This window comes from Sciurus carolinensis, chromosome 18, assembly GCF_902686445.1.
Source record: "Sciurus carolinensis chromosome 18, mSciCar1.2, whole genome shotgun sequence".
Taxonomy (NCBI): domain Eukaryota; kingdom Metazoa; phylum Chordata; class Mammalia; order Rodentia; family Sciuridae; genus Sciurus; species Sciurus carolinensis.
Window position 1 is genome coordinate 10,832,235 of NC_062230.1, and position 288,358 is coordinate 11,120,592.

The 288,358-nt window shown below is 49.1% G+C and overlaps 1 protein-coding gene and 1 non-coding gene across 5 annotated transcripts; both read right to left on the reverse strand.

The window, feature by feature from the left end:
• Positions 1 to 43,061: 43,061 nt before the first annotated feature.
• Card11 (caspase recruitment domain family member 11) lies at positions 43,062 to 156,816 on the reverse strand. Of its 4 annotated transcripts, none has more exons than XM_047532684.1 (26): positions 156,679 to 156,816; positions 85,079 to 85,211; positions 82,261 to 82,441; positions 74,800 to 75,087; positions 72,706 to 72,843; positions 71,307 to 71,632; positions 68,262 to 68,441; positions 67,260 to 67,412; positions 66,726 to 66,851; positions 65,916 to 66,113; positions 63,981 to 64,157; positions 63,139 to 63,190; positions 61,565 to 61,641; positions 60,429 to 60,526; positions 59,344 to 59,396; positions 57,499 to 57,631; positions 56,528 to 56,729; positions 56,114 to 56,240; positions 53,795 to 54,035; positions 53,027 to 53,123; positions 52,574 to 52,669; positions 51,137 to 51,272; positions 49,954 to 50,133; positions 46,889 to 47,013; positions 45,398 to 45,513; positions 43,062 to 43,545 (listed from the first exon to the last, which is right to left on the reverse strand). In XM_047532684.1, the coding sequence occupies exons 4-26, from the start codon at positions 74,996 to 74,998 to the stop codon at positions 43,341 to 43,343; spliced, it is 3,435 nt and encodes a 1,144-aa protein (XP_047388640.1). In that variant the 5' UTR covers positions 74,999 to 75,087; positions 82,261 to 82,441; positions 85,079 to 85,211; positions 156,679 to 156,816; the 3' UTR covers positions 43,062 to 43,340. The 4 variants fall into 4 exon arrangements, with proteins under 4 accessions (XP_047388640.1, XP_047388637.1, XP_047388639.1 ...); XM_047532681.1 differs by having other exon boundaries at positions 60,429 to 60,529; XM_047532683.1 differs by lacking the exons at positions 85,079 to 85,211; positions 156,679 to 156,816 and adding an exon at positions 84,749 to 84,832 and having other exon boundaries at positions 60,429 to 60,529.
• A 16,441-nt stretch (positions 156,817 to 173,257) lies between these two features.
• Positions 173,258 to 173,333, reverse strand: Trnat-ugu (transfer RNA threonine (anticodon UGU)). Its single transcript has one exon. It is a non-coding gene; the product is annotated as a tRNA-Thr (tRNA).
• Between the last annotated feature and the right edge of the window lie 115,025 nt (positions 173,334 to 288,358).

A 288,358-nucleotide genomic window follows, 5' to 3' on the forward strand; every position in this document is an offset into this window, starting at 1 on the left:
AGTAACCTTTTAAGCGACTTTTTTGATATTTTGTTCTTAGCAAGTACCTCCAATAGTTGTGAAAATTCAAACCGAGAACATGAACTATGTCAGCTGATCTTATTAGATTCCTTATGGTCCCCAGATCTACTGAATCATCCCTTAAGATGTTCAGGTGATTGGTTAGATTTGGAAACTGTCTTAAAGATTATTCTGTCACCGACGCCTTTCCACTGCTTCCAGGTGAATACAATGAAAAGTAGCAGAAAAACAGCTGACCCATGGTCACACAAGGGCAGGCTGGAATTCTGTTCTTTTAGTACATCTGTCTGCTTCTAATTAGAGATGGATATGGTCAATAGGGGAAAAAAAATGATTAGTGAATGTGATTCCATTAAATTCTATGAATAATTTTTGCATAATTCATTTTTTCATCAAGAAACGTATACATTCATTAGGGAGCCAGACTGCTCAAATTACTGGGCACAGTGGAGTGTAAAGGAATCCCTATCTTCTGCCACAGAACCATGGATATTCAATATTTAACTTTGAGATCTAAACTCTCGGAGGACCTTAAATTGCCATTATTTATAGCATTTGTCACTTGCTACAAATGCTATAAATCATGGCATGAATTTGTATTCTGTATCGGTCAACAGTGTCCAGTAAAACACTGTGGATAAAATTCATATTATCTTTGAAAAATGATTTAAAAGGAAATCTTGTTTTCTTTGTGAAAATTGTCTCCCACAAAAAGCCAACACCACTATTACAACAGAAGGGAAGAGAAAGTGGAGGCCTAAGAAAGCAATTTTCAAACACAGAAAATAGGGAAATTTCAAAGAGGGACTGGCGATATTCAAATCAGAGTTCATGGCATATTCAGTTAAAAAAATGAATAAGTAATTCGCAAAACAGAATCATCAAGTGCTTCAGACAACATGGACAAATAACTTTATATCTTTATAAATAGCTTGATGCCTATGTTTATATAATCATTAAATATTTTAAAGGGTCACTTATATTTTTTAGTGAAACATTATGACATTTTATGGGAGAAATTATATGCTGTCAGTGGTATCTAATTTGGGAATTTGATGAGGTCCCTGGACATATCCTTTGCATTGTCAAGGGGCTAAAGTGCTTCAAATAAACAAGCTTATCTGTGTAGTCAATAATAATCTCTTAATTATCCCTTACATTTATATGGCACGCTATAATTTTCAAAGTGCTTCCACGTACATGATCTCATCTGTCCTTTCCACACTGCTGGGAGGGAGGCCGGTCAGAGGCAACTGTGTAGAAGAATCTGAGTCCAAGGCAGCTATCATTGCTCACCAGGGGAAGTCTGCTGGTAATTGCAGGACCTGGATGGGACCGAACTCAGGATGTTCTCCACATACAATGGAGTTGGAGGAAAGTATGAGAGCTCTGGAGCCTGGTTCTACCACCCAGTGCTATGTGACTGTGAATGAGTCGTTTAACACCTCTGAGGCTTAGTTTCCTTATCCTGTAAAGTCAGGATCAAAATAAAACCTTGATAAGTATTAAATAAGCTAGGCCACGAGACTGGGGATGTAGCTTAGTGGTGTGTCCCTATTGCACATGAGACCATGGGTTCAATCCCCAGCACAAAACAAAACAAGAATCACGCATGAGTCTGTGGTCCCAGTTATTTGGGAGATTGAGGCAGAAATGTCACTTGAGTCCAGGAATTTAAGACCAATCTGCAACATAGTGAGATTCCATTGCTTTAGTAAAAAAGAAGGAGGAGGAGGAGGAGGAAATGGTTTAGTTAAATTAAGGCACATTCATATAAATGCAATAATATGAAGTTCCTAAAAGACAGATTTGCAAACAGATGGCCCACAGACATGCTGACTGTCTTAGGCCACCATGTGTTTAAAAATTGGTAGAGGGGTGGGAAGGATACTCTGAATGCTCCTCCCAATTTGTGTTCAGTTCCACCTCCTAAGCTAAGGAGCATCCAGCAGGGACTGGAACATATATGTGAAACAGTGGGCTCATCTGGAATTTCTAGAAAGGGAGCAGCCACAGGGTGCTCTCCAACTGGGTGGAAGCGAGTGGGCCCAGATGCCTGGAATTGAGCTGAGTACTCTGGGATTCCCCAGAGGAATAGGATCCCTGGGATCCTATGCATGTAACTCCCTGTGAGGTCCTAGAAGGGTTTTCTGCCCTGGGGAGAATGTGGGAGAGCTACATGGGGCAGGGGAACATTTTCCCCATCTCTGAGCCTGGGAGCTTGCCAACAACTGCAGTTGCTTCAACTGGTGATTATCAGAGGAGCAGCATCTTGCCCGTTACCCCATTTTTCTCCACTGCATGAGAGACATTAAAGGCTTTCCCTGAAAGGCAAAGAGTTATGAGTAAAAAAAAGAAAATAAACTTAAGGGGACCCAGGTACCAGAGAGAAGCAGATAAAATGGAATATTTCCAATAGTGGCAAGAAGAAATTTTGCATCATTATCACCACTATCACCATCGCCACCATCATGACCATCACCACCATCATCACCACTACCACCACTATTACCACCACCATCATCACCATCATTACCACGACTACCTTCATAAGCATCACCATCGCCATACCATCAGCAGCATCACCAACACCACCTGCATCCCCATGGATGCAGAAGTTCATGATCAGCTAGCTCCATCGCTTTGGGGCTTGTGACAGCACAGCCCATCATGGTAGGAGCACATGGGAGAGCAAAACTGTTCACCGCATGGTCTCTGGGAAGTAAGAGGAAGGGGCTTGGGTTCCTGTATCCCCATCAGGGGCATAACCCCAGTGATCTAACTTCCTCCTGCTAGGTACAACTTCTGAAAGATTCCACTGCCACTCAGTAGCACAGGCCAGAGATAACCTTCAACACATGGACCTTTGGGGGATTCTTAACCAAAGCATGGCAACTACCACCACCAACACCACCACCGTCATCACCGTCACCATCATCATCATCACCAACATCACCAGCTCTGTCATCACCACCACCATCATCACCACCTCCATCATCATCACCACCATCATCACCATCACCACCACCACCACCATCATCATCACCACCACCACCATCATCATCATCATCACCACCATCATCACCATCACCACCACCACCACCATCATCATCACCACCACCATCATCATCAACCACCACCACCACTACCAACCACCACCACTATCATCACCCCACCTTAGGAACATTGCTCATGGATTAAAGTGAAAATAGCAAATCATGATTTTTAAAAAATGAACAGAAGAGAGAATGGTAGCCATTGAGAACTACTGAAAACAAAACGAGACACCTAAAATAGAAAGTAAAAGAAATATTTCAAAACTGAGAGGAAAAGTGTGAGGAATGGAAACTGTAAGAGGAAGGATGAGAGAGTTAGAGGAAAGTCCAAGAGCTCTAAGGTGTGAACAGTATTTCCAGAAGGAGGACAGGGAGGAGGAGGAGGGAAGGACACAGGTAAAGAAATAATAAAGTTCCTTTGGCTGATGGTGTAGTGGACCAAACTCAGACCTACCTTTCTGCAGTAACCATTAAAACATGCTACGCGAACAAAGCAAAACTTTAAAAAAGTGTCACTGAGCAGAGCAAGGAAGGTCCTGGGCCAACATCAAAGTGAAAGCAGAAAGTCAAAGAATTGAACTATAAGTTGTGAAACTCCTGTTGCCTGGGGGCTCCTGCTGAAGCCTTTGAATCTGGCCTTCTATCTCCCTGGCTGCGCTGGGGACGTGGGGGACCAGAGGGCAGGAGCAGAGATCATCAAAGACGGAGCCTCTGATGGGCCACTGGATAAGGACCACAGAGGACCATGTATTCAGGGAAAGGATGAAGTAGCCAAATCAACAGTATGTTAGTTTTCATCAACACATTAGTTTGCAAGGAAAGTGAGTGTATTTAAAAATCCCTAAACAGGCAAATAAGACAACATGAATGAAAACAGGCTCAAATACAACCAGCAGAATCACCCCCACGAAAAGCTGGGATACTGAAATTATCAAGGACAGATCACTGCATGACGGTATTTACTACTTCTAAAGAAATAAAAGAGGCTGTTCAAAGTCTCAATAAGAAAGAAGAGAATATAATCAGCGTCTAAAATGTGGGAGAAGAACCAAACAACATCTAAATATGAAAAGAAAACTAAATAGAAACTCAATGGATAGGTTAAAGTGCAGATTAAGACATAAAAGGAAGAGACTGAACTGGATTATAGATCTAAAAAAAATTACCCTGACTCTAACACAGACCTGAGATAAGGAAAGTATGATGAGAGAGGAAAATATCTAAAATATACCTGAGCAGAGTTCAGAAGGGGACAGAAAGAATGAGGAAGAGGTGCTATCTGAAGAGAGAACCGCTGAGAATTTAAAATGGACAGATGACATGAAATGCTTGGCTTAGTAAATAAAAAGAAATGCAACCTCTGACACACTATGGTGTGTCCAAGACAAAGGGGCTTTAACAGCAGCCAGAGAGAAAGTAAGTAGCAGCTACAACGCACAGAGAAGTTACTAGGTTCCATGCCTTGTCTGAGCATTTTGCACACTCACTCTTGCAACCCTCCAAGGAACCCGGTAAACTGAGAGCTGACATCTCCTTGACCTAAGTGAGGCCAGATAGGGAAGCTGCATGTTAAAAGTGCCAAGAGAAAACAGCCACTAACCTAGAACTGTAACCCAGTGAAATTCTCTCCTCCAAAATGGAGAAAATAAAGACGCTTCAAATCAATACAGGATTAGCCAGGCATGGTGGCACGTACCTGTAATCCCAGCAACTCCGGAGGCTGAGGCAGGAGGATTGCAAGTTCAAAGCCAGCCTCAGCAACTTATCAAGACCCTAAGCAACTCAGTGAGACACTGTCTCTAAATAAAATATAAAAAGGGCTGAGGATGTGGCTCAGTAGTTAAGTGACCCTGGGTTTAATCCCTGGTAACAGAAACAAACAAACAAAAAACAGTATTATTTTACACTAATTAATATATATAATGGACTGAATTGTGTCTCTTCTTCTGCCCCAAAATTTATATGTTGAAATCCTAATTCCTTTGTGCCCCATGATGTGACTGTATTTGGAGATAGGGCCTTTAAAGAGGAAATTAAGGTCATTAAGTTTGGCCCTAATTCAGTCTGACTGGGGTCCCCATGAGAAGACATCAGGACATAGACACTCCAGAGGGATGACCGTGTGAGGACCCAGGGAGAAGAGGAGCCAGACCTGTTCACACCTTAGTTTTGGACTTCTAGTCTCCAGATTTGTGAGAAAATACATTTCTATTTTAAAGGCCTGCAGCCTATGGTACTTGGTTATGACCACCTAGCAGATTAATACAGTGTGCTACAGGAAGAGGGAACAAGAATATCAAAAGGAAGGTCTGACAATCCAAAATGAATGGCAGACATTTTGTAAATGTGTAGATACTTTTTTTTTTTTTTTTTTTTTTTTTTTTTTTTTGTGGTACTGGGGATCGAACTCAGGGCCTTGTGCTTGTGAGGCAAGCACTCTACCAGCTGAGCTATCTCCCCAGCTCAATAATTCTTTTTTTTAAACTTTTTTTCATACTAGGGATTGAACCCACAGGTGCCTACCCACTGAGCTACATCCCCAGCCCTTCTGTATATTTTATTTTGAGACCAGGTCACTAAGTTACTGAGGCTAGCCTCACACTTGTGATCCTCCTGCCTCCGCCTCCCAAGTTGCTGGGATTACAGGTGTGCACCACCACGGCTGGCATGTGTAGATGATTCTTATCATTGACTGTAACTACAACAATAATAATTTTAACTTGCAGAAAAATAAATAGAGCTAAAGTACTGGATAGTAAAGGCATGTACATGGGAAGGAAGCTTCAAGAGTTTAAAGATCTTCACATTGGGAAGAGGATAAATGTTTTGGTAAATGTTAAATTTTGTCAAATTACATATTCATGTTAAATTTCTAGGGTAGCCGGCCATGGTAGTGCACGCCTGTAATCCCAGTGGCTCAGGAGGCTGAGGCAGGAGGATCGTAAGTTCAAAGCCAGCCTCAACAACTTAGCGAGACCCTAAGCAAATTAGTAAGACTCTGTCTCAAAATAAGATATACAAAAATGACCAGGGATGTGATTCAGTGGTTAAGCACCCCTAGGTTCAATCCTCAGTATCCACCCCACAAAAATAAATAATAAAATAAAATAATATTTCTAGGACAAACACAAAAAGAAGAGTAATAGAATTTTTAAATTCCACACTAGAAAAGGAGATAAAAAAAGAGGAAACAAAAATCAATTAATACATGATTTGAGAGAAATAAAGAAAAAAGAAACAAAGAATTACGCCTGTAATCCCAGTGGCTTGGGAGGCTGAGGCAGGAGGATTGCAAGATCAAAGCCAGTCTCAGCCACTTAGCGAGGCCCTAAGTAATATAGTAAGACCCTGTCTCTAAATAAAATATAAAGAAAGGCAACGTGGGTTAGTGGTTGAGTGCCCCTATTAAAAATAGCACAAACAGGGCAAAATAAGAAAATGGGAATAAATCCAAATACTTGATTCATCAAGATAAATGTAAATGGAATTAAAAGACGGATTATCAGACTGAATAAATAAAACAAGGTCCAGTTGCAAGCTCATGAAGGACACACCTAAAGACTCAGAACTAGGTCAAAATAAAAGAATGGAGAAAGATTTACCAGGCAAATAGTAACCAAAAGAAGTCTGGAGTATCAATATTAATAGGAGACAAAATAGATTTTTTTAAGTCCAAAAGAATTCCTAGTGATAAAGAGGGCCATTATATACAATAAGATATTTAATTAATTAGAAAGATAAAATAATTCTAAAGTTGTATGCACCTAATAACATAGCCTCAAACACTTAAGGCAAAATAAAAAAAAAAAATAAAAATGGACAGAACATCAAAGAGAAGTTCAAGAATCCACCATTATTGTGGAGTGTGGGTCAAGCATTTTTGTTTCCTTCTAGTAAGAAATAGTTCAAACTGTTGAAAAACAGAGTTATAGTGGTCTATGATATCAGTAGCCTGCATATGAACTTCTTCTGGTATCAATGATGTTCTGTAGCTCCTCCACATGAATCTGCATTGGGTCTGGAATGCATTTTGACAAACAGAATTCTGCCAGTTCCAGTCTAAGCCTTAAGAAAGCCTGATAGCTTCTGATTTTGTGATAACAAAGTCCTGAGCTGCTATATAAGAAATCTAACTACCCTGTGGGAGAGACTAAGGACAGGGGAAAAGGCCTGAGAGCACCTGCTGAGCCACGTCCTCTGCTAATCTGCTGGCTGAAGGTAGTCATAGGAACTGCCAAGCTAAGCTCAGCACAGGCTGCAGAATCATGAAAAAATAAAATGTTTAAAGCCACTAAGTTTTGGAGTGACTTGTAATGAATAATATGTTTGACTTATTAAATGTACAGTGAACTATATCAAGAATTAAAGAATACATATTCTGTTCAAATAAAAAAAATTTTCAAAAACTGACCAAATACTAGGTCATAAAGCAAGTTTCAACACATGTCAAAGGACTAGTATCATACAGACCACATTTTCTGAACCAGGTTGCAATTAAATTTGAAAAGCATTAACATAAAGATATATCCTTTTTTATTTGTTCTTTTTAGTTATACATGACAGTAGAATGTATATTTCCATATTATACATACATGCAGTATACCTTCCCATTCTTCTACATGATGTGGAGTTACACTGTTGTGCATTCATATATGAACATAGGAAAGTGAGGCCCAATGCATTCTACTGTCTTTCCTATCCCCCTTCCCCCCTTCCCTTCATTCCCCTTTGTCTAATCCAATGAGCTTCTATTCTTCCCTCCCCGCCTAAAGATATATTCTGACAGTCATCACAGTTATAGAAATTAAAAATACACTCCTAAGTAAACTCATCAAGTGAAGATATAATGTAGTGTATTTAGAACTAAACCACAGTTGAATTACCACATATCCAAAAAATGCATGATTAGATTCAGGAGGCTGAGGCAGGAGGAGAGCAAGTTTGAGGCTAGCCTCAACAAATAAGTGAGGCCCTAAGCAACTTAATGAGATTCTGACTCAAAATTTAGAAAAATAATAAAAATGTCTGGGGATGTAGCTCAGTGGTAAAGCACCCCCCTTGATTCAATCCCCAGAAACCCCCCCCCAAAAAATGCACAATGAACTGGAAATATACCTCAGTGGTAGAGCACTTGATTAGTGTGCACCAATCCCCAGCAACACACACACACACACACACACACACATACACGCAAGCATCCAAAATAAGCTAGATAAATACCAACAAAGTAAACCTCAAGAAGGGAGAAGGTTAGCAAGAGCCTCCACATCCCACAGCGAGTCAGACGCAAGCTGTCTGATGATGCGCTGAGAGGGTGCAAATTAAACCCTTCTCAAGATGTTGACCAAGGCTGGGACTAACCTGGAAACCACACTGTGCCTCCATCCTGGGCCGCATGTCTCACAGGTGGAACTTCTCTGGCCCTCTTCTTGCCTGGCTAGCCCAGCTCCAGACCATATTTCTTTCTGCCTGGGGCAGGTTACTGTTGAACAGTTACTTCCTGTTGAGTCTTCTCTTTATTTCACCCAAGAAGGCCAATGAAGTAGCCTTCATAAACCGCGGAGGCAGAGGCTGGCAGTATACTTGCCTGGTTTGGATTGGCCTCTTGTGCCCTGGCGAGGCACAGATCCAAAGAGGAGGAGACACGAGCAGCTGACCTGAAGCAACAGGGTCCAGCTGAGCCCAAACTTGATCCTCTGACTCAGGGCCAAACCAGACGCGTGAGTGAGAGGAACTGATTCTCTTTTGAAGCCATTGGATTTGGGATGGTTCATTATACCTCACTGCTATAGTAATCAGTAATGCAAAATCGATTAAATAATTAGTTAATTTTCTATTTTTAGCTGTAGTTCTAGCATTAAAGGGATTTTAGGTTATTCAGTGTGGTAGCCCTGGAACCACTTTCTTATCTAGCCTGCTTGGGAAATGGGAGGCTGTTTTGAATCCAGTAGTCCGATCTTGCCTGCATTGCCCTGGATTCACAGGTTGCTAGAATAAACAAGATCACGTTGACCTGGCCTCTTGATTTCTATTGCCATGGTGATCAGCACCTGGGTAATTGCAGGGTCTCAGTGCTGGCAAGCTGCCCTCAGATGGCTGAGTGTCCCCAGAGAGACTGCTTAGAAGCGGGGCCCCTGGTTGAGATGACTATGCTCCAAGAACATCCGCCCGGTGCTGCCCGGTGCATTGGTCACTGTGGCTCCTCCCACTCCAGAGCTGCTTATGTCCAAGAGCCAAAACCAAAAACAAACATACTGAAACACAAACTCAGAAGTGGTGCTGTGCCCCTTTGGCCCTCTCAAAGCCCCACGTGGAACTGGGAGCCTCAGTTTGCTTTTCTGTAAAACGCAAAAACCTTGAATCTCTTTTAAGTTCCAGATCTCTGCTGGGACACTTTTGAAGCACAGGCATTATTAGTACAGGACTGGGCAGGGGACAGAGCACCTCAGGGTATTCCCCTTTCCTCAGTTCTGTTCTGACCTCCTCAGTTCTGCTCATCCATCCACCCGTCCCCATCAAATGCCTGCTTCATGGAACATCTGCTCCAGCAGCTAAGGAGAGGTGGTGGGAGGAGAAAACCAACTTGCAAATGGGCATCCGGAGCTACTAATGGGTATGCTGTGCTACTCCTGGCCAGGGTCTTGTCCAATTTGTGCTCCTGTAATGATGCCCAGGCCTGGGTAATTTATTTATTTATTTTTATTTTTTGGTACCGGGGATTGAACCCGGGGACATTCAACCACCGAGCCACATCCCCAGCCCTTTTTAAATATTTCATTTAGAGACAAGCTCTCCCTGAGTTGCTTAGGGCCTTGCTCAGTTTCTGAGGCTGGCTTTGAACTTGCAATCCTACTGCCTCAGCCTCCCGAGCCACCGGATTATAGGTGTGCACCACCACATCTGGCTGAGACTGGGTAGTTTATAAAGAACAGGAACTTATTTCCTCACGGTCCTGGAGGCTGGGACATCTAAGACCAAGACACTGTTACGGGGGAGGCCGTCTTACTGCGGTCTCACAAGGTGGAAGGGCAGAGAAAGGAAACAGCATGTACCCTTTGTGATGACATTAACTCCACCCAAGGGCTGAGCCTTTTGGCCTAATCACCTCTTACGGTCTCACCTCTTAGCAAGGCAATGGACTGTCACCGTGAAGTTTGGAGGGGACGTTCAACCATAGCAGTTCACTTCCAGTCCCCACCTGACTTCACTGTGCGGAAGACGACTCTCTTGCTTGGACCGTCAGAGACAGAGCACACCTTCAACAGTGCCACTGACCCAGTGGTGGAGTCTTAGGATGTCTGAGACTCACAGGGCAGAGGTTTGGCCCCGGTGACACTCCAGGCCAGATGCTCTGGCCACCTAGATGGGCAGCCCCCTCCCAGCTGGCAGGGAGCCACCCTGCTCAGACCATTTATTCCGACCGGAAGGAACACCTGCCGAGCAGCCCCAGACCCCACACGGACCAGCACGCTTCCTCATTTTGTGGTGCGGGGGATGAACCCAGGGCCTTGCGTGTGCTAGGCAAGTGCTCCACCACCAAGCCACAGCCCGAGCCCCTGAATGCACCTTTTGATGGGATCATGTGTAGGTCCAGGACGCGAGAAGGGTTTCCATCACTTTGCAGTTGGGGAAACTGAAGCCACCAGGTGCCAAGCATCCCGGCCAAGGTCGCTCACTCCAGCTGTAGCTGGGGCTGTTGTGTCTCTGGGTCTCCAGGTTCTCAGGCCAACAAACTTTCCACTACAAGAAATAAGGATGTTGGGTAAGACGAGGGGACAGCTGGGTGTCTTGTCTGTCTGATCAGAGACTCTTCCAGGCATCTGGTTCCTCCATAGCAAACCGTGTTGCTACCTCCCCCAGATCCTTGTCAGCCACAGTCTGACTTTATTGGGCTGGCAAATGGCCCAAGGGAATGCTTCCATTCCAGCCTCCCCTGCAGTGTGGGGGAAGCCAGCTAAACGTAGGTGGAAGTCTTCAGGAGGGACTTCCGGAAAACCGAAAGGGGCTGCCAACTGGGCAGGGGGCCACCATTTGTCCCCTGCCCTTTCTCTCTCTCCCTGGGGAGCTCTGCAGCCCCGTGAGAGTTGAAATCTGTGGGTTCTGGAATAAATGCCTGCTAAGTGAGGTTCTCCAAAGAAACAGAAGCATAGTATAAGTGTGTGTGTGTATGTGTGTGTGTGTGTGTGTGTGTGTGTGTGTGTGTTGAGTGCAGATATATAGATTTCTGTTTTAGTCAGCTTTTCTTTGCTGCTGTGACTAAAGGACCCAACCAGAACAATTGTAGAGGAGGAAAAGTTTATTTGGGGGCTCACAGTTGCAGAGGTCTCATAGACAGCTGGCTCCATTCCTCAGGGCTCAAAGTGAGGCTGAACATCATGGTGGAAGAGTGTGGCAGAGAGAAGCAGCTCACATGATGATTGGGAAGCAGAGAGACCAGATACAAAATGTACCCCAACACCATGCTCCCAATGATCCACCTCCTCCAGACGCACCCTACCTGCCTTCCATTACCACTCAGTTAATCCCATCAGGGGATTAATTTTTCTGATTGGGTTAAGACTCTCAACCCAATCATTTCTCCTCTAAACCTTCTTGCATTGTCTCATGCATGAGCTTATGGGGAACACCTCACATCCAAACCATAACCATTTATTTTAAGGAACTGACTCATGCATTGTGGAAGCTGGAAAGCCCAACATCTGCAGTCAAGGCTGGGACCTGGAAGAGTAGATGTTGTGGATGGAGTCAGAAGGTGTCTGCTGCAGGTTTCCTTGTTGTTCAGCCGGGGCTAATCTGTTCTCTGAAGACCTTGAACTGACTGCATGAGGTTCACTCACATTATGGAGGTGACCTGTTGTATTCCAAGTCCACCAACTTAAACATTAATCTCATCCAAAAATAACCATGTGGAATAATATTCAACTATATATCTGGGCACTGTGACCCAGTCAAGTTGACACATAAAATTAACCATCTGAATATATACCAGAAACACACTCCAGTCTTCCAACAAACTTTCTTGAGCAATCCCAAAGGGCACCCCAGGCTCAGCCTGCTCCTCATAGCTATTGTTGCAGGAAGCTCTTCCTATTGCTGCCATGAGTGAAATGGTAACTGGGACCATCCATGATCAAGAGATCAAGTCACCTAGCAGTCCAAACCTACTAATTTGGTTCTCCAAGTAGCTGCTAGTTCCCACAAGTGTTCTCCATCTGAGGCTGAAGAACAACAAAGTAGAACCTAAGTTCAAATGGGGAAGTGAGCTCAGTGGTAGAGCATGTGCCTTGGTAGGTCAGAGGCCCTGGTTCCACCCCCAGCACCACAACACAATGACAATAAAAAAACAAACAAACAAACAAATGTAGAAGTGCTGCAGAACACAACCCTTCCTTAAAAATGTGCTGCCTTTGGGTGAGACTTTGTGGCTGGCAGGCATCCTTGTCCAATTCCAGAGGTGATGAAACCCATTCTAAAGAGAGGGCCTCTGGCAATGCTCTCAAGGACCCCAGAGACTATGCCTGCCATGCACCTATCATCCATCTGTAGATCCATCCACCCACCTGCCCACCCACCCATCCATCCATCCACCCACCCACTCTCCCCCGATCCATCCGTCCATCTATTCACTCACCCACCCACCCATCCGTCCACTCATCCATTCATCCACCCATCCATCCATCCATCCATCCATCCTTCCATCCATCCACCCACCAATCCATTCATCCATCCATCCATTCATCCACCCATCTATTCATTCATCCACCCACCCACCCATCCATCCATCCATCCACCCACCCATCCATCCATCCATCCATTCATCCACCCATCCATCCATCCATTCGTTCACCCACCTGCCCATCCATCTATCCACCCATCCACCCATCCATCCATCCATTCATCCATTCATCCACCCACCCATCATTCATTCATCCATCCATCCATCCATCCATCCATCCATTCATCCATCCTTCCACCCATCTATCCTTCCACCCATCCATTCATCCATCCATCCATCCATTCATCCATCCTTCCACCCATCCATCCTTCCACCCATCCATTCATCCATCCTTCACCCACCCATCCATTCATCACCCACCCTCCTGCCTATCCACCCATCCATGCATCTACCCAAGTTCTCATTGAACCCGCTCACTCACCCATCTTCCATTCTCCTGTGTACACTTCCTTCCACCCATCTACCCCTTGAACAGTGCTGGAGCTCCTCCGGTGTGCAGGCACCAGGTCTCTAGCCCTCCCTAGCTGGGTGCAACCCCTGCTTTGTGGGAGATAGACATTAAATATAGATTCGTACACATATAGTTGTAGTAAATGCCAGAAATGAGATGCTTGCAGAACTAGAAAGGAAGATCAGAGGAGTTGGGCCCAGTTGGGTGGGGTGGGGTAGAGTTTGGGGCAGAAAGGCTCCCTGCGAATGCTGAGCTCTGAAGGGGGAAGGAAGTGGCAGGGCAGGCGGTGCCATTCGGGCCATGGTCACAGAGGCAGCCAAGACCCCGAGGCAGGAGCAACCTCTGCCCAGAGTGATCAGGGCTGCTGAAGTCCTTGGAGAGGGTGGCTTTGTGGGGAGGCAGGAGGAGGCAGGGGTGGTGAGGGGGCAGGGCTGGGGAGATGCACAAAAAGGCAGAGGGAGTCCAAGGTGCCAGCTGAGGCTGGAGGGCCAGGAGTCAGGTTCTGGTCTTGCCACTTCCTCAGTGTGTGATTCTGAGCAAGAGACTATGTTGCTGAGGGCCGGTTTCATCTTGCATAGTATGAAGATAATAATCGTGATGACAATTAACATTTTCTGACAGTTTATTTTGTGCCAGGCACTCTTCTTACGACTTTACACGTATGAGCTCTTTGAATCTGAATTCAACACTATTGTGTATGTATTATTATTCCCACTTCACAGATGAAGCACAGTGCGGTTCAGTAATCACTCAAGATCACACGACTCATCGGTGGTAGAGCCAGAATTCCAACGGACAGAGATGGACCCCAGATTCCACATCCTTAACCCTCAGACTACAATACCATGGAGAAGTTCTACCAGTAAGGACAAGTTAGGTTGTGATGTAGTAACAAAAACTTTGGTGGCTTTTCACAACCAAGATTTCTCTCTGGTTAGAGACTCCCCGTTGGGTCACCTCACTCTAGGATCCACCATCTTGAACACTGCTGAGAACATATAAAATATTTGGTTAGTGATAGCAACTGCCCTGCAGTTATAGCCAGATTAGAAATTCTGTATGGAAAATGCGAGGTGCAAAGTTTATCCTGGGTCTGGCCCCCTCTGCCACTTACTAGCTGTGTGGACTCCAACAAGATACTCCCTGAGCCTGCCTCCCATTCTGTGAAGTGGTGGTAAACTCACCCACCCTAGAAGGTGAAGGCCGCCTGGGTTAAGCCTGTCAGGGCTGCCACACAATCTGCGGTCTGTGAGGCTGGGGCTGCAGCTCAGTGGGGAGCACTTGCCTGGCCTGTGTGAAGCCCTGGGTTTCACTCCCAACTCTGAAAAAAAATATGTTAAGAAACACCGGGTTCTTCTAGGGAAGAGAGGCTACCGGGCTCCTCGGCTGGAGGCTGCAGAGGGAATAACCAGTCCTCAGCAGTGCTGGGCTGGGCACTGAGTCCCTCCAGGCCCCAGAGGAACATTACCAAGTGCTGGTCGCCCCGACCTCTGTGGGAACACACAGGAAATGGTTCATCTTCTGCTGGTGACTCACTCTGTTCAGCCTTGGCCTTTCCAATCCCAGCTTCCTGTCCCTTTCCCGAAGCCTGGGCACTTTTGGGCAATAAAAAGGCCAGTTTGGTTGAATCTAAAACTTCCGTCTCAATTCAATTTCGTGGTCATCTTGTTCCCTCCCATCAAGTTGGTGTCTGGGGTGGGATGAGGAGGGAGTGGGGGTGAGGATGGGGGAGAAGGAGGAGAAACCAGAATGTTTTACTCACCTCCAGCTACCACACACTACCGCCTGCCTTTGGGTCTCTGTGTCTGTCCAAGGTGGCCTCTTTATGGTCAATATCCAAAGGGACCATGGGTGGGGTCCCCAGAACCTCAACATCCCCCATTCCTGCTTACATCTCCTGGTGCGTCCTTCTGATAGCAGAGCACACTGGCTTCAGTTTGGAGTCCTAGATGTCAGTTTTGGGGCAGAGGGAGATGCACACTCAGGATAAGACACAGCAAGACACTGACAGCCTAGGGCCAGGCCAGGCAACAAGCAGGCCCTGGTCTAGTGCGTTGGCACCCTAATATCTGTGGCACTTAGCAGACACTGTTTACTTGAAGCACTTTCTCTGGGGCCAGGAACTGTCCCAAGCATTTTACCGATAAGTGTCTGAGTTTCACAACTAGGAGAAAACCCCATTTTCTCTGTTGAGGAAACTGAGGCTGAGAAAGGTTAAGAGATATGCCCAGGGTCACGAAATTAGGAGGTGGCAGAAGTCATGGTCAGGACCCAAGGTCTTCCAGACTCCAAATCCATTTCTGAGGCTTGAGGAGCAGTCAGGGCGAGGAGGTAGAGAGGCACTGAGGTTAGCGTATAAAGTGTGTGCCAGGCCCTGAGGCCTGGAGGGCACCTGGGCAGAACTGACTGGGAGCTTCAGGAGGTTGGGCCAGGGCCCGTGTCAAGGTGAGTTTTGAGAGATGAGGTTAGGGTCTACTGAAGGGGCTTGTAAGGATTTTGAACTCTATTCCTGAACACACTTAACACAGGGTGAATTACCTTATCATGTCCATGCTTGTCATCTGGAGCCAGCCACGTGACCTTTTTGTTCATCTCTGTCCCTTATGTCCTGCATGCAGTGGGCACTCAGTAAATGTGTGGAGGAATGAATGAACAAATGAATAAAATATCTCCTGGCTGGGAGGTGTGGCCACTGTATTATACCTTCTAACCACTGCCATGTCTTCAGGTGCTCAGTGTGTGTGTGTGTGATGGTGGTGGGGGGGGGTCCCACCTTTGCCCAGAGAATAGTGCAGTTGGGATGGGCGTCCCTGGGCATCCTGGAGAACAGGTCTTGAAATTCCACCTATGACCACCAGGTGTCGCTCATGCCACGCAAGGAAACCCACGATGGGCTTGACTGAATCTGGGCCTCCGGCGCTGGGGTCTTCGGTCTGTGAGCCACAGATGCGTTCTGCAGGCTTCCATTTGTTCTCATTAGCACTCAGATTTCCTGCTCCAGAACCAGACAAGTATGACCAGCACTGTGCACCGAGGGCTGGTAGCCCTCTCCCCAGTTCTGGGCAGCTGTAGGTGAGAAAGTAGGAGGGTGATGTGGATGGGGACCTTGGGTCTGAGGCCTGGGACTGCCTGCCCTGCAGCCACCCACTTCCTGCCGGCCAGCTAGCCTTGGCCACCCCAGGAAAGGCTCACTGGCAAGGCCAGGCATCAGCTGCCTGGGTCCCTCTCCCTGGCTGCCAAGCACTCTGCCGGCCCGAGGAGCTCATTTGGCTTCCTGCCACTGCTCCCCAGGAAGCTGCCAGACTGTAGCTCAGGGCGCGTGCTTCAAGCCTCAGGCGTCCCCTCAATACCTCTCTGAGGCTGGGTTGGCCTATCCAGCCTTCAGACCACACAATTGAGTTCTAGAAGCTTCCTGGCTTCTATGGGAGGACACGGTCAGTCACTGAGTCATTGTTCACTCAGGACTGGGGGAAGCAAAACCAGGACTGTGTTTCTAAAACTGAACTTAATGGTTATTTCCAGCCCCTATTCTTCTTTTTCTCTCTTTCTCTTCTCCCTCCCACCCTCCCTCTCTTCCTTCCTTCCTCCCTTTCCTTCCTTCCCTCCCTCCCTTCTTCCTTCCTTCCTTCCTTTTTTCTTTCTTTTCTTTCTTTCTTTCTTCTTCCTTCCTTTTTTGACGGGTAGTAATTGTGTATATTTATGGGCTACAATGTAATGCTCTAATCTATGAATTGGGGAAAGGCTAAATCAAGCTAGTGAACATGCGCATCACCTCAACACCTTACCTTCTGCCTGGCTGGGTGAAGATTCTGCGTTCTGCCGTCCCTGCCCCAAGGAGATAACGGCCCACCAGATGGGCCGGGCATGAGTGGAATGGAAGAGGCTCTGTGTGAGTGTGTATGTGCGTGTGCGTGTGTACGTGTGTGCATGAGTGACACAGGTTCACACTCCAGTAGTGCTGTCTCCTGTTTTCATTGCGTTCCTGGCCCAGCTCTGTCACCAATTTGCTATGTGACCTTTGACCCTTTCTTGGACTCTCTTTTTTCTTTTTGGTACCGGCGATTAAACCCAGGGGTGCTTAACCACTGAACCACATCCCCAGCACTTTTAAATGTTTTATTTAGAGACAGGGTCTCCCTGAGTTGCTAAGTGCCTCACCAATCTGCTGAGGCTGGCTTTGAACTTGTGATCTTCTTGCCTCCGCCTCCCGAGTTGCTGGGATTACAGGTGTGCTTCACCATGCCTGGCCTCTGTTTCCCCATTTGTCCACTGAATAATTACTGCTAGGGTCCTTTGACCTACAGATGACAGTGACCCTGCACCCCTGGAGATGCCCTCTTGGCCCTTTTCAAGAGAGCAATTGCTGATGAGGAGGAGCAGGCAGCATCCTGGAGGTCCTCCCATGTGGGTGTCCTCTGGACATTTCCACCGCCATGATGTCATATTGAGTGACGGCATCTCGAGTCAGGACTGCGTGGAAGCTGGTGTGGTCTCCAGTGCTGCTCTGGGAATCTTGAAGCACTTCCTTTGCACTGATTCCTGAAACAGTCCCTTACCTGAGGCCCAGCATCACCCTGTCCACTGGGGGCTTCCAAACCCCAGCATGCCCGGAAGCTCAGAGAGCACCAAACCCAGGGTGAGGCCTTCCCAGCTTCACTTATCACACACTGTGGCCGTTAATTCCTGCAGTTTGAGGTGCTTCAGCAAAACCAGCATGGATTTTTTTTTCCTTCTTCACAATTTCACGGATAGAAGATTCTTAGCAACCTCAGCATTCGATTTTTTTCTTTCTTTATTAAGTCAAGGACTTTCACCTTTGCACTGGAAGGAGGCATTTCCTGGTTTCTCTGGGGCACTTATGACTTGCCAGCGTCACTACTCTTGCGCTTTGGGGCCTCTGGAGTAAAATGAAGGCCACTGGACCACAGCACTGGACAGTGATCTGATGACCTGGGCGGCTGCTAAGTGACAGACGGGCAGGCGGCACCTGAACTCGGATTCCCTGCACAAAGGGCTGAGTCATGCTGGGGTGGGATGCAGTGAGAGCGGTCAAGGTTTGGCCCAGCTACTCGGAATGGCCCAAATTTAAAGCTTATGAATTGTTTATTTCTGGAATTTTCCACTTAATATCTTTGGGCCGAAGCTGACTGGATAGCTGAAGGCTTGCACAGATGGGGACCCTATTGTGGTCTTGTGATGAGGGAGGGAGAACGAAGGGGCAGGACAAGGGAGCAGCAGTGTGAGTGGCCAGCTCTGCTTTCAGCTGCCCAGTGTCCTTCATTTCCTATTCTAGTGGCAGCTCCCGATCTGTCCATTCCAGTATTGGGAGACTGCCTAAGCCACCCACACAGGTGCACATCCTGCTGCCCCCCGGACCGAGTCACAGACAAGCGCACAGGTACCACAATCACATATGCAGCACACGGGGTTGCACACACGTGCATGCACCATACAGTCCTCTGTGCACAGTCGCAGGTACACATGCCATAGAGTCACATGCTCACACGCACACAAGAGCCACACGTGTACACACACACAGAGGCATGGGCCTGTGGCCTGGACCTGCTCACTCCTTTGGCAATGGTGATGTGGGTCAAGGGGGAGGTGCAGACCTGGGGAAGGGTGTCTGGTTGCATCCCCAGGAGGAAGGAGCTGGTAGCCCTCTGTGTCCCCATGGAGGCCACCCAGCTGCAGGGGGCAGGGGCACAGCTGTCTACATGGAGCTGTGGCCCAGGCAGTGTTGGCAGCGGGACAAGCTGGAGCTGAGCACCTCCTGGCCTGGGCCTGACCTGGTGGCTTTTTGAGAAACTTGTGTCCCCCATCCCTCCCTCTGTCCCTCACCCTTGTGGGCCAGGAGTGGGCTGTGGGCTCTGATATGCTGTTGGTGTCCTGCTACCTCCAGCCCTCTCTGGGCCTCCCTTCCCCACGTGCACAGGAGAACCCTCACTTGGGCTCTACAAAGGCAGCCCCCTGCTGCAGAGCATTCTGACCTTGCTGCCAGCTCCTTCCTCCCCTCCAGAGCTCCAGGACCAGGCCTGGCTGTGCCGAGTGTCACCAGCAGGCCCACTACCTAGGTTCCAATTCCTGCTCTCCCACCCGCTGATTGTGACCTTGGGTTTGCAAGTCACCTTGCCTCCCTCTACCTCCTCTGCTCATCTGCAATACAGGGTGGTTGTGGGAACCCTCGGTCCCTCTGGAGCTGGCGATTCCAAAGCCCGCCTTGGGATAGTGTGAACCTTCTGTGACAGCGCATTCAGCTGGCAGAATGTGGACCTATGCCTCAGCCAACCCCCTGTCGAGCCCTAGGAGGAGCAAGGACACCCCTCTGTACCCACACTGCACCCATTAGGACCAGGTTAGATGCTGCAGGTTCCGTGGCCCGTTGGCCTCTGTCCTCTCACTTGTTGCTTATCTCTAAACCTCCCCCCTGGCCCCAGGCCCAGGCCCAACCACCAGCCTTAGGAAAATGCTGCCCAAATTCTCTCTGGCCTCTGCATCCTCCTACCCAGTATGGCTGGCTATCATGATGTCACAGGACGAGGTTGATGTTCCTTTGCAGGGTGGGTTTGGAGTTCAACGCTACTCAGAATGTGACCTGTGAGCAGCAGCATCAACTGAGAGCTCATTTGAATGAAGATTCCCAAGCTCACCTGGACACGGGGGATCAGAATACCTAGAAGGAGGGACCAAGAATCCCTGTTTATAAGCTTGCCTGAAGTTCCGCTCACTCGAGTCTGAGAAACACTCCTGGCCTGGAGAAATCTCATTCCATGTGTGCAGGACTCATGCTGAGGCTTACTCTGTATGCCACAGCAGAAAGTGGGGACTCAGCACAGCAGGCCTTTGGACTGCAAAGCACATGACCAAAACCTTCAGTAAAAAGTACACCCGAGGGCTCAACAGTTAACATGTCCAAACACACCTGGGCGACCATGGTGGAATAGGACCCATTCGCTAATTCTTCTGGAAAAGAAGTCCACTTGCCTGTTTGAGGTCAGAGCCGGATGTTCAAGTCACACAGATGCAGCGCTGGGTACCATGGTAACGACATGCCTGAGTCCGACCCTGAGCACAATTTCTGAGACAAAGAAAACTGCTCTCTAAGTTGTTCACAGTCAGGCCTTGTTCCTGATCTCCCAGAATGTGCCTTCTGCTCCCCTCCCCTCCCCTTCTTCCTGTCAGACTCCTACTCATCCTTTGATACCCAGCCCAAAAGTCCTGTCCTTTCTATTCATTTGTTCGTTCTTTGCCAGTGCTGTAACCTCTTTCCCATTTATATCTATCTGCTTCCCCACCCTATCCTCACATGGCCTAGACACACATCTTGGGTCTTTGTTCTGCAACTGATTTTGTTCCTTTGTGGAGAGCAGGCTCACCTGTCCCTCCATGGCCGTTGGGGGCATCTGGTGACTTATTACCAGTGTGAGGTAAGTCAGTGAGGAATGTGACTGGGAGATGCTGCTCACAGGCCACCTCGGGGATGACCTGCTTGGTCCTTGCTGGAGTGACTGAAGTCATCTGCTCATGAGCGGGAACTCAAGGCCCTCTTCCTGCCAGGCCCATCATGCCTCATCCCAACATGGCAAACTCGACAAGGTTCTGCTTTGATGAGCACCGGAAAACCACAGTTCTTGGACTTGCATACATCGTGGGGTGTGTGGATGACAATGTTGTTCACAACTACGCACTTTTCCGCACCCGACTTTGAACTCTGTGAGAGACCTGCTTTGGCCCACGAATGTGTACCCATCTGAAATGCTCTTGGTGCTGGATTTGCCCTCTCACCCTCCTCTTTTCCACTATAAAACATCCTTGGCCAGCCCTTGTGCTGTAGGTCATACCCCACCTGCAGCTTGGAGCCACATCCAGGGAGCCCAGACTATGTCAGTAAGATATGAGAAATACTGTCTCATGTCACTGAAGTTGGGGCTGTTTGTTATGCAGCCAAAGCTGACTGGTGCAAATCTGGCATGTAGAATTAGACAGGCCTCCTCTTCCTTTCATCTTCACATCTCCTAGCTTCAGTCATATCCCCTGATTTACATGGGGGCCTGGATTCCTCTAGGAAGGAATTGGAACCATGTTTCCAATCAGACTTTAGAGGCATGTGAGGTTTGAGAGATGGGGTGAGGATGTGGTGAAGCTAGAGGCAATGGAAGTGAAGCTGTGGGGAGGAACACGGGGTTCTCTCAAGGGGGGACATAACTGCATAATTGCAAGAGCAGTCGCCATGGGAAAGCTCAGGAGGAAGGGCCACGGGAGATGAGCAAAGTCTGTGGCTCAAGGTCAGCCTCGACCTCTGTTGTACACACACCTCGCTTCCTCTGCCCTGTTCTCTGGGTGAATGAGGGGCTGTCCTCCTCCTGGGAGGAGCCCACCTGGTAAGGGCTGCTGATGCCCCTGCTGTGGAGGGAGGTGAGGAGGGGGAGGGAGTCCTCTACCGGCAGGTGAGGAAGGCGGGTGCGGGGCTTGGGAGGCGGGTGCCAGCAGCTCCAGGAGAAAAGAAACCACCAGCACATGAGAGGTCAAGGGCAGGCAAGTGGCTTGGGTGGGCAGAGACCTGGGAGACCAGGACAGTGAAGTGCATGCGGTGCAGCTGGCCTGGACGAGGGTGGTCTGGGCCACAGGGCGACAGGCAGCCACCTAGAGGAGCCTGTGCACTTTATAAAACCCAGAGGACTTACAGGTTCCCGGCTCTTGCGCCGGCTGTCTTCGACTTCCCCCAAAGGCTGATCCTGAGGCCAGGACACAGGTAGTTTATTTGGGAGGTGACCCAGGTGACCGTAGAGACAGGGCAACTAAGATGAGGCCGGGGTTTAGACCACACAGGGTGAGGACTGGGCAGAGACCGGGGTGTGGTCTTGATCGGCCGCGGTGTGATGCTGATTCTGGCTTCCCCAGGGACCAGCCACCAGGTGCTGCCTGAGGCTGGGTTTGCCCGTGCAAGCGAGCAGCTGGCTCCAGCTGGGTAGAGTCCCAACCACGCTGACAGGTGTGGCCAAAGGGCAAAGGGTGTTATTATGAAAGAGAGACTGCCTGATTTACAGCAGCGGCGGCGGCGGCCCCGGACAGCCGGCGTGGACAGCAGGAAGATGGAAAAGCCTGGCGGGGCGCTAACAGGATGAAGGATCTGCATTTCATTGAGACGGTGTGTTGGAGTCCACGCGGCTGAGATGAAATAGCCCGTCGCCTGAATGCAGAGAGGCAGAAATAAATCTGGCTTTACCGCGAGCGGGGTGGCAGGGAGTTAATTAGGAAAAAGGCAAAAATACATTTCGATTCACAAAGAGGCCGGGTGAGGAAACCAGGAGCGGTCCCACTGTCCCCCGCCCCCCGGGGCCCAGAGTCATGCACCTGCAGAAGCGCCAGGGCTCAGATGGGAGAGGATGACCTCCTGCTGTCCCCGGGGCTGGACCCGGTCCTGACCTTCCTGGGTGGGGACGGAGTCTGCAGGACTGTACTGGTGGTGCAGGAGGGCTGTGGGGGGTCACACTCACCTAGCGTTTGGTAATCAACTGACCCAGAGTGGGGACCGGGGCTCTGAATCTCCCAGGCTTACCTCTGGGGCCCCTCTCTGCCTCCTAGTCTGTCCCTTCAGGGGGCCCTTGCACCTCCACGCCATGGCGTGCACAGCAGGGCACCTGTCCCATCCGGGGCTCCCTCCTCCCCTTCTCCTTCCTGCCACCTGCCCATCCTCCCAGGCCTCGCTCTCCTTCCAACTCTCAAGTCATGACGTGTTCCTTCAACACTTATTTCCTTGACCCTCCTCTCTGCCGGGCCCTGTGGTGACCTCCATGCCATTGGCCAAGCCCCTGTCCTTCTGGGTTTTAACTCAGTGCTGTCCCGGGAGGAGGCAGTGGACACCTGAGCAAGCAGCCCGACTGTGACGTGCCCAGAGTGCGGTGGAGGAAGCTGGGGCTGCGGTGCTGGAGGAGGGCTCCTGACCTGTCCTGGAGGGGTGCTTCCCCGGGGAGTCCCTGCAGGAGTGGCCCGGAGGCTGAGGACGGCGCATCAGCTTAGGCTGCTGTTGTGCGCGGTAACAAGTGCTCCAACATCTCAGTGGCTCAGGACGACACAGCTTCGGTTCTTGGTCACACACAGTTGGGTGTGGGTCCCTGCAACTCTCCAGGGCCCTTGTCCTTCCATTCTTGGTGCCTCTCAGCCTGTGCTGGTCTGTGAGGGGGAAAGGACTGGAGGGTCAACTTGATGCTTAGGATGGCAGTGACAAGGCCCGTTGGGCACAACTGGACACGTGATGCAGCCCAAATTCAAGGGGGTGGAAGTGCAAACCAGCTGTGTGTCCAGGAGTGGGGACAGTGTGCAGGGCCACCTCTGCTGCAGCTTACTTTTAAAGGAATAGGGCCCATCCAGACACAGGGGAGGGGTGACCCAGGAGAGGCAGGGAAGCGGGACAGGAGAGTGTGGGCCTGGCTGGGGCGTGTGTGCCTGTGTGTTCAGCTTGACCGCAGGCCTGTGTGACATCGGTGGCTCCAGTGTGTTCACGTGTGCTGGCACATGTGTGTCACGTGTGCGTGCGTTTGTGCACACATATGCACACTTGTCTGTGAGCGTGCAGGTGTGGAGGGGTCAGGTGATACAGTTTGCACAGGAAGTGGAGACAAACCTGTGCAGAACCTGGGAAACCGGACTCCGCAGGGCAGGGTCTGTCCGGAGGGTAGCAGGAGCCCCGGGGGTTCATGCTGGGGAGTGGTCAGGTCATGTTTGAAATTTCAAAGGAAGACCCTCTGTGTAGCCAGAGGGCAGTGGACTGGAGGGACCTGCCACAGACAGGGGCTGACCCTGGCTGCGCCTGGTGGGAGGTGACGGTAGGTGACCTGAACGAGGGTGGAGGCCTGGTGGGGAGACTGGGACTGAGACAGCCGTCCATCCAGGAGTTGCCCGGGACGGCCCGGCTTGCGTGGCCGTGTCTGTGTCTCCTGGGCACCTTCCTTCCCCGTGGAGCCTGCAGCCTCCCTGGAAGGCCCGGATGGTGTCTCCGATTTGCTTCTAGCCTCAGGGACATGAAAGAAGCTTTAATAAATACTGGTTCCTGAGAGAGGAACATCAGAAGTGGGAAGGGAGCCGCCTCTGATGGATCCCTGCGGGGACTGGGTCCTTTGCTGGTCCTGGGACTCCCTTGTGTGGTAGGAGAGGCCAGCCCCACTCGGGGTTCAGCTAGGCTGCAGCCAGGGATGGGGACTCCCTCTTCAGCTGAGCCTGGTGAGTCCTCAGGGTCCTCAGCGATTGCTAGAGCCTGGGGGACGCTCCTCAGCTCTGGCTTGGGACCCGCTGCAGCCCTCTGGCCTCCCCCGTCTGTCTTGAGCTCTGGCCAATCCCGTGCCTGGCTGCTCTGCAGCCCCCTTCCAAGGCCAGCCACTGGGGTCAGAGCCCAGGGAGCCTGGCTGGTGGCCCAGCCCTGGAGGGAGGAGTCTAGGGTCCCAGCAGGTCAGTCCCTGTGTGTGGGTGTGGATGGGGCTGGAGGGACACAGGAGATTGAGCCCCACCCCTGTCAACCTCTAAGGCCTGGATGGGGGTATGGAATCTTCTAGATGCAGCCAGATGCCCTCAAGGAGAATGTAGGTCTTAACAGTGTGGAATCTACAGCTCAGGCTCCCCCGTGCGCTGGAGCCCCTCATTGGCCGATACCTGCTTCGCGCGCGCCTCACGCATGCCCTTTGGCTCCTTTCTTGTGCCAGTTTCTCTCTCTGCACACCAGCACCCACGGAGCTGGCTTGCTCTTCTCCACCGGCCCAAAGCCCACGCTTCCTTTTGCTCTGTGGCCCATCCATGGTGGTTTCTTCTTCCCTTCCGATTTCAGTTGGTTGCAGGCAATGCTGCGGGGGGAGCCCATGGACACAGTCGGGGCTGTGTTTTTTGGGGGAGAATGTCCCCAATGCAGAAGCTGAGAGTCCACTTGCTGGGCCTCCGGATGACCTCTCTGTGCCTCCGTTTGCTGCTCTGTGACGTGGGATCTCAGGACCCCCCTCCTTTAGGGTATTCAAGGCGACGGTGGTCCGCAGGTGTTGGGGCCCGTGTGGGCTGAGCATTTCGATGGCAGGTGTCCTGCCTGGGTGTGGGTGGCTTGGGGGTCTGGACCCCTGGCTTCCAGAAGCAGAACCTGGCCCACCAGAGGACAATGCCCAGCTCTGGAGAACAACAGGCCCTTCCCTGGCTGTCAAAGCGTGAGGATTAGATGCAGAATAATGCAGTCCCCGATCAAACCTGCAGCTGTAACTCAGACCCCAGACGCTGCCAGCACCATAAATTTGGGCGGAAAGTGCAGCTCTAGCAGTTTGCGAACAAGAGCAGGGGAGGCCGAGTGAATTACAGCCGTGGGAGGAAGCGGGGCCCCTGCCCGGCATTGTTAGCGGAGCCAGGGATTGATTGCTCACTGGCTCTAATGAAATTGAATTTTAATTTATATCCCAGTTCGTGGTGGGGGGCGAGGGCATGCCCAGGAAAGGTGGGTTCAGCCCTAGGATGGGGGTTCCCTCTGCAAGGGGACCTGCAGCCAAGTCCTGCAGGAGAGAAGGATGGGCAATTCTGGGTGGCACATGCACCCCAAAGTTTCAAGGTCGTGCAAGGTGCTGGGCAAGGTGTATCCCGCTACTGGTCATTCCAGAGGCCCAGAAAGGCCCTGTTTCTGCATCAGGGACTTTCTCCCCCAAAAGTGCACCAACTGTGTCTATGGGCACCCTCCGCAGCACCGCGGGGGGTCCTCATTCTTTTTCTTTGCAGGTACCAGAAGCTGTGCCAGGTGTCGGGGCGAGACTTGGGGAAGAGGGAAAAGGTAATGATTCTTGGGGCTTGTTTGGGGTCTCCAACTCCCTGTCATCTCTCAGGTGCCCGAGATGACACATTACAACTGTCACTCACTATAATGTCGTCCAGTCTTTTCTGAGAGCTTGCTAAGCATCAGGTGCTCTCCCTGTGGGCGTCCACTTGGCCTTCACCTCCTGTTGGCATGCTGGGCTCTGGGTGGCTATGCCTGGGTCCAGGTGTCCTGATTCCAAATCCCAGCCGCAGGTGTCCTGGCCTTGGGAAGCCACGACCCCTCTCTGAGCTTCAGTTTCCTCTTGGGTATGTTGGAGAGGACGAGAACCCTGTATCCAGGGCAGCTTGAGGATTGGAGGGGCTGTGACCCTGGGCGCCGGCCTCCAGGGATGCGGGCTCTGAAGGAGCCGCGGAGTTTCGCGGAGCTTCGCGGAGCTTCATGGAGCTTCCCCGACCCTGCTCAGACCTCGCCCTGCAAAGCAATGGGGGCAAGGGCCACCAGGACCCCACTTCCGTGACCAAGGTAGGGCCCAGTGAGGAGGGGGCCAGAGGCACCTGGAAGCAGAGGTCCTGGATGGAGGGTCATACCCAGGACAGGGACCTGAAGGGCCGGGCCTTCCCTGAGAGTGAATGGACAGCAAAGCAGAGGCCTCACGCTGACCTGCCTGGGAGACTGGGAGCCATGCCTGGGACTCTCATGGTGGCAGACCCATTAGGGCACCTGGACGTTTGTCTGGCCTTGCCAGTGGCTTCCTGTGCCACCCTGAAAGAGTGATCCCGTGCAGACATCAGGCCTCCATTAGTAACCCCGGCCTGGCCCAGTGCCCAGGGCTGCGGACCCGTCCCCACGTGCCCTGCCCCTGTGGCACTGCGACAGCACCCCTGAGCCCCGAGGTCAAAGTGCAGGCATGGCTCTACTCCCAGCCTGGCCTGTGGGCTCTAGCACGTTGGAGGGACCGGAAGGCAGCGCTGCCTCCGTCCGTCTGTACACCGGGACAGGCTGAGTCGGCTGTGGCTGAAGATCGAACCATAAATCCATCTGCTCAGGTGGAGACTGCTTTTCGCTGGCAGGATCATTGACTGAAGCCATCAGGTAGGCACGTGGGAGAGCCGCTGAGCAGTGAATCGTAGACAGTGCAGCAGGCACCTTTAGAAAGCACTGGAAATCTTTAGCTCTCATCTTTGGATGGGACTCAGGTCCAGAAAGGGACAGGCCCTTGCCTGAGGTCACGCAGGAAATGAATGGGAGAGTTGGGACCAGCCCACAGGCGGGGACGTGGGCCTGGCCATGGTTGGACCTGTGGTCTCCATGGAGGGAAGGGGGTGGGAGAGATGTAGGTTGTAACTGGGTTGCTAGATAGAAGGGAGGCTGGTGTCCTACTGTCCCTTTGTTTCCCAGGCTTCCATTTCCTCCTCCACCATATTTGGTGACCAGATGGTCCCTCTGTGTGAGAACGCTAAGGGCCCAACCTCTGGCTGGCCAGATAGGGGCATGTAGCTGATGGCTGGGCACAGGCTGAGTTCAGCCCCTCTCAGACACCGGCTGGGTGCTAAGGACCTTGATTGACACCCATGTGCCACCCAACCCTGCCTTCATGTTTCTTTAACCTGCATCGTTTCCACCCATATCAGCAAACTGATGATGAAAGGAAACTTTGTATCACCGATTTATAGGGACTCAGCATTACTTGCCAACAAGAGATGATAACACAAAAACCAACATGTCTCCAGTGGATTTTACATTCCCATCTATTTCATGTCTGGATATGTCCTATTTATATGTATTTCATGTATTCTTTTTTTATTTAATTTTTTTTTATTTTTACAGATTGCATTTTGACTCATCGTACACAAATGGGGTACAACTTTTCATTTCTATGGTTGTACACGATGTAGATTCACAGCATTCATATATCATACATATACATAGGGTAATACTGTCTGTTTCATTCTACTGTCTTTCTGTCCCCTACCCCCTCACACCCCATTTTGCTCTACACCATCCAAAGTTCCTTCATTCTTCTCTTCCCTCTGCCACCCACCCCCTCGCTATATATCATCATCCACTTATCAGAGAAAACATCCGGTCTTTGGTTTTTTGGGCTTGGCCTATTTTACTTAGTTGGATATTTTCCAACTTCATCCATTTACCAGAAAATTCCATATTTTATTCTTCTTTATGGCTGAGTAATGCTCCATTGTGTATACATACCGCAGTTTCTTTATCCATTCCTCAATTGAAGGGCATCTCCATTGGTCCCACAATCTAGCTATTGTGAATTGAGCTGCTATGAACATTGATGTGGCTGCATCTCTGTAGTATGCTGATTTTAAGTCCTTTGAGTATAAACCGAGGAGTGGGATAGCTGGGTCAAATGGTGGGTCCACATGTATTCTGATGTATATTATTTTAATAAGTTTTCATTTCCCCCTAAACATGTCTTGTGGATTACACATTGTGAGACCTCCCCTGGGCCATGGAATTCTTCTTTTCCAGCGCAAGGTCTTTGAAATTCATGAAGAAATAGGAGGTGACGGAGGTTACGGAAGCCCCTCTCCCTGTGTGCCCCACCCTGATCCTTTCCCCTTCCTTCTCCTGAGAAAGTGACACATTTTCCATTGACTACTTGTCTTGCTATTGTGTGAATATAGCTCTTCTTGGGAATGTGTGTGGCCATAAGCGATACCCATCGTGCTGGGTTCCAGTTTCACAGATGCGTGCCCATTGTATAGCTGGGAACCTGGAGACCTGGGGGAAGGCGCCCCAAGTTCAAGTGCACATAGTCAAAGGTGTCAGAGCGAGGCTTACACCTGGAGGGACTCTCCAAAGTCCCACTTGTGGGGCCGTTCAGTGATCTGAGGACCCTGGAGGTAATTTTTCTCCCCTTGTACACCAGGACTCATTGGAATGACATTCAGGGCCTGGTGGTCCAGGGGTCCACTCACTTGGGCCTGCCCTGGGCTCTATGCTGTTTTGCAGAAGGGAAATCGGTCCTCTCTGCTCCAGCAAGCGGCTGCATGAAGTGTGGCCCAAACGGGGACCAGGCTGGGCTGCACCTCCACAGAGCAGGGAACAGCCTAATGGTGGAGAATGAAGGGCACTAAGGATCGTAGGAACCCCCAACAGCACCCACCTCTCTGGCTGAAAGGTGGGTCAGAGGCCCCAGAGGGCTGATCTTCCGAGGCCCGGCAGCTCAGCCAGCAGCACAGTCTGTTTGGGGGGATGTGAGGAGGGTGAGGTGCCCCTGGGAGTCACCAAGCTGTCACAGAGAGCAAGGCCACCAGAGAGACAGGGGTCCCAGGCATGCAGGCGGGACTGCAGAGAAGGCCCAGCACCTGTGCATGCCCCCCTGCATAAGAGACACCTGCCCGCCAGCATGCGCAGACGTGAGAGGACACACAGACAAACACACACACACACATCCAAACACATGCACGTACACACACAAAATCACACATGTGCACACACACCCGAAACACACACAGGCAGAGTAGACTGGAGCCCTTCCCACCACTAGAGGGTACTGGAAGTCTTCCCAGCAAATTCATCTGCTGAAACCCGTTCATCTGCTGAAACCCGTGCGTGTGTGTCTGTGCACGCGCGCGCACATACCCACACACACAAACACACACACAGAAAGAAAAAGAAAGGAAATTCCTCTAAAAATATAGCAGTTGATGGTAATTCAAGCTGATGACAGCCGAAGATCCCAGAGGCTGATAACAATGATAGTAAAATCTGAACCGAACGATGTCAGATTAGCAGAGATGCAGTGCCCTCCCTTGCAGATCGATAAACGGCACTGACATTTTTTCCCGTCAGTGCACCCCAACTTGGCCCCTTCTCCAGGTTCCTGGGCATCAAGGTCAGCTCCTGCCCAACAACCCTCCTAACTCCTTCCTGCACCTCCAGGAGCCACATGGTGGCGATGGCCAGGAGCTGGTTTAAGAAATCACATTTCCAAGGGTGACATCCCTGGATCTTGGCGGGTTGTTCTGCTTATTAACCATTACCTGATATGTAGCAGGAGCCTGGTCCTGCAAACCTCGGTGTGGGGCTGCTCCAGTCCCTTTCTGCAGGGCTGGGAACCCTCCCGGGATCCCAATGCCAGCTGGGCTGCAGCCAAGGGACCCCGCCTGTGCCCTTGTTCCTGGAGAACCAGGACTAGCCTGAGCTGTTGGCTGTGGGATGTTCCTCGCCCTCACCCAGGACAATTGGCGTTGAGTCTGTGCCCTTGTTCATGTTAAGCTGCCAGGGACTCCAGGGACAGGAAAGATGGGCTCTTTCAGGGGAGGACTCTGGGCCAGGCCTCACAGGCTCCGGTTTTGTTTGAGGCTCTGCATCCCTGGCTGTTTAGGTGCCTAAGGTTGGGGCCTCTCATGAGACAGCCAGAGGGGTCTGTACCCTGGGCCCTTAGTGCTTACCAGGATTGAGTCCAGAGTGTGCGCATGATGGGCCCCGGCTCGTCGCTCAGGACTTTTCCTGACAACAGACCTTGGTATCCTTCTCTGAATGCTGGAGGCAGGGCTGGGCTCCCTGGCCCTGGCCCCTGCTTCTGCAGCTTCCCTCCATCAGGAACTTCTTACAGGCTCTGCTGGGGTTTGGGGGAGGAGAAGGAGTAGGAAGGAGATGCAGAGGGGCTCCCATGGTAGCAAGGACAGCTGAGCCAACCCTGCCTGTGGCCCTCAGCAATGGGGTGGACAGAGCCACAGACTGTGGTCAGCAGCAAGACACTCCCCCTGCCCCGCTCCAGAAGACAAAATCGCACCTCGTCCTGGACAGAGGTTTTCCTTTTTGAGAATGTGTTCGTTATTTTAACAGCATGTATTGAGCACCTACTGGGTGCCAAGCATGGGTGACTAAGAAGGCAGAGTCCCTGATTCCCTGGACTTTAAATTCTGGCTTTGGTAAGTATGAGTTTCCTCTGGTTGCTGTAACAAGTCACCAAAAACCAGGTGGCTTAAAACAACATGAACAACTTCTCTTACGGTTCTGGAGACCAGAAACTTGAAATGGAGGTGTGGACAGGGTCATGCTCTCTCTGCAGGTCTAGGAAAGAGTCCTTCCTGCCCTGTCAGCTTCTAGGGACTCCTGGGATTCTTTGGCTTGAGGCTGTATCACCCCAATCTCTGCCTCCCTCCTCCCCTGGCCTTCTCTGTGCTCTGAATCCAAATCTCCCTGTCACTTTTCTTATGTGGACACCGTCAATGGACTAGGGTCCATCTCAGATCAGTGTCTCAAGAAATCACACCTGCAAAGAGCCTCTTTCCTAATGAGGCCACATGCACAGGTACTGGTTAGGACTGGTGCAGTTTCTCAGGGGCATCGTTCCATCAGCTTCAGGGTGACGGACAACAAACGGGAGAAGATCGCAGCAGAGAAGAAAGGAGGCCATGCAGGGCTGAGCTGCGGGGTAACGGGAGGCCTTGGCCGGAAGAGTTTTGGGAAACCCTGGGGGGACACTGTGGCTGAATGCTCTGGCAAGAAAAGGGGGCGGGGCCCCAAGTTGTTCTCATTCAATTCCAATGGCCTCCAGTGGGGGGAGTCTAAAGGTCCTAGAACTTTCCAATTTGTGATCCAGAAAGAACCCTCCACCAGGGGTTCTTCAGTCTTTTTGGGGTTTTTCTCTTGGTGCCGGGGATGGAACCCCGGGGCCTCCTGCATGTGAGGCAAGTGCTCCACCACCCAGCTACATTCCTAGCCTTGCGGGGGGGGTGGTGGTGGTTCTTAACTTGAATCTTAAATAGAGAATTCAGGGGGCCTGTGAATTCTGATGGGGAAAAAAGGACCTCTTTATTGCAAATTAGCATTTCCTTTCATTGTGACGGAGGCCGGGAGCAGAGGCCAGTATGGGGTACCTGTTCCCCACAGGAGCTGCGGGGTAGTGTCGCCTCTCCCCCCACGGCTGTCGCAGGTACCTCAAACGCCGCGTCTGCTCCTCACAACTTTGAAATAATGACAGCTGCTGGCCCGTCACTGGCGCTTGTTATCGAATCTTGTTATTCAATGAGCACAAGAGCCACTAAATTACCAGATTACAAATATGCTCTTCAAATATTTTGATAACTGTATTTCAACAGAGCTGATTTCCTCTGCCATCCCGGGTGATCTTCTTTAAGCCTAGAGGACATTGTCTTGATAGAGGGGAGACCCCCGTAGAAGAGGAGGAGACCGAGCCGGGAGGAGGGGAGGAAAGGGGGAGGGGCGGGGAGGGAAAGTGACAAGTTACATTGTGACATTGTGTGCCGTGTGCAAATATGCATCCTGAGCCCCGCTCTACTGTGTCCTTACATGCACCCACACCAGCGTTCTTTAGAGAAGGGGAGGGGTGCTGGGATTTAGGATTTCAGATGCCAGAGGGTTCACGCTCCAAAAAGAGGTTTGGATCGATGCTGGCTGGTCTGACACTAGCCCAAGTGGGTGCAGAAGACCAGCCGCGGCCTCGCGGTCGGCACTGGAGGGCAGTGGAGAGTGTCGGGGTGAAGCGGGACCCGCGTCTGCGCTGCAGGCTCCTGGCTTGAGTGACTGGTGGGTGGGGTGCACTTCAGGGGAGTGGAGTGGGCTGCAGGGTATGAAGCCTTCTTGGGTTTGGCCTCTAATTTGGGGCCAATCCAAGCAGAGAGGCCAAGGGGCCCTGGTTTTGCTAGATGGGCAGTTTCCAGGTTGGGGGTCCACCCGCATGAACTCACTGGATCCTCACGGTAACACTATGTGGCCTGTCACCCCCACTTTACAGGTGAGGAACGGGAGCTGCAGAAAGTGGTCTTGGAATTCAGAGATCCCTTTTCCCATCCTGGAATTCCCACCTCATAATTTCCCAGCCCCACCAGCCCACAGATGCCTGAGGATCCCTCACTGCCAGGCCACAGAGCCAGGGTCAGCTCTGCTGTCACCAGGATGCCTAATGTCTCCCGCGGGCTGCCCCTGGGCTGGGGACGTGGCGGGGGGACCAATGCTATTCTTAGGAGTCAGTGGGTCTCCTCTCTCTCTCCCTCTGCCTCTTCCTGTGTTTCTCTCCTTCCCTCTCCTCTCCTCCCCTTCCTCTTCTTCCTCTCTCAGACACACGCATGGAGACAGCCAGCCTGGTAGCCACCTCCACACCCCAGTCCACCGGACAATCCTGGGGAGGTGCACACAAGGGTCCCTGCAGGTTCAGAACCAAACATGATTCATTTCCAGTCACCCCAGCCTGGGCGGAAACTTAGCCAGGCCCCTGAGGTTCGCAAGCCACGGGAGGCGGGCGGGCATGCGCACTGGGCCCCTTCACGCACGGCTGATTCAGGGTCCACACCAACCAGAGCGCTGGGCCCCTCTCCTCGCACCCCACCCTCTTCCCGGGCAGCTGCCACCCCTGCGCAGGCCCACGAGCCCCGGGTTCCTGCTGCGGAACTGGCAGCCTTGCCATGGGGAGGGATGGTCCCCAGGAGCCGGGGACACGGGGCCGCTGGAAGCAGGGGTGACGCACACAGTGGGGCTGCGGGGGACCCTCTGTGGGGACCACCGCTGGGTGCAGGGGGCAGCGCCGAGAAGAGGTGGTGGAAGTGACACAGGGCAGGGTTCAGTCCCTACCTGCATCTGGCACCTGTGACCCCTGGGCCTTGCTGGCCGCCCTTCTCCTTCCCTGGCCACGGCGGTCCTCCTGGGTCTTGTCTGAGCCCCACCTCCACCCGGGAAGGGCTAGTACCGCCCCTACTGGACCTGCGCCAGGGAAGCCCCAGGGCAGCTGGGGAAGGGCTGGGAGGCTCCCCTCCTTCAGACTCAGCGGGATCTTCCCAGCCGTGAGGCCTGCCCCAGCCTAGGCTTCCCCATCTCTAAAATGGGGACACAGAGAGGCCAGTTTTGGAAACAAGGCCTGTGAGCCCAGCGTGGAGAGCGGGGAGATGACTCTCAGCTGGATGGGAGGGTGGTCTCTGAGGTTAGGAGACCCAGAGGCCCACAGCCGGGGAGAGTCCATCCCCCTCCCTCACCTGAGTTTGGTCCTCAGAGGCCAGGTGAATAAATCAGGGTAATGGGACATGAGGGGAAATGGGTGGGGTTGCAACAGGGATGGTGGCAGGTCCCCAGCCCTGCCACTGCTGCCCTAACTCACAGAGGCAGGATCTGAGGAGCGGTGGGGCAAGGTGCCAGGGCAGGGGCAGCCGTGAGCTAGGAAGCCCAGCCACCTCCTGGGGGAGGCCAGCCAGGTCCAGCTCCCCAGAGGCACTGAGCTGGTGGTGGGGACAGAGTGGTCTCTGCTCTCAGTTTTTGTTTGAATGAATACAAATTTGATGACACAGTTGAGTCAGGAGAAAAGTCAGGTGGGAGTCAAGGGCGGGCTGTGGGTGGGTGTGTGGTCACCTACGGCCTGGGAGAAGAGACAGGCCCCGAGGAAGGCAGAGTCCCAGAGTGGCACCCCAGGGCCCTAGGAGCCGGTGCAGCTGGGGAGCCCACCCTGTCCACTCAGCCAGGTAGACGGGCCTGAGAGCCTCCTTCCCTTGTGAGCCGTCACCACAAGGCTGCCCTGTCTGTAGCTGGAGTCAGGCCTCTTGACAGATGAATGGATCAAGAAACCATGGCACACACACCCCTCAGAGTTTCACTTAACCGTGGAGACAGATGAAATGATGGCCTTTGCCAGTCAACGAATGGAAATGGCGGCCATCATGCCAAGTGAAATAAGCCAGGCTCAGAAAGGCAAGGGTTGAACGTCTTCTCTCCTCTGTGGAAGCTAGAGCAAAATAAAGGAAAGAAGGTGGTGGTTTGGGGGGAGCAGATATTTTAAAGATACAAGGAGGGTCCATGGAGAAGGAGATGGAGAGTGTGGGAAGTGGAGGAGCAGGAAGGGGGAGGAAATACAGAATGAATTTAACCAAAGCATGTCGTGTACCTGAATGGGCATACCACAGGGAATTTCACCATTATGTCCATGTAGAAAGTACCAATCAAAAACAAATAAACAAATGGGGGCACACACCTGTCATTCCAGTGGCTCAGGAGGCTGAGGCAGGAGGATCGTGAGTTCAAAGCCAGCCTCAGAAAAAGTGAGGTGCTAAGGAACTCAGTGAGACCCTGTCTCTGAGTAAAATACAAAAATAGGGCTGGGGATGTGGCTCAGTGATCCAGTATTCCTGAGTTCAGTTCCTGATACCCAATAAATAAATAAATAAGCAAAGGAAACATCAATAGAGTAGAGGAAGGAGAATAGGGGGAAGGAGGAGGAGAGGGGAAGGTGGAGGGATGGAGATTGAAATCAAATTCCACGCATGTGTGATTTTGTCAGAATGAACACGACTATGATGTATGACTATAATGTTCCAATTAAAAAATGGTGGTAAATGAACACGACACAGACGTCACCATCTGAACTGTTAGAAAGCAAACCCATCATCCACTATGATGCTTGAAATGTTTTCTTTCCCTCCCAGAGACTCCTCTCACACGGTCTTACTTTCTCTTCTTGGAAATTTTTACCCCACTTCCAGTTCAACTCCCTCTCTTGTCCTCCCTTGACATAAATGCTCAGGGCTGGGAGGGGTACATTGTCCTGGGGGAGAGAGGGGAAGGACACTGAGCAGGTGGTCAGGAACTTGGTGGTGGAGGGAAAAGCCCAGCCCACCCTGCGGCAGCCTCTTTCATCCGAGCTGATGAGCATTGACTCCAGTATCCACCTACCTCAGTGCCTTTGCACCTGCAGTTCCCAGTGCTGGGAGTGCCCCTGCCCTGTGCCTTTGTGTGGTGTCCACTCCTGCAGGCCTCTGTTCCCTAATTCCTCTTCAAAGGAGACATGCCATTTAAACAAACTCCCTCGTGGTAAACACACCCACTATCTCTGACTTTCTGTGTCTGAGTGGTAATGTGTAGAGCCCAAGGGGGGGTTGCCTTTGGTTAAAGCCAATCCCATTCCTCTTGTCAGTGATTGGTCCAGGGGAGACAATTGACTCAGTACTGACCAATGAGATGCAGAAAAGCATGATGGGAGCGGCTGAGAAGGTTAATCCTCCATGACAAAGAAGCCCTATGAGTGGAGGTGGCCCTCAATTTTTCCCTTCCTGCTTGGGGCACCAGTATGGGAGGATGTGATGCCTGGATCTGTGGCAGCCTTCTTGTACTGATGAGGCAACTGGGCTGACGTAGGAAACCAACAGTCTTCTTGAACAATCAGTCTGGCAAGAACAAGACCTTCATCCTGCAGGGCACCAAGCGTGTGAGGCTGACTACCAGCTGCCCCTGTAGATGGATTGTTTGCTTGTCTGTTTGCATGGTCCCCACGTGTCCCTATTGCCTTAGCCTCGTCCACTTTGGTCATTGACCATCCTGCTGGCCAGGGGACAACTTTGCTGGCAATGCACTCACTTACCTAACACGGCCAGCAAGAAGCCAGCGCCCTGGGAGAAGGGCCTTGGTGCTAACCCTCTGGATTCTGGGACTGTCCCTGTGCCAGGCTCAAGGCAGGACCCAGCAGCCCTGTGCAGCACAGTCCCGTGAACTTCCTGCCACAGTGGAAGCGTTGGGTCTCCTCTGCCTGGTGCGGAGGAGGGATGGGCCAACGCGACTGGGGAGCCGGGTCTTCAATTTTATTGACTTTAGATCAATTTACACTGAAGTAGCTGCTTGTGGCTCGTGGCCCCACGTGGCCAGGGTGGCAGCGTCACCCATCTCTGCAGCTTGCTGGGCAGTGTCCTGCTCCTGGGAGCGGTAGTGCTCCCCACTGGGGTCCCGGGAGCCGGTCGGCCTGAGTCTGGGGTCACCTGGGGGCAGGTGAGCCTTAGGGCAGGTGCCGCAGGCCGGGGCGCTGTCCGTGGGGAGCAGCCTCGCGATGGCCGCCCGAGGCCATCTTCTTCTTCTTGCAGCTTCTTGCGGCTCAGGACTGCTCAGACAGGCGGCAGCCCCCAAGCCGCCCCCAGTGAGCTTTCCTGTCGCCTCGCGACAGTCACAGTGCAGAGACAAGACGGCTAAAGGCCACACAGCGCGGGGCAGCAGGGTTGTGGCCGGGGTGTGCGGCGAGTCGGCCAGCAGAGGGGAGAGTGGAGCCCAGTGAGGGGCCGGTGCTGAGGAGGAGGCACGGGGGAGGAGCGGGAGCGAGGGAGGCCCAGCCTCCGGCCTGGCGAGTCTGGGTGGACGGGGTCCCTCACAGCAGGGGGAGGGGAGGACTCAGCCTGGGTCTAGGAGAGTGGGGTGGGGTCCTGGCCTCCAGCTGTCGTGGAGCTGGGCTTCCTGAGAACTGAGGCACCAGGAGACCCCCTTCCAGGCCCGATTCTTGCCATCAAGTCAGAGGATTTCAGACGTGTCACTCAGAGTGACAGGAATGGGTTTATTAAAGGGATAGGAAAGGGAAAGGGGTCCCTCTCAAGGGGGAGTGGGTCCTCTCTGAGGAGAGGGACAGCTTGCCTCTCCCACACTCTGGTTTTATTGGGGATCCCAGAGAAGCTTCCAGAGTCCCACCCAAGTCCCCCTCTTGACTTTTGACTGACAGCAGGGTGACGTCAGACTTTCAAGTCCCCACTGTCAAGGCAACTCCAGGGCACCTGGGCTCATCTGACTGGTTCTAACTGGATCCTTAACCACACATTCTTACAGATTTTGTGGTTAGGAGGAACAATCTTTGTCTCCCAGTTTCAGGATCTGGTCACAAAAGTCTCTCCCTTCAGGGTAACTTGGGTTCCTCTTTTTAATTTTTTTTGATACTGGGGATTGAACTCAGGGGCACTTGACCACTGAGCCACATCCTCAGCCCTATTTTGTAGTTTATTTAGAGACAGGGTCTCACTGAGTTGCTTAGCGCCTCGCTTTTGCTGAGGCTGGTTTTGAACCCACAATCCTCCTGCCTCGGCCTCCCCAGCTGCTGGGATTCCAGGCCTGCGCCCCGCCCGGCTGGGTTCCTCCCATCGACATTATCTGGGGCCTGCACTTCTCTGCAGTGAGCAGGTGGTTTGCTGAGGAACGTGACATGTGCTGTCCACCGAGGCCAGGCAGGGCTGCAGGCCAATGGCTTCTTGGAAAAGGAAGTGCGAGGGGGTCGGCACCCTGGGCCCACCTGTTCCCACCGTCCTCACCCATCCGTCCCCCGGAGTCCCCGGAGGAACCACGTCCACGATCCACGCGTGCCACTTTGTAGTGAAGAACAGCAGCTCCTTGGGGCGTCCAGACCTTAGAACCGTGTGTGACTAGGTGTGGGGGTGGCAGGGGGTCCGCTGCCCACTCGCGAGCCATCCTGATGGGTCAGATGCGTGTCTGTCGAAAAGGCCCCGTCCGAGCCCCCACCTGCCCCGGTCACCAGCCGCCAAGCCCCAACCTGCAGAGCCGTGTGCCCCCCCAGGAGGCCGGAGCAGAGTCCCCGGGGGCTCTCCCTGCAGATCGAGGCTGCCCGAGACGCCAGGCAGACGTTCCCTGGAAACAGCCCACTGCTCCTCGTCAAGGGGAGACGCGACAGCCGTCGCCCACAGACCAGACAGGCCCTCCTGAGTGCCGGTGTGGACAGAGCTGCAGGGTCACCGTTCAGTGGGGCGAGCAGGTAGGGGACCTGGTATGTGTGTGGCAAAATGGTCTGATGTGCACGGAGAGTTCCGGAAGGACACGGTGACACTGGTGAAGGTGGCCTCCCGATTGTTCTGGGGGCACAGGGCGGGGACGGGACGAGGGTGGCAGTGTGACGTGCAGGCTCTTCATCCTGTCAACCCCAGGGTCCCTGCGGCGTCCACACACTTTCAAAGGAGAACCGGGTCTCGCCACCCCATCCTCCCTTCTGAGGTCCCCGTCCCTGCCGTTTGGTTCTGTGACTTCTTCTGTGATGGAAGGGTGTGTGTTCCGCCGCTGGCCTGAGAGATGACAGGCTGGATGTCCCCATGTGCCGGGCCACCTGGGGCTGGGCTCGGGCAGGTGTCCGCTTGTGGCTTCCTTTTATCTCATGACAGCCACGGGCGGTCAGCACTGTTCTGCTTTCCTGGCGACCTGCGGCCGGGTGGGTGACGGTGGCCGGGCGGGCCGGGGGAGGGGCAGGCGTTTCCTGTCGCTCCCTCTGGCTTCCTGGGGTCTGGGGTGGTATGGGGGGTTCAGCCTCCAGCCTGCGGCCCCCGAGCACAGGGCCAGGCCTCGGGGTCCAGCCTGTGCTCCGGAAGTAGTTGGCACGCGCCCTGGCAGGGAGCCACCAGCACCCCAGCTTTCTGGAACTGGGGAAGGCGGGACGATGGGAGGAGGCGGACCTCAGACCCCAGGGAGGAAAATTGTTAGATGTGGAGTGGGGGGGGGGGGGCGGGGCCAAGCCTGAGCTCCCCGCCTCGGTTTCCTCATCTGTAGTCGGGTTTCAGCACTGCCCGCCTCCCTCTCCGGACCCACCGGGATCCTCACATGTGGAGAGGGGCCTGTCTACACGCCACTCCGTGGGTCAACTCACGGCCAATGATCTCTACGGCCCCGATGATGTAGCAGAGGCCCAGAGAGGGCAGCCCACTGGTCTGGGTCACACAGCAAGCCCATGGCTCACCCAGAATTGCAGCTGAGGCTCAGCTGACCTGAGGCCTAGTGCCTTGCTGAGCATGTCCCTGACTGGGGTATCTGTATAATACGTGACCCTGAAACATGGTGACTTAGGACATAGCAGTGGTATCGTGTCTCCTGAGCTGTGGACCAGGGGGTGGGACGGCCTCCTCTGGCTCACCTGGAGTTCTCAGTGGGCGACTGGACGGTCTGAGCTGCCCTTCCCCCCGGCCTAGTGTCCTCCGGCTCCCCCCGGGGGTTCTCGGGCCTTTGTCACACGGGTTCTCTGGTTCATACGGGGCAGCTCTGGCCTCTGAGATGGAGTGGAAGCTGCGGGTCCTCTCCGAGGCCGGTCCCCAGCGTCCCTCTTGGGGTCAAAGCCAGAGCCGACTCCGGGGGAAAGAGATGGACCCCAGCACTTGGAGGAGGAGGGGTCTGTGGCCCCACAACCCACAGGCCTCCCCGGGTCAGGGAGGGAAAGGGAGTTTCATGAGCCCTGAGAGGCGAGGCCAGCTCACGGGGCAGAGTGGACCTGGACGCCTGGGAGTCCCCGGCTGTCCCCAACCCTGTGGACAGGGGTCCTCACAGGCACCCAGGCGACGGGATGGCGGTGGGGAGCCCAGGCACACAGGCTGGCTTCTCCTGGGTCCGATGACATCACTGGAGGCTGAGTAGGGCAGGCCCCCGACCCTGTGGGCGACCAAAGGTGCTGAAGGGACACCGGGAGCCAGGCCTCCCGTGAGGTCAGGGCCGCCCTCTTGACCTCGACAGACCTGCCAGGAAAGGCCCAGGGAGCAGCGGGCAGGCTGGCGGGCCTCGGGCCCAGCCGCAGCACTTGCAGGCCGGTCGATGCTCCGAGGGCGGCCCTGGGCGGTTGCCTGTGCTCAGTCGGGCCCCTCTCGCCCTTCTCATGCTCCTCATGGTGGCCCTCAGGGCTGGCCGAGGAGGCCAGTGTCCCAGAACCGCAGCCTGGTCAGGTGGGACCCCAGGGCCAGCCGGCGGCGGCACTGCTGGGGCGCGAGAGGGGATCCGCACCCTCTGCATCGCGACATCCAGCCACCCTGCCCAGGCCAGCAGCTGCCCCAGATGCCGAGCCCTTCCCATCCCTCAAACAGCCGAGAAGGCCACCTCTGAACAAAAGCACCAAGGGGAGCCTGGGCTTGGCCAATCAACCAGACCTGGGTGGAGCTGTAGCTTGACAGCTCTGTGACATTGGTCAAGTTACTCAACCTCTCTGAGCTTCAATTTTCTCCCATACGAGATGGAGAAGAGCTTGGGGATAAGGGGCTTGCCACAGAGCAGGAGCCCCAGAACCAGTTGTGAATCCTGGCCAAAACCCAAGAGCAGTGATCTGTGACCTTTTCGGGGCTCACGGGATGTGCTGGGAATCTGAGGAAGCCGGGGGGTGCCCCGGAGCGCACGGCCACCTCAGCTACGACGGGATTTCCGGGGCCGCTCTCTGGGCTGAGCTTTGTGGTGCCCGAGACCAACCCAGCGCCGTCTCTGGTGTCATTGACCTGGCACAGGCTCCTTGCCAGAGCCTTGGGCTCTTGACTTGCAGGGTGGCCGGTCTCCCTGCGCCCTGGGCAGCAGAACGGGGCCCTGCCTGGCTCCCCAGGCAGCTGCGGGGTTGGCGGAGCCCGGGGCTGGGAGTCGCCGGCAGGGCCTCCTCTGACACCCTCCAGAGCGTCTCCTCCAGGGAGAGACGGGCCTGTCACCTCCTGTCCCCTTGCCGGGCAGGGTCTTGCCCACGCCGTGCCCGCTGGAGCCTGGCCATCATCACCAGGGAAGGCAAAACCCGCCGTCCTCTTTCCAGATCTTTCCCCGCACACGGCTCGGCTCCCCGGCCGAGCCAGCTGGTGATTCTGCATGGCGAGCCCGAGGACCCTGGAGTCAAATAAATAAGCAGAAATACATCAGCAGGCCTTTCCCCGGGTGGCCTTTTCCAGTCACGTCTGTCCCGGGGCACCTTGGCTTCTCAGGGGAACCGCGATGACCTCGGCTGGGGGAGATTTACGGTTTAACTTCAGGCTTCGACAGGGCCCAGGCGAGGGCTTTCAGGCCCGGCCAGCGGCTCTGCGGGGCCGTGTGTGACGCCTTGAGTTGCCGCCTTGCAGGCCCAGCGTGACCGGCTCGGTTCAGGGGCTGTTCTGGAAAAGGACGCTGCAGCTGGCTGGCGTGGCGGGGGACGGCTCCCGGTTTACAGGTGCCACACTTGGGGCAGATCTGCCTGGTGGTGTGCAGAGGGATCGAGGGAGGGACGGCGGGAGACCAGGCGCCCTCCTCCGGCTCCCACCCAGCAGCTCCCCTCTCCCCAGAATTTGCAGCGCTAATTTGTCTTCTGAGAGCCCAAATGCCAGAAATCGCCGTAGGCCACGCAGGGCTGTGTTTTAGGATGAGATATTTATTAGTACAGTTCTTCTGTGAACAATTCCTTTCTTGATTATGTGGCCCCCAAAAAATAACCTAGCAGAAGATCAACCCGTGGCATTTGAAACTGTAGAGAAAAGGGGTTTTCCTGTGTCTCTTAGGAACGGCTCTAGGCTACGAGTAACGGAGAACTGAAATAGCCACTTAATACAAGATAAAAATTTATCTCATGTAGAAGAAGCCTGGGCAGCGGTCCTGGGCTCTCGGATGTCATCGTCGACTCTGGCGCCTTCTCTCTTTCTGTTCCACCATCCTCTGAGTGGGATTGCCCATTCTCATGGTGACCTCAAGATTCCAAGAGGACTGCCTTAGCTCCAGTCATCGCATCTACATTCCAGGCGGAAAACTGGAGGGAGGAGCGCTTCGTTTGGTTTGCGCCCCTAAACCTTTCCTGGTTTCCTTGATGAACCCGAGCTACAAGGGAAGCTGGGACCTATGGGTGTTTCGCTGTGCACACAGATTCTCAGAAAAAAATCAGGATTCTGTTAGGAAGGGAGCAGGGACCCTGGGTTGTCTGCTTGCAGTTGCTCCCCCAGTTCCTGGCGACTCCCTGCCCAGCCGAGGGCGCCACCTGGCCTGGTCTGGCTGTGCCCCGTTGGGTCCCGACTTGGCAGACATGCACGGCGCAGGTAAGGAGCCGGGTTCCAGTCCCGCAGGGCCGCTGCGGCTGCGGTGGAGGGAGGTGCTGCTCTCCTGCGCTTGCAGCTCCTGGGTGGGGGGGGCAAGCCCACGGGAGGGCCTCACCCCAGCCCCTCCTGAACCCCAGGAGGAGGCTGCAGGAACAAAGGCAGGGGACAGAGGTGCCGGTGGGGACGCTGGGGTGAGGCCTGGCCTCGGGCAGCGGTGGGGATGCGGCCGTGCACAGCAAGCCCTCCGAGCCGCCCGTGGGAGGCGGGTCCTTCCAGGCGGGACCCCTCCCCCTCCAGACCAGGACGCACTCGAGCCCCGGCGGGTGCGGCAGTGAGGACGCCCCAACCCGGTTGTGACCCGGGACTGTCCTGGGGACAAGGCCGCCGTCCTTCACCCTGGGGCCTGAGCCACTGCTGAGCCTCAGCTGAGCTGGCTGGGCGCAGTGCTCAGCCGAGGAGGACGGGGAGGGACAAACCTCGGGAACACTCACGTTAAAAAAAATTAAATGAATAAAGGACTGAAAATTTTAATGCAAGAGAAATGGCTGCGTGTCCCACGGTGGCTCCCAGGCCTGCCTCTCCCAGGACCGTGCTGAGGCCGGGTGGCAGCACACCTGTCCCACGCGTGACATTCAACTGCGGCTGCTCTGGCTTCTGCGGGGCCTGAGGCCCGGGCCTGGCCCTCTGCTCATGCCAGCAGGGCCTGACCACTGGGCCGGGCGGCCTCCAGTGGACTCGGCGATGCCCTGCTCCTCCCCAGTGTCTGTCCCCAGCTGCGTCTGCACCCGGCTCAGAGCTGGTCCTCGTCCACCCACACGGTCTTGCGCTGCTCCTCGCCGATCTTCTCTTTGATGACCCGCAGCAGCTCCTCCAGGCTGCCCCACACCTCGGCCTCCACCGTGGCGTAGAGGCAGGGCAGGGCCTCCAGCTCCCTCTCCTTCAGCCGGCACAGCCGCAGGAACTCCTCCTCCGTCTCCGGCCGGGGCAGCAGCTTCCTGGTGGGGGAGACACACCGGACGTCAGGGGGCTGCGGGGCTGGCTCCCCGCAGGGGCGGGGGACAGAGGCCGGCCCTGGACAGCCTCAGAAGCAGGGCAGGCGTGACCGTGGCCGCCCGGGCACCGAGGAGCTGGGGACTTCCCAGCCCACCCTGAGCACTTGGTGGCCGCCACTGCACCCCACCAGCAGGCCCTCCACGCGCTGGCTGCCCTCTGACACCCAGGGCACCGCACCCCCTCATGCCGGCCACTGTGGGAGTCCCCAGAAGCGGGGGTTTTCAAAAAGTTACTTTTAATCTTGTGATAATACACGGAATATAGAAATTTTGTACTTTAACTACTTTAAACATGTATGATTCAGAAGCGTTAAGTACGTTCACTGCTGTACGACCAAGCTCCAGAACTCTCTCCTCTTGCCAAGCTGAGGCTCTGCGCCCCCAGCCCCACCCCAGCCCCCGCCTCCCATCAGTCTACTCCTCTCTAGGGCTCTGACCACGCTGGGGACTTCAAGTGACTGGACTCAGCGTGTCCTCTTGTGACGGGTTATTTCCCTTGGCAAAATGTTCTCAGGGTTTATCCAAGTGGGAGCAGGTATCAGGAGACCCTTCCTTTTCAAGGCTGAGTAATGCTCCATTCTGTGCCTCCGTTCATCTGTCAAGGGACACCCAGCGGCTTCCGCCTTTTGGCTGTTGTGAATAATGCTACCGTGGACGTGGGTGTGCCACATTCCTTATACCCTGCTTCCAGTTCTCCTGGGCACAGACTCCAAAGTGAATCCCATAGTGCCTCTGAGCTGAACTTGGGGGGATTGCCATTGTGATTTCCTGGGGGGTGGTGTCATTTCAAACCACGCTAGAGCCCCCCAGGGGTGCACGGGGTCCAGCTGCCCAGCCACGAGTTACTCCCGTCTCATCTGTTCAGTGATGGCTTCCCCAGGACCTGACACTAACAGGTGCTCTGAAAATACAGGTGGGAGGGATGGAGTGGCCTCACCCCTGTCACTGTGTCACCCCATCTGGGAAGTGGTCACAAGGCTTGCTCTGCAGCTGTGTGGGGGCAGGCGGGGACCCCAGATGATGCCACTGGAGGGCAAATCTGTCTTATTCAGGTTCCAAGCTTAGCGCCACCCTGGCTTCCTGTCCAACCCCACGGCTGACCTGTGGCAAATTCTGCAGGCTCAGTGCTGGGCAGGATCCAGAGTCACTTTTTTTCTTCTTCTTTTTACTTTGGTACCAGGGATCGAACTCAGGGGTACTTAACCACTGAGCTACATCCCCAGCCCTCTTCATATTTTAAGACAGGGGTTTCACTAAGTTGCTGAGGCCGGCTTTGAACAAGTGATCCTCCTGCCTCAGCCTTCTGAGCTGCTGGGATGCCAGGCATGCACCACTGTGCCCAGCCGGGGTCACTTTCTCGTCACCTCCTGCCCCGGATCCTGGCCTGCAGCGTCCTCCTTGCCTGGGCATGAGCATAGTACCGTGCGCTTCAACAGAGGCAGGGAGAGCAGCCGTTGACCTCCTGAATTAGACTCTGCTCAGAACCTCAGTGGCTTCCTGTCTCACTCAGAATTAGAGGCCACATCCTTCCTGCAGCCGACCAGGCCCCATGTGGTCGAGACCTGACTTCTCCAGCCTCCTCAGGCCTGTCTCTGTGACCGCGCTGGGTCTGGTTGGCTCCCCTGCAGGGTCTCCCTTTGGGGCTCCTCCCATCACCTGTCCCCACCAGCTGGGTCCTCTGCCATGGACTGAGGTCTGGTCCTGAGTGAGGACCTACTGAAGGGGTGCAGGGCGGGCAGGGCAAGCCCGGGAGCCAGGTAGGCGGGGCAGCTGTGAGGGACGGGGCGGGGCCTACCTGAACCTCTTGGTGTTCTTCTCGGACACCCGGATGAAGAGCACGATGGGGTAGATCTTGCACTTGATCAGGTCCCGCACGCAGCTGATGCCCGTCTCCAGCAGGCAGTGCTTGTTCTATGAATGCAGCCGCCACCAATCAGCAGCGCCCCTTCCGGCCCGCCCCGGCCTCTGTGGTGCCAGGAGCAGGGCCCAGGAGCAGGGCCAGGCTCCCCCGGACCGATGTCAGGGCCATGAGAGTGAACCAGGGGGCAACCAAGGCCAAACCTGGCCTCCGCGAGCCCAGGCCCTGCACCCCGGACTCTGCATGACCCTGCTGTGCATGGTGATGTGCTGGCAGAGACCAGGCCCCAGAGCGGTTTCAACAAAACACCAGCCATGCCAGCCGCCCTTCCAGGTTGGGAGACAGCAGAAAGGCAAGTAGGGAGCCGGGCGTGGAGGGCACACCTGTGATCCCAGTGGCTGGGGAGGCTGAGGCAGGAGGATTACAAGTTCAATGCCAGCCTCAGCAACTTAGGGAGGCCCTGACTCTGAATAAAAAATAAAACTAAATCATAAAAAGGGCTGGGATGTGGCTCAGTGGTTAAGCACCCCAAGGCCAGGCTGGTGGGTAGGTCCTGGATTACCTGCAGGGCCCGTAACCATGACAAAGGACGGTCCAGGGCCTCACAGAAGGCATCGAGAACAAACACTGAACTCACAGTGAGCCAGAATGTAACTGCCCATCCTAAGTGTGCAATTCCACAACCTCGCACGCCTAGCACGTGGGGACAGGCACCCGGGCCCAGGGGCCCTCCCAGCCCCGTGCTCCCTCCTGACCACTGCAGGAGTGCCTGTCCTGGCTCAGCAGCATGGGACTGCTGGAGGCGGGACCTTCCTGCTGAGGCCACCTGCGCACCAGCCAGCCTGGCTGCTACCTCTGTGCTCCGGGGACAGAGCTTCCCGAGCTGCTTTAACACACGTCAAACCCTCCAGGCTGCCCCAGAGCTCGGCCTCTGCCTTCACGTGGGCATGTGCAGGGGCGGCCAGCAGCTGGGTGGTGGTGCGGAGGTCCTGGCTGGGCCCCCCACGGGCCCCTCCACCAGGGCCGAGCCCGGCCCTCCCGGCTGCAGGCCAGAGCTTTCCTTCCGTCAAGTGCTGGGAGGGGAAAGGACTCAGTGCAAAGGCCGACAGGAGACAGGGTGCCTGGCTCCGGGAGCCACATGGCCACCTCTGCTGCCCTGTGGCCAGAGACTCTGCTGGTGCCCCGTTTTCTCCCCCTCAGGTGATACGCTGTCGCCTGCGGCTCGCCCAGTCTCATATCCCAACACCCTAGCTCTCTATCCCCAGACCCTGTTATCACGACCAGACGCTCATCCCCAAACCAGCACCAGGATACCACCGGAAATACAAAATACAGCACAGGAGAATGGCAGAGGGACGTGGGGAGCTGAGAGCCACTGCACCCTCAGCCCGGGGCTCCCGGAGATGGCAGGGTGCCCCAGCCCCTCACCTTGGCTGCCACGGCCTCGATGTTGGCAGGAACGATGCATTCAAAGGTGTTGGGGTTCTTTTCCCGGGAGTAGATGATGGTTTCTGTCTTCTGCTTTTTGAGGAACTCGTCTCTCGTGACAATATCTGCAGAGAGGGCCAATCCTGAGGGTGGCACAGGGTGGATGGGCCTCTCCAGGCCCTGCTGTCCCCTCTGGGGCACCACAGAACTCCGTGTCTGGTCCCTCTCCAGCCACAGTTAAATGACTCTTGTCTCCTCCACTAGACTGTGACGCTCCGTGAGGACAGAGCCGTGTTTGGCTTTCAGCAAATAAACCCCACTGGGCAAAACAGCTCAGGCACTGGGCACGTTCTGTCCACCAGCTGCCAATCCTGGAGAATCTCACACATAGATCCACTCATCCATCTACCCACCCATCCACCTCCCATCCACCCATCCACCATTTACCCATCCATCTACTCACCCACTCACCCATCTATCATCTATCCACCCATCTACCCTGTCCATCCATCCACCCATTCATCTACCCATCTACTACCCATCTACCACCCATCTATCCACTCATCCATCCACCTATCTACCTACCCACCCATCTACCACCCATCTATCCACTCATCCATCCACCTATCTACCTACCCACCCATCTACCATCCATCCATCTACTCATCCATCCACCTATCTACCTACTCACCCATCTACCATCTATCCATCCACTCATCCATCCACCTATCTACCTACCCACCCATCTACCACCCATCTATCCACTCATCCATCCACCTATCTACCTACCCACCCATCTACCATCTATCCATTCACTCATCCATCCACCTATCCACCTACCTATTCATCTACCATCCACCCATCCATCTACCCACCCACTCACCCACCTATCATCTATCTACCCATCTACCCTGTCCATCCATCCACCCATTCATCCACCTATCTACCTACCCACCCATCTACCATCCATCCATCCTCTTATCCATCCACCTATCTACCTACCCACCCATCTACCATCCATCCATCCACTCATCCATCCACCTATCTACCTACCCACCCATCTACCATCCATCCATCTACTCATCCATCCACTCATCCATCCACCTATCTACCTACCCACCCATCTACCACCCATCTATCCACTTATCCATCCACCTATCTACCTACCCACCCATCTACCATCCATCCATTCACTCATCCATTCACCTATCCACCTACCTATTCATCTACCATCCACCCATCCATCTACCCACCCACTCACCCACCTATCATCTATCTACCCATCTACCCTGTCCATCCATCTACCCATTCATCCACCTATCTACCTACGCACCCATCTACCATCCATCCATCCACCCATTCATCTACCCACCCACCTGCTCATCCATCCGCTCATCCATCCACCCACCCCCACATCACCTGACACTGCTAAGGGTCAGGCATTAGGGAGAGAACTTCGATGAAAGCACAGCTGCTACACTCAAGGAGCTACCATCTAGCTGGGCAGGGGAATGTGGGTTGCAAATAACTGCAAAAAGATTCAATGATAAGCTACTTTCCCGTGAAGGGGCAGGGGGAAGGGCGTGCAGACAGGCTTCCTGGAAGAAGATAGGCTTCACCTACTTGTTGGGTGACCCTGAATATGTCTTTTTTTTTTTTTTTTTTTTTTTTGCAGAGCTGCGTATTGAACCCAGGGTCTCCTACATGCTGGGCAAGTGTTCTACCCACTGGGTTACATACAGAGTCCTTTTTATTTTTCGTTTTGAGGTGGGATCTTGTTCAGTTGCTGAGATCAGCCTTGAATTTGAGATCCTCCCGCCTCAGCCTCCAGGGTAGCCAGGCCTGTGCCACCGTGCCTGGCTCCGAACATGTCTAACTTCTCTGGGCCTCAGGTTCTCCATTTGTGGAAGGAGGAGCATTGAGCCAAGTCCAGGCCTGGGGCAGCCCACACCAGTCCATAAGGTCAGGCTGTGAACTTGGTGCAGGAAGCTGAGTGGGAGGGACCTGGGCAAGAGCCGGGCAGCCAGTGCAGGGGCAGGCACCTGGCATCCCTGCCCCGTGAAGACACCACGGGGAAGATGGGACATGGCACAGAGGGATCTTCAAACTTGACACTGGGCCTCCTCAGGGATGAGTGCTTGGGGCCTCAGCCAGAAGAACTGTCCTCCTCAACCCTTTCCCTGGAGGGGCTGGCGTGGCTCCCAGGGGTCAGGTACACACCGCCTTCACAGGGCTTTGAGGGGAGGCACCTGGCCCTGCTGGGGAAGGAGCGAAGTGGACCACAATGCTCCACCTGGAGCCCATGCTGGGTGCTGGCTGAGGCCGGCTCTGCCCGTCCTTGGGCCTCTGACCCCTGGGAGGAGCAGCTGCCATTGTGCTGGTTTTACAGATGAGGCAACTGAGTGTGGGACCTTATCCTGGATCACAGACAAGAGATGAAAGGGAGGCACGGGGTGGGGACGGGACCGGGTTCTCCTTAAGGTTGCAGTTTCTTTCTGCAGGATGGAGAGTTCTGGACGGCGCAGCGGAGACGGCTGCACAGTGTGCATGCGCTAACAACGCTGCTGAACTGTGCGCTGGGGAGCAGCTAAGACAGCGGGTTGCGTTACTGTGAGGAAGCCCCGGGCATCCGACACTTCACTGGTCCTGGGGGGCCTGGACATCTGTACTTTTAAATAGAGCAGCATCTGCGATGGGGGGGCTGGGGGCTCTGCGTTCTGTCTCAGCTCACGCCAGCCTGGGGATGGGCCCGTCATCACGCCCTGCCACGCACAGGACACCAAGGACCAGAGAGATGGGCCGTCTTGCCTCACGCCTAAAGGCCTCGTGTGGGGATCCAAGCTCCTAATAACCTTGTGACCTTGGCTCTGTTGCCCTCAGTGTAAAATGGGAAGAGGAGGCTGGGGTTCCGGTTCGCTGCAAACTCCGAGGACACAGGGCGCGGACAGACTACGGATGCCCCGCCCACCTGCCCCCTCTCCAGTCCCCTGATTGGAGGAGGCTGAAGGGGTAGGGTAGGGGCGGAGTCAGGGTCCAGGCTGGGGTCTGCCCATTTCCCTGCTCACCTGACTTGCAGATCGTGAACTCCATGGCGCCCCCGGAGTTGAGCAGCTTCTGCACCAGCGTCTTGGCCAGCATGGTGGGCGTGAAGAGGACAGGCCGGCGGCGCTCGCAGTGGTAGGCGCGCACCAGGCTGTAGGGGATGAGGCTGAGGCTCTTGCTGAGCTCGCTCTCGGGGTCCAGCTCTGGCAGGGGACAGGAGGGGCTGGAGTCAGAACCCCACCCTGCCCACTAGGGGAAGCGAAAGGGAGGCCCGGGGTGCCCTGGTGGCCCCACAGAACCTAGAGGCCTCCTGGGGACGATGGGACACCTGGGCCGTTTGCATGGGTAACATGATGCTCCAGGCACCCAGGGTTCCGTGCCCCTGTGGGAGGTGGACCAGGGGTGTGAGACACACACACACAAGCCCTAGTGGTTTCAGACACCAGGAGGAAGGGGTTGCTTTAGCAGATGGTCAGCGATGGCTTCAAGGAGGAGGGACATGGACTGAGAAGGAGAAGAACAAGGGCAAGGTGACCTGGGCAGAGGGAAGGTGAATGCATGGGAGAAAGGAACGGTGGGAGGCCACCAGGTGGCAGGAGGGCTGAGACACTGAGCAAGGGCTTGGGGTCGCTCTGGGGAACCTTAGCCTGCAGGCACAGAGTGACCACAGGACCTCCGATCTGCCTTCTCCAGCCTTCTGTAGCCAGGGTGTGGGCAGAGCACAGCCCCAGGGGTCTTGTAAAGCCAGCTCCAGGCAACCCGAGGAACCACATCCTGAAACCAGTGGTCTGTCCCTTTCCTTTGTCCCTGGCCTGGCCAGCCTGGGGAAGAGCCCTGGCCATTCTTTGATAACCGGCGCTAGGGCTTTAGCCTCCCTTCTTAAATGTGGCTGGCCTGGCGGGGGAGGCCCTAGGAGCCAGGCCACCATCGGCTGGAGGATGGGCACAGGGTCCGGGGTGGCCCCTCACTGGCCAGATGAATGGTAAAAGGCCACTCTGCGGGCGTGGGGGGGGGGGGCGCTTAATAAACCATAAACCAACACGTCCCTGCGCAGCCCCAGCGAACGTGGGCGTCTGGGGCAGAAGTGACCTTGAGAAGGGCTGCAAGGTCCCGGGCCTTGCCCCGTGGGGGCGGGGCGGGGTGGGAGTGCGCCTGCGTGGTCAGGGCCAGCGGGGAGCAGGGCGGGGCCAGGCGGCTTCCACACACCCTCGTGCTTGTCAGCCAGCAGCTTCGAGGCGTCCAGCGAGGACCGGGCCAGGCTCCCCAGGGGGCTCCCCGAGATGATGCGGACGCGCTCGTTGCTGTTCATGCGCTTGTACTTGTTCTCCGACCTGCTGACGAACTGCAGGGGCAGAGGGCGGGCGGGAGAACCGCGTCCCTGGGAGCTGGTGCTCCTGGCCAAACTGAGCCTCCCCAGTGGGACAGGCAGACCCGTGTGCAAACCCCGGCTCGGCCTGGGCCCAGGGGGCCGTCCCCTGGGACACACCCGGACAGGTGGGCAGATGCCAAGCTCTCCCCCACGTGAGTCTCGGCCCGTCCACCTTCCCGGGGCTCAGCCTGCGGCCCCTGCGGGCACACGCCTTGATCTCCCCTGACTTCGTGCTCCCCGCCCCCTCCAGCCTCCCTTCCACCGTTCACAGACGCCCCGAGGTGAGCATGGAAGGCAGGCTCAGCTATACTCCCCGGGCTCCTTGGGGTTTCTCCCACGGGATGCAAATCCAGGGGGGCTAGCGGCTGGCCCTGTCCTGTGTGGCCGGGTGTGGGAATGAGACTGACAAGGTTTCAGACACTTGCACATGTGTGGACACAATGGTGTGCCATCTCGGAGGGCCTGGCCCTTGGGACAGCTCAGACTGTGTGCCCTCTCACCTGGCTGGCTCTCCACTAACCATTTCTGAGTCTCCTCTGTTCCAACACCGGGAGGGAGCAGTGGGCCCCACCTTCGGGCCCCTGGGGGCTAATCAGGCAGCACCCCTAGAGGAATGTGCCTGGGCTACTCTCTAGGGTCATTCTCTTTGCTTCTGTCCACTGGTGACAGAGAAATGGGCACAAGGGTGCTTCTCTGCATTTATGTGATACCACCTTTGAAGACATCGCTCAGTATGTTGGTCAGGATTCCTTACATGAGGATCCGGGTGAGAAAATTTTTTTTTTTTCTTTTTGATTTATGTACAAGGGACAAATCTTTTCTGGTCCTGACCACCTAAAATGTTTTCACAAATGGATACAATTTAAGTACCTGCTGGGTTTCCCTTTATTCCTTGGCTGCTGGGATGCTCAGATAAATTTAATAATCAGAGGGACTGAAACAGCTGAAATATTCGGAATGTTTTTCTTTTCTTGATACACTATTTCTGATTTTTCTATTACTGTTTCCACAGCCAAGGTGCTTAAGCTCCTTTTGACCGTCAGTTTCCTGAAACCTTTTATGAAAGTTGGGAATTGCTTCTAACAGAAGCAGAGACTGCCTGCTGACCTGTCCCCAAGAGGGTGAACGGGGGTGGGGATGTAAGGCACCGTGAAAAACTGCATGTGATGTCAAACCAGGAAGGGTGGCTGTTTTGGGACAGGCCTTTCTTCCGAGGGGGAGGCAGAGCCCCAGCAGTGTGACTGGAGAGGCGGGAGGCCCCTGGTCATCCTCACCTGAAGCAGCTGACCGAAGAGGAAACTGGCTCTGGAGAGGCGGGGGCTGACCCGGGGGTCGCTCGTGGTCAGTGGCTCCTCGGGCTGCAGGGTGTTCTGAAATGAGTGTGTCCATCGGTCAGACCGTGGGGCTGGCAGGATGCTTGAGGGTAATAACGCTCGGAGAAGCAGAGACCCATCTCTGGAAGCGCCAGGTGTCGGGGAGCAGATGGGGAGGCTCAGGGACCCGGAGGTGAAGCGCAAGGCACGTTCCAGCAGCCACGCCCCTCCCCTTGCACATGGGAGCCCACGGCGGGCACGGAGGATGGGGCTCCTTTGGGGAATGGGGCGTCCCTCCCTGGGGAACCCGATTCCTGATTCATCAGTAATGCCAGGGAAGGTCGTAGAGCAGGAGGCAGGTGTGATGCTGGGCAGTCCTGTCCCTGCCACCCTGCAGGGCTGCACCACGCCTACCCGAAGCGCCCGCAGGGTGTGGTGGGTGCCGTCGGCCTCATCCCGGCTCCCCCGGTGCATCAGACGCTGCAGCTTGACCAAAAGCAGCTGCTGGGCCCTGGGGAGGCGAGAAGGAGGGGCCTCAGGGGTGGGGACAGAGCCCGGCCAGCTCTGGCTCTGCAGCAGGACTGTGCCCAGCCCTGTGCAGGAATGGCCCTGTGGACCCCGCAGGCTGAGCCCAGGGGACCCTAGGAGAGCAGGGGCCAGTGCCTGTGTGTGGACCGTGCCCTGGGCCCCGACTCGCTGGGAGGCCATGGCCTGTGCTCCGGGCCTGGCTTCCTGGTCTCCTCGGGTCTGCTGATGGCCACCTGAGGGGTCTGCAGGGCCGGCCTGAGGAGCCGTGTTAGAGCCTCGGTGTCACAGGATGGAACTACAGCGCCGAGGTCTTAGAGACACTCTCTAGATGCCCTAGTGGGGCCCCATGGCGGGCTCCATCCCGGGCAGATCATTCTGCTAAGAAGAGCACGGCTTCCGGGGCGTGGCCCGTGGGAAGGCTACGAGGCGTGGACGCAGGGCAGGGCAGAGTCTGGTGGCTACCAGACTGAAAGAGGGCGCTGCGAGACTTAGTGGGGGCCAGAGCAACGTCCCTGCACAGGCAGGGAGTGTCCTGGAGGAGGGACCCCACGCTTCAACTGGCTGCCCCCAGCCCGGGCAGACGTTCACAGCAATGCCAGCCCTGCCCACATCTCCCTGGCTGGGAGCAGAGGCCCCGCCGGGCTCAGGACTCACCGGCTGTAGCTGGGTATGGTGCCCGTGTCCAGGTCGTGGTCCGTGAAAGGGTCGACCCGGGCACACAGCCACTCGTGCCTGTCTTGGTACATGGTGTCCCTGACGTGCACGACATCGTCACACCTCAGGGACATGGAGCAGGCGTCCAGCTGGCTGCAGATGTTCAGGTTCAGCCGGATGTAGAACGAGTCCCCTGAGGTGATCAGACCCTCCTCCATGTCCCTCAGCAGCTTCCGGTACCCTAAGGAGCAGACATCCCTAATGTGGCAAATTGACTTCCTGCCACCACCTCGGATAATGTGCCTGTGCAGCTTGCTCCACTCAAGAGCTCCCAGCTGGGAAAAGCCTTACTCCTGGAGCAATGCGCAACCTTGACATTTATGGGTTTCCCTTTTTGCCTTGGCTGCTAAGGAACTCAGAGTTAAAACGTGGGCCAAGTTGCAACAATCATCAGTACTAGCTTTCTGCTACAATCTCCATGCCTTCCCCACCCTTATATGATACTTGTTTTTAATTTAACTTTTTTTTTCTTTTTGGTACTGGGATTGAACCCAGGGGTGCTTTCCCACTGAGCTACATCCCCAATCCTTTCTATTTTTTCATTTTGAGGCAGGGTCTTGCTGAGTTGCCAAACTTGCCATCCTGCCTCAGCCTCCCGAGTAGATGGGATTGCAAGTGGGCACCACCATGCCCAGTTTTATTCTTTATATTTTAATTGATGCATAACTTCTGTACATAAACCACATGCATCTTTAATTCAATACATATTTTCACAAATGTATACACATGGGTAGCCTCCACCCTGAACTGTCTCCATCGGTACTCTTCTCAAGGGTTATCTTTATCTCGATGGCTATCACCCTAGCTAAGATGCACCTCATTTCATATCAACAGAACTTAATGGTACAAGTTCTGGTCTAGCCACTACTGCTCAATGTTACGTCTGTGAGATTCATCCGCAACATCACGACATAGCAGCAGTACTCTTTTCATGGTTGTATACTATTCCACACTTCCTTATTTCTCTGTTCTTTTGTGTGCATGCTTACACTGTTTGCAGTTTGGGCTATTATGAGTAACTGCTATGAGTTATTCTTATACATTACTTTTGGTGGACATACATACTCTTTTTCTCTTAGATATACACTTGAAAGTGGAATCACCAGGTATGTATATATTTTTGCTTTGGTAGATACTGCCAATTGGCATTCTAAATCGGTAAGACCATACTGCCTGTCATTTCAACCCTATTTAAATGTCATTGTCCTTCTGAGTAAATTTTTGCAAATGCAGTAAGCTCTCAGTGAACCTCCGCAGTGTGAGTCTGCGATGTAAATCTCTACATCAGCTCCACGTGCAGATGACGAATAACAGCGGAAGCTAAAACCCTTCTAACAGCCAGGCCCTGAGGAGTTCGTCAAGCGTCTGCATCACAAATTCCAGGGACAGCTCAGCCAGCTGGGTCAGTGTCCTGCTGAATGGACACGGTGGTCCTGGCCTCACTCCCTGCCCTCTTGCCCACCTGCCAGGGTCCACCCTACTTGCTCGTCTGAGCTCCTGCCACCGCAGTGAGCCAGCTCTGCCTGGAGTCCCAGGCTGCAGGACTATCCTGCGCACAACTTCCAGGCCACTGCTCCCAGCATGCTCTGTGGGGCTACTGGCCAGTGCCCAGAGCATTGCCCAAAGACTTTCTGTGGGGCTGGCCAGCCTGGAGGAGCGAGGAGGAGCCTGCCTCCCGAGCGGGGCTACTTGTCCCTGTCTTGGGGACAGTATCACCGTCTCCCACACAGGCAGGGCACCCTGGAAAGGGACGTTCGGGAGGCTGGAGGAGCTAGCTGTTTATGCTCTGCTGAAACATTCATGAGCCTGCAGTTAAAAATAAGATCCAGCTGCAGAGATAATCGTGCAGGAAACCCCGAGGTGAGAGAGGGATTCAGACTGGGAAACGGAAGGGAAGGCTGAGCGTGCCCTGCCCAGGAGCTTGGCCACCAGGCACCGGGGCTTGAACTACTGGGGCCACAGCAGAAGGGAGCAGGGGGCACACCTGGCCTGAGGCTGGGGAGCACGGCACCGGGCAAGGGCGGGACTTGATGTGAAAGGAAACTTCAACCCAGCTGAGAGGGCGCCCTGAGGGGCAGGCATGCGGAGGTATCCCAGCGGGACGCCGGCCCGCCCTGCTTCCCTCCTAGAACTGCCCTGGGAACCCCACGCTGCCGGGAGGGGCTCCTTCCTCCCACTACTGAACAGGTGAGCGGGTGGTGAGGTCACTCGCCCACCGTCAGGGGCCTTCGAGCGGAGCCGGTCCTGCCCAGGCCTCACCTTCTTGGTTGACCTTGTAGTGCAGGGTGACCGGGCCGCTGCACCTCTGGATGGTCCAGCGAGCCTCCTCCTTGGTGCACGCGTCCAAGGGGACGCTCTGCCTCTCGCCTTTGATGCAGCCTTCCAGCTAGGGAGCGAAGACACGTGGGCGGCGTCACGGGGCCGGCTGCTCCATGCAGGGGGCGCGGGCACAGCTGGGGGCCGCCGAGGGGGACAGCGCGAGGGGCGCGTGCCTCTGTGATCCCCGAGCACATGCGTGCTGGTGTGCGCACGGGAGCCAGCGAGGACGCGGAGGGGGACAGGGCTAGAGCTCCCGACGGCACGGCCGCCTCCCCTCCGGCTCCCCGCCCCCAGGTCGGCAGGCCCCGGGCGCCCCGTACCCTGCGGCACAGCCCTGAGCGCACAGCCCCTCACCAGCAGCAGCTGGTGGCCCTCGCGGAGTCCTGCCTTCTCGGCCAGGGAGCCGGGCTTGACCGAGTGGATGAAGCTGCCGCGGGCGTTGCCCCCCAGCAGGGTGAGCTGGGTGATGAGGTTGTCGCCGTTCAGCATCGCCTGCTGCACTGAGGGCCCTGGGCCCCGCACGTGCCCCACAGAGGTCACGGAGGGCCGGAAGGGCCTGGGGTCAGGAAATGAGGTGGTGGTTAGGCTCAGAGGAGGGGGGACCCTGGTGTCTGTCAGACACTGGGTGTGCATGTGGTGGCTCCGTGCAAGTCACCACTGCAGCCACCCTGCTGGCCATGCCGAGTGAGGGGCTCACCGCTGGCCCTGCTATTAAGAAACAGATGCTGCTGGGCCTGGTGGCTTGGGAGGCTGAGGCAGGAGGATCACGAATTCAAAGCCAGCCTCGGCAACTTCGTGACGCCCTAAGCAATTTAGTGAAACCCTGACTCTAAATAAAACGTTAAAAAGGGCTGGGGGTGTGGCTCAGTGGGTAAGCACCCCTGGGTTTGATCTCTGGTACCAAAAAAGAAAAAAAAAAACAGACGCAGAGCTGAGCTGCCTTCTCTGGAACACAGTGGCCACGGTGAGACACTGTCCAGGGCCTATGCTGGCCACCCTGCTCTGCCCGCTCCTCACTGCAACAGGAGGAGCCCTGTGGGCTCTGCCCTCGGGGCTCTAGCATGTCACCCTGGGGCCTGTGTCCTGTTGGGCCTCTGAGTCCTGCTGCTTCTTTGCCTCTACCATGCTAGGTGGCCCCAGGCAAGCCCCCCACCGCTTGTGAGCTTAGTTTCCCTCCCCGGACAGTCAGGGGGTCAGAGAGAGTGACTTCTGACTTGGGGATGCTGGATCCCAGGGCGAGGCGATGCTGGTGGCGAGGGGTGGCAGACCTTGATCCCGTCCCTGCCCACGCACCCCAGGTCCCCCTTGGCTGCGGCTGCACGTACCTCTCCAGCGAGAACTTCCTGAACATGAGGTTGACCTGCTCCAGGTCGTAGGCATCCAGGCCTTCGGACTGGTGGGAAGAGGAGGAGGAGTGGATGGAGGGCGGGCCAAAGGAGCTGCGCTCGTGACTGTCATCTGCAAAGGAGCCGGGGCCCATCAGGAGCAGGAGCGGCCAGGAGGGGCACCCTGGGCTGCCCTGGCCCCCCAGGAGGGCCGAGGGGAGGCAGGCCCAGGCGCTGGGGCCCTCAGAGCCCTACAGTCCTGGTCACAGCCTGGGGTGGATGGTCGAGTCCTGGCATCCTCTCCAATGTGGACATTCCCCTGCCTCCAGGAGTCCTCTCTTATGAAGAAGACTCACCAACTATTATTAGGAATCCTATCTTGTGTCAGCAAGGGTGGCGTACCATCTGGTGGCAGTTCTGCTTTTGAATTGGGTCCTTGGATTTTCATTTTGGTGGGTGATAGGTCTCAATACCACCCACCAGTATCATGGCCTGTGGGACTGGGCTCCCCCCATCCCCCCACCCACCGCAAGACCCTGAAGAGCCCAGGGAAGACCCCACCGCACACTGCACGGGGTCACTGGGTGGAGGGTGTGCAGATCCTGCCCGGGGCTGATAACAAAGGCTCTCTGCAAAGGGAATTTTTCCCGACACTGCAAAATACTTTGGACAGATGCCCAGGATTCTCTTCCCAGCTGCCCCTTTCCAAAACTCTTTCAATTCTTCTCATTACCCAGCCTCGATTAGGTGCTAACCTCTCTTTAACACTTGATAGCTTCTGATGGTCCCAATTAAGAGGGACCACTGATCTTTCGTTTTATCTGCTGGCAGCCTCCCCTGGCAAGGCGCGGAGGTTGGGTTGGGGAGCCCTGGAACAGAAGGGGCTGGCAGGGCACACCCGGAGGATTCTGAGCCACGGTCTCCCAGGCTGCCAGCTGTGCAGGGGCCTGGGGATGCCACCGCATTCCTGAGGCTTGGCACGGTCCCCTGTGAGGCCATCTCAATGCCCCTTGCTCCCCTTGATCCAGACTCGATCCAGACTTGGGTTTGTGGATCTGCATCCATCTGCCCCGCTGGTGCAGGGCTGGGGCAACACAGCCTCTGCCAGGCAAGGTCTTGGGGACCGGAGTCTGTGTCCCAGGCATCAGGCACAGCCTGGTGGGGTGTGCTGGGCTGAACCAGACTTCCTGGCTGGCAGACGAGGTGGCTTCTGGGAGAACCCAGGTCTGCCCACGGGGCTGCTTCAGGACTAGCTCGCGGCCTGGGTCTCCACTCAGATGCCCACCGGCCACAGTTCCAGCCCCGCGTCTATGCGTCTTGTGCAGGGTGGGAACAGCATGATCCGTGCCTCCAGCCCAGCTCCACCTGCTGCACAAGACGGGACTCACAGGAGCATTTCTGAGTCCAGCAACTGAGGGGAGATCAAACAGGCTGGGCATGCAGGGCTCGGCTCTGATTCCTGAGGACTGTTCTTTAAAAACCCAGATCTAGGGGCTGCGGTTGTGGCTCAGCGGCAGAGCGCTTGCCTAGCATGGGTTGCATCCTTAGCACCATGTAAAAATAAAGGCATTGTGTCCGCCTACAACTATGAAAAACACTTACAGAGAAAACAAGCCAGATCTAATCCCAACCCTTGCTTAGCAGCTGGGGGGGGGGGGGCCCGACTGCCTCTGAGAGAAGAGAAGCACTAGACGTGGGCCTCCTCAGCCACAGGCGAGCTCACCAGATCTCCTCGCCAAGCCTGCTTTCTGAAAGCACTCCACACATTTCCTGAGGCCCTACTGTGTGCCAGGCTCCTCCCTGGCAGGCCCTGCAGGAAGCAGCGGAGGTCCCACAGGTACCTACCGTCTAGGTCCAAGGCCTCAAAGCCACCGCTGTCGTTGTCTTCTTCGACTGTGCTGCGAGACACGGAGGGGCAGGGAGGGCAGTTGTGAATGTGTGTGCGGGAGGGCCAGGAAGGGGAAGCTTCTGGCATGTTCTGGCTTCCTGAGAGGTCTTGGTTCCGAGAGGGCAGTGTAGGAGGGAGGTCAGCAGGCAGGTGGAAGAGATGGACCAGGAGGGCTGGAAGGTGCAGGGTGAGGGACTGGGCTGGGAGGGTGGGTGGCCAGGTGTCCTCCAGCAGGTGAGCAGAGCCCCACGGGCCCCTCCTGCTGTGCTCTTCCCTCTCAGCCTCGGACACAGTGAGCACCTGACGTCCATTTGCGCTTGGATGGGTCTGAGAGAGAAATGCCCTCTGGATGGGAATGGGTGGGATGCCTCAGCTGCCCCCGGCTCTTGGCATAGGTGACAGGTGACAGGTGCTTCCCCAAACCCCTCAAACACCTCTCCTAGCTGGCAGAGGAGAGTCCCACCACGGAGACTGTATGGTGGTCTCACAGCTGGGCGGACAAGGCTGAGGAGGGTCCCGGGTGGTCTCTGGAGCTGCCAGGGCAGGTCACTGGTGAGGTCCACACCCGGGCCCTGTAGGACTGGGCCGTGAGTCCAGCTCCCGGGCCACACCTTCCTCTCGGCCCTTCGCCCTGATGCGTGAGTGTGCTAAGCGCAGGCGTCGGGCTAACTGGAGACCTTGGGCTGTGGTTTTCCCGGCCAAAGGCCCTGGTGATTTTCGGGAGATGAAGGAGGTGGGGACAGGAAGTGGGGAAGTCATCTGTGGGGCTCTTGCTTCGGGGCAGAAAGAGCCAAGCTGTGGTCTCAAGGACCTGGGAACCTGATTTTGGGCAGCGTGGGGACAAGGGACTCAGGCTTTGTCCTATGACAGCTAGCAGGTGGCCCGGGGAAGGCGCTTCCCTTCTCTGAGCTGCGACTTCCTCATCTGTACAGAGGGCCCCTCCTGCCCACCTCTGAGGTGGCCACCAGGACCACCGAGTGAGCAAGCATGCAGGGCCTGGGACCAGAGGGCTGGCGGAGCCCCTCCTCCGCCCGCCACTCACCTGCGGAGCGGGGCATCCTCCTTACAGCGCCTGACGATCGAGTCGTTCCCCGGGGGCTCGGCAGTGATGGACATGATGCTGCTGCGGCTCCGATGGGGCTGCTTCAAACACAGGACGCAGAGGTGTCACGGGAGCCAGGTGGCGTGTGCTGCTGCCTCCCCGAGTCTGACTCGGATTCATTCCCGTCCCCAGCTCAGGCAGCGTGGGCACAGCAAGCTGGTCCTCAGCCGTGACCTTGGCCAGAGGAGGCCTGCGCTCAGCCCCAGGCGCCCGCCGAGCTCGCAGCACATCTGCTCTCACATCTGCTCACGGGGAGGACGCTGCGGGCACTGAGGAGGCCGGGAGGCCAGGGCAGGGCCTCACGACCCTGCACAGACTGAGCCCTGTGTCCCCCGGCTGTGCCGGCTCTGGGCACCTGCTGTGGACATGAGGAAGAGCGTGGGCTGGAGCGGGTGGGGACGGCTTGGGGGTGACCTGGGAAACCAAGCCCACAGGCTCCTGGCCAAGCTGCCTTAAATAGGAGCCTTGGATTCTGTCCTCCAGAGCTGCCACCAGACAGGACTCATTCATTATGGAATCTCTGCCTCCCCCAGGGCCTGATTTGGGAAGCTGTGCTGACAAGCTTCCTAGGGCTTCCCTCGGGGTTAGAATTCCTAATCCTGCGCCTTCTGCTGCCTGGCTCGGGTGAGTGACATGGGATCTAGTGGCTGGGACCCTGGCGGCTCTGCCAGGGATGCGGGGGGTGCTGGTCAGGGAGCGGGTGTGAGCACGGCAGTCCCTGCCCCGCTCACCCTCCAGGCTACATAGGTGGCTGGGCTGGAAGGTGGCGCGGAGCTCTCAGCCGGCTGTGCTGTGCTCCAGCCCCAGGAGGCCCATCTCCTCCCCCCGCTAAGTGTTAAATTGGGAGAGGAGGCGGCAAGAGGGTGTCGATACCTCGTGAGGCTGTAGAAACATCTTTCAATAAACACAAGGAAGACCTGGGCTGCAGCCCCAGAGGGACAAGGATCCTGATACCAGGCCTGGGCTCGGAAAGGACAGAAAGGTGGGTCGGGGCTTTCGGGTACATAAGCTGGTGGTCCTGGGGACAGCGTTCGGAAGGGGAATGGGGACGACCAAGTGGAGCAGCCTGCCCTTACCATCTTGGAGAAGGAGCTGGTGATGGGCAGAGAGCGGGAGGAGCTGGGGCTGGCGTCCCTGTCTTCGTGTCCCTTGCCTGTCCTCGTCAGAGATGGGAAACAGGGAGGGGCGGAGGAGGGAAGCAGAAACCAGAGAAAAGGGAAGAAAAGGGAAGTCAGGCCCTGCGGGTGCCCCAAACCTCTTGCCTCCTTCCCCTCGGCACTGGCCCGCCTCTCTGGTACCTGGAGGAACAGCCGCCCCCACCCCATATTCTCATTTCCCCTCCCAGCTGCAGGGGACCTGTCACCAACAAACCCTGTCCCCATCAGGCCCAGCCCAGATTAGGCTGAACCGCGTTACTTGTCTCTGAAGACTCATGGCATTCCCCACACGGGTCCCGAGCAGGAGCTCACTGCAAACAATGTCCCGGGCCAGGCAAACTGGGGCCAAGTCTGTGCCACCCCCGGCAGCCCTTGTCTGACCTCCCACCTCTACCTGACTGAGCCTGTGCACAGACGGACAGACACACAGCCGGCCTGTGGGCACCTCCAGGGGAGGAACCGAGCCCTAGGCACGCATCAGGTCTGGTGAGGGCCAAAGAAGCCCCACAGCTTTGCTCGTCCTTTGGGGGATGATGCGCTCTGCTGCCTGCGGGCTCCAGGCCGCGTGCATGGCCCTTTTGATAAAGAAGGCCACCGAGATACCCGATGTGGTCACAAGGGACCTGGATGGGGCCCCAGGTCAGGGCTCCCTGCCCTTCATGCCCAAAGAGACCCGCTCAAAGCCCAGGTCCGAACTGTTCACTCGGCCGCTGGGAGGCCATCACCAGGGCAGGGTGACGCCCATGTGCTTGGCACCGCCCCGGGCCCCGGGTTCATTCTCGGTGCTCTGGGATGGCAGAGCAGCAGAGAGCATGGCACCCTGCCAGGCTCCTCCCTTTCTCTCTGCCGCCCCTCTGCAGTCCAGCCCTTCCAGAGACTGCCACCAGCCACCCAAGTTCTGCCTCTTCAAGGCCCAGTTTAAATGTCCCGCGCCCTCAACTGCTCCCTCGGGTGGCCTGTGACACGCTCCCCTCCTCGATGTGGGGTGAGCATATGGGGGACGCCCCAGGGGCGTCTTCCTGAACCTTCCTGCACACAGTAGGCATGCATTGCCTAGCAAACCTTCCGCAGCTGATCATCACCCCGGATGCCTGGCGAGGACAAAAGAAGGAATTCCAGGAAGCGAGTCTGGGAGAACCAGAGGCTCTGCAGGAACCCGCAGCCTCCCAGCCTGGGCCCTGCCTGGCCGGCGGAGGCGTGGAGGAAGGTCAGGCAGTCCTCGGCTGGCGGGCCCCGAGCAAAGATGCCCAGCTCCGAGGGGAGCGCTGCTGACCGGGAGGGAGGCCCCTGGCGACCGGGCGGGCAGGGCCCCCGTGCACTTCGATAACCATGAACATTAATCACTGCCTAATGGGCTCTGGCCACCCTGAGACCCCCATGGTCCCACCCAGGTCGGCCCTGCAGGGTCGGTCGCCGCTGTGGGAGAAACAGATGGACCGAGAGGCAGAGCGACAGATGAGGAAGGGAGAGAGGGACCCGGGCATCTCACTAACCTTGAAAATCCGACGTTCGCTTCAGGCTGATGGGGGATTTGGCTCTCTGCAGCTGAGAGATGGGAGGGGAAGCAACAGGACAGAGGACACAAATCAGACAGGGCCCTAGACACATGTCAGTGGCACTGAGAAAAAATAAACCTGGCAAAACTCTCCTGCGTCTCAACGCATGGTGGGCATGGTTGCACAGGACGGGGATCTCTGGTGGCTGGGATGGGACCCTGAGGTGGCTCCCCTGGGCTTGGACCAGGCAGGTGCTGGCATAAGCTCCCCAAGGCCTGCCCCGCAGCCCTCAGATAATAGAGAAGGTATGCAGGATTGAGCGTGGTGCACAGGGCAGGGGGTTTTAAAACAGGATGAGGCTGCCCCACCACCCTTGGTGCCAAGTGCTGCCATCCCAGGTGAGGCCCCACTGGGGGTCATGGTGGGAGAGGCCAAGGTGGGTCAGACCTGATGAGATGGACTCACTCCCTCATGTACTTCCCTGGCTCATTTACTCTTCACTGAGTCAGCCATGTGCAGGGGACTGCACTGGGCACTGAGCAACACAGTTGGGACACTGTCATGATAGCATGTGACAGGCACTCAATACTTATTTGGTAAATAAACAAATGAATTTGGAAATAATGCTTGCTTCACTCTCTTCCTTCTCTTACAGGAGAAATGGGATCAGTGAAAACAAATAACTAAAAACCGTAACTTGACATCATTTCTGTTTCCAGGGTTGAAACTCGTCAAGTGACACCTGGGTGCCCGAGCCCTGGGGACTCCTGGCTCTGGCGCCTCCCTCCTTAGGGTCTGACCTGGTGCCTGCTCCACCGTGGGTCCCTGCACCCAGGTACCTGGATGCCCTTCAGGTTCATCCTGCGCCGGGGCGGGTGGTAGGGCAGGAAGTACTTGCTGTCTTCGGGCGACTCCTCCGAGGTGGAAGAGTCGTCAGCTTCTTGTCCGTTGATCCTGGGGCTGGCGTCCCCAAAGTTCTGTGAGATGATGGTGGCTGGCAGGTTCCTGGGCAGACTCTGGAGACAGAGATCCAGTGCTGGAGGCAGTACGGTGAGCAGCTGGCCGTCAGCAGAACAGGTGGCCCAGCGTGATGCCAGAGGCTCATCCCCTTTCCTGGCCCCATGGCTACCTGCCTGTCATCCCAGCTCAACGCTCCTCTGACCTCACCAGGGCCTGGGCGGGGCTGGCGAAGGGGCTGCTGCCTCTCTGCCTCAGTGCTTCCACCTGGCCTCCCTTGCCTTCCCACATCCAGCCCCACGCCTGAGCTAAACACAAGACCCCTGGAGGTCCCAGAAGGGCTGCAAAGCCCCTCGGGCTACTCAGGGAACCTTGGCTTGCCTGTTCTCTTTTCTTCCTCTGCTCACCTCCCAGTCCACAGACTGCCACCTGCCTGCCACGCCTCACCTCCAGGGCTCTGCTCATGCTGTCCCCGTGGCCCCGTGTGCTGTCCTGTCCAGTGTCATGCATGCATTGGGCAGACACTCACCAGGGCTCTCGTCTGTGCCTAGCACTAGGCTGGTGATGGGAACAGAGCAGACTTCATGGTGCTTGTGTGTAACTACAGGCTGTGATGACCACTCAAAGGCCAGGTGGGGGCCTGAGGCTATGCAGGGCTCCCTCTGCAGCGGGTCTTCCTATAACCTGGACTCTGTGGTCCCACAGCACCTTTGAACTTGGAATTCACAGACTGTGCTGAAAAGCCATGTTCTTGTATTTGCCTCCTCTGTGGGACTCTGAATGCTCTGGGGGCAGGGATTCTGATCAGTCTCCTCAGGCTCTGGTGAGTCACAATGACTCAGCCCTTGCATTTTGGTCCCTTCCTTTGTAAATGAGGACAGTAAGTGCAGTTTCCCTGAAGGACGGTTCTGTGGGGGGTGAAGGAACTGCACTGCACCTGCCCAGGACGGCACCTGGCGGATTCTCGCTATAGTGACCATGAGCTCATCTGGCCGGAGGCAGCATTCACTCATTTCTTGGTGCCTGGGGCCTGCTGGGAAATGCACCCTGCTGCTCACATGCCCATGAGTGAGTTTACTCATGGGCATGAGCAACTTGTTATAACAAGAGCAGGGCATCTTAAAACGGATGACTATCCAGATTGGCGGGGGGCCCAAGGGGAGTTGATTGTGGTCAAAGGAGAGGTGCCGAAGCTCCTAATGGCGAAGCTACGTGTGTGAGTCAGGAAGTGGCCAACCCAGCATTCTGCCTTCTAACTTCGAGGTGAGAAGAGTGACTTCTACTCAATACTAGAGACACACGTGGAAAGTAAAGGACATGGGTTCTTCTGTGTGGGAGGGAACCATGTAATTCTGCCTTCAAACGTGCAAAAAGCCCCTTCACAGTGGTGGTTCCCCTGGCTAGCCATCCCTGGGGTCAGGACAGCAGCAGGCTGCCGGTGTGCAGCCATGGCCAGCCTGGCCCACCTGACTCACCTGGTCCACTTGGTCCACCTGACCTACCTGGCCCACCTGGTCCACCTGGCCCACCTGGCTCACCTGACCTACCTGGCCCACCTGGTCTACTTGGCCCACCTGACCCACCTGGTCCACCTGACCCACCTGGCCCACCTGACCTACCTGGCCCACCTGGTCCACCTGACCCACCTGGCCCACCTGACCCACCTGGCCCACCTGGTCCACCTGACCCACCTGGCCCACCTGGTCCACCTGACCCACCTGGTCCACCTGACCCACCTGGCCTACCTGGCCCACCTGGCCCACTTGACCCACCTGGCCCACCTGGCCCACCTGACCCACCTGGCCCACCTGGCCCACCTGGTCGAGGCTGCCGTTGTCCTTGGAGAGGCGCCGGAGCTTGCTCTCCAGGTTGACGATGCAGGCCTCCCGCCGCACCATCTCGATCCTCATCTCGTCGTTCTTCTCCTCCAGCTCCCGGATCTGTTTCCGATACTTGTCTTTCTCGATTAAGCACTGCGAGTACTGAGTCTGCGCTTCGTCTCGGGAATGGAAGGCCTGTGGGGGGAGCAGGACAAGGGCCTCTTTGGTGCCTCACCCTGACAGAATCGTAGCAGGCCCCGGGGCCACACATCACCTCCGGTCCAGGTGTCGGTTGTAGCGTCCGTCCCTTTTCTCCTGGCCCTGACTCCTGGGTGTCATCACTACCTTCTTCATTAGTGGCATTCCAGGGCCATTGGTCCCACCTACGCTATGTGCCAGGTACGGACGCATAACTTGGAGCTGCCCCGGTTCTCTGGGTGGTGCTCCGTTAATCATTCCCCTTTTAGGGACGAGGATGGAGCCTTCAGAGGGGCGCTTGCCTGTGGGCACACATCTTATGAGCGACGGGGAACCTGTCCTCACTCAGGAGTCCAGGTACTTGAGCACTGTGCTCTTATGTGGCCCGGTGAACCTGGCTCTCCTCCCCCCACCAACCTCAGTCCCCAAATGCCGTGGATCTCAAAGCCTCTTGGGATGGAATTCATGTTTGGAACAGAAGTAGGACAGACAGGTTCATGAGGAACCCCGTTTAGTCAGTGACATCACACTGGTGGAAACTCGCCGACGGGCTCAGTGGCCTGGGCCAGCACGCCCTGCGGTGCCCCATGCTCTGGGTGGCACTCCTACCTGGTCCCGCTCCCGCTCCACCTCCTCCAGCTGCAGCATGACCGTGTTCATGCGGTGCTTGTACATGTCACAGTCTTTCCCCAGGGTCGAGCACTTGAGCTCCAGGTCTTCCTTCTCTTCCAAGTACTGTAAGCAACACGGAGAAATCAATAGGCGAAAAGAGCAATTGATAGGTCGGGCGAGCAGCTGTTTCCTGGCTACGGCCCCCGAGCTGGTGTGCTGAAGACAGCCTTCTGAGATCCACCATCGGACCCAAAGCTACCACGCTGGGCTAGTCAGTCAACTGAGGACTGATGAGGACCCACTATGTCCTAGGTCACGTGGGGAGGATGGAGAAGACGCTGCACCTGCCTTCCTGTGGCTTCCTTGCTCAGGAAGGGGAAGGCAGCTGCTAAGCTAAGCTCATACTTAAAACTCACACAAAACTGCAGAGGGGTGGAGGAAGTTTATACTAGGGGTGGAGCCAGCCCCCGGACAGAAATGTGGGGCTCCTGGTAGCACACATGTGGGGGCGCTGCTCAAGGCCTGGCCCACCTTGTCCCGCAGCTCCTCTGCCTGGCGGACCTCCTCCTGCAAGTTGTAGATTTTGTTGACGAGCTCCTGCCGGTCCTCCAGCGCCTCCTTCCGGTCATGCTCCAGGATGTCCAGGATGGCCTTGTCTGAGTCTGGCAGGCTGCGCTTGCCGGCCTGAAGGGACAGGTAGCCGGGTTTGACGGTGTAGGGACCGGGGGCGGGGAGCAAAGCAGACGTGGAAGGCGGGGCCCAAAGAGCCAGCCACAGACGCTGAGAGAACAGAAGGTTCTGCGGCAGGAAAGTAGAGCCGAGGAGAGATGTCTCTTGGGGTCTTTAAGCAGCTTATCACTTAAGAAGTTTATCACCTGGAAAGAAGTGGAAGACCCACTTCTGCTCAGGAACACCCTGAGCCCATTGTTCTGGCAGCTCTTATCCGAGTCGAACTGACACTGGCTGCTCTGAAAGCACTTCAGAGCTGACAACAAAGGAGGCCACTCTGTCTTCCAGACGCCGCCCTGGAAATATCAGTTCGCCCGCTCTGATAAACCAGGCTCAGCCTCAGCTAGGAAACGGAGCCACAAGCCCCAGGGCGCAGTCCTGGGGCATCGCTCTGGAGAAAGCAGAGCGGGACACATATTTTTTTCCTTCTCTGCAGATGCACTTTGGAATATGACTCCTCAGGGATGTCCCCCTCCATGCAGACATGATTCTGAGATGACCAAGATGGGAGGCCCTTGCAGAGGGCATGGTTGAGTTTTTTGGAATCTTTAAGGGCAAGGGGGTTTCCTGATCCACTTTTTCCTCAGCACCAGGGCATTGATTTCCACAGAGTGCTTTCGCAGAGTGCTTCCAGGAAGGAAAAGTGTTTTTAAGTATGATCTCCCACAAGGGGACATCCCTGACAAGGGGTGGCTTAGTCACCCCCACTTCACAGAGGAGGAGTGCGATGCCTAGGGATGGCTGGGTCATGTGCGGTCAGCAAGCTGAGGCCCTGGACTCACACCCGGGCAGGTGCGCCCTCACCTGTATGATGGACTGCAGCTCCTGGATCTTGGTCTTCAGCATCTCGTTCTCCCGCTCCAATTCCAGCACCTGCTCCTTCTTGGGCCGATTCTCAATGTCGTTCTTTAGTTTCAGCGACTGGTTTCTCTCCAGCTTACACTCCTCCTCCATCTTATTCAATCGGTGCTTCAGTTGGTCAATCTGCCACACCCAGAGGGTGAGGGGGAGAATGCAGTTGGCAAGACACGAAGAGGCAAGGCTTCTCCAGATCCCCCGGGGCTTCCAGCATAAGCTGGGTTCTCCCCACTCCCCGCCTCCGGCTGGTGATGGGGAAGAGCTCACAGAAACTTTCTGCAGTAAAACTCCAGCATCTCCTCGTGGTGGGAGAGTTCCCGACGAGTTAGTTTAGAATACTTCTACAGAGTGGTCCCTCAGAAAATTCTCTCAGGAAAATTTGTGGGTGACAGATTAGGAAACCCAAGCTGGTGTCTCCCCCGGATATGGTACTGATTTCAGTGGTCTTTTATGATGGGTTTCAAACAGATCCCTGGAACTCAGGGATTTCCCTGAAGACCCACCAGGGTGATGGAAGGTGATCCCTGAGAAGCCAGGGATCTGGCCACCACCCTGACTCCGTTCCTCGGAGCAGCTCTGTCTTTGTCCTCTTGGAATTCACACAAGACTTTATCTGAACACACTGCACTACTGCTAAAAACAACGCGACCAAAAGCAGCTGGAAACTCACTGGATCCTAAGTCCTCGGGATCTCTGGCCTAAAGGTCCTGCCTGGATTTAGCGCCAGGAAGAGTGGTCTCCTGGAGAAGCAGCAGCTGCGTCTGAGAAGCATGACTGCAGACGTGCCGAGCGTCACCCTCAAGAGTTTAGCATCGGGAACGGGGGCCAGCAGATGTCCTGAGCCTTGGTGACTAAGCTTCGCTGCTTCCCCAAGCTGACTGACCTTGGTAAAGCACTTCACTCGAGGGCTGCAAGGAAGGGAGACGCCAAAGGAGTAGGTGTCATTTTTCAAATCTAGGCTTGTGGGGAGAACCATCTTAAGAAATCTGGCAGGTAGAGGGTGGTGGCTTTAGCAAGGAAAGGGCTGCTACTGAGCAGTGTGGCCTGAGATGCTGGAGAAAGAGGCACACAGGGCAGCAGCCTGGGGCAGAGAAACGACCTAGGGACTCAGCTGGCTGATGTTCTTTCAATCCTACACACACTTTCTCATTATTAATATATCTTCAGGGAAACATTATACAGGAGAAAGTTCTAAGAGATAAACTTTCTAAGTTAACTTGCTGCAGCACAGAAAGCTCTCCTCTGGCCATGCAAAACAAATTCCCCTTCAGTGCCTTTGAAGATCAACCGAAGCATCCTGGACAGGGGCAGATCCGCAGTCCCACAGGGTACAGAGCTTACTCTGCCAAAAACATAGGGTGCAGCACCTCAACAATCCTAGGGCACAGGTTCTATCTTCTTTATCACCACCAGCAAATAAAAACTGAGGCCAATAGCCAAGTAAGTGGTGGAGCCAGAAGCCAAAATTTGAACTCAAATCCACTGAACTTCACAGCTGAAGTGCTTAGCTGAAATGCTCTACAGCCATGTTACTCAATTCCCATTTTTTTTTTTTTTTTTTTTTTTTTTTTTTTTTTTTGCGGTGCTGGGGATTGAACCCAGGGCCTTGTGCTTTCAAGGCAAGCACTCTACCAACTGAGCTATCTCCCCAGCCCTTCCCATGATTTCTTGAGGATTGTTTACTGATCTGACTGCCTCACTAAATTGTAAGTGACCCGAGGAGAGCTCTGGTTATTTATCCCCAAGTCCCCCACAGTGCTTAGCACAGTGCCTTACATGTGGCAGGTGCTTAATAAATATTCCAAGTCTATTTCCATCCAGAAGCCAGAGTGATCCTTCTAAGATATAAATCAGCTGTCACTCCCCAGCTCTCTATCCTTCAGTGACTTCCCATCACAGCTAGAATAAATTCCAAATTTCGTACTGTGTCCCCGTGATCTGGACCCTGGTCACCTCTCCCACCTTCTTTTTGTTACACCACTGGCTCATTTGACTCTAGCCCCACTGGCTCCCTGGTGTTACCCCAAACAAACAAATAAACAAAAAACTCACAAGCTTCCTCTCTACTCCTACTAGGGGCCTTCATATCTGCTTTTCCTCTGACTTTTCAGGTTCCCTCCCTTTCTTCAGATCCTTGCTTGGGTGTCCCCTTCTTTCCTGACCACCCTAGATAGAACAGCACCGCTCACTCCCTGCCCTCATGCTGTCTTCTCTTCTTGATAGCACTCAAACTATTTGTGTGTTTGTTTTCTCATTATAACGTAAGTTCCATGACGGCAAGACCTCAGTCTTGAGACATATATTACCAGAAAAGAGCTGATGCAGGGTGGTACTCAATAAATAGAAGAAACGAATGAAGCAAATTCCTTTCTCTTTGTGCATTTAAGAGGCAAACTCATTAATCACGTCAATCATTTGGCTGGTAGGTCGTTCACTAGAAAATGCACTGGTTTTCCCACTATGCCAAGAACCATGCTGAACTTTGGGGATACAAGCATGATGGACAAGAGTCCTAGCCCTGAGAATTCATTCCCTAGGAGCAGGGAAGCTCATTTCCTTACTAATTTTTCTAAGCATCATGGTCTGGGGCCCTGGGTCTTGTACTTCTCCTTTCGCCACTGAAAACCTAATTTCCCATTTATTTCAATTCTCACCTCGGTGGGCTCGGAGCCGAGGAAGCAGCCTGCACATGCGCAGAGCATGCACAGGGAGGCTCAAGGTAGCATTAAGCCCCACTGTATCTTTATGCGCAAGTCTGCACTTTTGCACGGAGAGGATTTAGTCCGCTGAGCCCCAGGCACTAAGCCCTAGTGGGTCTGCGCACGCATGCGCGCATGGTAGATCTGGAAGCCTGGAGTCACTGGCTCCTCAGTACCCTCCCCAGTACTGGGACGTGAAGGGAGGGTGTGTGTGTGTGTGTGTGCGCACGTTGGGGTTGTGAGGCCCTGCCCCCCCTTGGCTCAGCCTGGCCAGGAGCCCCCGAGCTCCTACCTCGAGCTGCAGGTCCCGGCTCCGCATCACCGCCATGTTTTTCTCTTCGCTGAGCTGGGCGTAGCGCATGGCTAAGGTGTAGTTATCGTCCTTGACCTTGACCAGCTCCTCGTTGTAGCTGTCCCGCTCCTCCTTCATCTTGTAGTACCGCTCCTGGAAGGTCAGCAGCTCCACCCGGGTCAGCGTCAGCTGCTTCTTCTCATCCTCCAGCTGCCGCGCCTTGGCCAGCAGCTCGCACCGCTGCAGGTCCTTGGCCTTCATCTGCTGCTGCAGCTTGATGACCTCATTCATCAGAAAGTGCGTGAGGCCCTCGTGGCCCTCCTCCACTGCAGAGAGGGACACGCCGTCAGGCCTGAGGACCCGGCAGGGCAAGGAGGAGGTTCCGGGGGCGTGGCAGGTGATAGTCTGATAGTCGGTCACCCATTCACTTGCAACATTTTACTGGGCTCTTACTATCCATTAGGCATTGGGGACTCAAGGTGAGCAAAATAGTGGAAAAAACGCACAAGTCTAATTAGACTTCTTCAAAAGGAAAAGACATAGGCTGCCCTGAGAATTTACAGTGAGGGACCAGGTCCAGTCTGGTAGGCAGAGGGGTTGGAGAAGGCCCCTGATGGTTAAGCCAAAATGTTCAGTTCAGGAGGGGAAAAGCATTCCAGGAAGGTGGAATGACATTGCCAAGGTCACCTGGGGAGGAGAGAAGGGTCTTGGCAAGTTTCAGGAACTAAAGGAAGACCAAAGCGGCTGAGGCCACAGAGGGAAGAGAAAGGGCAGGGGACGGGTGGGGAGGAGAGGAGAGAAGAGAGGGGAGAGGGAGGAAGGGCAGAAAGAGAAGGCTGGGAGTCTCAGCGGGGACTAGGGTGTTCGGGTCCTTGGGGGTCTCATTAAAGACCTGACTCTTAAGAGACACAATGGAAAACCACTGAAGGGTTTTGGGCAGGAGAGCGGCATGAGGGCATGAGAACGGAGACCACACTGGAGCAGACCAGGAGCGGATGGAGCGGTGGATGGGACTGGGGAGACTGGACTGGAGTCAGGGAGAAGACCGAAAAAATGTTTAGGAAGGAAGAGGAAGAAGATGAGATGCCCAAGGACTCTGGCCCATGGGACACTGGAAAGAGAGCAGAGAAGGCCAGGAAAAGATCCAGAGGCAGAGTGAACTTCTGACCTGCCCCCGCACCATTCACGGGGATGCTCCACCAACACTCACGTCTCTTGGCCCCTGCTTCAGTTTGTCCCTGTCACCTAACCTTCATCACCAGGCGCACTGCATGGACAGCCCAGAATCCCATATGTCACGGACTTGGAGCCTTAAAATGGTCCCACAGTGGGATACACCCACCCACCCACACACACTCCTTCTTAGAGTCCAGGTATTCCCGATGGCCAAGTTGCTTACCCACAATGGTGGAGAATCTCCGGGTGGGCTCCTTCCCAGTCACCAGCTTGTACAGTTCTGGGTAGTAAAATTCCAGGCTCTCCAAGAAGACCACATAGCCTCTTTGCCCTTTGGTGTGTAGAATGTCCAATAGTCGGCCTACAGGAAAGACCACATCACTCCATGAGAAGAAGAATACGTGTCTGACTGGACACAAGTCTCCATGTCCAGTCTCATCCTGGACTGACTGCTCTCAGTGAGCTCTAAGAAGACTCTCGCCATGTTCTGCCATTCTTGGGCTGTCTCATGGAATCCATATGATGTGAATCAAAGGGCCAGGCCCTCAGCAGGGATAGAGTGAGTGCCCCCTTCCTTTCTCTAAAAATTGCTAGAACTGGGATGAATGGAATTGCAGCCACAGGAACCCAGCAGAACTTCCCAATGGACCAGCGCTGAAATGAGCCATCTAAGCCTCAGCTTTTCTGGTTGGAGGAGGTTAGAAGTGCAGGGAATCATACATGTTTCTTTGTGATTCAGAGCAGGAAAACAACCATGTGCGTGGGAAACTAGGAGAACTCATAAGAAAGAGGCATGGCTCCCTGCTCTTTGGGATTATCACAGAGTCTGGAAACATCTTTATCCTAGATGCAATCTGCCAGCAACTTCCAGTTTCCATCTACTTTCTGTGGTTTAGATGTTATTTGTCCCTCAAAGATTCATGTGTTGGGAACTTGGTCCTCGGTGTGGTGAAACTAGGAGTGGAGACCTTTAAAAAATGGGACCTAGAGGTCAGTCCATAGATCCTTCGGAGGTGTGCTCTTGGAAAGGCTTGTGGGATCTCAGTCTTTCTCTGGCTTCCTGTTAGGCAATGTGATCTCTTCCTTCCTTATTCCTGCCATGACGTCACGCAGCCAAGAGGGTCCTCCCCAGTGCTGAGTTGATACTAGTGCTGTGTGCCCTCAGACTTCTAAACCTGTGAGCTAAATTAACCTCTTTTCTTTACGAAGTTGTCTTGTGTCAGTTATTTTGTTGTAGTTACAAAAAAACAGATGAATTCCACTTATGTTTTATACTTCATGTCCCTTCCTTAAACTTTTATTTTCAGATATTTCTTCCACTTAGGTCCTAACACTCTACCTTTTCTCTAGGACAGACATGATAAATTTTCTCTAGGGTCAATCCTGATTGTTTGGGGAAACTGCCTGGAGCACTGTATTAAGAAGGATTCCAAAGTTATATCCAAGCTTGGTGGGAAAACAACATGGTGATTAAGGATGTCTGCTGTGCATACAGAAGAACGTCAAGGCATGTGAACCACTTGCCAGCCATGCTGTGGGACACTGACTTCCAAGCCTCTTAAACTGTCCCACAGAAAGAAATACATTTTACACCATGATCTAGTAGTGCCCATAGACAAGGATAAGTATGGAAGCATCTGTGTACATGCTAAACAACTAAACTAAAACAAGTTCCACGAACACACTACCTTTACTGTGTATGGTAAAGTCCCACAGCACTGCCTACCCCCTTCCCCCACCTGCCACCACCAGGCACTCTAGAAAAAAGTCTGAGGACCCCTTTCCAGAATAATCTTTTTAAGCAAATTAAATACATCAGGTTACAAAGGAAACCAATTGTAATAAAACCCAGTTATCAAATATTACACAAATTTGCTATCTAGTAATAGATGTATTTCTTTGTTAATGCATTAAATAACGAGATCTCTGGGCAGGTCTAATAAGTACTGCGATTTCAACAGAAAGGAGTGCAAATGCTATTTGAAGCCATCTGCAAGGCTGTAATGTGACAGAGAGATACCTGTCATTTTTACCATTGACAGTCAGAGGTTACACATGGCTGCTGCGGTCACCTGCAGTCCTTCGTCATTGAAGGCAAGGCTAAATTTCAATTTAAGTTTGTAAAATCAAGATGTAATTCCACCCTGTCCCCAAGTTCATGGATCCTCTGAGTTCTATCCACCGACAGCTTCCCGAGGGGACAGGAGGGGGCAGTGGCCTCTAGACGTCTCCATTTTGGCAAGGTTAAGTGGAAGGTAGTCCCGTTGCCGCCTCAGGGGGTGGCCCGCGCTCCTCCCCCGCAGCGCGCCAGCCTCACCTGCCCGGTTGATCTTGGACGGCAGCATGGGAGCGTTAAGCACTTCATCTTCATCTTGCTCGTCGATGACCTTGCACTGGCGCAGGTAAGGGGTGAGCTTGGCCGGGTTGATGTAGCGACTCAGCATGTGGCGGTTGCATTCCACGTTGTCCCAGAGGGCGTCCTCCTCGTCCTTGAGGGTCTCCATGTCCTCATCCATCGTCTGCCCGCCTCCTGGCCCGCATAAACCCTGGTGTGTCAATCAAAGAGCCTCCCAGGACCTCTCACGGACGGCCTCTGCAGGGGTCTCTGCAATATATTGTTAAGTTTAAAAAAAAAAAAAGTACAGTAAAGTATCTATGGCATTTTACCTTTTATCTGAGAACAGATATATATCTGTTCATATATATATTCCTTATATACTAAACATAAACAATGGAAGGATAAGCCATAAAATTTTTAAAAGGTTTTTTATAGGGAGAGGGAAAATGCTGCTATTGGAGTTAGCTCTCTTCCAAGTTTCTATCTTACTAAGAATATATCTTTCTCAAAACAACACAAAACTATTTATTTTTTAAATTTCACATAAGTGCCAGGATGATACTGGTATACAGGTTTTCTTTTTCATCTTGCTTTCTTCCCAGCCCCACCCCATGTTGTTTTGAGATTTACCTCCGTGGATACACACCGATCTAATTCATTCATTTAAAAAAAAAAACAGTTTTAATGAGATATAACTCATGTACCATACAATTGCCAATTTAAAGCACACAATTCAATGTTTTTTAATGCACTCATGGGCTGTGCAGTAATCACTACAGCCTAATATTTTAGCATATATTTTTTTCCCTCTGTAAAAGAAACCACAGATCTATTAGCAATTGCTTCTGATTTCTTCCCACCCCTCCCTCTCTGGCAACCACTAATCAATTTACTTTCTCTCTATGGATTTGCCTATTCTGGACATATAATATATACAGAGACTCATACAATACATGGTCTTTGTGACCGACTTCTTTTGGCATAATATTTTCAAGTTTTATCCACTTTCATATTTTTTAAAAAACAGCTTTATTGAGATATAATTCATGTGCCTTACAATTTACTTTAAATGTATGTAATTCCATGGTTCACAGCATTGTGCAACCGTCACCACAAGCAATTTAAAAACATTTTCATCATTTCAAGAAGAAACCCCATACTTATCAGCCATTCTTCATTTCCCTCAAGTACCCTAGTCCCAGGCAACCACTAATCCAATTTCTGTCTTTACGGATTGGTCTTTCTGGGATGTTCCATACCAATGAAATCATGCATTAGTAGGTTGTTGGTTTTTTTTTTTTTTTTTTTAATTTTGTGACTGGCTTCTTTCACTTTGCATAATGTTCTCAAGGTTGGGTCATGTTCTAGCACGTGTCTGTACTTCATTTTTTAAAAAATATTGCCAAATGATTTTTCCTTCTAGGGATATGACACATTTTGTTTATCCTTTCATTGGCTGGTGGACATTTGAGTTTTTTTTTTTTTTGTCTATTCTGAACAATACTGCTATGAACATTCATGTACAAGCTTTCATGTGGGTATATGTTTTTATTTCCCCTGAATAGAGAGAAGTGGCATTCCTAAGTCATATGGTACCTCTGTGTTTCCACTGAGGAACTGCTAACCAGCTTTCCAAAGCAGCTGCACTGTTTTACAGGCCCACCAGCAATATCTGACAGCTCCAGTTTCTTCCCCTTCTTGTTACCACTTGATCAGGTCTGTCTTTTCCATTGTAGCCATCCTATTGGAGTGAAGGTGTATCTCACTGTGGTCTTGATTTGCATTTTCCTAATGACTTATGAGATGCATCTTTTCATGTGCATATTGGTCGTTTGCAAAGAGAAACATCTATTCAAATCCTTTGCCCATATCAAAACAGTTTGCTGTCTTTTCATTATGAGATGTAGGAATTCTTTATATATTCTGGATGCGAGTCCTGGATCGGATAGGTGACTTGCAGATATTTCTCCTCTTGTCACTTGTCTTTCCACTTTCTTAAAGACAATGTTGGTAATGCAGAAGCTTGAAATTTTGTGTAGTTCAATTTGCTTACATTTTTTTCTTTTTGCACTTGTTTCTGACATGCATCAAAAAATCACTGTGTGACTCAAAGTGGTGAAAAAGCGGTGAAGATTTACTCCTATTTTTTTCTTAGAGTTTTATACATTAGCTCTTACATTCAGGCCTATGATCCATTTTGAGTTTGTGTGTGTGTGTGTGAAGTAGGGGTCCAAGTTCATTCTTTTATGTGTGGATACCTGGTCACTCCAGCACGATTCTTTCCCATTTAATGATCTTGGCACCTGTATTTAAAAGTCAACTGACTATTAATGTAAAGGTTTGTTTCTGGACTCTCAATTCTATTCTATTGATTTCTATGTCTATCTTTGTGCTAGTACCATGTTGTCTTGATTACTATAGATTTGTACTATGTTTTGAAGTTGGGAAACACACTCCAACCTTATTCTCTTTCAAGATTGTTTTGGCTTTACAGTTTCATACATAAGTTTTAGAATTACTATCAATTTCTGCAAAAAAGGCATCTGGTATTTTGATAGTGAATTCATTGAATATATATGTAGATTGGTTTGGGGAGTATTGCTATCTAACAATATTAAGTCTTCTGTCCATGAAGGGGGGTATCTTTCCATGTATTTAAATCTTTAATTTCTTTCAGCAATGTTTTATAGTTTTCAGCATATGCTATAGTTTCGATGTGAGTGTTGCCTAAAGGTCTGTATATAAAGGTTTGGGAGGTGCTATGGAACTAAGTGCTATGGTGCTAAGGAGGTTCTTAGGTCACTGGGGACGTGTCATCAAAAGAGATTATGGGCCCTGTCCATCCTCTGTTCCCTCTCTGTTTCCTGACTCAAGGTATTACTACTCACACTGACATGCCCTTCCAACAAGATGCGCTGCCCTCACCAGAGGCCCAAACCAATGGGGCCACCAGTCTTGGACTTGAACTTTCAGAACTGCATGCCGTAACAAACCTCTCTGTCTCTACTTCATAAGTAGTCTGTGTCAGGTATTTTATGATAGTGGCAGAAAACTTACTAATACAGTATGCAAGTCTTGCACTTATTTTGTTAAATTTGGTCCTCAGTATTTCATCAATGACATTATGAATGGGAATTGCTTTCTTAATTTCATTTGTGAAACATTCTGTGCTGATATATAGATATATAATTAATTTTGGCACATTGATCTTATATTCTATAATCTTGCTGAAATCATTTATTAGTTTTAATAGTTTGTTAGAAGATGCCTTATGCTTTTCTCTATGTAAGAGCATGTTACCTGCAAATAGAGATAATTGTACTTCTATCTGTCCAATCTGGATGCCATTTTTTTTCTCTCCTTTTCACCTATTTGCCCTGCCTAGACCTCCAGTACATTGTTGTGTAGAAATGAAGAGTGAACATTCTCATCTTGGTCTTGATCTTAGGGGGAAAGCATCCAGTCCCTCACCAATAAGTATGATGTTAGATATGTAGCTTTTTAAATTTTAATGGATGTCCTTTATCAGGTTAAGAAAGTTCCCTGACACTCCTGGTTTGTTGAATGTTTTTATCACAAAAGGGTGCTTGATTTTGAAGTCAGCAAATGCTCTTTCTGTATCTACATAGATTATCATGTGGTTTTGTTTTTTATTCTATGCGTATGGTATGCTATATTAACTGATTTTCAGATGTTAATAAACCTCATATTCCTAGGAAATCCCACTTAGTCATGGTGCATACTTCTTTATATGTGTTTCTGGATTCAATTTCCTAGTTTTTTTTTTTTAAAGAATTTTTGTGTGTGAATTCACAAGAGAGATTGGTGCATAGTTTTCTTTTGCTGGATGTCATTGTCTGGTTTTTATACCAGGGTAATTAATACTGGCTTTATAGAATGAATTGGGAAGTGTTTCTGTCCAACTTTTTGAAGATTTAGTACTCATTTTTCTCCTATTTAGTAGAATTTACAAGTGAAAACATCTGGACATGAGCTCTTTTTTGTAAGTAGTTATTATTTTTAGGGATTCAGTTTCTTTCTTTATCCTGGGCCTGTTTGTATGTCCTGTTTTTCTTGAGCCAGCTGCAGCGGTTAAAGTCGTTCTAATGTCCAGGTCACCTACGTTACCTAACCTACCAACAACAATTGTTCATGGTTTCCTGCATGATCCTTTTTAATGCCTATAAGGTCAGCTATACTGTCCCCTGTTTCATTTATGATTTTGGTAATTTGAGCCTTCTTTTTTTCTTAGTCCAGCTAAAAGTTTGTCAGTGTGGTTGATATTTCAAAGACCCAACTTTTGCTTTCATTGATTTTTTTTCTTTCTTTTCTGCTCTTGGATCCATTTATTTCTGCCCCAGTCTTTATTATTTTCTTCTTTCTGCTCATTTTGGGTTTAGTTAGCTCTTCTTTTTCTACCTTTGCCAGGTGGGAAGGTGAGTTATTTATTTGAGATCTTCTTCCCTTTTGGTATCGGCATTGATGGCTATGATTTTTCCTCTGAGCACTGCTTTACTTGCATCCTATGCATTTTGATATGTTGTGTTTTCACAAACACATTTTTCTAATTTTAATTCCCTTGTGATTTTCCAGTTTCCCTTGTGATTTCTTCTTTGACCTATTGGGTATTTAGGAGAGTCTAATTTGCTCCCAGTTGTGAATTCCCCACATTTCTTTCTGTTATTGATCTCTAATTTAATTATGCTATGGTTGAAAAACATACTCTGGCTCTTGGTGTTTGTTTTTTGGTATGGAGGATTGATCCTAGGGGTATTCTATCACAGAGCTACATTTATGGCCCTTTCTAATTTTTATTTTGAGACAGGGTCTCTAAGTTGCTGAAGGTGACCTCAAACTTGCAATCCTCCTACCGGAGTCTCCTGAGTTCTGGGGATTATAGGCACATGCCACTGTGCCCAGTGAGGAAAATACACTCTGTATCATTGCAATACTTTCAAATTTATTAAGTCCTGTTTTCTGGCCCAGCAGATATCCTGGAGAATGTTTCATGTGTGTGCTTGAAAATATGTGTTGTTTTGTTGCTATCAGATGGAGAGCATTATAGATGTCCACTAGGTCTAATTTGTTTATAGTGTAGTTCAAATCTCCTATTTCTTTTTTTAATTTTTTTGCCTGGCTGTTCGACCCTTTATTGAAAGTAGGGTAATAAACTGTCCAACTATTATTGCTGAATTGTGTATTTCTCCCTCCAATTCTTTTAGTCTTTGCCTCATGTGTTTGGGCACTGTTAAGTGCACATAAGCTTATAACTGTTATAACTCCCTGGGGTAGTGACCATTTTATCATTATGAAATGTTCTTCTCTATCTCTAGTAATATTTTTGTTTTAAAGTCTATTTTGTCTGATATTGGTATAGTCATTTCAGTTCTTATGGTTGTTGCTAGCGTGATATATATCTTTCTGCCTTTTTCCTTTCAATCTTTTTATATCTTTGAATCTAAAGTATGTGTGTTATAGACAGCGTATAGATGATCTTTTTTAAAACATCCTACCTGACAATCTGACTTTTGATTGGTTTATCCTCTTTTTTTTTATTATTATACATTATTCCATTGTAAGAAAACACTACTTATCTATTCCCCTATTGCTGGGTATTTAATTTCCACCAGTTTTTTGCCTGAACATTTGGCACTATTTGTAACAGAAAGAATTGGAAACAACCTAATTATTCATCAGCAGGCATTTGTGATTCTTTTGTATTATACCAGGCATCCTTTTAAAAGAATGTAGTGACGTGAAGACATCCACAAGGCATGTTGTTAAGAAAACAAGTAAATTTTAGAATATATACAATATAAAATCAATTATATAATTTGAAACAAAGCAAGATTATAATTATATAGTTGTTGTATATCAAAAAGAGAGAGAAGGGGGAAAACGGAGAGGAGAGGGAAAAGGAGAAGAGAAACAAAAAGCAAGAGAGAACATTTGAAAGGATCTGGGAAGAGGAATGAGTTGGGAGGTCAGCGGTCAGCATTTTTCCAGGGTTTCACAAAAAGCACGCATCTATGGATGACTCGTGTAGTTGGGAAAAAAGTCATTAAGGGTAAAAGCCAAGTCTGGGGCAGTTGATCCGCCAGTGTCCAGTATTAACCTTCCTACTGCTGTGTCTCCAAAGGCCACAGCCTTGATGTCTTGTTGGAGCCAAATAAATGCCCTGGTCACCCTCAGGGCCAAGGAGGACCAATCCACAGGCCGAGCAGCAATGGCCGAATTCCCAGACCCAGACCTGTCATATGGCGCTAGAGAGAGGTGGAGGGTGTGTGTGTGTGTGCACTACGGGGGACTGAGCTAGAGGTGGCACGGGGCTGGGGGGCCAAGGAGGCTCGAGCTGGCTCATGGGGAAGCAGGGAGGTAGAAGCTGTGGGGTGGAGAAGGGGTGAGTGGGCACAGGAAGCTGTTCAGTGGAGCGAGGCTGCAGGGACCTGCGGTCGTGTGAGGAGTGGGGGCAGGGCTTGCCTTCCCTGGGACGTGACTCAGTTCCCATCCCCAGGAGCCTTGGCCTTGGCTCCTGGCTGGTGGGTGTCTGGTCCTTGTTTCAGGTCTTCAGTAACATTCCCTTTACTTGAGCTATTTTATGGGACTTTGTTCTGTGCAAAGAGCCACAAGGAAAGACACCTATGAGCTGTATGAGCAACAACTGGATTTACAGTGAGCAAAACAAGGATTCAGTCTCCATTCAGCTTTGCTCCATAGACCTAGATCCTCACCTCTTTGAGCTCTTTCTTATTTTTATCTATGTATTTATTTTTGTACCAGGGGTTGAACTCAAGGATGCTTAACCCCAGAGCCACACCCCCAGTTCTTTTTTGCATCTTTTTTACAGGTGGGGTCTCTCTGAGTTGCTTAGGCCTTGCTACATTGCTGAGGCTGGCTTTGAACTCGCAATCCTCCTGTCTCAGCCTCCTGAGCTACTGGATTACAGGTGTATGCCAACACACCCGGCTTCATTTTTTATATTTTGACAGATTCCCTTCTGGTGAAAACATTCCAAATCCCTTCTTTAGGCTTTCCTGAAATGATGGTCTAGAGTACACAATGATTATCTGAGTCACCCAGAACCTTCTTCTGCCATAGTTATGCCTAACCATAACTTAGTATCTGTCAATCTCCCGTCCCTCAGCCCCCCTCCCCTGTCTCTCCCCAGCCTCTGGTGACCGCCAGCTACTGTCAACCTAGATGAGAGCAACGTGTTTCGAGTCCACATGTGAGTGAGGCCATGTGGTCTTGTCTTTCTGTGCGTGGCTTATTTTCCTTAATGTGATGACCTTCCGTTATCTGAGTCCTTTGGTCAACACCTGGCACCACCTGGGTCACCTGAGAGTCTGCCCTCGGTCACCCGAATCTCCGCACTGCAATGGCTCACTCTGATGAAGCATCAGGACCATCATTTTCACTCACAAAGGACAACATACTTACCTCTACTCTTTTCAAAGAGCTGACATCCTACGAATGCGCTTCACCGGGTCCTCTCCTGAGCCTGCGGCAGATGCTGCTGCTGCTTATCGGCACCATGCCCTGCTCTTCCTGCTAACAGGATCCCAGTTTTTTTCCGGGAATCGGGCACCTCATGCTTCAGGGAGGCCGGGCATCTTCTGAGCTGAAAGAGCAGATCTCGTTTGGTCTCTGCCAGTGGTTTGGGACTTGGCACAGGAAGCGTGCTGTGGCCTGTGCAACCCGTGGGAAAGTCTGCCGGGGGTGGTTCTGTAGCATGGTGAACACCCTCAGGAGGGCTGAGCAGAGGAGAGAGATCCAGGATGCCCCTCTCCCCAAGCCACTGACCTAATCAACCCAGGACCCCTGAGCCCCCAAGCTGTCACGCATAAGGTGATAAGCTCCCTCTGCCCACAGCCAGGTGGAGCTGGGCCTGACCCTCTGGGCACCCCAAAGCCTCCTCTGTTTTATGCAAAGACCTGCTGGGTGCTGGGCTTGCAGCAGAGAATGGAAAGGCGCGACAAGGTGACGCCAGTGGGGCTTCAGAAGGCGCATGCCTAGGGAGCATGGCCTCCTAGCCACGGGTACAGGAGCGCTTGGTGCCACAGAAATGCTCCTGTAGTCTGGGGGTGGCAGTGAGGCCACCTTGGCAGCCATCAGCAAGGCAGGAGACAATGGGGGTGAAACCTACGTAGCAGGAAGGAAAGGCGCCTCCTGCCTCAGGGGCAAGGCTGCCCAGACCTCTCGTGAGCATCGGGGAGCGCCCCACGGGCACAGAGGGTGCAGAGATGGGTCCCGCATGGTCCCTGCCCCCTGAGGTGCTCAGGGTTTAGTGGCAAGTGTCAGCCACCTACACAAACAGTCGCCATGTGGCATGAGAGTGGCACCTTGAAGCCAAGAGGGACGTGCAATAAGCCCACAGGTGGAACTGGATGTGCCCACCTCAGGGACCACTGACCCTCGGACCCTGCACAGAAGTCATTTCACTTAATTATCACTGCAGCTCCGAGAGGTGGGCGTGACAACCTGTTTAGCAGGCAGGGAAACCCAGACACAGCAAGTCCAGACAAGGGCACTCTCAAGGTCACAGAGCAAGTCTGACCTGGGTTTCCTGCCCAGGTTCCCCACCGTATGGTGCCCCAGGTTCCTCTCCTTGGACAGCAGGAAACATTTTGGGTGGGTTTGTGGGGCTGAGGGAAGGATTTGAGGTCTTATCGCAAAGCCTCCGAGCAGAGAGGAACGGTAGAGGGACCCGTCTGCTCCCACCTGGAGACAAGGCGCCTGTCTGTGGGGCTCACCACGGACCTTGGCTACTGGTTGGAAAAAGCTTGAGGACTGGAAAACGAGTTGGCTCTGCCTCGGAGGGCTCAACACGCACACCACACAAGCCAGGTGTCCCTCCCAGGTTCCAACCCTGGAGAAACGACCCACGAGCTTCAGGAGACCTGGGCAGAGGGTTGACAGCAGAGTCGCACGCTCTGGAAACCAACACCCTACCGCAATGGAGGGATAAATAACCTGCACGCTCCACAGGGGCTTACTCTACAGCGGTGACAATGAAAAAACCTACAGCTGCGTGCATCAGCACAGGTGACCCTCGGGAACACAAGGCAGAACCACAGGCAGGTCTCGACCGGGCAGGACAGGAGGTATCAAAACAAAGGCAACGAACCGGGCATGGTGGGGAGGCTGGGGCAGGAGGATCACAAGTTGGAGGCCAGTCTCAGCAACTTAGTGAGACCCTGTCTCAAAATAAAAAAATAAAAGGGTGGGGGAGGTGGTTCAGTGGTTAAGCACCCCTGGGTTCAATCCTCAGTACCACAAACAAAACCAAAAAAGTCTAGATAATGAAATGCTAAGGATATGTGGGAAATCTCCATTGAGTAGCAAGGGACTGGTGAAAATCAGAATGGTGGGCCCCTGGGGAGATAGCTGTGACCTGGAAAGGCGCCAGAGGGACAGGACAATACTGGTCTGGCTGGGGACATGAGCTTCCATGGTCTTGTTCTTCGTCTCATGGATTCACATTACATATATATTTTTAAGCGCGTGAAATATTTCATGGACAAAGACTACGGGTAGTGTAGCTAAGCTCAAAATAGAACAAAACATCTCTAGGTTTCAAAGGTATTTTCTCTTCCAAACACCACATTATAACTAGACCTGACTCGGCCTCGTCACCGGGACCAGCTCAGTGGTGTGGGTCAAGCTCTGGGCAGTTTCTTTGAAAATAATTTGCTCGGGAATGCACTCGTAGATGCGGGGGCTCTGAATTCTAACTGCCCACCGGGCAGACGGTCCATCTCTAACCTCCGTCTCAGCCAGGGCTTCCGGCAGTCTTGACCCAGCACTCAGCAGGGTCTGGCTTCCAGGCTGAGTCAAATCCTAGATCACACTGGTTTTTCTACAAACAACCAAAAAGCAAACACCAGGGGCCTGAGCCAGGCTCTAAGGGAAGGGCCGCTGGGCTCACCTGGGAAGTCAGGACAAGGTGGACTGACTACCTGTGCACAAACCCCATGACAGCACGAACTCCTTCACTCAGGACATTTATCAAGTGGCTCCCTCTTGCTGTCTTGATAAATTTCAAAATCTTGATCTTGACCTCCAAGGCTCTGCATGATTTACCTTCTGCCGACTGCCACACCTGTATCCCGGGCTTGGTGGGCTCTTCTCTGAGGGTCCATCACATGGGCTTGGGTCAGAACCTGCTCCCTCCCCTCCCAACCCTGGCCAAGTCTCAGGTACCCCCACCCCAGCTTTCTATTTTTTCAATATAGAAGAGATAATATATATTGAATACCTGGCATGTAGTAGGTGTTCAATAAACAGGAGCTGCTAAGCTATTATTGAAGCCCGCTGTTTACACTTTCTGGCTGGATCTTGTTCTCCCCCGAGCAGTCTCCCGCTGGATCTGGAGTTGAGATAGCTGGGATCTGGAAAAGGAAAGATAACCATACTTGGAGCAAGGAGTGGAGGTGGAGAGGAAGGGAAGCATCTGAGGACTGAGGGGCTGCTCTGGAAGAAAAGGCCAGGACATGAATCCTGAGGTGCATGTCTCTCCAGGTGACAGTGACTGGTGGCCACAGTGGGGGAGAAGGGCTTCTGTCCTGTTCAGTGGAGGGGTCAGCCAGAAAGGCCACGGACCACCGGTTCCAAGACCTCCAGGGTGGAGTGAAGTGTAGGTGGTGACCCTGGGTGACTCATGGCAGCTGGGGGTGAGCGGCTCTGACCAGACCCTCTGCAGCATGGAGGCGCTCTCGTCAGCCACAGATTCAAAGGCAGCAGCCCACGTCCCGACCCAGAAGAGTCCCTTCCCTGTGAGTCACGTCCTCAGCCTCTCGCATGCCATGGGTCTGGGCAGGAACCGCCATGACTGCACGCTCCGTGATTTCCCCAAGGTGACATTCCTCACGGAGACTGACGAGGCCGTTGCTGACGCCCAGCCGAGAGGCTCAGGAGCCCGGCTGCCGCAGTGCGTGTTGGGAGGAAGGGACGACTCTCCTGGGTGGCAGCGGGGAGAAGGCCTGGGAGGGGGAAGGGGTAGTTCAACCCTGGGAGGTGACGGGGGCCCTGCACCTGAGCCGGTGGCCGCTCCAAGAGCCCTCTACTTGGGACCCTGGGATGCTACCGTTCATCAGGACCTTGCTTGGTTTGGGCTTTGAGGATTAATCACAGGTGACATCGGATCTCCCAGGGCTGACAGAAGCTGCTCCTGTCTGCTGTCAGCACAGGCTGGAACAAGCCGTCAGAGGCCCTCAGCCCCGGCGAGGTGGCAGGGACAGGCGCCTCTGGAGGACACCATCTCCTTGGTCTCCCTGTGGCCTCCCTGCTCGGTGGCTGGGACGGGAGCAGCAGCACAGCCGAGGGAAGGACGTCAGGGAAGGGAGGGAGCGAAGGAAATCGTGCTCCTCTGCAGTTGCATTTGTTGAAAAAGGAGAGTGTTTCTTTCATCACCAGAATACAAAGCTTTTCATTTATTTTTTAAACTGTAAGAAAGGTCTTGATGTCAAGAAAGGGGAAAGGGGGTGTGAGGGGTTAGTGTTAGGGTTAGAGTTAGGGTTAGGGAGGGTGGTAAGAATGGGGGAAGGAAGGACTGTATAGAGGGAAAAGAGGGGTGGGAGGGGTGGGGGAAGGGAAAAAATAACAGAATGAATCAAACAACATTACCCTGTGTAAATTTATGATTACACAAATGGTATGCCTTGACGCCATGTACAAACAGAGAAACAGCGTGTATCCCATTTGTTTACAATAAAAAAAAGAAAAGAAAAAAAAATAAAATCAATAAATGATGCTTTATATTTAAAAAAAGGGGGGGTGGGAAAGAGGTTTGTGGGACCATCTCTGTGTTCAACCTTCTTGCTGTGACAACAAAGGTTGGGGAAACCGAGGCACACACGGGAAGACGACAGCGAGGCCACATTCCTGGTTTCCAGTTTTACAACTCTGACGACTGAGACCCTGGTCCTGAGGTCCGGGACGCTATAGACTAGTTGCCGCGTGCCAGGCAGGCTCTTAGGCAGAAAGGACAGACCTCCAGGGCTCTTCGGGGAAGGTGGCATCTCCACCATTTCTGTTTTAGTCAGCTTTTTTGCTGCTGTGACTAATAGATCTGACCGGAACAATCGTAGAGGAGGGAAAGTTTATTTGGAGGCTCAGAGTTGCAGAAGTCTCAGTCCATAGACAGCCGGCTCCATCCCTCAGGGCTCGTGGTGGAAGAGTGTGGCGGAGGGAAGCAGCTCACATGATGCTCAGGAAGCAGAGAGAGGCTCCGCTGTCCAGATACAAATATATACCCCAAGGCCACGCCCCCAATGAGCCACTTCCTCCAGCCACACCCCACCTGCCTCCAGTTACCACTCGGTGAATCCCATCAGGATCAATGCACTGATTAGGTCAAGACTGCAATCCAATCATTTCTCCTCCAGACCTTCTTGCCTGTGTCACACGTGAGCTTTTGGGGACACCTCACATCCAAACCATAACAATCAACATCTTACAGCCAAGAAAATAAAAGCTTGGTGAGTTTCACGGTCACATTAGCACAGAGGTGGGATCTGAACCCAGGGTTCTCGGATTCCTCTTTGTCCCTAATAAGCAGCCCCTGCCAGTGCTTATTTTAAAAAGTCTACTTTTTAAAGGGCTACAACTAGAAAGTGTGTAAGGTGCCTGAAGTGGGACTTTACCATGTATAAGCTTAAGACAGAACTAAAGCCAAGTTCGGGGAGGGTGGGTGTGGGCCGTCCACGGGGAAACCCTCAGTGGTCCAGCAGAACTCATTTCGCTGTGTTTCATTGCATCCACTTAGGAATAAGCAGAGTCAGGATCACTTGAAGTTTGAGAGAACCCTCCGGGTGAAGGCAGAGATGGGGAGCGAGATCCATACAAGGAACCTGTAGGGAGGGGGCAAAGCACCGAACCAGGGAAAACAGAGACACATCACCGTAACTAAGATCCAGCGAGAGACAGGACGGTGCCACCAGGAACGACAGCGCAAAGGAAAGAGGCCCGAGAAGGAGCTCTCCGCAGCGACCACCAAGGCAGCAGAAATGGGAAACCAGGAGAAGGCTTGCAAGATAAAGTTAAGGAAATTTCCTGAAAAGTCCAATTTAAAAAAAAAAATTGAAGAGAAGAAAGATAAGAAAAGGGGAAAAGTGAGGTCACCTTAGAAGGTCTAATATCAGATAAACAGAAATCCCAGGAGGAGATTATGGAGATTGCCTTTCCTTCCTTGTGTGTCTTTTTGGGAATCTAATATTAGTTAGGTGATGAAATTATCGGTGAAATCGTGTTGGGGGTTTCTCAGAAAGAAAGAGCACAAGTCTTCAGACTAGAAGGGTCCTTTTGGGATGCTTGGTACAATCGACAGTGGAATAGAATCTTCTCAGCCACCAGGGGATAAGAGAAGACCCCAGAAACTTCTATAGGGAAAAACCACAAGTTGCACACAGAGACCTAGAAGCAAGTTGGCGTCAGACCTCTTGAAAACAATACTGGGAGCTGGGAGACAGGGGGCAGTGCCTTTGCATTTTTGACAGAAAATACTTTTTAACCGGAATTCTATACCCACCCAAATTATTACATATGAAAATAGAATGAATTTGTTTTCACAAAGGCAGAGACTCTAAATATTTTCCTCCTGCATATTTTCTTAGGCAGCTCCTAAAGGGTATGCTCCCGCAGAATGAGGGAGGAAAGCCGTCAAGAAGGATGGAGCTCAGAGGTAAGGGTTCTCATCCGGGAAAGTATCCAAGGAAGTCCCCGGATGAGAGGGATGCAGCAAGGAGCAGCTGGCGAAGATCACAACATGATTTTGACATGTGCGTTGGTGGGGAGGTTGCCAGGGGTAATGCTGAACAGCTGAGGGTCAGATGGGAAAAGTTGTGATAGGTGTTATGGCTTAAATATGAGGTGTCCCCCAAAAGTTCATGTGTGAGACCACGCCAGAAAGTTTAGAGGTGAAATGATTGGATTATGAAAGCCTTAACCCAATCAGTGCATTAACCCCCTGATTGGAATTGATTAGGCGGTAACTGTAGGCAGGGTGTGGCTGGAGGAAGTGGCTCATTGGGGTATATATTTTGTCCTTGGTGAGAGGACATGTCTCTCTCTGCTTCCTGAAGATCGTGCACTAAGCTGCTTTCCATACCCTTCCACCAGGATGTTCTGCCTTACCTTGGGCACAGAGCTCAATAACAGGATCTCAGCCTGCTCAGACTCCTGCTCAGCCATCTATGGACTGAGACCTCTGAAACTGTGAATGCCAAATAAACTTCTTCTCCTCTAAAACTGTTCTTACCAGGATTTTGGTCACAACAGTGAAAAAGCAGACTAAAACAATGGATTAAAAGAAACCCCAACAAATGAAAAAACAGAAAATAGAGGCAATATTTCCAGGAAGAAACAAAAATCTAGACAATGACAACATACAACTTGTCTGAACATGAGTAGTGTCTGCCTAACCCTCACTGATATTCTAAATCAATGAGAGACCGGAGGAGGGGGCAGTGCTTAGAGTGGACTCTTAATAAAGAGAGCTAAATTCTCATCTACCTAGGAAGACGTTGGCTGAGAGTGTATTATAGTAAATATATCCATAAGTAGCAATGTCGATGTGTTGTTTAGAAATAGAAGAGAGGAAAACAACACCGGAGGGTTAGAAGTGGTTGCCTCTGGGGCTCAGGACGGGAGATGACGATGGCTGAGATCCACTGGGTTTCCTTACAAGCCTATTTTACTATCTAGCTCTGCATGATTCATGGATTACTTTGGTAAAAAATAAAATAAAAATTACATATCCATGGTTGGAAATATGGAAATGCATATAAGTACAAAGAGTTGAACAGTTGTCCCCGTTCTCTGCACCCATGTTCTGTCTTTTGTGAAGCTTGTGAGAGAGCACACCCTGGTACAGCAGAATCACTGTGTGTGCAAAAAGTACTGCCTGGATAGCACCTCAGTTAATTTTCACAGGAGCTCGGTATGGTGGGCTTTATTATTTCCTCTTTATGGATGAAGAAGTGAGATCAAAGAGCTCAATAACAGGATCTCAGCCTGCTCAGACTCCATGACATCTGATCTTTAAAATAGTAATTATAACAGTGAACATTTATTAAATGTAGCCCCTCATCTCACCAATCAGATTTCTTGTTTCCTGAGCTCCATATTTTCTTTTTTTTTAATATTTTTTTTAGTTGTCAACGGACACCATTTTTATTTATTTATATATAGTGCTGAGAATCGAACCCAGTACCTCACACTTGCTAGGCAAGAGCTCAACCACTGAGCCACGACTCCAGCCTTCCATATCTTCTTCGTTAATACTTTCATCCCTTATTACTGGGGCATATCCTCTAGTAGATGTGGATGAAAGGTACACGATATTTGCTATGTGCTACATACTGTGCCAAATGTTCTCTGTGGATTATCTCATTGAATACAGGCAATGACCCTATGAAGTAGTCACTACTGCTCTCTTCATTTTATACAAGAGGAAACTGAGCTCAGAGTGGTCCAGCAACTGTCTGTCTCATCTCTCTTTCTCCAGTAGAACTTAGCAGGGGGGGGGAGTACTTTTAGTAGATCTTCAATATATATTTGTTGGGTGAATAAATAAAAATAAATACTATTGAATAAAATACACAAGGAGGTTGCTATTGCTTCAGATCCAGAAAGCTCCAAGCCCCACGGAAATGAGATGTCTTATAGAACAGTCCCTTCTTTCTTCTCTTCAAGACCTGCCCCAGCACAGAAGTGCTGAAGTGGAATGGGGCTAGTAGCCCGTTAGATAAATGCATCTCTACTTAATGGATTTGCCTGGGTGATTGGAATGAGCAGCTTGAGATGCAGGTTTAATTATTCCAATGAAAATCCAGTTAGTTGAAAGGACTTCTGGCAAAAAAAAAAAAAAAAAGCTGGGGGGATTATTTTAAAGGATGATCTACTGCGAATGAGAAAGGATGGAAGAGAGATTGGCGTGGACTCCAGCCGACCCCTGAGTGCACAGTCCTGAAATGAACGCTTGGTGGAAGAGGATCAGAACCATGCCTTCAGGGGCCCCGCTGCTGCCCCTCCATCCTCAGAATAGGGCACTTGCAAAAGTATCTAGAAAATTCTTCCTGCCAACCCCACCCATCCACCTTACCTCCCTAGCTAACTTGTTAACCTCTATCTATCTCGGCTCATTCAACCAAAATATTGACAGGATAATATTTCCCATCAATTAACATGTGTACCGCAATCAGTAGAGCTTCACGGATACCTGTTTTGAAAGCAGCAATTATCATTTTAAATTCACAGTGGAGTGTCAGACAGCTGCCGACCCACTGCCAATTCTCTCTTACTTGTTAACACATCCCCAATTTTGTTTGCGGCACTAATTGAATTCGTCTCAAAAACTGTGTTTATAGCCTCCCTTGCAGCTAGAAGTGGTGGTGAGACTCCATGCTGGCCAAGTGGAAGCTTCTGGGCGAGATGTCTCTGGAGACTCTGTCAAGGGGCATGGTCAAGGGAGAAGAGCCTTCGACTTGTGGTTGTCTTCCTTCGTGGAATGTGGAAGAAGAGCAGCTATCTTGGATCATGAAGATAAGGCCATACTCTAAGGGTGACCAAATAGGATGCTACAAGAATCTTGGGTCATTGGGGGTGGCCCTGGACAACTGACCTTTGAGTTCTTTTTGTTGTTGTTTTTGGTACTGGGCGTTGAACCCAGGGGCACTTAACCACTGAGCCATATCCCCAGCCCCCTGGTGTATTTTATTAGAGACAGGGTCTCGCTGAGTTGCTTAGGGCCTCCATAAGTTATTAAGGCTGGCTTTGAACTTGCAATCCTCCTGCCTCAGCCTCCTGAGACGCTGGGATCACAGGCGTGTGCTACCCAACCTGGCTTGAGTTCTTGATTCATGAATCACAAGATGCAAGAATCTTGATTCAAGAATCACATCCTGGGATGTGTGAAATCTGATTGTGTTTCTAATGCTTGCAAGTAAGACAATCCTAGCAGACACACATGCCGTATGAGACCCACGCCTTCTAAGTCATATTGGTCCCACCCACAGACTTTTGAGCCCTAAAATCTGAGCAACTACCTTGTCTATTTGTTCCTGTTCCTTTCATCTTGTCACAGGTGGGAAACTGATCAGGAAAGACAAATTACCCCCTATGGATGAAGTGTTGTGGGCGAGAAAGAAATGGTTGAGTCCCAGGGGCTGTGACGTTGGAGGACGCAAGCTTCACCCAGGAAATGGGAACTGGCGTCGGGGAACTGGGCCATCTGGGTTCTGGTGCTACAGCGGGAGGATCATTCCACCGGCCTCTGTGCTCCTGCCTCAGCGTCTTCCTTTTTGGCCACTGCAGGCCCCTCTCCAGCCCCCACCCCATGGCTGGGCCCCATCTCTTCTCTCATTAGCCCCTTCATCCCACAGTGGCCAGCTTCCCCCTCATCTGCATCACAGCCGGGTCTCATCCCAGGTCAGGCCCACTACCCAGGCAGCTCCACGGCCACCAGGCTACCTGCAGCATCTACACCTGAGGCTCCAGGGAGCGGGGATGTCCCTCAACTCTCAGGTGACCCTGGCTGGCACAGGGTCAACGGTTTCCGTGGATAAAATCATGGCAATTCAGTATTTCAGGACAGGAGGCAGCATCCCTGGGAGGTAAAGACAGGAGGGCTTGGCGTTGAGTGGACTAGAGCCCCAGGGGGTGAGCGAACATCACCCCCTCATCCGCACCCACACGGCCCCAGGCCCCACCACACGCCCGAACGTCCTTTTTAATGGCTCCAGACTTGCACGGAGATGAATTTTGGAAGGGCATACACATTTCTTGCATTACCAGAGGATATTGTCCCCACTCCCGCCAGCTCTCATTTTTCTAATAGTACTGCAGAAAAGCTTTGGAAAAAAAGCACAATTAGGAGTGACAGATTTAAATTGCTCTGAAATGCATATCAATTTATCACACTGGCTCTTTAGGAGCATTGCCCCTTCTGGACTCCAGGACTGTGCACACAGCAGATTGACAGCTCGGAGGGCCACCATGAGCCACGGCTGGCCACCCTGCCAAACCCAAATCCCAGAGCGAGGTCACCTTCTCAGACTCCCGTGAAGCACAGCTCAGCCGGCAGGACTGGCCAGGGGAGAGCCCTGGCCTTGAGGATAATGAAATCTGTCCCCTCCTGCTGTTGCCTTTGCCGCATGGTCAACAAACCACCTTCACCCCTGGAGACTGGTAGAGATAGTGACCACCTGCCGACTCCAATTCAAGACCCCCGTGTGCTTTCAAAGGTGCGCCCTTGCTTCGCCTCAGGCCTGATGAAATTCTTTCCCACTGGCTTATTCTTCAATGTCTTAACTGTCACTTTGTGGTTGGGGCTGGGTATAAACTGGGGAGCCTGCTGTCCCTGTTTGAATTCCTCACGTCAGTCCTACTGGAACCGTGCTATCTGGCGTGTCATGGGTCTTCAGTAAATGTTTGCTCAACTGAGTGCTCTAATGATCTGAGGCTTGGTGACAAAAACATTCTGTTGTCACAGAAGCATATTCAGTGCTAGTCAACCAAGCAGAACTCCATCCAAGCAGGGGTGGCTGGCTGCTCAGGGGTCTGGTGACGGCTCCGGGAGGTGCATGACTTCTTCCCTTCCTTCATGGTACAATGTGCTGAGCAAGAACCAGTGTTCTCGGGCTTTCTACGGCTGCTTACCTCCTGCCTGCTGTGAACTCCTGGGGAGGAGGCCCTGCGTTGGACTGTGTCTTTCTGGCACGGTGCCCAGAGGGCCACTGTACACTTAGTGAAGAATGCACGCATCTCATTCTGGAGCCCAGCCCAAGGGATTGGGTGTGGAAGCCGCTCCTGGTCTGGCCTGGGGTAAGAGCATGTGTTCCTGTACGAGTCCCAGGGAACTGGCCTCCGGAAGAGGGGAGAAGGGAGGAAATCTTGAGCTGCTTTTTGATTTGGAGAGTTGGGGAGGGAGTTTGGGAGGAGCAAAATCAGACCTGGGCATGTCACTGCCCTGCAAGGGAGCCTTACCAAGCAGAATCCCGCTCCTGGGGACTCCCAAGGCTGCTGAATGTGCGGGCTGGGCCCGGTGGCTCTGAGAACCTCGGAAGTGAAAAGGTTGGGCCCTCCTCGAGCTGCCTGGAAAAGGTCACCAGCATCATCAAATACCAGCCCCATCCGGAGAGCGGCCAAGGACAAGGCCTGGGAGGATTCTGGGAGGCCACCGTTGAACCTTAAATCTTCCCCTGTATTGTCTCCTCATCCCACTTGCCTGGCTCTGGAGTCCCAGAAGGGCATGTGACAGGGAAGAAATGGTAGAACCCACTGGGCCTTGGGACGTCAACTCAGGGGGAGGGGGTCTTCAAAGTCTGGTATTGGGGATACTCCAGCGTGGACCAGGGTGGGGGACTGGGCGCCCCATCGATCTATCCAGCCTAGTACTGGATTTGCTCGTGTGATTCCATAAGCATTCCCCATGCAGAAGACAGGAATAAGAATGAAGGGAAGAAACTTTAACGATGACAAGGTTCAGGGAGGAAAAAATGAGACAAGGACAAATGAGAATAAGACACAAGCAACCCATGTCTAGGAGTGTCCAGAGTCGAGCTCTGGAGGCAGGAAAGAGAAGCTTGAAGGACAGATGGTAAAAAATGGACCACTGCAGCCTTGCAGGAAGAGGAAGGAGAGGGAGCCGAGGGAGGAAGGAAGCCTGGGCCCAGCCCTGACCAGCTGCGTTAAGGGTGCGCACCCCTCAGAGAGTGCGAACCCAAGGCTCGGCCTGGAGGCCCCCAAGGGATGCTGGGATGGCAGAGTCCACCCACTATCTCCCAGGGCCAGGGCTTTGGGCAGCAGCATGTGCTCACTTCGAGACCTCCCAGCGGCAGTACGAAGACCAATCCAGAGTCACCTCCTTCTGCATTTATAAGATGCACCGAAAATGTACTTAGAATCGATGTGGCGATCAATTGAAAATGCATTTCTAGTGGCCAGGCCATCTATTTTATGAAACATCATGGGAACAGGTAAATGTGCTAACACCTCTAAACACATTTCCATGCATTTGAAAAGAACTCTGCCAACCTGTTCAATCCACGGAGCTACTGTCTGGAGAAACACAGCTCTCTGGTTTTCTTTATTGGCACAGGGTGGTGGTCGGCCTCCCGCTGTCTCATTCTCTTCTCCCACCAGCCTCCCGGGATCTCTCCTGCAGCACAGCAGGAAAGCCAAGGAGGAGGCTGGAGCCAGCACCGCCTCCCTGGATGCAGGAGGCTCCTAACCCTTCCTTCTCCAGTTCTGGCCAACACAAGCCCCAGGAAACAGCGGTCCTGGGCTTTATTCAGGCCTCAGATTGACTCACTTCACCCTGAGTTTTTCAAGGCTCAAGAGCAAAAGTGAACTCCCTCAGCTATTGGCTCCATGTGAGGATTTCCAGGCAGCAGAAGAAAAGGGAAGTGATTTTCAAGGCTTAGGGCAAGCTGACCTTGTCCAAAAGAGCAGCTGTCTCCGAGGGTTCCTTTCCAGTGTGGACTTGGAGAGTCAGGTGATGGGGGCTCATGGGCAGAGCACTCACGGATAAGGAAGATGCAGCTCCTGCTCTTGAGAACTTAAAATCAGCCACGCTTTTTGGTGGCAAGTGATATGGTTCCTCCAAAAGGAGGTAGGAGGTGTTGGAGAAAGATGGTAGAAATTCTACTGTAATCCAGCAAAAAGGAAGTCAAACCAAAAGAATCTGCCTAAAGAGAAAATAGACAGCTCCCTCTGCCTAGTGGAAAGGGTATGGTCATGAAGAGAGGCCTGGTTGGAACGCCAGGTCTTCCATTTGATGCTCTGTGTCCTTAGGCACATCGCTTAACTTCTCTGAGCCCCTTTTTTTATTGGTCCATAAAACTGAATGGGTAGCTCTGACCTCTTAAGCCTCGTGTAGCATGCAAAGTGGGTACTTAATCAACGTCACCGAGTCTACTTCTCTCAGAAGCCAGCCGAGAACCCTGAGTAGTTGTCTGTACAATTCTCTCCATGCCCAAAAGAATTTAGTGAACAGCCTAAAACATGCATCCTCAGTCCTGCCTGGGCTTCTGATTGGAAGCTCCCAGCCTGGGGCTGTCTGCATCTTTTCATGTCTACCAGGCTTCTTATGCTCTCTGGCTAGGGACCCATCTCATATTTTCTTGTATGCCCGGTGGCTTAGCGAGTGTCTTACATAAGCAGGCATTTAATATTTATAAAGTGATTGATTTCCAATGGGGAAGCGCGGACTTCCTTTCCCTTGTCATCGTCTCCTGCCTTTGGCCAACTGACTCTTCCTCTTCCCATGTCTGGTGAGCATGTGGCCACAGCGGCCTGCCCACGGGCTCCTCTGCCCTTCATTTGTACCCGCTGTTCTGCTGTGGCTGCAATTCCGAGTTCCGCGTCAATCCATCTTGCGCTCCCAATCAGTCATGGGCTGGAAGTCTACAAGAGACGTCCCTCCACTTTCTGACCTGCAGGGACAGTCATCTTGTCACAAACCATCTTGACTGGGGAAACATAGACAAGCCAGCGGGTCCTGCTTTCTGCCAGGTGAGCTCTCCACGTGCTGGACGTGGCGTTAATGTCGTGACAGCGACCAGTGTTGGCCGTGTGGTCCTGCGGGGAGGGGCGGGCAGTCCACAGGTGTTCTGAGTCCACTTTGGTCTGTGGGATTCTAATTCTGATGGGTATCCCAACACCAGTCAGCATCTGGGGGCTGCTTGAACCTCGGTCCTCCTCCCTCTGGGTAAGGGAACAGGAAGTTTATGGTCACTTCTTCACCAGGTGAGCTTCAGAAGGGAGATTCCTGAACACCACAGTACAGTGTCCTGGTGCCGTGGGCATCTGCCATGCAGGGGGCACTCAGTCGATCACAGGGGAGGAGGACAGGGTGACTTAGTACCCACCCACAGCAGTGCAAGGGCACTCAGCATCTAAGAAACGGTCGCTGCCGGAGCAAGAGAGCCCCCTCCGCCCTCCTGCAGGCTCCGGGCTCAGCCCTCTGAGCTGATGTTTCGTTTTGAACTGGACAGGAAATGAAGAGAAGTGTCTGCACGTTTCACCTCCCCGTTCTTTCAGGGGAAGCTGCTGAGTAACCTGAAAAGAGGGACAGCAGCCACCTCTCACCCTGGGGCCAGCGGCCCAGACGGTGGAGGTTCCCAGCTCCGGGTCTGTCCTGCTTCCCGCCTCCCGTGTGTCTGGTGGTAGCATTTCCCTCCGCCGGGGCCTTGTGACGGCTCTAACATGGAGCCTTTGCACGGGGGGCTGGCTGGCTGGAAGCAATGTTCAAGCCCGTCTGATTCTCCTGGAAAGCTCTGCCGGGGAGATGCCAAGGGAGCGTGTTAGTTAAAATGCGTTAATTGAGCAGCCACTATGTTGGGAGCAAAACAGGTTTGTGCGTCCAATGAAATGACAGGCTTCTCAGAGGGAGAGAGAGGTGAAGAGAGAGGGAGACTCAGAAAGGGTCTCTTTACTTGTAATTAACTGCAAGATAAACAGCTCTCTTATGGAGCGGGGTCCCCGCCGTTCCCAACGCCCCCGCAACCCCGCGCTTCAATTAGCTTTGTGCTATTCTGTCCCCTATTACTTCAGATAATCAAGGGTTGGCTGTAATTAATTGTTATAATGTGCTCAGGAATGGAGCCAAATGGCAGCTCGGGAGGGCTGGCCGCGGCCGCTCGCTTCTCCAAAAGGCCCCTGGAAGCACTGGCTCCAGTTCTTCCCTCTCCAACAAGACAGGGTTCCCCGTGGGGGGAGTGGGGCAGACTGTGGAGAGTGTCCCGGTTGCCTCTCTGCTGCCTCTGGTTAAACATGACTTGCTCTTCTCCCACCTCCCCCTGCCCAGCTCCTGCTCAGTCTCAGAAGCCCTCTTAAAACCAGCAACACCGAAATTAAACCCATCTCTTCAGACAATGGAATATTACCCAGGCATAAAAAGGACTAAGTTCTGAGATGCATTCTCACGTGGCAGAAAACATTATGCTGAGTGAAATCAGCCAGTCACAAAAGGCCACATGTGGTGTGAGTCTGTTTATATGAAGTGCCCAGAACGAGCAAATCCATAGAGACTGAAAGTGGATTAGGATGGCCAATCAGTCGCATTGACGGGTCCCTGGATTCAAGGATTGAAAATGTCCAACAGAAAAAACTGTCTCTGTGCTAAACATGTCGACCTTTTTGGGGGTCATTATTCCATGAACAACAGTGTAACAACTACTTACAGTGTATTTACATTGTATCAGGCATCCTAAGTCACAGACATGATTTAAAGGGTAGGGGGATGTGCATAGGTTGTAGGCAAACGCTATGCTATTTCATGCAAGGGTCTTGAGCATCCTTGGACTTTGGTATCCATGGAGGTGGGGGAAGGTTCTGGAACAAACCTCCTGCAGACACCAAGGGACCACTGTAGTTGTCAGGGACCAGGGGAAGGGGGAATGGAGAGAGTGATTGATAGTGGGTATGGGGGTCTCCTTTTGGGGAGATGAAAATATTTTGGAACTAGATGGAGGAGGTGGTTAAACAACATGGTAAATGGACTAAACGCCCCTGAATTCTTTCCTTTAAAATGGTGAATTTTATGTTATGCCGACAAATTTAATTAAATAAAAAAATAATTAAATCAGCTTCAATTTCCAGAACACATGTGAACAGCGGCCAGGCTGAACCAAACAGCCTGGCCGGAAATATTATCCTCTTTGGTGAAGACAGCGACAACGGGGACTTGGAAGGGGCGTCACAGGGCGAGATAAGTTGTGGGAAGCTGGGCCAATGGAAGACTCCAGCGGCTTTTCAAAGCGAGGTCCCTGAAAGAGACGGTGCACTTGGGAATTGCAGGAACGATTTCTGGGGGACCCTGGGGCAGGCACGAGGCACCAGAGTTGGGGAAGAAGGCGGGATGAGCGTTAGAAGAGAGGATGGGGACACAGGGCTTGTGACGGAGAAAAGGGAACAAGAACTAAAGAGTTTTATTTAGTACCCACAGGTGCAGAGATGAGAAAAGGAAAGAGAAACAAAGAAAGGCAGAGAGGGGAGATGGCGGGGGTGGCGTGGGCCAGACAGGGAGAGGGCCGGTCTGGCCGGGGTGCGGGGTGCAACCATCTCAGGTCACATCCCTCCTCCTCTGAGTTCCAGAGACCGCAAGCCACTTGAACGTGAACTTGAGTAATTTCCCGTAGTCTGGCTCACCTGTTTTAAAGCTCCCGGTGATCTCGAAACTTAAAAATATTTAGACTCACACTTTCCACCTCACTGGGCATGGTAAGAGGGGTCAGGAACTGACAGCCACAAAACATCTCAAAAATACACCCATTTTCCTTCTCAGGGCAGAGATCCCTGCGCAGTGCGCTCTTGTAATGATCTAGGGTATAAAAATGTCTCTAAATGAATTTGTCAGGCGGGAGGCTTGTGGGTGTTCTTCTCACTTTCTCTATGAAAACACAGCAGCCAACATCAGGCTGCGTCTTTCTGAAGCTGTGCTTCCTACACCACAGCTGTGTTGAACAGACGGGGAACCCAGACTCCCAACGCAATGGCGACAGAACTTGGGACTCCTCGTGCCCAGAGAGCATCTCTACCTTCTCCCCACTGAGGTGAACGAGAATAAATCAGATGCCAGCCGGGAAGCCTTTTATGTCTGTGCCAAATGACACAATCACCAGTAATGAAATAAGGCACCCATCAAAACTGTACCCAGAAACCACCAATCAGCGTTACTGGACTCAGGGTTGTTGGGGACGCCTTTCCCAGGCAGTGGGGCGGGGGAACTCGGCCGCTTTCTCATCTGTCTCTTCTTCCCCGTGTGCCAGGAACCCTGAGTGAGCGGGTGGAGGAAGCCAGGCTTGAAGGTTACACAGCCAGCGCAGGCGGGGGCTCCACCCAGCGGGCGCTGACAGCGGGGCCGCCCTGCGTTTTCTGGACTGGGGGATGCTATCCGCTGCGTGACTTTGAGACCGTGTGAATGTATCATTCTGCGTTCTGTTTTAAAGGCAGTCTCTAAGACCTGGCTGACTTTTTCAAACCAGTGAAGTCAAATTTAATCTCCCCAAAAAAGATGGCATTAGCAAAAGATCTCCTGGGGCTGCCAAAGTCTCTCGATCCTCGGGACATAGGGGGTTCCTGAAGCATTTCATCAGGAAGGGAGAAGCCCTCTTGGGTGCCCATGAGAGACCCAGGGGAGGTGGACTTCCCCTCTGGGATCCCTGGCCCTCCTGCCTCCTTTAGGAAGTTGCTCCCTTTACAAAGGCTTCCCACTCCATTCTGCTTGTGGGCAGGGGTGGCCTTGAACAGACTGCTGGACAACATTTAGCAAAAGGCTCGTATCTTTGCATTTGCACCTCAAGCAACTCACAAGGGACTTTGTGGAAGGTGCGGGGGGTGGAGGGTGGGCAGGAATCCTTCCCAGAGCCAGAGAGAGCCAGGCTGCTGTGCCGCCTTTCCAGCGCAGGCAAGGTCCTGCATCTGGAAGCAGATGCCTCACGCTCACCCGACCCTGCCCAGGCTGGGGCCACGGATATCACGGTCCCTGCATAAGACACAATCTGTGTGCTGAGCCCCCTTCTCCACCCTGCACTGTCCTCAGCCAGAGGACAAAAGGGACCAGCTGTGATAACGGGAGGCTCCTGTCACTTGGGGAGCCCTTTCAGTTCCTGGCCTGGTACCAGGCAAGCTGAACATGAGATGGGGCCCAGCATCAGCCGTAGGGGTTGCACGTCTTGTTTCAGAAATTAGGGCACGAGCAGGGTCACCTCTGAAGTCACTGGGCATACGCGTGCAGATAAGAGCAAAAGAAGCACCCGGTCGGGGAGAGAGGGGACCGGCAGCAGCCCCAGGGACATGCGGGATGCAGTTACGGAGCACCTGGAAAATATACTCACGGGTTTGCAAACCAGCTACGTCTGGACCTGGCTGGGGAGTCTCTGGGTGTTTCTCTCAAATTCCCTCCCTCTGCTTGCGGTCTGCGAGGCCTCCAGAAGACGCCGGCGCTGACAGGGTGCAGCGCCTCCCCGGAAGCCCACAGCACCCTGCTTGGAGGCTGCCTCTATTCTTAGCAGGAGCAGAATGGGGGTGAGGTGGGCTGCGCACTTCCCTTTTTTTCTTTTCTCTTTTTCTGAGCCGTCTGTGGTTGACTTCAACCCCAGGAGGGGGAGGCTGGAACCCAGAAGGGAGCCATGCTCTGCCTGGCCCCGGGGGCCGTGTGCTGTGGCACATCTGCTGCGCGGGGCAGAGGGCTGGGGGCAGGCAGCAGCTCCACCCTCCCTGCTGGCCCTGCCACGGTGCCACCTCACTCAGGAGGCCACCCTTCTACCTTTGAACTCCGTTGAGAAGAGAGTGCGGGGCCGAGAACATTCCATGGAGGAGGCATCTACAAGCACACCACAGTCCATCCTTTCTCTTTGGGACTCTGTTGTTTGATAGTGACTGGGGGGCCCAACGTTCCTTGGACTCCTCCCATGCCACCACCACCCAGCTGTCCCTTGGACAGCTGTTCCTCTGCCTGCCCGTGTCTGTCTCCACCCCACTGCCTCCTTCCCCGCAGGCCCTGCGGTGTAGACAGTTGGGGTGCAGACGGGTTGCAGGTGTCCTCATGGGGAAGGGGGCAAGAAGAGTTATGGGAAGGACAGACAGAGTCAGTGTGTGAAAATCATCTGTCCAGTGTCCTGGGCACGTGGGCAGCCAACAGTCAGTCACTTCCGTTCCTGAGAGCTGTCATGGCCCCTCCACTCCATACAACTGAACTTGCGTTCCTTACCTGTGCTCCATGACTCCAGCCCCGCACGACAGAGGCCAAATCTGCCACCTTAGCCCGAAGCCTATTTCCCAGCCTGTGCCAGTCTAAGATTATTTGATGTTCCCTCTCCTTTTTCAAAAACCTGAGGTATAATCAGTAAGCTGCAAGGATTGCAAGTCCACAGTCCAGTGCATTATGAAGAGAAGACAGCCATGCAGCCAAGACCCCCATGGAGACTTGGAGTGGGCCACCCCCTGGAGGGTGCTCCCAGCCTTTCCTTTCCCCTGCCAGAGGCAACTGCTCCTCCTGAGGTCTCTATCCGTTTTTGCACTTTCTAGAACTTCAGGGAAACAGAAAAGCATACTCAGTGCTCCTGAGAGTCCGGCTTCCTTTGCTCAGCACTTTGAGGCTCATCATTTGGGGAAGGGGTGTCAGTAGCTCCTTCTTTTTGTTATGCAGCTGTATCTCACTGATGCACGCCCCAGTTTGTCCATCCATTCACCTGTTGCTGAACATCTGGATTGTTTCCTATCTGACTGTGACACTGTTGTTCAAGTCTTCCAGGGGACACAGGTTGTCATTTCTTTTGAGGAAATACGCTGGAGTAGGACTCTGAGTCAAAGGGTGGGTGTACACTCTGCTTTATGGCATTTTGTGTCCTGCCAGCAGAGGACGAGGGTCTGAGTTCCTTGGCATGCTCATCCCTACTTGTGTCAGACTCTGTACTCTTGTGTCTCTGCTCAGGAATAAGGACACTGTTCCCTTAACTCTGCACACCCCATGCTTCCCACCTTGGTGGGGACATTCCCCTTCCCTGGCATCTCATTTGGAAGTAGAATATAATCCCCCCAAGACAGGTGTCTTCATAAGAAAAGGAGATGCCACTGATTCAGAGAAGGGGAAGTGAGGACAGAGGCAGACTGGAGTGAAGAGGCTTCAAGCCAAGGACACCAGCAACCATCACACACTGGCAGAGGAGGGAAGGGTCCTCCCCCAGAGCCTCTAGAGGGAGCATGACCCTGCTGACACCTTGATTTTGGACCTCTGATTTCCATGCTGTGAGAGAACAAATTTCTGTTGTTTAAAGCCACCTGGTTTATAGTCATTTGTTACAGCAGCTTCAGGAAACTCATACACACCCCACTCCTCCAACTTCTCTGCCAATCAAACTCCTACCCAGCCTCAGGACCCTCCCTCACCAATGCTGCCTCCTCCACTAAGCTTTTCCTGGCTGCCCTCACCTTGTGTGCTCGTCCCCTGACGCAGGGACCTGCAGATGGGACCCACAGTGGCTAAGGGCAGGGCTATGACCAGCTGAATGACCTTGGGCAAGATGTCCCCTCTGAATCAAACTGGAGCAGGAAGGAAACAGGCTTCATTTAAGCTGGTTCTAGAGGGGAGTTTAAGAAAGGGACAATTTTCAGGGGTGCTGGCAGGAGCTCCCAGGCAATTGTGCAGCAGTGAGGGAGGAGGTGGGTCCAGCGACCTGCGGGGATGCTCACTGTGTGAGGAGCACTTCCTGGCAGGGGAGGGACGCCACGGTCACCTGGTGCTCAGAGCACTCAGAGTGGGGAAGGAAGGAGGCGGGAGGCTCCTCTTTCTTCCGAGTTCCTGGGGACTCTGATCTGGAAGCCCACTGCCGTGGGGATGGCACGGCAGAAGCTGCATCTCCTCTAACCCTCCCAGCAGCCCTCGGGGCAGCAGCCCCACAGCCAGGAAACTGGGCCTCAGAGGAGCCGGAGGAGGATTTGCCCAAGTTCTCGTGCAGGCGGCAGGAAGTTCCTGGTTTGGATCTGTGCGGGATGGAAGGAGCCCTTGCCCTGTCTCAGTGCAAGGTTGGAACCACCCTCTTGTGACCTGCTCTGCGGGGACATCACCAGGACATTGTCACCTGTGGGATGACTCCCTGAGCAAATGAGTTCGAAGGCTCAACTCCACAGACTCAGAGCATAAGGTAAAGGAACTTCTGAGTTGGGAGGGGTCCTCCAGGCCACCGCACCCCATCTACCTCACAGCTGAGGGGGTGGAAGTAAAATGAGTGACCCACGAGGTACAGCCGTCCAGGAATTGTCTGGTGCCAACTACGTGCAGAATCCACTGGGTCCTTTAGCTGCATTTCCTCCTGTCAGCCTTGCTTGCTGTGGGACAGGTCACTTTGGCCTCCACACTGGAGAAGAGGGTCTGGAGGTGGCAGGGAGTGAACACTGGGCTGGGGACCCCTCGAGGGAGTTAGGGAAGGAGGAGGGACTGATCCTGGTCTGCTTGTAGCTCTGCTGGCCGATCTTTCAATCACCCATGTTTTTCTCTTCTCGACCCTCAAGAGAGCTGACCTGTCCAGGGGGCCAGCAATGGTGATGCCAAGAAGTTCACTCCCTGCAAAAGCAGGTGCAGCGGAAAGGAAGTCCAGTCACATCCAAGATGGCGCCAGGTCCTTCCACCTCTGGCTTCTGAGCTGATTCCCACTGGAGAGGCCAAGACACAGATGGTGGAGGCTTCTCCAGCAGAGGGTGCGGGGACATCCTGAGGCGAGCCCCCACCCAAGAAGAGGGCTGAATTCTCTCACTGAGACAAGAGGTTTACTCAAGCCAAAGGGGAGAGGGGACCCCGGAAACCCTCTCTTCAGAGAAGGTGGCAGTAACTGTCACATGGAAAGGAAGTGGCCTCAGAGAGCCTCCGGCATGCACCTCAGTGGAGTGTAAGTCTCAGCTGATGGGGGAGGAAAGATTTTTCTACTGCAGCAAGAAAACAAAACAGCTGGCCCTGTACACAGCAGCCCCACAGAAGCTTGGGCACCCAGAGACAGAGCATGCTGACTGCAGCCAGGGTCCCTGACACATGAGCCCGAGCCCCAGCCTCCCAATGCTCAAGGGGCCAGGATGGGGCTCTTCTTCCCACACGGTTCCCAGAACGGACCTGGATTGACAGTCCCCGGCGCAGGACCTGGTCCGCCCCAAACCCCAGGGCCCAACCTCGCTGCTGGCGCTGTTTTTATTTATATCCGCCTTGAAACCGTGGTTCTGAACGGTGCAGGCCCTCAGCTGCTGACTCAGCCACCGGAGCCCAAACTCATAAAATCCTATTTCAAAAAGGTCCAATGATTTTATTTTCTGATCATAAATATGAAATCTAATTAGCAGCTTGCTGCTAATGAAGTCGCCATGGAAGCCAGCCTGGAGACGCAGAGTGGCATTAAACAGAAGCCGTGGCCTGGTTAACCCTTCCCCTCCCCGACCTGCCCTTCCCAACAGTCACATGCTGCAGTGAGCCAGGACCTGCAGTGGCCGGCCCGGAACCTGGGGGGACAAGCAGGGGCTGCTTACTGGGGCAGGGCCGGGTGTGGGTCCTGGCTCTGGTGTCCCCTTCTTGGGTCTCCAGGAAGTTCCTGGGCATAGCAGCCATGCATTCCACATGGAGTTAATTTTATATGTCAACTCGAATGGACTAAGGGCTGCCCAGAAGGCTGGTCAAACAGTTCTGGGTGTGACCGTGAGGGTGGGCATTTCTGGAAGAGATCAGCATCTGAATCAGTGGACCGAGTCAAGACGACCCTCCCTCCCTGTCATCATCCAGTCTGTTGAGGTCCCTAATAGAAAGGTGGAGGAAAGGTGAGTCTCTCTCTTGAGCTGGGATGTCCATTTCTCCTCCTTTTAGACCTCAGAGCTCCTGATTATCAGGGTTTCGAACTTGGAAGAATTAAACCCCGGGCTTTTCTGATTCTGCAGCTCGTAGGTGGCACAGGATGGGCCTCCTCAGCCTCTAACTGCACGAGCCAGTTCCCCTATTAAATCTCCTTTATCTAGGTCTCTATATGTCCTGTTGGTTCTTCTAGCCGATGGAGCATTGTCCACAGCAGGAAGGAGGGACCAGGAACAACGCAGTATCCCTGCAAAGGAGCTTAAGGGAAAAACCACCAGGGCTTAGGAAGAGCTCGGCTACTTCTGCCTGACGCTGGACGTGAGTGGCGAACAAACAGCAGGGCCCACTCTGCCGTGCCATGGATGGGAGGAAAGCAGCCCGGTGAGGGGCATCTGCTGGCCTCCTGGTGGGAACCTCAGCTCGCTGCTGTTCCTAATCCCAAAGGTCAGTCACGCCTTCACCCTTCATGAAACCCACACAACCCAACACCCACCTGCTCCTCCAGCTTCTCCCGCCCTCCTTTTCTCTATAAGGTAGGAATCATAATGCCCACAGCTCATGGGATTTGAGTGGTGCCTAAGTGCATTTCTAAGACACGTGCTTGCAATATGGTAGTTGCTCAATGAATGGGAGCCCCCTGGCCGTCGTCCTTGTATGAGTTGGTTGTTAAATCCAAAGCTAGAACTCACCGAGATCGAAGACCTAGAGAGGAGATGGACCATTCCATGCACTATCCAGGAAGCTCAGCTAAATGCGATCGTCAGCACATGCTCTCCGGCATGCGTTCTGCACGTGGGCGCATGAACTCCCCACGGGGAGACGGGAGAAACCCACGCTCCCTCCTGGTGGAATCTGCAGCATGAAACTTTAGACTTAGTCTGCAGTCAAAGCACACATCATCGTATTCTAGAAAAAAGTTTATGGCAGGAGGTAATAGAGTTTTTGAGGGATTTTCTTTCTTTCTTTCTTTTTTTTTAATTTTTAAAAGAAGTATATTGCAGTTCTGCAGGTGTTTGGGTTCTGGCTCCCAGGCAAGAAAGAATAGCTCATGTTTTTGGCTCCTGGTGGCTTTGCAGGAATCCTCCTGGGGTCACTACTGAGATTTCTGGGATGCGGGGGCCTGAGTGCCTTCAGGTATAATCATCAGCCCCAAGAGGTGCAGCCGGCTTCAAGTGGTAAGTGCTAGGGGAAAGCCAAGTTTGTGTAAATCAAACCCTTTCCTCTTCACTTATGGAACTCAGGGCAGCTGGCTCCCCACATAAGGAGCTTCCCCGTGCAAACCTTGCTCATAGACTCAGGTTATTTGGCCATCAAAGTGCTGTTCCTGGTTGGCAGCACCAGCCTCAACAGGTACCTGCCAGACCTGCAGCCTCTCAAGCCTCCCTATACCCACCACTAAGAAGCATCTGCTTTAACAAGCTCCCCAGGAGAGTCGCACATGCCCACCCACTCCTCACTGCACAAGGACACTGCTGCTATACGAATGTCAAAGGCGTAATGAAAACATGAACATAATAAGGGAAAAGAGATGAAATGAAAACTATCTAAAGGGAATTCTAGAACTAAAACTTAGAATGTACAAATCACAAATTCAGTGGATGGACTTAACAACCATTTGGCGACTGCCGAAGAAAATATCAGTGAACTTGACAGAAGGCAACAGAAACCATACAACCAAGGCGCAGAGTGGGAAAAGACTAAACGGTGAACAGAGAATCTGTGAACTGTGGGACAATATTCAGCAGTCTAGTATTCATGTAATTATGATTGTAGCAGAAGACAGAAATTGCAGAGAAAGTATTACTTTAAAAAAATAACGAGCACATTTAAAAAAATAAATGACCCCCCCCAAAAAAAATACTGACTCAGAGATCCAAGAAACTCAGTGAGTCCTAAGCAAACTAAATGCAAAACTGTACATAGGCATGTCTTTATAAAATTGCTGAAACCAAATATAAAGAGAAAACCTTAAAAGCAGGCAGAAGGAAAAGAAGACATGCTGCAGATAATGAAGCACCAGCAGGGATTGCTGCTCACTCTGGATAACATGAGGTCAAAAACAGTGGAACAACTGTAACATGCTGAAACAGACAAGTCAACTGGGCATTATTTATACAGTACCTATCTTTCAAAAATAGGATGAAACAAAGGTCCTTTCTTTGATTAAACCAAAAGCTGAAAAAAATCAGTCACCAACAGACTGCAATATAAGGACTATTAAAAGACACTCTTCTGACTGAAGAAAAATAATACTGGATGGAAATCTGGATCTGCAGGAAGGACTCAAGTGTTCAGTACACTTGAGTCCTCAAGTTAGATATGTGAGTGAAGATAACATATTTTTTATCATGTATAAGTTCTTCCAAAAGAAAAATGTCTAAAGTGAAAGTAATAACCTATTGTGCAGTTTGGAATATTGGTAGAAATAAAATACAGCAGAATAGGTAGGCAAGCGGGTGCACAACTGTAATCACAGCAACCTGGGAGGCTGAGTGTATTCATCAAGTTCTCTAGAGGAACAGAATCAACAGGAAGTATGAGTATAAAAAGGGGATTTATTAGACTGGCTTACATGACCAGAAGCTGGATAGTCCACAATGGCCGTCTGCAGCTGGAGAGCTGGAAAAATCAGTAGCTATGCAGTCCAAGAGTCTGAAGTCTCAAAACAAGAGGGATCAACAATGCTACCCTAGTTCGAGACCAAGGCTTCTGGAAACCTCCTGGAGAATCACTGGCAGAGTCTGCTTTGGAAGAGTGAAAAAGCAAGAGGCCAATATCCTCGGGCGATCGAAGCAACAATCAAGAACCCGTTCAAGAGTCGAGCTTGCATCTGCAGCTGCTTCCCTGTTCTTCAAACTTTTATTCCATCCAAGCCACCATCCTATTTGGGCGGTGCCGCCCATGCTTAGGGAGAGTCTCCACTTCATTCACTATCCCACCTTCCAGTCCTTCCTAGACACGCCTCATTGACACTCCCAGAATACTCTTAATCATTGGCATCTCTTAATCCAATCAAGATGACAGGTCGAATTAACCATTACATGGAGGCAGGAGAATTGCAAGTTTGAGGCCAGCCTCAGCAACTTATCAAGGCCCTAAACAACTTAGTGAGACCTTGTCTCAAAATTTTAAAAACAAAACCAAAAGGGCTGGGGATGAGGTTCAGTGGTTAAGTGCCCGTGGGTTCAATCCCCATACCAAAAACAAACAAATAAATAAAACATATATATATATATATATATATATATATATATATATATAAATATATATATAATATACACACACACAGAGCACAATAGCACAAGGGACAAGAGAGGGTTAAATGGAAGTATATGGTTGTAGATTCTAAAAGTATAGGTGAAGTAATATTATATTAATACAAAGCAGTCTGCGATAAATTAAAGATGCGTTTTATAAGCCACAGAACGACCATGCACATACACAAATAAAACAGAGGCAGGCTAATGAGCCAGTAGAGGTGATGAAATGGAGAATCAAAAAAGTCCTTGATTCATCCCAAGGAAGGCAAGGAAGTCGGGGGGGGGGGGGAAACAATGAAACCGAGCACAGATGCATCAAGAAGAAACAACTTAGATAGCAAATGTTAACGGACTAGACACTTGAACGAAAAATCTGAGATGATCAGAGTGGACCAAAATACAATTCAAGGGCATGTTGATAAAAGGCACACTTTAAAAACAAAGACAGATAAAAAGTAAAAAGATGGAAACACGAAACTGAATGGTTATACTAAAGTCCAAAGGAAAAAAATAGACTTAAGGCAAAGGAAGATTGCCAGAGGTAAGAGGGGCATTTCAGGGTAAGAGTCTATTCATCAAGAAGACAATAATCCCAAATGCCACTTCCAGAGCTTCAAAACACACCGGACCAAAATGGGTAAAACTGAAAGAGAGGCCAGGCTCGCACAGGGGTGGAGCCCTTGCCCAGCCTGTGAGAGGCCCTGGGTTCCAGCCCAGCACCAGCAAACAGCAAGGAAAACCCCAACAAGACAAAACCCCAAAAAGGAGAATTAGGCAAATGCATAATTAAAGTTGGTTTCAGCTGTCCTCTCTCACAGATTGTGAGAGTCAGTAGATAAAGGTCAAGGATAGGGAGGACTTCAATAATGCTACCTACCACCCCACCAAATCCACGTTGACCAAACCCCACAGCAGCAACCACAGAGTACCTGCAGAATGCACCTGCTTTCCAGGGGTGTGCAGAATATTCACCAAAATCTCCTGTTGATCCACAAAAGATGTCTCTATCCCTTTGAAAATCTTAAAGATTTATAGATGTGTTCTCTGACTCCAAAGTAGAAAGTGACGATAAAAAGATATCTAGAAATTCCCTAGATATTTGGAAATAAAATGACACCATCCGAAATAATCCACCAGTCAAGGAAGAAACCAAAAGGAAAATTTGAAAGTTTTATAAGCAGCATGGAAACAAAATCAAAACATTAAAATTTGTGGTATGCAGCTAAAGCAATACTTAGAAAGAAATTTGCTATTTTAAATAATTACATTAGAAATGAAGAATGATTTAAAATTAATGATCTAAGTTTCTACAATAAGAAGTCAGAAAAACCAAAGTAAGAAGAGAAAGGAGTTAAGATAAGAGTGGAAAACGGTAAGATAGAAAATTTTAAAAGAGTACAGAAAAATCAATGCAACCGAGAACCAGTTCTTGGAAAAGATCAACAAGACTGATAAACCTCCAGCTAGATTGATTAAGGAAAACAAAACAAACAAACAAACAATCAACACCTGGGAAGGAGCGGCTATTAGGAAAACTTTATGCACCAAAACTCTACAACACAGATGATAAAAACAAATTACTCAAAAACAGAAATTCCAAAAAATGACATAAGAAATAGAAGATCTGAATTTCAGAAATATGTAGAAAGGTGAATATGTCATGACCAAGTGGGATTTATTCCAGATTGCACAGCTGGCTCAACATTAAAAAAAAAAAAAATCAACAAATGTAACTCACCATCTTAAGAGAATAAAGGTGGAAAAAAACTATACAATTATTTTAATAGATGCAGAAAATCCATTTGGCAAAATTCGATGCCCACTTATACTAAAATCTCTTGGCAAATTAGTGTACAAAGAATTGTCATTGGCCTGATAATAGCAGTTTTTATTTGATGGTGCATTGTTGTGTTCCAAGACTGGGAACAAAGCAATGATATTCACACTTTTGTTTAATGTTGCACTAGAGTTTCTAGCCAATTCAATAAAGCAAGAAAAAGAAATGGAAGGGATGAAGACTGGAAAGGAAGAGGCAAATTTGTCAATAATTATGAACAACATGATTGCCTAAAAAAGAAAAGAAAATCCAAAAGAAGCTATAGAAAAATCTACTAGAATAACAATTATAATAAACTGAAAATTATTATCTAAATTAGTAAGGATAGAAAATCAAATAGCCTAATATCCAAAACCATAAAATCCTTGGGATTTAAATATAATGAAAGATGTATGAAACATCTACACTGAAAACTGAAAATTAAAGAACTCTTAAGTCTAGTGGAAACACATTATCATGTTCATTAACTGGAAGATTCTTTTTAATTAATTATTTATTTTTTATTGTTTCTTGTATTTAGTCATGCATGACAGCAGAATGCATTTTGATTCATTGTACACAAATGGAGTAGAGCCTTCTCTGGTTGTACACCATGTAGAGTCATACCATTCATGTAAACATACATGTACACAGAGTAATGATATTTCGTTCCACCGTCTTTCCTTCCCCCTGCCCTCTCCCCTCCCCTCATTTCCCTCTACACAATCCAAAGTTCCTCCATTCTTCCCTTACTTGTCCCTCCCATTATATATCAGCATCCACTTATCAGAGAAACCATTCAGCCTTTGATTTTTTGGGATTGGCTTATTTCACTTAGCATGATATTCTCCATCCCCATCCATTTACCTGCAAATGCCATAATTTTATTCTTCTTTATGACTGAGTAATATTACACACACACACACACACACACACACACACACACACATATATATATATATATAACTTTAATACTGTTAAAATATCATTGCTAGGCCCCAAATGATCTACGGTTTCAATCAAATCCCAACAAACTTTTCTGGCAGAGTATGAACAAACTGATCCTAGAATTCATATTTATAAATTTAAATTTATATCCTAGGAAAAGCAAGGGACTCTGAATAGCCAGAACAATTCTGGAAAAAGCAAAGAAAACAAAACCAAAGGACTTACATACTGCCTGATTTCGAGGGTTACTGTAAAGCTACCATAATCAAGACAAAGTGGTTTTTGGGTAAAGATAAATGGTTCAGCACTGAAACAGAAGCAGTGGGTCTCAAAATAGACTTCTATATATAGAATCAATTAATTTTTGTCACAGCCACCAGGACAATTCAACGATGAAAGAAAAGTCTTTTCAACTGATCCTGGAACAACTGGATACTCACATGGGACAATGAGCATTAATTCCTAGCTCACGCTACACAGGAAAAGGCAGGTCTGAAGCATACAAGTCAAAACTACAACGTCTCCTGGGGAAAATCTAAGAGACCTTTACAACCTGAGGTCGGCAATGGTGACCTGGAGAAGATCCAGGACGCACTTAGCCTCAAAATTGAAGGAAAAAAAATTGTACTTCATCACATAAAAAACTGCTTATCAAAAACATTAACAGTGATGAATAGGTAAGCCACAGACTTGGAGAAAACACTGCTAAGTTCTGACAAAATTTTCCTCAAATAAGAACTATGAAGATAAACAAGTGGGTGAAGACTTAAAACAGGTATTTCGGAAAGCAAGACACATGAATGGCCAATAAGCACAGGAAATAGCTCCCCGTGCCCTGAGTCATCAGGGGATGCAAATTTAACAAAAACACAATGAGGCAGGTGTCGGGGTGCATCCCTGTAATCCTGGTGACTCGGGAGGCTGAGGCAGGAGGATTATAAGTTCAAAACCAGTCTCAGAAACTTAGTGAGGCCCTAAGCAACTAAGTGAGACCCTGTTTCAAAATTTAAAAAATAAAATAAAATAATAAATTTAAAAAAGGGCTGTGATATGGCTCTGTGGTTAAGGACCACTGGGTTCAATTCCTGGTACAAAAAAAAAAAACCTGGAATGAAGTGCCAGCTCACATCCAATCAGATGTGAGCTTCAAAACCCAATGTGGTGCGGATGTGAAGCGACCAGACTCTCTCACACAGTGGGTGGACGCATCAGATAGTACAATCACTGTGGAAAATGGTTTGGCAGATGAAATCTACCCATCCCTGTGACTCAGCAAAGAGAGGTTCTGTGATTCAGGACCCCCTGGATTTACACAAGGAAAAATAAAAAGTGGTCCACAGCAGACTTCCACGCGAACATCGGTAACAGCTCCATTCACGATGCCCATCGACAGGAGGATGCAGGCACGGGTGGTGGTAACGACAAGAAATAAAAAGGAAAGAACCAGGGACACCCACGATGTACGGAAAAACCTCCAAAGCAGGCCAGACGGAAGAAGCTGATGCAGAAGAGCACCAACCGTGAGATTCCAGCAGCCAGACCCTCTCGGCAGGCAGGCCGGCCCCAGGGTTTCCTGTGGAAAGATGGAAACAGACCGGGAGGGGCCCGAGGGAGCTTTCTGGGGCATGGAAAAGGTTCTTTCTTGGTAGGGTATGGGTTCTATCTGTCAAAAAAGGATTAAACTGTATCCTGTGCACTGAAGATCTGTGCATTGCAGAGTATGAATTACCTCTCAACTCAGGAAAGAAATCAGAATGGTTTTGAGGTGACCCCCTAATATAATACTGCGTTCTCACATATCTGAACCCTGAAACGACATCTCAGTGGATGTGGGGAGAGGGACAGAATTTCGGCAAACCACTCAGGGTGAATTCTGTCCCACCCTGGGTACTATTTACACACGTGAACCTCACCTACTAATAGAAGACTATCTACTAAAGTAGACAGCATCTGTATTTGTTTCCTAGGTTGCAGTAACAAATTTACACACACCAGGGGCTTAAAACAATCAAAATTTATTCTGTCAAGGTTCAGGAGGCAGTAAGTCCACAATTGAGGTGTCCAGTGGTTGCTGGAAATCCTTAGTATTCCTGGGTGTTGTTAGTCTCTTGTAACAAAAAGCTAGTTACTGTAACAAAATTCCTGAGGCAGGTGACTTTGTAAAAGAAAAGAGATTTATCTAGCTCACAGTTTTGGAGGCTGGAAGTTCAAGATCAGGTGGCCCAGTTGGTTTGGACCCTGGTGAGGGGCTAATGGCATTATAGTGGCAGTGTGTCCAGGAGCCAGAGATCAGCTGTCTGCCCCATCCTGCCTGGCTCCCTGGCTTTGCTAACAGCTCATTCTCTTGGGAGCTCAGGGGACCATGAAAGCTACCTTAATCTCTTGCATAGGCAGCTCCCTAGGGACTCCCCACCTGGCTCCGCCTCCTCGAGGTTCCACACCATCTTCCAACACCACCACTTCGGGGACCGGACTTCCTGTGCATGGACCCGTGGGGGACACACCACATCAGAGGAAAGCGCTCGCCTTCCCCACGCGTCACTCCCATCTGTCTCCACAGCCAGGTGGCCTTCTCCCCTGGGCGTTAGCCTGTCCTCTTCTTAGAAGGAGACGGGTCCTCGGGTAGAGGACCCACCCTTATCCAGTATGACTCGATTCTAACCTATCTAGTTACCTCCGCAAGGACCCCACTTCCAAGCAAGGTCTCATTCCGAGATGGCAGGCAGACAGTGATCGGGGGGATACCATGCACCACCGTCAGTCTCCAGTCCAAACTTCAGGCAAGCTTCCATGGTGGCAAAAATAGGCTTCAGGGAGCAGCCTGGGACCTGGGTCATCAAGGGCACCTTGAACTGCCCATGGGTGGGTTTGGGACATGCGGCTACCGAAGTCAAGTCCAAAAGAGCGAAGTGTGAGCTGCAGGCCACTCGCCCTGGGATGCAGGGCTGCAGGGGCTCAGCTGCGGGCTCCTGGGGTGAAGGTGCATTTCTGGTGGTGGCGACGCTGACTGCTGGACCAGAGGCATCACCACAACCAGAGAGCCCGAAGGAACTCTGAGGACACACCACCACGCTGCCACGTCTCCCGGGAGGGGCTCCCGTCATGGAGAAAGCCAAGGTCACGCCCTTGCTCTGGGTCAGAGTTGCTTTCCTTGCCTCTGCCCTTTCTCCAAGAGGGTAAGGCCATTCTGCTCTCTCCACAGAGGAATTAACCTTTAGCAGGAGGAATAACTGATGCTCAGCCGGGGAAACCTCCTGCAGGTTCTGAGGCAGGGTACACCTGTCTCGGGCACACCCCACCAGCCTCCTCCCATCCGGAGGGGTCCCCATCTGACTCCACCAGACACTCCGAGTACCATGTCTTAGGTGCCCCTTATGTCTTTTTAATTTTGTCCCTAAGTCTGTTTCCAGGAAAGGCACATGGAGCAGAAACTCCGAGTCACCAGCTGCCTTCTCAGGTGAAGTGTGCTTCTCACTCACCTGGGATGCAGGTGTCCTATCTGCAGTAAGGCTCAGAGGCCTTGGTCACCCTGCAGGGACTGGCCCAGCCCCATCCACACCCAGCTATGCCTGACTCTCAGGCAGATCATGGCCTCCGAGTCCTCCTTGCTCAGGTTTTGGAACCTGGTCATGGTAATGTGTCACCTGTCCTACCAACACCCGTTAGGAACAGTGAGCAGAGCTATCCCCTCCTAACAGGAATTCCAAGCACAAGGGAACTGTGTGTGTGTGGTGGGGTGGGAGGCAGGAGAATTTTGGAAAAGGGGGCTGGGGTGTGGCTCAAGGATAAGGCACTTGCTTAGCATGTGGGAGGCACTGGGTTCCATTCCCAATAAGGCAAACCACAAAACAGGAAAAACAAAACAAAACCAGCATTGCTTATAGATGAGAAAAGATACATTTGTAAGGTTGAGGAGAACTGAGTTCTACAGGTAAGCAGACAGGCACTCAGAAGTCCACACAAAGGATTAGAGATGCCCTGTTATAAAAATGTTCAGTTACTTGCTGGGTAAGGCGGCACACACCTGTAATCTGAGACTCGGGAGGCTGAGGCAGGAGGATCACAAATTCAAGGCCAGACTTAGCAACTTAGTGAGACCCTGTCTCAAAATAAAAAAATAAAGAGGGCTAGGGATGTAGCTCAGGGGTAGAGTGCCCCTGGGTTCAAGCCTCAGTACGCAGTTATCTTTCGGGAACTGAGCCAATCTGCTCGGTTGTCGTAGCAGAATAACAGAGACTGGGTGGCTTAGACAAGAGGAACTGGGTGCCCGAGAGTGCTGGAGGCTGGAGTCCAAGACCAAGGTGCCAGGTCGTCTCCTGGTGAGGGCCTCTACCTGCCCTGCACACGGCCACTGTGTTGCTGTGTCCTCACGGGAACTTTCCTCTGTGCACATGAACTCTGTGTCTCTTCTTATAGGGACACCTGTCTTGTGGATGAGGGCCCCACCTTTATGAACTTATTTAAAACAAACCCCTTAAAGGCCCTGTCTCCAAATACAATCACATTGGGAGCCGGGTCTTCAGTAGAGGGCTTTGTTGGGTGGTGACTGGGGCACAATCCAGTCCCCACGGTAACTGAGCACACCACCTCTTCCCCGCACGGTGGAATGCATACAGACTTCGCCCCGTCTGTTGTGGAGTCTTTCCAACACCGCCATGATCGCTCCATGTTTCATGGAACTTCCTCCTCTGAATTGCTACAGTCCCCCACCTCTGTAAGCAGCAACACTAGCACTGGAGGAAGCACAGAGCCACGTAGCACAAACGACTACATTTCTCATGCTTCTGGGCATCTGTTCCTGCTGTTCCCTGTGCTGGGAATGCCCTTCCCCCATATGTCCACTTGGCAGACTCCTACGCAGCCCTTGAGGTTCACCTCTATCTGAGCTCCCCGGGGTCTCCTTCCTCCATGTTTCCCAAGCCCTGCTTCTCACAAGAGCCCTCATCATGGCAGAAGGTGCTTCTCAGTCAGTCTGTCTGCCTCTACTAAGCCATTTGCCCTTCAAAGCAGGGGTCCTGTCTTGTCATCAGCAGGACCAGGCCCTGGATATGGCAAGTGCACTGCGGGTGTTTTTCAAATCCTAAGCGATGCTATCACTGGCCCCATCACGCCACCCAAACCCAGAGCTTCCATGGCTTCGTCACAAAGATAAACAGGGGAAAAGCAATCAGATCTGCGGCTACTGTTTGCGTCTCTGTGTCCCACGAAGCCTTTCCTGCAGAACGCGGTAGAGCACCAGGCCCGAGGTGCTGCCAGGACCCTCCATCAGCGCTGCTCAGGAGCTGGCGAAGGAGACTGCGGCCCTCCATTCCTAGGTGGGGAATTTCTGGGGCATGTGATTTGTCCATTTGCAGAGCTTCTTCCCCGGGGGATCCCCTTCCAAGATGGCGCACAGTAGGCTGGCAAGTGGCTAAGGCCACCCGCTGGGAGCTCAGCCAAGGACTGGGAACCGTCACTCTTCCTACAGGAGGAACATTTACAGAGCCCAGGTTCAGAGACCCTCACGTTCTCTGCCACTCTTCCCCTCCACAGTTGGGGCTTCCTCCCCCGCCTCTGAACCTGGGCACTGTAACTGCTCCACACGTAGGAAAGTGGGGGAGATGCTGGACCAGGGCCTGCCCAGGCTTTAAGGAAAGGGCAGCTTCCCCGGTCTGCGTCTTGGGACACTCACTCTACAGATCCCATGAGGAAGCTCCAGCAGCCTGTGCAGAGGCCCCCATGGAGAGGAACCAGATTCCCAGCCCACGGCTGAACTCCCAGCCAGCAGCTGCAGCACCTGCCAGCCTGCTACTGCACCATCTTGGAAGGGATCCCTTGGCCTCCAGCTGAGCCACCCTAGTTGATGCCCCAGGGAACAGATACAGCTTCCCCTGCCAGGCTTTGCCCAAATTGCAAATTCATGAACTAAACCAAAGGTCATTATTTTAAGCTACTAAGAGTTGGTTGGATTATATATGACATACCAGAATACCATTTCTGTACCATGGGCAAATGTCCAACCTCTCTGGACCACAGTTTCCTCATCTGTCAGAGGGTAGGATTGAAAGATCCCAGTTCACACAGTCAACCAATTCTTCAACATGCACAAATCTTTGTCTTTTTTTTTTTTTTTTTTTTTGGTAATACATGACACCTTTTCTTCAATTCACTAACAATTCCTTAAAAGTACAAGGACACTTTCTATCAGTGCTGAGGTCAATGACAGGGCAGGGTGGTGGTGGTGGTCTTGTAGTACGCAGATTCTAACATGGGAAGTCAGAGGGGGCCCAAAAGCTGCATTTGAATGTGATTTCTGTGCACTGCTAGCATCTTGAGAAACAAGGCCCCTTTGTCCTGAACAGCTGCCATCACCCGTGGGACTAAACAGGCAAAGGAAGAATCTCATTTAATCCTTATAACAACTCTTTGAAGAAGGTTTTAGAATCGTTTCATTTTGCAGATTGGAGACCCAACATCTGGAGAGATCAGGTGACTCCTCTCAGGTCCCAGGAGGATGTGTATGGCTAGGACTTCAATCGCTCATTCCTCTGCTGTCTCTTCTGAGCACCAGGTGATGTGAGATTAACCATTTTCGTTTTTAATCGCACCCCTCCTGCCTGCAGCTAGGCGGCTGGGGATAAAAATCTATTACAGAAGGACAGAAGTGGGGACTCAGTAACACACCAGGAATAACAAAGCGGAGTTAACAAAGACAGAGGTGACTTTTCAGGTTTCCTATCACCCGCCATGATTAATTTACAGCTTTTTGCATGCTAATGTTTTCCTGCCTTCTGCCAGTAATAAATAACCAATAAGCTCTAATACCTAGTTATTATTCATCCCTTTCAGATGTTTGGATTTTGATTCTTCGCTGCAGTTCAATCACATCGAATTTCTTTAACCAGGACAGCTCCATTAAGACTCTCTGCAAGGACATCCTGGCAGGGTGGTGACAGTGACGCATAATGGGTGACAGGAGAGTGGGGAGGAGCGGCACAAAATATTGGCAGCCATGGCAAAAGAAGGGGAGACTGTAATAAAAAGCACCACCAAACTCCACTTAAGTAACGTTAAGGTTGTGACACAGACCCATAAAACCAGGAGACTTACAGTGACGGCTGACGTGCCATCCTTAACGAGCTGATTTCTGCAGCAGAAATCGTCCATGTGCTTAATCTCTGCTCCGACAACGGGTGCTCCCCTCTTCCACCGGAATGAGTTAAGGATGGTTCGCCAACCCCAGCAGTGTATTTCGGAAAAGTAGTTGGCACTTTTTCCATCTTAATTCCTTCAGAGCATTTTTCGAGCAAAGAAGTCCAATTCCACAAGGAGAGCTGGCGAAGAGAATGGTTTCTCCTACCCTGAAGACCTTTCTGTCCATCCTGCCATCCATCCAACACAGGACAACTCACGGTCCCCTGGCTCCACCAAAGACTGATATGGCGATCCCCATTCTACCTGGTGGCCACCTCCTAAACAGGAGCATCCCTCCCGGGGCCTCTGGTCGGCCACCTCTCTGATGACCACCCAGGCCCTCTCTTTGTTCCCTGCCTCTCAGCCTGGCTACTCCTTCATTGTGGGAGTCACCCAGGATGTATCCCATACAGGAAGCTCTTTCCCAAGGGACAGCTATTTTTGACATTCTAGAATCTGTTTACTATCTGGGACTACTTCCAGCATATTTTTAAGTGCATAACACACAGAGGATTACAAAGGAAAATAGGCATCTTGAAATAATAATCACAAAATATCTTAAAAGTTACAATATTCTAGTACCTGTGCTTCTTTATTAATGTATTGAATACTCTCTAGTACGAGGGTCTAACAACTATAGACAATATTCTGTGGGATCTGCAAAAACTATAATAGGATTTCCATCAGTGACAAAGTCCCAGTGCACTGACACCACCACTGTGGCTGGTCACCATGTTCATAAGAGAAGGAAATGTTAAATTTTGGTTATTTCTAGGGGGAAAAAAAGTAATTTCTCCCACCCAAGTTCAAGTTCATGGGCATCCTGAACTCTATCCATGGGGCCCCAGGTTAGAACCCTGCTCCAGGGTCACACATCCATGCAAGTACTTGGAGAAGCACCTATCTTCCCTGGTGGCCCTCAAAGGACAGGGACCCCATCTGTCTTATTCATGGCACAGCTTCCCAGCGTGCCTGCAGGTGTGTGAGGAACATCTGATGAGTCAAAGGCAAAACAGGTACCACTTCCACTTTATGCATTTCCTTCTGGATGCCCCTTGGTCTGGGTTTTTACATCTGCCTCTGTGCTGGGTTATTCAATCAATGCAATATCTCTGTGTGTATTTATCTTAATTGACGTGTAATTCACACATGATGAAAGTCACCAATGGAAAGCATACACGTCAGAGGGTTTTAGTATAGTCACATGGTTGTGCAACTGCTGCCATTGTCTAATTCCAGAACACGTTTGTCACCCCCAAAGAGACCCTGGACTCCTCAGCAGTCACCCCCACTCCCTCGTTCCCCAGCCCCTGGCGACCATGCATCTACCTTCTGTCTCCTATTTGGACGTTGCATATGAACAGAATCCTACTTTGCATCCAGCTCCTGTCAGTGTTCGGTGGCTCTCTCTGGCTGAGAACTCTTTCATGGATAGACATGACTTTTTGCTCATCTGTTCACCATCTGATGGACACATGCAAGCTCACAGATATGAACACGGCACCACCACCTGCCAAACCGAACACAAGGCAAGCAGGGTACCTGCCCTCACAGAGCCTAGCCCAGGTCTGGGGCTGGACTTTTGGGTTGGGATCCCCATGTACCAACTGCAAAGTGGGGAAATAGCTACCCCCTTAAGGTTGTGGCCAAGCTTCAACAAGTCAGACCAGGCTCGGCACATCATAAAGTGGCTGGAGAAGAGTCAGTAAGTAAACTCCATTCTAGCAACTCCAGAGGCTGAGGCAGGAGGCTCTCCAGTTCAGAGCCAGCCCCAGGAACTTAGTGAGTCATGAAACAACTCAGGGAGACCCTGTCTCTAAATAAAACATAAAAAGGGCTGGGGATGTGGCTCAGTGGTCAAGTGCCCCTGGGTTCAATTCCCAGTGCAAAAAAAAAAAAGTATATACCATGACACAGTGTGATTAATGCCAGGAGAGTAACAACCAGGGACAGAGAGAATGATGGGAGTAGGGCAGAGGAGCAGCCACGGGGTAAGGCAGTCAGGGAGGGACATGTGAGTCAAGGTTCAGATGATGAGAAGGAACCAACAGAGTCAGGGGGCCAGGGATCCTGCAGAGAGAGCAGGCTGGAGCTCAGGGCACTTCCCAGCATGTGTGAGGCCCTGGGTCCCCACCCTACCGCACCAAATAAACAAAAAACCATCAAAACAACCAAAACACAACCCAACAATATGGAGGAAGTCAAGGGCTTGCTTCTTCCGGGACACACAGCACCATCCCATAGAGAGATCATGACAGCCACAGGGGAGATTTGAAATTTGGGGGCAGCCTCATGAAACTCAGAAGCAATGGGTGAAGCTAACTTTACCAGTACACTACATTTCACCTTATCAATCCGAATACAATCATTTTGACATGAGATCAATTTAAGTTGTTAATGACAGATTCTGCATTCCTTTTTTCCACTCCCCTCCAATCCTAAGACTTTGAAACCTAGAATGTATTTCAATGTACTATCTGATTTTAGCTTTTGGCCAATTTTCTGTGATACTAGAGAATGATGATAGAATTCAGACGAATTGGCTTTCTTGATAGGTGAACCGATGGGTCGTTGAACGAAATTACCTGGTGAGTACTGATAATAGCGCTATCATTATGTTTAATGAGCTTAAATTTAAAAAACATTGGAGAAGGTCTTAAAGTTGTGAGACCAAAGAGCTCATTTCTGCGTCCCCTTTTGTTCATCACTTTTGTCCAGGAGGCAAGTGAAGATCTAGAGGAGGACCTCACTAATAGATCTCCTGGTCAGACAAAGTTGGGGAACAGAGTTAATAAGATAAATGCGCTCCTTCATCAGCAGGGCAGGATGGCACATGCCTGTAATCCCAGTGACTTGGGAGGCAGAGGTAGGAGGGTTGTGAGTTCAAAGCCAGCCTCAGCAACTTAGTGAGACTCTGTCTCAAAATAAAATATAAAAATGCCTGGGGATGTGGTTCAGTGGTTAAGTGCCTCTGGGTTAAATCCCAGTACCCCCCCCCCAATGCACTCATTAAAATGAAAATGACTCAACAGATGAGAACATGGGACCCAAAACACATGTGTTAGGCCCTGTAAAGTGCTGTAAATTTTGCCTTAAAAAATATGCACGAGGACAGGATAGGGTGGCATTGGCTCGGTGGAAGTTTATGCAAAATAAATACATAAAAAAGAAAGGAAGGAAAAAAAGAGAAGAAAACACTGTGGATGTTTGATTCACTAAATGTTCAACTGAGCTCATTGTATAATTTAAAGAGTGAGCTGAGCAAACTCTGCTGCGTGTCTTTCAACATGTGGAAAAGAAATCCCTAGACAGTTGGCATTGGACTTAGACTGAAGGAGGAAACCCAAGTTCAAATGGCTGCAGGAAAAGCCAACCAAGATGGGAGCGGCCAGGGACAAGGAGGGTACTAGGAGTCCAGTTGAGATTTCAGCGGAGACCAGAGCAACCCAGCAGGTTGACCTTCCGCAAACTCCCCTCAGCCCGCCTCATGGCCAGGCAGCCAGGCACAGAGGTATCCTCCCACCATGGCCACTGGAGGCCTGGTGACTGACCAGAGAGGGAGCACAGTGTCTGGGTGAGGCATGGGTATGTCATGGGTGAAGGAAGCTCCTGGAGGAAGAGGAAGCCTCAGATCCAAGAACAGGAGTTCCCGATACATCTTCCCCACTCCATAGCAGGCGCCATCTTGTCCTCACCAAAGGCTGGATGGAACAGGGGCAGTGGTGGCAGACACATGATGAGACTGTCCCACGTGAATATGGTTCCCTCACTAGGGAACAACAGACCTCTGAGGGAAGACTTCCAGGGTGACAGAGGGATGCTCCTCTGAGATGGTTGCTCAGAGGCAGGAGCCTTAGAACATGCATACTTGAGACCCTCAAAAAGATGTGTGAGGATATTGGCTCAATTAATGGAAGTAAAGACAGACAAAGAAGAGCAGGTGGACAGACCCTGATGACGGAGGGAGTTCCCCAGAATCCAGACAAAGGTGATGGGGCTGGGGGAGGGGCAGACTGGAATGCAAGAAAAACGAAGAGGAATGGAAGACGGATCCAGAAATTCCAACATTTGTCCGAGAGGTGATCCAGAAGGAGAGAATTAAGAGAAAAGAGAGGAAAAACAAACTCAAGGAAATTCTGGGAAAAAGTTCTCTGAATCGTGCACTTGAAAAGACACACAAGGGGCCAGGAAGACGGTAACGGAGGAAAGGCCGCATCCACTCATGCCGTCAGGAAGTCACAGGGCACCAGGCTCACAAGGAAAAATCCCAAACGCTGTCAAAGATGGTAACCCACCAGGAAACAGAAGCGGACCAACCCGCAGGCAATACAAGACCTACCGCAGAAGACAATGAGGGCAACGTCTTTAAGGTCCTACAGGAAAACGGCTTTGAAATTAGAATTCAAAGTTCAGCTCGACAATGGCCCAAGTGTGCGAAAAAGGCAGAAAAATAGTTTGCACACATCTCAGGATTCAATTTCTCATCCACAGACTTTTAGTGAAACAGTCTCCAAAAGAGGTGCACTGGGAAGGAAAGAAGAGACCGGAAGGGGAAGAAGTGGATGGAAGCGACAAGGCGGTTGCCTGCACCGGGCTGCACTGTGCCCCCCCAACACTTTGCCCAGCTCAAGGGCTGAGTCCTAGCCCAGGGCCTCAGGATGTGACCCGGTTTAGAGTCAGGGTCTTTAAAGAGAGGAGGAAGTTGAAATGAGATTTGTGGGTTGGAACCAAGAGGACTTTTTTTTTTTTTAATGAAAAATATATACATTCAGGGAAATGACATTAAAAAGGACAATGGAGATTTTTACGCTACCAAGAGGAGCCCTCGATGACCGTGAACATCTGCGTGCCTCGCAACAGGGATGAGAAGCACACTCAGCAAAACTGATGAAATACAAGAAGAAACCAGGAAAGCTGTGCTGTCAGAGACTTCAGAGGGGCACCAAGAAAGGGACAGGAGGCGCGGGGACAGGTGACCAAATTAATCGATTGGTTCTAATGGATCCAGAGAGCTTTGTACCAAACAAATGGGGAAGACATATTTTTTTTCTTTCAAATATACATAAATATCTGACAAAAATTCACCATGGATCAGCCACAGAGAATATTTCCAGCAATAATGAAAAGCAGACATAACACAGGGCATATTGGCTGACAGAAACCTGGCAATTTTTTTTAAATGCAAGAGAATACACCATCCCCTCTAGACGGCAGGAAATTTGAAAACACAAATTAAAAACTATTTAAAAGTAAACAAGAGTGAGAACATAAAGTACTAGAACTAATATGAAAGGTAGTGAAATACAAGGTCAGCTCCTACCTCTTTAAGCCACATTATAAAACCACAGGCCAAAGTGGTGCAGAAACACAATTCGATCAATAAACAAAAGTCTAGTAAACAACCCGCATGTATAAAAATTTAGTGTGTGACTAGGATAACATTTCAAAGGAATGCAGACACCAAAGGACACATTCCATAACCATGGGTAATTCGCTAACCAAGTTGGAAAAAGTTACATTCCTACCTGCCACTTTGCCAAAATAATTTGCAGAGAGATGAATGACTTAGGAATTAAATAATAAATTCCAAAAGTGTTAGGAGAAAAAAAAAATTTTTAATATGCTTATAACCTTGGGATAGGAAAGGCCTTCTTAAACACGGCATAATATGCTAATGTCATTGGGGGAAAGATTGATGCCTTTGAGGACATCATAATTTAAAACTCCCGCACGGTGAAAAACAGCACAACAAAGTTAAAATGTAAGTTATGGTCCAGGAAAACATCTGTAATATATGAAATAGAGATTAATGTGCCCACCATCAATAAGACGAGGCGCAGGGCAGGGGGGGAAGGAGGGAAACCGAGACAGTCACGTCACCTGACCAATAACAGGAAGGATGATTAGCTCAGGGGCACCCGAGCAACGGGTGCGAACGTGTGGCAACCAGGTGCCACTGTGCACCCAGGGACAGAAGAACCGCCTCACAGGGTGGCATGGGGTCACATGTGCCAACAGGAAGCAAGTTCTAGGGAGGGTGCCCGGAACGGCGATGGGATCAGGATGCATGGCCGGCAAGCACAAGCAGTGTCCCCGTCATCGCCAGCAAGCTGCAGCCTCGCAGCACAAACCTGCAAGCCTGATGGTATGAGGTTCCGTCCGTCTTTTTTTTTTTTTTTTTTTTTTTTTGGTACCAGGGATTGAACCCAGGGGTGCTTAACCACTGAGCCCCAGTCCCAGCCCCCCCCCCTTTTTTTTTTATATTTTGTTCAGAGACAGGGTCTCATTGAGTTGCTTAGGGCCTCACTGAGTTGCTGAGGCTGGCTTTGAACTTGCCATCCTCTTGCCTCAGCCTCCCAAATTGCTGGGATCACAGGTGTGCACCACCACGCCCAGCAAGTCCATCTGCCTTAATGGGAAGATTAGTCAGTCCAGGCAGTTTGGGAGGTAAATTGGCAATATCCATTCACAAATACCTCACACTGGCTTTGAATGTTTGTGTTCCCCCTCAGTTCATCTCATGCAGAGATTGGAACCCCATCACCTTGGTAATGAGGCACCTTGATAATGAAGCAATTACCTTCGGGAGGTAATTAGGTTACGGGGCGGGGAGCCTCATGAGAGTGGCATTAATATCTTTAGAAAGAGGCTCCTGCACTGGGCAGGAGGATGAGCTTGGGAGCTTGGGAGGCTGAGGCAGGAGGAGCACAGGTTCAAAGCCAGCCTTAGCAACTTAGGACGACCCTAAGTGACTTAGCAAGACCCTGTCTCAAAATTTAAAAAAAAAAAAAAAAAAGGCTGGGGATGTGACTCAGTAGCTAAGCACCCCTGGGTTCAAAAAAAAAGAAAGAAAGAAAAAGAAAAAGGCTCCAGAGAGACACCCTCATTCCTTATACCATGTGAGAACCCAACAAGAAGGCACCATCTATGATGAAGTGGGCCCTCAGAAGACACAGAATCTGCCAAGACCTCGATCTTGGACTTCTTAGGCTTCAAACTGTGAGAAATGAATGTTTGTTGTTTACAAACCGCACAGGTCATGGTATTTTGTCATAGCAGCCCAAATAGTTCAAGACACCTGTCAATCCCACGTTGACCCCTAACCCAGAGAAACATTCACCCCTCTGCAGCAAAAGTATGCTTGAACCCAAAGGAGCAAAGGATGAACCCTCAGGGGACCTGGTGCTTTCTGGGAATATCTACAGCAGTTCATAGGATGAAGCAGAGGTGTGCTAACAGGGAACGACCACCAAGACCTATTTTTAAGTGAAGAAAAGATGCTGCAGGACAATAAGTATTGTGTGGTGCTACTCAGCAGAACAATAACTACAAAACAGAAATGTCTGTTTCTGTAGCTTCATCCACATGCCTGGAGAGGGCCTGGAAGCCTCCAGGGAGCATGCTGGGATCTGGGCCTCAGGGAGCCTGCTGGGATCCAGGATTCAGGGAGCATGCTGGGATCCAGGATTCAGGGAGCATGCTGGGATCAGGGCCTCAGGGAGCATGCTGGGATCCAGGATTCAGGGAGCATGCTGGGATCAGGGCCTCAGGGAGCATGCTGGGATCAGGGCCTCAGGGAGCATGCTGGGATCCAGGATTCAGGGAGCATGCTGGGATCCAGGATTCAGGGAACCTGCTGGGATCCAGGATTCAGGGAGCATGCTGGGATTGAGGCCTCAGGGAGCATGCTGGGATCCAGGATTCAGGGAGCATGCTGGGATTGAGGCCTCAGGGAGCATGCTGGGATCCAGGATTCAGGGAGCATGCTGGGATTGAGGCCTCAGGGAGCATGCTGGGATCCAGGATTCAGGGAGCATGCTGGGATTGAGGCCTCAGGGAGCATGCTGGGATCCAGGATTCAGGGAGCATGCTGGGATTGAGGCCTCAGGGAGCATGCTGGGATCCAGGATTCAGGGAGCATGCTGGGATCCAGGATTCAGGGAGCATGCTGGGATTGAGGCCTCAGGGAGCATGCTGGGATCCAGGATTCAGGGAGCATGCTGGGATCCAGGATTCAGGGAGCAAGCTGGGATCCAGGATTCAGTGTGCATGCTGGGATCCAGGATTCAGGGAGCATGCTGGGATTGAGGCCTCAGGGAGCATGCTGGGATCCAGGATTCAGTGAGCATGCTGGGATCCAGGATTCAGGGAGCAAGCTGGGATCCAGGATTCAGTGTGCATGCTGGGATCCAAGATTCAGGGAGCATGCTGGGATCAGGGCCTCAGGGAGCATGCTGGGATTGGGGCTATGAAGAGGGAGGGAATTAGTAGCTTTGTCTACATCATTTCAAAATTTTAAAAGGATATTTTCCCTGGACTGGGGACTGGGAATGTGGTTCAGTGGTGGATGGAGCACATGCCCAGTATACTCAAGACCTAGGGTTCAATCCCCAGCACCACACACACACACACACACACACACACACACACACAGAGAGAGAGAGAGAGAGAGAGAGAGAGAGAGAGAGAATATTTTCACTCTGGAAATACAACAAATAAAATTTAAAAACAACCCCTTAAAATAATGCAATCTTTGGCTACTTCATAATCTTGAGACTAAAGTGTCAGGTCCCAAGAAGCGGCAGCCCAGCTATGCACCAGAAGGGTAAGGTCACATCTGGACTTTGTGTCCCATTGAGCATCACGTCTTAAGGGACACGTTCACAGCTGGAGTCCCTACCCACAGCTGTTTCCTAAGTTGTACCTGTTTCATGACTTGCCCTGGGGTATCTCTTCCTGTTCTCAAGAGCCTCCCAGTGTGATGGAGAGGAGCTCCCATTAACCACCCCCCAAAATATCCCCCAAACAACTTACATATAAATCTCACAAAAGAGGCACAGAATCTGTTTATTGAAAACCATAAAACACTGTGAAGGAAATCAAAGAAGACTTAAATAAACTCTCGCCAAGCTGATCTATAGATTTGACTCAAGTACAGTAAAAGTCACAGCAGGATTTTCAAATTTTTACACAAAGGCAAAGAAACGAGCATAGTCAACGTAGTTTTGAAGACCTGATTCTAAAGCTTACTGCAAAGGTCCAGCAGTCACCAGAGCGTGGCATTGGTCAAAGGCCTGTGGGTCAAAGCCATGGTATAGGGCATGGAAATGAACCCACAGAACACATGAGGCCAACTGATTCTGACAAAGGTTCAAAGGCAATTCAGTAGGAGGAGGACAAACAGCCCATGAAAGCAAAAAATGGGACTTCCTGAAAACTAAAAATTTTGCTTTGTAAAAGATGCTGTTAGGAGGATGAAAAGAGCAAGCTACAGGTTGGGAGGAAAATATTAGCATGTCACAAATGTGACAAAGGACTTCAGAACATACAGAGAACTCCCAAAAGTCGGTACAAAGAAAATCAACAGCCCAACCTGAAAACAGACAAAAGACTTGAACAGGTTCTTTACCAAAAAGGACAGATGAGGGGCTGGGGTTGTGGCTCAGTGGCAGAGCACTTGCTTGGGACGTGTGAGGCCCTGGGTTCCATCCCCAGCACCACATAAAAATAAATAAATGAAATAAAGGTATTGTGTCCATCTACAACTAAAAAAATATTTGAAAAACAAAAGGACATATGAATGCTAAATAAGCACATGACATACCCATTCTGTATGGTTAGCCATTAGAGAAATGCAAATTAAAATCACAAAGAGCTATCACTACACAATGAAAAGTATGGCTAACATTTAAAAGAACATATCGACAATACCAAGTGCTGGAGAAGACATGGAGCTTCAGGAACTCATGTGTTACTGGCAGGGTTGCAAGGTGGCATTACAACCACCCTGGAAAAGTTTGGCAGTTTCTTATAAAATTAAGCATTCCCACTCCTAGATATTCACCTTTGGAAAATATAACTTATATTCAATAAAAATCTGTGCACTGTTTATAATGGCTGGGTACATAAATTGCCCCAAACTGGAAGGAACCTGAATGTTCACCAGTGGGTGAATAGGTAAATGTGGTACATCCATTCAATGGAATATCACTCAGCAACAAAAAGGAACAAAATAGTTTCCCATGGAACATGTAGTATCATGGGTGAATCTCAAAGGCTGTACATTGAATGAAATTAGCTGGTCTCAAAAGACTGCATCTTATATGATTCCACAGATATGACACTTGCAAAGAGGAAACTGTGATGTCAGAACACAAGAGCAGTTGCCAGGGTTGGGATGAGAGGTGGGTGTTCTATAGAGGAGTAGCTCTAGCAAGTTATGGTAGAAGAATGGAGCCATTCTGATGAGAGGGTGGTTACAAAGCCCCATATGCATTAAAATTCATACAGCTACACATCACAGGGAGTCCAATTTCTGGATGTTAATTAAAACAAAAAGTGTCCTGATTTGGACAATAAATTATATGGTCACCCTAACTATCCAGGGAGAAGGCCACATTGGTGACTAATCTGAAAACCCCAACAAGCACAGTGGAAAGGACTGAGATCGGAAGTAGCAATAATGACCCTTGTTGACTGCCGACTCTGCCACGCGTGGCTCCAGCGGTCCCCAGCCCACACCCTGCCTGGGTCTATGAGGGCGAGGCCAGTGCTACCCTCGTCTCACTGGTCGGCACTGGAGCTTCGGGAAGTGGGGACTTGTGCAGAGCAGCTATTGGACCAGGCCCAGGTTTAAACTCAAGCCCAAGGACTTAACCACCAAGTTCAGCTGCTCAGTACCATGCCACGCTACAAAGTGGAAGGCAAATGCAAGGTTCCACATGGCCACTGAGCAAGGAAGGGAGGGGAAGAGGGAGCAGGCAGGGAGCCTGTCCTTCCCCCTCTGTGTGGCTGTGGGGTGGGGTTTCCTCACCAGGTGGGGTTTCCTCACCAGGTGGTACCGCACACTCCAAGGCCCTTGAGTAGGAGGCACAGTGGGGTCACCCTGCAGAGGTCCTCGGGTTGGGGTGCTATAGGGACACCCTGCAGAAGAGTCTCACATTACCCATCAGGTTGGCTCCGTTGAAAGTCCCTTCTTCAGAGCATCCATGATTGCTTTCTTTCTATTGAGACGAGTCACATCACATATAGTGGGCCATTTCAAGTGTCTAACTTAGCGGCATTTAGACATGTTGCACAACCATCGCCTCTACCTCGTCCAGAACATTTCACCACGCCTAAGGGACACTCCATTCCCAGCAGACGCCTCCCTTCCTCCCTGTGCTCCGCCCCTTACGCCCACTAACTTGCTCTGGGTCGCTAAGGATTTTCCCATTCTGCACTTTCTCAGGCGTGGGATCATGGGGCGTGCGCTCTTCAGCGTCTGGCTTCTTGCACTGAGCGTAACGTCTGCACGGTTCACCCCGCCATAGCACGTACTGGCGCTTTACGCCTTTTTACGGCTGGATCAGCGTCCACTGCGAGGACGGGCCACATCTGTTGACCACGGCCCTGCTGGGGGCTTGGGGGCTGCTTCTGCCTGGGGTTTCTGCGAGCAGTGCTGCTGAGACCGCCCCCACACAGGGACTGCAGTGTGTACCTGGCTGCGGTCCCCCTGGGCGCACACCTGGGGTGGAGGCGCCTGGTCCAGTGGTTACTCTACTGGAACTTTCCTTGGAACTGCCCAGCTGTGCTTCACAGCAGCTGTACTCGCTTTCGCACCATGATTTCTTTTTTCCTCACAAAGTGCAATGGAAAGTCAGAGACGGGAGGCAGCTGTGCCAGGGAAGGCAGCCGCAGAGGTTGCGCGGGGCTGGAGGCTGCGCAGGAGGTGGGATTTGCCAGGCCCAGGGAAGGTGGGAGGTGAGCAGTCCAGGGAGAGCAGCCGGGCAGAGGTCCCCAGCAGGGCAGGTGGGCCGGGTGTGCGTAAGAGCCAGATGCGAGCCCCTAGGCCAGGTGAGGAGCCTCCTTGGGGGGCAGCACGGGCCCTGTATGCAGAAGGTCTCGGCACCGGCTGATCCCCCTCATCACCCCTGCGAGCCCCTGGCCCTTGCCCCTTACAGGCGTGATGGGAAATCTAAGCAGGAGCAGAGGAGGAGGGAGGGAGAAGCGCAGGCCTGGTAATGAGGCCATTCGTTGTCCTGACCCCCGAGTGCAGAGGCAGGGCACCCAGAGCTGTCGTCTGTCTGCTTCCAACTGTCATAAAAGAAATGTGCCAAGCGGGGAAGATAGCAGACTAGATTTAACATGCAATCGAGCCCGGGAAGCAGCCAGCTCCGGCTTCTCTCTCTGCCTTTAAATTGAACTCCCAGAAGCTCCTACGATGGGTCAGGCAGAGCCAATTTTAAAAAATTAACTCAGCACTCAGTCCACAAAGGCCTTGATGGTAGTGGGGACGACAAGCATGGCGGTGAGGACACAGCAATGCACACCTCCAGGTGACAATAGAGGGAGAACACAGAGCCATGCACACCTCCAGGTGACAACAGCAGGAGGACACAGAGCCATGCACACCTGCAGGTGACAACAGCAGGAGGACACAGAGCCAAGCACACCTGCAGGCGACAACAGCAGGGGGCACAGAGCCATGCACACTTCCAGGTGACAACAGCAGGAGGACACAGAGCCATGCACACCTGCAGGTGACAACAGCAGGAGGACACAGAGCCATGCACACCTGCAGGTGACAACAGCAGGGGGCACAGAGCCACGCACACCTCCAGGTGACAACAGCAGGGGGCACAGAGCAGTGCACACCTGCAGGTGACAACAGCAGGAGGGCACAGAGGAACACACACCTGTGAGTGACCCGGGGACCCTGACTGCTGCTTTCTCACCTGTCACCTGGGTGAGTTGCCCGTTTCCAAGCGTGCTGTGCATTGGCTTGGGATTCCTGGAGGTGCCCTGTGGTGGGCACAGCCCAGTGCTGCTATCCTTAGTACTTGGGTGCCACACATCCAAGAGCACAGTAAGCGACCCTCTGGTTGGTTCTGGAATCAGGTCTGGAGTTACCTGATGCTGCCGGGGGAGGAGGGCCGGCAGGTTGTCCCAGCGCTAAAACCCCCGTGGCAGGGAGGGTGCACCTGCTAATTGTCTCCCCAAGTTCACGTGGGGACACTCTCGCCCCTGCTGCCTCAAACACGAATATTTGAAAATAGGTTCTTTAAAGTGGATCAAGAAGAGAGGACTCAAGAAGAACTAGCCCTGCCTACACCTTGACCTTGGACTTGTAGCCCCCAGAACTGCGAGGAATAAAATGCCCGTGGTTTGAGCCCCCGGGCTGCAGTGCTCTGTCATGGTGGCCCCAGAAGGCCAACGCAGGGTCTGACTGTCCTCCCTTCCCCAATGGGACTCTGCCTCCACATCTGTGCAAGTCACGGGGCGAGATCCAGGCCTTCCCTGGTCGCCTGAAGCCCTGGTGTGACAGTCAGTATTCCAGCTGCCGGCCGTGCAGCCTTGGGGGCCCACAGAGATTTTCCTAACGTACATCCAGGCCTTGGGTTGGCAGAGCAGCCCTGGAGACGTGGGAGTGGTCTTCTGTGCCCTTGCTGCCCTAGCTGTCACCAGGAAGCCTGCGGTTGTTCTATGCCTTCACCACGGTGTCACCCAGAGGTGGACGTGTTCTGTGTCCTCACTGCCATCATTTCAAGGTTGGACCTGGGGAGGAACCTGTCGCCTCTGCCTCCCCTTGATTGTCCCTTGCATTTTATTTGCAGGTGAGTCACGGTGTTCCACGGTCGGATGAGGGCTGTGCTGTGTCCCTGGAAACCTGTGCTGGATACACATGAGCATGTCCCCAGGGCCTCTGTGCAGCCTTTGCCAGAGAGTTCAGGCCCTGAGTGACAATATTTTTTAACTGAACTGGATTGTTTGGTCCAGGAGTCTCAGTGGAACCTCAGACAAGGGAAGAAACACAAGACCAAGGCACCACTGTGTCACGTGCCTTCCTGATGTTCCTGCTTGAGCACTTGTCCCAGGTCCTTGTGGATCTCCAGGGTTGAGGCGGCCCTCCTCCCTCCTCCAGCCATGTGAGTGGCCGGGGCTCACTCCCTTGCTGGGGAAGTGGACTCTCACTGCATGGCACCCCATATTCTTTTTTTTTTTTTTTTTTTTGCGGTGCTGGGGATCGAACCCAGGGCCTTGTGCTTGCAAGGCAAGCACTCTACTGACTGAGATATCTCCCCAGCCCCCCATATTCTTTTAATGCATCCTTTTATACCTCATTTTAAGAACCAGGCCTTACGGCATCCTGTAGGTAGTGGGTTAATGGATTAGTTAATGCACTGCACGGAATCCAAGGTCCCAGTAAAACAAAATCCTGGGATTTTTGCCTGAAGTCCAAGCATTTTACCTGGACTCCAACCTTGAAACTGTACAATTTACAATGGAAGCCTTGTTGCCCAGCTGCTGGGACTGCAGTCCGCAGATTGCCTCCGGCTGTCAGCCCCTTGCAGCGGCTAAAGACCCACCTCTTTCATGATCATAGCCTTCCCAGGACAGGCCATGGCCAATGACTGACTAATGCAGGGCTATTGAAGGCCTGAGCATCTTGGGTCAACTCAAAGCCACCATCAGTTCCAGAGCCCCGGTTGCTGATCAAGTGCATGACGGGTCCACCCCACAGCCTATGTGTTCCCTTGGCCTAATCCCGGTTCTTTTCTGTTCCTTCCATGAGAATTCCTTAATGAACACCCTCATCAATAAACAAGTGCCCCAAGTCCAAGTTGTCTTCCTGGGGAACACACCCAGTGTGATCCACTACACTGTTCTCTCTACCTTTACATATACTTGAAAGTTTCCATAATAAAGAGTTTCTAAAAACAAATAGAAAGTAGATATAACTATATAGGCAGCAGATCAAGAGAGAATTACGTTATGAACATTAAGAACATCATGTCCCAGCTAACTCACTCCTTGGTTTATACCCCAAAGACTTAAAAGCAGCACACTACAGTGACGCAGCCACATCAATGTTTATAGCAGCTCAATTCACAATAGCTAGATTTTTGAATCAACCTAGATGCCCTTCAATAGATAAATGGATAAAGAAACTGTGGTATATGATCATCTCAATAGATGCAGAAAAAGCCTTTGACAAAATACAGCACCCCTTCATGTTCAAAACACTAGAAAAACTAGGGATAGTAGGAACATACCTCAACATCACAGAAGCCATATATGCTAAACCCAAGGTCAACATAATTCTAAATGGAAAAAAATTGAAAGCATTCCCTCTAAAAACTGGAACAAGACAAGGATGCCCTCTTTCGCCACTTTTATTCAACATTGGCCTTGAAATTCTAGCCAGAGCAATTAGACAGAAGAAAGAAATTAAAGGTATACGAATAGGTAAAGAAAAACTCAAACTATCACTATTTGCTGATGATATGATTCTATATTTGGAAGATCCAAAAAATTCCATCAAAAAACTTCTAGAACTAATAAATGAATTCAGCAAAGTAGCAGGATATAAAATCAATACCCATAAATCAAACACATTCCTATACATCAGTAATGAATCCACTTAAATAGAAATAAAGAACACTACCCCATTCACAATTGCCTCAAAAAGAAAAAACAACAACAACTTGGGAATCAATCTAATGAAAGAGGTGAAAGACCTCTACAGTGAAAACTACAAAACACTAAAGGAAGAAATTGAAGACCTTAAGAGATGGAAAGATCTCCCAGGATCCTGCAGAATTAAATTGTCAAAATGGCAAGATGACTGACTAATGCAGGGCTATTGAAGGCCTGAGCGCCTTCAATAATACTTAATGTTAATACCAAAAACATTATACAAATTTAATGCAATTCCTATTAGAATTCCAATGACATTTTTTCATAGAACTAGAAAAAGCAATCATGAAATTCATTTGGAAAAATAAAAGACCCAGAATAACCAAAGCAATCCTTACCAAGAAAAGTAAAAGCAGGAGGCATCACAATACCAGACCTCAAACTATACTACAGAGCTATAGTAATAAAAACAACACGGTATTGGCACCAAAACAGACATGTAGACCAATGGTACAGAATAGAAGACACAAAGACAAACCTGCATGAATACAGGTATCTCATACTAGACAAAGGTGCCAAAAACATTCACTGGAGGAAAGATGGCTTAGTCAACATATGGTGCTGGGAAAAATGGAAAGCCACGTGTAACAAAACGAAATTAAACCCTTATCTCTCACCCCACAAGAAACTCAACGCACTGTGGGTCAGAGACTTAGGCACTACAATAGAAAAGAGACCCAAATCTTCGCCATGTTGGCCTAGGACCTGACTTCCTTAACAAGACCCCTAAAGCACAAGAAGTTAAATCAAGAATCAATAAATGGGATGGACTTAAACTAAAAAACTTCTTTTCAGCAAAAGAAACAATCAATAATGTGAAAGGAGAGTCTATAGATTAGGAGAAAATCTACCTCATGCACCTCAGATAAAGCAATAATCTCTAGGATATATAAAGAACTCAAAATACTTAACACCAAAAAACCAAATAATCAATAAATGGGCTAAGGAACTGAACAGACACTTCACAGAAGAAGATATATAACTGATCAACAAATATATGAAAAAAATGTTCAACATCTCTAGCAATTAGAGAAATGCAAATCAAAATGACTCTAAGATTTCATCTCACCCCAATCAGACTGGCAATTATCAAGAATACAAGCAACAATAAATATTGGCAAGGATGTGGGGGAAAAGGTCCACTCACACATTGCTGGTGGGAATGCAAATTGGCGCAACCATTATGGAAAGCAGCATGGAGATTCCTCAGAAAACTTAGAATGGAACCACCATTTGACCCAGTTATCCCACTCCTTGGTTTACACCCAAAGGACTTAAAATCAACACAATACAGTGACACAGCCACATCAGTGTTTATAGCAGCTCAATTCACAACAGCTAAACTATGGAACCAACCTAGATGCCCTTCAATAGATGAATGGAAAAAGAAAATGTGGTATGTATATATATATATGATGGAATATTACTCAGCTTTAAAGAAGAAAGAAATTCTGGCATTTGCTGGAAATGAATGGAGTTAGAGAATATCATGCTAAGTGAAATAAGCCAAACCCGAAAAACCAAAGTCGAATGTTCTCTCTGATATGCAGATGCTAATTCACAATAAGGCTGGGATAGGGAAGAATAGAGTTACTTTATATTAGGTAGAGGGGAGCGAAGGGAGGGGAGTGGTAAGGGGGAAGAAATGTTAGCAGAGTGAAACACATTATTACCTCATGCACATGTATGACCAATGTGATCCTACAATACGTACAATCAGAAAAAAGTGAGATTACACTCCATTTACGTATGATCTATCAAAATGTATAAATGTCTTTTATTGTCATGTACAACTAAGTAGAACAAATAAAACTTTAAAAATTTTTTAAAAAGAATGGAAAAGACCCCAAGGCTGATGTTAATAAGCTCTTCGAGTATTTACAAAGAAATGCAACCACCACAAAAGATAAAGAAAAGATTGAAAAGGACACTTATTTTTGTCCTTCAACTTTTTTGTTTTCTCAAATAACCATTTCTTTTTTAGTTTTTCCTCAATATTTTATTGTGAAAAGTATCAGATATACAGAAAAATTGAAAAACAGTACAATGTATACCTGTGCATCTTCCCTTTAGACTCAACAGGTGTTGATATTTTTCCATGTTATCTTTTTATCTACCTATCTATCTATTTATCTATCTTTCTATCTCTCATCTCTCTATCTACTTTCCTATCTGTGCTGAATAAATAAAAAGTAAGTTACAGAAAAAAAGAAATTGTGGGAATATTACTCAGCCGTAAAGAAGAATAAAATTATGGCGTTTGCAGGTAAATGGATAGAGTTGGAAAATATCATGCTAAGTGAAATAAGCCAATCCCAAAAAACCAAAGGCTGAATGTTTTCTTTGATAAGTGGATGCTGATACATAATGGGTGGGGGAGGGGGTAAGGGAAGAATGGAGAAAGTTGGATTGTATAGAGGGAAATGAGGGGAGGGGAAGGGGGCCGGGGGGAAGGAAAGATGGTGGAATGAGACAGAACTCATTACCCTACGTACATGTATGATTATACGAATGGTGTGACTCTACACCATGTATAACCAGAGAAATGAAAAGTTGTACTCCATTTGTGTACAATGAATCGAAATGCTGTCATGTAGAACTAAATAGAACAAACAATAATAAATAAATAAATAAAATCTGACCTGTAGTCATGATAACATATATTGGTAAAGTAGGAACAGAAAGGAAAATAAACTTACTTAACCTAATTAAGGAAAGTCTCCCAAATCTCCAGCAAACTTGTAATACTTAAAGGCAAAACCTTGAAAGCTTTTCCCTCAGGATGGGGACCAAAATGCGATGCTCACCGTGGCTGCTACTGTTCAATGCTTCACTGTGGATGTTCCCCAGCAGGGTACAAAAACAAAGGAAAAGCTGGGTGTCATGGCACAAGCCTGCAATATCAGAGACTCTGGAGGCTGAGGTAGGAGGATCACAAATTTGAGACCAGCCTCAGTAACTTAATGAAGTTATTCAGTAAGACCCTGACTCAAAATAAAAAATAAAAAGGGGCTGGGGATGTAGCTCAGTGGTACAGTGCCCCTAAGTTCAATCCCCAGTACAAAAAAAAGAAGAAAAAAAGGCAAGAAAAGAGGTAGGTATAAAAAGAAGAAAACCTGTCATAATTCACAGAGGATATTATCATTTATATAGAGAAAAGTAGAGATTATTAGCATTTTTGAAAGAGTCTAACCTAGTTTCTGAATCTGAGATTAAATATTTAAAAACGAACTGCATCTCTCTACACTAGCTGTAGACATAAATGCAAATTGTAAAGAGAAGTTCTTCATAATGTTGTAAACAACAGAACCTGCTGGGAAGAAATTCAACAAAAGCCACGCAAGATGTTCACAGGGAAAATTAGAAAACTTCTTCAAAAGACAAAGCAGACCAAAGTAAAAGGAAAGGTACTACAAGTCCAAAGATGGAAACATGCTCATGAAGATGCCTGACGTGGCTTGGATCTGGAGGGTCCCCAAAGGCTGGTGTGCTGCAGGCTTGGTCCCCAGCGCAGGTGTGGTTACAGGTGGGGGCATTTAGGAGGTGACTGGATCGTGAGGGCTTTGACCTCATCAGCTGATTAATCCATTTGCTGGACTCACGATCTGAATGCTTTCCTGCGAGGTGGTGGAAACTGAAGGGCACTACAAAAGAAGTAGGTCACCGGGGGCGCCCACGGGGACTGTATCTCCTCCCTGGCTCCTTCCTCTCTCCCTCTCTGCTTGCAGGCCGCCATGATGTTCTGTCTCACTTCCATCTCACATCAATGGAGCCAGCCAACCAGGGATGGGAACCCCTAAAACCAAGAATCTTTCTTTCTTTAGTTTGTCCCTAAGGTGTTTGTCACAGTGCAGACAAGCTAACTGACACAGTGCCCGTTCTCCCCAGCATGATCTTTGGATCCGATACAACTCTGACAAATAGCCTCACAGAGCTTCTTACAGAACAGGAGAAGTCGGATCCGGAGCAGCGTGGGAGGAGCAGAGGAGGAGGAGGAGAAGGGAGAGTCAGATGCGCAGGATAAAGGCACGGTCAGGTGGTTTCTCCCTGCGGACATCGAGAGCAGTTGGGAAGCCTGGGGAAGGCACGTGAGGAGTTGTGGCGGTCCCCGAGGCCCAGCCTTCTCTGGGGACACCCCTCTGAGTACACTTCCAGCCTCCCTGCACACAGGCGGAGGCCACAGTGCTAAGTCTGTTTCAGGCAACATGCACACAGCCATGTACTCAGCTTCCAGCCTGGTCCTCATCGGTGCCTCTCTGTGTGCCTTTGTGCACCTTCTCCTTCCCCAGGATACCACAAGGAGCATGGCGGAGAGCCCTGGTCCTCGAGGCCCACGTGGAGGCCAGCTGACCTGTGGTCCTGAAACCCACCCCAGGCTAAGCGTGAGAGGTAAACAGAGACTGCATCTTCTTTAAGACACGGTCCTTTGGGGGTCTCTGCGCTGGGCAGTGTGGCCCACCCTAACTCACACAGTGTGCAGACAGCGGGGACCCGACCTCTGGTTTTGGCATCAACATGGAAAGAGCTCAGAAGTCACAAACCCCATCCTCACCTTTCTATGTTTTATTTTGAGACAGGGTCTCGTTGAGTTGCATAGTGACTTGCTAAGTTTCTGAGGCTGGCCTCAAACTTATAATCCTCTTGCCTCAGACTCCCGAGCTGCTGAGACAACAGGCAGATTCCTAGGTACTCTGTATGCTCACTAAGGTTTAGGAATAACCTGAGCTCCTCTGGAGAAAGGTGATAAGCCAAATGTGTTGTTCCTTTTGTTGTAAATAGCATGAACAGAAGGAAGTCCAAGTAAATGATAGATTACTGTGTTTTTTTTCTGGTTAGATTTTCTTCTTCTTCTTCTTCTTCTTCTTCTTCTTTTTTTTTTTTTTTAGAAACAGATAAATAAAGGACTTGAGTTTCCTGTAGCACTGGAAACAGTGAATCAGATTTTTGCTTTGTTTAAAACCTGAAATCTCAGTCTGGATGAAGCCAAATGCTGTTTAGGGGTTTGAGTTGTCACTCCTTCCGGGCGGGTCAGTCTAAGCTGGTAGGCAAGGCTACTCAGAATTGAGGCAGGGGGATTGCTCAAACCCAGGAGTTTGAGGCCCTGTCTCAAAACAAAACTAAACTAAACTACACTCTTAGGCAATCACTAAAAAAATTTTAAAGAAGTATAGCTGATACAATAAGAAAGAATATAAGGTGATAAAGAATGAAATCATGGCGTTTGCAGGTAAGTGGATGGAGTTGGAGAACATGCTAAGGGAAGTAAGTCAATCCCAGAAAACTAGAGGCCAAATGTTTTCTCTGATAAGTGGATGCTGATCCATAACGGGGGCGGGGGAGGCAAGGGAAGAGGGGAGGAACTTTGGATTGGGCAGAGGGGAGGGAGGGAGAGGGTCTGGGTGGGAAGACTGTGGAATGGGGTGGACACTACTACCCTGTGCACGTGTGTGATTGCACAAGCAATGTGACTGCATCCCGTACAACCAGAGAATGAAAAGCTGAGCTCCACTTGTGCACAATGAGTCGAGATGCTTCTGCTGCCATGTGGAACTAATTAGAGCAAATAATAATAATAAAAAAGAATATAAAGTGAAATCAAATAACACTCAAAACCCAAGAAGGCAAAAAACGAGGGGAGGGAGGGAGCGCTTGGTATTAGAGACAGAGACGTTGATCTCAGGAGCGGAACAGAGAACTCGGATTTAAAGCCACAGCTGCGATCTGATACGCAAGAAGCTCGGCATTGCAGATTCGTGGAGAAAGGACAGTGCTAGGACAGATGGCTGTCCCCTCGGAAATAAATTTAATTAGATTTCTCCCATGAACCACTCACATAAATAAAGTCCACATGTGTTAATGCGAAATCTTATTGCTAGCATCTTTTTTTTTCAAATTGCTTTGGTAGTTTTTCTTTTTAACATATATATTATTTTAGATGTTGATGGACCTTTATTTTATTCATTTATTTAGATGTGGTGCTGAGAATCAAACCCAGTGCCTCACCCATGCTAGGCAAGCACTCGACCACTGAGCCACAACCCCGGCCCCTGTGGCTAGTATCTTTATATTATATGTGTGTGCTTTCATTTGCATTTTTTAAAAGAAATTTAATTTACAATTTAAACATATCTGCACACTTGAGAGAAAGATGAAACCTGGTGCCTGGTGGTCAAAGAACTGGAGAGAAGAGAACCTGCTGGTTCTGCAGAGCCCGGAAAGCCTCAGGCAGCAGACGCCTCTGCCGCACAGGAGGTGGCCACACGGGAAAAGCCAGAGGCTCAGTGGTGGCCCCAGTGCTCTCCCCTCCCTGGCAGAGGGAGAGGTCTGCACAGTGGAAGATCAGGCCTGGGAGGCCCGGACCCAGGAACAGAAGTGAGGACAAAGTGCATCCAGAGAGGTGGCAATTCTGCTATCCTGGAATCCAGAGGTGGGAAGGGATGGGGGCAGGGACCTGCTTTCTATTATTAGTCTTGTGGTAGTAGTGGGCTTTTTAAACCATATATATATATTTTTAACCAAATATGCACATTTTTAGATAAAAATAAAAATTAAACTTAGAAGAAAAAAAAAATTAACTCAAATTAAGATTTCTTTCTGGTCCAGAACACACAAGTCAAGAAGGAGCTTCTCCGCGAGTCCTCGGTCTCACCAAATCTTCTCCCTCAAATTCACAAGTTGCATACTTGCCAGGATATTGTGTGGCTAGACCTCAGGTAAACAGGTGTTTGTTCCAGGAGATCAGAGAGCATTCTTTTTTTTTTTTTTTTTTTTTTTTTTGGTACTAGGAACTGAACCGGGAGTGCTTAACCACCGAGGCACATCCTCAGGCCTTTTTATGTTTTATTTTGGGACAAGGTCTTGCTAAGTTGCTTAGGGACTTGCTAAATTGCTAAGGCTGTCCTCAAACTTGTGATCCTCCTACCTCAGCCTCCCAAGCCACTGGGATTACAGGCATGTGCCACCACCCCCAGCAGAGAATATTCTTATGATGGCGTCACAGTTTCTTCACAATTTAGTCCTTCTCTCAATCTCCCCAAACACAGTAATCTATCATTTACTTGGACTTCCTTCTGTTCACTATTTACAACAAAAGGAACAACACATTTGGCTTATCACCTTTCTCCAGAGGAGCTCAGGTTGTTTCTAAACCTTAGTGAGCATACAGAGTACCTGGGAATCTGCCTGTTGTCTCAGCAGCTCAGGAGTCTGAGGCAAGAGGATTATAAGTTTGAGGCCAGCCTCAGAAACTTAGCAAGTCACTATGCAACTCAGCGAGACCCTGTCTCAAAATAAAACATAGAAAGGTTTGGGGATATGGCTCAGTGGTTAAGCACCCCTGGGTTCAATCCCCAGTACCCACCACCACCAAAAGAAAGTACCTGGGAATCTTGTTAAAGAGCAAATTCTAATTCAACAGGTCTGAGGTAGGGTCCCATAGTCTGCCATTTCTGATGGCTCCAAACTGAGACTAAAGCTGCTGGTTTGGCGTGGTGGAAATGTTCGATATCTTGATTGAGGTTAGAGTTCCATGGCTGTATACATTTATCACAACTTGCTGAACTGTACACTTACCATGGGTGCACTGCACTGTATGAACAAAATACCCCAATAAAATTGACTTCAAAGGGAAAAAAATCACTCTAGATCGGTTATAGATAAATGCAGAAGGTGAAACAATATGTTAGAAGGAAACATATATCTTGGGGTAGGCAAAATTCTCTAAAATAGGACTCAAAAAGAGCTAACCTGGCTGGGGTTATGGCTCAGTGGTAGAGCACTTGCCTGGCATGTGTGAGGCCCTGGGTTCAAGCCTCAGCACCGCATATAAATAAATAAATAAATAAAATAAAGGTCCATTGACAACTAAAAAATTTTAAAAATTGAAAAGACAATTCTTTAAAAAAAAAAAAAAAGAGCTAATCATAAGAAAGAATACACATGTACCAGTTGGACCACATTAAAATAAACTGCTATTCATAAATAGAGAGTGAAAGGCAGGCCACACGCCAAGGAAAGAGATCTGCAGTACGCGTCTCTGACAAAGGACACGTAGCCACCTCATACAGTTCACTAAGAAAGGCAGTTCAATAGAAAAATGGGCAAAACACTTGAATGGGTACTTCATAAAGCAGGATATCCAAATTGGCCCAATAAACACAAGAGAAAAGCACTCGATTTAATTAGTCATAAATGAAATGCAAATTGAAACCACAGAGTAGTTTGTCTGACTACCTACCCACCCGAATGTCTCAAAGGAAGAGACAGACAATTCCGTGAGTGAGCATCGTCTCAGAGGGCAGAGCACACAAAGCCTCAGCCATGACTGACAGCAGCACGGTCTGAAATGACATCCTGGGGGAACTGTTGGGCACACCGACTAGAGCTGAGTGTGAACATGTTCTAGGATCCAGCAAGCCCCCTCCTGGGTGCGCAAATGTGTAGGGCAGTGACAGAGGATGGGAGGGCAGTGACTGAGACCGGGGGTCTCTGATGACCTCATGGCTGTGGCCTGCCCAGTGCCTGGGAATGTTCCTGTGCAGGGGCACAGGATGCTCAGCTGCAGAGGCAATGCCCTGCATGAGGAGGCTGTGCAAGAGTCCCGTCAGCTCTGACCTTGATCTCAGGCACACAGCTCCTGGGAAGGAAGGAATTCTTATCCTAGACAACCACAATGTTTCACCAGCTCCTTCTCCTGTTCTTGATCGCAGTAACTTTAAACAATGAACTTTCTTGAGAGCTACACAAAGCTCCTGACATCGCACTTTGCAACTGTGGATTGTAGCTACTGAAAAGTTATATAAATGTCCTGGTTTCTGTAACTTTCCTGAATACAAAGAGTAATGCTTGTACAGTCTTTAACCTGATAATGAGGCATATATAAATAAAGACTGCTGGCGTAACTCTTTAGATCTGCATCTCCATTGGAGGGCAGACCTCCACCTGATCCCAGCTCAGTCTTCAACATCTGTGTTTGTGAATCTTTATTTTCCAATCCCGCTTTGCCCCTTGCCCAACCTAAGCATTTGGCCATGCTGGTTGCACCAGGCAAACACTTATTTCCAAAAGACATGCCTCGGAGTGCTTCGTAGCAGCCCTGTTCACAAGAGCCAATCCACGGTGGTATAAATAAAATCTGGATTATTCACAAAATGGATTATTACTGGCAACGAAAACCAAATGACCTATCGCTAAAGAAGCAACATGGGTAAGGATAAGGTTGTCAGATAAAGTACAGGACACCCCATTACATTTGTCTCTTGAATAAACAATTTTTTAGATCAAGAATGTCCAATGCAGTATTTGGGACATACTTATACTAAAAATTCTTATATTAAAGGTTGCTATTCTATTAGAACATTATTTTTAAAAATTCTTACATTAAAAGTTATTATTCTATTGCACGATTGTTTTTCAGCTGGTCACGTTCTGTTTCTTGACCTGGTGTCACTGGTGACCAGGGTGTGCTCGCACTGTGAGCTGCACGCTTGGGATCTGTACACGTCTCTTGTGCGTACACTACACTTCCATGCAAAGTTTACTGTAGTAACAATGAAACTGTACCTGGCCCGTGTCCCACTGAACGCGGGCCGGCCTCTCGCCTCAGGGGTCCCATCTGTTCTCCTCACTGCTGTCTGTGATCTCTGTAACCTGTACAGCCATCCTGGCTCACAGCCCCTGCTCACCCTGGCCCGCAGGACAGCATCTGCCCTCCTTGGCACAGCATCTGGGGCTCTTGGAGGTCCCGCTTGCCCTGTCCCCAGGCCCCTGCAGGTTCGTGCATGCTGACTCCCTACTTCTCTGCCTGGAAAAAAATCCTACGTAGGTTTTCAGCCTCTTTTGAGCTTCCGTGTGCTCTGAGGTCTTTTCTGACTCTGTCAGGCAGACCTGTCTGTCCCTCTCCCTGGGGTCTATCTGCATGTTGGGCATCACTCAGAGCGACAGCCTCATCTTGCAACTGACTGTACGCCTGTGTCCTCACCAGATGACAGACGTGTGGCAGCAGGGACTCCATCTTTTCACCTTTTTATCCTTCACACCTAGCAGTGTCTGCACGGGCGGGGGGGGGGGATGCTGGGCATGTGTTAAACAGATGCCTACGCAGGGGTCTTAGTCCATCTTCTGCTGCTATCCCAGAATACCACGGACTGGGTCATTTATAACCAACAGAAATGTCTTTGGCTTATGGTTCTGGGGGTGGGGAAGTCTGTGAGCAAGAGGCTGCATCTGGCAAGAACCTGCTTACTACATCCTCCCATGGGGAAAGGGCAAAAGCTCACGGGCAAGAGCGAGCAAGAGACGGAAGAGGGTGGGAAACTGACCTGGAGATAACCAACCCCTCCTGGGATAACAGCATTAACCCATGACCTTTCTTTTTCTTTTCTTTTTTTTTTTTTCTTTTGTTGTTTTTTCTTTCTTCTTCTTTTCTTTTCTTTTTTTTTTTGTACTAGGGATTGAACTCAGGGGTGCTCAACCACTGAGCTGCATCCCCAGCCCTTTTTTTAAAAATTTCGAGACAGGGTCTCCCTACGTTGCTCAGGGCCTTGCTAAATTGCTGAGGCTGGCTTCAAACTTGCGATCCTCCGGCCTCAGCCTCCCGAGTCACTAGGATTAAAGGCATGCGCCACCACACCCAGCCTAATCACCTCTTAAAGATCCCACCGCTCAACACTACTCCACGGGGGATTCAGTCTCCAGCCATGCTTTTGAGGAGACACCTTCAAGCCATAGCAGCGGGTAGCAGGAGTAATGGACGTAGCAGCTGGAGAGCAGGCAAGAGAATATGAGCAAAAGCTTTGCAAAGGGTTCGTAACACAATTTTATATTTGGAAGGGACCCTTGGGAACTTGCTCTGGGTTATCCTGCTAATGAGTGGCATGCAACTACTGCAAGACTGGCCCTTGGCAGCTACAGGCCTGCCCTGAGGTGGTGTCTTATTTAACTTGCTGTGGAAGGGTGCTGGTCTCATCCTGTTTCATAGACAAGAAGACAGGCAACTGAAGAAGTTTGGCGACTTGTCCCAGATCACATGGCTGGCAGCAGCAGAGCCTGTGTCCATCACAATCACTGTTCTATGAGTAATGCCAGGTGCTGAATCACTGAAATGTCCCCCCTCCCCCACCGTCACCCTGGTACAGGCAAGTCAGCAGAGGAAGTGTCAGGCGCCCACCGAGCCGGAGCAGCACCGTGAGTCAGGCACCCATTCTGGTCCCTCTCAAATCGTCTCTGTAGGTGGCTCCCCCTCCCATAGACTGACCCGCCCGGAAGGAGTGACAACTCAAACCCCTAAACAGTATTTGGCTTCATCCAGACTGAGATTTCAGGTTTTAAACAAAGCAAAAATCTGATTCACTGTTTCCAGTGCTACAGGAAACTCAAGTCCTTTATTTATCTGTTTCTAAAAAAAAAAGAAGAAGAAGAAGAAGAAGAAGAAGAAGAAGAAGAAGAAAATCTAACCAGAAAAAAAAAAAAAAACCACCACCCTAACTTTCTGTCTTGGAAGAGTTTTGAATGCATCTCATTTCACACGGCACCAAACATTGTTCACGACAGAGGCTGGAGAATGAAGCCCAAAGTAAAAGACAGAAGGAAATGAAACGCATTACAATAAAACACACACGCTAATAAATAAGAGCCCAGGCAATGAATCCGACTCAGAATATACCACTGGCAAGAAGAAATGCCCCAAAGCTTTGCTTAAACCAAATAATAGAAGAACAGATGGCTCCCCTGGGTCTCTGGGAAAAGTTAATACATACAGGAGGCTGAAAACGGAAGCTCTGTTCGGGATTTTGGTACAAAACACAGGACATTAACAACATTCAAGGTGAAAGAAACAGGCCTTGTAGATTTGGGGACCACGGTGTTTTCATCAGGTAACAAAAATAGATGTCTGGATGTCTCCACTGGATCCCACCAGCTGCAGGGCACTTGCCTGCTCCAGAAATTAACCAGAGCGAGCTCCACGCAGCAGCGCCCAGGGAGGCCCACTGCTCCTCACTGCCCAACTGGAGGATTAATTTAACTGCAGAGATTTGGATAATAAGGATGAACCCCCCAAGGGAGAGAAAACCTTAATTTGGGAAGATTTTCCCCTACCCGTCGAGCAGTTGTGCAGAGCATCATTAGGAGGCGAGGACACAGGGTGCGGGTCAGGAACTCTGGGGTTCCATTGTGCAAGGGTGACCCTGAAGAGAGCCTCCTGGCTTGCACCGGCCCGAGGGCGTGAGATGCTGAGATGCTGAGATGCTCCAAGCTCAGGAGGACCACATCCTACACCATGCATCCATGTTAATCCCTTTCCCATCAACCCCAGGGGAACCCTAATGGCACAAATGCACCGGAGCAGAGAAGCCAAAGGAAGACGGTCAAGGTTAAAGCCAAGGCCGGTCTAGAGGAGGCCACAACCAATGACAGAATTTACAGTGGCCAATTAATAAAAATAAAACCTCTCCTTTATAGAAAGCTTTGGTATTTCCAGCGCCATTTTTCACCCACTAATCTCCTACGCTCCTTAGAGCAATTTTGTGTAGCAGGAAGGCAGGGATTATTTATCTCCATCTTGTTCATGAAGAAACAAAATCTTGGAAGAGTGAAGTGATTCGCTCAAGGTCACAAGGTCATTGTGGATTTTTACAGTGGGTCCTGCAGGGATGACTAGCGGGGGCAGCCAAGTTTCAATTCTGTTTCACACCCATCACAGTCATTGACAATCAATTACAGAACTCTTTTCCAGAGTTTGGATCCTCAACACAATGCTCCAGCAAGCCATTATTAGTTGATTGGCCTCCAAGATGAAATCCATTTATCATCTCTTTTGTCCCCCCATAGCTTTATTGAGGTAAAATTGAAGTACAATAAAATGCACATATTTGAAGTATGCAATATGATCAGTTTTGACATGTATGTAACCAATACAATCCATATAAAAAGCATTCCCATTACTTTTGAAATCCATTTATCATCTCAAGCCCTACCTAATCTTCTCACTTGACATATGAAGAAACTGAGCCCCAGAGAGAAGAGACTTGATCAAGACTGTCCAATGGGTGAGTGGATCCAAAATCCAAATCCCCCTTTCTCAACCCAGCTGTCACCCATCTGCTGCACAAAGAATGTGCATCTTCCCTTCCAAGATGCATTAACAAGGCAGAAGAATGACTTTTCATGACCTTGCCCGGGAAAATTGGTTTTTCTGAGCAAATGGACAAATTACTACTCCTAAGGTACCAGTCAAAGACAACTCCAGGAGTTGCCTGAGCGACCGGCAAGAGAAAGAGAGGGTTTAACACTCAAAAACCCCAAGTTTGATTTCTGGATCGGTTCTTAATGGACATGTCAAGATTCAAGTTCAGGAGGGGAGCCTGGGCAGGAGATACAAACCTGGGAGTCACTGGCACACAGATGACTTCTCAAGCAACGAGGCAGGTGAAAACATCCAGAGAGAGGACTGAGCCTCAGAGATCAGGGGACACGAGCCATCAGGGAACAGAGGCTGGGAAGCAGCAATCAGTTAAGTGGGAGAAAAACCAGGAGAGGGGCCCACAGCCAAATGAACATGTGTTTCCAGGAGGAGAAGAATCAATGGTATCATGTGCTGCTGAGATCACGAACTAAGAAGTGGCCTAGATCAGAGCTGTTTAAATGGGTGCCCGGGTACAAGCCCCACTAAAGTGGGTTCAAGATGGAAGGGGAGGAAAGGAGCTGGGGACATCCAGGGTAGACAACACTTTCAAAGGGATTTGCTATAAAGGTGTTATCCTCAGATCCTCAGGCCCAGAACCTCAGAATGTGACTCTACTTGAAGACAGGGTCTTTAAAGAATAGATTAAGTTTAAATGAGGTTTTTGGGGAAGGAGCCACTAAGACTGTTGTTCTTTATGCAAAAATAGAATTTAAGGGAAAGAACATTAAAAGGGACAAAGGAGATTTCTATACGATGGAGAACCATCAACGACTATGAACCCTACTGTACCTCAAAACACGGCTGAGAAAAACACAACAAAACTGATGGGAAAACAAGACACTGGGAAAGATGGTGGTGTCAGTGGGAAACTTCAGAAAGGACCCTGAGAAGAGGACCAGCAGGTACATTAATGGGTGACCAAAGATAATCAACCTGTTCTAACAGAACCAGAGAGCTCTGTATGGAACAAGTAGGGAAGACAAATTCTTTTCAAACACACATAGAAAAATCCTTACAAAAATTCACCATGAATTAGCCACAGAGAAAATTTCAAGCAATAATGAAAAGCAGAAATAACATATGGCATATTTTCTGGTGAAAACATGATAAAATTTTAAAAAGGAAGCTATATGGGGTGGGCCCTAATCCAATCTGACTAGTGTTCTTCAAGAAGAGGGATTGGGGGCTGGGGATGTGGCTCAGTGACAGAGTACTTGTTTAATATGCATGGGGACCTGAGTTCAATCCCAGCACTGCAAAAAAAAAAAAAAAAAAATCCAACGAAGAGGGGTTGGGGGTGCAACTCAGTGGTGTAGTGCATGCTTAGCATGCACAGGGCCCTGGGCTCCATCCCCAGCACAAATAAATAAATAAAAGGAAATCAGACACACAGAGAGACACTAGAGATGAGCTCGAACATCCAGGTGAGGACACAGAGGAAGGTGGCTGTCACAGTCAAGGAGAGAGGTTCAGGAAGCACTAACCCGCCAGCCCCTTGAGCTCAGACACGCAGCCTCCTGAACTGTGAGACAGTGGATGTGTGTTGTTCAAGCCGCCTGGACCGTGGTTCTTTGTTTCGGCAGTCCAAGCATATTCATTTTTAAAAAACGGGTGTGGTGTGGTAGCACAGGCCTGTAATCCTGGAGGCTCAGGAGGCTGAGGCAGGAGGATTGTGAGTTCAAAGCCAGCCTCAGCAAAAGCGACGCACTAAGCATCTCAGTGAGACCCTGTCTCTAAATAAAATACAAAATAGGGCTGGGGATGTGGCTCAGTGGTTGAGTGCCCCTGAGTTCAATCCCTGGTACAAAAAAAAAAAAAAAAAAAAAAAAAAAAAAAGAAGAAAGAAAGGAAGAAAAAGAAAAAAAGGGTACAGAGACAGGCAGTGGTAGCTGGAGGGGAATATGAAATCCAGACGGGTTGGTTAGTTGGCGCTAAAGCTGGGGGAAACTGTGGCCTATCAGTACTCTGACAGAAATGATCCTGTAGAGAGAAGCGGGTTGATGTGCAGGAGAGGAAGATACCAGAGAACTTCACAGGATAGACAAGGCGGCTCTGGGGCCTGGTACAGAGGTGGGCAGGGCAGATGGACAGATGTACATCTTGGAAACAGGGCAGGGCTTGGGCAGCGGGTAGAGGAGGAGGTAGGGCCACAGGCTTAGGGCCAGGATGGCCTCTTAGGTCCACTTTGTCTGACTATACCACAAAAGATTGGGATTTTTCAAAATGCATTTAAAATTAAGTAAGAAAGAGATGAAGTTACATAAAATTTCTATACAAACCAAGGGGCGAGAGGTTGATCTGTGCCTTTGAACAGCCTTCTGCTGATGCTGCGGCCACACCTAACAGTCAAAGAAAACCAGCGATGCTTCCCTACCCATCACAGTCAGGGATGGGAAGGGGCTCAAGGGTGGAGCACCTGCCTGGCACACACAGGGCCCTGGGTTTGACCCCCAATGTGGCAACCAAAAAAACCATTCCTTCCCTACTTGACCACATTCTTCAGTCTAGAACCTCTCCAAACTGGGACAGCCCCGTCAAAGAATGTCCCGAAAGAATATGGGGAGAATGGGCTGGGGATGTGACTCGGGCACAGTGCTTGCCTGGCATGTGTGAAGCCCTGGGTTCGATCCCCAGTGCCAGGAAGAAAAAAAAAAAAAAGTCAAAAAGAATATGGGCAGAAGCACCTTTCCATTAGCGTGTACGCTCATAAGAATGGGCTCCTTGGTCTACCTCTCTGCAAACAGGGATGCCCTACCCAGCTCCCAAAGGAGCATGTGATACTGAAGACAGGAGGCCTGGGAAGAAGTGCAGGGTATCATTATCATTCAACTGAATGTTTCCCTTGAACCAATTTTGCTTGGATCTCTTTTTTTAAAAGGCTGTTTCTTAGAAGACTTGAGTCAATCACATAATCCCTTCCAGAAGCAGGGAACAAAGCACTAGTGTCAATAAAATGCAGTTTTACTTCACACTAACATTTATCACTAAAATAATAATTCACTAAACCTCAAATAATACTGTCACAGGGCTTCTGTTTGCCCTGGGATGAAAAAAAAATTAAAATAAAAAACCCACATCATTCTGCAGATATGTATGAGAACACTCACAGTAGTTTCGTCACAGTGGCCCCAAAGTGCAAATCATGCAAATGCTTATCAACAGACCCTTTCCACCAAGATGGTGCTGGAAGCCAAGAAGAGCCTCCTGCCTCTCGCAGGGCCCGAACAAATGTCAAGGCTCTGAAGGTCAAGAATGCAGAGCGAGAAGGTGTTAGGATAGTCAGCTTTTCATTGCCATGACCGAAATACCTGATGAGAATAACTAAGTTATGGCTCATAGTTCCAAAAGTTCAGTCCATGGGAGGCTGAATCCATTGCTCTGCACCCAAGGTGAGGCAGAACATCGTGGCGGAAGGGTGTGATGGAGGAAAATAGCTTAGCAGAGAATAGTCAGGAAGCAGAGAAGGACAGGACAGCCCCTCCTCAAGTGACCCACCTCCTCCAGGCATGTCTCAGCTGCCTACAGTTACCACCCAGTCAGTCCATTCAAACGAAGACGAACTGATCTGGTTACAGCACCTCTGAATATTCCTGCACTAACACAGGAACTTTTGGGGGACACCTCATATCCAAACCGTAACAGGCAACCATGGTCACACACATACACACACACACACACACACACACACACACACGACAAGGTGGCTCCGGAGGCAGCCTGGGTCCAGATATCCTCAGAAGAGTGCTGCCTGGAGAAAATCTCCAACCTCACATCCCCTCCACTGAGTCTGCCATGAAATTAGAAGAAACACACTCGTGTTCACTGTGGATGTCAAGATCAATGAGCACCGGACTTTAAAAGGCTGTGAAGAAGCTCTGTGACATTGATGTAGCCAAGGTCAATACTCTATCAGGCCTGACAAAGATGAGAAAGCATATGTTCCACTGGCTCCTGATAACAACGCTTTGATATTGCCAATGAAATTGGGATCATCTCGGCTGAGTCCAGCTGGCTAATTCTACATACACATTTTTTTCACCATAAAAAATGTTTATCAGGAGTAGGATGGATAAATTGTGATGCCTTTGTACAATGCACTATGAAACAATAGGCTGGTGCTGTGCACCACATGGATGAGCCTCACACACGTGGCTGAGAAAAGAAGCTGGGGACAAGAGAACAGCCCCTGGGCTCCATGTACATGGATGGCAAAGCGAGGCAAAGCCACAGGGATTAGCTTGAAGGGGTGCTCATGTGGGGCTGGGGGAAGGCCAGACACTGGGAAGAGGCCTGAGAAGTCCCCATGTGCCCTCAAAAGAAGTTATTCCTGGATCTGGGTGACTGGCTCCATGGGTACACAAAAAACTCAAGCTTTATGCTTAAGATTTGTTCCTTTTTTTCTTTTTTTTCCTGGTACTGGAGATTGAACCCAGGGGTGCTTAACCACTGAGCCATCTCCAGTCCTTTTTTTATATATATTTTATTTAGAGATAGGGTCTTGCTCTATTACTTAGGGCCTCCCTAAGCTGCTGAGGCTGGTTTTGAATCCTCCTGCCTCAGCCTCCTGAGACTCTGGGATTACAGGCATGCGCCACCATGCCCAGCTTTATACTTAAGATTTGTGAAGCGTACTGTGTGTTATATATTAATTTAAAAACTCCTATTTTTCACTGAAGGGTGCCCCAGTTTTGCCTTTCAGCAGGAGAACTGAGGTCTGTGATTCCTAGCATGGCCCTCTTATTAGGACTCAGCAGAAATGAGAATTCACTGTAAGAGGAAACCCCCTTTTGCATTAGGAAGGGATCCTGAAAAGCTGAGATTCATGGTTAACAAAAAATGCAAATGAAAGACAAAGATACAAAATAAGTTTTTAAAATTCCCCTTTCCAGCCACTGAGCTCCCTCCCCCTGCCATGAACAGCCTCTGAGAGGACTACTGTTTTCTTCCAGAAGTTCGCTGAGCATCCCCACAGACCCGCCTCCTCCTCTTTAACGGCCTCACAGAATCCCACTGCGCGGCTGGACCTTGCTCTGGAGAAGCACGCCTGCCCTTTCCAGCTTTTTCCTGTAATAAACAACGCTCGCACGAACATCTGCACGTCCAAATCTTTGCATGTTTGTGCAAGTGTGTCCAGAAGACGGTTTCGTAGAAGCAGAATTCCCATGCCAGAGGGTCTGTTCACTTCTAAAGCTGGTAAACAGCATGGCGTTGACAGTGTATAGCAATGCCCGCCTCCGCCTTCCCTTGCCAACGTCACATTTCAAACTTTTTGAGTGTTGTCAGCTCAAAAGGTAAAAAAAAAAAAAAAAAAAAAAAAAGTGATGTCCCTCTTCTATCACTTGACTTTGACTTAATCACGACAGAAGCACCTGGACCGATCTGTTCAGATTATGCTCGTTGCATCCTTAGCTGTTTTCCCACTGCGCTGAATTCTCCAGCTCTGGGGTTGGTCAGCTGTCACCAAGGGTCCATTCCTGCTCCGCCTGTGCTGCGCATTGGGCCAGATGTGGCCACACTCACCCCATCTGTCGCTTACAGAGTTGAGTTGCTTCGACAGAGCCCATCTGGCTCAGAAGGCCTAAAATATGTACTACTTGGGCCTTCCAGGAGAAAACGTGCTGATTCTGTTACCTAAGTGATTGACAAGTGTTCTCGATAAATGAGGGAAACGGCTCTTTCTTGCATGGATTCTGTTTTGCTTTTAACTCATCGCTATGTTCCACCTCCTGGTCTCAAAATAACCAAGTCAGAAGCGCAACCGAAAAGCAGAAGCCGACCGAGCGCTGAGACACATGTGGTAGGTACGTTTAGAAACACTGCTCAGCATTAATTTAGGGAAGGTATTTTTATACTTGTTTGATACATGTGACTTTGCTGAGGCCACACAGTCATGGCTGGTTGCCTGGTCCCAAGCACAGAGATCTTTCTAGAACAGGACCTTACCTCTTAGGCATGAGGGCCACACCAGGCGTATAGTCATTGTTAAAAGCAAAGTCCTGGCGGGCACTGCCTTTGATACCCTCAGGGTGTGTGAAATTCGAGGGATAGAACATGGGGGAGTCCCCACTCTGTCCCTGTCACACCTGTGAGTAAAGGTCACACATTCCTGAGACAGAGGGGGCAGGAAGATTATATGCTGCTCACAGAAACCAGTGGGAAAGGATGGACGCCCCCTGGGGGACAGACACACCACTCTGGCTCTTAGGCCTGCGAGGATCATTGCCCACCCAGCAGTGGTCGAGAGGACAAGAGCATTTAGGTTGAACAGATGTGCTTGTGGGAGCTGCAGGTGGGAAGAGGGAGCAAATGCCAAGCAAGAGGAGAGCTTTTATTATCCCCTGGCACTGGGCCACGGACACCCATCACACAAATTTGACAGTGATCATTATAATCTCTGAGCCCTTGAACCAATCACAGTCCCAAAGGTTACTCTCCTGAAAATAGCCACCCCAATAAAACCACTGATCCAGAGAGCAGGTGCCTCAAGGAGGGTGAGGGGCAGTCAGGGGCATGTTCTTTGCATGTAGCATGTATTAGCCGTGTCCTTCCCATGCGGTCCTGCCTGACAGCAGAGGCTGGCACCCAGGAATCTGCTCTTTTTTAATTTTTTTTTTTTTAGGGCTGGGGACAGGTAGGTCCATGGTAGGGCACCCTAGCACACATGAAGCCCTAGGTCTAATCCCAGCATGGCAAATGAAAGAATTTTAAAAACTGTAATTTTACTTTAGCGAAAGAGTATTTTTAAGGGTTTTCTCAAAAGTTGTCTTTCCCTTTTCTTTCTGTTCTCAGATTTCATTCAATCCAAATATATTCTAGACCAGTTGCGTAGTGTAACCACAGCAGAGAGAAGAGTATATTCACAGGGTAGATTTACTGAGTGTCTGCTCTGTGATTTTCTTAAATTTCAAAATTCTACTGTAAGACTGTGGTTGCACTCAGGGAAACTAAGGCCAAGGCATACTAAGCCAGGAAGTCCTCCGGCAGGTCTGTAGGGGGAAGCAGGTACTGTCTGGCCTCTGAAATCCAACCTCTGATCTGTGCCCAGATCTCAGTAGCAATTGCAAAAGAGTAATATCTTGTATTTTTCTCATTTTATGCCCAATGCCGTGGGCAAGGATGAAAACAATTCGTATTAAAATCCTGATTCCATTAGAGAAATGGTGTCAGAAAGTTCAAGGAATGACAAGTCTGTCCAAGGCCCCACAGCTAGGACAGTACCCAGACCTGAAAGGAGGCAAGTTGAGCCCTATTGCTTTCTTCCCTCCATCATCAATGCACACATCTCTTTCGCAGATCTGGTTTTGCAAAACCACAGCAACCCAGCCCTGCTGAGTCAGAGTGGCCATCTGGGATTCTGGCCCACGTGGGGCTTAACCCCCATCCTGTTGACCAGAGGCACTGTCTTCAAAGCAAAGAGAATAGATGATGGTTTTTAACACGGATTGGAGCATTGTTCAGCATTTGATGATCTTTCATAATTGTCCTCTGAAAATCAGGACTCGATGAGACCTCACATGCACTATGTGCTACAAGCAACTACAGTCACAGGAGTCTCTTCATCTCCACCACCTCAACCTGCCACCCCCAAACCACAGACACACATCCCTTCTGGCCTGGGAAGAAGTCTCTAATAGGAAGAGTGGGGGACATGACATAGGAAGGTGGAGAAAGAATCCCAGCCTTGCCTTCCTGCACAACACCAGCCTGGAACCATTGCCTCAGCCCAGCCAAGCCCCACACTCCCTCCGCCAGCCTCCCTCCTCCGAGTTCTTTCCCATCTGGTGTCCTCAGCCACACTGCCAACAGAGCTCCCAGCCTGTGCAACACAGCCTGCTTAGAGAAGGACCTTGTGCTTCCCACACGAAGCCACCTATGCAGTGACCATTGGCTCAAACACATGTTGTTGCCTTCAGGAGAGTTAAGTTTAAAGTTTATTTTTTAAATCGCATAAAGGATGGGTGAAGCCAGGCATGGTGGCACAAGTCTGTAATCCCAGTGGCTGGGGAGGCTGAGGCAGGAGGATCTCCAATTCAAAGCCAGTCTCAGCAACTTGGCAAGGCCCTGAGCAACTTTTTTATTTAGAGACCCTGCCTCTAAATAAAACATAAAAAGGGCTGGGGATGTGGCTCAGTAGTTATGCATCCCTGGGTAATAATCCCTGGTACCAAAAAAAAAAAAAAAAAAAAAGAATACTAATCAGTTAGAATGAGGAGGCAGGCAGCCACAGGATGCACCTCGAGGACAGAAGGGATGCTCAGGGAAGTAACCAGATACCAAAGATCAAACACTGATTCCACCTGGGTGAGGTTCCCAGAGTAGTCAGATCCACAGAAAGTGCAATGCTAGGGACTGGGGGCGGGGGAGGGGGGTACACTATTGTTTAAAGTTTCAGTTTGGGAAGGTGGAAGAGTTCTGGAAGTGGACGGTGGGATGGCTGCACAACAGTGAGAAGGCACTTAATGCCGCAGGACCATACATTAAAAGGGGTTGAAATTGTTATTTTTATGTTATGTATATTTTACCACCTTTTTTTTTTAAATCACGTCAAAGATCATTCATGTGCAGACTGGAGACTAATCAGAAGGGTAAGGTACCAGCCTTTCTGATTCCTGCCTCATAAAATCTACGCAGGTGCACACCCTTTCGCTGAGATGTGACAAGGACGAGGCCGCCTGCCTTGCCCTCCGAGCACCGCTGGCCCAGGTGGAACTATCTGCTGCGTACAGATGCCTTGGGGGTGGAGACAGCTGGAGTTTCCCGCAAAGCACAGCAGTGGAGAATTGGAGCTAAATTCCTATCCTCGCATTAATTCCGGCTCCCGGGCTTTCCGGCACACATTATGCGCGGTTAGGCACTAAATAAACGTTGAGTGACAGAACAACTCCCCGCGCCGCTTTCTAGTAGATCGGTAACCTTAAACCTCCAAGAGAAGCCGTCAGTGTCGGGAGATGATTTTTAAAAACTACAAACCAAAGTCTTCGAGACCACCCCGAGCACGCAGAGGTCAGTTTGGCACAAGAGCCAGTCTGTGCAGGCGGCCTTGGGCTGAGACGGCGAGCGGTGACACAAGGCAGCCGCTCAGGTGACGTCCTGGCCACAGCCTTACGCAGACCCAGCTGAAACACAGTTCTGTGTCCCGGTGACTCCCTCCAACGGTGCTCGGTACCCAAGGCCAGAAAAGCCCTTCCTACCTCTCAGCAGAGAGGGCGCCGCAGAGCACCAGTGGGAGCATCCGGGAGGTGACTTCAGGCCGAGGCCACCAGGGCCCTCTCCGGCACCCTGCCATCCCCCTCCCCCTCTGCACGCCGAGGGAAGGCCCAGTCCTCTGCCCCCTCCGCACCCTCGGGGGGTCACCTCCCAGCCTGAGCCGCGTGGCCACCCGTCCGGAGCCTCTGAGTCAGGCTGGCTGTGGTCGGGCAGCTTCCGGCCTCTCAGGTGTCTGCGGAGGTTCTACTCCCGCCTCCGGGGCAGGTGCACACGGGCGCCCGCCGGCCCCCCGTTCATTCAGCCCCGTCCTCTCTAAGGAGCGCGGGGACTTGGCCAGGGAGACACGCGGAGGCCACAGGGACACCGAGGAGGCCCGGCGGAGCAACGACGGGAGGCAGCCACGGGGAGGGACTTGGGAGGAGGGCGAGGAGCGGGTGGGCCCCGCTGCCCCGCCGCGTCCCTCCGGCGTGTCGCCTTCGCTTACCTCGGCGCACATGCTCCGCGGGAGCGGACGCCTCCTCCGCGCAGGCCGCCGGCTGCCTTCCGCGTCCCGCGCCCACCTTCGGTTACCGGGCCGCAGGGGCTGGCGCGGCCCGGGCAGGAGTCCGGAGACCAAGGAGACCGAGGGAGCAGAGAGGAGAGAAAGTGTGTCATAGGCTGGGAGGGGCGGGGGAGGGAAATGCAAAACCCGACAGGAAATGAGACTAAAAAAATGCAAAAGGTTAGAAAAAGAGATAAGGAAGAGGGGGAAGGGCGGGGCTCTGGTCCTGGGCTCGGGAGGGCGGGCGGGAGAGGTGGGGCACTGCGGGGACGCGAGATCTGAGGGCCAGGGGGGGACTAGGGGGATCCAGGGGCCAGGTCACCTGCTTCAGGTGAGGCGAGGGGTCCAGCCTGGGCTGTCAGCTCTCACCGGCCTAGAGAACCCACGGGATCCATATGTGGCCTTGGGAAGGGGCCCTTTCTAGGTTCCTCAAGGCCCTGATGGGCGACCCCAGGCAGGGGTCCTGAGGAATCCCGGAGTCACTGCAGGGACGGAGTACAAAGGAAAGGGAAGCAAGGAATCCTGAAGCTTTCCACGCACCCCAAGTCCCTTTCCTCCCTCAGTCCTTGTTCTGGAAGCTTCCTGGGGCTTGCCTGCCCATCCGCACCTCTCCCAGGGCCTCTCACATCCCCCATGGACACTTCATGGTGACAACCTTGACCCCCACACTCAGCCTGGCTTGTGCCTTAAAATTCCATTGAACAGCGCTTGTCAGGGAAATGGCAATCTCTGAATATCCCTATTTTGAGGTAGGACAGAAGGAATTAAAAAAAAAAAAAAAAAAAAGGTGGAAAGGAAACCTAAAGGAAGAACAAGGAAATAAATTCTGCAGACTCTCTCAGGCCTGTGGCTCCCAAGCCAGTCTTTCTCCCAGGCATCTCAATACTTTACCCCAAAGGTTATCCAGGGAGCCCCTGTCCCTGATTTGATTTTTCAGGTGCTACCTGATCCCATCCCAAGAGCTTACCTGAACTGTGGACTCAGATACCTGGATGAAGGCTGGGGTGTAGCTCCATGGTAGAGCGCTTACCCAGCATGCCCAAGGTGGAGGTGGGGGAGATTCAGTTCCCAGCACTGCCAAAATAAATAAATAAATAAAAATGTAAAACATCTGGATGGATCAGGCAAGTGCCTTGGGTTCCAGCCTTCTGCCTGTGAGTAGCCAATATCCCATTTCCCTGACACTTCCCTTCTGCCTCAGTTTACCACTACCTTCTTTCTCTTCCTCTTTTTATTCTTAGGAGAGTTTTGAGGTCCTGCAGTGGTGGTGGTGGGGGGAGGCATTCAACAAATTAACAGCTATTCAGGAAGATAAAGAAAACTGGGGACTGGGGATGTGGAGAAGGTACAGAGGAGCCATGTGGAGGAGGGCGGAGGTTCTGATGCCCTGGCTGGGGACCAGGCAGGACATGGGTCTGCTTTCTGTAAATCTCGCTCAGGAATGTTAACAAGAACCACAGAGAAAGTTCCTGAAATAAACACTAGGTCCGCAGCTTCTGAGTCCTCAGTGCCTAATGACACATCTCACTGCCCTCCTGGGATCAGAGAAGTAGATCACTTGCTTTTTGTGAAACATTTAAATCTGTAAAGGAGAGTTCTGGCTTCCCACATGCAAGATCTGAAAGGTAGGTGTTACTTAAAAACAACAAAAACTGCTTATTGAGATATGAATATGGTCAAGTGCACACATTCTGTGTAGAGTTTCACAAATTTTCATAGTGAACACAACCATGTAATGCACACCCACACTGTGTTCCATCAAAACATGAAACTTCTGTGTCCCCAGGAATCCCCCTTGTGTCCCCTTCCAGTTACCGTACCCCACAGGGTAACATCTTTCTGACCTCCAGCTGCAGAGATTGGTTCTGACTGTTCATTGACTTCATATAAGTGGAAGCACGCACAGCTTGCTTAAGTCTGGCATCTTTCTCTCAATATTATGCTTTTGAGATTTATCAGTGGGATTGGATGCAGGTATAGTTCATTAAGACATGCCCTCCCCCAATTTTATTTAAAATTTTAAACATTCAGAAAACTTGGAAGAATTGTGTAGTGAGTGAATTACTCCACCACAGATTCTACAATTCATTTTCCTGTATTTGATTTATCACACATCTATCCTTCCATCCATCAATCCTTCTTTTTATTTTTTATTTTTTAATTTTTTTAGATGTTAATGGATCTTTACTTTATTCATTTCTTTATATGCAGTGCTGAGAATCAAACCCAGCGCCTCACACATGCTAGGCAAGCGCTCTACCACTGAGCCACAACCCCCAGTCCCAATCCTTTTTTTTGATGCATTTAAAAATAAGTGTAAGTCACCCTAAATGGTCCATCATGTATATCATTAACTCGATAGCTTATATAAGGTAAAATTTACATCCAAATGTTAACTCTCTGCTGAAATGAGTTTTGATAACTGTGTATACTTCATAGCGCAAACCCTTTTGAAGACGTGGAACTGCCTAGTCCAGTGTGGTGGTCACTAGCCCTATGTAACTATTATGCACTTGACAATTCTTCCAAGTTTTCCGAATGTTTCTCGTGGCTGGTGTGAATAGGAACTGAATTTTTAATTCTAGTTAATTTTAAGTCATCTTAATCTAAATCTAAAAACTGTTCTGTTACTGGAAAAATTTTAAGTCTATCTGAAACAATTTCAATATGTCAATCCACTTACAAACTTGACAGAACTTAAATACAGGCCAAGTATATCCAAGCAAAATTAACATCTGAGCAGATGTGCTATAAACCGCTGAGTTTGAAGACTTTGTGTGTAAAAAGGAATACGAAATATCTCATTAAAATTTTTTATGCTGATTGCATGCTGAAGCAAATTTTAGGTAAGTTGGGTAAAATAAATTATTAAAAGGAATCGATCGAATCTGTGTTTCTTTTAGCATTGCCATTTTATTTCTATTGGGTGGGTTGCGTAGGATATAGAACATTACATCACCCCCACAGAGTCCTCTCTCTCCAAGAAAACAGGATTCCTCGAAGACCCCAGAGCGGAGGTGACCCCAAAGGTATTGAACAAGGACTTCTGGTTCAGGACGACTGAGCACATTTGTTTGAAAAGTGACAACAAGAAATAGTGCAGACAGGGGTCGCAAAGGTGGGAGAGAGAGGCGAGACCAGCCATGCATTTCTGGAGGCCAGGAGGCAGGTGAACAGGAGCCCCGCCCAAGCCTGCAGGGGGAAGGTAGCCTGGGCGACTCGGCCACTGGCTCAGTCAGGTTTGAGCCTCAGGCAGGAGCAGCGGGAAGGGCAGATGCAGACGATGGATGGAGGAACTGTGGACGGCATTGCTAGGACAGGAGAGTCTCCATTTCCCTGTTCCAACTTTCCACCATGTGACTGCAGCCTCTCCCTGAGGCCGAAGTCAGAGAAACATTTCTAAGGAGACCTCAGGGGTGAGTGCTCTCTGAATAGGGGGCAGCAGACCCAGGAAACCCCTGCGCAGGTGACATTCAGCAGCGGGGCAGCCTGCCTCACCTCTCCCTGCCTGGGTTTCCTAAAGAAGCGCAGTGAAAGACAAACCCCCCTCTTACAAAATGTCTCATCTGTTACGGACTGATTCTTCCGTAAAATATAATAAAAATTAATTACTAGAAAATGGAATTTTCAAAAAAGATACCGACGACACAAGCCAGCCGATCATGCTTGGTTATTGTGCAATGTCAAAAGTGCCATCAAAGTTTCAAAATGCTTAGTCTCAGTTTCTGTTCTTGTCTCAGATGGGTGCACCTAAGGATGTGGGCCCACGGGTCAGATTTTGCAGGGGACGGGCCTGGATCAAGGTGGTCTGCTGTCCCCAGCACCTGCCCCCCAGGTCCCAGGTGGAAATGGAGAGGAAAACATCATGATTGTCCCCCTGGACCTTGACAAACATGGACAGGATTGGGCAGATTGAGTGAGGAGGGCTGAGATGAGCAGATAGTAAAGCACCTTCCAGGGGTGGAAGAGGAAGGAGCGTGGAGACCAGAAAAACCTCTGGCGAGCATCGGTGGAATTCAAGCAGAAATCACATCTATACAACCAGAACAGTCACTATGGGGTAGGTCGCCCAAATAAGGACCAGTTCATGAAATTCAATATAATTCCTAAATATAACATAAATTTGAAGAAGGTCTGTCCAGTATGTCCTCCTAGGCCAGAAAATGAAAACAATCTAAAATGAAAAATCAGAAAAGTCAAGACAAAGAAACAATCGGGAAAAACAAGTGTCTATTTAGAGCTCTAGCAAGAGGAGAAGAAATGGAGAGAGGGATTGATCATGAGATAGTAATAAAATGAATCAGGGCTGGAACTTCACTTTGAGAAGATCCAACAAGAAACAGGTTAAGGCAGGTGTGGTGGTGAGCACCTGCAGTCCCAGCTACTCAGGAGGCTGAGGCAGGAGGATCACTTGGACCCAGGAGCTGGAAGCCAGCCTGGGACCCTAGTCCCATAGTGGGACCCTGTCTCAAAAAAAGAAAAAGGAAAAAAGAATCATGTGAATGAATAAGAAAAGATCTGCACCTAGATAGATCCTCATGAAATTCTGAGACAAAAAGGAAAAAAGATGGATAATGAGAAGACTCTCAATCTTTTAGAGAAAGATAGCAAGTGTACTGAAGCCAAGGGGTTTGGGATGTGGACAGAGGATGGGGTAGTGCTTTGGCTTCCTCAGGGAGGGCTTCTTTAAACTTAGAGTTCAAGTGTGAGAGCAGAACCAACACATTCTTAGACTTGTAGGGACTTTGGAAATTCAGTTCCCGAGCTCTCCTCAGGAAGAAGCTCCCTGGGGACTCTAGTGAGATCAGAAAGAAGACAGAGAGGTTAAAATAAACCAGGAGGCAATAAAAAGAACAATAGAAAACAGCAATTGTGTGCTGGGCGCTGTGGTGCCTGCCTGGGATCCCAGTGGCTCCGGAGGCTGAGGCAAGAGGATCGCAAGTTCGAGGTCAACCTTGGCAACTCAGCGAGGCCCTAAGCAACTTAGAGAGACCCTGTTTCAAAATAAAATATTAAAAAGGGACTGGGGATGTGGCTCAGTGTTTAAGTGATCCCTGGTACTAAAAACAAACAAACAATTGTGTTTTTAAGGCCTGGGAAAAACTCAGGATATATCAATGCTTTCAGGAGACCCTGACCAGTTAGCAAAAGGATTGCGGCTGTCAAAAGAACTGAAAAGAAGCCAGATGTGGTGGCACACGCCTGTAATCCCAGCGATTACAGGGAGGCTGAGGCAGGCTCAGCAATTTAGGAAGACCCTGCCTCTAAACAAAACAAAAAATTAAAAGGGTTGGGGAATGTTGCTCAGTGGTAGAACACTCCTGGGTTTAATCTCCAGTACCAAAACAAAAACTCTTGACATAGCAGAGTGGGCATTTTAAGCCAGAGCCATCCAGAAGTCTCATTTGGTCAGAAGTGGTTATTTCTAAGGAGTTTGACTAGGAAGGGAGTGAACAGGGGCCAAATGGATGTATTTCCCCTTCCCTGTGGGTCCTACAGTTGTGACTTTTCATTACTGTCATAAAATACCTGAGGCAGGCAACTGTACAGTGATAAAAGTTTCTTTCAGCTCATAGTTTTGGAGGGGAAGTCCAATCAGCTCAGGCAGGACAGGCTCTGCAAAGTCCCCACTGGCTGCATCACATTGTGGCAGTAGGCTACCTCTGTCTCGTCTCTTTCCCTTTCCTTATAAAACCATCTGAATTCAAGAATGGAGGCTCCATTCTAATGACCTAACCTAATCTAATCACTTCCCAAAAGTCTTACCTCTAAACACTACTATTAGTTTCCACGCTCTTAAGATAATTAATGTAAGACTTTGTGTATTAAAATCCTCCATGAGTTTGCAAATTATATCCAAACCATAAGCACACTCTCGTCTGACAAATGTCTGTTTCCACATCCATTTCACTCTTTCCTAAATTAAAAATTAATCATTTCCACAAGAAGCATGCATGCATGCATACCCATGAGTCACCCAGTAATAAAACTCGGGAGGGACCTGATCAGTTTGTTCCTTGGCCTCTCTGTGCTCAAACATTCAAGGTATCTTAGGGTATGCAGTGGAGTCATTGGGTCACTCTCAAACTAAGCATGTTTAGAGAAAGATCTCTTTTTTATCTGAAAATAATCTTGTCTTTCTTCTGGTCCTCTCCTGCATGTTAAGAGGAAAAACAAAACTTTAGTCCTTCTTGCTAAAATCCAGCACAGCCCAGTAATGTTAACAGTCCCTCTACAGAGTGCTCAGTCTCTCTAGAATTAAGACACTTGGTCTCTCCAATAGCTGTCCCCTCCCTCTGCCTTCTTCTAAGCTGGCTTCAGAGCACGTGGGAGAAGAGAGGTTTATAGGTCCTGCGGGTCAAGAGCCGTCTTGGGGTGCCGAGCCTTGACCCTCTAGCTCAGGTCTCCAAGCCAATGCCTATTCCTTGTGCAGGTGCTGCCTGCCCTGCTGGAGTTCATGGCCAACTCCTAGCTCCTGTACAACCCGCAGCCTGCTCTCTCTCAGCTGTGCTCTTATCTAGTCCGGAGGTTGCCCTGCAGCCGGCACTGAGGTGTCTACTCTCATGGTGCCACAGAAGGTTCCCACCCACCATCCACAGGACTAGAGCTTAAGAGCAGTTGGAAGCCTTTTCCAGAACTTTCCTACAAGTCCCAACAGAGCATTCAGTGTTTGCACAGGCAGCTGAGACTCACCTCTGACTCTTGCACTCTCCCCTCTCTGACTCCTCTGTTCACCCCTGGGAGAATTCAGTAGCCCCATCTCTGCTCCTAGGGAGGCACAGGAAAAAGGTGGGATCTGCCTGGTGCCTGCGTCCGCCTGGGTGCAGCTGTTCCTGCTCTTTCCATCCAAACAGACAATTAAAATAGCCCCTGAGATGGGGATTCCAGCGTGATTTATGGAGGGGAGACTTTAGGAGAAGGGTGGATAGGGAAGAGCCACCCTGGGGACGCATGTCGCTGTCCCAGCCTCCTCTCAGCACGAATTGCCTGTGGAGGTGGCTCCCTGCAGGGACGAGGGGATTGTGGTCTCCCTAGAAGAGGTGCCTAGCCTGCCTCCCCTTCAGGCAGGTTCCTGAGCTCAGGCCTTCTCAGAAATGGAAAGGGCGAAGCGGTAGGAGGGATCCACGTTGGAGCTGCAGGATCTGATTTGGTTCATTAGATGAGTTCCAGTGGGGGAATTGTCAGCTTGATTTGCTATGTTCCCCTTTTTCCATTATTGTTCCCCCAAACATTCGGCATGTCTGCCAAGGCTCCCTGTCCTCCGCTCCTCCCCCTGATCATATCCAGTGGCTTATGGGCTGCCTGATCCAACACAGGAGATCACAAAGGGGATAAAGGAGAGGTGGGCCTCTCCCCAGAGCCATCCCAGTGCCGTTTGGAGACATTTCTGTATTGTGCTGAGAGCAAAATGGAATGAGAACAGAGCCCAGGGGACTGTCTCTCCAATGACCCCTCCTTTGCTACTGCCCCCCGCCTCCCCTCCCCTCCGAGAGCAATCCCATCGGTGGCTGCCTTTAACTCCAGGAAAATCATTCCTTATCAGTGCTGCAGTCACACGCCTGGGACAGCACAGAGGCATTTCACAAACTATTGATCTGAGAATTAATATATTGCTTTTTTCCCAGATGCGGCACCTCACTGCCATTGTATATATTAACACCCCCCAAAATAGCATCGAAAGCAAGACAGAACCTTCCAGGCCTTTAATTATGTTTTACGTACTTGATACTTTTATACTGTTATTGCTCTCTCTGCCCCTGCAAGCTCATGCCTCTTAATTTCGGATTGTTTCCCCGCCATCTCCCTATGCAGAGATGATTCCAGAAAGGCATCAACGTGTCCACATTGGCCCCTCACCACCGATTTAAAAAAAAAAAATCACCCGCTGAGAGGTCCATTTACTTTCCTGTCTGCTGAACACCTTAGCTGACCCTTGACTTATTATTCCTTTTCTTAAATTCTGGCGGAAAACTTGGCTTCTATCCAGGAGAAAAACTTCCCCCTCTGTAGACTGGTAACGCACATTCTTCGGTTCTCAATTGCTTGGGTTAACCTACAAGAAAGAGCAGCCCATGTATCCCAGAGGGGAAAGATAACCTTGAAACCCACTATGGTGCTGAGTGGAGGTGCTTCTGCAGGAGAAATTGCAAGGCCCTTGCAGAATCAGGCAGCAACCCCGCAGAGAGGGCTGGGGAACTTTGGCCCAAGTCCCATATGGGCCTCTCTTTTCCATGGAGGCGCCATCTTTGCACAAGGCAGATGTCAGGACATAGGATCATCCCATTTCCTGGTGCTCTGTGTATTTTTCCTTTCCAGGGGAATGGATAGATGGTAGTTTCCAAACCGGACCATCATTTTCTTTCCCAGTTAATCAACATTAGGGTAATTGGCACATTACATCCATTTTTTAGTGTGGTAGATGTGCTTGCGGCTCCACATAAATAATGAATAATCACATAATGACCAGAAATGTGTGGCAAGCCATTGCGGCGAGCACATAATGGATGTTCTGTTTGTCTTCGGGGACTGTATTACCAGTGTGTAACTGATTAGGCTTTAAAACGCTCTGGGTTACCTGAGGCCTGAGAGGTGCTCCATCAAGTTTGAGTCTGTTCCCTTCCACGTGGAACCTAAGGACAGCCCAATATTTGCTTTTGGTCCCCCTGTTTAAAAATGGAAGATATTTAGCCCTGCTCATCCATCACCTTGCCTGCCAATTGCTTTCCCCTCTCCCTTTGCTTTTAGAGAAAGCAACTAGAAACACCCAAGCAATGGAAATGACTCTGAGTTATGTCTGTTTTTAGCACATGGTGCTTGAGTAGCAAAGTCAGGGCTCATTAAAAATAGGAATGCTGTAGCTTATAGAATTGGCCACTTTAAACACAGTCGTCTACACCCCAGTGGTTCTCAAACTGTTTTATAGTGGTCTGGGTTTTTATGAGGCGTCTCTCAGTATCTGTGTGCATAACACACGCCAATATATTTCCCTAAGGTTCGGCTGGGCACAGGAGTTGCAAGATCACTCCAGCCAGCAAAGGAGTAAGCGTTCCATGATTAATGCGAAAACCACCTGTCACTTTGTCAATGTTGACACGGATGCCTGACAGTTATGTAGCTACTATTTAGAAGAATGATTTGAATTTCTGACCGTGCGCTTACTGCCGCTTCTCAGTTTAAGCCTTAAAATGTTTCATCTCATGTAAAATTAAGTGCATTGTTATCTGCTTTGAACTGAACTGTACATAGAGAGTTTGGAAATGGATGTGGTTTTGAGCTTGGATTTTTCTCAGAGACTCTCAGGTCCCTCTGAAATGTTCACGCTGACGTAGTCAAGTTCGGTGGGTAAGAACACAGAGAAACTGCACAGCGGCTAATAAAGGGTTAGCTGTGAGAGCTAACAGGAGGAAGGGAAGCTGGAGGAGAAGGAAATCAGACAGGGAGCAAAGAAAGAACAGAATGGTTGAACACAAGAGGAAGAATGAAGCGCTGATCAGACAGAAGCCAATACTGGGAAGCCTCCATAAGGTTCAATAATATTCAGCACAAAATGTCAAGGCTAAATGCACTGAATGAAGGCACCGAGTGCTGTCCAGGTGGAGGAGTCTCATTGGGCAGCTGGTCTAAGACACCTGTCCTGAGCACTGCCAATAGGAGGTACATGCAGCAAAATCACAAGAACAAACAGCGACACACACACACGCACACATACACACACACGCAGTGCCTGTCGGCACTAGCTCTTGAACCAGGGAATGCTGAGACTAAATTACGATGTCAAAATGGCCCATACAATTTTCATGGACTTGACTGGAGAGATGACTTTATGAATAACTCTTTGGATCTGCTGGGGCTGCATGGATCACTCTGGGTATGGATAGTCTCCTTCAAGCGTGGCATTCCAACCCTCTGTGACGCAGCCCATCCCAGTTGATTTTCATCTATTGATCTCATGTCTTTCAACCTTGCTGAACTCATTTTTTATTTTGGGTGGGATTCCTTGAGGTTTTTTTTTTTTTTTTTTTTTTTAAACAAAACCATGTCACCTGAAAATGGGAATATTTTTACTTCTTTTCCAATCTAGATGCCTTTTATTTCTTTTTCTTGTCTAATTGCTTTGGCTAGAACCTCTAGGAGGGGTGAGCAGAGTGGATGACCCTTGTCTTGTTGCCATGGGAACTTACTCTGAAAAGGAGCTGTGTGGCTGGGTCGGGGGGCAGGCTGTAGAACCAGGAGTTCTCTGAGTGAGCTCCCAGGTAGAAGACAAAGTTTATCAAAGTTCAAGTGCTAAATATGTGTTCATCTGAGGCTCACAAATGCATGACTAAAACCCTCAGTCACCACAGCAATTGTTTAGAATTAGGCCAATGTAAGATGCTTTTCCAGGGAGGAGCAGTTGATTGCTGGCATTGTGGACACTTGCTGGCGTGTGGTGATATAGAAACCCACTGACTTTTAGTTGGTTTTAGGGTTGGTTTTGAATTCTCTGCAAAGAGAATTTTGCCTGCACCTGGAGTAGAGATGGCTCTCACCGCCCTACCCAGGGTGCACCAAAGCTTACCCCACTCTTCTCCAGGCCCTTGAAAGCCCCTGTGACCTGTCACCCTCTCGTGTGCCCACTGACTCGCCCATAGGCAGGTGCAATGTCTGACCCCTCCCTGCCTCCCTCACAGCACAGCACAGAGCCCCTTGGCAGGGGTCTCCAGAGTGCCTCTGTGGTGGTCCAGAGAACAGACACCAGTCCTGGGGTCTGCAGGGTTCGAGTCCCAGGACCCCCGAGTGGAGCGGAATGGCGTGTCCCAGCATCTGGGTTCTGCTGCCGACTTGTCATGTGATCCCAGGCCCACGGCACCGCTCTTTCGGTTTCTCTTCTGTGTAATGGGTACAGTGGTGCAGCCTCCACGGGCTGCCTCCACTTCAGCCTCCTCCCCTTTCTCCTCCGCCTCTTTGGTTGCCCGCCTCACAGTGGAAAGTTTGGTTAACCTGCTTCTGGAAGGAGTGAGAGGGCCCTGAAAGAAAGGGGAGAAACCACCTGCACACCTCCCTCCTCCCCTGCCGGTCCGCAGCTGGCCAGGCAGGGATTTCTAGGGAGCTCGCCCGGAGCAGGGGAAGCGGAGAGAGCCAGCCTCCTCGAGCGAGCCCACGGGCCCAGGCAGCTGTTTCCAGGGGGGAAAGGGATGGATGGTTCTGAAAGAGGAAGTGGGGGCTCCGGAAGCAGCTGTAGGAGGAGGGTGCCCTGGGGGCCCTGCCCAAGGCCCCTGGTGCTCTCACTTCTGAGGATGGAGACCCATCTTCACTAGTGGCCACCACCTGGGACTCTCTGAGGGCCTTCTCTGGTGTAGCGGAGCACCAGGAGCAGCTCTCCGCCAAAGCAGGGAGATGGGTGAAGGATACACCCTCCCGGACTCACCTCTCACCTGTCTGGCAGGCCGACTCCTGATGTTCCACCCTGCCTCCCAGGGGCCCCAGCAGGGCTGAAGTCCAGTTGCCCAGGTTGCCCACTGACACCACTGAATCAATAAGAAACTCTTCTTATGTTGTCTTCCCTTGCCGGTCTCACTTCCTCACCCGCATCCCCCCAACTGGGGACTTTTGGGACCATCTCCTATATAAACAATTTGACCTCAAATCTTTGTTTCAGAGTCTGCTTCCAGGTGTTCCCCACTAGCATAAGACAGAGGAAAAGGCAAAGGGGGAGAGATCAGAGAGAGGGCCTCTCAGGGATTAGGAGAGACCAGGGCCACACTAGTTTTCCAGGTTGCCACAGTTCCCAACATGGGGCAACGTGCCAAGGGCAATTACAAAATCACACACTTCTTTTAAAAATATTTTTTTAGTTGCCAGTGGACCCCTATTTCCTTCATTTATTTATATGTGGTGCTAAGGCTCGAACCCAGGACTTCACACGTGCCAGGCAAGCGCCCTGCCACTGAGCCACAACCCCAGCCCCAAATCGCACACTTTTAAAGCTCTTTTTCACACACAATGCGACATCATTGTGCTTTTCCCGCTTCTTTTGAAGACACGTCGATCCCTCTGCAGAATGGGTGGTGTGGGCCAGTGGGCGGCACCATTTGGCTTCAGCAGGAGAGGGGACCCCTTTCCACGCGGCAGCGCATCTCTGGGACCATGATGAACAATATCGTGGAGATGATGTCACCTTCCACTTGGGGGTCCCTTTGGTCAAATGATCTCCCCCGGGAGACATAGGAAGTTGTCTTTGAGAAGCTCTTTCCAGAATCTGTGAAATGGGGGCAAGAGCCCGAGCCCTCTACGAAACGAGTTGGTGACACGCGGCGCTTGGCCAATGCAGGACAGGGACAGTCGTTTCCTCCTGTCCCCCCACACTGGCCTCTGACTTCAGGGTGGGGTCAAGTGGGGCTCTGTGTGGCTTCTTTAAAGTTTCCCGCCTTGGTGTCAGATGGAAGGCAGTTGATGAATATAAAACACTGCTTGGATTACAATAGAAGCTTTGCGCCCAGGGTGGTGTAAATGACAGTAACATCAATAAAGAAGAAAGGAGTCCAGGCTAGGCCAGCTTCCCCCCTGAACTGTGGGCTCTGGAAAGACAAGGCACCCTCAGAAGGACAGAGCTGGATGCGGAGAGGACCCCCAGAGCCAGGCCATGGGAGGGGTTGGGCACAGGGCTTGGGAAATCAAGTCCATTCATTCCTGCTGGGGTCAAGAATTTGGAGAAGTAAAGCTTTTCCTTCTCTGTAGGTGACCCTGGCCACCCCCTCTACTCTCCTGGATCTACTTCCGTCACCACCTGGGGCGCTTTCCTCCTTCCTTCTCACACTGCTTTGGTCACTTCATCCCCCACTGCAGTGCAGCCTGGTCTTCTACCTGGGCAACTCCCAGCTGTCCCTCCAAGACCAATCTCAAATGCAGTCTTTTCTGCAAAGACTTTCCAAATTCTACCCAACACGATGCTGGAACTCTGTCTTCCATGCCAAGCGCCCTCCTCTGTGCCAGCACCATGCTGAGCCCATTGGGTAGTATCTCAGTTATTCCCCGTGATAATTTCATGTCTTCGTTTGGGCCTCCCCAGAAGCTGGTTCTGATGCTGGAATTTCTGTGCAAGTGGTTTATTTGGGAGACCATCCCAGGGAGAGAGGAATGAGACCCAGAAGGGAAGGAGTCATGGCGGTGAGCGCCCCCAGGGGTGCTGGAGAGATGTGGTTAAGGGAAAGAGTGACCTTAATTTCTTTTAGCTGGAGACCTGTGCTTTTAACTGTCGTCTCCCTGTAGAGGCTGAGCTTTGAAGTCCAGTCGCCTGGGATGATCACCGATGAGCAAGGTAGGGGCTGGAGTAGTTTGATACCACTGCACGTCCCTTAGACCTAGAAGCCCAGATACTGCTTAGCAAGCCAAGAGGTGTGCGTGGCCTGGAGGGGGTCCCAGGACTGTGCTGGCTGTGGTTACTCCACTCTGAGGGGTCCATCCCCATTTTCTAGCCCAGGAAAACAGATGCTACGACAAGGTCACTGTGGCCAGTAGGGGAACTGAGATTCAAACCCAGGTCTGTCTGATTTTAAGCACTGTCTGCTGTCTCCTGGAGATTCCCGTGGTCTCTTGGTGAGCATTCGGCCCTGGCCAGCACCAAGAGGAGCTGAGTATCCAGGCGAGGGCTCCCTCGTGGTCCCGAGGGTCTGCTGCCCGACCACCCGCCAAGGTCAAAAGGTGTTGAATTTGAATTTGAATGGGAGGATGGAGTATGGAAAAGGGCAAGTTCACCCTCAGAAAAGAAGGTTGCTCTACATACAGATAGGATGATGACACATCCCAAGGAGGAGTCACTTTGTGGAGTGTGACTAATTTTTGTTCTGGGACTCAGGTTTCCCCTCCCCCCAACCCGCCCACCCTGTGTTTAGTTTCCCCTCTTGTGTTTTATTTTCTGATTTTGACTAAAGGCGAGAAGGGTGGAAAGTTATTATGTGGAGATTGGAAACCAGGCTGCAGTGAGGTGGGAGCCCCACAGCCTGAATCCATGCCTGTGCTCCCGCCTAGCAGGCTTTGGGGGTCAGGGGTCATGCTCATAAAGCATCTCAACCTTCCTCCACGGTTAGGGCTGCTTAATGGCTCTGCATAAATATGTCTCCAAGAGCCAGCAAATTAATGACTCATAGGACCCTTGAAAGCCCAGTGAGCAACGAAACTGAAAAGGAGACCCAATTTGTTTGGATCAGAGTTGCTGGGATCAAGCTGGATTTGGCTTCCTCTGTTTATTCAATTTGTTTCCCAAATTGTAAATTTGGGGAAAACAGACCATTAAGGAGGAAAGGTGTTCCAGGGGACTTGAAATGTCTGAGCAACAGGTAAAAAGCAATAAAGTATCAACTGGATTGTGGCTGAGGGTCTCCAATGCCAAGGACGATCACAGGAGACAGAAGCCCACCTTGGGGATAACTGACCTTGGACAGATTACTCCTTTCTTCCAATTTTCCAGGGCAACAATTTCCAGTTTCTCAAAATGAAAGAGAAATGTAGTATTTGTGTCTAGAACCTGGAGTTTGGGGGTCTTGGGAAATACTCAGTTCGGATATGCAACACATGTTTTGGGGGGGCTTGGTTTGTTCCTGGGCAACCTGAGCTGTTCTTACAAGAAGTCCTCTCTCTCTCTCCAATACTTCGAAATCCCTCCAGCCCCCACATGGCAGCTGGGGAAAGGCTAAGCACCTGGATGTCCTACGAATCTGGGCTAGAGGTAGCTGTCCTCCACACACCAGCTCTGTGACCTCGGGCAACCGCCTCCAAATTCCTGCTCACTTGAGCCTCGGCATGTTACCTTGTTTGCAAATGTCACTGGCTAAGGACGAGATGAGATAATCCTGAATCTAGGATGGGTCTCAAATCCAAAGATGGGTCTTCTTCTAAGAGGAGACCACAGGGAGAGACCGCAGCGGAGGCGGAGACTGCAGCCATGCGTCTTGGTGTCAGGGAACACCACGACGGCCAACAACCTCCAGAAACTCCAAGAGACACGTGGAACAGATTGTCCCCCTCAGACCCAGACGGAACCCAGCCTGCCAACTCTTTGATCTCTGACTTCCAGAACCAGGAGAACACATTCCTACCGTTTTAAGCAACCTGGTTTATGGCAGTTTGTTCTGGTAGCCCTCAGAAACTCATCTCCTACTCCAGAGAGAATTATGGGACAGTGACTGTAAAGACGGATGCCAGTATTTGGGGGAGGTGGACACTCTTCCAGCGCTAATTCTTCTTTCACAGCTAACAGTGGAGCTTGGGGTTAGTGTTCATCTTCCTCTGTGTCTTCCTGGTCCCTGCTGGGCTCACAGGTGGAACAGAAAGTCAGAGCCCCCAGGAACACCCTTCAGCCAACGACAGAGGGGAGTCGGTGAGGACATCCCCCAGCTCCCTCCCCCCAGCTGAATGACAGGAGGCACATTCCACTCTGTCTCCCAGGGTCCTCAGCAGGGCTGAGACCCAGTTTCCCCCAGCAGTGACTGCTTAGGGACACACACGTTTCACTGAATTTCTTCTTACTCAGTTTCCTGGGGCTGCCATGACAAACAACGGCCAGCGTGGTGGCTTAAAATGACAGTCACTGCTCTCACAGTTCTGAAGTCTGGAAGTCCAAGCAGCATCACTGGACTGAAGTCAGGCGTCAGCAGGGCCATGCTTGGCCAGAGGCTCTGGAGGAGAGTCTGTTCCTTGCCTTTCCAGTTCCTGATGGTGGGCCATCAGCCGCCCTTGGCAATCTTTGGCTTGTGGCTTCACGGTTCCTATCTCTGCCTCTCTGTCTTCGCCTGGCCTCCTTCTTGGCCTCCCATGCAGAAATGTTCCTGGAGCTCCACTAAGGGTCCACCTAGATAATCCAGGATAACATCCTCTCCCCGAGATCTTGACCACGGCCTCAGAGTCCCTTTTTGCCACATGGTGATAGCATTCCACAGGTGTCGGGATCAGGACGCATATCTTCTGGGAGTAGAATTCTTCAGAGTCGCACACGCCTCTTCCTGGACTGACTTCTCACTTGCCCACCGACATTTCCTGGGATCAGCTTCCCAATAAACTCGATCCTTGCCTCAGCGACAGCTTCTGGGGTAAACTCACCTCCCACAATAGCATTTCATAGGGAATGAGACTCCGTCTTTCAAGGAATCATTTATTAATTTGTCATAGTCGGATTCACTAACAGTCGTGCTTACCTGAGACTGAGGGTCGTCGTTAAGTTCTATGAGGATCGTTGATCACTGGAAACCGTAGTTTCAAGGCGTGGACTGCACTTGACTTGAGCAGGTATTTTTCATTTTGTTTTTTGTTTTTGTTTTGTACGGGGGATTGAACCCAGGGGCACTTAACCCCCGAGCCACAAGCCCAGCCCTTTTAATATTTTGTTTAGAGACAGGGTCTCGCTGAGTTGCTAAGGGCCTTGCTAAGTTGCTGAGGCTGCCTTTGAACTTCGATGCTCCTGCCTCAGCCTCCCGAGCCCCTGGGATTACACTTGTGTTCTGCCATGCCTGGCTTGAGCAGGTTTTTCTTTTTTTTTTTTTTTTTTTTGCGGGGGGAGTTCTGGGGATCGAACCCAGGGCCTTGTGCTTACAAGGCAAGCACTCTACCGACTGAGCTATCTCCCCAGCCTCTGAGCAGGTTTTTCGAATGATAATAATCCAAGAAAAAAACAGCAGGGAGAAGTGGGGCGGGGGGGGGGGGGGGGGACGGGGGGACACCCTCCCTGCATTTGGAGCATTCCTCAGCTTCAGTGTGTGATTTTTTTAATATAAAGTAACTGGTGGGAGAAAAGTGTCTGTGGGAGGGACACAGGCCAGAGAGAGCCCGACCCTCATAGCCGTGGGGTCTCCTGCAGTACCCACAGGGAGTAGGTGGAGATGCAGGTGAGCTTTTCCTGGTAGACCCTTTACAGGGTGGGAGAGAGGAGGGCACCCAACTATGTAGAGTTGCTACCTTGGCACAGATGTCCAGGCCTTGACACCTGTCTCTGTCCTTGGCTTTCGCTGGAGTGACCGATGGTCATGCTCAGAGGTGTTTGTTTGCTTCCTGGACTGTTCATTCATTCATTCTGTCACTTGTCCATCCTCTCTTCTGTTGAACAAGACAGGTGTGCAGGTGGAGAGAGGATCAGGGCAGCTTCTCCCGAGGAAGAGCTCATTCGGGGGGGACCCATGGATGAGGAAAGGTGAGATTGTCAACAAGCAGAGAGAGAGTCTCTCTGCAGGGCCAGTCCCTGAAGCGCCCAGCCTCAGTGGGCTCAAGGGACACACAAGGAGGACAGTTGTCTCAGGGGGATCTGCTCTGGTGCCTGTTGAGAAATGTGCATATACTCAGAACTTGACAGAGTCACCAGAGGCGTAGGGGCACATGCCTCGGTGGTCGCCTGAAGGACATAAGGCTGCTTGCAGGGACACACCTGTAATCCCAGTGGCTTGGGAGGCTGAGGTGGGAGAATCGCAAGTTGGAGGCCAGCCTGGGCAACTTAGTGAGACCCTGTCTCAAAATAAGAAAATAAAAAAGGGCTGGGAGTGTAGCTAGAGGGCCCCTGGGGTCAATTCTCAATATTACAAAGAAAAGAAAAGAAAAAGAAAATCCCTCATGCTGGCCCCAGAAAGGGTGCAGGTGGGCTCAGGGACACCAGGTGAGGCTATGTAGACATCTGGGGGCCACACGATGGTGGCTGGATTGTGTACTTTGACTTGTGGAAGCCCAAAGCCCCAGTGCCTGACAACGTGGCTATATTTGGAGATAGGGTCTTTAAGGAGGTGACTAAGGTAAAGCGAGGTCATGAGGCTGGACCTAGTACAATCTGACTGGGACCCTTGTAAGAGGAGATCAGAACACAGGCACACAAGGAGGGACACCTGGGAGGGTACAGGGAGAAGATGGCCTCCCCAGGCCAAGGAGAGAGGCCTCAGGAAATCCAGCATGCTCATACCTTGAGCTCAGATTTTTAGCCTCCACACTGTGATAAAATAAGTTTTTGCTATTTAAATGCCTCATCGGTGGTACTTTTGTTACTGAAGCTAAGCTGACTGATACACACTGCGTAGGCTCAAACTGGCCAGTACAAGGTTGTTGGCACCTTCCTCTTTCTCCTGGTTCCTCCAGATGCACTGCCTCGCCCCTGTTGTTCACATCTGTCTCCCACCCTAAGACTGTATTTCCCAGGGACTCCCCTGGCAGGTGTCCTCCCTGGGGAGGAGACCAGTGGTACGCTCTGAAAGCCCAGCAGCCTTTGTCCTCTGCTGCCCACATCCCTGAATTCTCATGAGCAGCCTTCTGGAGACTCACTCAAAGATTCAAACTGTCCCTTCTGCCGCCCCACGTCTCCTACACACTTACAGCAATTCCCCAAGCAAATGAAAGTCACTTTTACATTATGGAGACAGACCAAATTAGCATTTAGCAGAGAAAGGGGCTTCTTTTTTGCAAATCATATAACTCTAAATTACCTTCAATTTCCTAAATGGAATTTGGCTCGAGATTCACTCTGGTATGGAGTAGTCTGTAATGAGATTATATTATGTTTGGGGGAAAACATTCAAATGACCAAGATAATTAATTTTGCATAACAACCAACATATAGCGAGATCCCGAGCTGTAACTCAAAGCCTGCAACCTACAGGAGCCCCTGGGGGTGGGAATGCTTTGTTCATAACACAGCAACAAAGACGGTTCCGGGACCGTGAAATGCAGAGCTGTAAAAGCTGGGAAGGTCAGGTTCTTTCTGTTCTGACCACACTCTTCATATTTTCTCAGCGGTTGTCATTTACCCTAGGAGCTCTCCTGGGTCTGAGAAGATGAAAGACACCCTCATGCCCAAATAGGCATCCTGGAGGGGCTTTGCTGGGAGGAACCTTTTGAGAACTGCTCCCAAGAATCGAAAATGGTGTTTGCACTGAATCAGGACTCAGCTAACTCGTGTGTGTGTGTGTGTGTGTGTGTGTGTGTGTGTGTGTACTTGCATATGTGTGTATGCACATGCTTGGTTCTAAAAGAAAAGAATAAGATCAAACTCCACCCAGTTCTTTGAATCCTGACTGCCAGGTGGCTTTATTTGTGTGATATTAGTCTTGTCTGAACATCTGAGAAGGATTCCACACAGCAACAATTTTCTGGTTCTGATTTATTGTTAAAAATCACCTCGGAAATAGGCAGACCTGGCATCCTGCCCACCTGCTCTCCTATCTATTGGCTGCGTCTAATTCTAACATCGTCTAGGGATATAGGTTAGCTGGGAATCGGAGAACAACATTTTCATTTAGGATCTGCCTCTAACGGCCTGCATGACCTCAAAAATAAATTCCTGTATTCAAATAAATTATTGGGCATAAATATTCACATTAGCCCTGTTTATAATAGTCAAAGTAGGAACAATCCAAATGTCCACCAATAGATAAGTGGATATATAAATTGTCAAATATCCACATGATGGAATATTACTAAGCCACAAAAAGGGAATCACTAAGACTAGGATGGACCTTGAAGATATTATGTACAGTGAAAGAAGCCAGACACAGAGGTCGCATATTGTGGGGTTCCTTTTCTATGATGTAGAAGTCAGTTCATAGAGATAATAGATTAGTGGTGACCAGAAACTGAAGGGAGAGAGTAATGGGAGTGGCATCTTAATGAGTGGGGTTTTTTTTTTTTAAATGATGAGAATGTGTTGGAACTAGAGGTGGTGGTCACATGACATGGTGAATGTACTCATTGCCATTGAATTATATACTTAAAATAATTGATTTTACATGAAGTTTTTGAAATCCAGTGGATTTTTTTTTTTTTTAAGCACTGGGAATTGATCCCAGGGCCTTATGCACGCTAGGCAAGCATTCTATCCCTGAGCTACATCCCTAATCCCATAAAAGTGTTAATTTTATATTATGTGAATTTTACCTCAATTAGAAAAAGAAGTTCCTTCCATCTTTATCTTCCATCAGGTCTTGGAGTCATCCTCTGGGAAAGTCAGGGGGCTAGAAAAGAACCTGAGAATTAAAACTGCCAGTTTGAAGACCAGATTGAGTCAGCTGATGTTTGCACCTTAACAGTCTCTTAAAAAACTCCATCTGGGAGCCATGACACTTGCCTATAATCCCAGCATCTCAGGAGGCTAAGGCAGGAGGATCGTGAGTTCAAAGTCAGCCTCAGCAACTTAGTGAGGCCCTAAGCAACTTAGCAAGGCCCTGTCTCTAAATAAAATATTTTTTTAAAAGGGCTGGGGATATGGCTCAGTGGTTAAGCACCTCTGGGTTCAATCCCCAGTAAAACGAACAAACAAACAAGAAGCACTGCACATCTGATTTTTCGTTGGTGATAGAAAGTTTCCAAGCTGAGTCCTCTCCCCAATGTCCCCTGGTATTCATGCCCTGCGTGGTCCCACTCACCCTCAATCCACTGACCCTGCAATTGGCTTCGACCAATGGAATCCAGCAAAAGTACAGAACACAGAATTTCCAAAGCAGGACCCCAAGATCTCTGCAGTTGCCACCCTTGCCTCAGGGACACTCATAGCAGAACCTGACACCATGCTGTGAGCCAGGCCAAGCCACATGGGGACCACCTGGGGGAGCTCCCAGCAGCCATGAGTGCCAGCCAGTGAGTGAGCAGCCTTGGACCTCCCAGCCCAGTGGTCGCTCCAGGTAGCACAGCCCAACCTGATTCATGCGGAGCAGACCCACCAACTGAGCCCAGCAGATCCCAGCCTCATGAGCAGGTTTTGATATGATGGCCTCTGCCCCAGGTGCTTAGTTGGGTGGCTTGTTTCACAGAAGCCATGAGCAGGAAGAGCTTTAGCTGCATCTTCAGCCAGCCATCCCTCCTCGCTCTGTCTCCTACACCTGGCCCAGATCACATGTCTACACCCCATGCCTGACCCCTGCAGGCAGCTGACTTTGCACCCCGGGCACAGTGATGATCCCGAAGTTCCATCCACAGCTGTCACGTCCAGATTCCTCACACACCAGTCTGAGCACACAGAGAGCGCACAGTGGAGAGATTTTAGGAGGTGGACCATTCTGGGTTCTCCAAAGAGATAGATGCAAGAGGATAAATATCCACACGTATATATAGATGTGTGTGTGTGTTCACAGACGCATTGTGTAACTGAGAGACAGACTCACACACACAGATTTATGTTAGGAAACTGACTTCTGCAATTGTGGAGGCTGCAAGTCCCAAACCTGTAGGGCTGACAGAAGGCTGGAGTGCTGGGGAGAGGGGTGAGGCCACAGACCAGGCAGCCCAGGACCTCTGCAGGTAGAATTCCTGATTTTTTCAGGAACACCAGCCTTTGGTCTTGTAAGACTACGCATTAGGGTGTCCTGATCCAGCCAAGGCGATGCATAAAATTAGCCATCCCAGCCGGGCACGGTGGTGCATGCCTCTAATCCCAGCGACTTGGGAGGCTGAGGCAGGAGGATAGCGAGTTTAAAGCCAGCCTCAGCAATTTAGCAAGACCCTGAGCAACTCAGTCAGACCCTGTCTCTAAATAAAATACAAAGAAAGGACTGGGGATGTGGCTCCATGGTTAAGTGGGGACAGGATCTTGGGGGCGGTGGGGGTCAGCTCCCTCCCCTGGGTCAGAACATCTGGGAAGCCTAACCCCGCAGCTCTCCCCCATACATGAGCTGGGTTCCCTTTTCTTCCCTACCTGCTGCCCTCTGATCCCCCTCCCTCACCAGTTCTCCAGGAAACCCAGCTGTCCCCTCAGGGTGTGTGGCTGGAGGACACCACCTCAGACAGACCCTAATGTGAAGAGTGGAGCTAGGTGATTCCGGCCCAGGCAATCACTAAAACAATCCCATCACCACTACGGGGCAGGAGCTGTGTATCAGTGTTATTACTAGGCACTAGATCTTAGGTTCCCTGGTCCTTCCATAGCGAGTGCGCTGGGTCTTGAGGCAAAGGGTAGAACTTTGAGGTCTGTTCTGAGATAGGTGCCTGTGGTGCACCCTTGCAATCCCAGGGACTTGGAGGCTGAGAGAGAAGGATTGCAAGTTTGAGGCCAGCCTCAGCAACTCAGTGAGACCCTGTCTCAAAATAAAAAATAAAAAGTTGGCGATATAGCTCAGTAGTAAAGCACCCCTGGGTTAAATCTCCAGTACCAAATTGTAAGGTCGGATGCGGGTAGCCAAAAAGAGTCAGACCAAAAGCGGCTGAACAAAGCTGTATGGAAGTCGGAGAGATTCATCAGTCCTCCAGAAGGAAGCAGGGTGGAGGGCCGGGGAATGGCGTTCCGGACAGATGGGGCGGCGTTTTGTAGTCCGGGATAGGTGGGGGAAGGCTCGAGAGTTTAGTGGTCCCCTGGAGTTGACTGGGGACTCCGTTGATTGACAGGCGGTTGAGAGAAACCACTAGGGTTTATCTGCCGGCGTCTGATTGGTTGTTCTTTGGCGCGCGCGAGCTGTTGATGCCCCGCCCCCATCCAGCTGCTCAGACCTCCCTAACACAAATAATTAATAATAATAATAATAATAATAATAATAATAATAATAATAATGTGTTCCGAGAGTGCTGCCCACCTGGCTGTCAGTCCAGCTCCTCCCCCAAGGCCCGCCTGGACGCTGGAGCAGGCAACTCCTTCAATTCCATGAGTGCATGCGGTACCTTCCTGTTACCATGCCAGGTTCCTGCTCTTAAATATAAAGGAATAGAGGGAGCTTTGCGAACAGCCACCACCGCGATGTTATCTCACCCTGGGCCGTGGCACCATGGAATCTGCCTGTCTGTGCTTCTTGGGCCGCTGGGGAGCGTGGAATCTTGGGCTCCCAGCAAGCGGACTCTCCTGGCATCATCCCGCCTTCTCCCTGGGCCCGCCACCCCACCACGCCACAGTAGAATCAAAACACCCATCAGCTCCGGATGGGAGCCCCCTGCTGCTCCCTGCTGTCATGGGCCAGGCGGCTGGGAACCGCTGATTTTACAGACACACATAAAGGTGCGTTGGCGTTTGGTGACGAATATGGAAATTCAATAAAAGGCAAGTTAATTAAAAAAGAACAAGCTGTTGCCTGGGGCAGCAAAATGTAACTGCTCATTAAGTGACAGAGTTAACATACAAAAGGGAGCGGATGTTGTCTCTCTTCTTCTCTCTGTTTCTTGGTGTTTCTTGGGGTCTGTTGTCTAAGGCTGATGATGAGCAAGGGGGCCAGGCAATGGGTGTTTCCAGACTGGGATGTGTCGCTGCCGTGCACACATCTGTGGCTGGCTGGCCGGGGCTTGGGGAGCCAGGAATCCGGTTAGAGCTTGCTCATGACCCCCGGGCAAATGCAGGGCACTGGGCACCTACCAGGAGCATCCTTTAATTGCACAGAACGCCATGAAACTTTACATGCTGAACTGTGTCCCCTCCAAATTCATGTGTTTGTGGGTCCCTGACTCCCAGTACCTTGGAATGTGACTGAATTTGGAGCTAGGACCTTGCAGGAAGCCACACAGGTGATACAAGTTCCTTAGGGTGCACTTAACATAATGTGACTGGGGTCCTTATAAAAAGAGGCAGTGAAGATGCAGACACACAAAGGGACGTCCCTGTGTCCTCAAGACAGCATCTGCAAGGCAAGGAAAGAGGACTCAGGGGTAACCAGCTCTGCCCACGCCTTGATCTTGGACTTCAGCCTCCAGAAGTGGGAGAGACTAAATGTCTATAATGTAAGTCTCTGTGGCATTTTGTTATGGTGGTCCTAGCAAAAGAACACATGCCCCAACTTTTGATTATCGCCCCAGTCTGCCGGTGGGCTGGAGGGCCCCACTGCCCAGGGCTGAGCTCATCTATATTAGGGGCTGGGTGGGTCCTGGGTGACTGTGCTCCACACGCCCTCCCATGCTTCGGCTGGGAGGCTGGCCTGGTTGCCAGGTGGTGTTGTGGCCAAGCAGGGTTCCTAGACAGAAAGTGCAGATGTATGTGCGGACCTCTGGAGGCCTAGACTCCAACTAGCCCCGCCCTCACTTCTGCTGCTTCTTATTGGCCAAAGCAAGTCACATGGCTAGGCTGCATTCCAGGGGTAGAAACAGGTCCCGCCCACCTCCGGTTGGTAGACGCTGCAGAGTCGGGAGGTGAAGGGCAAAGACTTAGGGAGAGGTGGAGAAATGGACCATTTGTGCCACCAACCTAGAAAATCATTGAACGTTTTATTTTGAGTGTAAAAATCTGACCTTAAAGTCTGAGACATTTAGAACCCTATTCTCCATATTAAAAAATGCTTCTTTACTATAGAGGACGATCCACTATAGGATCTCCCAATTCCAGAACCATCGTGATGTGGCTCGAGGATCACGGGTACTCATTCCTGACTGGGAAAGAGGAGACTGGAGGTACTTAAGAGGGACAGAAACACTTAGAGACAGAGTTAGGAGGCCCTGCCAAGTGGCCATCAATCAGAGAGGAAGATAAGGTTCCCTGAGATTAAGCCCATCGGAAAACGCAAAGTTCATCCACAAAATTTCTAGTGACAGGGTTTTTAAGGTTTATGGTGTGTCCCAGGAAATCTATACATGTAAATAACAAAGGTGACGATAATACCAGGTTGGAGCCCACCCAAAAGCTGACCTTGGCTACTAGTCGATTTCAGGAGGGAACTGAAGCGTCACCTTTCAGAAAGCCCTAGACTGGGTCTCACACTTAAAGGGATTGACTGTGCTCTTTGCTTCTTGGAGACTCTGGAAAGCAGCGCTTCTGCAGTGGGTCCCTGTGTGTGCTCTAGTGGGCTCTGTCTGCTGGATTGCAAACCACAGGAGGACAGGGACTTTCCCAGACTGTCTTCCCAGTATCTGTTGGTTGACTGTGTCCCCTTTCCTAGCATTTAGGGCCTTACTGCTTTCTGGAAAGGAACTGAGAATAACCTTGCTGAGCAAAGAACAAAGTCCTTTCTGACAGCCCTATTCCTTTTGGGCAGCTTTGGAAAGAAGCAGAGATTTATTTACAAGGAAATAAAAAGGTTTGCATTTCTAATGGGCTGGGAACCATTAGTCCACGCTGTCCTCAGTGCCTGCCAGTGGTGCAGGCGAGGGGGAGGGTAACCCATGACTGGCCTTGGGGCTAAATCGAATGCACCCCTCCAAGTCCTCCATGGGGCTCCCTCTCTGGGGGGGTCCTATTGCTAACAATGGATTGGTTTATAGCTTTGTTTGAACCCAGCTCTGTCCAGCAAGATGTTTCTCAACAGCTCTGAAATATGTGAGTACATTCCTTGAACACTCGTAATTTAGTTCCAATTGCTACTCGCTGGCGGAACACTGCAAATGAAAATAAACAAGATTCATACTTATTTTCAAGCACGTTGCAATATGAGCAAAATTAACTTTGGTAAATAAGACCCTCCTGAACAAAGATCAAGTTGGTGGAAACTGCTCTGTACCCTGAAAACTAATTCTGAGGCTGAAAAGATCCAGCCATCAAGACAAGAATAGCAATTTCCAGGACGGTAATACAGCGGGCAAAGCGGAGCCAGGCCAGGAGTGTGGCGTTCTCTCAGGAGTACAATACAATACGATATAATTTATTTTTCTCTAGCATCTTTCACAGAGAAGTTTAACAAAATGCTTTGCAGCTAATTACTGACTTCCTATGCTAATACAAAGTATGTAGTACACAGTGCATCAAAAGGACGGAATCAGAAGCCACTCCCGGACAATCACAGAGATGGGCAGCTGGGAAACCTCCATTTGGTCCCAGGAGAGTGTTGAAAGTGTCGTTAACCAGGGGTCAGATGGCTACCTGGAGGGCACATAGGGACCATGGCGGGGGGTCTGGGTATATAAAGAGGATAAACAGGTAGACAGAGATGCCCAGGAGAGAATCAGGAGTCAGGCAACCAATTAACACAGGGAGAGGAAGAGATGCCACTTCCATTTGGGGACAGGTGGCATGCTGGTGTAGTCCCAAGGGGGCATGTTTTGATTGACATCCTGACATGGACAAGAAGCCATAACAGTTTATGGTGACAATAGATGGAGGCAAATAAGGGTGGGTATCTTGGGCTGGGGGGCCTGTAGCAGGGGCATTGCAGGGAGAGGTGGCCACAGCAGACCCGAGAGATGTGGCAAAGAGACCCTCTGCAGGGCCAGTGACAGGTTTCAGGTGTTGGGGTCAGGAGACCCAACCTGTGGGAGGTGAGAGAGTCCTCCTTCGTTCTCCGGACATCAGAGGGAGACATAATACCAAAGAGCAGGAGTGAGGTTGGTGGGGGAGGCTTAAATGAGAACATTCTAGAGGCAGGCATGGGTGACATTGGTCGGAGCCTGAAGTGACCCTGTGATGGGCAGAGACAGTGACGGGAGCTTTGCAACTTACCAAGAACTTTTGGTCATTGGGAGACAGGCAAGTGTGGACAGCTGTTGCCCACAGTCTCCAGATGAGAACGTCAGGGCTCTGACCAGGAGTGTTGGAAAGACACGCACAAAGTTGTCCTGGGAATCCAGGTGCCTGACTCGGAGTCCACGGTTCTCAGCATGGAAACCACTTCCAGCTGAGGCCTGAGAAGTCGATCCAAAGTGAACCCACCAACAACACAAATAGAAATTAATGTATCAAAATCCAGATATGTCCAGAATGCTGAACATTCTGGAAATAATAGGAGAAATCAGCCAAATCAGTTGTTTGCATCCTACAGATCAAAAAGGAAAAAGAGAGAGAGAGAGAGAAAAAAAAGATAGAAACCCAGTGAATGAACTGCCGGTTTCCCTTTCCGATGGCTGTTTGGTGGTGTATTTTTAGAGCCCCTGGACAGGACTGCACCATGTGACCAAGGTGAGTGTAGCTCACTTTGTTTTAGAAAACATAAGCGATTCAAACCTGGGGAGCATCCACTCACTCACCTGGTGACCCAGGCTCCTGCTGCAACATGTCAGAGCCTCTTCTTCCCAATGGCTTGCAAGACAGAGCAGGAAACACTTGAGAGTCAAGGTCAGATTTAGATAATAGCCCAGAGGTGAAGCTGCTCACCTTCTGGAGGAGAAGAATTACAGCCCCGTTTCCCTCCTGTCCTCAGCTGATGGCCAGAAGAGACAGATAATATTTACTATTTTGTCCTCACGAACCTCCGCAGAGATGCCGCCCATATATTTGAAAAGCAGGGACTTAATATTTTGAGATGGGGTGTTGGGTCAGAAAAAAGTGGATGGTCTCGTCTTATTATTTAAGTGTGACAGTCGAGCCTTCTCTTAAAGAACTCAATGTCACACCTGCGAAATGCCTGGGCAGGAAACAAGGCCACTGTGAACCCTGGGAAGAATTAGTTATGATGAGGATGCGTCGGGGTGTGGGTTCCTCCTGGGCTGAGGGCTGAGTGTCATTGTCCCCATGACTGCCGGGCTGCGGGGCAAGCATTCAGCAAGGCTCAGGAAGAGCGTCATTTTTTACTTTTGTGTTTGGAGGCTTACGCTTGCTCCTTCTAAGCCATGGCTGCCTCTCTCCCCCTGAGAAAAGTCGCGGCTCCTTAGACCGAGACGGCCAGGTGCGTCGTTCCTACCTGGGGGAGAAACTGGACCTTAAAATGCAGTGGCTGCAGCTGTCATTCTGCTGGGGCGACACCCCAGGGGCTGTGGGTGTGTGAGAGGTGCAGGCTTTCTCTTTCTACCTGGAGGAAGAGGGGCTCAGACCCGGCCCTTCCTCCTGGAATCCTCTCTGCCTTCTGGGTCACCCTCCTGTCCTGGCCTCTTGAAACAGGTGTGCGCTCTCCGCCCCCGCGGAGCTCAGGAAAGCTGCATCCCCACTTACTGGCATTGATGGATGATCCTATCGGTCGGGGAAAATGCCCTGGTCATGCACTGCTGATGTGTTAGGAAAGAATTCACTGCATAACATTTACTTTCCAGTGCAGGTCTGGGAACAGAAGGCCACAGGGAGGCGAGGGGTGTTTCTTCTCCCTGGCAGGTGGCGCTTGGCTTGGCTTGCCATTTAGGGCTTGGATGCAAAGAAAACACTTGGGGGCTCTGCCAGGCTGTCACATGTCCACAGCTGCATCCAGGGCCAGAGGAGGCAGCCAGATTGTCATTCAGGGCTGGCTTCTTGCTCCTCGGACCCTAGCATGAGGTGAACTTCCAACTAATGGCCGGTGAAGTCTTTGTCCTGGCGAGGTAGTCACTGAGAAAGGAGGGAGAGCAGAGTGGTCGCTGGGCTGATGGGAAATACCAGTGCCCGCCTGTCTGGGCAGCACCTCAGACCCCTCCCTGAGCCTTCTCCTTCTCAAGAGCCCCCTGCCCTCAGCAGCTCCCCTGTGGGCAGGCCAGTCCCCCATGGAAGATTTTCAACAAGACCACACGCCGAGTGGAATTCGAGCTCTGGCAAATCGCTTGACCTCAACTTCCCCCTCTGTACAATGGGATGGCAGAGCGTCCTTCTCTGGGTTGCGACAGACATCAAAAGGGAGATGCATGCAGGAGCTTGGTGCCTGGTGCCCAGGAGCAACCCAGAGGGGCTGTCAGTGTTGGCAAAAGGTTTGGGGACCCAGAGGAAGAAGGAGGGATGGGAATGATTCTGGTGAAAGGCGTGGCCAGAGGGGGCACCTCCTGGGCGACTTGACTGTGATCATGGCAACTCCAGGGCTTGAACAGGACTCCCTGGGACTCACTCACCACAGAGCGCTCTAAGGCCGGCACGTCACCCTCAGCTCCTCCTCCCCCATCCTGGCTGTCGATGTGTTAGCCCAGGATGCTCCCCAGGAAGGCAAGCCTGTTGCAAAGAACCACAGGGTGTAGCCCAGGCAGACAGCAGCCCTGTGGCCCCCACCCTCCGTCAGGCGACCCCACCCGAGGTGGCTGGTCTTGAAAAGCGCTCTCAGCCCACCAGGGTGCTATTCACTAAATTCCCTCAACCAGCGAATTGTGCGCTGACCCGGAAAAATGGCTCCCTTGCATGTCCCCAAGCCCCTCTGCTGTTTGTTAGCCTGCAGGGTGGCCAATCCTTCACGGCTTTCAAAGGACCCAAATGCATCACATTCTTTCCTTTCTCTTTGATTTTTTTCACAGCAAATGTAAGGGCATCACAGATTCCCCGGGACGTCCTTCATTGTGGGGAGTTACTAATTAACCACTGAGCAACTTCATTCATTCAATAAGTCCTCAAGGAGTACCTACTATGTGCCAGGTGCTGGGACAGCAGAACAAGGGTGAAGAGAAATCAGATGTGGTTCCTACCCCCACGGCACTTGTCTAGACAAGAATCAAATAACCCTGTAAATGTAAGATGGCAAATTGCCATTCCTACCAAGAGGAATCATACAGACCTCTGAGGGTCTGCAGGGGCAGAAGGGAGCTGCTCTGAGGAAGTGACCCTAGAAGAGATGGAGTCTAGTCGGTGAAGAAGGGGAAGAGCAATCTAGGTCAAGAGGAAGCATTTGCAAAGGTCCTGGGGCAGGCAGGGATGCAGCAAGCATGAGCCCAGAGGAGGGAGGGATGGGGACATGCCACAGTAGGAGATGCCACAGGCAGAACTAGAAGGGCCATGCTAAGAAGATCCTAAGAGCAACGGGAAGCCACGGAAGTAGCTTGGTTAAGTCTCTGTCTTAGACCACTTTGACTCCTTTGATGGGCACCGGAATGTCCCTACCTTGCAGCCTTGAAGAAACACAGGCCTATTTCTCCAGATGTTGGGAGACCTGTTGGCAGGAAGCCCTGGGCTCCCAGCTCTTCATGGGCAGCATCTGCTGGAGCGGGTGCTGACCTGGGTCACACTGCTCCCCAGGAAAGCCAGAATCGAGACCTGACCACCCCTGGGCACAGAGGCCCAGACTTTTGCTCCCCAACACAGGACGGTGCTGAAGGTCATCGTGTCTCCAGAATCCCCGCTTGGAAGCTGATGTCCTCCCTGCCTGATCTCGCAACCCTCCTCCCTTCCTCCCATGAGCACCCTTACGAGGCCTCCTGCACCCTCGGCTCCCTCTCCCCGTCGACTTCCCAGGAGCTCCCGGCCCTCCACCCTCCAGTAGAAGAGTATGCAGTGCAGAAGGGAACGGTCCTCCAGATCAGCCAGGGGATATGGTGGCCTGCACCAGGGCCATGAGGGAAGGGACAGAGGAGAGGACCCCGTATGGGTGAAGTCCTGCCCCTAGTGCCTGTGAAGGTGACCTTTTTGAAAACAGGATCTTGGCAGATATCAAATAAAGATGAAGTCCTTAGGGCAGGCCCTGATCCCCTGTGACCCATGTCCTCATGGAAAGGGGAAATTTGGGCCCAGAGACAGACACGCGTGCAGGGAGACCAGCGTGTGAGGAGGACTGAAGGAAAGGCCCGGAGAGGGGAGAGCCTCCCTCACAGCCCTGCCGTCATCCATCAGCTCCCTTAAGCCACCTGGTTTGTGGTGCTCTGTCACAGCCGGCCCATGAAGTAGCAGATGAGAGACTGGGCCCGCGATGTGCCTTTTGTCATCACTCAGCTCAAGCGTTCAGAAAGAAGCCCAGATTTAAAATATTGAGAGAGAGAGAGAGAGAGAGAGAGAGAGAGAGAGACGCTGCTGCTGCTAGAGGAAGAAGAGTGTGTTTTGCCCGCATCCACCAGCCCACGAGTGAGGCCCTGAGAGGAGGCTGCTGGCCTCACTTCCTGCACTGCCTGTTGGGTTGGGTGTGTGGTTTCTGCGCACACTGCTCAAGAGCCAGGCTGTCCTGGGCTTTGGGAGCCTGCAGGAGGGTCAGGGCAGCAGTGCTGAGCCGTGACGTCCATAGCCAGCTGGCCTGGCACCTGCCGCAGAGGCTCTGCTACCCAGGAGCCCCAGACTGGGGGCCGGGAGGGGGCGGGAGCCGTGCCTGTCGGTGGGTCTTCTCTATCGCTAGCGCTGAACCCTGCAAAGAAAGGGAGAGCGTGGCACGTGAAACAGGGACGCATCCGAGTTTTTCCAAGCGGGGGTGTAAGTAGACTTCTCAGTCCCACCAACTCCACGGCAGAGCCCTGTATGTATTATGTATAACCATTGTCACCGCTCGGATAGCTCCCTGTTGGAAGAATTCAGAATGTCATTAGAACATTCTAAAGATAAAAGTCAAAAAAAAAGAGCCCACAACGAGCCCTTATCTTTGAAACAAAATAAAGCTAAAAAAAGATTAAAATAATCACAAAGGCGTGATTTAATCCTTACAACATTATAAATATTAATAGGGGAAAGACTTTATATTGGAAAACGCTATTATACAGTAGAATGTTAATTTTATGAAAATCAATTCATTGAGCACACGTAGGTTTTTTCCTCACCTCTCTTCAGCTTTTGCTGACGAGCTCAGCCTTACAGGCTAGATGAATGCTTCCTGCTTCAGTGACTAGCGCCTGGCATGGGGCGCAGTGTGGGACTCTGACACCACAATTACTTCTCCCATGATGCCCCATGAGTTCCCACAGATAAGAATCGGTGGTTGCTGAAGCAGGACAAGCGACAGAGCTGTGGATGTTTGTAGCTGTAACTGTGATTTGCTTTACATCAGTGGCTTTAGAAATGAGAGTGCCTAAGGCACCAGACTCGAGGGAAAACACCTTGGGTCTTCAGGGAAGGGAGAACAGGGACATCGCCTGACTGGTACCCCCTCTGCCAGGCGCAGTGTCACCTCGCCATGTTCCTTATCTCATCGAATCCCCAGCAACCCTGAAAGGTAGGCGCGTGATTATTCCCATTCTACAGATGAGGAGACTGAGGCCCAAGGGGGTCCATAACTCACCTGTGGGAATGTCAGTAGGAAGTGGCTGGCAGATGGGTACAGTTAGTCCCACGGTCCTGCTCCAGGCGGACCAAGGCATCAGTTCCATCTGGGACTAGAACTGGAAGTTCCAGGAGGCTGACGACAGGTTGGGTTCCCTGACAGCTTCCGGGATTCCGTCCAGGACGCATCCCACATCCCTTCCCTGCTAGCTCAGGAGTCCTCCCTCAGGGGAGGACAGGGCAGCGTGGGGCTGCGTTTGGAGCACACTTTTGAAAGCTTCGTTAACTGTTCCGACTCCACACCCCGTTCCAGTTTCCACGAGATGGGTAAGTAGGTGAAGTCTTTTTAAAAAAAAAGAAAGAAAATGTAGCACGGTGACAGCTACCCGTGAAGGGGGCAGTGAGGGGAAAACCAAACCTGGAATTACATCTGGAACCAATTTCAACTTGCATAGAAAGATCCGGAAGCCTCACAAGGAGACGGCCTGCAAGCCGGCGTGGGAGCTCCGCGATGTCGCTGCTGCAATCATCGCTGTTGTTCTCATCCGCAAGCTGAGCGCCGATGGTGCAGCCTTGTTAGAGAACTAATTCGGGATGAAAATGGAACAAGTCGGTGTCACAGGGAACATGCTGTCTCCTCGGCGAAGGTCTGAAGAGCGATCGGGCTGAATTAATTTCTAAGAGACCCCGTGACAGGTTCTGGATTATGATCCCCAATTAGGGAAACCTCGGTTTCCGATTTTGCTTCGTGTCAGGAAGTTAAGAGGCACCTGGCGGAGGGCTGCGGAAGAGCTGAGCCGGGCCTCGTTTGAGTCGGGGGGCTGTGGCTGCAGGTCCTTTCATGCCTTCTCCAAAGAGGAACCCTGACCCCGGCGGGGCTCCGCCAGGGCCTGAAGAGACACGCACTAATAGGAGGGAACAAAGAGGCTGGATGCATCCCCTGTTCTGTGACAACGGGAAAGACTCAATCTTGGACAGGTAAATGTGCCCAGGCGATTACATCCCCAGAACAGGATCCAGAGAGGACTCTTCCCTGGGGCTTCACCTCCTCTCCTGAGCAAGACATCACCTCTGCCTGTCCGGGGTAGAAACCGCATTGAGTCCCCCTGGGATCCGAAAGGTTGAAGGTTCCCACAGGTGCAGGTTAGTAGTTTCAGCCTGGACCCCTCAGATGCCCAAATCTTTCCCCCTTTGAACAGAGGGCAGAAGGACACCCAGCAGAACCTAAGCCTGCAGCTAAAAGCACATTTGCTTCCAGCATCACGTTTGGAGGGGAATCAAAAGACTATATCACAGAAGAGACTTCTAACCACATTCAGTGTCTTTGGTGTGTAAGTAAGTAATCAAAATGAAGCCCTGTCTTGACCAGGGCAGTTCACATGTTAAAGTCCAAAACATGTACATGGCTCCTTGGTTGAGCAGATTGCCCTGTGAGAGGACACTCCTCAGCACAGCAATGTCCCTCGAGTTCCAATGTGAAAAGCAGAGCCCTTAAAAGACCTTCCTTCTCTGTCCCCCTAAGATAGGGGCTGCCTGGGAAGTAGTCTTTCAATGTGCATCGTGAAAAAAAAATGTGTTCCTAGTCAAGGTGTTAAAGTTTTACAGACGGGAAAAGTGAATCTCTGTACTCTACCTGTAGAGACGTGTCGCCTGGTGTAGCAGGCATTAATTACGCACCTCAATGTGACAAGATGGGTCTTGGGTTTCCTGAACTGGAGACAATCTTCTCACTGAAGGAGGTTTTTTTTTTTTTTTTTTTTTTTTTTTTGAATATTTCCTGACTCTGGGCCCGATTCTACTGAGTGTTTTCAGGGTGAGAGCTCAGGCTGGCAAGAGCTAGAAAATGGTGATCCCCGAAGTGTGGAGGAGCCTCCGAATTGGTAAATTCATTGCCCAGGGAATCTTAGTTTCTGAGAAAATCAGTCTCCAGCCTTTAGTTCCAGCACAAGATCCACAAGGACATCAGAAAAGCATCGTTATTCTCATTAGCAGAAGCACGACTGGGGAACTTTTTAAAGCTCATGTGTCACCCTGGGGTTTGAACCCAGAACTCTCTGGCCAGCCTTCCAGCAGAAAGAACCTCAGGCCTGTAATTCCCACAAGCCTGCCAGCAGGCTTTTGTGACAGTCATAATTTGAAATTGCTGTCTTCATTTCAGGTGTGAAATGACTTGGTTTATAAAGTTAACACAAACCTGAACACGACTTTTTTTTTTTCTTTTCTTTTTTACTTTTCATTGAAGCAGAAATATTCTACAAGAACATGGAAATGACAGAGGTTGAAGTGGGTGGGTGTTTGAGTCCTTCAATCATGAAAAGTTCCCCCCAGAAGAGTTGGAGAACCATTACCCTAGACCTAAGTCTCCCGAGGTGAGTTCAGTGTTCATGTCCCTAAGAGGCAGGTTAGCTTCTAGAATTCTCCATCATTGCTGGATCGCACCCATTTGAATTTCTAGGTTGTGAGCTTGTCTTTGTTGCTTGTTTTCCTAAGGAGTGTGAGATGTCTAAGGGTAGGAGCCGTACCTCTGTCGCCTCAGCGTCCTTCATGGCACCGGATGCAAACTTGGTATCAGATAAATATTTGGGGATTAAAGGAAGGAGGTTCTCCATGAAAAAAAAAGAGTCCATGGTCAAATGAGTTTGGAACTAGATAAAAAGTCTTCCTTTTCGAGATTCACGAAACATCACTGGATGAGACTGTGTTTCAGTTATTTATCGTCACTACGGGACTTCTCAGAACCTTTAATATGCAGATGTGCACTGCACACCTTCAAGAGGGGGCTATAATGTGCAGGGCCACCAAAGTCACTTGACTGTGTGACCCCCTTTCCTAGGATGTTTAATAATGTTCTAATGAGCCAGCTGGTAGGAATGCCTGGAGAACCCCAATCCCTGACCTCCGAACTGTAAGTCAGCTCACAAGAGGACAGGCTGCTGGGAGGGACAGTAGCCCAAGGAGAACATAGTGTCCCTTCTAGTGTTCCTTTACTCAACATACAGATGTTTCTGTTGTTTTTAAAAATGCTCAACTCATGCTGGGCTGGGGGGTGCACATCTGTAATCCCAGCTCCTTGGGAGGCCAAGTTAGGAGGCAGCTTGGACAATTTAGCAAGACCCTATCTCAAAAAAAAAAAAAAAAAAAATTAAAAGTGCTAGGGATGTAGGTCAGTCATAAAGTGTATCTGGATTCAAACCCCAGTACCAAAAAAAAAAGCAAAACAACAACAACAATAGCAACAACAAAACCCCCACAAAGATCAATTCACTTTCTAATCATAAGAACAAGTGTCTCTAGAAACCCCAGCAGGCCTGTCTTGCTAAGCACTATCTCCTCGGTTCAACAAATATTTGTCAAATGAATAAATATGTAGTAAATTAAATTATAGTAGTTCTACAAGGACAGTACGTTATCATTAATCCGCTCTGGGCATTCTCTTCTGTGACTATTTGCCATGATAAGGATCATTTGGGGAAACTTATTAAAAATATCTAGATCGTAATTCTCTGGCTCCCTGGAGAGATGTAGACTCAGAACCTTCCTTTGAAAACCTCCATCCTCACCCCAGAGACGTGCCTCAGGGATCCACGATCTTCAAGCCAGAGAGATCTCAGTTTAAAACCAAGCTCTGGCAGTTTTAGGACCCAAGGTTGGGTGGGGGAACACGAGACGGGTGGTTATCAGGATGAGCTTGTTCAAGGACACAGTGAGCTGAGACCTGAAGTGGAAGAAGAAGCCAGGCAAGGGGAGGTTATGCTTAGTTTAGATTCTCCTAGAAACAGACCTTGAGATGGAAATGAAAATGCAAGAAGTTTATGTGGAAGGTGGCCCGGGGAAATTCCCCTGGGTGAGTGGGACATGAGACAGAAGACAAGAAGGCCTGAGGGTGTCGTATATAACAAGCATCTCAGGTTTGCCCCACGGGAGGCGCTGGGGGCTGGGCTGTCCATCCACCAGCTCCTGGGGGCCTTCACTAACGGAACGTGGGGGTGGGAGGGTCAGGCACCTTCATTCCCGGGCACTCTTTGCTGCAGAAGATGTAAATATGTAAATATGGTAAATATGGGCCTGGCAGCTGGTCTTTGGAAACCTGTGTGCAGGAGGGGTCAGAGCACGGGCGGTGAACGGGGAACAGACAGCCTCTGCCTCTGTGGCAGGTGCTTTCCATACTGGGGTCCTGAAGACACAAAAGTTCTAAAGGGAGGGGCTCCATGTGTCCAAGGAACAAAAGGAGGGTCGACCTGGCCTAGTGACAGAGTGATGGTAGGAGTCAAGGCAGTGGTGTGCTGGCAAGCACGTACACCCGGCTCTAAATGAAAGCGAGAAAGAAAGCAGGGAAGAAAGAGCCCTGCCAATCACCAGGGTGTAAATGCATCTTTCAAGTTACCACCCTGAGGCCTGAACCCGGAGCTGGGGAGAGATGCGCAGGTTCACGCTGACTCTAGCCCACCGGGAGGCGCGAGGCTGAGAAGCTTGGGACAGAGCAGGGGAAGCACTGGAAGGGTTTCCAACAGAGGATGGAGATGATCTCGTTTATGTTTGTCCCTGTGCCCTGGGTCTGGAAAGAAATGGCTTGGACTGGAGCTTTTAGGAGCAGACCTCAGAGTCACCGCCCTTCGACACACCTTGGTCCTGAGAACACGGATTCGGAGAGAAGAGAGAAAAATCCATCCTCAGGACTTCTTGCACCCGTTCTTCTCCTTAAGTAGCATTCAAGGTCCCCTATAAATTAACCAAGCACGAGGACCTGCAAATAAGAGCTGACTCGCCACCGTCCCAGGCAGCACGCTTTCCCAGCTGGGGTCCCTCCGCCCGAGTAAGTTAAAGACGGTGTCAGCCTTAACACAAGCTTTGGTGACTTTTGTCAGTTTAAGTAAGACCTTTAATACTCCTTAAATATATTTTTCTGTAAGTAATAGAATCGTGGCAGAGAAATGAAGCTATCTGTCATGTAAACACCAGTGCAGAAGGAGCAGGTGTGAAATAATGGGGGTCCAGGCTACCAGAATACCTGTGCAAATGAAAATTGATTTTCTGGAGAATTCTTCGCCTGGTGAAATAAATTAAATCTACATTTACTTCTATTTGTTTAAAAACCTCTTTGTTAAAATAAGTACAGCAGTATATAGACATAATCTAATAAATTAGAGGAGGATAAATTACACCTAATAACATTCTGCACAGAGAATATGCAGAGGGAACCCCGTACCAGGATGGCCCATGGAAGCCACTTAAATGTTTGGATTAATTCTATTTGTAATGGTAAAACTGACAAACAGATGTGTTTGGCCTCCTTGAGCTTGTTTTCTTTTATTTCTTCCAAATCAGTTATATCACTGTTTTAATTTGAAAAAAATAAATAAATAAAAGCTTCTACTGAGTTTCCACTTAGCCTGAAGAAATACAAGTTTAACTAGGTCTTAAAAGTTAACGCAGCCTGAATGGCGCACCAACAAGAGCAACCATCCTTAACCAGAGGTGGCCGTGTTAGTGGCCTTGTGTGAAAACACATGATACCAAGTCCCCGTGGGCACCATCAGAAGTGCTCAGAGTTTCACTTTCTCTCTCAGCCAAAGGACATTTTAAGAAGCAATGAATGTTGCTGAGCATACAGTAAGTGCCTACTGTGTGTGCATCCCAGGGTGTGAGGTGGAGGGTTTTTGCTTATTGACTGCGCTGATGCATCTTCCATTATCCCATGACAGGTCTTGGTTGGTGCATAGGCCATGAAGTGGTTGTCAGGGTGGCTGCTGAGAATGGGCGGGGGAACTTAAGAACAGCACACTAGGGCTACCCGGCGTCACATTCACGTGCATCAAGCTTGGAGGCTTCTGGGGCTCGTGCCAGGTCAGGCTTTCCTGTAACCCTAAAGCCATGCTGCTTGCCTGTTACAGACGAGCACGTGGGGGCTTCAAGTCTGACTCCAACGCCTGTGTTCCCACGGGATCTTTGTCTCATTGTTGGGAGGACAGACTGGGAGATCTGTGCACCTTTTCCTGTCCAAGGGTTTTCTTGCTTTTAAAGAAATCTTGAAACCAACAGGCTTGAGTTCTTTTCTACTGCCTATGGGTGCTCACTTCCTGGTCCGATTTTGAACTTCTTCCTTCCTGGATTCTGTTTGAGCTGTCCATAGCATCAGGAAATTCATGCATTCTTGACCTTTGGGTCCAGCTATGGTGGAATCAGTCCAGTCAGAACCCTACCTTTGTCCAGTAACACCCGAGGAACCTGAGAGTCCCCGTTCTCTCTCCCTTGCTAAAAAGAATTCTGGTTTGGTTTCAGTCAACCACATGCCCCACTGAATACTGGTTCTCCCAGCCTGCCTTGCAGCTGGGGGAGCCCATGGACACAGGGGAAGGTTCTGTGGAAATGTTTCCTTTTCTATTAAGAGGGCACAGTGAAGCTCGCCCTTTCCCTCCTTTGTCCGCCTAGAACAAGGACAGGATGGCTGGCGCTGCAGCAATCACCTTGTGATCCTGGTGTACAGGCCTAGAGATTTGCTAATAGATCAAGTGTGGACTCTAACGTCACTGAGTAGGTGTAGCTCTTACTTGAACCTTCTTGTTACCTGCTTTTGGCTTGAGCCTCTGTGGCCAGAGTTGTGTCCGTGGTTGGCTCCCTGCCTGGTCATGCTTCAATCTCAGAGGTTAGCTCCGCACTAGATCATAAGCAGGGACCGTGGTTGTCACTCATCATCCTAGGGAACAGGCAACTAAATACGTTGAATGATATCAACCAAATGAAAGACACTGACATTTTCAAAGAAGGATGTTGGGGACATTTATAGCCTGACAACTTCCTGGGTGGGAACCCTCCAGGGGGAAGGCCTGAGGGGTCCTCCCAGGACTTGCTGTTCCCGCCATTGCTGGAAGCCCCCTCTTCAGCAGTTGGACGGGGTGAGGTGGGAAATGGCCCCACCATGGGCCACCCTCTGTCCTTAATGAGTCACTTCCACTGCTTTATAACAAATGTTCATTTGGGGAGGGGTCACTGGCCTTCCATGTGACCTTAGGCCACTCTAACTTGTGACTTCGCTGTAAAACGCCAACCTCGTAAATTTACTTGGCCTCACAGAAAAATCCTTGGAGGATGGCTGCCAAGGCAGGAGGACATCCAGGTTGTCTCGTTTTGTTTTCTTGCTTGTGGGGTTTATTCCACTTTGCGACCAGCTTCTAGGTCACATGTGTGAAAAACACGCACTTATTTTAAGGTGGGATCCACCTGCTGCCCGTTTTCACAGCCCGGGAGTGCCACTGCTTCTCTTTCTGATGCCATGGGTCACACGGCCAGTTACATAGTTGCCCATTTATCTTTTCGGCTAAATGCCCTTTAGTGTACTTTGTAACAGCCGAGTGGACGCGGGGGGCAGGGGGATCTGCTTTTCTGTTTTCCTTTGCCTCATGGAGAAATCCTTTTAAATTTGCTCAAACTGATGGGAACCTGTGTCCCTGGCTCACGGGCTTGCTCCAGCCTCGGGCTCTGATGCAACCCCATGTCCACGGTCACTTGTGCCTGTCCCAGGAGGACAAAACCTTCTGCAGCACCTTCTGTCCTGTGAGATGTAGGTCTTCCTTGCTCTCCTGCCTGGTTTGGATCCCAGTCCTGCTCCATGCTAGCCTTATGTCCTGGGGCGATTTTCTTAGCTTTCCTGTGACTCACTGTGTCCACCTGGTACCCAGGAAGATAGTGTATGAAAGGCACAGAGAGCAACTCCTGATAGATGTCGCCATCATCCACCTGAGCAGAGAGGTGTGTCGGGAGAAGCCCAGGGAGGTAGGAGGCTCTGTGACCTGCCAGCTGGGGGGAGGGGGCAGCAGTTATGAGCAAGACTCTCGATTTTTCTAGGTGTCAGTCATCTGAGTCATCTCCAGAGTCACCAGCATCTTCGGGCCTCAGTTTCTCCACTGGCAAAACGAAGGAGATGATGCAGTAGTTTGCAAAGCCCTTCGCCGCCTCAGATGGAAGATGTGGCAGGATGCAGTGTTCTCATAGTGACGCGGTGGCCATCTTAGAGGAACAGGAGGCTGGCGAGCTGCACACCTAAGGCATTTTGTGTGTGGCCTGCAAGGTTTCTATTGAAAACAGGATTCACAAAGGCAAAGAACGACCAAGTCCTCACGTAAAAGATAACAGGAAGAAGATAGAGCACGGAATTCGAGGGACGCAGCACTTATAAAATCAGTTAATAAATCCACCCGAAGCCCTTCCGGAGCCTGAAGCCAAATCTCTCAGCACACTTCTACGACAAGCTCTCCGAAGGTGCACTAGCCCCTGATTGCTACAGAACTTTTCAATGACAGGAAACTCTTTCTGCTTGGTCGTTAGGAGGGATGACTTTTTGAACTGCCTTCTTCCAGCTGAACAACTCTGACCGGCTATAAACAGATCCAAACTAATTATTTGCTTTTGCAGGGCTCCAATTTCATAGCCACGTGGTGAGAGGGGGCAGCAGAAGGCTTTGTGCCGCAGAAGCCTTAGCGGTGTGGAACTGACTGAACCCCCTGTGGGCCCCCAGAACAGGGGTGCAGCCAGGTCCCTGATGGGAGAGGAAGTGGGCCTGGAGAGGGAGCTGCAGTTTTCATAGGACCATCCAGAGCCGCGACACCTGCAGGAATAGAAATTCCATTGCTCCTGGTCCTCAGCTGGGCCCCCCGCCCCAGGCCTGCGGAGGGGTGCTGCTTGGCCTCTCTCCTGCAGGAAGAAAGGAGGTGGCTTTGACACACTCCAGAAACAACAGCCTGCACCCTGCGTCTCCTAATCAGTCACACAACTCAAATAATTATCTAAGAACATCTGTTTGAATGAAACTTGACCTCCATCTCGCTCCATGCGGAAAATGCAATTCAAGAGCTGGCTGTGGAGATGTGCACCTGTAGTCCTAGCTAGTCAGGAGCTGGAGGCAGGAGGATCACTTGAAACCAGCAGTTCGAGGCCAACCTGGGCAACATAGGGAGACCCCCAAACACCCCAAAACAAAAACTTTAACTCAAGAAATATCATCGGTTCGGCACAGTGTCGCACACCTGTGGCTTGGGAGGCTGAGGCAGGAGAATCTCGAGTTCAAAGCCAGCCTCAGCAACAGCGAGGACCTAAGTAAATCAGTGAGACTCGTCTCTAAATAAAATACAAAATAGGGCTGGGGATGTGGCTCAGTGGTTGAGTGCCCCTGAGTTCAATCCCCAGTACCCTCTGCCAAAAAAAGACATATCACAGACCAAAATGTAAAACCAAGAACCATAGAAGCTTCTAGAAACTTTTTTTTGTGAAAAGCCAGATAGTAACTATTTCAGATTTTGTGGATCATCTAGTCTCTGAGGCAGCCACAGGTAGGAAGGCAGCCCTAAACAATAGGCAAATGAGTGAACATGGTGGTGTTTCAATAAAACTTTATTTATAAACATCAAAATTTGAATTTCACATGGAACAAAACATTATTCTCTGTGTTAGTCAGCTTTCCATCACTATAACAAATACCTGAGAAAAACAACTTCTAGAGAAAAAAGGTTTATATTTGTTTGTGGTTTTAGAGATTTCAGAATAGCACCACCTTGAAGACCAAGCTTTCATAAACTATAGCATTGTACTTTTGATTTTTTTTCCAGCAACTGAATTACATAAAATTATTCTTAGCTCAGGAGGCATAGAAATACAGGTGGCACTTTTAATTGGGCTTGCAAGATACAGTTTTCTGATTCTTGTCCTAAAAGAAAACATAGAGAAAATCTGATAACCTTGAGGTTGGCAAGGATTTTCTGGTCAGGACACAAAATGCACCAACCATTAAAAAAAAAAAAAAAAAAGGATAAATTGAACTTCATCAAAATTAAAAATACTTCTGCTCATTGAAAGAGAGTGTTTGGAAAATGTCCCTCAAAAGGCATTAAGATAAGCCATGTACCAGAAAAGAATATTGGCAATACCTATATTTGACAAAGCAGTTGTGTCTAGAATATGTGGAGAACTACCAATGAACTGTGAAGAGACAAAAAGTCTTGTTTAAAAAATGAACAAGACACTCGATCAGGTCCCTTGCCAAAGTAGATGTAAAAATGTTCGAGAAACATATAAAAGGTTCCCAGTATCTTGAGTCATTAAGGTATGCACCTTATAACCATAGCAGAGAGAATAGCTAAAATTAAAAAAAGATTGACAGTATCAAATGTTGGCGAAGACATGCAGAAAATGGAACTCTCAAATGTTGCTGGCAGGAACATGAAACAGCACGACCTCTCTTGAGGACCATAGATTTAGAAAGTTAAACACGCACCTACCCTAGGACTGGGCAGTTCCTCTGGTGTTTATAAAGGAGAAATAAAAACACATGTTCACAAAATGACTAGAACAAGGATGTAGATAGCAGCTTTATTCAGTGTAGTCCTGAAATGAAACAGCTCAAATTTGTACCATACATTTGGATCCATTCATAGACACATATGTGGTAAAAAGAACAACAGACATAAGCAAGACACAAGTGGATGACTCTTCCTTCCTTCCTTCCTTCCTTCCTTCCTTCCTTCCTTCCTTCCTTCCTTCCTTCCTTCCAAAGATTGACCCCAGGGACACTTTACCACTGAGCCACACCCCCAGCACTTTTTACTTTTTATTTTTAGACAGGGTCTCCCTAAGTTGCTTAGGGCCTCACTAACTTGCTGAGGTTGGTCTGGAACTTGTGAACCTCCTGCCTCAGCCTCCCGAGTTGCTGGGATTACAGGCATGGGTCACCACGCCTGGCTTGAATGATTCTTAAAAACAATGACAGTGAGAGGAAAACAAAAACAAGGCACAAAATAGTATATTCCACACAATCCCATCATGTGAAGCCTGCAATAATAGAAACCAGAAAATGGTGCCTGAGTGTGGAGGAAGGAACCTGGACGTAGGGGAGAGGTTCCTGTCCTTTCTGGTCAGGTGGAAATGCCCTTACCTGTCTGGTACACGAAATGACTGGAATGTGGCTAGAGGGAGGGACAAAGTGACTGCACTTCTTATTTTATTTATTTTACTCTAATTAATTTACATTTTAAAGCTGAAGGATACAGAACATGTTGCCCTTAAATACAACTTGATTTTCCTAGAACTCTATTTCACTTTAACTTAAAGTGTGAAATTGAGATGTGCTATTAGTGTGAAATATGTCAAGATTTGTTAAAAAGGAGTAAAGTTTCTTATAATTTTGATCTAATTATGTATTGAAATGATATTTTAAATAACATCATGTTTGAAATGCAATATGAGGATGATTTGCACCTGTTCATCTTTGCCTTTCATAATGTGAGTACTAGACACTTTAAAATTAAGTGTGTAAAAAGTAAATTAAAGCCAGGCGCGGTGGCGCATGCCTGTTATCCCAGCGGCTCAGGAGGCTGAGGCAGGAGGATCTCGAGTTCAAAGCCAGCCTCAGCAAAAGCGAGGTGCTAAGCAACTCAGTGAGACTCTGTCTCTAAATAAAATACAAAATAAAGCTGGGGGTGTGGCTGGGTGGTCATGTGCTCTGAGTTCAATATCCAGTACCCTCCCCCCAAAATAAATAAAGTTACACGGGTGGCTCTCATGATATTGCCATCAGCCAAAACTGTCTTGTTTCGGGGGTTTGTCACCTGGGTGTTTGCAATTGTCAAAACTCATGAACTGAAAGCCTAAAATCTGTGCATTTTATTGTGTGTTCATATAGTTCAATTTTAAAATGGCACAATATGACCCCTACTTGACTAATTTTATGATATCAGAAACTGGGGACACACAGGGTCAAGGGGAAAGAAGGGAGATGGAAGGTTGTTTTTCTTTTCTTTAAATATTTTTTTTAGATGTTGATAGACCTTTACTTTATACATTTATTTATTTCTATGTGGTGCTGAGAATCAAACCCAGTGCCTGACACATGCTAGGCAAGTGCTCTGCCACTGAGCCACAATCCCAGCCTGGGTTCTTTTTCCTTCTGTGAGTTTTACTTTAAAATTGAATTTGGCTTTACAGTGTGGCCAAGGAGTAGGTTTAATCCCCTGAATTTAAAGGGAAAATGTGTGCAGAACCACCAGCTAACTAGTGTGCAGCCCTGGGAGTTCTTGTGTTTTATAAGCAAGAAGGTTCTGTGGTCCCAGGACTGGTTTCCCCCAACCCTGCCCTCTCTTGTGGGGGAACTTGCCCTGTTTGCTAGCTCAGGCTATACCTCCCTGAAGGGGCCCTTTGCACTAAAACTGCCTCACCCTTCCATCAGACCCTGCCCTCAGGGAAAAGCCCTGCACCAACATGTCTGAGCCCAACTCAGTTCTCAGGGAAGCAAAGTCTTGTGATCAGAAGAGGCCTTTCACCTTCTGAGCCAGGCTGGCCATCTGATGACATGAAGGACATGGATTCCTGAACCATGGGTGATGGGTGAAGGAGTAACATGACAGAGGTCTACATATCCTGCCTAGAGTGACCAGCACAAGGCTGGTCCAGGCAGGAAGTGCAGACGCACGTAGGGTTTCCCTCTACAAGTGTGGAAGGACAGGAAGTGGTGGGGACAGTGCAGTAAGAGGAGGGGACTTGTACCACGGGAAGGGGCAGCAGAACAAGGAGCAGAACATGGGTCGGCATTGGCTCAGGCCCCCTGCACATCCTTATTTGGGACACAGCTTGGCCGCACATGGAGAGAATGACCACGGAGCAGATGTGAAGGGTCTACATAGTGGTCTGATTCAGACTTGTACAAGTTAACTATTTTCTCTAAATCTGTTTCCTCTCTTGCAAAATGGAGACAATAAAGGTGGCTATTAAGGGTCCTTTGGGAGTGGGTAAAGGGTACTGTGGGTTCTGGTGGTGGTTGTATTCTCGCAGGAACTACTTGGCCAGTGACTGTTGAGACAAAGGAGAGAATGAGGCCTGGGGGTTGTGGGGAGCTCAGGCTATAGTCAGGGAGGGGGTTCTAAATGGCACTCCAATGCCCCAGCAAGCCAGAGGCTGGTCGGAAGCTGACTCTCAAGGTTCCTGGTTTTAGGTTAGGTTTCCTAGTAGCAGATCCTGGATTCATGTGACAGTGAAAATCTACAGGAAAAACTGACTGGAACCCACAAAAGAAGGAGACCAAGGGGAGGCCCGATGTCAGCAAAGTCACAAAACTCCATCCCAGCAACTCCAAGATGGCACCCACCAACCTTCCCTCCTGCTAGTTACAACCTTGAACACTTTGGATAGGGTGAGCCTGAGTGTCACTGGAACACTGTAGAAAAGATGGAGTGAGAGTTCTGTGACTGGGTAACAAGAGACATTACTCTCACTGGGAGAAGCCAGCCGCCATATGACGTTGCCCAAGCTGTCTGTGGAGAGGCCCTTGTTGTGAAGAACTGAGGCCTCCAGCTAATAGCCACCTTGGCTTGCTGGCCTCATGAGGACACCGTCTTCAAAGTAGATCCTCCTCCCATCCCAGTTGGCCTTCTGGTGAAGCAGCGCCCCCTGGTGTCCTGACTGCAAACTCACAGAGACTCAAACAGAATCACCCAGCTGGGCCACCCACAAATTCCCAACCCACAGAAACTGTGTAACATTGAATGTTTTGGTCATTTGGAACTACTAGGCTTTAAGTTACCTTGATACATAGCAACAGAGAACCCATAAAAGTCACTTGGATGCAATCCAGTGGGATTAGCTGGCTCTCTGTGCTGGCAGGGCAGTGGACTCCAGTAGCTGGAAGGCAGCTGCCCACTAAGATCGGAAGGCAACGGGGAGTCTTTGTGATTGTCAAGGCAAAGGCATGTGACGGGGGAGATTCAAGGAAGACCTGACAACATCTGCCACCGGGACAAACCTGGCATCGGGAGCACTGGGCTGGGGCCCCCAGGAAAATGACCCAAATATCACCAACCTGTGGGAAGTGGAAGCTGGTATTGTTTGGCATTATAACACGATGAACAGGAATGGAATGAGCCAGCATGAGGGTATGGGTGCCTACTGCTGAGGTCAACAACTCAGAGCAGATCTCATCTTCTGGAACCAATACCCTCATCCTGTTCTTACGGCGTGTACTGAAGAGCCAGGGCAAGACGCAGCTTCATCATCCCCTGCCTCTCGTTCATCAGCCACATTGAAAGACTCCAATCAGCTCCCTAGGAACCAGGCAGGGCTCCAGCCAGCAAGTGAGGAATGAGAAATGTTGGTTCCTTGGCTGGTATTTCCTGATGGCCCCCAGTACCCTGTCTTGAAAGCACTCTGGCTGCCAGTCCCTCCACCTGCCTCTTTGCTGACTTCTCCTGGCACTTCCTGGTCCACAGAACCACTCCCCAGCCTGCTGAATTTGACAGGGTCTGCAAGACAGCGTCCAGGATCCAGAGATGTGGATTCTCCCTGAAATCTACTTGCTTGGGGAACTCAGAGCCAGGACTGGCCATTTGCTCAATTCTGGGGGATGTCACCAACATTGCATCTAACCCCGGTCTCCCTTATGGCAACATTAATTTCCAAAATTGATGCATGCATTTCCAGGGCTCACAGGCCTAGGAGGGCCTACTGGAACTGTGGAGCTCAGGAACAGGGATGGGCTTTGGAGTTCGGAGCTAGCACCCTGCCGCACAGTGCAGATCTGTGGCTTTCCTCACGTAGCGCACTCTATTGATTTCTAGTTCATAACGACAGGTGCAGTTCTTGGGCCCTTTCTCTGATAGGCCCAAGCTGTCTGTCAAACGGGAGAGGCAGAGCAGGAGAAAAGCATTATTATTCCGAAGCACAGTCATTAGATTAATAGTAAGCTCCAGCAACACCATTAATGTGGGGGAATCAATGAGATGACAGGAGAGGCGGCCTCCGGATAAGTTGCTGCTTCCCAAGCGTGCGTCCTATTTATAGATCATACGTGCCCATTCACCCTCGCATCCTTCTCCCCTCGAGCTCTCCCAAGCGAACTGATTATCTTCTTCCAGGCTGCGTGCCTGCAACCCGCACATGGGCACCATGCTTCTCTGTCTTTGTGCCATCTTCTTCAACTGCCCAGCAGGAAAATTAGACGACACTCTGCTGCTCCGTGCCGGAACAAAGACATGTTGCATGCCTTTTCCAAGAGAAACTTTGATCTCGGCACCATCAATCTTTTCCTGCAATTTGGGAGAATAAAAACTTGAAGGCCACGGAGACGGTAAACTTTAGGCATCATTTCCCCAAGTGGATTTCCCCGTGCCCTTCTCGGCTGACATTTAGCTTTCCCGAGTCGTAGCTTGTCAGCAATGTGACGAGTCTGATGTCTTTAATTTTTATCTCCTAGATTTATGATTCAGAGTGCGTGGGGGGCAGCTTCTCTCTGGAGGACAATCCTTTCTGAATGTAAAGAAATGATTCTCCCGTTTCATGGTGGAGAGAGTCGAGGGTGGGGTGGTGTTAGAAACGCATAGGGTAGTCGCTGACAGCTGTCGGGGAATCTCAGGCATGATATGAAATTGGGAATGGACAGAGAAGGGAGGCAGATGGATGAGATGTCCCGCATCTAAGAGTGATCTGACAGGGGGCCAGCTTCGAGAGATTCCTCTGAGCATTGTATGTGCTCCTGCATGCTGGTCCACACTCCTCCACTGGAAAGGACCTGGAGAATTCCCTCCTGCTCACTGGCTCCTCTGGAGCCTCAGACTTCACCCACCCCTTGCCCTGCTACCATCTTGCATTGGACCCTGACACCATCTGAGCTCTTGTATCGCCCACTGATTATTTTTCTGCTTTTAGCCTTATCTGGTCCTTTGGACTTGAAGCTTCTGTGGGACTCCATTATCAATTTGGATCAGCTTCCTTCTTGGTCACACACTCCCTCCCCTACCCATGCCTTACTCAGGAATTCCTGCTGTTTCCTGGCATGTGAGTAGGATGTGGATATGAAGATCCAGAGCAGAGTCAGAACAGATTAGAGTCACCTCTGGCTCAACTGGCGACTCTTTTTCTAGGGTGTTCTCTGTCTCCTGCTATCCTTCAATAATTTTATGTTTACAAATGTAGCATTTCTGGAAGCTAGTCCCCCACAACCCCCACGGTGTATCACCAATCATTTCCATTTAGATGACTTATGGTCTACCACATCCCCACATTTTTTTTTTCAGCTTCTAGATCAGAACTATGGGTTTTCCATGGATGGCCTGTTAAAATTTATCTTTTGATTTAAATTACACAACTCATCACCAAATACACCAAGTCACGACAATACATAGGGGTGATGCTTGGGCACATAGCTCAAAAATTCTTAACTGTTATGACTTCCATTCTCCCCCTTTGAGAATTTAAGATTGAAGACCTTATAAAACTGGAAACAATCTACATACTCAACAGTGGGGGATGGAAGAGGAAATGGCCCAGTCATGCTAAGTGGTTAATTGTGTTTGCAAAGACCCCAAGTGACTACATTCACTACGGGCAATGGGGATGGGGGCAGCTACAAAGGCCAGCTTCCTGTGAACCTGATTCCATTGTGCCCAGCAGCTTCTGCTCAGGCACTGGCTTACAGGACTGGGCACCCTCTCTCCCTCCACTCCACTGCCAGGTGAGGCCCAGAAGTCAGAGTAGGGGCTTTTGATGGGGGGGACCCAGAGCAGGAGGCAGAACATTGACCTGGGTTGCAGGGACTACAGGTGGAATAGTCTGCGGCCTCAAGACAGGGGTCTGGGTGCAAAAAGCCTGAGTGTGGTGGGGAAGGGGGACAGTGGTGGCCTCGGGATCAGGGTATAGTCTCTAGTGGCTGCAGTGTGTACTAGGAGTGGCGAACCCTTCAGGCAATGGTGTTGGATGCTCCTCTTTGTTCTTTCCTGTCCATCTTGATCTTCAAAGTGAGATTCCTACCGAGGCACAGGATTCAGTCTCTCGCCACGCCGACCTCTTACAAGTCTGGTTTCATGTATGCTCCGTCTCCGGCTCCATCCTGGCTGCAGCACTCCAACATCCATGCCCACAGAGATTGGGGAGCTGACGCTGGGACGCAGGGTGGGTGCTGGCACGGCTGAGTGGACCGTGGGAGCAGGCCCTCAGCCCCTGCGCTGAGGGTTGACAGCCTAAATTTGGATGAGCAATAATACCTTTTTTACTTTTCTTAAAAAGTCTTCATTTACTCTATATGGCAACCCTAACTGGACCCCTGGTTTATCAGAAGAGAAACTTGGGTTAGGATTTACCACTTCCCTGAAGAGAGGGAGATGGGGGAAGGAGAGAGAGAGAGAGAGAGAGAGAGGGAGAGAGAGAGAGAGAGAGAGTTGGAGAGACAAAGAGATGAGAAAGGCAAAGAGAGAGAGAGAGAGATCAGAAACAGAGACAGAGAGTGAGACAGGGACAGAGAGACAGAGAAGCAGAGACAGATGAGGGAGGGCTTCCCTGCACATCTCTCCCCTGAGCACAGAGCCCTGCCCTGCTGCCTTTCTCCAGTCCTGAGGCTTCTCTGCCACCTGCTTTCCATCTCTCCCATGCTCTCCCTTCTCCTCTTGGACTGGAATTTGCATGTAAAGAGCCCCGTCCTGACTCCCTGGCGTGGGGTGTTCCAGCAACGCTCCACAGCCTTTGAGAGAACCCGCAGAGCTCCATCCGAGAGCAGCTGGCAGAGCCCCACGGTTTCTGATCCACATCTGAACCCCATTTTGGAAGCTGGTTCCATTACATCCTAACTGCTCCTTTTTTCCACTGTGGGGGAAAGGATCCAATGACATTTATCTTACATCATGTGGGAGCTGGTTTTCCCTCAGTCTTCATTCTTGGGCGACCTGGCAAGGAGAGAAATTTCTAGATCATGTGAAATAGGATTCCGGAGGTGCTGGTGTCACTTATGAGGGGTGAAGGCAAAGGCCCCCTGTATGGTGTTCCCCATGGATATGATACTTTGAAATATTTTATTTACTAAGTTGCACTTATTAAGGAAAGGTTAAAAAAAATGTAAGTTTATTAATTGAAAAGCCACAATAGGCAATCAGTACTTCTAGGTGGAGCTAACTAGCACTTCCCCGGGAGCAGATTCAGTCCCAGGTCAGGCAAAGAGGCTCAACCTTCATTGGCCTGACTGGTGGTGCCATTAGGCTTAGGAAATACAGAAGCAAGACAGACTTGACCACTGCTTGTGAGGACACCGACGCCTAGTCAGACTCGGATGGAAACTGTCAGTTACTCTGGAAGGGAGGCGTTCTTGGACAAAAACCAGAAGAGCCTGAGTCACTTGAGGAATGGGAGACTTGAAACTTCCTCCAAGAACACACTCTTTTTATGTTTTTGTTTTTCTGGGTTTTTTTTTTGGGGGGGGGGTGGCGAGTATTGGGGATTGAACTCAGTGGCACTTGACCACTGAGCCACACCCCCAGCCCTATTTTGTATTTTATTTAGAGACAGGGTCTCACTGAGTTGCTTAGTGCCTGGCTTTTGCTGAGACTGGCTTTGAACTCACCATCCTTCTGCCTCAGCCTCCCAAGCCACTGGGATTCCAGGCATGCACCACTGTGCCCGGCTAGATGCACACTCTTTTGATACAACTGAGTGATTGTATTTTAAAGTTTGACATCCATCCATTGATTTGCAAATGCCATAATATTATTCTTCTTTATGGCTGAATAATATTCCATTGTGTATATATACCAGTTTCCTTATCTATTCATCTGTTGAAGGGCATCTAGGTTGTTGGTTCCACAATCTAGCTATTGTGAATTGAGCTGCTATAAACATTGAAGTGGTTTCATTACTATAGTATGCTAATTTTAAGTCCTTTGCGTATAAACCGAGGAGTGAGATAACTGGGTCAAGTGAAATAAACCAATCCCTAAAAACCAAAGGCCTAATGTTTTTCCTGATAAGTGGATGATGGTATATAATGGGGGCCGAGGGGGTGGGGAATGAGAGAAGAATGGAGGAACTTTAGATTATGTAGAAGGAAATGAGAGGTGGGGGGAGGTATGAAAAATGGTGAACTGAGACAGACATCATTACCCTGTGTACATGTATGATTACACGAATGGTGTGAATCTACATCATGTACAACCATAGAAATGAAATGATGTACCCCATTTATGTATAATGAATCAAAATGGAGTCTGTAAAAAATTTTAAAAAAAGTTTGACACCCAACTGCCTGGTTCAAATCTCAGACCTGCCACTCATTGGTCATGCGACCCTGACCTCACTGAGCCTCTATAAAATGGGCTGGTAATTGTACAACGTGCACACGGATGCAAAGAATGTAAGGTCCAAGTCAAATGGAGACAGTACCCTGTCTATTTCCATTTCCTGACTGATGTCAGCTTCATAACATCAAATTATAAGGCTACCAACCCATCCCAGAGCTAGACATGGCCTCACAGAGAGAGGGCAGGTGTTCCTAAACTTCCTTCCAAGAAGGGTCATTAAGACTCCCCTCTGAGTTCTGATTTGGGTCATGTGACTATATCTGAAACAATCACAACCCAGGGAATGAGATTATATTGGTCACATCAAGCTCCAGATAATTATCCCTTCTCAAAAGCTAGAGATGGAGTTAACCCTGAAGAATGTGCCTGATCAAAGACAGGAGACGTCAAGGGGGAGTCATGAGGATCCAGGAAGATAATAGCTACAAAGTGCCAGGTAGGCAGTGAGCACTCACTGGTATCCAAATGAAATCTGGTTAACCTGCTATCTTGCAAAAATGTTTATTATCCTGAGAGGGTTCATGTCCACACCCCTCCATCACCACCGTCCTAAACACTATCATTAACCAAGTGCTGGCAGCATCTCAATCTAATCCTTGGAACAACTTGGAAGCAGCACTTCACTAGGTGCCTATCCCAAAAACATTCTCCCCCCTGTTCCTTACTATATAGAACCCCAAGATTATGTTTAGTATGGCAAGGTACTAAGTTTTTTAAAAAATCTGCATTGATAAAAACAAAACCACTCCTCCATTTAGTTGTGAACATCTGAAATTAGGAAATCATAGGAGACAAGTGTAAAATGTGCTATGAAATGAGATAAACAAAAACCGTATACTACCTGCCTCCTTTGAGGCATAAAAATGATCATGTGACACATTCTGGCCAATGAGATGAGAGGATGTGCCAGAGACTGCTGGGAAATTTTTGCTTCTATCCACTCCTCCTTAATGCTTCTTTCCTCTTCTTCCTACCTGTAATGTGGACAAGAAGCAGTTGGAGAGTAGCTCTATCACGACCATGTAGATGGAAGTCAACAGGAATCATCCTGGTTGATGGGGTGAACAGGAGTTTGGGACATTGAGAATATGGTGGAAGAAGTAGCCAGGCTGGCTGCCCCCTGCAGTTATGTTGGGGCAGGTGAAATCACTGTGTGTTTGAGGCACTGAGGTTGGGTTTCTGCCTCACACAAGTAAGTACACCACCTAATGGGATTGCTAGACAGTGTGACCCCTGGGTAGATGGGGAAACTGAGTCCGAGAGAGGTGGAGCCTTTACCTGATAGAATTCAAACAGGCTCCCAGACCAAATGCTCCTGACTTTACAAAGGGCAGAAGCCCTGACACACCAACCACACAGGTGAACCCTGAGGACACGATGCTGAGTCACAGGTGCCAGACACCCCAAGACAAAGGCTGTGTGATTCCACGGGTGTGAGCTCTGGAGCGCTGCCTGATTCATGGAGCCAGGGAGTGGCATGGTGGGGGCCAGGGGCTGGGGAAGCGAATGGGATGCTAGTGTCTAATGGTGTCCGAGTTCCTGTTTGGGAAGGTGAAAAAGTTCTGCAGGTGGATGTTGGTGGTGTCTGCAGAGCAGGTGGTGTACTTAGTGCCACGCACACCTAACAATGGTTAACAAGTTAACAATGGTGCAGATGGGGTGCTGGGACTCGCTCAGTGATAGAGCACTTGCCAAGCATGCGCGAGGTTGTGACGGAGACCACCAGAACCACGCACGAAAAATCACGTCAACAGTGCTTAAGACGGTAAGTTTTATGTTATGTAGATGTTACCATACTGAACTGCGTGCTTAAAAATGGCTAAAATGATAATGTTTGCTTTAGATACTTTACCATAATTAAAAAGGAGGGCAGGGCACAGTGGCGCATGCCTGTAATCCCAGCAGCTCTGGAAGCTGAGGCAGGAGGATCGTGAGTCCAAAGCCAGCCTCAGCAACTTAGTGAGGCCCTAAGCAACTCAGTGAGACCTTGTCTCTAAATAAAATACAAAAAAGGGCTGAGAATGTAGCTCAGTGGTTAAGTGCACCTGAGTTCAATCCCCGGTACCAAAAAAAAAAAAAAAAAGTAGAAAAAAATTTACCCAAAACCCAAAATTTAAAAACCCAATGTTCCCTCCAGTATCTGCTTCAGAACAAATGTGAGGATGTTGGTCTCCATCTTGCAAAGAACTTGAACTTCCCTTCCTGACCCTGCTCTCAGCCCAGGGTCTCTCACTCCAGTTGAGCCCCAGGTAACTGGTTGGGCATAAGCAAAGGCTTCTATTATAGGGCTGGCACCTGCCTGTGTGAGGACTTGGGACAGGCACTGCCCTCTGTTTGCAGAACTGGAGGAGAAGTCCACACTGCTTGTGTCTCGGGAGTCAGAACAATATGGGTGCAAGTCAGAACATCTGCAGCGGGGACCAGGGACAACTACGGGCCAAGACAGCCAGGCAGAGACTTTCTTCTTCTTGGCCAAGCTGTTTCCAGAGTGCATACATTAACATTCAAGGCTCCCCTAAAATATTCACAGTGTCACCAGGGTCCTGATTTGGGGAACTGCTCTCCCTTTCCCTAAGTGAAAATGTCACTGCTCTGCTTCCTGGTCACAGTGCACAGCTCCCATCTCCTCCGCCCGGCATCGCCCAGCGTTCTAATCAGGTTAAAGGGTTTGCACATCTTCCCTTTTCAGCTGCTAGTCCTCCTTCTGTTGATGTCTCAGAGTGTGAGGGTTCGAGCTGGGAGTCGCTTAGTTCCCTTTTGGGGGGCAGGGAAGGGAGGTACTTACAGAACGGTAAACAAAGACAATTTCTCTCTCTGGTACTTAGGGCCACTCTCTAGCATTAAGATATGTGGAGAAAACGTGTAAGGTTCATTTATGGCAATTCTGGCTCTCCCCAGGATTCCCTGGGGATAATACCTAGCTACAGCCATGACCAATTAAATGACAACTTCTGAGGACGAAGCCCAGGCATTAATATTTTTTAAAGTTCCCCCAATGAGTCCCACGTGCAGCCAAATATTTAAACCACTGTTTGGAATCCTCACCACTCAACCTGTGGTCCACGGAGGGGCAGCCTCCCCTCAGCATCTCAGGCCCGCCCCAAGCTGCTGAGTCCTAGGGGTCACCTGAACGGGAACAGCACACCCACAAGATCTCCGTGGACCACGCGCGCTTTCAAGTTTGGGAAGCACCGGATTAGGTCGCCATCAGAAGGCATCTTGATTGTCCAGATGATTTCAATCCATGGCTCTTAATTCTTGTCAATTTCTCTGAGTCCTCCCACCTTTGAGGAAACATGGGCCAGCGACGTCGGCCATCACTGGGGTGGTACAGTGCCCCGAAGTCAACTCCGATGTCCGCACGGTTACATGACAGGGTTGATTGCATACAGAGCTTGACAACCTTTCTAGGACCAAATGCCGTGTGTCGGGCCAGCTGGCGACAGTACTGCCTAAGGATCGTAGTCACATTATTGATAGTCTGCTGCGTGAGTCACACTTGGCATGGACTGCCCCGTTTGACCCTTTGGTAAGCATCCATATTATTGTCCCCAACTTACAGCAGAGGTAGCAGAGACTCAGAGTGATGGCACCTGTTCCTGAGCAGGGAGGAAGTGTGGGTGGTAAGTGGCTGCTTTCCTTTTGCCCCACGAAGCCTGTTAGGTGAGAGGACAGTGAAAAAGAAGATGGAAGCAAACAGTGGAGGAAGTGAGGGAAGAGGCAGGAAGAGGGAGGGCAGCGGGCGGTGGAGCGAGAGAAGGTGCCTTGCATCCCCCAGGGGCTCAAGGGCTCATCTGCGAGGTCCCAGTAGCTGGGCCCCCACATACAGGTCTTCCTATAGTTTCCTCCGTCTGCTCTTCCCTCTGAGTGCCTCTCTCCCAGCTCGCCTTTCCTGAGGGTGGCAGAGTGGGCTACCAACACGGCCAGGCTGGCGCCTGTGTTCCTACCAACCCAGAGCACCAGCTTCCCACCACTCTGCTGAAACCGCCCGGTTGGCAGTGGTTGGCAGGCCCTGGACATCTACTTCTCCCCGAAGGTGGAGGTTAGAAGACACGTGTTTGAGGGTGCTGAAGGGTAATGTCCCCAGGGGGAATCGGAGTGTTGTTAACAAACATGGGGAAAGGGACCAGGAGTGTAGTTCAGCAGAAGAGGAAAGGGAGACCGGAGGAACCACTGGGGAGACTAGACATTCCAAGATCATCCCTCCAGCTCTCCAGCTCTACTTCCGCCCCCCACTTTCTGGTTGATTTCTGTGAATCACATATGGAATTCCCTCTCTCTCTCTCTCTCTCTCTTTCTTTTTCTACTAGGGATTGAAACCAGGGTGCTTAACCACTGAACCACACCCTCAGCCCTTTTTATTTTTCATTTTGAGACAGGGTCTTACTCAATGGCTCGGGGCCTCACTAAATTGCTGAGGCTAGCCTCCAACTTGCAATCCTTCTGCCTCAGCCTCCTGAGTCACTGTGATTACTATCCTGTATCAACATGCCCAGCAGAATTCCTTTCCTTTTGCAGCTTTATTAAGGCATAGGATGCAGACCATGAAGTTCACCCACTACAATTGTACAATTCATGATTCTCAGTCATTGTATAACATGATGCAGCCACCACCATAACTCAATTTCAGAACACTTCCATCACCCTGCCCCCAAGTTCACTTGAATCTGTTGCAAACCGCTACAAGTAGTTCTAAACAATGTTCAGATGATCTCTTTTCTGGACATTTCACTCAAATGGAGTTGGACAACACACTGTGTCTTAGCATAACGCTCCTGGGTTCCTCTGTGCAGTAGCATGTGTCTGTACTTCGATGCTTTCTATTCGTGCCTGGCATTCCATCCCGGCCTGGATAAGCCACATTTTGTTGATTTGTCCAGCAGTTGATGGGCAGTTGGATTGTGTGCAGCTTGGGGCAACTATAAATAAAGCTGCTATGAACACTTGTGCTCACATCTTTGTGTGGACATGTTTTCAGTTTTTCTGGATAGATTCCTAGGAGTGGAATTGCTGGATCATATGGTAAATTTATGTTTAGCATTTTAAGAAACCACTAAACTGTTTTCCAATCCTATTGCACCATTTTCCATTTTCCCTGGCGATGAATGGGGGTTCCAATTTCTCCACATCCTCATCCATACTTAGTGTTGTCTGATTTTAAAAAATTATAGCTACTTAATAGGCACATAGTGATATCTCATGGTTTAAATTTGCCTTTCACTACTGACTATTAATGGTGGGTGCCTTTCCTGTGCTTTTTAGTCATCTGCATGTCATCTTTCGTAAAATTTCCATTTATGTTTTTTGCTCATTTAAAAAATGTGGGTTGTTTGCCTTCTTATTAGCTTTAAAAATTCTTTATTCTGGATGTAAGTTCTTCATCAGATATGTGACTGGCAAATATTTACTCCTTGTCTGTATCCTGTCTTTCCATTTTCCTAATGGTGTCTTGAATTCCAGCCCCAAAAACTGCAAGACCACTTAAGACTTTAAGGATGACCACTTTATAACTGCCCCATACTTTTGGTGTTATGTATAAGAACTATTTTTTTGATGGGGTGGGGGTGCTGAGGATTTAACCCAGGGGCAATTTACCACTGAGCATCCCAGCACTTTTTGCTTTTTATTTTGAGACAGGATCTCACTAAATTGCTTAGGGCCTCAATAAACTTTTGAAGCTGGCCTCAAACTTGTGATCCTCCTGTCTCAGTCTCCCTAGCTGCTAGGATTACAGGTGTGTGCCACTGCACCCAGCTCTAAGAACTTTTTGCTTAACCCAAATCCGCGAGGGTTTTCTTCTATGACTTCTTTGAGAAGTTTTATAATTGTAGCTCTTATATGTAGGCTTATGGTTCATTTTGAACTTTTAAAAAAATTTTTTGGTGGTGCTGGGGATTGAACTCAGGACCTCATGCATGCTAAGCAAGTGCTCTACCACTGAGCTATATCTGCACCCCTTTGAGCTAATTTTAATTTCCTTTGTAAGATAAGGGTGTAGGCTTATTGTTTTGGCATACAAATATTGAATTGTTAAAACATTGCTTTTTTAAAGATCATCTTCCCATTGAGTAGTGTTGGCATCTGTTAAAAATAAATTGATTGTTAAAAAAAAAAAGTCAGTTGATTGCATGTAAGGTTTGCCTTCTATGCCATCATCACTGTACCTACTCTGTGTTCCTTTTTTCTTCTGCAGTACTGGGGATTGGATGAAGGGCATCACACATTCTAGGCAAGTGCTCAGCCACCGAGCTCTCCTCCAGTCTCTTCGTGCCTGTACCTCCTCTAATAAATCACACTGTCTTCTTTGCTGTGGCTTTTCAGTAAGTTTTGAAATTGGGTAGCATAAGCCCTCCAACTCTGTTTTCCTTTCTCCAAATTGTTTTGGCAATTGTATGTCTTTTGCATTTCCGTGTACATCTTAGGACCAGCTTGTTACTTTCTCTGAAAAGGCCAGCTGGGATTTCAATAGGGATTGCATTGAATCTAAGATCCATTTAGGGAGATTGACATTTTAAGATGACTAAATCTTCCAACCCATTAATATGGACTATTGCTCTGTTTATTTACATTTTCTTTAACTTCTTTCAGTCATGCTTCATAGTTTTCCGTGTAGAAGTACTAGCCTCTTTCCTTGTTAATTTTGTTCCAGAGTGTCTTATTCTTTTTGATGCTATCATGAATGCATTTTTTAAAAAATTATTCTCAAATTGTTCATTACTAGTATGGAAATGTCAATTGATTTTTGAATATTGATCTTACATCCTGAAAACCCACTGAATTTATTAGTTCTAGAAGGATGTGTGTGTGTGTGTTTATGTCTTAGGATTTTCAACATATGAGATGATACCATCTGTGAATGAAAATAGTCTTGCTTCTTCCCTTCCTATTGGGACATCTTTTTTCCCTTTACTTCTCTGGCTAGAATCTCCAGGATGCTGCTAAGTGGCATTGGGGAGATTGGAGCTCTCTGCTTCATTTCCAAGCACTCAGTCTCTCACTGTGGAGTCTGATGCCAGCTATTGCACTTCATCAGGTGGAGGAAGCTCTCGCACATTCCTAGTTTGGGGATGGCTTTTTCATGAATGGGTGCTGGATTCTGTCAATTGCCTTTTGTGTGTCTATTGAGAGGATTCACCATCTGTTGCCTGCTAGGATCCTGATTGACAAAGACTCACTGCAAAAGATCTGTAATGGAGCTTGTTTCTTTAGTCCTATTCGATGAACAATTGTGTTGACTTGGTGCCCGTTCTCCCAACTTTTTGGTTTTTTAGAGATGTGGTTTTAAAATACGGCCACAAATAATTTGAGACTCCTTCCTTCACAAGTGGAATCTAATTCTCGTCTTTCTGAGCATGGACTGGACTTTGTAACTCGCGTCTAGTGAATAGAATGTGGCAGAAATTATGGTATGTGATTCCTGAAACAGGACACAGTGGACCTGGTGGCTTCTGCCTCTTTCCTCTCTAGGATCACTCACTCACCCTGAGGGAAGCCATCCGCCATTTGTGAGAGCATCCAAGCAGCTCAACCAGAAGGTCCACAGGGTGGGACCTCCAAGAGAGTCACTCGGGAGGGTATCCTCAGGCTTTCTGAGCACAGGCCCAGCTAACATCTGACCCCAAAGCCATGAGACACTGGAAGCTAGAACCTACCCGGTAAAGTGAATCCCAGCCCCAGAAACTGCGAGACCATAAGTGATTGTTGTGCCAAGCCACCAGGGGTTGGAGAAATTGGCTAGGCAGCAATTGCAAATCAAGAGACATTGCTACTTTCTCCCACAAATTTCAAAATGCTAAAAAGGAAGACGTTAAATCTGAAGGAACCAGGATTTCTAAACCCAGGGGCTCCTTTAGAGGTTGAGTCCCATAGGATGGGAACCTGCTGCAGGAAGAAGTACCTGGTGAACACTGTACATGGAATATCATGCAGTCAGTGAACACCGCACAGGACAACTGTGGCCAAGAATATCATGTTGTGTCCGGTTCATATTCAATATCACCTTGTCAAGGTGACACTCAGTGTCACTTTGTCAAGATCCTTCCTTCTTTTCCAACATGCCAGGTCTTTGATAATCTGTGTTCTTCTAGAAAGGACTCTGGGATCACACTCTCCCAGGACCGACATGCTGATCAAGTTCCTGATAGGGACACACATTCACCTTCCATCAACTGCTCTTCCTAGAATGCCAGCCGGGAGGGACTGGCACACTCTGCATTTTGATCACATGGGGCGGGTGATTTGCTTTCTAATTAGAGCTCCCTGCACGGCCCTTCAGCTGGAACTTTCACCCAGGAGGAAAGATCTGAAGCAATCGTGTCAAAGGTTAAAGAAGCATTTACACAGCAAGTGAGGTCTTGCTTAGCAATTGGCAACAAAGAAGAAGAAAGAAATATTTGCCTCAGGCTGCCATTCTGTACTGTATGATTTGTACAAAGTAGGGTGTAAGTTTCTATTTTCTGGAAAGAGGGCACGTTGTTGCTGATAAGCAAGAGGTCACCATCCATCTCCCTTTGCATGCAAATTAAATCCTGTCTCATCTTCCAAGTGGATTGAGAGTTGGTCTGTCGCTCTAAGAAGAAACAAACTCTCCTCAAGGCACCTTGTGTATTTGTTCAAACTTTTTGCATGTGAGTGACAGAAACCCAATCATGACTCTCTGTGCTTAAATGAAAAATTTCTTATTTAATCAAACCACAAAAGTGGACAAGACTTTAGGTAAATAAAGGAATGCAAATGTCATCTTCTATTTTACTACTTCTTTTTCTCCAAGTTAATTGCCTTCACTCTCTCCCCACAAGGCTAACTCCATTGACTGGGGATGGAGCTCAATGGTTGAACGTTTGCCTAGCATGTATGAGGCCCTGGGTTCAATTCCCAGCCCTGCAAAAGAGGAGAAAAAAGAAGTTTGCAAACAAGGCTAAATCCATGAACAAACTGAACACACACCTCATGGCTCTCTACTGGGATATAAGGCAGGGCTCTCAAGCTAAGCACGCTAAAACGCAGTGTGTGATCTTGCTCCTGTAACCCCTTCTTCTCAAGGTGAGGGTTCCACCCATGGCCTGCTCAACCAGCTGCACAACCAGAAACCTGATCATCATCTGATCCCTCCCTCTTGCCTCCCCACATGGCCCATCAGTGCATACCTGTGGGGTCCCTGGGGGCTACTCCCTGGTCCATGCCACATCCCTCCACGGTGGGTTATAGTGATCTCCTTCTAATAGCCTCTCTCCATCTATTCCTGATGCCTCTTGATATTCTCCATTTGATTTCCATGGATGTCCTTTAAAGATGCAATTGGATCCCCTCAATCCCCTCAACACCCTTCTCTCCCTATGGGGCTAACACCCCCACTCCTCTCTGTGGTGAGATTCCACCCAACCATCACCCTCCCTCTTCTGTAGTCACCTTCCTTTTTGCCCTTTGCTCTTCAGTCACTCTGTTCCTTCCCACTCTGTGCCCTTTACACAGACTATTTCTTCTGCCCAGAATGTCCTTTCCCCCTTCTTTACCAACTACATCCCCCTCACACTTCAGGGTTAGTGCAGAGCTGTAAAATAATTCCATGAATTTGTTGGCCTTTCTCCCTTCAGAATGGAGACCACTTCATACCACCTCCTTGAGTGTAGGTGACAATTACAGACTCACTTCCAACAAGTGGAAGGTGGTGGAAGCGACAAGTGTGACTTTTGACACTAGCTCACAGACATATTGTGGCTTCCTCCTTGCTTCTTTTGCTGGAGTACTTGCTCTGGGAGAAGTCTGCTGTCATCCCATGAGGATGTGGTCCTCTGGAGGAGCACACCTGGTGAGGAACTGAGGCCTCCTGCCCACAGCCACGTGAGTGAGCATGGGAGTGGAGTCTCCAGCCCCAGTCGAGCCTTCAGATGATGCAGCCTCAGCCAAACTCTTGACTGAACCTTATGCAAGACCTTGAATCGGGTCCACCCGGCTAAGCCACCCTCAAATTCCCGACTCACAGAGACTATGAGATAATAAGTGTACTTTCCTAGTTTAAACTGACAAGTTTGGGGTTAATTTGTTACACAGGAATAGACAATGGTTATAGTAATTTCCTACATTGTTTCTCATAGCAGTTACAACATTTATAGTTAAATGATTCACCATGGGATTCATTATTTAGAGATATCTGTTGCAGCAGTCACCATGTGACCACAGGACCCTGACCTTTCAAATGCACGTGGAATTGAATTTCCCAAGTTGCATTAGCTGGTGGTGATCCAACCCACGCTGGGAGGCAGGAATGTGCCAGGAAAACAGACACCTGAGGTCCATTGTTGGAATACCCCTTCCTTCCTCTGCAAGGCAGAATCATTTCCATAACAGTCATGTAGTAGATATTATTTGAGTTCAGTAAAATAACTCCTGTACACACTAAGATTTGTACAGATCAAACAAAAGTATGATGCTCTTCAGTTCTCTTTCTGTTCTGATGTTTTAAATGTTAAACAAATAAAACTCTAAGTGGCCACAACGAAGGGCAGAATTGAAATGACTTGAATTCTGTTTCTTTGTCTTCACAATAACTGTGTAATCATTTATTTTGAATCTACTGTTTAAACACAGAAATACATTATGCACAGGGACTGGAGATATGAACTGCACCCCAAGGGAGCCCAATAATTCAGAACCTCGGCGAGCTTCCCCTTCACAAGAACCCGTACAGATGAGGCCCTGGGTACGGGCGGGAGGAATGCTGACTGACTGTGTGCCTGAGACTTCTTCAAATCAACCTCCCCATCAAGTGCAGTTTATTTAGAAGAAAAAAAACCCACAGCATGTGCTAACCAGAAGCTGTATCACGAAGGCTAGGCAGTAACCGCAGTAACTGTGTAGAGCTTAGACCGGTGGAAAGATCTAGGGGAGAGGCAGGTGGTACCACTGGCATTGTGTTGAATTGCTGGCGCATGGTGAGAATAAAAAGCAGATCGACTTTTAGTCAGTTTTATTGCTGTTTTAAAATTCTCTACAGATGAAACATCCCTTATTGCTGGCTCACACGCTGGATAGATCTCCAGGAAAGCCTTGTTGTGGGTGTTGCTCTAATCCCAAGTCCAGCCCCAGTCATCTCCACAGCTCAGGCATCTTGCTGATGGAGCTCAGGCCCCGGATGACAGAGGCCCTCCCCGGGCAGAGCTCAGGCTTGTGGAAAACACTTTGGCTGTTGTCAGGTGATAGCTCCATTGCCTACGCAGAGTCTTTAAAATGCATTTAAATATTTCAAATAGTCTCTAAATTTTTTAGAATTCATAAATTTGGAACAGTAACAAGATCATAAAAGAAAAAGCTCGCTCCCAACCAATAGGAAACAGAACTGACTTATTTATATGTTTATCATTTATTTCCATTTCCCACCTGGATATTCCCTGGAGATTTGATTTCTTGTTTCCTTGAGAATCTAAAGACAGAAAGCAGAACTCGGTGTTAAATAATCTTTACTCTACACCTGTTCAAACTACCTGCAAGACACTAGTCATTTGTCGTTATGCACAAACATCAATCCAGGGAACATGAAATTTTAACTATCAATAAATATTCCAACATCCGCACACATGCAGCATCTAATTTCAGCATCAAAATGCAGATAGGCATGAATAGATATTTGGATTTATGACAGAAGGAACCTCATCTGGAAGCCCCTCCCAGGCATGTCTGGCAGGGTGGGTGTAAAATATTTGGGATGGTGCCTGCATCCCTCTGCCCATTTCTACCAAGTTGGTCCTGTAATCTCGTTTAATTAATAATAAACATAGCGGGATTTTTTTTCATTTGAATTATGTTTGAAATGAGATGGCTGGATGCTTCTTATAAAAATGCTTTGAAAAATAAACCATGTCAGAAATGAGTGATTTATTATCACTCAGAATGCTGGCAGGGGAAATCTCAGAAGAGCAGAGAATTGATGTTGCTTCCTGCCGGCTTCTCTATCGCAGAGCCAGTCCAATTTGCTTTCTTCCTGGGCCCACCAAGGGGCAGTTCTTGCATAAGGCACTCCTCGCTCCTGTCTCAAGACTCCTTCCTTTCTTCCACCTGGAATCTTCCTAGGCCTCTGGAGGCCAGACCACCCTCAGGGTGCAGAGCCAGGCAGTAGAAGGACAGCTGGGTCCTCAGGGCCCTCCCCAGTGTCCACACTGTCTTCTCCAGGCTGCCAAAGTCCACAACCAGGAAAATGGAGCTTTCAATTTCTGGAAGACTTCAAATAGAGGGCATCACACTGCGAAATGTTTGCAGTTTGAGTTTGGTGAGCTCCTGGGCCAAGGTTCCTGAGCAGATTCTGCCCAAATCATGGGGTAGCTCAGTTTGCAATCATTTGTTCTGTTAGGAGTGTGAGAAATCACTTATAGGACACTTACTATGTGCCTGCCCTGTTCTAAGTCCTTTACACGCATGGTCACAGTTGATCTCCACAACTGGTATGAATAGCATCCCCATTTTACAGATAAGAAAACCAAGGCACACAACAAGCAAGCAGCCAAGCCAAGAAAGAAATTCAATCTGATTTTAGCCTGCACTCTTAACCCTTTGTTTTTTAAAAAGAATACTTTTGATTTTATTTATATGTATGTGGTGCTGCTCAGGATTGAACCTAGTGTCTCACACATGCTAGGAAAGCACTCTGCCACTGAGCTAGAGCCCCAGCCCCCCACTCTTAAAAACCTTTTAATGCACCATTTATCAACGCTTACTGAACACTATATGCCAAGCCATGTGCTAAGCCTGACATAGATATATTCCTTTTACTCCCTGTTGGATCTACAGGACGAGGATTATTGTTCTCTTTCCATGGCCGAAGAAACTGAGGACCAAAGAGTGAAGTCTATTGTCTAGAAATTATCTTAGAGTCCACATGTGGCCCCAGGTCCTCCCAAATCCATAGCTCATTCTCAAAATACTTACGTTGTGTTATCCTGCTGTACTGTCATGACAGACAGGTGAGGAGACCATGTCCTGGCTGGGAGGTCTCCGGAGATGCCCTTCAGAGCCAGGCAGATTCTCCAGCTTTGGACATCTCTCGTCTGCTCTCTGCTCTGGCTTTCTCCGTTCCCTTTGCTGCGATTCAGTAGCTCTAACAGAGAGAACCGAGGAACAGCAATGTGAAAATAGCCCCTGCCCCTACCAGGTTGTGGGCAGAGAGGAGGAAAGATGGGTGATGTTGGACGTGGGAGAGGACTGGGGAAAGGGCTCTCGGGCCACCTGGATGGCAGGGCAAGTTGATCCAGCTCTTCTGGAGGGCAGCTTGGCAGTGCCCAGGGAAGTTGAAAACGTGCAAACTCACAACCCAGATGTGACATGGATCTGCAAATGGGAGACGTGGTGAGGATGCTCTTTGTTTGCAAAAGGGAAACAGTGGAGACCGCCTAAACATCCATCAGCAGGGTAGAGGTGGACAAGGCCTCTGTAGTCAAACCACAGACTCTATCAGCAATCAAAATGAATAACCTAGATGTCTGAAGAGCCATACAGGTCATCACCAAAGCAAGTTTTAGGAACTTTAAAACAGCTCAAGCAAGAGTACTTTAAATTGCTCCTGTATGTGCCCATCCAAGGGTGAAGTTGTTAAGGTGACCCGAGGACATGACCCCCCTTCAATAAAGAGGATAGCCAGTGGCACTGTGGCTCACACCTGTAATCCCAGCGGCCTAGGAGGCTGAGGCAGGAGGATCCTGATTTCAAAGGCAGCCTCAGTCCTACCTTAAAATAAAAATTAAAAAGTATTGGAGATGTGACTCAGTGGTTTAGCAACCCTGGGTTCAATGCCAGGGACCTCAAAAAAAAAAAAAAAAAGAGGGAAAGAAGGAGAAGTGGTCCCACAAGTGGGGTTGTAAGGGACTTAACCTGATCTGTCACTGTCATTCATTTTACATTTTAAAAACATCAAAAGGGAAGATGTTGGCACCTGTCCATTTTGGGTGGTGGGAACCTGGGAATTTGTTCTGTTATGCTCCATACTTCTCTGTGTTTTAAATAGAGCAACCAACAGGCATCTGCATACTGAACTGACACGCTCCTCTTCTTCAAAGAGTAGAGACCCACTTTGGAGAGGTCTGGGGGAAGGAGATGGAAGCCATCTCCTTAAATGAGTGACTTTCTTGCCCCACGCTTTCCCTGGCAGGCAGTGTTGAGTACAGAAAGAGTTGGTGGGTTCCACGGTTGGAACCGGGAGACCTTTTAAAAAAAACTGGACATTGTAGACACTATCGATTAACATACATGGAGGCACGTGAATGAGGCTGAGGGGTAAAACGCAGCCCAATCAATAGATGTGTTTCTTCTGTTCCTGACTTCAGATAATGGGTGTGCTGATTAAGGGGCTTGTCGCTTATTTTTTTAAAGCATTGTTAAATATTAATTATGAGTCATATGGCTTGCCCCCAGGATAGGTCACCGTCCACTTCCCTCAGGGCTCTCCTGGGGCTCCCAAAGCATCCCACCCCCATCCTACCACTTGGAAAGCAGGCAGATTTAAATTAGAAATCACCATGATTCTTGTTCTCTCCATCAGACTAACTGTGCACAGGACAATTATGGAAACAGAATTCATTGTTCGAACAGGCTGAGCTCATAATATTAGTGTGGATTTAAATTTTTTTTTTCTTGGCCAGGAATTAAAAATAGCTCCTTCTCTCTCCCCTGTACCCCACCTTCTCTTTCTCTCTCTTGCCAGATTTAGAATCTGAGGAACCTTGATACGTTACTTCCTAGTTAGTATTCCTCTGGCACCTCACAACTGCAGCATGCTTAAGAATCATTTTATTTTAAATACAAGTTCTTTACCATGTCCCTGCAAGGGAGTTCCGAGTTAGGAGCTTAGTTTTAAATTTGAGGGGACAGAGCCTTGAGGCAAGGGACCCACCCAAGGAGTCTGGAAGATTCATTTGGAGATGCTATCCAAACTCTGGGGTCCTTGCCCCAAAGTCTGAGGGCTAATACACAGAGGAAATGCCATCCTTCCCTTCATCAGCCCTCTTTGCTTCTGCCCTGGATGACTTGCTTCTCTGTCACCTTGGAATAAAAAAAAAATGATTATTTAAATAAGGATTTTTGTGTGTGCGTGTGTACCAGGGATTGAGCCCAGAGCATTTAATCACTGAGCCACATCCCCCGCCCTTTTAATTTTTTTTATTCTGAAGCAGGGTCTCACTGAGTTGCTTAGGGTCTTGTTAAATTGCTGAGGCTGGCCTCCAACTTGCGATCCTCCTGCCTCAGTCGCCCATGTTGCTGGGATTATAGGTGTGTGCCACCACACCTGGCTAAATAAGGATCTTTAATGGCACCTTTTAAACACACATGGCAACTAAGGCCCATGGGAATGCCCAGCCAGGAGCTGAACGCGGGCGTCCTGCTGCTGTGCCTGGGGTTCTTGCACTCCATCCTCTCCATATTAGGCTGAACTGTGTCCTCTCCAGATTCATGTCCACCTGCAATCTCAGAATGTGACCTTAGTTGGATATAGGGTCTTTGTAAATGTAATAGCCAAAATGAGGTCATAGTCACTGCCTGAAGTTGCAGCCACTTTTTGCATGACCACTCCTACCCCTGTCTTGGCTATACTTTCAGGAAGCTATTTTCTAAATCTTTGTTTCTCAAACCATGAGCATGCAAACGGGTCCCGGGGCGCATCTTGTCCCATTGCATATTTTGATGCTGCAAGTCTGAGGTGGACTGAGACTCCACATCTCCAAACAAGCTTCCAGGTGATACCCAGGTGACTAGTTCCAGGACTGCATTTTGAGTCCCAGGTGGCCATCACCTGATGACTTCCTGACTTCCTGGCCCACCTCTGCAAAACTGAACATCACCAACTAATGGCTTCAGAGCAGCATGCATATTGGTGGCACATAGTGACATGAGGTTCTTTCCAAGCATAGCTTTTCATTTCCTCTCACATTTGGGAGCCTTGGAATTTTATTCATAATGTTGAGATGTGCAGATAGAATTCCTTAGTGGTCCCTCAAACCCTCTGATAAAGGTTTGAACATAATAATCAAGTTACCTCCATAAAGAATTATTTATAATTAGAGATGATATGAGCTGCCCCAAGCCTCGGTGATCATGCTGCCTTTGTTTGGAACGGTTGCTAAATGAATATGTCAGTAACCATTCTCATCCCGCTTAGCTAATCAGTGCTATTTGCTTTATTCCTATAAGATCTTCATATAAATCTGTCTGATTTCGCTGATGTCATTCCTTTTGCATGTGGCTTTGCTACGGGAGCACAGTGGAAATCTTTCAAGGGCTGGCGGAATGACGTTCGAAGCTCTGCTACAACTCAGAAATTATAAGAGGAAATAATTATTACAACAGAGAAGAGATATCATCCCAGTCCACGCTAATGCACTTATCTGTCAAACAAAGAGATCTTTAAGATGATGGAGCTCATAGCACTCAGGAGAAAAATGAGAAGGAAAAATGCAGCTACAATTTGTTCTGAGGACTGACTCTCACAGAATGGATCACATTCCCGTTTGTCGTCATTTGCTAAGAGAGCCTTGCAGATCTGGGAGGATGGCGAAGAGGAGTCCAAGGTCCGGCAGCATCCGGTTGCACAAAGGGAGGTGCAGATCATTCTGTGGAGCAGGGGCTCCAAGCACAGGTGAGAGGGAAGGTGCAAAGGAGCCTTTCAACCGGGGCAGTATGTTTAATACCCCCAAGGAGCATGAGGACGGGATGCGAGGCGAGGTCACAGTCACCCTGGCAGTGATTTTGCTGGTCCTCGCTGTGTCCCCTGGAGCAGCCTCTGTTTTATTTAGAGCTGAGGGATCCAATCCAGCGATGATAAAATACCTTCCTAAGGTTACTCAGCTCATGTTGGCAGATTTTAGCTGTCACAGGCACCTCTGATCACCATCATGTCAATAGCACGATACTTTCCAACTTCCCAGTGACTGGATTGCAGGTGTGTTTTTCTCATGAGAAGGATGCACTCTTTGTGGCCTTGCAGGACCAACACCCCAACTTCCAAATTAGCACCAGAGCTTCCGGGCTGGCTTCTGCTGTCCACCCCTCATCCAACACATGCACATTTCAGTCACCAAACCTGATGCCACATCCCTAATGTCTCCCGACTGGGTCCCCTTCAAGATCCCTGCCTGCAGAAGCTGCTAACTGCATCTGTTCATTGATTCAACAAAAACTGAGGGGGGCATTGGCTCCCCCACCCCAACCCACACTCAGTCATGGAACAGGTTCGTCTGAAGCTGGCACCAGCCCAGCTTAGCTCTCCTTAGCCTCTTCCTTTGCCTTAGAGGCAAAGGACAAATTTCCCGGTAGGTCCATTTGGATCCCAAAGCCAGCGCTCTGTTTATCTCCCAAGCCTCTCTTCTTCCATTCCAGCCTCGAGGAGACTGCAGTCTTCCAGCCTCAGTGCCTCCTTCTGAATCGAGCTATTCCCTGTGTGTGTCCTTGACAGACACCTGCTCACCCCTTGGGATGCACTTCAGCCTCCCTCCTCTGAGAAGCTCCTCGGCTTCTCTTCCCTGCCGTCAGATGGAAGAAGAAAGGTGGAAGACGTCATAGACCTCCTGATGGACCTGCCAGGAGATCTGCCCTCTGTCTACTAGACTAGGGAGCTCAGGATCCGCTCCATCAGTTTTTGGATGAAAGTTGCCTGGGGAGGGGCATGACCGTGGGGACACGGTCTCTAGAGAAGTGGATCCTGCAGGTGAAGGCTGCTCGCCCACAGCACCTACCTGCACCTGGAGAATAAGGTCCTCACAGAGTACCATCCTCCCTCCTCACTCAACAACTTTCAACCTGCAAACTGCTATTATTAAAATGCTCCTTGGTTTATTTTCTTTTGCTAAGTCTTTTTCTTTTGCATTCATTCTGTATCTTTAGCATATTATTTCCCTATTTGCTTTTATTACAGGGTACGTTAATTGCAGTAGAGAAGGAAGACATTACCCTGAGTGCGTACACACACAGACTCTAGCGGGCTCATTAAGTGTTAAATTATTAGGTTGTTGGTGTTTTAAATGCTCTATGTTATGCAAAAACACTTCTATGGGTGTTGGAGAGTTTTAGTAATTTGAGGGAAGTTGCTGGGGGGGCGGTTTGAATAAGCCAGGAATGCAGTTGTCTTTTCCCACTTAAAATAATTTGACAGACTCCCATTATCCCCAACATTGCTCTATGACACATTTTAAGGGGTGGACTAGATTGGATTGTCACTCGGCTGCAGAACTTTTATTCATTCTTTGAAATTGCTCCTCAGTATTTGTAACATGGGTGTGTGAAACTGTATCAATTAGACATGAGTTAAAATGTACCCAGCCACTCAAGGGATGATGAAAATTTAGTTTGTTTCCATTCTCCACAAACGAAGGACCCTTGAGTTGTTTCCATTTTTCCCATTCACTTCCGGAGTTCCACAGGAGGAGACAACATCCTCGCTCAGGTCTTTCGTGCATCAGTGATTTTATTTGTGTGGGACAGATTCTCCATAGTGGGGTTGCTTGTTCAGAGGACATGCATTTTAAATTTTAATGACCATTGTAAAGTTAATTTGTGTAAAGTTTGTGGCAATTCACACTCATGAACTGGGTACCTGAGTGCCTCGTTTTTAGTCCTGCCAGCCCCAGAGGTCATGGTGCCCTTAATCATATGCTAATCTAATCGATGAAAAATGGTCTCGTGATTAATTTAATTTGTACTTCCTTGACCGCCAGTAAGACTGAACAGCTTTTCCTAAGATCCATACGCAATTTTGATTTTCTCTTTTTTGAATTGTTTCTAGCTATTTGGATTATTTTTCTTGGAGTCTCAGTTTTCTCACCCATAAAATGGGGGAAATGCTAGTATGTATCCCCTACTCCTGAGGGTTGTAAAGAAGAGTTTCATGTGCTCCTTGCCACAGAGAAGTCACTACCCTCTTTGCACACAGGATGCCAAACACAGAGTGAATGTGTTCATTATATATATGCCATACAGAAGATGGTTTTGGGGAAAAAAAAGGTTCAAGTTAAGGTGAGAGAAAGCCCACATCATGGGCCAGTTGAAGTCAGGAGCCAGCAGCTGCAGGACCTAGAACAGGCAGGGGACACTGTCAGGAGTTAAGTCTAGGGAACTGAAATGAGAAGCAACTTTGCAAGGGTTGCTTTTAGGGTCAACAAAAATGGGTCTGATCCTGAGCACTAACTGTAGTTATAGTATAAATGGAGATCCCCTGTGTTCCAAGGATTTTACTTAGATGACTCAATACAATGGAAACAACCATAATCTCCATCTCAAGGCCCAGAGGGGTTAAGCAAGCTGCCCAAGTCACACAGCATGTGAGTTGCAGGGCAGAAAGGTGAACCCGTGATTGTCTGTCCCCAACTCCTGAATACTCCACTATCCTATTTAAGAGATTGAACTAACTGGCTTCGGAGTGACCCTGCCTTAGGTTGAGAAACTCTGACCACTTGGGACATGTGTGAGGTCCAACTATTGCCATTTCTAGATTTCTTTTCAGAAATTTTAGGATGAAAATGCGAAGTTCCTAAAGTTATTACACAGCCTCTGCATTTCTGGATCAAGCAGGAGATGCATTTGTTACCACACTAATTAGAGCAGAAATTAACTGAAATGCTGAGTTTTTTAGGAGAGTGATTCGGCTGCAGGTGTCAGTAATTAGTGGAAAAATGAGTCATTCGATGTTTGTAGACGCACAGCCTTCTCAACTTTCTATTCAAAAATAAACTTCGTGGGCATATTGTTCTGAATCACTCCTGCTAATGCATGTGTCTATCTTAATGTTGTAATTCAGTATAAATATTTTAAATAAATCAATAACATTATCCTCCAGTGGCAGTACAGAAATGAAATTTTCCATTCAAAAATGAAATAAGAATAAAATATTTTTTAGTGAGATTGGCAGTAACCTAAAAAACAGCCATGCAGAAATTATTGGTTCCTTGCTCTTTCTGTCTTTCTCTCTCCTTCTTTCTTTTAGTTTCTTGGGGTATAAATAATTCACCTCCAATATCCTGCCTTGAGCAGGGACCGAGCCAGTAAAATAAACAGAATGCGGGTGGATATCTGCAGGCTTTGGAGATGGCCTTAGAAATCCCTCTTAAACTTTTTAGTCCAGGATTTCACTGTTTAGCCATAGCCAGTATGAGTCCTGAGACCAGAGGAGTAAAAAATGAAATTTACATAAAGGTAGTGGTAGCAATGCCTTAAGAAGAATCTATTCCTTTTTCAAACCAGATAAGCTGGCCAATTATGAAAGACAAGAGTATCTGTGTGTTCTGCAGTTGGGGACAGAAGTCTGAGAGTCATTTTCCTCAAGAATAGCAGTTCTGTGCACATATTAGTGTGTGTGTGTGTGTGTGTGTGTGTGTGTGTGTGTGTGTGTGGCTTACAGCCTGTGCCTGTTTGGACTACAGTCCTACCAGGTACATTTCCACCATGGGAAAGTGAGTCCCAGTGTCTCCCTTGTGGCTTGGGAGGTAAATGGTCCTTCCCACCACCTGGCTGGGTTCTAGAATGTTCTGCTGCCCTGTTTGAGTCTTGTCCCTGCACACACACAGATCTTGGATGGGCCAGATAGCAGCTGGAGTCAGTTTTTCTGTGGCGTGGGCAAGGTGCAGTCACCCTATCTGCCGCTGGCCAGGCTGATGGCTGCTCAGGGGTGCAGGGGGACTTGATCCATCAGATTCCCTTCAACAATTCAACATCCTTAAAAATAACTAGAACAATGGATTGGGATATAGCAACTAGGTTTAAATTCATGAATTCATGATACTTTTTTAAAAAGGAAAGAAAAACCTCTGAATACCTTTGGAGGATCATGAAGTATCAGCTCATTATTTTGAAAGTTGGGCGATAGAGAAGAATTTAAACATGTATCCTACCTCTCTTATGAATGATACCTCAGGCCAGGTGGCCAAATGGTGGGGAGGGGAAGGTCCTCATCGCAGAAGCTTTACAGCTAACAAATGAACAGCCATGGAGAATTCAAATATTAGCATTTAGTATCCCCTCATGAACTAAAGGATCCAAGCAATGACCAACAGAGGTCACCAACACCACCTGCCAAAAAGACACACCAAGAATTTTGTGCCCTCAATGGAAGGATATAACTTCATATGATGAGATATTCTTACCAAAAACAAAAACCTGAATCTGATCAAGATTCCACATTCAACGACCAATTTAGAGTAAATACAGAGAACAGAGGAACATGGTAAATTACACAACAGAGAGGTCACTTCCAAAATCCAGACTGTGGTGAACTCAATGGGACAGAGTGCCCGATCTCTTCATTAAATAAATTGCAAGAAAAATAGGGAAGTGTGAGTTAAAGGAGGTATAACAGATCAACCCATTGCAATGCCTGGATCTTATCTAGACTCCAACCCACATTTTAAAATGACAAAGGAAAAATCTCCTTTGAGATAATTAGGTAACTTTAACATGAATTGGATCTGTGATGGTAGTCAGGACTTATGAATAGTTTCAGCTTGCTAGTGGAACTGTTTGTGAAAGATTCCTACTGAAATACTTACAGATTAAGTGACAGAATACCCAGGATTTGCTTCAGAAGAATCCAGGATTCCTCTGGTGTGGGTAGAGGAATGGACAAAATAGAATTGGCCGTAAACTGAAAATTATTGAAGCTGGGTGAGAGTCACATGGAGCGGAGCATACTGTTCTCTCTGACTTTGGGGAGATTTGAAAGGGAAAAATCTCTCTTTGGAAGGAGGTCATTGCTACCATCCAGGGCTGCCTCCCCGGGGCAGTAGAGCACAGTGGTTCAAAGATGTTTTTTGGCTTGGACAGACCTGAGTATGTGCATCTATAGAATGGGTGGATAAGGAAGATTTCCTGACATAATACTGATCTGGAGCTTGATGCAGGGATCAATATGGTTGCTATTCCCGGGTTCTTTCTTTCCAAATAGTTGTAGGAAGTTGATCCATCAGAGTTCATTAAAGGTTGAGAAAAGAAGTACCAAGCAGACCAGATTAGTGGGGCTTACACACCAGGCCCGAGGTTCACCATCACCCTGGGGTCCCAGGGAGTGAGCAGTTGGACTGAGCAGCAGATGGGCCATCTTTCAGCCATTAGAGCAGGCTGGGGGTGGGGGTGGGTGGATGATGCCTGAGATCTGGAAGAAGGCTGCTAAAATGGAACAGAAGTGGGGAAATGATCTTGTTAATAAAAGAACTACATTTCACACACACACACACACACACACACACACACACCAATTGTCAGAGGTAGAGGCAGGAGGGATTTCTGCAGTTTGGGATCATCCCAAGCCTCTGAGTGATATTGAGTGGTCCTGAGTGGAACTTTTCCCATATCTTCTAGAGCAGGGGTCAGTGTCTCTCACTAAAGGGCCAGAAAGTAACTATTTTAGGCCTTGAGGGTCAGAAGGTTTCTGTCACTAATCTTCATGTCCTTGCTGGTAGTAAGAAAGTAATCAAAGATAATATAGAAAGGAATGGGTGTGGCCATGATCCAATGGAAATTTATTAATGAAAATAAGCAGCAGACGATACAGGCCTGAGGGCTGTGCTTGGTCTGACCCCAATTCTATTGCTGTCCCCTCAGCCCTGTGCTGATGGGCACACTCCTGTGCTGTGCAATGTGGGAACCACAAACCACCTGTGGTTATCCAGCACTTTCAGTGGGGTAGCAGGACCAAGGGACTGATTTGTATTTTTATTTAATTTAAATTAGTTCAGATTTGTAAAAGTCACATTGTTGTATGGCGAGAGCTATTCTAGAGAGCTGGCCCTGCTATTAAAATAGGAGAGTGCCCACAGAGATGATCTGTCCGCGATCTGACCACATTCTGTGACCCTCAAGATGGGAGGCTATGGGACAGAGGCCAGGCCTGAGCCTAACAGCCCCACCTCCACCCCAGCAGTGTTCTGTTTCTCCATCTGTACGTGAGACCATCACCCCAACCTCCTGGCCATCCACCTGCTGGGGCTGCCCAGAGGATCACACAAAACAATACAAGTGAAGGGCCCTTTGAAAACTTCAAAGCACCCTGGGAGTTTAAGGATATTATGCATTAATTTCTCTAACCCAAGCTAGAAATGTGGAATGTTGGGTATGAAAGACGGGAGGGAAGACCTGATTCATAGCCCAGTGCAGACACTCACAGGTTCAATCTCTCTTTCAGTGAATTTCCTGGGGAGAATTCAGGGCTGCGTTCCAGCTAACAAATTCATCCCTTTGCTTTGACTCTGAACCAGATTCTGGGATGCCTTCAAAGCCAGCCTCCTGGGAGCCGCCTGGGAACTGTCTGGGCCCCTTTCTCTGAGCCCTCTCCACTCAGCTCTGTAGACATCTTGCTCCCCCAACCCATGCAGACCCCAGAGTCCTACCTCACCAGCCTGTCCCCTACAGCTGAGGGAATTCCCACACCTCCTTTTTTTCCAGAGAGAGATGTTGGGGAAGGTGGGAGGGGGCAGAGCAGGGAGCTGAAATGCTGTCCTGAATTCATTCCCTTTGGAAAGGAGTCAGGGAGATGAGGAGGTGAGCCAGTCAGAGGCACCGATGCCCTAAAGGGGGCCTTGAATCTCAGCAAGACCCTCAGGCTCCTCCCAAGCCCCTTGTCAGGCCTAGGGAGCTTCCTGGAGGATGGGCTTCCAGGGAGGGGGATGGTTAAATGCAAGTAGCTAAGGCTGCGGAAAACCATCCACGCTGTTTATTCTCTTTCAGATCCTGTGCCAGAAACGTTTCAGTTTTAGAAGGAAAGTCTGCTCTGAATCCCACCATTCCATTCTGCCCCACAATGTCAAAAAAAGAAGCAACTGAAACACTGAAAAGAAACCCCAGAGGAGGCACGGTCACAGATCTTGATCTGGACATGATTTTGCCAATCCTTGAAAACCTAGAGAAGGGCCAGACCCTCTCCTACAGACCACAGGGTGAGCATCCCTCATGCAAAAACCTGAAATCCAAAATGTCCCCAAGTCTGAGACTTCTGAGTGCCCACACCACACCACAAGTAGAAAATTCTACACCTGGCTTCATGTGTCAGGTCACAGTCAAAACGCAGGTGCACTAAAAATGTTGCATAAAATCACCTCTAGGCTATGTGTATGAAGTATAGATGGAACATAAATGAATTTCTTGATTAGCCTTGAGTCCCGTTCCCGAGACATCTCATTATCTGCATGCAAATAATCTAAAATAAAAAAATTGAAAAATGAAATACTTCTGGTTCTCCGCATTTTGGATAAGGCATCAACTTGTATTTGATTTCTAAGTGGTCAATGAGAGGTAATTAAATTCTCCCTGGGGGCAAAGGAATCTCATCCATGTATCTGGAGGGAAAGGACTGGAGAGTGAAGTTGGAGGGATGAGGAGCCTCCTGCAAGGGTGGTGGGGCTTCTGGGGGGCAGCCTGGACTTTTCCTTCTCTTGATGGCAGAAGCCACCAACCCTGCCTGTCCTGGTGGGAGCTGGATGGTTCCCAGGGACGCTGATGGCTTCCATGTAAACTCTACCAGGAGGGTCTCAGGTGTGGCTGCCCAGCTCCCTGGCTCAAAGCTGAACCTGTTGCTTTGATTCATCTGCCAACGGAGCTGCAACCATCAGCTGTGACACTGGTTTAGGCAGCAGAGTGGCTGGGTATAGAAACAGGGTGAGCAGACCTCCCGAAGCCGGGGCCAGAAGAGGGGAGGCGGGATACACCGGGCTTCTCAGGTCATGCAGAGAGTGACTCCACCTCCCGCTTTCTGGAACTTTCTTTAAGCAGTTGTTCAAAATAAGTTATATGTTGGGCGCTCTGGTGCACGCCTGTAATCCTTGTTGCTTGGGAGGCTGAGGCAGGAGGCTCACTAGTTCAAAGCCAGCCTCTAGTGAGATTCTATCTTTAAATAAAATATAAAAGGGCTGGAAATGTGGCTCAGTGGTTAAACCCCCTGGGTTTAATCCCAGGTACCAAAAAATAAATAAGTTTTATGTGTGTGTGTAGAGCTTTAATTGTACAAATTTACATGTATGCAGTGTGTAATGATTGGACCAGAGACATTATCCACAGGGCCTGACTCAGAAAGATTCCAGCTTCGTTGACGGTCAGTAACGTGGGTAGTCTTGTGAGTGGAGCCAGTGACCAAGGAGGGTGGAGTGGACTATGGAAAGGCACAGGAGTAACTGGGAGCTCTCCTCAGGTTTGGGTCATTGTCAATCACCTGGGGTACTCAAGGCCAGAGAGGATTCAGGGAGCATCTCACTAAAATATTCTTCATACTGTTCTTTGGAATGTTCCCTCCTAACGAGGAAGGGAGAAAATAAAAACACTTGCTCTCCCTCTGCCGGGCCCATGAATTTAAACAGAAGTGTTTGCATAGGCGCGCACGCGCGCGCGCGCACACACACACACACACACACACACACACACACACACACGGGGCTTGCTCCTAGGAAGAGAGAAACAAGCTTTGAGAGGCATTGGGTTTGTGTTTTGGGGCCAAGGTCTGCATGGGGTCCTACAGCTTGGCCTTTCCTGGTGTCCCCATGCCACCCTGCATAGGACAATATGGCAGACGCATGGTGGCAGGTGGTTATGGAGGGGGGGGTTGTTCCCCTGCTCTTTTCATTCAGTTCTCACTTCCTTCTTCTCCCAGCCCTTGCACATTCCCCTAGCTCTTTAAGAAATCTCGGTAAGTCACTGAGACCAGACTCCATTACCCTCGGAGCATCTGAAATCCTGCTTCTCTCACATGAGGGAACTGGCCAGGAAGGCACATGATCGCATGGCACATTGCAGACTGCAGCCTGTTCCAGAAGGAAGGGTTAAACTCCCAAGGTAGTTAGCAGAAATCAAAGCATCGCACAGTCTCATTATCTCATAACAAACAGATCAGGTTAAGAGCTGTCGCTGCCGCTTTAAATACAGCCTTGTATCACTGCGTTTTGTTAGTGCTGACACCCGTGTGTTTTTCTGTAACTTGACAGCATAATAGTGGTTCAGTACCAGAAGTTTCCTTTAATGTTTTGCATACTCTTTCCTGCATGTTGCCTCAAAGGATTTTAATAATTACTGTGTTTAATGGGAAATCCTTCCCCTCGTCTAATCTCCTCCTGCAGTAAAGTCGGTGACTGTGCCAGGTCCCCAGGGGTTGGCTGCATCTCAGCAGGGGCAAGGCCTGCTTGCTTTCTAACAGGAGTGAACGTGAAGACAGCCCCAGACACTGCCCGCTGGACCCTGCAGCAGGGGATTGAGGGCGGTTCCAGCTGGCTGCTTCTGCCTCTGTCTCTTTCAGCCGGCTCTCTGTGACATCCTGGAGCTCGAGAACAGAAAGCCTTGGATGGCAGGGACTGGCCATGAAGCCCCTGAGAAGGCCCATGGGTGCCTCCCTCCAGTGGGCCCTTGAGTGATGCCAGGTGTGTGGGCTGGGGCTGCCAAGGCTTGACTTAGGGGAGGGTCCAAGGAGGGACCTGTGAGCCCAACATCCACAGCCAACAGGAGTGTGGCTTTGACCTAGGCTTGGCCCTCCCCAGGAGCCAGCTGACAGGTGTGAACAACCAGGTGTGAGGAAGTGGGTGAAACCCTCCTCCCCAGAAAAAACTTACTAAAACCCTCACACCTGGAGATTTGTCCACACATGCAGTGAACCCCGAGACTCCACAAAACAATGGTGACAGACAGCAGCATTCAGTCTGCGGGAGAAGAGCCTGAGGCTTGCTTTGGCTGCCTGGGTGTCCACCAGGCCTGCCAGTTCCTGCTATGCCTGACCTGTTGGGTCTGGACCTGTTTGGAGTTCTGCCTGGTTCTTTCTGGCTAGTCCAGGACCAGGACAGACCCCAGGGCAGCTAAAGCTCCTGGGTTTGAGGCCTCTTGTGAGTCAGTATTTTGTCAATATAAGAAAATGCCTGAGACGCTCAGCTTATAAAGAGAAAAGGTTTATTTTGTTTCACAGATTTGGAGGTTCCAGTCTGTGATTTGTCAGTCCTATTGCTTTGGACTGTGGTGAGGAAGCACATTACGGTGGGAACATGTAATATGAAACTGTCACATGATGACCCAGGTGGAGGCAGGTCCTACAATCTCCTTTGAGGGCAGATGATCTCCCTCTTTGATCTAATCTCCTTCAATGATCTAAGGACTTCTTTTTTCTTTTTGTCTTTTCTTCCTTCCTTCCTTTCTTCCTTCCTTTCTCTTTTTCTTTTTTTGGTACCAGGGATTGAACCCAGGGGTGCTTAACCACTGAACCACACCCCCAGTCCATTTTATTTTTAATTTTGAGACAGGGTCTTGCTAAGTTGCTGAGGGCCTTGCTAAGTTGCTGAGGCTGGCTTTGAACCTGCCATCTTCCTTCCTCGGCCGTCCAAGCAGCTGGAAATATAGGCAGTGCCACCAGGCCTGACCTAAGGACTTCTTATTCGGCCTCACCTCTTAAAGGCTCCACCAATCCCTGAGGACCAAACTTATAACAGATGACCTTTGGGGAACTTTTAAGGACCAACTATAGCAGTCCTAGAATGTTCCCCCAACAGCACAATAGTAAGGACTGTGACACAAAAGTCAGATCTGTTTGAAAATCCTGCTGCCACTCTTCCCAGCTGTGTGACCTTGGCCAACCTTCGCAATCTCAGTGCTGTCTTTACTGTGCCTCCCAATGTTGGAGTCCTAACTCCAGCACCTTCAACTGCAGGCCCATTGGAAGAAAGGGTCTTCACAGAAGTGATCAGGTCACAGTGAGCTCATTAGGATGGGTCCTAACCCAACATGACTGTGCAGAGACGCAGAGACACTGAGAGAGAAAACAATGTGAACGAAGAGGCTCGGGAGGACCGCTGTGGGAGGACCGGAGTGCCACAAACCAAGAAAGTCTGGGGCTGAGGGAGGGCGGCACTTGGCCATCGGACTCCTGGCCTTGGGAACTACGAGAAAGTAAATGCCTGCTGCCCTGAGCCGTCTGTTTGTGGCACTGTTACAATGGCCCTAGGAGACGGTACAATCACAGCACGGTCACCGCTAAGGAGATGCTAACTGCTCACCAGCGAGGCTGCGGTGGGCTTCTGCAAGTCCAGAGGACACTTAGCAAGCTGCTGGGCGCAGGCTGTGGGCGGACAGCTCCTGTTTCCCAGGCACCTGGGGTCTTTCCCACCTGCTGAATACTTACCCCCTCACCTTGGCATTGCACCACCTCAATTTTAGGTCATGATATTTTACTTTGCTGGCCAGGATGGGGAGAAGGTCAGAGAACTCAGCAGACCCACCTGCAAATCTATGTAGAATCTGAAATGCTATTTAGAACTTTGGGCGAAGAGTCCTGAAACTCCAAATGTGCTTCCTCATTCTCTCTCTCTCTCTCTCTCTCTCTCTCTCTCTCTCTCTCACACACACACACACACACACACACACACACACACACACACACACACAGGCACGGGGCATGACCAGGCAGGTGGGTTTGATTCCTCTGCCAGCTCTTATCAAAAGCAGGAGAGCTGTTACAGGCTCCTTTCCAAATAAACCGCCCCACCAGCTCCTGTGGCTCACCAGCTCTTTGGCTCTGTCCCTTCCTTCCCCCACCCCATCTACTTCCCCTTCCAACAGGTCCAACTTGCAGAGATCCCTGGCTCCTTCGGATCTCTTGCAGCATACTAATTAAATGTTTCAAATGCTTCTTATCCATGGTTAAGTGAAGATAAAATTTTAATGATTTAATTAGCAAGCTATAGGAAAAAAATCATAATGAAGAAAGGCATTTGCAACTGTCCTGGGCTTTCCGTGTTTCTGGGTAGAGCTGCATCTGAGTGGTAGGAGGCTGGGCTGGAATGTTCTCTACTATACTATCCCAAAGCAGAGAGCCTGCTTGCTCCCCAGAGAGGGAGGCCAGTGGGATCTAGGCCAGCTCTGGTCTCCAGGGGTGGCAGGAGGTGGGTCCTAGAGACCCACTGACCCAGGTGGACTTCAAGTAGAAGCTATTTCCCAGAGCTTCTCCAGGAATTGGTTCTTTTCTCACATGTCCTTGTGACTTTTTTACATTTACCTTTTGGTGCATGGCTCTCTCACTTTAACATGGGTGACTGAATACCCAATGTTCAAAGTTTAAAGAAAACTCTCATGGTTTCAGGGAGGAGTGGGGGTTGAATGGAAAAATTAATTGCCTTGTTTGAAGAGTTTGTTTGGAGCCTCTGTAGGTTCCTGTCTTTCAAAGTGATTTTTTTTTTTTTTAATGCAGAGAAGCTGGCAGGAGAGCCCTGTGCAGAAGAATCTTTCGCCCAGAGGCACTACCCTGCCCTACCCAATTCAACCTGCACCTTGGGGTCCCTTTATGCACCCCTTTCTTTCATTGCCAACTGGCAGACCCATATGTTACCTGAATGACCTTGAAGGAAGCAGGGTTTGTTCTGCAGAAGATATCATATCCTGAAAAGCCGGTGGGCAGCGTCTCCTGGGTCAGCCCTGGCACAGGAAACAGCTCTGTGTGCCCAGTTGCTTAGAGAATTGGATCCAGAAGGGAGCTCTCAGGGCTACTCTTGGCACTGACCAGAACTGACCAGAACATGCTCCCTGTGCCCCCCGGAGTGCATGGTGCCTGCCCACAGGGACTCCTGTTCCACCTGCCTGATCTGAAGTTCCCATCTGAATCTGTGTGTGACAAGGGCAGGGACCTGGCACTTACTGGATGTCCCCTGCCTTTGATACAGGTCTCTCTACACAGCTTCCTAATAAATAGCTGAATGAACGTGTCACAGACTGTCAGGACCCCCAGCACAGCCCTCGCTTTCTGCTCTGGCCTTACCATTTATCCTAACCACGTCTTCTATTTTCTGTATTCTGATGCTTTAACGTCTAGGGCCTTGCTGACCCTGGAGGGACAGCCCCTCCCAGCCTTAGCCAATTCCTAGAGAGGACAAATGACTCACCTGCAAGCTCATTTTTCATGTGGGTCCTCATTCTCTGGGCCACCACCAGGTATGGACAACTAGGGACAGCCCCCAGGCCCCAGAGCCTGCTGGAAATATTCAAACCAGCCAATCCTAAGCTGGCCTCCCCTGCCTCACCTGTTCCTTGTACAACTAAGGCCCTTGTATATTTCCCTCCTCCCTCTACCCCCTGACCCACCTGGGGCTCCCGCATGTGATGCTGCCTCAGTGCCCTGACTCCTGTTTCTAGGTTCCTAAAAATTTTATTTCCTTCCCAACAGTCATGGTGGGTGTGTGTGCCTTTCCATACCTAATTAGACAAATCCTAGGCACCCTGAAGACACCCTTGTAATGCCACCCAGTGGTCTCCTGAGGACACCCTAGCTCTTGGAGACCAAAGTACTTGAGAATTAATGACCTTCTATACTCAGTAGCCCTCAACCTATGACCCACAATTATACATATATTTAACATATCTGACATGTTATGTGTAATTAACAGGTATATTATCAAAATACAATAAAAGCATAACCATAACTATCCTGCCTACTGTGCCCTGAGGAGTACATTCCACACTGAACCCCAGGTACTCTGGGAACAGGGAGCCCCACTTGCCCACAGTGGTGCTTGGCTGGTGGGAGCAAGTGTAATCGCATGCGTGTCCTGTCTGGCCTCACTTCTCCACACCCCTGCTTATTTCCTGGACTACCTCTCAAATCGGCTACTTGCAGTTGCATCCTTGTCCCAGGGTCTCCTCCTAGGAAAATGCCAACGAAGGCAGAGTGAACAACCAATGCCTGTCGTTCTCAGACCCTCATGGCATCTCCTTGCAATGGAAGGAGGCGTGCCCGCTGCCTGCCCCGAGCAGTCTGGGTCTTAGCAATCTGGAGGCTCACAGGCCTCCTCTGGTGTCATTTGCTTTGGTTCTAAAATCTAAAATTGGGTCCGTAAGATTCTCTCTTTGGAATTCAAACCAAGAGACGAAGACTTGATTTGCCCTTTGGCGGCGAGGCAGAAAGCAGTGAGCCACGAAGGGCCCTGAGCCAGGCTCATGGTGGAGTTTCCCTGGGGTCTGCAGCAGTCTCAAATTCAGAACCACTTCCAGGCCAGACTTTACTGAGCCCAGCCCTGGACAGCTCTGGGGTACGCTTAGCTTTCCATCCCTTCCCTTCTACTCGGCCCAGGAGGCTAATCTGAATGGACAACATCAATGCACTATTCTGTCTTGTGTCTTTAGTGTTTGAACCCGTTGGCTTCAAACAGTGGTAACCCCCGAGAAGGCGTCCAGAAGGGCAGAGAAAGCAAGGCCAGTGTGTTGGTTCCCCAACTCCTTCGTGTGGGATGGTCTTGGACTGTCGTGCCCTTCCACTGAAGCAGAGGACGTGGCAAGGTGGCTCCCTCCATGTGACTCTCCCCTCCCTGGTTCCATCATCTATTCTGTCCTTGGTAGCAACCTTGCTGTAATTAGCCCCAAGATATCACACTCCCTTGTGGTTTCCTGGCAGCCTTCTCAACCCTTCTAAGCAGCCCTTTTCTTTAGTCCCTCTTGAGTTATCTCAAAGCTAGTGCCCCATCTTTCCTGATGGGTGCCGACAGAGACATTCCTTCCCTTGAGCCAGGCCCTGGTGGGCTGCTGTTCCTTGTAACCGAGTGTGTGGCTTAGGGTTCATCAGAGAAGCCCAGAGTGTCTGCCCCAGAGAACGCACACCCCAAGACAGTGTTGAAATGGGAGGCATCCTCTCCAGGGGGAATCAGCTCTCTTGGGTCAGCTTTAACCTCCCCACTCAGCCCCATCCCTTTGTTTCAGGGAGGAGGACTGAGGGATGAGATATTTATGCCAAGAAGCCTCTTCCTGTCATTAATATGTTAACAAATGCTGTCAAATAACAGTCGCAGTCGACAGAATTTGCCGTTGGCAGAGACTGCACGCTGCTAGACAAGGTTGTGTCTATTCCACAAAAGCTGGGCTTGCTCTGCCAGGAGATCTTGGCATTGGAGGTCACTGAGTCCCGCTGCGGGACCTACCTACCCTGTCAACAGTGACAGCGTCTCATGTATGAATAATGCCTTCATAGAGCACCTCTAAATTCCTCCCTTCAAGAGAGTCTGGGGGGCGGTGAGCACCAGCCCATGCTATGAGGCCAGGAGGCGGGAGGAGGAGAAGGAAGGGAAGAGCGCCAAATGCAGGGGAAGGGAGGTGAGGGCGGGGTGGCCAGGTCCAGATGCAAGGGGTGCTACGGGCCTGAGAAAGATTCAAGGGAGATGGAAACATCTACATGAGGGAAATAGACTGAAAAATCAATGACGAAGGGTCCTAGGAAATCAGTGCTAGAACAGCATGCAGAGAAGCCACTGGGGCTTTGTGGGGGCGTTGTGAGAGGTGCGGATGAGACAACCACGTGCAGTGGAGAAGACTGAGCCATCCACAGGTAGGGGTGTATCAGCTAGCTATTGCTGTAAAATTGCTGCATAACAAATCACCCCAAATCTCAGTGGCTCATTGTTGTTGTTTTCATAGCAATATCCATTCTGAGGATCAGCAGAGGAATGGACGACCTAGATGGGGCTTGGCCAGGTTGACTCTGATCACTGTTTCTCTTCCTCCTGAGAGAGTGGGGTCATCAGGCATGTTCAGTCCATGAAATGGCAGAAGGATGAGAGAGCAAATGCAAACATGTGAGCACCCTTGAAGCCTGACCTGGAACCAGCCATTGACACATCCTTCCCATCCTGCTAGGCAAAGCAGTCACCCAGGTGAACCCAAAGTCAGGTGTGGGGAATACACTCCACCCCTTTAGTGGGAGGGACTGCAGTCAAAGGGTGTGGACACAGGCAGGTGTGGAGAACGGGGGTGACGCCGTCTGTAGCAGTGGGGCAGTAGGAGAGAAGCAGGCACAAAGACGGGTGTTTGGGGGATCCCTTCCCAGGGTATGGAGCTGCTTGATCAGCTCTGACTCTTTGCTCCCATCTTTCTCTCTTGTTTGCTTTTTCAAATCACTGAACTATATTCTTTGAGAAGGGGACTCAATGACTTACCCCTCATGGCCTGTCCTGGTACTCCGTGGCCAAGCTGTTCAGGTGACCTGGGTATTTATTATGGACCTTGTAGGTGCCTGGTTCTGTGGAATGTGAGGACACTTCTGCAACCCGTTTTTGGGGGGGATCTTGGTATTGTCCAGTTATTTAATATTCCATAAATTTGTAAGTGGTCAAAGGAAGGGATGACTGGGACAAAGTTTTTAAATTCCTTTAAAATTGGAGCAACAAATTTGAACTAATCTGATAATGAATTTCTCTCAATGTCTGAAAAGACCTCAAAATGAAAAAAAAAAAAAAAGATCTTGGCATCTGTGAAAATTGGGAGGTGGAATATCAATCTGATTTTAAATGCGAACCTTCAGATTTCTCCTTAAGAGGTTTTTAAGGCTTCCTCAATGAGTTCAGTTTACTGAACTCATGTATTACTCTGAGAGTCTCCATCTAAAGTATACTGCCCTAAATGTGCATTTTCCAGAAAAAAAAATTTTTGTTTGGATTTCAGTGGCCTCTGTGTAATGTCTGTCTGACTTTGCAGCTGTTTTTCAAGAACTAGAGTGGTTCCAGTCAGATGACCCTCCAGCCCTAGATTCCAAGTCCAGAGCCAGGAGGTCAGAGGGAAACACGGCCCAGGAAATGCTGGGTCCAACACACAGAAGCCAGAATCCTGATGTATCCAGCAAAATGCAGCCTTGGTATTCCCCATTACGTGACTCTGTGCAGTACAGAATAACATAGTCACAAACAATCCTTTAAAAGACTCCAAGGAAAATTAACTCCAATGTTGGATTTTCTTCTCAAAAATATTAAAGGAGATAAAATTGTACCCAGATATAGCTCTTTTAAAAAAAAAAAAAAAAAAAAAAACTTAGAAGGTCAATGAACAAAAACTTTCCTTTTTCTTTCCAGTGTGAAATGGAGTCTCCAGTTTTCCTACCTCTCAGCCCAGCTCCTTCCCAGCCTTTCCTGAACACTCGGCCATTGGCCTTACCTCCATGGGCAATGGCTGCAGGCAACCGTGCCAGACTGGGCTGCTCTAGGAAGGTTGGAAGACTCACTCGGTGCCCTGTGCCCAGCTCCTGCTTTGGAGTCCTTGGAAGGGTTTTCTGTCACTCTGACCATCTCACCCTCTCCAGTCTGCCCCTTTGAAATCCTAATGGGAAATGTCTGGTAAATAAAATTCCTTATCTTGGGTCATTTCTCAAATGATATTTGGGAGTCCTGATTGTGTTTGTGCCCTGATTAACTGTGAACACCCAGCAGTAAATTCTGCTCAGAGACTTTTTTTTTTTTTTTTTTTTTTTTGAGTCAAGGCTAAGTTGCCCATGCTGGCCTTGAACTTTGATCCTCCCACCTCAGCCTCCCAAGTCACTAGGATTATGTGTGTCTATCACTGCACCAAACTTGCTCAGGGATTTTTATCAGGAGTTGGAAATATATTCAGGGGATGACACCCCGTTTCCTGAGCATCATTTGGAAGATTTTTGCATGGCTTCCCATCTGTTCACCTCTTGCTACTCAGCCCCCTGCTGCTCCCTGGTGGGAAATTGACTGGGAGAAGTCAGTCAATAAATCAGGAATTGTGCACAACATTTTTTTTGTACTACTTAAACTAATATTTACTGGGGAGTCTAACTCCAACCCACCCTGCCTCCTCCTACACAAAGACTCATCTTTAAATATCACTTAGATGGGCCAAAACATTTAGGATCCTCATTCTGAGAAAGGGTAGTTGGACAGAGCAGAGGGGAGAGTTCCCAAAGCAGACAGCCTCAGTCCATTATATATTTCATGGTTGAACCCCAGGGTTCTCTACACCTCTGCCAGGACCCTGAGGAGGGGCTCCTGCTTCCTGCCCTTAGATTTTCCCACACATGGCAATCAGAGTCCTGCTAGGTCTCAGCAGGGTAGAAGCAGGAACGTTTCCTGCAGCCCCTCTTCCCTGGCTTGGAAGGTAGAGCACACATGCCTCCTAAGTGGGGCAAGGAAGGGCTGCTGAGACGGTCAGAGGCCTCCTCTGTGTCCCTGGGGGCCACCACCATCTCTGGCCCATGCATCTTACTGACAGACCACAGCTAGGGAAGCCATGTAAGCTGAGCCTGTCCACACTGGGAATTTTACCATTTCAGGTTTGTTCCCTAGCAGCCTCTGCGATAGGGAAGATGAAGGCATGGGTTACAGAAGGGAGGCCAGATATATGCAGCTAAGAAGCAGAGTCCTACCTGTGTACTGACTGGTTGTTGTCTTGCTTTGGCTGGTTTCTGCAATGCTGTGTGCTGGATTCTGCAGGCCGGTGTGAGCCACCTGCAGGGTAAGTTCCTGCTGGAGGAACGGCTGGGTGAAGCAGAGCAGGTGCCGCAGGGCTGTTGGACGGAGCATCCCTCCCTAAGTACAGGGGATGTGTATCCTGCATCCCTGATGCACACAGGGGGCAGCACAGAGACCCCAAGTGCTGCCACCCCTGGGAAACCTCAGCTCAAATGCAAAGACAGAAGAAATCGATGGTTGGCTTTTGAACTTCTAAAGGTCCTTTTCAAGCTTAATATTGATTCTGCGAGGTTTTTACAATAGTCTTAGCTCCAGTGAAATGTGATTCCAATGATCCAGTGTTTGGCAACAGCAGACTCCTTAGAAGGTGGTCTGGGGGAATATCATACGGTGTCCCACGCTACCTGCCAGTGAGTGAGCTGGGGGGCTTCTAATCAGGATTGATAGGAGACCACAGGTGTCAATAGCAGCTCCTGAGGCAACCAGAGGGGTCTGGAGCAGCAGGCATTTTGTCAGAATTTCTACAATTAACTATACTCAGTTGTGCTATATAAAGCGCCTGGGGTCTCTTGGAGCAACAGAGAGCAAAGCATCTGATAGGACCTCTGTGGTGGGTGGAATTATGTCCCCACAAAGACAAGAAGAAGTCCTAACCCCCAGCTCCTCTGAAGATGAACTTATCAGGAAATAGGGTCTTTACAGATGGAATCAGTGAGGATGAAGTCATATTTGATCAGGGTGGTCCTAAATCTGATGATCCACTGGTCTCCTTGGGAGAAGAGGGAAATTTGGACACCCATGCATGCTGGCAGAACCCCACAGGAAGATGAGGGCAGAGATGGGCAAAGCATCTGCAAGCCAACGAGCACCCAGCATGGCCACTCACCATCAGAAGCTGGGGAGGGATGTGGGGCAGTTCCTCCTTTGGAGCCTCCAGGAGGAGTCAACCCTGCTGACACCTTGATCTTGGTGTTTGGCAGGACTGTGAGAGAATACGTTTCTGTTGTTTCTACCACATCTCGTGGTACGGTGTTATGGCAGCCCTGGACAACCTCCTTCTGCAAAATCATGACTCTCACTCATTGGGACTTGGAGTGCAATCAACATGGCCTCTCAGTGGTGCTTTTGTGAGACCAGTTCAAAGCCAAGTGACCTTACCTCCTGATCCAGCTGCTTCTCCACCAGAATTTATCCTACAGAAGTGCTGACACAGGGGCTCAGAAACATTTGCATAGCATATTATTTCCAGCATTGTGGGGATTAGCAGGGGATGAGAGCAACCCACATCAGATCAGACTGTGCTTAAGCAGTGAGGCTACTTACCCTCCATGGAATATAATGCAGCTGTGGAAAAGAACAGCAAGTCCTTTGCTTTCCACTATGGAACAATACCCAAGATTATTGCTAAAGGAAAAAAAATCAAGGTACCGGAGTATGGTATATTCAGCCTTTTGAAATTAGAAAGGATCATATATCATTGACTCTTGTTATTCATAACAGATACATTTTACAAACCCTGACTCAGAAAATATTGAGCCATTGATCCCTGGGGAAAGACAGGGTTAGGATCTTGTGAGCTTCTGGTTGCATTTTTACCAATTGATCCGTACATAACCTGTGTTTCTCTTTAAGGATACCTTGCTTACTATATGTTGTTGGTTCATTCACATTGGGCACATGGCCATCTTTCAAGCTTGAATGAAGCCTATCTCCCCAAGCTCCAGCACAGTCTTCTTGCACTTAGGAATGCCAGACAGCACTTCAGCATTTGCAAGATCACCAACAATAAGCACAAAAATAAGAAAAACGTGGCCCTGAATTGATCGGGAAAAGGACACTTGTTCTCGGTCTGAGGACTGAAACAAGGCCAGGCGTCTCCTCGTATGACCGCAGATGGCATGTGCGAGTAGGTGTGGAAATCCTTGGCTGCTCTGCGCCTGTCCGAGTCTGACTGGGAAAGCCCCAGTGAGTGTTCATTCTGAGTTATCAACAAATGTCAGTGCGTAGGCGAGTTCCCAAGTATGGAATCTGCAACTGCGGAAAGACTGTGTGTGCAGAAAAAGAACATAAATGCATATTTGCAGGTAAAGATGTTGCTTCTGGAAGGAGACACAGCATTGGCAACAGTCTCTGCTGATCCAGGGAGAGGACCGGGTCAGTGGCGGGAGGTGGCTCACTCCCACCATTTCTTTTGTACTCTTTGAATCTTCTACTCTGTGCAAATGATCCCTAGTTTTGAAAAAACTAATGTTAAAAAAATTCTTTTGTTCTACAGTTGATGTTATTCTCAAATCCAGAGCTGTGTACACTTCCGGGTGGATTTGGTGATTGTTAAATGAAGAATTAAAAACCAACTTCTTGCAAGTTGGTAGCTTCAGGGAGTGGAGGTTTAGGGTGATTTCAGGGGACATTTCTTGGTGAGACTACCTGCCCCAAGTCAGATATCTCTGTTCAGCTTGACAACACACAACTTCACATGCGTTCCAGAAATCCATGTGCTGGGTGACCTTGGATGCCATGGTACCAGCAATGCCCCAATGGTCACACCTGGAGTTACCAGATCTCTGCTGCCAGCTACAAACCTCCATACCACACTCTGACCCAACCCGAATAAGGAGACACAGAGAAGAGTGTTGGCTTCACCCCAGAACTCTGCTCCCCAGAGCATAGGCACATCTTTACTTCCAATATTCGCCTTTCTGCAATTTCATCCCATGCTCAACACCATGGATAGATGGAGGGCTGCCATGATTATCTCCACTGAACAAATAGGGAAATGGAGGCAGTGTGGCTTAACAAGCTTGTCACAAGTCACAGGCTCTTAGTGCTAGAGTAAGGACATCCCCCAAGTCCCCTAACTGTGACTTAGTGCTATCTCCATGGGGTCCTACATAGAACTGGAAATCAGAGACTAGAGCAAGAACTCATCAAGTTGGAAAATTTGTTTAAATGGTCTTTTAGCCTTTAATCATGTTTTAGTCAGCTTTGCATCACTGTGACCAAAGACCTGACAAGAACAATTAAAGGAGGAAAAGTTTATTTTGGCTCACAGTATCAAAGGTCTCAGTTCATAGATGGTAGACTCCATAGCTCTGGACCCAAGGTGAAGCAAAACATCATGGCAGAAGAATGTGGCAGAGAAATATAGCTCAGGACATGGCACCAGGAAGCAGAGAGAAAGAGACCTCTGTTCACTGAAGACAAAAATACATCCCAAAGGCACACCCCCGGTGATCTACCTCCTCCAGTCCCACCCTACCTGCCTATAGTTTATCCATATTAGTAGGTTAATGCACTGATTAGGTTAAAGCTCTCATAACCCAGTCGTTTCACCTCTGAACTTTCTAGCATTGTCTCACACATGAGCTTTTGGGGGACTCCTCATATCCAAAACATAACAACTCAGATACAGAATATTCCCTACCTAGCATCTGAATAGTCCCCCTAAAATGGAAGAAGGCTAACAGAGATGTGCTCCTTCGCTCTGAATCCCTCACTATACGCAGAGTCCAAGTTCAAATCCTCCCCACGCCCTCAGGTCCACCTCTCCTGTCCCCGCAGGTGGACCTGACCTCACTGGCCCCCTCGGAATTTTGCATCCCTCACTCCCACCTTTCTAGTCAGAGATCTCCCGATGCCTTTAACATGCCCTCTGCCCTTCACCCAGAGCCCCCTCCCTGGGTCCCTGCAAGCTGAGTGGCCTTTTCCTTTAAAATGCCAGCTCTCAATGGGCCCATCCCAGTCATAATCATCCACTTTGCAAATCAGCCCTGCACCCCCAGACCCTCCCTGCTCCGGTTTTCTACCAATTCCCCTGCCAGAGCTCCACGTGTATTCTGGTTCTTTGGATGGTCTCTGCCTATTGCCCACTTAGAACATCGACTCCTGCGGTGGGTGTTTGGACATCTTCCGTTTTCTTCAATGTAATTAGCTCCACCAAGAGTGCCCCATAAGCATTTGTTGAGTGCACAGATAAATCTGGGCCTGGCCTTCCCAGGGAACATGCAGAAGGGTCTTGAGGCTTCTTAGAATGTCTAGGCACCCTGGGGACAAGGCACAGCACCGATGGCTACTTCCCCTGCTTCTTTCCCTCGATGGTGTTAGTGGGTGTGGCCTGTGGCCCCCACCTGCTGCTATAATTTGTCTCTAGCTTCAACCTTTGGGCACTCAGTCTCGGAGTCTCTGTTTAAGGGACTTTGAGCTCTGTCACCAGATGTACCCAATAACATTTTAAGTGCTTCAAATGTGAATATTGCCGAGAGCTGCCTGTTGCCACACAGGTGGGTGCAAGTTCCCATGTCCAATTCTGACATCCCCACTGTCGGCTCTGGTAGTGTCAGACACAAGCCCTGGAGGGGCTGATCTGCTCCCTCCATGCTGGGAACCTGCCAATCGTGCGAAGTCAAGATAGTAAAGACAGCATCAGTCACATTCCGCCTAACTACAGATTGCACCCCATCACTTATTTTCTATGCCCAGTGCCAAAAAGCAAGACGCACGCCATATGCCCACTGATTTCCGAGGGCCCTGGGATTCCACACACCTCGGCAGCGTTCGCACACACTGGGAGGTGTGATCATCGCGCGCCCGGAGCCGCCTGTGTCTACATCAGGGCCTGCAGTCCTTCCCGGCCACCTCCAGCACGCACAGATGGTGTTGACGGTGTCAGCGTTGGAGACATGTAGCATATGTCCTCAGAGCAGACAAGGCGCTAAATTAATTCTAAATGCCAGTTGTGAGTTTCTTGCCGAATGGCTCCTTCACGGTATAATCACCGTCTGTGTTCTACACGTCCCACGGCAGGCTCCCCGGTCGCCCAGGTAAGCCCGTTTCAGCTTTATTTTATAGTGTTGAACATTCTTCAAAATAGCCCATCTCCACAGAGGGGAGCTGGGAAGCAGCTGCTAGTGCTAGACAAAGGGACGTGGGCTGGGACTGGCTGGAGAGAGTCCGCTCCTCCTGCTGGAGGCACCTCGGGCCTCTGAAGGGAGCGACTTCCTGTCCTGGTTCCTTCGTTCTTCTCACTGGGAGAGGCTGTGTCCCCACGGAGATCTGGAGTCTGGGCTCTTGGTTGAGTTGAGTTCCGCCTCTTTCTCTACTGGGGAAGGTCTACTCCTTGGTTGTATGGGTAACACTTAAGTCCCCTCTAGGAACTTGGAGTACACCAGGTTTAGGACCAGGACAAACTAGAAACCTGACCGGCTGAGCCAAAATGAGGTGGGAAACTCTGGATGTGTGTTTGGGGGATGGGGAAATGATAAAGGAAGGAGACCCCTGAGCGCAGCCTGAATCTTGAGACTTGGCCCCCCTTTCTTCTCTCTCCTTACCCCCTGTCCCAGCCTCCCATTCTCCCACTCACCTGCCCCAGGATGGGATCACCCAGGAAAGCAGGTCTGTATGCTTATCCTGTAAGGATTAGAGAAAGGTGGACTCTGGGTGGACTCGGCTCTGTGGATGCTCAGCTTGGCAAGTGGACCCTGTTTTACGTTTAGTGTCCCCTTCCTCTGAGTAGGTGTAGCAGCATCATGAGCACAGAGCTCAGTGAATGGAGAACAGACTAGATTGTGGCTCCCACTGGTCATCCGAGTTGGTCACCTTTGTCCCAAGGCAGCCCTGAAACATGTTACCTTCCCCTTAGTCTAAAATAGATATTTCCTATTTCCTAACTGGTCTTTGTGGCAGATTATATTCTCAAAAAAAAAAAAAAAATCATGTCCCGAGTCACATGATCTTCCTACAGTGCCACTCCTGTTATGTTGGGGTGGGGTCTACATTCAATCCCTGATATGGTCTGGATATGTGGTGAGCCCCAAAACTTCTGTGTGAGACAATGTAGGAATGTTCAGAGGAAATGTGATCAGGTTATGAGAGTTGTAACCTAATCACTGGATTGCTCATTTGATGGATTAATAATTTGAATGGATTAATGGATGGTAACTGTAGGCAGGTAGCACGTGGCTGGAGGAAGTAGGCTACTGGAGGTGTGCCTCTGGGGGTTATATTTTGTCCCTGGCAAGCAGAGCACTCTCTGTCTCTTTGCGTCCCAACTGCCATGAGGTGAGCAGCTTTCCTTGGCTATGCCCTTCCGCCATGATGTTCTGCCTCACCTCGGGCCCAGAGCTATGGAGTCTACTGACCATAGACTGACTCTCTGAAACTAAGAACCAAAATGAACTTTTCCTCCTCTAAGTTGTTCTTATTGGATATGTTGGTCACAGTGACACAGAGTTGGCTGAAACAATTGCCTTGAATGTGGTTTCTTCTCTGTGAATAGTTACTGCTTATCTCCATTTTACAGAGGAGGAAGTCTAAGCTCAGGATAGGGGATGTCCCCAAGGTCCACTGCTGCTGAGTGATAGGGTGGATTTCACAGCTGGAGAGACGGTGAGAGATGAAGAAGCGCAGTAAGGCAGGGGACATTGCCAGTGCCTGTCCCAGGAGCTTCTGACCTGCGTGGATTCTTGGTTAGGACCCTGGATGAGGTGATGAAACCCACGGGGCCTCCTGAGGTCAGCAGCCCTCTCACGAGGCTGGTTGTCTTCCTGAGTCGTCAGATGCCAATGAGAAGAAGGTGTAGTTACGAGCAGCTTCACGCACCTCCAGCACCTTAAAGCAGATGGCTGGTTACACAGCAGTGAACCAGGAACGTGGTTCTGGCGTGTGGTTAAGATGTCTGGAACCATCTGGTCTCCAGGGACAGCTGACTCCAGCCTGAGGCTAGAGCTCCATGACCAACTCCAGGGGCCACAAATGGGAGGGGCACTTGCTGACATTAGCGTGGGTATGAGACTGCCAATCAGCAAGGCCCATGTCCCTGCTTTTGAGAGTCTCCAGGGCCAGCTGAGGCACTGGAGTCCCTGACGTTGCTCTGGCAGCCTCTGCCTCCAAGCTACTGGCTCCAAGGTGCAAGGGTCCTTGAGACCCACTGAGGCACCTGGGAGTGAGGAGCAGGGTGGGTGGGCAGAAGCACCACTATACAAGGAAACCCATTTTTTCTTAACATGTATATATTTTGTACATTGATTTTGAACATCCTGAGTGTCTTGCCTTCTTTAAAAAGTTCTACAACATAGAAATACAATCCTTACAAATGTTTCCAACAGAACAGAGAATAAAAAGTTGAAGTTTCCCTTTTTTTTCACCAGCCCACTTTCCCTTCCCAGAGACACCCACTGCTGACATGGCGGGCTGCCTTTGTGCATTTGCAATGGGTGTGCATGGACACATGTGTGTGTGCATCCTCAGGAGTCGGGTCTGACCTAAGGGCAGACATACTACGTGTGTGCACCTGTGACTCGTCCCCTGAACTTCCACTTACTGTCTTAGAAGCTTCTCTGTGTTTGCAGACCTGGCGCGAAGCTCATTCTTTTACAGCTATATGCTTTTCCATGGTGTAAATGACGTCATGATTTATTTACCCAAATCCTTCATGGAAGCAATTTGGACTGTTTATTTTTTGTTTGTTTGTTTCTGGTTTTGCTTATTACCGTTGCTCCAAATCAACATTTTCTTCTACTCACTCCTTTGTATATATGTGCAGGTGTTTCTACAAAATAGGTTGAATTGGCACTGCCAGGCTAAGGATATGTGCACTTAAATTTTGTAGATGCTGTCAAGTTGCCCTCTGAATAATGCTGTGCCAACAAACACTCCACCAGTTGTGGCTATCTGACCCCAGGGACTCCCTAGTGTGATGCTATCAGTCTTTTTACTCTTACTGATTGCATTAGTCAGTTTTCTGTTACTATAACAAAGAACTTCAATAATGAACTTACACAGAGAAAAGGTTTATTTTGACCCACCATTTTGGAAGTCGTAATTGATTGAACCCTGTTTATTCAAGGCCTGTGGTAAGGCAACAGATCATGAAGGGGACAAAATGGCTCACCTCATGGCCGAGAAGTGAGAACAAGAGTGAGGACAAGAGGGGGTTCCACAATCCCCGTTCAAAGCAAGCCCCAATGACCTGAGACCCCCGCTAGGCCCCAGCTCTCAAAAATTCCACCACCTCCCATAGCACCACCCTGGGGGCCAATCCTTTAACACAGGGGCCTTTGTGGGACACTCCAGATCCAAACCATAGCACCAACCTCATGGGTACGATTTATATCCCAGCTATTTCAATTTGCATTTCCCCTTTAACGACTGGAGCGGAGCATATTTTCATGTTTATTGGTCGATCATATCTCACCTATAAAAGTGCCTTTTCATATCTGTATTAATTAGGATGCTTCAGGGAGCAAGAAACAGAAAACCATGACTCAACTGGTTTCAATACTAAGCAGTTTATCTTCTTACATGGAAAGAGCTGTAGAGTAGGGAATGTGAAATAATGCAACTAGCATAGAAAACAATACGGTGAATGCTGAAAAAATTAAAAAAGGAATCACCACATGACCAAACAATCCCACTTCTGTGTTTGTACCCCCAAAGAACTGAAAGCAGGGACTCTAACAGATATTTACACGCCCACATTCACCGCAGCATGATTCCCAAGAACCAAAGGCTGAAACCACCCAAGTGTCCACCAGCGGATGAAGGGATTATCAAAGTGGTCCATCTGTACAATGGCATATTATTCAGTTTCTAAACCGAAGGAAATTCTGACATGTGCAATAACACGGGGACATTATGCTAAGAAAAACATGCCAGTCCCAAAGGACAAATGCTGTGTGAATCCACTCACATGAGGTTCCTAGAGTCATCAGATACATAGGTATAGACAGTAGAATGGGGATTGTCGGAGCTGGGGGAGCAGAATGGTGCAGTTTGTGTCTGGAAAGCTGAACTTGTTCTGTGGGGGATATCACATGGCCCTGGCTGCACACGATGGAAATGTGCTTAGTTCCCCTGAACTGCACCCTTAAGAAAGGCTAAAATGTTTTATGTATTATACCGCATTTTATTTTTAACCAGGGATTGAACCCAGGGGTGCTTAACCACTGAACCACATCCCCAGCCCTTTTTAAATTTTATTTAGAGACAGGGTCTTGCTGAATTGCTTAGCACCTCACTAAGTTGCTGAAGCTGGCTTTGAACTCTCAATCCTCCTGCCTCAACCTCCCAAGCTGCTGGGATTACAGGCCTGCACCACTGCACGCAGCTATATTGCAATTTTTAAAAATTATGTTTTAGGTAAAGAAAGCATCAGTGAAAAGTAACCCAAGGTCAGTGGATCTGGAAGCCCATAGTGTCAGAAAAGTCCTGATTCCTGCCATTTTTTCTGTTCCTCTATCTTCAGGGGTCTCCACATTTTTAGCCAGCTCCTTTAAGAACCTAGACATCTGTCCATCCCAGCCTTACACCCTCACCACAGTGTCTGGAGGCAGAGATCCCTTTTGGTGTCTCTTTTCAAGATTGAAGGAAATTTTTCCTGGAAACCTCCTTGCCAGCACCTCCACCTGGACCCAACAGAGGGACAGACCAAATCATCTGTCCATCACCCAGCCCACTATGGTGGTCATGGACAAGGAGAAGGGTCACACGGGGACAGCCATTGCTGAATCCAGACTCCCTTGCACTGGGCTGGGCTGTCCCCAGGCATGTGTCTGTGTAGGGTGGGGACCTGAGCAAACCATGCTCTCTTAGGAAGGGGAAGGCGTGACTGCTGCCAGTTCAGCATGAGTCTGTCACGCTTCTCCTTGTGTCGCCCGTCTTGTGCTTTTTGATTTGTAGGAGCTATTTATATATTATCGAAGGGGATCCTTTTCCTTTGATAAGTGCCAACAGTATTTTCCTGGCCCGTTGTCTTGCTTTGAGTGAATTGTATTTATTTAAGGCCAGATCTTAGCTGATAGCTCACTGTTTCTCCACAAATCTTGACTTCATGAATAACATAGAGGTTTCTGTTTCGCTGAAAAACACAATCAGAGGTGGCTGAGGGTGAGTGAGGCCACCTTTATTGCTCACGGATTTAGGGGCAGATGAGGCGTGCATGAGCAGTCATTTGGGAAGGCATGGCGCTCTTACATCACCTGCTGGAATCTTGACAGGGAGAACATTGAAGTGACTGAGCCATTGCCACCCCCCAAGGAGGAGCCCACCAGGGAAAAGAAACGGTCCCTTCCAATCTTCCAATCGCCACTGAGATTGTTTCCATGTGTGGCTCTCATAGAAGCTTCCAGTCATAGAATCTGACTCCCAGGTGATCACAAATGCACACACCTCTAAAAGGACAGGGGCTCCCAGGAGCCACACAGGCCCAAGGGCAGCATGGTGGGCATAGAGGATGCCGTTGCCATGGGCACAATGTCTGAGATGCTCAGGGAACATCCATTGCCTTCCCAAGCAACAGGCCCGTCTGCATCCCTTAAGAAGACGAGAGACTTTCCTGACAGGTCATGGGAGAGTGAAGGGGTGCGCTGTTCTCTCTTTGGTATCACTTGACTTGTGCAGAGCCCTGTGGCTACTTCATGGGGTTCCATCTGATGTCTCTGGACATGGAGGCCTCCCCTCTGACAGCTGGGCTGGAGTCAATCACCACAGTTCGCGGGTGTGTTGCGATCCCACAGCTCCCGGTACTGGTCTCTGTGCTTTATCGGTGGAATGACCCTTTGAGGCTAGAACTACCACCACCCCCATTATACAGACAGGGAAACTGAGGTGCAGGGAGGCCCAAGCAGTGCTACTGTTTCTCCCTAAGCCCCAGGTCTCTACTACTTGTGGAAGGCAGAGCCCTTTGGCCAACACCCATGGAGGGTCCCGAGAATCCTGGCCCCTCTGTGACTGGGGCTTATCTTCCTCACTGCAGGCCAGTGAGGTTTCCTGAAGTCGAGACTGTGACAGCCAAATCCTAGAATGGGGAGGTCACCTGAAAGGGTCTGCAGAAAGAAAAGGAGGGGGTCGTGCTGTCCTGAAGGATGTGCATTTCAGGGGACAGAGGTTGTTGGTGACATACAGGTCCTCCTCCCACAGCTGGTGCCATGGTTTGAATGTGTGTCTTTCCGTCATTCACGTGTTGGGTCCCAATCCCTGATGTGATAGTATGAAGGTGGGGGCCTTTGAGGAAGTGACTGAGTCGTGAAGGCAATACCCTCAGGAATGGATTAATGCCCTTGCAAGAAACTTCAGACGGCTGCCCGGCCCTTATGGCCCTTCTGCCACAGGGTTTGTCCCCTCTGGAGGATGCAGCAACAAAGAGCCATCCTGAACACAGGAACAGAGCCCTCTCCAGACACTGAATGTGCCAGAGCCTTGATCTTGGGATTTCCAGCATTCAGGACTGTGAGAATTTATTTATTTATTTATTTGCACCTTAGAAAGCATAGTGCATTTTGTTATAGTAGCACAAACGGGGCTATAGTGAGGTTCTAACATGGGCGGGGTGGCTAGACCTGGAGGTGGGCGGCCACCAAACACTTGAAACAATATCGAACTGATTGCTTGTCCAGGGGTCCTCCTGTCCCGTGACTTCCTCTGCCATGGGTCAATCAGCACTCTACCACAGTGTGTCAACATATTAGCCTAAGATGTGTTTACAAGGTACCAGGCTGGGGAGAAATCTGCCTGCCTGCTGCCCACCACTAGGCTTCCACCTGGGAATCTGCCAATGGCCTGAGATTGAAGTGCCTGCAGGAAGAATCCACAGCTTCCATCAGCCTCTCAAAGGCATTTCCAAGAGTTGAGGAATCATTATTGCAGGTTAATGACCTTTTCCAGGGTGGGCAAAGGGTTGGGAATGACCCTTAATCTAGTGATCATGGGGCTGTAGCCTGGGCCACGTGGGGGAGAACTGGAACTGTGCCCAAGTCACCCGTGGACATCCTGTGTGACTTCAAGCCTGTCTCTTTCTTGCTCCAAATATTGCATCCTCATTTGCACATACAAACAAACTCTAGTACCTCCTTCCAGAATGACTCAGGAGTAAATGAAATTAGGCCTTGGGCCCCTGCCCACTCTTCACATGCCTGCTTCCCCTGCATCTCCAGCAAAAAAGTTCCCTCTTTTCCAAGTGTGACCAAGGGCCTGTGCATCATCTCTGACTTTGGTGTCCTTTTTCTGTCCCTGCGTACCCCTCCCTCTGCTCAAGATCAGTACTCTTCACCTTTCCCCCAGGGTAGGAGAGGAAAGTAGTAAGACCTTGGTTCACTATACAATCTTTGAGCAGCCTCTGCTAACATGGAGAGTAAAAAGCTCGAATTCTCAGCTCATTCACGTCTGTGCTTTCAAATATTCCGGAAGCTTCTGTGCTGTACTGGCTCCTCCTAGGTCATGAACAATCCAGACTGACGGCGTCTTAATGCACTGTCACTTAATGCAACCACTAAAAGCAAACATCTGGTGGAAAATATCTTACAGGCTGCAGAGGACCACGGCCAAGGAGGATGTTCACAGATTTCCCGTCAGCCACATCCTTGCTTCAGCCGGCTGTCCTCGGATGGCTCCCATCTGCTTCTGTCCCAGGGAGGAGAGGGCAGGTGAGCTCGCTGTCCCCACCCCATTCGTCTCCCTCTTGGCCTAAGGCAGGAGCACATTTATGAGCCAATCCGCCTTGCACCTCCCTCCCTTTGAGCCTCTGCTTTGTTAACATTCAGCTCCCATATTTTATGGTGACAAACTAGGTCATCTCTTTAGCAAAGGGGACTCTGAAATCATATCATGTCAGAATGATATTAAGCTAAACATAGATTGATCTCAGATTGGTGATTTGTTCTTAATTCAGATGGAAAGATGGTGACCTGAGGTGGAAACGGGAGCACCTGCCCGCCCCCAGGTTTCCCAGCCACATGCCTTGTACCTGAGTAGCACAGGGGACTGGTTCTGGTGAGCAGAGGCGGTCAGTGCCACTTCTGGGCAGAAGTGTCTAAGACGGGTACAAGATGCTCCTGTTCTCTCCTTCAATCTATAAGCGTGAGGGCCAAGGTGGAGATGTTAGAGCCACATCTGAGAGCAGCCTGGAACACTGAGTCACTTAATGGAAGACTATGGGTTTTTTTAGTACTGGGGATTGAACTCAGGGGCACTTGACCACTGAGTCACATCCCCAGCCCTCTTTTGTATTTTATTTAGAGACAGGGTCTCACTGAGTTGCTTAGCGCCTCGCTGTTGCTGAGGCTGGCTTTGAACTCCCCATCCTCCTGCCTCAGGCTCCGGAGCCGCTGGGATGACAGATGTGTGCCACCATTGGAAAACTATTTTAAAAGACAGTGTATTCAAAGAGATGGGGCTCCGGGAGGTCAATTGATCAGGAGACGTTGCTATTGAGAAGTTTGTCACTCATAGTTTGTTGCTATTGCTATTGAGGTTTTGTGATTTTCAGCTACCAAAAGGAGGGATCACCATGCCACGCAGGGTCACATGGGAAGCATGTCAGGAGGCAGGGGGAGAGGAGGGAACTGTGTACAAAGACATTTGCTGTGGCTTCTGTGGGCAGGAATAGGAAGCTAAGCAGGCTTGGTGCTGGCTGGTTTGAATAACCTCAGCGGCACTGGGCCCAGGGCTATCCCCAGTTGTCTGGCACCCAACTGTGGGGTAATGAGGCAGGTGGTTGGTGACCCACAGGACAAGGGTCTGATGAAGGAGGTGGTTGGCACACGATTGAGTAGTGAACTCACAACCAAGTTGCCTGGCACCTCTAGGAACTGACTGAGCCTGGGAGGAGCTGACCCTTACAGGTCAGTCTTACCCTAGACATCAGAGCTCTGGATATAGAAAATGAGAGACGTGAGCACAAGGATAACTGTGGATGGGCCACACACTCAGCTGGACTTGGTAGGAGGGGAAATGAAGCTTTATAATGAAGCCATAGAGGTTTGAGGGTTAATTTACCAGGGCAGTGTGCCATTGTAGGGACACACAGAGAAGCAGGGGCACAGGGGTCTCAGCATCAACGTGACACCTGCCACATCTGGGAAGTACATCCATTCATTCGTCCATTCGTTCCCACACACAGCCAATGGCTGTTGGGCACAGCTGTGTGTTGGGCGCAGGGCTCTGGGCTGGACTCAGGTCAGGCACCAGCCCTGCCCCATGAGCTCTGTCTCACAAGAAGGTGACATCCATCCAAGGGCAAGGATGACAGAGAATGAGGACTTCTGGGTGGAGGTGGGTAAACAGAGAAGGGAACCAGGGCTCAGGCCAAGCAGTCAGGGAGGGCTGTTCAGAGGACATGACCTGTGAGGCTGGTGTGAGTGGGTAGGTGGAGCCTCCATGCAGAGCCCTGGACTTCAGAAGAGTGGCACAGTGGCATGTTCAGGGTCTGGCACAGAGTTCAGTGGGGCTGGAGCCAAAGAGCACAAGGGTCTGGTCAAGGCTGCTAGGTGACATTGAGAAGACCCTGGGCAAGGGCAACCGCCCCAGGCTGCTGAGACCCATGAATGCTGGACAGACCAGGAAGTGCTGTTATGAGGTTGGCAGTCACAGCCCCTGCTTATGTCCCTCCCTCTCCTTCAGAGGCTCCTCCTGGCAAAGGTTCAGTGCCCAGCAAACCCTCCTGTCACAGTGGTTGGTGGGATGGGGTGTGGATCCCATGATCTCCTGCACTCTAGAGCAGAGATAGTAACTACTCTCTGCCATTATTGCACCCACAGCAGACATCACCAATCAATTGCCATTCCTTGCCTTAGAGGACAGAGTGGGCCTTACAGACCTTCTCAACATGGCACTCCAGCAAACCAAGACCCGGAATCAAACTGGCATGATGTCAAAATATGTGTCATTTCTGATTTAAGGGGTTAAAAATGGAGTGTCCTCTTTCTAGAAGTAGTTTTATTTAAAAAAAAAAAAAAAAGTGTACAAAGGGAAGAGCAAAGTGTAAACGGAGGAATGAATAGCTAATGGTGGAATTTTCGTCTGCAGAAGTCTGGGAGGAGAAGCCTGCCCGAGTCCCTCAACTCACACCTCACTCCCTCGGAGGCTTGCTCTCCAGGGGAAGCAAGGACGTTCTTTCTCCTTTCTCACTTCCCCTTCTCCATTGTCAGTTTTCCTTGTTCATTTTCTAGGCCCAGGTAAACCCCACAGAGCAGAGGAGGGGTCTCCAGGTAGGCTCCTCCCACCGCACCTCCCTTCCCATCCCCTACAAGGCCCACACCACCAAGCAAAGAATCGACGCTCAATAAATGTTTATTGATCGAATCTAAATTGCAGTTTTATCTAACACCCTGAGGGAAGCCAACTGGAAGCTAAACGCACCCCCATCTATCGCTGAAGCACATTGATTACTGAGAAAGCGCTGTTGTATGACAGCCCGGCTGGAGAGAGGCGAATCTGCAAAGACCTCCTGAGTCAGGTGGATGCAGCCCCGCCCTCGCGCGGAGCTTCACACGGGCTCTGGGTTAGTGCTGCGAGGACAGCGACTTGGTCATTCCACTGCTCCCTAGCACTGCTCTTGGCTGCTCCCAAGCCTGTCCCAGGGGCAGCTCTCAGGCCATGCTATGAACAAGCAATGGAGATGGTTGCTAAGCACCACCAGAGGCATAAGATGAGGGTCCTCTTCTTCCCAACCTTGTCTTCTAGGACTGGGGAGCATAGACATGCACAGCTCCAACTTTGGAAGAGGCAAATGCTGGCTGGGGTCTCCCTCCACTGCAGGAGGTTGAGGAGGGTCCTGCCACTGGATGGGGAGCAGCCAGAGAGCAATTTGGTGGTCTTGTCTTCCTTCCTCTCCTTCCCCCTCTCCCTCTCTTCTGGGGGGACAGAGGGTGATTGATAAGGTAGACCCAAGTATATTTGAAGACCCCAAAGAAGGATCCATGGCAGGAGAGAGACTGTCAGCAGGGTGGAGGGAGAGGATCCAATATAGAACAACATTCTTCCAACAAATGTTTACTGAGCACCTACTGTGCGCCCAGCACTGTGTAAGCACCTTGCTGGGGGATACTCTGTAAGCAAATCAGGATCCCTGCTTCATGGAGCCGGCATCTGCTGGGGAGACACGTGGACAGTCAGCTCAATTGACACCTATGTTACAGGGCATGTTAGAAGCCAGAAGCACCAGAGACGAAAAGGGAGTGTGGGGCCGAGTGTGAGCCCCTGGGTGTCTGGGGAGGCCTAACAGAGAGGGTGAGATCTGTCCAAGACTCAGAGGTAGTGAGCCTTTGGCCAAGCGACTGCTGAGGCAGCAGGAAGTGCAAAAGCCTATTTCATTTGCTAGGGTCACCATGACAAAGGATCACTGACCTGGAGGCTTAAACAACAGACATTTATTCTCTCTAAGTTCCAGAGGCTGCAAGTTCAAGATCAAGGCATGGTTGGGGCTGACTCCTCCCAGGGCCTTTTCCCTTGGCTTGTAGAGGCTGTCTTCTTCCTGGGCCCTCAAGTTGTTGTCCCTCAGGGAGGGTTTATGTCCTGATCTCCTCATTGGGACCCATCTCCATGCCTCATTTTACCTTAATTGCCTCTTTAAAGACCCTGTCCCCACATACAGTCACATTCTATGGTATTAAGAACTGTGACATGGATTTGAGGGGAATGCAGCTCAGCCCATCACGGGCCCTGAGCTGGGACAGTGCCTGGTGTGTTGGGGAAGGGGAAGGCAGGGCTGCGGCCTCACAGTGCAGACGCTGAATGTGGATGTCCATGCCTCTTCCCTTGGGTCCCCAGTGCTGTGTGGCAATATGCCCAGTGCTGTGCTTTGCTGTGCAGAAAGCAACATCTGAGAACCATGATTTTCTCCTGTTGCTAACCTCTTTCTTGGGTGTCCAGACACAGCACCCAGTCCCCAGGCTAAAGGCTCAGGCTGTAATTTAATCAGCAGCTTATGGTACTTTGGCAAACCCACACAGCATGTGATCTTGACTCACTCTCTCGCCCCTGCTGAGAGGGTCAGAGGCCCCAGTGTTTGCAATGCCCTGGGGCAGGGAGCCCTGTCACAAAGATATTAACTCACAGAGACCAGAACTGGCTGCAGCCTTTGGAATTAAGGCTGGAAAGCAGGGCAGATGAAGGGGTTTGGTGCTGTGGAGAGCACAGAGAGGAGCCCACAGCCTTGCAAGGGACCCAGGACAGCTGGGGTGGAGAGGGATTTTGGTAGGAGGCTGGAGAGGCCAATGGAGGCCAGACCATGAAGGCCTTGGTTGCAGAGTAAGCCATAGGGAGCAGGGAGGGTGTTTAATTATCCTTTTAGGAAGCTGGTCAGGTGGAGGTGTAGAAGAACTAGAGGGTCTGGGGAGCAGTCTTTGCAGTCACCCAGAGCCAGGTCCTCCCCTCCCCTTCTCCACTGGACTCTGAGTGCCCAGTTCCGAGTCTGGGTGACCTTTGGTTGTCTCTGTGTCCTTCATGGCAGCTCCAGCATACGCCTTCTGCCCTGGGGCCTGGGCAAGCCAAGACATTTCTGGAAACATGACCCTGTTGGATTGTTTGCAAAATCACGTCTATACTTCTTGCAATGTGACTTTGAAGCTCTTCATAAGTAAATGGACTGCATTTCCTGATCCCCTGAGTCTGTGACTTGTGTTGGCCCACGGGATGTGGCAGAAGTGACACTGTGCCAGTCCTAAGCTTAGGCCCCAGAGGTTCTGCACACTCCTGCTCTTCCTTTAGGAATGCTGTGTCTACTGTGTGAGCAAGCAGGCTCTCTTGCCAGATAAGGAGAGACGACACCTGCTGTGTTAGTTGTCTCTTACTGCCTAACAAGTTCCCCCAGCGCTAAGAAGCATAAACATACATCTATTATCTCCCTATATCTGGGACAGAGGGACCACTTGGTTGAATCCTAAAAAGTGGGTGGGAAGAAAGCATAAGCCAGACCACATGGAAACCCCTTGGGCCTGGATAGGGGCTTGGGCTTTGGGATCAGGGGGGCTCATTCTGGGGATTTCCCACAGGGGAGCAGAGACAGATGTGCATGTTAGGAAACCCACAGGCTGAAGTGGGCAACCAGGTGGGCACCTGGAGGCAGAGCAGGGAGGAGCCTGTTGCAGGAATGTAGAGGGATGTGAGGGTGGTTTGGACTTGCGTTAGAGGCAAGAGCTGGGATGGAGAGGTATTTACAGGGTAGTTTCAATACCCACTAACTCACCGAACTCCAAGACCTGAGTTGGGGCAGTGCCCGCTGTGTGGCAAAGTCCAGGCAGGGTGGCGGCCTCACAGCATAGACACTGAATGTGGATGTCAGTGTTTCTTTCCCAGGGGCCCCAGTGCTGTGTAGCAATGCGTCCAGAGGGAAGGAAGAAAGGAAGGAAGAATGAAATCTGTGTTTCGAGCCTAAGCACTCTGGGAGCTAGGTAGGTTCAATTTGTCTATCTTTCCTCCATTGACTTTTTTTTCTTTTTTCAAAAATCATTTGGACATTTTTGTGGGTCTATTTCTGGATTCTCTATTCTGTTCCACTGATCAAATCTTTATATCTCTCCACCAATTCCACACTGTTTGTTTGGGTTACTTCATCTATATAATGTTTTAATTTTGAGTAATTTTTTCCAATTACACCTTCTTTTTTAAGAACAGATTACCTGTTCTAGGCCCTGTGCTTTTCCACAAAAACTTTAGAATAAGCCTGTGAATTTGACTATGAAATTACTGCTATAATTTTTATAACCATCACAATTAATCCTGTAAATCAGTTGGGGAGAATTAATATCTTTGCTATAGTTAAGTCCTCTAATTCATGAACATGGTATATCTCTTTCTAATTCTTCTCTTTGTTTTATAAGTGATTTTCAGAGATAGGTCCTGTACACATTTTGTTAGACTTATACCTGAGTATTTCATTTTCTTTGAAGCAATTGTAAATGTACTCTTAGCTTTTGTTTCTACATGTTCATTATGAGTACATAGAAATGCAATTGATTTTTGTATGTTGTTCTTGCATCCTGTCACCTTGCTGAATTGACTTATTCATTCTAGGAGGTGTGTGTGTGTGTGTGTGTGTGTGTGTGTGTGTGAAGAATCCTTGGAATTTTCTACATAGACAATCATTCCATTTTCAAACAGGGAGAATTTTATTTCTTTCCTTCCAATCTATGTCTTTTATTTCCTTTTCTTGCCTTATTATGCTGGCAAGAACTTCAAATCCCTTGCTGAATGAGTGGTGAGGGAAGACAGTCTTCATTTGTTCTTAGTCTAGAGGAAGCATTTAGTGTGATTTTAGTGGAAGATTTCTTGTAGATGCTCTTTATCAAGTTGAGGAATTTCCCCTCTATTCCTGTTTTTCTGAGAGTTTTCATCATGAATTGGTGTTGAATTTGCCAATTTTTTCCTGCATATTTTGATAAGATCAAGATTTTTCTTCCTTAGCCTGTTAATACAGTGGATTACATTGATATTTGAATATTGAACCAGACTTGCAGCTCTGGAGTAAATCTCATTTGGTCATGGTGTGTACTTACTTGTATATATTTCTGAATTCAGAAGAAACTTTTTTTAGATAAAATTCTGTTTAGATAATTTCCTTTTTTCCAGTTTTTACATATACATATACCAACAAAAAATTCTCTTAGTTTTCCTTAATTTGAGGATGTTTTCTTTCCTCTTCACTTCTGAAGGATATTTTCACTACACATTGAACTCACAGTTGACAGTTCTTTTCTTTCAGTACTTGGAAATGCTGAGCAACTTCCTTCTGGGCTCCGTAGTTTCAAATGAGAATTCTGCAATCATTCAAATTAATGTTCCCAAATCAGTAATGTGTTGTCTCTTTCTGACTACTTTCAGTATTTTTTTTTTACAGTCTTTTGTTTTCAGAAGTTTAATTATTATGTGAATTTCTTTACATTTAGTCTGTTTAGGATTTACTCAGCTTCTTGAATTTGTAGGGTAATGCTTTTCTCCAAATTTGAGGAGTTTTCAGCCATTATTTCTTTGCTTTTTCAGTTCCATTCTCTCTTCTTCTTTTGGGACTCAGAAGATATGAATGTCAGTTTTTTTCTTATTGTTTCCCAGATCTCTGAGACTGTGTTTTATTTTTGTTTGATTCAGTCTATTTTCTATTATTCAGATTGAGTGAGTTCCATTACTTTATCCCTGAAGTCACTAACTCCATCTTTATCATGTGTACTATCATGCCCATTCAGTAAGACTCTCCCAACATTATTGTATTCTTCCCTTCTCTAATTTCCAATTGGTTCTTTAAAAAACAACTTATGTTTTTAATTGAGAGTTTCAAGTTTTCACTTGTTTCAAGAGAATTCATAATTGCTTGCTGAAGCATTCTTATGATGATTGTTTTTAAGTCCTTGATAATTTCAACCTGTGATTCATTTCCATATTGTCATCTGTTGACTGCTTTTATTTTTTCTCTCATTCAATTGTGACTTGATATGAAGTCCTTGATATGACAAGTGATCTATTCTATTTTGGACATTTCGTATATTATATAATGAGATTCTGGGTCCTATTCACCTTTTCTTTTTCTGCAGGCAGTCTTCCTGTTAGGATGTAGCATGAGGGTTGGGTGGATTGTCTATTCTTCTTCCCACTGGACTCCACCAGTCATGCTGGCAGAAGTGGAGTGCTGACTCACAATGCTCCATTGCAGGTGGGTGGGTGGTAGTTAGTTCCCCTCTCAGCCTTGCTGACACCTTTCTGATGAAAGTGGACCATCAGCTTGTATTTTCTTGTTGTATCTGAGCCCCTCTGCTAGGGTCTGTTGCCATAGTTGTGGGAGAAGTGGAAAGCCAAATCCCATGTTTGGTTGTTGCAGAGGAGGGGAGACACTCATCTCCCCAGTAGACCCTGTTGACTGCAGAGGAGGGCAGACTGTTATAATGCTTCTTTGCTGTGCCATGTCTGGAGATTTTTTTAGTTATGAGAGGAAGGACCTGGGGGATATGGGGCTACTCCATCTTTTCCAGAGCTGAAAGTTCAGGTGTGATCTTTCCTCTGCCTTTAGCTCCTTTTTCTTTATCTGTAAAATAGGTATAAATACCTACTCTACCTACATCACAGAACTGTTTTGAGGATTGTCTAAGATGTTCATATACATAAAAATACACTGAGAAATGTTATGCTAGTAGAAATTATTATTATAATGATTGTTATTTCTGAGACTAGATTGTGGTGAGATGTCACTTAAAAAATTATAAGTAGTAGGGCCCTCCATCTTCATCTATCAATCTAATGTTGCTGAAAACAAAGCTGAAGACTAGGAGCCAGCCTTCTGTTGTCTTTTCCCTGTTTCTTTTGAGCTGTAGTGACCTTTTTCTCTACAAGCAATAACCCTGGAGAAAGCTAGAGGAAAACAGAGATTAGGGTCATGGCAAGGAGAGAGCAATAAAACAACTTTAAAGAGCCCAATAAACCAGGGTAATTGAATGTAGTAAGGATTGTAGCCAGGACAGGGGTAGAGAGTGTCTTCGGTAACATCACCAGGAAAGCAGTCACAAAGGGAAATAACACTGAACCTGGAAGGGAAGGGATCAGTGGAAAGGGACCCCAGAGCTCACATGGATGGTCCCCCAGAATGGTCCACTAAGGCCTGCCTCACAGTGACCACAGGACAAATTGCTAGTTAAAGTTTCCCACTGTCAGGATGCTGTGGGTCTTGGGTGTCATGGTCGCTTTCCCAGGCAGGCAAAGGGCTCTGGAATCAGATTTCAGTAAGCCCCTTGGTCCCTAGGGCCTCAATTTCTTCTTGTGTAAGAGGAAGTGGCCAACTCTACCAGGTTGTTTTAGAGTTAAGAGTGAGTGAGTATGTGGAGCGAGATGGTGGGTCACTCAACCTACCCACAGTTGGCAATTGATATGGGTGGCAGTTCTCCTCCTGATTCCAGACAGGCCAGGAGAGTTTGACCTTGGCATAGACTAGGCTCTGGTTGTGGGAGGCCCCTCTTAAAGAGCATAGGTATTCTGTCATCCTTTCCTCCATTTGGTGGTCCAAAGGTGGAAGGTCAAGCCAAGGTGACCATGCCCTGTTCTCTCCTAAACACTCTCCATTCTGGTCACTTGGTTCTTTTCCTTCCCTTTGTCCCAATAGGGCTCCACTGTGAACAGAAGGCATGTGGGTCATGTTGGAGATCTGGTCCAGGGTGCTGGCCCTGAGGAAGGTGCATTCCTAGACCAGAGTGGGGCCCTGGGGCAAACCACAGAGCAAGGTCCAGCTTGCACCCCACTGCTGTTTGTCCAGGTGAAGCTGGTTTTAAGTGAAAGTCAACATGCTTCATGACACTAAGCTCAGAAGACAGGAGCTGCATCTACCCTGAACCTGGGATTGCACACCCCTGGCTTTGCCCCACAGTGCTGTGCCACAGTCAGCTTTTACCAACTTAGGAGGACCAGCTATTGAAGTTTCAGGAACGTTGCACGCTGGTTGTTCAATACAACCATGGCTAAAAAGTTAGTTATAAAGGCTTCCAATTAAATCAATTTTATTGAAAATGAGGCTAACAAATAGTGAAAACACATCACTCCCTTATTATTTTCCTGTTATCTCTGCTCTTGAGATTATTTGTAATGTACCCATTACATTGGTACAGAGAAAATATCACACAGTGATGTGCAGCTAGGCATCTCTCCCTGAGTCTGTGCATAGTGATTTCATGTTGGTAGCTTGACTGGTCATTGCAGGAGTTTTTACCCCACAGGAATTAGCCAGCACTACAAATCAGAGCTCCCTATATTATATGACTGATTGTATTTACCTAAGAAAATGTTAATAATGTAGACTAAAATTAAAAGTGTGTCATCATTAGATTGCAAGAAGCGCAGAGGTAAATAATTCTTCCAATGTTCGGCAGCCATTATTTGATTCAGTAGAGTCACTCATATCTTTGACAAAGGAGTGAAGTTGCAGCTTGTAGGTGTTTTCCTCTTGTCCTGTTGGCATAAATGAAAACATTAACCACTGTTCATGGGGGAAGTACTCTCATAGAGCCTGTTGCTATTTGCTAACCCACATGTCACTGTTTTTTGATTAGACTAGCAGCTTGCTTAGGAGGCATGCTCCATAAGTACCGTTTGAATAACTGAGATCAGAGGGAACAAGCTACCAAAACATGCGGAACCATCCCACTCATTTTCCTTCAGTGGTGATGACTTGCTGCCTCCTTGACCATGGCTTGCTCTGAGCCTGGTGCCCCTGTCCAGCTGACTCCAGCCCAGGGCTTCTCAAGGTGCAACATATGAAAAGGCAGGTTCTGACCCTATGAATCTAAAGTATGGACCAAGATTCTGCATTTCAAAGAGCTCCCAGATGAAGCCGTGTCAGTACTACTCAGGGACCACATTTCTGGCCAGACCTTGTGCCTCAAATGTATTTTCCTTCTGGAATTAAGTTAAGCTTTGGATTATGTCACCCTCCACCTCTGACCTGGCCAAGAGATTCCTAGGACCCTCTGTTTTCTGGGGAGGGGGAAGAAGAAGAGATTTACAGATGGTGCTGAAGTCCCTGTGTGATTACTCTTCACATTAGCTCAATATCTGAAGCACCTCTGTTGTTTTTCTTTTTATGAAACCAAGGCTTTGACTAACATCAGCAGTTACCTTATGTTGAACACCCTGTTGAGAGTCAGGCATGTTTTATCTCATTTAATCCCCTCGGTGATCCCAAGGAACAGATTTCATTACCCGTTTTAGAAATGAGGTACTTGAAGTTCCGAGAAGATAGGTCAAACGGCAAGCAGGGTTAATCACTACCCAAGAGGTCACAAACTCACCTGTCTGGGGTCAGCAAACTCTCTGTAAAGGAGCAGATCAGAGATATTTAAGGCTTTGTGGGCCTGATAGTCTCTGTGCAGCTTTTCAGCTTTGCTGCTAAATCATAAAATAGCTCTGTAAAATTCATAAACAAGTGAGTTTGTGTTCTAATAAAACTTTATTTACAAGAACAAGTGGAACCCTGGGTCATAGTTTACTGATCCCTCACCTAGAAGGAATAACAAAGTTAATGGGTAAGATAGGCCAGGAGCAAAGAAAACTCAAGTTCTGATTTCTCTTCTTCCCCGTTTTGGCAGAGGTGTGAGGACACAATGCATGGCCCCAGGCACTGTCCGAGGTTGGGGAGGATGTCCCCAGGTGTTAGGTCATCAGCCAGTGCTCCACTATAACTGCCTGCAGCCCCAGATGCAGCCAGTGTGGCCAGTTCTTAAGGGAAGCTACAAGTCTGGATTCGTATGGAGTGGGTATGTGCATATGTGAGATAACTCCTTACTTTCTACATTGACTAAAATCAATAAAACACAACCCCAAATCCTGTTCAGACTAAGTAGAAGATGTCCAAGCATTGGCTCCAGCCCTCAGGCGGCCAGTGTACCACCTCTGCACTCTGGAAATCACCCAGACAGCACTGCATCTATTAAGTAATAATTCATCTGTTTCCCAATATTTTATTTATCAAAGACCTCAGTAACTGTCAAGTAGAACTTCTTATCAGCAGGAACTGACCAGCGGACAAGTGTTACCTCCCAGACCGATGATAAATCTTAGCCCACCAGGAAATCGTGACATTTTAATTAGCTGGGACATCTTATCAGCAGTCAATCCTGAACATGGCATTTCACGTTGTTTGTGAACTCCTTACTGGGAACCCCTGATTCAGTCTTTCTAGGGCCACCTCATTCACATGAATTCCTCCTCGTTATTTTACTGTGGCAGCCACCTTTATATTATTCAACAGACAACCAACACTATCGGAGAGAGTGTGACTCCTCATATGCACTCACAGGCCAACGTCCTGAGCTACTGAAACTAGGGAAAGAAACGGGATTCTGTTTGCTGTAGCACCAGTGAAAAATACAGAATTAAACACACACACACACACACAAAACAAATAATTGTGCCAGACTAAGCAAAACCATAGAAAATTTCCTCCTATTTGAGATCATGTTGAAACTGAAGAATCCTGTGGTGGGGGCTATACCACGCAAATCCACATTAAGTTACTCACACAAGCTTCCATGTAGTCCAACTTTAGTTGATTCCAGGCTTAGCAGCTTTCTTGATCCCGGCTTGGAGGAGCGCAGTGGAAGTCATCATTGCATGTTCTGGCCACCCCACTTCTAGAGAGCCTGACCATGGCTGCCCTATTGCTTAAGCAGCCATGTTGGCCCATCCTGTGGCCTCCGATTGGACTAGAGGGGAAGGTTGGACTGAGGGCAGCCAATCCAGAGGCAGAGCAGCAACAGCAGCAGGTGTCTCGAATGGGCCAGAGCTAATCAGTGTCCCCGTACCAAGAAACCCTGAAGGAAGTTGTCAACTGATGGGAGTTCCGTGGCTGCGTGGCTGTGTGAAGTGTGGGTTGTCAGGGGATTACGTTCAAGCTGAAGTTCTGGAGCAGAGGAAGCTAGGAAGAGACAGAGGTAAAGACAGAGAAAAAACAGAAAATGAAGGAGCCATTCAGGGAGAGTGGAGATGCTCTAGATTGGAAGAAAAGAGTTGTATTTCATCTTCCAGGAGACCCATCTTTAACATGGGTCCTCCATGGAGTCTCTTCTCTTGAGCCTGATTAGTAGGGGGCTGGAGCTCTGTTTCTTATGAAATGAGAAAGTCACCAGGAGCAGAGAAAAAGACACGCCTCTTAGAGAACCACAGCTCGTGGGAGATTCCAGGCTAGGCTTTCCCTGGTCAAATAAAAAACAAATTCAGATTTTGCAAGGGAAGATGTTATTCAAAAAGATTATCGCAAGGCAGGGAGTGGGTGACTTGCAAAGGGACAGAGAGATTTGCAATAGGGAGACCACTCTGAACAGAAAATCTGCAATGACCTCAAGGTTATGCAAAAAGGGAAGGAATTCACTAGGTGGGAAAGAGCTACCTGGGAACATGGAGGAACATGTACAGAGAGTAGATGAGGAAACATTTTCCATGAGGTCAGCTCGTCCTCCTAAGGAGGGACGTAAGGAGGGACTATCTGCCCACTCACTCCCAGGAAGGGCCTGAGAGAAGGACAGGAGCTTGACCAAAGTTTAGCTAACAAGCACTTTGTTCCGGTTCATCAGTTGGGATAAGCAGTTCTGCTCACCGTTTATGAGGCAAATGAGAGCCTAGGTAGAGAGGGTCATCCCTGAGTTTCACCCAAGTCCTCTGGGGAGGGGACTTGCTTGCAGGAACCTCTTTCCCAGACACAAAGCCAGGTCATGGTGTTCTTAACTTAGCTTTTCCCCAGAGACCCAGGGCTCAGGTAAAATTCAACATTGTCACTCTCCAGGAGTCACTAAAATAATTCATGGCTTGTGGATATTTTAGAATTGCTATCAGTTGCCTGGAGTCAACTGATGTGTCCTCTGGGCCTGTCCCTTCTAGAACCTTCTCATCTACCCTCCCTTGCCCCAGAACAAGCTGGTCCCTCAAATTCTGGAAAGGCTCAACAGCAGGAGGCCAGAGGTGAGCAAAGAGGCTAGTCTCAGGCTCCCCTGGAGAGGGAGGAGGCCTCCCTTAACCCTGTGCTTCATGCCCTGCTGTGGGAAGGTTCCAGGGATCCCCTCCTGTGGATTCTGCACCTTTCCTAACCTCGCACCTCCAGTCCTCAACCAGCTCTTTCCCCACAGCAGACTCCGACCCTAGCTTCCAGGTTCTATCGAAAAACTCCACAGCCTCTCAATCAAACAAGTCCCCCTGTAAAAATAGTGCCAGGAACTGGGTTGCATATCCGTGGAGAAATCAAACCCAACAATGAAATCATATTTGTTATTATGATCGTTTTGTATATGACATCACTAAAATTTCCATGGCATGACTGCCAGGCACTGCTTGAAGCACATTATGTAGATGAATCCATTCATCAGGTCCCTGCAGCACCCTGTGGAGGTGGCTGGTTTATTCCCATTGTTCAGAAAAGGAAATTCAGGCCCAGAGAGGTTCTTAGTGGCCAAGGTTGTAGAGTTGGAATCTCAGCTTAGGTAGTCTGGTCCTGGCAAAGCCCTTCCACTCTCAGCACTGAGGCAGCTCCTTCCTGTTCTCCATGGTGATTATTTCCTGCTCCTTGACAGTTGAGGTGGAAGCAGGACCCTTGTAGATTTAGTGATGTTCTCTGCTCCCTAAAACACTGCTGCAGAAAGGGTCAGGTCACCCCTGATATACCACCCATTTCTAGATCAGAAAGGGGAATGCAGGTGCCTTTCCTTTAAGAGGTTCTCAGAGTAAATGAACTTGAGATTTCATTAAGATAGCTATTGTGTAAGAAAACTGGGCAGTCTGGCTGAACGGGTTTTGGGTTTTGGGTGTTTTTTAGAAGTATTTGTTTTAAAATAAGATTATTATCAATCTGGTTACCCTCTCTGCAATCAAGTCACCTCTCTCAAAGAACCTCAGCATTACCACAGCTGCTGCCTGCAGTGGCTTGCCCTGGAAATGGGACAGGGCCAGTGTGAGGACAGTAATCCCAACATCAGTGCCTATCCTACTGAGACCTACTATGTGCTGGGCCCTGGGGTGGGCTCTAGACACGTATCATCTCTAATACTCCACAGTCCTGTTGTGATTAAAATCTTGGACTTCAGAGTGACCCAGAATTGGGCTAAGTGCCCACTCTGCACTGAAGGGTGCCCTTCTGTGGGCCCCAGTTCCCAATGTAGGTTTCTGTCTCCTCATCTAAAAGCGAGCATCCTAATGGTATATGCCTAATAGGGCTCTTGTGAGGTTGAATGAAATCATGTATACAAGTAAAGCATGTAGATAAAGCAACAATTCGGTACATGTTATTTTTAAAATAGGCTTCATTATCCTTATTGTACCCAAGAGGAAGTCAGGGGTTGGAGATTTAAAATGACCAGCCCCCAGACGGCCAGGCTGGTAGCTGGTGCAGATGGAACTGGCAGATCTGGATTCAAATTCTGGCACAGAGTGGCAATTAATAAGAGGGAGAGGATAAATGGCAATGGTGGGTATTATTAGCGGGGACTGTGACTGCTGGTCTGGGAACCTGAGCAGACACCCCTTTGTGACTCATACCGGTGGGACTGTGTGAGGGTCAGGCTTTCTGCTGACTGTAATAATGACTGATAGTGAGGAGGGGCTCACCAGATCACTATCAAAAGCAATTTCCTCTTGCACTGTGGCTTTGCCCTCTGTGAGTGCTGGCACAGCCGGAGTAGTGGTGAATGGAAGCCCACCTAAGCCCTCAGAGCTCCTCGGCTCAGAGGTGGCACTGCCACCCCAGCCTGCCATCGATAAACGAAGCACCCATGCTCAGGGAGATGCATCCGGAATGGAAAGGATCTGCCAGGGATGTTGTGGGTCCCTTTGTCTCCGTAAGGATGACCACAGAGAGACAGTGTGGTGAGTGGGCACGAGTTTAAACACAGAGTCAGCCCTGTTCCTGACCTGGGGACCTCACTCCTTCATTGATCAGCTGTGCAGTTTCAAGCAAGTTCCCTAATCTGTCTGAGCAAATAGAGACAATGATAGTGCTGACTTCACAGAGAGAATGAGGATGACGAGATAAGGTCCGCTGTGACGTGCTGACATGCACCAAAATCCACACTAAAGTCGAACCACCATTTGCAAAGGTGAATGCCCCTTGCCCTCCAGGGAGGTTGGGGTAACACTCATCAGGGGTGAATGCACGGATCATGGGACCCAAATTCATGCCATCTTGTCATGGCAGCAACCTCAGGACCCACTCCCAGTCCCCCAGGATGTGCAAAAATGAAGACTTACCTGACTTCAGGAAACCAGCCACTTCTGCCAGCCCTGCCCTTGCCCTGACCCCCTTGCCTGCCCCCCACAGGCACTTGACCCCTCTCCAGTGCATCTGAATTCTACCGCATCCTGGGGAGAAAGCCAAGTTCTGAGGGCATGTTTGCCCTTTGTTTAAAAAAAAAAAAATGATGAGAATGTTCCTTTCTTGCTCTCCTGCACCACCTCCTTCTCTTCCTCAATTTCTTAGGAGTGAAGTCACCCAAGATATAAATAACACGTTCTAAATAAAGCTCTGCAGCATAGGACGTATCTGTGTATGTATGTGACTGTCAGCCAAAATAAATTAACCTCCAATGGAAGTCATTTTCATGTAATTAATTATTCTTGTATAAAGAGACAGGTGCCTATCGGTGCGTCTCGCCCAGAGCGCTCGGGGAACTTCTCAAGAAACCCACACTTAACACACACCGAATGACTGGTGCACGGCTTCTGCTTTTGTTCCCATATTGTTCCCTGAATTGGAACCTTTATTTCTCAATTACTGCAAACCCCCAAAATGAAAACAGGACTGACATCAAAGGCGTTCTGCATACAGGAGGCAGGCGATGTGCTAATTAAACTCCAGGAGTGCAGTGTGACGTTTTCTTTCTCCTGCTGGAGAAAGGGGTTTAGGTTTAGGTTGCTGGGGGTTTATAGGAAGTCTGTTATCAACGAGCGTTCTCTCTGTTTCTTGGTCAAAACCCTGGCATGTTAAAATGTCTGGGCAAGAGTGGAAAATAGCAGAATGATTGAGAACATGTAACTTATTGAGCAAAATTGTCCACATAAGGATTATTAGTGAGTTAGGGGTCTTTAGTAGAGTGACTTAGGTTCTTTCCTTTCTCTCTCCTTAAATATTTTTAGCTGTAGATGAACACGATACCTTTATTTTATTTACTTATTTATTTATTTATTTTTATGTGGTGCTGAGGATCCAACCCAGTGCCTCACACGTGCTAGGCAAGCACTCTGCCACTGAGCTAAAACTCCAGCCCCTTCCTTTCTTTTAAGTTGCCTTCTAAAACCAGTCAAGGCTGGTCAAAGGGAGAATGACTATAAACTTGCAAGGAAGAGTAACTCTACCAACTGCAAAGACCAGCATGATGGGCCCATCAAACAAGGTGTTTTCCAAAATAAATATAAATTCTTGCACTGGGAATAAGAGAAACAAAAAACTGTAACATATGTAAGAATAACTTAAAAGCAACTTCATGATTGTGATAATCCTAAATCATTTGGTTTTGAGTGTGCTTTTATAAGCAGCGTATAACTGTATTTTAAATCCAATTTGATATTTAAAAGTTTAACCTAATCACATTTATTATGAGACCTTATATATAGCAGTTTAATTCTACCAAATTATTTTGTGTTTTTCTACATATCATGTTTTCCTTCCTTTCTTTACTTCTATGGATTAATAAAGTTTTCCTTTATTATCTTTTCTTTCTTCTACTGTTTTGTTGTTCTGTTACCTGTATAAGTTCCTATGCTTTATATTTTTCTCAAAAGCCTAAAATCATGCAGTCCTCTGTTCTTTCCTCAAGCAAGAGGCTTAGCCAATTCTATCACTTTCCTCTGATTTTCCATGTTATTGCTTTATAGAAGTTCATGGGTACCTTTTGAAATAGCTTGTTTAAAAGTCAATAGTTAAGATGAATCCACATGTTTAATGATGTCCTCACCCATTTCCAACATCCCACTCCTTCATCAGAGTGCACTTTCCTTTTTACTGAAGTACATCCTTTAGTAGCTCTCTTGTGGGAAGGTAAAATCACCTGTGGCATAAACTCTCTTCATCTTTTTATGTGTGGAAATATTTTTACCTGGCCTTCATGCTTGAGTAATAGATTATCTGGGTATAGCATTCTACATTGACAATTGTTTTTTTCTCAGAAGTTTTGTGTTTCTGGGCATCTAATGTTGCTGATGAGATGCCTGCTAGTTATCTTCCTTTATGAATAATTAGTGGTTTCTCTTAGCCAGCTCTGAAACTTTTTCCTAAACATCTTTAATATTCTGCAGCTTCTCAAGCATTATCTATGTGTGGATTTATTTATATCTATCCTATTCAGTACAGCATATGGAAATTATAACTAAGGATTCAGTCTTTCCACAAAAATAAACTTGAGCACCTAGAATGACATCTGTTATTCTTGGGTAAGGTGTCTCAAGATTATAAAGATGTGAACTTAATAAGATCCATAAAAATACCAATTTTTTTTTCCTGGAGTTAGACAAGTTTATTTGAATGTCCAAATGAAAAGATAAATATACAAAAAGAGGAAAACCACCCAAAAGGACAATAAAGGCTAACTGCCCTTCTGGATATTAAAAGTTATTGTACCACCTCTATAGTAAGACTCTGGTGTGAGTACATAAACAGAAAGACCAATGGAATAAAATAGAAAATCCAGAAGTAAATACAAGGACATATGCAAATTCACTATGTGATATATGTGACCACTCAAATAACAGGGGAAATGAAAGACTTTTAAATAAATGGTTTTGAGGTAGATATTTGGAAAAAATTGGACCCATTCCTCACACCATACACTAGAATAAATTCAGAACAGATTAGAAATCTAAGTGTAAGTAATGAAACCACAGTGGTTTTAAAATTGCAAATGAATTCATTTATAACCTGCATTTGGAGAAATGCTTTCTGAGTATAATGAAAACTCTGGATACAATAAATTAAAAGATTGGCAAGATCTGATACCTAAAAACTTAACTTTTTAATGGTTTAGAAAGTCAAAGTGAGCAAAGTGAAAAACTAACCAAAGAGAAACTGAGGAACATACTTACAACCTATATTATATATAATGAACAGATATCCCTAACATGCACAAAGCTTTTTTGAATGGAGGGGTAAAAGACAACAAACTTGACTGAAAAAATGAGCAAAAGATACACACAGAGTTTATTCAAAAATCAACAAATAGCCATTTTGACAAATAAGAGATGTGCAGTTTCACTCTTCATAAGAGAAATAAAAATTAAAATAACACCAAGGTACTCTGGTAGCTTTCATTATGGCAGGAATTCAAGAGAGTTGACACTTTGCTGGAGAGATGCCATGTAAGCCCTCCTATAGGTTGCTGGTGGGTATGAAAAATGGAAAACCCTACTCAAGGGAATGTGGTACTATCCAGCCAACTGCAAAGAATTTATCCTGTGACCCCACCAAACTCTAGGCATTCACTGTGAAGACCCAACTCCTCCAGCAGGAAACTACATATAAACCAGTTATCATGCCCCCGTTCCTAAGAGCAAGACACTGGAAACAATCTAAATACATGGGAGACATGTTGAATATATTATGATGATCCTTGCAAAGGATTTCTATGCTGGTGAAAAAACAGTGAGAAAGCTCTCAAAGAACTCAGCTGAGTTGATTTCCAGAATATATTGCTAAACGAATAAAGCAAAGTACAAAAGAGAACTATAATATGCTAAGTTTCATGTGTGTGTGTGTGTGTGTGTGTGTGTGTGTGTGTGTGTGTGTATGTGTTTTCTGAAAAGGAATACAGGAACCCGGAATCAATGAGAGCAATTATCTAGGTGGTTTAGGGGACAGGGGTGAAGTGACAGGGATAGGAATGAGGCTTCTCTGAAAACAAGTGTTTAATGGTTGGGTTAACATTGATCGCATTTAAAACTTTGTTTTATTTGTAGTCCTTGGACTTCATTATTTTGTTTTCTTCTTATCTTCCCCCCTTTTTTTCTGCCTTTTATGATTCCATTTTTTCTCCCCTATTATCATGATGATTATATTTTCTTTAAAAGGTGTTTTAGTATTTGCAATATACATTTACAACTGATCCGAGTTTACTTTAGGATATCACTATGAGCTGGGTGCCACGGCACATGCCTGTAATCCCAGAGGCTCCGGAGGCTGAGACAGGAGGATTGAGAGTTCAAAGCCAGCCTCAGCAAAAGTGAGGCACTAAGCAACTCAGCGAGACACTGTCTCTAAATAAAATACAAAATAGGGTCAAGTGCCCCTGAGTTCAATCGCCAGTACCAAAAAAAAAAAAAGATGTCAATTGTCAATATGTCTATGAGTAGTGTAGGTGTCTAATGATAGTGTTCCCAGTTTTTCCTTCATATCCCTTATAATATTGCTATTGTTCATTCTATTTATCCTTAAGTTATAATCACCCAATTGCTCTTATAATCATCCAGTTGCTCTTATTATTGTGAATAATTCATTGTCTATTAGATCAATTCAGAATAAAAATAAAAGATGTTTTATTTTATCTCTATTTATTCCTTTTGTTAAGTTCATCCTTCCTTTAAGTACAACCAAGTTTATGAACTTTACCCATTTCTCTCTCCCTGAAGAACTTTGAACATTTCTTTTCTTTTTTTTTTATTGTAAACAAATGGGATACATGATGTTTCTCTGTTTGTACATGGAGTCAAGGCATACCATTTGTATAATCATAAATTTACATAGGGTAATGTTGTTTGATTCATTCTGTTATTTTTTTCCCTCCCCCCCCACCCCTCTCACCCCTCTTTTCCCTCTATACAGTCCTTCCTTCCTCCATTCTTACCACCCTCCTTATCCCTAACCCTAAACCTAACCCTAACCCTAACACTAATGCCTCCCACTCCCCATTATATGTCCTCATCCGCTTCTCAGTGAGATCATTCATCCTTTGGTTTTTTGAGATTGGCTTATCTCACTTAGCATGATATTCTCCAATTTCATCCATTTGCCTGCAAATGCCATAATTTTATCATTCTTTATGGCTGAGTAATATTCCATTGTATATATATACCACAGTTTCTTTATCCATTCATCAACTGAAGGGCATCTAGGTTGGTTCCACAATCTGGCTAAGGTGAATTGAGCAGCTATGAACATTGATGTGGTTGTATCTCTGTAGTGTGCTGATTATAAGTCCTTGGGGTATAGGCCAAGGAGTGGGATAGCTGGGTCAAATGGTGCTGCCATTCCAAGCTTTCTCAGGAATCTCCATACTGCTTTCCAGAGTGGCTGCACTAATTTGCAACCCCACCAGCAATGTATGAGTGTACCTTTTTTCCCACATCCTCGCCAACACCTATTGTTGCTTGTGTTCTTGATAATCGCCATTCTAATTGGGGTGAGATAGAATCTTAGGGTAGTTTTGATTTGCATTTCTCTTATTACTAGGGATGTTGAACATTTTTTCATATATCTGGTGATTACTTGTAGATCTCCTTCTGTGAAGTGTCTGTTCATTTCCTTAGCCCATTTGTTGATTGGATTATTTGTATTGTTGGTGTAGAGTTTTTTGAGTTCTTTATAGATTCTGGAGATTAGTGCTCTATCTGAAGTATGAATGGCAAAGATATTCTCCCACTCTGTAGGCTCTCTCTTCACTTTACTGAGAGTTTCCTTTGCTGAGAGAAAGCTTTTTAGTTTGACTCTATCCCAGTTATTGATTCTTGCTTTTATTTCTTGTGTTATGGGAGTCCTGTTAAGGAAGTCTGATCCTAAGCCAACAAGTTGAAGATTTGGACCTACTTTTTCTTCTATAAGATGCAGGATCTCCGGTCTTATTCGGAGGTCCTTGATACATTTTGAGTTGAGTTTTGTGCAGGGCAAGAGATAGGGGTTTAATTTCGTCCTGTTGCATATGGTTTTCCAGTTTTCCCAGCACCATTTGTTGAAGAGGCTATCTTTTCTCCATTGCATATTTTTGGCCCCTTTGTCTAGTATGAGAAAATTGTATTTATTTGGGTTTGTGTCCATGTCCTCTATTCTGTACCATTGATCTACCTGTCTATTTTGGTACCAATACCATGCCATTTTTGTTATTATTGCTTTGTAACAGAGTTGAAGATCTGGTATTGTGATACCCCCTGCTTTGCTCTTTCTACTGAGGATTGCTTTAGCTATTCTGGGTTTTTTATTCTTCCAGATGAATTTCATAATTGCTTGCTCTATTTCTGTAAGGTACATCATTGGGATTTTAATTGGAATTGCATTGAATCTGTATAGCACTTTAGGTAGTATGGGCATTTTGACAATATTAATTCTGCCTATCCAAGAATGGGGAGAACTTTCCATCTTCTAAGGTTTTCTTTAATTTCTTTCTTTAGTGTTCTGTAGTTCTCATTGTAGAGGTCTTTCACCTCTTTTGTGAGATTGATTCCCAAGTATTTTATTTTTTTCGATGCTATTGTGAATGGGGTAGTTTTCCTAATTTCTCTTTCTGAAGATTCATCACTTATGTATAAAAATGCATTGGATTTATGAGCATTGATCTTGTAACCTGCTACTTTACTGAATTCACTTATGAGTTCTAAAAGTTTTCTGGTGGAATTTCCTGGTTCCTCTAAATATATAATCATGTCATCAGCGAACAGGGATAGTTTGAGTTCTTCTTTTCCAATTCGTATCCCTTTAATTTCTTTGGTTTGTCTAATTGCTCTGGTTAGAGTCTCAAGGACGATGTTGAATAGAAGTGGTGAAAGAGGGCATCCCTGCCTTGTTCCAGTTTTTAGGGGAAATGCTTTCAGTTTTTCACCATTAAGAATGATATTGGCCATGGACTTAGCATAGGTGACCTTTACAATGTTAAGGAATGTTCCCACTACCCCAATTTTTTCTAGTGTTTTGAGCATGAAGGGATGCTGTATTTTATCGAATGCTTTTTCTGCATCTATTGGAATAATCATGTGATTCTTCACTTTAAGTTTGTTGATATGGTGAATGACATTTATTGATTTCCGGAGGTTGAACCAACCTTGCATCCCTAGGATAAAACCCACTTGATCATGGTGCACTATCTTTTTAATATATTTTTGTATGCAATTTGCTAAAATCTTGTTGAGACTTTTTGCGACGATGTTCATTAAGGATATTGGTCTGAAATTTTCTTTCCTCGATGTGTCTCTGTCTGGTTTAGGTATCAGGGTAATATTGGCTTCATAGAATGAGTTTGGGAGGGTTCCTTCCTCTTCTATTTCATGGAATACTTTGAGGAGTATTGGAATGAGCTCTTCTTTAAAGGTTTTGTAGAACTCGGCTGAGAACCCATCTGGTCCTGGACTTTTCTTTCTTGGTAGACTTTTGATGACCTCTTCTATTTCATTGCTTGAAATTGGTTTATTTAAGTTGTGTATGTCCTCCTCATTCAGTTTAGGTAATTCATATGTCTCTAGAAACTTGTTGATGTCTTTGAGGTTTTCTGTTTTGTTGGAGTATAGATTTTCAAAATAGCTTCTAATTATGTTTTGTATTTCACTCGTGTCTGTTGTGGTATTTCCTTGTTCATTCCGAATTTTAGTAATTTGAGTTTTCTCCCTCTTTCTCTTTGTTAGTGTGGCTAAGGGTTTATCAATTTTGTTTATTTTTTCAAAGAACCAACTATTTATTTTGTTAATTTTTCCGATTGTTTCTTTTGTTTCAATTTCGTTGATTTCAGCTCTGATTTTAACTATTTCCTGTCTTCTACTACTTTTGGTGTTGGTCTGCTCTTCTTTTTCTAGGGCTTTGAGCTGTAGTGTTAAGTCATTTATTTGTTGATTTCTACTTCTTTTGTTGAATGCACCCCCTGAAATAAATCTTCCTCTAAGTACTGCTTTCATAGTGTCCCAGAGATTTTGATATGATGTGTCTTTGTTCTCGTTTACTTCTAAGAATTTTTTTATTTCCCTCCTGATGTCTTCTGTTATCCATTCATCATATAATAGTGTATTATTTAATCTCCAGGTATTGGAGAAGTTTCTGTTTTTTATTCTGTCATTTATTTCTAATTTCAATCCATTATGATCTGACAGAGTACAAGGTAGTATCTCTATCTTCTTGTATTTGCTAACAGTATCTTTGTGGCATAAAATATGGTCTATTTTAGAGAATGATCCATGTGCTGCTGAGAAGAAAGTGTATTCGTTCTTTGTTGGATGGTATGTTCTATATATGTCCATTAAGTCTAAATTGTTGATTGTGTTATTGAGATCTATGGTTTCTTTATTCAATTTTTGTTTGGAAGATCTATCCAGTGGTGAGAGAGGTGTGTTAAAATCGCCTAGTGTTATTGTGTTGTGGTCTATTTGATTTCTGGAATTGAGAAGGATGAGCCAATGTTCGGGGCATAGATATTTATGATTGTTATGTCTTGCTGATTTATGTTTCCCTTAAGCAGTATGTAATGTCCTTCTTTATCCCTTCTGACTAGTTTTGGCTTGAAGTCCACATTATCTGAAATGAGGTTGGATACTCCAGCTTTTTTGCTGTGTCCGTGTGCATGGTATGTTTTTTCCCATCCTTTCACCTTTAGTCTATTGGTATCTCTTTCTATGAGATGTGTCTCTTGCAGGCAGCATATTGTTGGATTTTTCTTTTTAATCCAATCTGCCAGTCTATGTCTTTTGATTGATGAATTCAGGTCATTAACATTCAGGGTTATTATTGTGATATGATTTGTATTCCCAGTCATTTGACTCATTTTTGTTTTTTGACATGATTTGGTTTCTCCTTTATTTGGCTATTCCTTTAGTCTAGTTCCTCCCGTTGCTGATTTGCATTGTTGTTTTTCATCTCTTCCTCATGGAATATTTTGCTGAGAATGTTCTGTAATGCTGGCTTTCTTTTTGTAAATTCCTTTAGCTTTTGTTTATCATGGAAGAATCTTATTTTGTCATCAAATCTGAAAGTAAGTTTTGCTGGGTATAAGATTCTTGGTTGGCATCCGTTTTCTTTCAGGGCTTGGTAAATGTCGTTCTAGGCCCTTCTAGCTTTTAGGGTCTGGATTGAAAAATCTGCTGATATTATTATTGGTTTTCCCCTGAATGTAATTTGATTCTTTTCTCTTGCAGCCTTTAAAATTCTGTCTTTATTTGTATGTTAGGTATTTTCATAATAATGTGCCTTGGTGTGGGTTTGTTGTAATTTTGTATATTTGAAGTCCTATGAGCCTCTTGTACTTGTTTTCCATTTCATTCTTCAGCTTTGGGAAATTTTCTGATACTATTTCATTGAATAGATTGTTCATTCCTTTGGTTTGTTTCTTTAAGCCTTCCTCAATCCCAATAATTCTTAAATTTGGCCTTTTCATGATATCCCATAATTCTTGTAGATTCTGTTCATGATTTCTTACCATCTTCTCTGTTTGGTCAACTTTGTTTTCAAGATTAAATATTTTGTCTTCAGTGTCTGAGGTTTTGTCTTCCAGGTGCTCTATCCTATTGGTTATGCTTTCTATGGAGTTTTTAACTTGGTTTATTGTTTCCTTCATTTCAAGGATTTCTGTTTGTTTTTTTCTCAGTATCTCTAACCCTTTATTGAAATGATCTCTTGCTTCCCGTATTTGCTCTTTTAACTGTTGATTGGTGCGATCATTTAATGCCTGCATCTCCTCATTTGCTTCCCTAATTGTTTTAATTATGTACATTCTGAACTCCCTTTCTGACATTTCTTCTGCTGTGATGTCATTGGGCTTTATTGATATAGTATCTAGGTTTGTTTGGGACATTTTCTTCCCTTTTTTCTCATTTTGGTCAGATGTCAGTGGGACTCTGAGATATTGCAGATTTCCTCTATTGACTTATAGTGTCCCTGTAGATTTCCAGTGTATCACCTCCCAGCCTTCAGTAGCCTGAAGTCTTGGAGGAACTTGATAATGCAGTGCTTGCAAAGAAAGCTGCCCCTAGCCCGCTACTGGTTCCAGGGCTTGGAGCTGGCTCTGTGCGGAAAGGCTCTCACTGGGGGGCCTGCTCTGAGAAGCTGGCTGTGTGGGAGGAGCCCACCGCCAGAGTGAGCAGGGCTACCTGGGGAAGACTCTAGCTGCCCTGCCCTGCTCTGATAAGCCGCCCCTATCTGGGCCTGCTGCCCAGGCCAAGCTTCACCTGGTGGGGGAGACTCACCCCATTGCTCTATTTTAGTCCGAGTCTCTCAGTGCCTCCCCTTCTTGAATCCTGGGTTCTGGAGCAACTTGAGATGCAGTCACCCTCTAGTCCGCCATCTTGGATTGCCCTGTGGAAAGAGCCTGCGGCCGGAGGGGGCAGGGCCGCCTGGAGAAGTCTCTGGCTGCCCTCCCTTGGTCCCAGAGGCTGCCTGCAGGTCGGAGCTCTCTGCTGGCTCAGGGACTTGTGGCTGGCTCTGTGTAGAAAGGCTCTCACTGGGCAGTCTGCTCCGAGAAGCTAGCCTTGAAAGGCGCCTCCCGCTGGAGGGAGCCGGGTTGCTTGGGGAAGTCCCTGGCTGCCTTGTCCTGGTCCCTGAAGCTGCCTGCGGGCTGGAGCTCGCCACGCTGGCTCCGGGACTTGGAGCTGGTTCTGTGCAGAAAGGCTCTTACTGGGGGGCCTGCTCCAAGAAGCTGGAGAAGCTGGTCACGTGGGAGGAGCCCACCGCCAGAGTGAACAGGGCTACCTGGGGAAGACTCTAGCTGCTCTGCCTTGCTCTGATAAGCCGCCCCTATCCATGCTTGCTGCCCAGGCCAAGCTTCACACGGTGGGGGAGACTCACCCCGTTGCTCTATTTTAGTCTGAGTCTCTCAATGCCTCCCCTTCTTGAATCCTGGGTTCTAGAGTGACAGGAGATGCAGTCACCCTCTAGTCTGCCATCTTGGTTCGCCCCTGAACATTTCTTAAAGGACAGTCTATTGGTGACACAGTTCATCAGTTTTTAATCTGAGACAGTATTTCTTACTTGCTCTTACAGGATTATTTGCTAGATACATCATTCTAGATTGGTGGGGTTTTTTTTCTTTCAACCCTTTAAATATTACACTCCACTCTCTTCTTGCTCACATAGTTTCTGAAGAGAAGTCTGGGGTAATTCTTACCTTCATTCTTCTATAGGCAAGTTCTTTTCTTCTTTTGACTTCTTTGGAGATTTTCTCTATCTTTGATTTTCTGCAGATTGAATATGATATGCCTAGGAATTTAGTTTTTGTTATTTATCCTCCTTGATATTCCCTGAGGTTCCTGGAAATATGGATTGTTGTTAGTCACACATATTCTCATACATTAATACTTTGGATATTTCTTCCATTTCTTAATCTTCCGGTGTTTTCGTTAGATGCATATTACACCTTTTGTAATTATCCCACCATTCTTGGATATTCTAGTTCTTCTTTTTTTTTTTTTTTTAATTCTTTTTCTTCTTTGCATTTCCATTTGGGAAGTTCCAACTGACACTTTTCAAACTCACTGATCCTTTCCACAGCTATGTCCAGCCTACTGGTGATGCCATCAAAAGTTCTTTGCATTTTTGCCAGTGTCTTTGATTCTATCATTTCCTTTTGATTCCTCATTACCATGCCCATCCCTCCATTATAGTGCCCATCTGTTCTTCCACGGTGTCCCCATCAGACCGCGTCACTTAGTAATCCTTCCCAACCTGGTGGTTTCAGCATCGGTATCATATCTGTATCTGGTTCAGATACTTGCTTTGACTCTTTCAATCGTGTTTCTTGCTTTTTGCATGCCTTTGATTTTTGGCTGAAATACAGACATGATATATCAGGTAACAAGAACTGAGGCAAACAGGCTTTTAATGTGAGGCTTTATGTTTTTCTGGCTGGGAGTCAGGCTGAGTTTAATGTTTACTGGCTCTGTAGGTGTCAGAAGCTTCAATTTCCTCTCATGTCTTTGTTTGTTTGTTGGTGGTGGTTTTTCCTCCCCCATTGTCTTTGGGTTTCCCTGAAAACCTTCTTTTGAAGAGTCTGTGTCTTGCAGTTCTTCCAGGTTATAATCCATTGCTATTATACTGGACCCTGTTGGTGTGGTGACTGAAAAGGAGACACAGGCTATAATCTTATGGTTAAATCTCAGGGTTTTGTTGTTTTAGCAGGCCTGAATCCCTGTGCTCTGACTTTCAGAAGGGTTTTTCAACTGTTGTTTTCCCCTCTCCCCTTATGTGAGAGAGGGATGCCAGAGGGGTATTGGTTATCTAAAGGCCTTTGCCCTCAATCAGAGAAGATTTTGGAAGTTTCTCTTGGGAGCAGAATTTTGTTATTGAACACAGAATTCTCTGGGTTTATTTCAAAATGATGACTTTTTTGCTTCCTCCTACCTGAAGCATGAGGGGATTCCCCCTCCCCTGAGTCTTCATGGGAAGAACCTGGTGAGTCTCGTGAGGGTAGAACTCACAGAAGTGTGGGGGATCTAAAGGTTGGGTCCCAGGAGTGTACAGCTCTACAGATGGTCTGTATTCCACCTCCACCAGTCAATCAGTTACATTTTAATTGGTTCTACCTGTTACTGACTCCAGTAGCTTCTGCTCTCTATAGACTGATGCTTTATATTCACCTATGTCTCCAAATTTCAAGGCAGTGTTTTTTGCCTTGTGACCCCAATTCTGGGATGGATCTAAGAAGGGTTGTTGCTTTTCTGTTTGGTCAGAAGTTTTCTTGTTGTGAAGATGGGAGTGAAAACTTCCAAGCTCCTGACTTTTTTTTTTTTTTACTTTATTTATTTATTTATTTATTTTCTGTGGTGCTGAGAATGAAATCCAGTACCTCAAACGTGTCAGGCAAGCACTTTACCAGCCCCCAAGCTCCTGTTTTTCATTCTTGTTTCCTTTTTCCTGCTTTCTTGTGTTTATTTGACCCTTTATTTCCCAATTCCATTCTGATTTATTTATAGTGCTTTTGAATGTATCTTTAGAGATTACTGTTTTTTGTTCAAGGTATTTTATTATATGTACCTAATAGTTCACAGTCTACTAGTGCTAATATTTTTAGCAGAGCAAGTGAAATGTAGAAAACTTACTTCTCTTTATGTTCCTTTATCTTTCCCCCTTTATGATATAATCCTCTCTGCATACACTGAGAATCACACCCAACAGGGTTATACTATTTGCTTCAACTATCCACCATGATTAACAAATCTCAGGAGTCTATTGTGTTCTTCCTTCTGCCCTGATATTCTAAGATATCATTTGTCATTTACTTTCTGTTCAGAGAAACTTCCATTAACCACTCTTTTAGCATGGTCTACTGGTGACAGATTCTTAGCTTCTTATGATTTAAAAATGTCTTGAGAACTGGTGCATATCTGTGTTCACAGCTAGTTGGGAGGTTGAGGCAAGAAGATAACTTGAGCCCAGGAATTCTTCTTCTTTTTTTTTTTTTCTTTTCTTGGTACCAGGGATTGAACCCAGAGGCACTTAACCACTGAGCCACATCCCCAGCCCTTTTTATTTTTTATTTTTATTTTTTAACAGGATCTCACTAAATCGCTTAGGGACTTGCTAAATTGCTGAGGCTGGCTTTGAACTTGTGATCCTCCTGCCTCAGCCTCCCCAGCAGTGGCGATCACAGGTGTGTGCCACCATGCCTGGCCAAGCCCAGGAGTTCTAGATCCAGGCAACACAATATCTCTTAAAATAAAACACCCATCTCTTAAAATAAAAACTATCCCCAACACTCAAAAAATAAAATATCTTGATTTCCTTCTCATTTCTGAAGGGTATTTTCCCCGGATGGACAGTTCTGGATTGACAGTTCTTTTACTTAAGTGCTTGAAGTGCTGTGTCACCGTCTTCCCCAGTTTCTGATGGGAAATCCGCCGCTATGTGACTTGTGTCTTGCCTGTGGGTGAGATCTCATTTCTCTCTCACTGCTCTCGAGAGTTTTTTTTTTTTCTTTCTAAACGGAACGGCTGTCAGAGAACTTGACTCTGATGTGGATTTATTCGGGATTATCCTGTTGGGAGTTTATTCAGGTTTTTCAATCTATGAATTTATGTCTTGTGCCAAATTTGGCTTCTTTTCAGTCACTCCTCCTTTGAAAATTTTTCAGCCCCACCCCTTCTCTCCCCACTTGAACTCCGGTGACGTGGTTGTTAGATCTTTTGCCACAGTGCCACCGTTCCTGAAGCACTGTTATTTTTTCTTTTGCTTTTCGATGTATTTGCTCTGTTGTTCAGATTGGGTAATTTCTATTGCTCAATCTTCAGGTTCACTGATCTTCAGTCCACTCCATTTTCTTGTTAAGTCCACCCATTGGGTTTTATTTTGGTTGTATTCTGCAGGCAATCATCTTTCTATAACTGGAAGTTCCCATTTCCAGGATTTTTTTTTTTTTTTAACAATTGTTTCTTTTTCCTTCATCCTTATCTACCTATGTTTTGTTTGTTTCCTTGATCTTGTTCTGTGGGTGTTGTTCCCTCCTATACCTGCGAGGCTGAAAATAATACTTACACAAAGTCTGTTGCAGATTGCTCCCATATTTGCATTTCCTTGGGAGCAGTGACCTTGCGGATCATCTTCTACAAGATGTGCTTTGGTATTTTAGCCTGAAAGAACAGAAGGGTTGTTGTGTGTGTACACATATGTGTGGCCACCCCTTGCCCCCAGGGGCATCAGTGTTGCTCCACTAGCTCACCAGGTCCTTGATGACCAGCTTGTATAAATGGCTCAGGGTGTATGTCCCACGGACACTGATACAATATGATTGAGTATCGTCTGCTTGTTTCCGCCACCTCAGGCAATTGCCAAGGCCAACGGTGCAGTGCTTGGTGGGGAAAAGTCCTCCCCAAACCATAGTTAGTCCTGGAATGCACGGAAGAACTTCTGTTCCCCTTACCTAACATACTGGACACCCAAAGAATCTAGATGGTTTTTTTTTTTCAAAGGCAGTTAAGGCTTAAAATATATTTTAATATATTTTTTCACTATTTCTATGATTTTGGAGAAAGAAGCAGGAAAATATTATGTGAACTTCTGATGCTATTTTTATGGAAAGTAATTTCTTCCTATCTATGGCTTTGAAAAGGAAGTTCAGTTTCATGAAGCACGGATTGCCTTGGCATTTCAGGTAGTCTGCATGAGCTCATGGTCAGGCACTTGCTTGATAACTGCCTTACGTCTGGATGATGACAACAATTCTTTTGGAAGACTATTACCTATTCTTTTGATTTTTCAAATCAAAGACCTTAAATTGCAAAATTACATATTTCAAACATGTATTAACTTGGCCAACAAAAGTAACGAAGAGACATAAAATCTCCAAACACCATTGAACTTCCTGCTCTGATGCACAATTATAGTATTTTTGTAAAATCACAAAGAAAATAAGAGGTTGTGATATTTCCTCTCTTAAAGGCATCTTTTTTTTTTTTTTTTTTTTTTTTTTTTTCAGTACAAACTTGGGTCTGTAATCCCCAGAGCAAAGCAGGGTTTCTGCTACCTGTTTGTCCTGATTGTTGTTCTCATTCAGTCCAGGTAATCAGCCAAAATACGTTTGGACAAAAATAGCAATTTTGCCCACCCCCAATCCACTTCCTTTTTTGTCCCCCATCACCACTTCAATTTGGCCATAATTGTACCGTTCCCATAACAACAGCCAAATAACTGGATCTTTGTGGAGGGCTTACAACAGGGTTGTCCACAAAGCCGCTGGCAACGCTGTACAGAGCCTGCATGTCAGCATCCCACAAAAGAGACAGCCATCAAGGGGAAGGATTCTTGGCAGCTCCAAATCAAACTTGCAGCTGATTACTGCTGCTGCGTTTCTGAACCGTAGCACAGCCCCCCACCATTTCTCCTACATTCCTTCCATGCTTTCCATGCTTAGGATGGTCATTCCCTCCTGGTCTGCCTGGGACATTAAAAAATGCACACACAGAGAGAAACATACAACAAAAACTCTTTCCCTGGCACAGATTGCTCAAAATTGCAGCAGAGATCGAGGAATGACATTCTTGATGAGGTCTCAGGGCTGTGCTTTGGATTATATATGGGAGTAAACATTAGTGTCAAGAATCAAAATACCTTTAGGGTGTTGTGTGTGTGTGTGTGTGTGTGTGTGTGTGTGTGTGTGGTGTTTATTAATATATTTATAGATCTCGTACACCTCTTTTTACTGAGTACTATGTGATTTCAGGGAGCAAGTTTGTTATCAGGGTACAAGAGCTGGTTTGATGGGAAGCTGTCTTTGTTACGGGCTGAACGGTGTGTCAGGCTAAGTTAGATGTTGCCTACCAACCTTTATTTTGATCTCTTAGCAATAAATAAGCTAGTCACCGCAGGTAGACCTGGAGGTGAATCCTACATTCTGTCTGAATTTAGGACCACGACTTTGTAAATTGGCAGCTTGTATACCCTTGCTGGTGTGCTGCCAACACACAGATGGGCTTCGGTCAAAATCCTGGGGACAGGGAGGGACGGAGGAGATGGCAGGAGCAAGGAATTGTATATCCTGCTCATCTTCAAACGCAGACTCACAGGGATTGGTTATGACCACAGTGTCATACCTGGAGCTGCAGGTGTGAAAGCCATTAGAGGGGGCTGTGAATTTGGGGCCTAGTCTCCTCTCTGCAGTGTCTCCATCCGGTGACTTGGGCTGAGCCATGGGGGAACCTGACACCTGGCAACAAGGTGGACCCTGCGACCTGCAGGCCTCAGAAAATCAAATTTACTTAGGATGAAAATTAAATTTTTACCCTGACCAGAGAAACTGGAAATATGATCATTTCCTAACCAATTTCTTGTGTTTTGCTAATGACTTGATCAAAATCACATGCATGTCACAATACGCTCTGCTGTTTCGCTAAGCAAAGTGTGGATCTCAGGTCAGCAGCCTCAGCCTCTCCCTGAACTCCTGGGAGCTTCCAACTCCAGGGTCCACCCCATACATACTGAGCCAGAATTTGCATTTTACTTAGATGCGCAGGTGATTTCAGTGCATATAAGTGCTCTGCTAGGCACATCCTTGACAAGTCCTTCTAGGATTGCTCTTGGCTTTTACATTTCCTTGGCAGGGACGAATCTGTTGGTCATGTCCTACAAGAAATGCTTTGGGATTTTAGTTGGAAAGTTCATCTTGAATAAGTTCTGTGAGTGTGTGTGTGTGTGTGTGTATGTGCACGCAAGTGTAAACACCACACACATCTGTGTGCATGTATGTGGGTATGTGTACGTGTGTGTGTGTGTGTGTGTGTGTGTGTGTGTGTGTGTGAGCTCAATTGAGAATACAGGACTTACAATCAGATCTGCCTGAGTTTGACCCATGAATCCAGAACTTACCCGCAAATTGCCTCATCTTGAGCCTTTACTCATTTGTTTGATGGGCCTAATTATACCAGCCTCATTCAATTGTGGTAAGGATAAAAACAATGTACATAAGGCCACTAGCCTAGTGCAAAGTGGGTGTTAATATATCACTACATCATTATGATTGCCTTTAGTTTACTTTTTTCTTTCTGTTTTTGTTTGTTTGTTTTGTTTTGTTTTGTTGTACTGGGGATTAAACCTAGAGGCACTTTACCACTGAGTTACATCTCAGCCCTTTTTATTTTTCATTTTGAGACAGAGTCTCACTAAGTTTCTAAGGCTGATCTTGAACTTG

Bases quoted from the DNA above. Each gene is read 5' to 3' on its own strand.
- Card11 (XM_047532681.1), bottom strand. From the start codon at position 74,998: ATGGATGAGGACATGGAGACCCTCAAGGACGAGGAGGACGCCCTCTGG. The intron at 60,530-61,564 runs GTAAGGGCAGGC...CTGTGTTTGAAG, and splicing joins CCAGCTCCTTCTCCAAGATG to CAGCCCCATCGGAGCCGCAG. The intron at 53,124-53,794 runs GTGAGTCCTGAG...TCGCCTCCCCAG, and splicing joins ACCATACCCAGCTACAGCCG to GGCCCAGCAGCTGCTTTTGG.